This window comes from Lonchura striata, chromosome 1A (assembly GCF_050655825.1).
Source record: "Lonchura striata isolate lonStrDom1 chromosome 1A, ASM5065582v1, whole genome shotgun sequence".
NCBI lineage: Eukaryota > Metazoa > Chordata > Aves > Passeriformes > Estrildidae > Lonchura > Lonchura striata.
Window position 1 is genome coordinate 11,386,118 of NC_140741.1, and position 243,793 is coordinate 11,629,910.

Genomic DNA, 243,793 nt, shown 5'->3' on the forward strand with positions numbered 1-243,793 from the left:
ATGAGAGACATGTCAAGCCCTGAGCTTGGCACAATGAGGTCAATTCCCCAACATGAAAAATTCCTGCTGTCCTTTTGGAAACAAGAGGAAATTGCACGGATCTAACTCAACTGCCTGCACTCTTCTTTGCCAGGAGAAGAGCAGCTCTACTTCAAAATTTCCTGTTACTCTACAGTTGCCAAAAAATCAGAAAGGAGAATTAGATTAAGGCTCTCAGGGCCTTAACAAATGAACCCTTAAAAGGCTTCTGTACTTGGGGTCCTGCAGAGAGACCTGAAACAAGAACACAGAGCTGGACCAAGCTCAGGAGGAGCCCAAAATCAGCTCAGGAGGAAGGCTGAAAGCAGGAATGTGCTTCCAGGGCTGTGGCCATCTCCTCCTGCAGCACCTTGAGGACTGCAAAGGGTGCTGATGGCACCACTCAGCCCAGAGAATCTACCAGACATTCCAGGGCCACAGGGTTTAGATTTGTAGTCCTGACAAATGTTTACTTACCACCTCCACTGCTGCCCAAATTTCAGTGAACTCACTGCTTTATGGCTTGTCCAATGTGCAGCCATAATGTCTCCAGCCAATATTGCTGCCCTGAGCTCCTCTGCACAAGAAGATGTGAAGAAAAGGCATAGTTTATTTTTTAAAAAAGGTTCAAATTGATTGACATGTTTTGCTTGGACAAAGGGGGTGTTTGCTCGGCCTCACACCCTGCGGGCCCAGGTACCACCCACAGTTCTGCAGGCAGTTTTTCCCTGTGATCCTCACTCCCAGCAGTGCCTGGAGCACAGCCCCACAGCACATGGCCACTCTGGAACAGAACATCCTAAACCAGTGCCTCTCAAAGCTTTGCACGTGCCCTTGGACAGCTCAGGAGTTGATCCTGCAAGCACCTCACCCACCAAACAGTTCCCCCACTGGAACTGGCCTATATCCCAGACTAAAAAGGGATCAGGCCCATGACATTTTCTTCCATTTCAGCATTTCCTTGACTTCTGTGTACTCAGGTGTTACCAATTTCTAACTCAGCTGATGGCTACGCTTAAAGCTAAGACAGTGATCCCAGAAACGTCTGAGAAATAGGATAACAGCAGCTTTGCAGGCCAGTTGAAACAATGTAAGTAAATCCTGTGGACCCCATAAAAGATCCTATTGTCTCTGAACTCCAGTAGTCTGAAATCAAAATACACCATGCCCCAAGTGTTTGCAGGGTAAAGAAAGGTCACTTCAGCAATAACACTGAGAGTCCAGCCAGCATATACCTCACCACCAATGTTTGTCCCTCACACAGGGGAAGCCCAGGATCTGTGGAGAACTCTTGTCCATCACGTGGAGAACACATCCTCCTCTGTCTCCTCCTCCCATGAGAGGCACCAAGGGTGCAACCTGTCTCTTGTTTTATTAATCTCCACTGTGTTTGGAAGTGCAAGAGCAGAGGCAAGCTCTGGATTTCGGCAGAAACGTCTCAAAGCCATCACCATCTACTGCAAGGTAACAGAAGGGGCACAGACTCCACAGATCCCTCAGAGTCAGGGGAACCTTGCACAGGTAAATGCAGCTGGAAGATGCAATTGTGGATGGATTATCTGATCCAGCAGCACAGATTGCTTAATTCCACAGAGATGCTCACCGTATCGTTCTATACATCTCACAAAAGAACACCAACACCACCACTCAAGTCTGATTGAGCTGCACAAACCACCAAGAACACTGAATTCCCAAAATATTTGGGCAGTGTCCAGTGAGAGTAGACATGGCTTCAGAGATTGCACACCAAAACTTGCTGAGGAACTGTACTTCTGCTGTGTTACACAGAAGACCAAAGAAGTGTTTGAGAGCTTGCACAACCTTTCCAGTTGGTGCCCCTAATGTTCTAGAGCACATTATGGTCACAAAAGCCAACCCCACTTAGGACATCAGCAGAGTTGAGGTGTCACATTCAGTGGCATGATTCAGAGGAACAACACCAGGTTGTGCTTACACCACTGTATTAATTGGACAGTTTGGAAGAGAATAATCAGGCTGACCAAGCTCTACTACTATTTACAAATCCTGAAGTTTGAAAAGCAGATGGATTAGAAAGGAAAGACCAGATTGATGCAGTGACAGCTGATAGCACTATTTTAAATAATGGTTGTAATGGGAATAAACCATCATTAGCTGATTTTCTTCTGGTTCCCACTGTGCAGTTTTATCACACCACAGAACAAACATCAGCTTATTGCAGATTCCTGAGGACATTTCCAAACCATGGGCTAAGCAGGGTGGTTCCGTTTGCTCAGGTCTGGACTAATTCCTACAGACTCTTCAGAATCAAGGTCTGAGTGTGAATTGTTTCCTCCCCACACACTGGTTTTCTTTCAGGAAGCTATTTGGTGGAAAAACAGAGAAGGAGCTGTAACAGGTGAGAGAATTGCCTTCTCAACTTACACAGCACCTGAGACACAAGCAGATGAGGACACAAATTCATCTTCTTTATTTTTCCACTGTGATATGCTGCCAACCACCTGCTCTTGTAGCTGCAGATAGACACTTTGTTATCATAATTTTGCTCTCTGGTAAATCAAAGATGTGTCATTGTAAAATACACGTATTTCCTGGAAGCTCAGAGTTAATAAAACATTCCTGAGGATATGTGACATGAAATCACACCTGTACCTGTATCTTCAGTCAGATATACATGTATGAATTTAAATGTATATGTTCAGTATGTGTGTAATTTCCTCCTGTGGAATCTCCCTCTGAAATAAAACAAAATAGCCAGTTTTGAGGAAAATAATGTTAAAAAGCAGAGAGAAAAGAACCAGACTCCCCCAGAGCATAGAAAAACAGAGTAGTCCAGTACAAATGCTACATCTTCTCCCCATGGGAAGGAGCACAGATCCTGTTTCCAAATCAGCTCTGGCATGGGCTTCTCATCCATCCCACACTGAACACGCTGCCTTTGGAAAGGGACAGCACACTGGGAGCAGGGAGAAGAAAGGATGAGCAGCCATTCCTCCATGGGGAAGTGGGAGGTAAACCACTTTATTACATATCCTCCTGGGCCAACACCTGGCAGCAGAGAGGCTGTGCTGTGAGCAGTGCCCTCAAGTCATTCAGCAAGGGAAGCATCTCATCCATCTCACTAGTGAGGTTCCTAGAGGAAGATTCCTTCTGTTCCTAGGAGAGTGCTGCTCCATCCTCAGCTCTCCTTCTTCATTCACAACCCTTCCCCTGTAACCCTAGATGCTATCAGGGGACAATTTTTGGAGACAAAACTCAGGTGCCACGAAATTCTAGGCATTGTAGCATGACCCATGTGGGCTTCAGCCATTGTCACAGAAGGAGCTGTCTCCTATAGGATCAGACTACAGTTATGCAAATACCCTTCGGATTAGAAAATGGCAATATTTAGGGAGGTGGTTGCTCCCCAGATGACTTCTGTAGCCACCATTGAAGTCATTACTCATTTTAGCTTTTTTATATATATTTACCTTTTCTCTAGACACTGTAGCAGCACAAACAGGAACATGTGACCCTGCTTTTGGAGCAGGGAATGAATGTACAAACTTCTCCCTACCCTGGGAGAATAGTGCATAATGAATGTAGTGCTTTGTTTGGTATCTCACTCTCTGTACCCCTGTTTCTCTGGAATACTTGGAATTAAACAACAAACAACAACCAAAACAAAAACAAACAAAATCCCCCACAAACCTACCAAATAAAACTCACAAGAAGTTTGAGGAAGGAACAAAGAGCAGCAGAGGAGAGAGTCAGACTCCCAGCCTATTGTCAAGAGTGCTGGGGTCAAAAATAAAGGTCTCAAATCCTGACCAGAAGCACAAAGAGACAAATACACTCCAGAGGAGATCACTGTTCAGAAGACCACAATACAACACTATTGCAGTTGGGGCTTCTGCACACCTACTTGAATAACTGCTTCTCTTGAAAAGACTCTTTTGTGCATCTGAAGAATGGAATTATTGGCATGTCCTGTTAGAACGAAACAGAGGTATCATTGTCATGGAGCTGCTTTTTTTAAAAAAAATAATTCCTAGACTGAAAGAAAAACAACTGGAGTCACAGTTGGATCAAGAGCAACCAAAGCTCTTGGGCTTGCATCCACTATAGTTGGAGGTGAATTGAAATAAACTTCCCATTCCACAGAGCTCTGGCAATCTCCTGGGAACTCCACTCACCTCCAAAGCTATAAAGAAATAAATATATTAATAAATAAACAAATAAATAAATTAAAACAGCAAGCCCAGACCTCCCACACCATCATATTTGACATAACAGTCCACATTTGGGTGGCCCAATTTGTAAACCAGCCTTATTTTTACGACATTAGAAAACATTAAATCATGCTCATGCAAACTGGCTATAGCTCCCAAAAAGATAGGAAAAAGAAACAGAACACAAGCAAGAGTGAAATCAAGTGCAGTACTCAAGAAAGAAGGAGCTGAATGAAAGAAGACATTTAAAATTAAACTTGCTCTGGGCAAAGGGGCACACCCCAGTGCGTTTTAATTCTTTTTGGCACTTACCCCTTCTATTTTCTGAAAGATCCAAACCTACAATAATATTGGCCAGGACATTCTCCTGCTCCCCACTAGAGAATCTCAATTGCTGCAGATTTGCAAGCGTCAAACACCTGGCATACTCTGGAAAAGAAAGACATTTGCTGCTGACAGAGTACCAGAAAAATAGCTGTGGCTGAGGTGAGGTGCCAAAGGCTGCAGAGATCCTGCTCCTCAGGCTTATCCTCATGCTCAGGCTGCAGGCAGGGCTCATCATGATGATTTCATTATCACCATTGTTTGAACAAGGGCATGTAGTCCTCCCTGGAATAACCCACACCTACAACAGGACAGCCCAAAATCAGAGCATCCCTGAGACATGCAAGAATAATCATTCACACCTAGAGAACTCTGCCTATGGTTCCATGCAACTCTTTTTGGAAACTGTACCATATTTTTGACAAAGCCTAGAACACAGGCAGGTCCTAAACACTCAGCTCTCTGCTGATGTCCCACATATAAGTGGTGATACATTTAAAAATTAATGAATTATACACTGCTTTAAGAACAAAATTGGCAGCATCCTTCTTTTGAGCCTACTTACAGAGCTCCCTGGAGCACATTTCTCACTGCAGGGCTAGAGGCTCAACTCCTACTACCACAGCTAAAAACTGTAACATCACAGAACAAAACCTAATCCCAGAGCATTGCAGAAGATGGATTCAGTTACTGAGATAAAACAGGAACAACAGATTTAATGTTCAGACCTTGACTTGCAAAATGAAGCTGGATTTATAAGAGTAGCCCTTAGGGTTACATAGAGCTTATCTCTCACATTAACTCATGTGAGACTAAATGCCATGAGCCTGCCAATTACACCTTTTCTGCTGTTTCCCTGGTCTGGAATAAAGCTTGCCCACTTGTCATTACAAGTGCTTTCAGCTGCTTCAACTTATCATCCATCAGAGAGCGAATTCTGGTGGATCTCACTTCTACCTCCCCTTTCCCACCCATACAATCCTGTGAAGATCCTGCTGTTCCTGGCCTATCCTAAGGCCTCATTTCAGATTAGGTCTCAGGTGCCTATGAGAAAAGCCTCTCCTCCACACAAATTCCCAAAAAAAACCCCACTGGTTACAATCAGATCAGCTGCAACTAATAAAATTACATCATTCAAAAGCTTACATAAAATATCACACAGAAAAAAAATCATAAAAATCAAACTTCTGCTACTCCACCAGAAAAATAAGTACTTTCTATCCAACACCTCACATCATGCCGTCTCCTTAATATAAAAACATTAATCTTGCTCCTTTTTACAGAACAATGGCTTTATACTTTGGAAAATAGAGAAATTGGGAAAAACATGGACTCTAACCAGTAAGGATTGCACCTAGGCTGGGGCTGAGCAGTCTGACACACAAATGCAGCTTGGGCTCTCTGAAAGCAACTCAGCAGACACATGGAGAGAGGAAAACTCCAGTAAATGAGTGCTTCGCAACAAATTCAGCAGCTGTGGACTACCAATGCTGAAAAATCTGTGTTACATTGTTCCTAAATATTATCAAATTAAAAATAACAGATCTTTTCCAACAGCACCCAGTAGTATGTAAGATGGCTATAACAAACTACAGTCTTTAAAAAAAATCCAAACCAAAACCACAAATTTAAAAAATCCCAAACAAACCCACAGCACCTTAGTAAATAAGAACTATGAAAAGTCAAACATATAAAATTTGGTTTTCCTTTGTAGCACAGCTAACTCTCCTGCAGTGTGAAGTTTTCAACTATATTTTTTTACTCAATGATTTTCTGAATTTATCCACATTATGACATACATAGAATGCTGCTATCAAAGTGCTGAAAAGACTCTGATAACCACAGCATATGCATTCTGTATAGATAATGGATATATGTTTAATATTGTATGTAAATAAATTCTGAATATCCTGTTCTCTATTCCATCAAGCATATTCTATTACGCAGTGAAGCTAAAGAGACTCATACCTTTTACTGTTAGCAGTTTTAAGGATTTATGGCTGTTTTGGAAATCCCAGGAGTATACAGCACATCTGATATTCAGTTAAATAACACATAATGTCACTTCACTGGGGGGATGATGAAACCCAGCTACCTGAAAACATTTCCTCAGTTTAGCTCTGGACTTCAAAAGCATTGATGTGACATACAATTACCTCCAGTCTCACGCTGTGTCCTTTTCAGACACTATTCTGCACCAGTTCCTCATATTTTACCTATGGTAAAAGGAGCATTTGGAGCTTGATGCTTGCCACAAGGTGAGGTGCAGAAAATTCGAGCTGGATGCATGAATTCTCTGTAGCAGGATTAGTGTGCCTGCACCTTCCAAAAAACACTTGCGCTGTGCCTCCTTCTAAGAACCTAGACACAAAGAAAAGCTCTGTATTGTGCTTTCAGAGCAATCAATAAGGCAGGAATCACTGGGAGGGAGGGACAGACATTTCTCACACAGCAGCACGCTGAGTTGTAGCTTCTCTTTTGCAGGCTGGCTTCAAACCTTATTTGACCTTGTGGTTTGGTGTACTACAGGCAGATGCAATTTCCAATGCCTCATGTTTTATTGCTGTTACAACCAGAAGCAGCCTGCTGGCCATTACTACATGTACTCTTACTCATGCATGAGAGTCTGCTGTCTCTCATTTACACACACACACTTCAGGCTAAGCCTAGTTAATCTATCACTATCTCAGGGCTGCAAAACAAAGCCTGAGCTGAAAAAAAAATCTTGCAAATTTTTTCCTTTCACGTAATCATCTCAAAGGCAGCTGCCTGATAAAACAGGCGTAGCACAGTGAATACTTTGTTAATTTAGAAATACTAGTGCAGCTAACTGCAGTATCAGCCCCAGACATGCTGTACTCTCTGCTGCTAAAACAGGACTTTCTGATAACTTGTGTTTACTGAAGGACTTGCTTAATGCATTAGCCCCTGGATTTCTTATGGAACCTTGGGAATAATAGTGAACAGGTCCAGAAGACTGGAGTCATTTGGGGTCGTTTATCTAACAGTATTGAACAGACCAGGAATTAAGCAAAACCAGCAGTCATGCCAGAACCCATTAGTTCATGCAGGGGTAACCAAGAGTCCCCTGACTAGCAGGACAAATGAGGGGCAGAACAGTGGGACAAGTTGGCTTTTATTAAAAAAGGTTTGTGGCTATGTTTCCCCCTCAGTGATGGTGAGGGAGAATTTCTCCAGAGATGAAGAAATCAAAGAAAGTTCTTTAGGATCTAGACCTTTACTGCTTCCTCTTTTAACTCTAAAAGTGTTCTTTAAAAAAAATATCTATGCATCCAAATGACACCCAGTACAATTTGGTATAATACATTAGAACTACAAGCTGACTTTACCCTGAGAAAAACAGAGCCTGTCTGGCTCAAGCCAGAGGGATCTGTACACAGGATCTGTACAAAGGGATCTGTATCTTTATCCTAACCCTTCACAGTCTGGTATCATGTCATTTCTCACATACACCTGGCTAAGGAAAAGCCCTGGTGCCAACTGCAGAAAATCAACTGTGAGGAATTCACATCTTGCATCAGTGTGAATGCAAAAAAAATCAGGAAAAATTCACACTTTTAGACTCAGAAGAACAAAAGAGGTCCATCTTCAGAGACTACCTGTCCAACAAATTCACCACAGAGCACTCAGATGATTACACATTAATTCTCTCAGGTAGGATTAGGTTAAGATAGTTGGGTCTCATGTACATCAGAGACGCACTTTATATCTCTGTCTTGGAAAAAACCCTAAGTTTCTCCAGTCACTTCTAGATAAAACTCATTTGAACAGTAAACAAAACTACCCTTTCCTTCATAGAAAACTTAAGAAAAAATGGGATTTTCTTTCATTAAACATTGCAGAAAATAGAGGAAGGAAAAGCTGTGTATGCTAATCAATAAAAATAAAAATTATCAGATGTAGACCATCAGAACAATATCCAAGTGTTAAGTCTCCATTTGCTTTTTATATAGATTTCTGTAGTCAATTGTGCATCAACTCACACAAATCCCCACATCACACCTCTGTGGCATTTCGACACCTGTTAAGTGTGGCTACTTTTTTGTAACAATTTTTAAAAGCAGCAGAGAGTCTTTCTGATCGTTACAGTGTAACACTTGTGCTGGTACAGAACGGAAGCATGAAAATACATTTTTATATTCAGTGTTGATCAGCACAATTAGTTTCAAGCAGTTCTGAAGAAGGTTGTAAGAAACATATTCCTTCATTCCTACTTTCTCCCCATTCTCAGTTGGTGATGTTAATCTTGGGACCAAATTCCATCAATTTTGGCAAATCTGTTGTGTTTAGGTGAGATGTTTTTATGATTGCCAACACCAGGAAAAGGTACAAACCTGCTGATGCTTCCGGTTTCAGCTTTTATATTTCTCAGATTCTGTGCTGCTTTAGTGTGCAGTTCTGAGCTTCATACTAGGGGATGGTGAGCTCTCTGCACAGAGTAGGGAGACAAAACAATTCCTTCTCCAATTTGGATCATTGGAAAAATTATCCAGATCTCAGGCCCAAGAGCACAAACAACATGGGCTGGAGAGAGAAAAACAAGCAGGATGGGACTGCCTGGGCTAAAGCTGGAATGGGACAATGAACTCCAAGGTGCCAATGGAGCAGAACTGATCCCAGTGAGAGCCCCCATGAGCACTCGTGCATTTTGGGACCATTTTGGTTCACCTTGGTGCAGCCCTGGCTGGGCTCTTGTGCTGCCCAAGGTGGATCCATTTTAATAAATCCCTGCTTTATTCTGTAACTCTGTCCAGCCTCTGCTCTAGGGCAGCCTTCTCAAGGCATGTCTGCCAGCAATTTTATTAACCCCTGCAGTAATAGAACACAGGTCTTTGCCTCCAAACCCCTCGTGCTCACTGTTGTCCTGGGAAGCTACAGCAGAGCTGTAGCCCCAGAGGAAGGGAGGCAGAGGAAACACAGGACTGCAGCTGCAGGGCAAAAATGGAAAATTGTGAAGTAGATGTTGAATCATGACAACCCACACAGCAGAAATTGCTGGACACTAACAGAGGGTGCATATGAAATGATTTTTCTGTTCTACCACCACCCCAGATTTGTCCTGAAAAGCCTCCAGACAAAGATGATGTTTAAGCACTGGAAATCTAACAAAGGTCAGAATAGAAGTAAACTGGCAATGCCACAGCACCTTTCATGCTTTTCCTCCATGAGTAATTTGCTCCCTTCCTGCCCCTTTTCTGTTAAAAAAAAATAAAAAAAAAAAAAAACAACCAAACCAACCAACAAAAAAGCCCCAAACCAAAACCAAACCAGCACGGCTTCTTTTGTGGTATGACCACAAAAAGCTCCCAAACTGAAGCCAACTGATTTTCAAAAGAGGAAAGAGGAAGAAAGTGCACACAAGAACAGAAGGATATGTTGACTTTTGGATTTATACTTTTAAAATATACAATCACTCAAAACGCACATCATCTGTCTCACTGACAGCTAAAACTTTGTCCCTTGTTATAAAAGAAACTGATGAAGTGCAGATGGCAGCTTGTGTATTGAGTTGGCTGCTTCATAAACTGTAATTATGGTGGATATGAAATAGATCACCTCATCCATCTGGAATAAAAAAATGGGATTATCACTTGGCAATTTCTTTTTCTTTATAGGATGGCAAAGTATCTACCCTGTCGCTACTCTTTGGCATGGCTTGAGTATAACAATGAAACACAAAAGAATGCAGAGTTCAGATTATCTTTTATTTACAGAAGTGATAAATTAACCACTGGAAAGATAAAACCTGCCCAATAAATAATTTCTCCTCACTGACCTCATGCTTAGGCACTGCTTGGAATGAAATGAGCTCTGGAAAAAGTTATCCATAATTGAAAACAAATGGTGACCTTGCATAAAAAAGATACACCGATAACTGACTTGTAATTTCAAGAGCTTCCTAAACTCCATGAAAGCCTGGACCTGGGGTCAAAAATAAAGTCTCAGAGATTCAGACTTCCCCAGCTCCATGAAAAGCTGGATCTTCCCTTAGTATGCAGCCAGAATCTGGTGACATACTTGCCACCACCTGCCAGATTACTGTCATGTGTACAGCATGACAACCAGTGAATTTGTTTGTGAAATGAAAAATGTAATAGGAAAAGCGTGCTCCTTTTGGCTGTACAAACCACAAAACAACAGATCTTACTATAAAGTTGACAGTGCATGTGTGAAACACACAAAGGACCATGGAACACTCATTATTATGACTCAAATCACCCCTTACATGAGCTGAACTTCGGCTTTGTGGTACACAGGCAATCTGTGACTTTGTTACTCAGCATTTTGTACTCACCTTCAGGAGGCACTTCAGGGATGAATCTGAAATAGTTACCCAAGTTACAGAACTCAAAATTCTACAGCACTTTGAGTTATAGAACTCAAAATCTAAGATTATTAGGTGATGCCACCGCTGTTGGGGGCAGGGAGGAAATCCACATGGAGAATAAATGCACCTACCACTTAGAGAAAGATGCTGAACAGAAAGCTTATAGATAAAGAACAAACAACTTGCACCATAGATTACAAACAAGACAATCTGATTTCTTCTGCAACTTCTAATGAACACCTTGCCAATATAAAAAAAAACCTCAAAACCACATGGATCATTTGAAATCAGCTTACTTTACACAAATGTGAAAAAAAAAAAATTCTATCACCACAAAAAATCCCCCAGAATATCAGTCTAGTTTTGAACTGTGACTCATTTACCCATCCCTTGATTTCTAGATTCATAATCATCCCTTGCCTTTTACATAATGGCAGAACAAGCAAATAAATTCTATACTTCTGCTTTGGCAGTGTTTTGCACCCATTTTGGATAACTACTGAGTTGAACAATAACACTGAATTTTGCTCAATAAATTCTTACATAGCTGAGATGTTTGCCAACCCTGCCCACCAAGCCCCCAACAAACACATATCCACTCCCCATCAAATCAAGAACTGGACCTGCAAGCAGAGAAAAGATGCTGTATAAGAAACCTTCCTCTTATTACCTTTCCCTTTCAAGTCCTTGCCATAGCAATAGGGAGATTTAAGTCTAGACTGAGGTGTTGTCTATGTTTCACACTTACCTGCCATTAATCTCATGTATTTTTAGTCTTCATTGTTGTCCAGGAACTGGAGATTATCACCCCTCTGCACACAGTATACTGAGCTCTACCTGAAAGTGCAAAGAGCCCAAGACTAATCACAAATACACCAGAAACTTGGCAATGACATTACTAGAATCCCTAGAAAGCCATGGAGGGTGGTGAGAACCTGGTCACTTTCCAGGGAACTGCTCAGTGACACAATGAGAGCACCAGCCAGGGGGTTTAGGCTGAGAGAAGGCTCAGGGTCTGCAGTTCCTGGGTTAGATTTGGGGCACAACTTATCCACTGCTGTGTCCTTTCTCCTGTAGCCATGAAAGACAGTTTTTGAGGCGTCAACTTGAATTTCAGGCTTTAAGCATAAGCAAGAGAGACACTGCACAACACAGAAACATGGAATAGGACTGGAGATCTCCAAGATCCAACTGTTAGCACAGAGATGCCTTGTTCATCACTAAACCTTGCCCCAAGTAATGCATCTGAGTTTTTTGAACACTTCCAGGGATGGTGACTCATCCACTTCCCTGGGCATGTCAACAGCTCCATGCTTACTGCATCATCCTGCACCACTCATGCAACAATGCAGGCCAGCTCCATTCCTTACTGGGAACAGAACCACGTCCCACCAGCTCTCACTCACTGAAGGATAAAGGTTATGTAGGTCATTGCTACAGAACAGCAGATGCACAGCAAAATGTTGGGGCATCAAAAGTCATCACAGACCTCAGACCAATCAAGAAATACAACAGAAGGCAAACCAAGTAACACCACTTTTGGAAAAAGGTTTTTTCCCCAGAGTTCTACAAATATTACTAGACAACTCTAAGGGTAATTGCAGTTGTGAGTTCTGGAAGCTTGCTTTAATCCTGCCTTGTATGTGGTCACCCATCTTACGGACAAAAAATTCATTTTCCTGTGAAAGGATTACTCAGATACAGAAGAAACCATGGTTCTGATTCCAACAGCATTTTTCATGAAGTGTATAGTAATCTGAAAAGCTTTGCAATTTACTGGAACATAAAAGTTGTTTGGTTTGGGTCTGTTTGTTTTTAGCTCATGCTGAAATTGCCCAATTTTTCATTTCGGAAGGGAAAAAAAGCCCCAACACAAATAATGCAATTACCTAAACAATTGCATTTGATATGCAACCTACTTGAACAAAAGATACAGAATTCCTGTGATGCCCCTTTAGGAAGATAATCAATCAAATGTGCAATCTCAGGCATCACTGGCAAAGAAAAGGTAATCAGAGAAGAAAGTGCCCAAGCACCATAATTACCCAGACACATTTTACAAAATGTGCAATGTTCAATCCTTTCAGTACTTGGATAATAACTCCTTTCAAGAATTTTCAATCTTGGGAGTCAGTTTTATTAAAAGGCAGTTTCTCTTCTTCTCTGCAACATCTGAGACACAGACCAACCAGAAAAGCAGTGAGAAGAGGTGCAGTTAATTAACACACAACTGCATCCTGTATCAACAAACCAAACTGCTCACAAGGAGGATGGTTTAGAAAAGCAACTAAACACCTTCAGCAGTCTCAGCACCAAGGGATATATTAATTTCTGCACAATCTAGTGTGGTAAGCTGCTGCCACCTTTTGGTCACAGACCACTGTGAAATTAGATTTGATCCTAAAACACACACACAGTGGAAATGTACTGACATGTGGGATCTGAGCACCTGGGAGAACACTGGGGTAGGACAGGAACATAATTTTTATTTTCTGTAAACTGCACAGTGTGTGGCTGAATGTCTTGGTATTTACTTGATATTACTGTCTTCCAGCTTAAAATATCTTTGAATCCTCTACTGCTGAAATCAGCTCCCACTGGAATGCATGTAATAGTCATTAAATGATTAAATACCTTCTAAAATTAAAATTAACAAATATCTTAGCCAGAAAGAAAAAAAAAAGGTCCCAGGAGATAAATACACCAGTAACTACTGTGAGCAGTTTGTACAGCTTGTAGCAATTACCCAGATGAGGCATCAGCCAAGGTAAGCTTTTGTTTGCACCTTTCCTCCACAGCAATTCCCTTCTGAACAAAAAGAAATGCAGCTTATTTTAAGACAGAGGCCACATTTTATCCACAAACCAGCTCTCTAAAATTTTTACAACATACACACAACATTTATCTGCAAGTGCCTATTTTAAAAGCTATTTGTAACTAGCCAATGAGATGTAAAGCACACAACGAAGTACCACCACCATGGATTTGACCTGTAGAGCCTATGTTACACCTCCAGCAGCAAATCCACACAGCTCTGCCCACGAGGAAAGTCTGTCCACACTCTGAGCTCTAACTGTAACATAAATCTTCAGTCTCCAAATCAATGGCAAACTCTCAACAACTGCAGAGGGAACAGCTACCACAAAACTACCAGATGAGCACAGGATTATTAGAAAACCTTCAGATCTATCTACAGATTTTTCTTAAGGCCATAGAACCCCATCAAATGTTACTTGACTAGGGCAGCAAGGACACGGAAATCATGGATGACTGCACAGCACAATGAAAAGGCAGCAATACCACATGATGGCTCTGAGGACGGAGGCAGAGGAAAATTTTTGTAAGTAATTACACATGAACTTGCTCACTGTCAGCAGAATGTCTCCTGACATCTTTTTCTGCTTTCCTACCTCCTCACTTGTTTAAAAAGAAAGAATCCAGCTGCAGGCAACTGCTAATTAAATACCTGGGGTTTCAGCTACAGTTACTGTATGCACACATCTGCTCTGCAATAAACAGTTTTAAACGTAATTGACTTACTTTCCATGCTCTAGGAGAGAATATTTATGACAAGAAAAAAGCAAGCAGGGTCTGACCCCTGCCTCATTTTCACTAGGAAGTAAAAGCTGCAAAGTGTTTAAAATTAGAACTGTTTTAAAATGCTTTTTTTGCTTAGGGGCAGTCTTGAATCTCACATTCCAAGGCTTTGCTCCCAAAACAATATGTTTCCTAATTTTTTGGCCTTGAAATTATGTAAATCCAAACATATATTTCAGTGCCCAGACACGTTTAAGTGGCTTATGTTGAGCATTTGGCTTAAATGAATCACGAGCAACATCACGTTCCATTCCCCCTGATTTCACAATCTGGGTTTCAGACAGGAGATTTGAACAGAGGTAGACAAATCAAATATCCATAACGATGTCCTCCTAAAATCAACAAGGCATTGGTCAGACTCCATATGTTTGTGCAAATCCCACTGAGCCACATGAGCTTAGACATGTTTCATGGACAAAACAAGCCAAAAAACACGACTGAGCAAAAAAGGCATTGAGAAACAGGAGATCCCAGAGTCTGGATGGGGCATTTAATTCTAGTCCTATATCCTTCCTTGTATTGGCTGGGATGGAGTTCATTTTCTTCCTAGTAGCTGCTACAGTGCTGTTTTGGATTTAGGATGGCAAATATGCTAGTATCACACATATTTTTTACTTTTTGCTGAGCGGAGCTTACACTCAGTCAAGGACTTGTCAGCTTCTCATGCTCCCCTGCCAGGGAGTGGGCTGGGGTGCCCATGACAGAACCAGGACAGCTGAGCCAACTGACCAAAGGGATATTCTTTTATCATTTCATAAGGTCTCCAAGTTTATCTTTTTCTCCAAGCCTCACCCTTTGAGACAGACAGTAGCCCTTGATTAGCCAGGAGGGCTGCTGTCTGTCTCAAATCAGAAGCAGTTCTTCACAGTAAATCATTGTGGGGATCTCTCATCCTCCACTGAGGCTACAAACACAGGCAAAACACCAAGACTAAAGGATATTAAAATCTGACAATTCTTTTGAACAGCATCCAACAGACAGGACTCAAATCTCCTGTACACAAGCCAAGCCAAGGGGATGTTATCAGCAATTATCTCTCATTTGGGAAGAAATAAACAGATTTATCATATTACTTAGTATTTGTTGCTTTACTACCGAGGAGGATTTACAGAAGTTCAAAGGGCCAGTTTTAGAATTAGGAAAAACAAATAATGTAGCATCAACCACGGCACATTAATCACCACAAACAACTGCAGGACTTGAATTCATCCACAACTGGCTGACAAGCAACAGCCCACTTTTTGAATGCAATCAACACAATTTTATTGTCTTTACTCTTAAAACTACATTTCCTTAGTCCACTCTAAGTTACATTACGACAGACACATCCTGATTTTAACTCTTCTCTAGTAAGAGTTAGAGGTAAGTGCATGGATGAATGTGGGAGAGAAGGGGAAGTGAGCCTTAAATCTCTAGAACACAGTTCCTTCCAGTCTAGAGCTGAGCACAGTATAATGAATTCTCAACCTTCCAACAGCCACCAAACTCACAAGCAGCATTTCCTTCTTTATCCAAGTCTGCACCCATGGTAACACTGACTCCTGGGCTGGGGCACTCCATGAGGACAGCTCAGCACCAGGAGCCCTGTGAGTAACAACAGGTAACACCCAGTCCTGCCACCACCCCTGAAAGGACAGCAAGCATATGTCAGAACCGGTACCTATTTTAAATTTCAGAAATTACAAATTAAACAACTTTAACATTTTCTGTTGCAAACAGCAGTAGTGCAGGTGGTGCTTATTTCTCCCTCCCCCAAAACAATACAGAATTTTTAAATAAAAGTTGATTCAACAAAGTTTACCAGAATATTTTTTTGCTTGGAATAAATAAACACCAAATGTCTGAAAGAAGCCATACATTCAGCTGCTTTTTTTTAAATGCCAACTTTGCTGTTACAGGATTTTTTTCTGTTGTACTTGTCATACATTAATATGACAAGAGGAATACTTAGGATAGGTTCACCCACAAATTTAAAATGTCAAGGCAGGAAAGCATTAAGTGAGTGTAACCCATCAGACTGAAGTATTAAACAAGACCAATCTTCTGCACTAATTAATTCATACACAGTACTGAAAAGGTAAAGGGCACAGAAATCAACCACTTGAATTTTGATTATTAAAAACAAGGCATGTTTGAACACAATTCACCCATTTGTTCCAAATGAAGCTAGTCCAGAATCAATGTGCAATGCAATTTAAAATTCCATTTTATATAATTACTTCATGGACTATAAGGAAAAATATAGTGCAACCTATTGCAGCTTTTGGCCAAAACCTGAAAGACCCACAGTAACTTGAGAAAATTATATTCAAAGTAAGTGTAAGAAAAATACTAGTTTGTTTCTCATCTGTCTTGAGTAAACAGATTATTAGGGTGCCTTAGCAAACAGAGTAAGATCTCATATCAATCAATCAGCTGTGGGCTATGCCCAAATGCCAGCAAGTTTTCCCAGACAAGAATTTCCATCCACTTAAGCAACAGGCAGAGCTTGTCTTCAAGCCCATAACACAATCCCTCACTCAAAAATCCTGTTATTCCATTTTAGAAAACTGTACTATTCAAGCCAACACATTCCAAAAGAATGGGAGTTTGGACACAGATATTTGTGTGCACTGCAACTCCTGAAAAGTGTTACTTTCAAGGAGCTGACATTTCTCTACAATGAAAATAAACACTCAAGCTGGGAGGGAATGTAATCTGTAGATGTCTGGAAAACCTAACATTAAAAAAATGTTCTTGAAAAAGACAGGGAGAAACCTTTAAATGTTACATCCCAAACATCCCAAAACAAAGCACATGGAATTACTTATGAGGGGAGAGGCCAATTATTTCAAAAATACTTTTAAAGAGTAAGAATAAGATTATTTTCAGAACAAAAACATGACCAATGGCCCCCAGCACACAGTGGCACCTCCACCTACCTGGTATTCCAACAAAAGTGAAATCTGCCCAGGGGCACACAAAAAACTGCAGCAGCGCTTTAGAGAACAGACCAGAATTTGAAACAAAACACCACCAAGTAACTCAAAAATTTGTAGAATGCAAATAATTTTCAAGCATAAATAGTTTTAGCAATTCACTTCCATTACTACAAAGTAAAACCCAGCCAAATGTTCACTTACCTTCCAGCTATTATAGAAAGTTTAATTAACTCCAGTGTATCCATTTCTTCACAGATGTTTGTTATTTTAACTGATTTTTCCTTCCAAAGCAGAAACTATGCCGTGAGAACACCAGGTAATAGTTATCTCAAACCCAGGAAAAGTCACATTTTACATGAACACCACATTACTTGAATCTATGAATTCCCCCTTCTGTAAAAGGTGTGTGTTGCAACTTTCAGAGGAAACAACATTGTTTTTATATTTGTTTTTGAAAACTCCATTGAAATCTTACAATTTTGAAGCTTATGAGGTTTGTTTGCTTTGTTTTATTAGAAAAAATACTCAGGCAAGGTCTACAATCATCTGTCAATTATAAATGACTTACAAGAAACTCATGAAGCAATAAAATTAAAAAAATACAAATACAAACTATATCTGAAACACTTCTATTTGGCAATTTTATAACAAATTCAAAATAAAAAGAAACAAAGATTACGGATTACTTTATAAGTACAGAAAAAGCAGTAGGTGAAGTGCTCAAGCAAAAAAATAAAAAACCAAAACACTGCATTTCTTCCAAAAATAAAGTCACATCACTACAGATTTTATGAATAATACCCTTATTAAACAACCATTCCAGAACATCTTATATTAGTGGTGCTTTTAATCTGCACTTCATATCATTGATAAGATTTTTTTTTTTGTGTATGTATATAAGTAACATTTTTAACCCACTGGAGCTAAGCAAGACTCATGTCAGTACCAATGCAGAATGCATTTGTATCACATTAGGATATGCTCACTTCTGCAACCAAAGGGTAACTTTAAGTCTTAATCTATTTAATAAAAATTTAGTGTAAAAACTGCTGGTTATTAGTTTCACTGTAGTAAATTCCTCCCCAATAAGGAGGACTAACTCTGCAGTTTGACTGCATATATCCATACAAATTTTACATATTAGTTCCTTCCGACAGTAAGGAAAAAACTAATTCTGTGTTTACTATTAGAAAGGAGTGCCATGAATTAATTATGAGTACTATTCATCCCTCTAAGATTTCTGGGAAGGATGTTCAATGTATTTTTGTTCTTACAACAGATACTAACAGTAGTATATAGTCCCTTAGGTATTTAAAAGAAAGTTTTTTTTTACTGTTAAGGAAGGTGCTTTTTTAAAACAATTCTTCTGGCAGCACTAGTGAATTACAATATCCTTCAATATTATTTCTACCGTAATATATACATTTTAACTTTCATGCCTCTAGAAAAACATCTACAGTACATTTCATAATATAAAAATATATTACAAATCTGCTGAAATATTTACAAGCAATGTCCTATTATCTATATGCAACATTTTTGTCTCCATACAAAGACTAACAGGTTAGACGCCTCTCTATTTGTCAGTTAAAAAAAATCGATGGCTCCTTGCTTATTAAGCAAGAAAATGATTTACCTTTCCTTTTCAAAGCCAACTTTGGTGCATAAAGGATTGAATTTCTAGATTCATTTTTTTTTTAAAAATACCATTTTCTTTACATCTAGAAAACATTAGGCCAAATAAAGTATACTTTACAAGTGAATGGGGATCCTAGAGGGTCAAAAAAGCAAAATAAATCACCAGTAACACTGACTGCTTACACTGAGGTTTCCCAAACCCGTCCATTGATACGGCTCACACCAAAGCAGATCTGATGAACACACTACACTACTCCTGCAAAGGGGTCAGACAGACTGCAACACTCTGAACATCCTGCCACCATACTATATGTATTCAGAGTTGACTGGAAAAGACAAGCATTCCATCAATATTTGTTTCAACACCATAATCCAACATATTTTAGGGATCTGCAAAAGGACACGAGCTCACAAATGACGAATGATTACTATCCACCATACTCAAAGGGCAACAGGATAATCCCTTGGTAGCTGTTCTATTGTCTGGCATGTATTAGGTTTAGTTAACATTGACAGGAAGCCAAATAGCTTGTTAACAGTTTTCCTGGGAATTGGAAGGAAATGGTGATGGTTACTTTTTCTTTTCATCAAATGTAGACTACTGTATTCACTAAAGAAAAAAGCAGCTTAAAGAAGCAAGCATGCAAAGCCTTTTAGTTGTTCCACTAAGTTGCCAGAAGAGTGTTTGCTCAGTCTCCCACTGTACCATTCCATGAAAATGTGGATATACAGTAATATATTAATATATTCCACAGAAGCATCAACTTCATTCACAGAATGTTTATACTAAGCATAAATATTTCTCTGACAAAAAAAAAAAAAAAAAAAAGAAAAAAGAAAAAAGAAAAAAGAAAAAATAAAAAAGATGGGATTTGACTAATGTGCAACTTTATTTCTAAATCCATTGTCAGTGACTAAGATTGCAGGTGTCCCCACTTGCTTGGTTTTTACCTCTTCAACCTCTTCTGGGGCATTGTTCTGTAAAAGAAGATGGTACAGCTTTACATTAAGACCCTGTGATGTATACATTGGTCAGTTGAATGCACTATGAAATCATGACTATACAAAATCTACTTTCATCTGATAAAATCCAAGAGCCATTTCAGATGATCTCACAAAAGTGTACATCTCAGATAATTATTTCCAAGTTTCTATTAAAGCATGACATTTTACGATGACGTTAATAGTTGTCACTAAATTTTTTAACTACTCTTTCCCCTTGAAAAGAGGTTTTGGTTTTTAAAGTTTCATTTTGAAGCTTTGGTTTTTAAATTTCATCATTAAGTTCCCTCAGCTGGTCCCAAAAGTTCATTTCAATCACAGACTGATCCATACTTCTAAAAATAGAGTACAACATTACATGTGGGGACCTTAAATTAGCAAACCTTTCTATCTCTCCCAAATAAAATTTTCTCCAAGGACTTAATTCAGAGATCATTACATTTTTATTTTAAGAGGTTGTTATTTTCTTTTCAAAGCAAACTAATCCATCAAGCTCAGCAAAGGCAATCAATATAAAATTAACACCTCAATTAGATTATAAAAGTCACTGTGTTAAGCAATTTTAAAATACACAACCCAATCTCGCACTAACATTTTTATGATTTTATCATTAATAGCAATGATTCATGGACTAAGATAAATACTTATAACACATTTACAAAGATAGCAAATACAGTAGGATTGATTTTCATATTGTAAAGCAAGATTTCATTAATTTGATTAGTGAAATACACTGAGTATTAAAGGTGAACTGAAAGGCTTATTGCATACAAAGACCTCAGATTAGTGTTTTATTTACTCCTTGGGACTCTTGGTCACTGGATGTTAAGGAAGAAACATCGGAACACTGAACTTCTGTTATGACAAACTTTCTTTCCACAAGCTGTTTTCATAAATTTTTAATATAATCACATATGGATCTATGGATGCTCAAAATTTCAAAATGAGATAAGCATTTCAGATTACCTTTAAAAACTGTATACACAGAACTGTGGGTACTGACAATCATGGGAGAGCAGTAATAATGGGGTGGGGGGAGAATCAGGAAATTATTAGAAACCAGATGGATTAGAAGCCAATCTGAAGGCCTAAAAATAGAAATGTGAAAGTAGCTTAAAGGCAAGTAACACGGATTGTTCCCTTTTGTCCCCCTATAAAGAATCTTGTAATAAAAAATAACAGTACTTGAATACAAGTACAAATTTCAAGGTAATACTGCAGGTATTACAGCTGAATATAATATGGAAAGATAAATTTGGACTTTAAAAAAATTGGTATACAAACCAGTATGTGATCTTAACAGAAGTGATCTTTCAGGATTCCACTGTATGTACCTCCTTTACTAGAATTTCTGTACACCAAGCACAAAAAAGTAAAATACACTTGGTAAATACACACATTCCCCGTTTCTCAGTCACTAGAGTTTAGTTCAAGAAGTAATATTGAAATAACTTAAGACCTCAGAACTTAACTCCTGGACGTTTACAGTACCAAGTCTCCCTGATCTGGTGTATAATACATTAGCAATCCTGATTTTCCAACGTCAAAAAGTTAAGTGAGGCTTAAGATTACATTAAAGTAAAGAAAGTTTTAAAATGAAGATGTTACCTGTAAATGTTTGGGTCCAGAAGCAAGGCAGTATCTTTTGGAAGTTTTGATAAATGAACTACTTTAGTTTTTAACTGATGTCGCTCACTTTCATTTACCCACACATCAGGCAGACTATGAATAAATAAATAAAATAAAAATATTCAAAAAAGATCAACTGTTTTTCTTACCATAACATTATGTGGTAAACTAGTACATATGAAACAAAAAGCATCTTCACCAGAGTGAGGAAAGGCAGCCAAACTTTACACATTATGCTTTGAAGTTTTCAGGTTCACAGTTTGAAAAGACACTGAAGAGAATTTAGAATATTCCAGAAGTACATTCCAAGTGTACAATGACAATGGCACTACATTCCCCACTGTAACAATTTAATGTAAAAATGGGTAACAAAAAAAAACAACCAGACCTCTGAAAATAATTTATTTTACTAGGCAGAAATTCTTTTACTCTGTTCAATTAAAGGACAGGACACACTGCAGGCACTGAGCTTTGACTTACACTAATTTGCTTCCTCCAAGCTCAAAGGTTTCAAAGACAAAATGCTCCAACTTTGCTGAAGTTAATTGTTTGATCGTCCTCTTCTTTGGGTTTTTGGTGGGGTTTTAAAAATTTTCTACATGTCCTAGAAGCCAACGATTAACTTCAGGTTGGGGGAGGAGTTTGCAATTAAGGTGTCTAAGTCATTGAAACAGGTTTCAAATTGAGAAGCTCAACACGTAAAACTAAATATAATGGCTCTTTCTCTGCAAAGCAAAAATTCATAGACTTTTGCAAATTATTTCATTGAATCTGTATTTTGCAAAGATTTCCCTTTGCAAGAAAGTTAGCTGCAACTCAAATTCATTTTTTGGGTAAGCTATTCAAAACATGAAATGAAACCAAGAACCTCTAACCCAGCAGGAAAAGGAGTTTCTCCAATTAAATCTTTCAGATAAAGGAGGAAGAAAAAAATTAAAAACAACAGGACATAGGGGGAGGGAGAACAACCCAGCAGGCAATCCATTTATTCACTAAGTCTCATGGATCATGAAAGGTGGAAAAACATCATGGAAGTTTTTAAAGTAAAGCAAAAACTCAGTTTTTGAACAACCGACATTGGGAAGACATTTTCAGTAGCAGCTGTATGCTCAAGATACAAACAGCAAAAAAGAAAACTTTTCACATGCAGACATTTGAAATGTACAGAAAGACAACAAGTCACTAAGCTGATTTACTGGCACCAAAAATAAATTCCTGCTCTTAGCAAAAAAAACCAAGAAAACAACCCTGAAAACAAACCTCCCAACCTGCTAGAAGTTATTTCCCTCTTGTAGAGGAAACAAAGACTTGTATTTACTTTTCCTGACCAAAATCCTAAATACATGGACATCCTGGAGAACTTGAGCAGTTCTCAAGAGGACTCAGTGTAGAAGCTAAAATCACTACTCCCAGCTCCATGGGGAAGGCTGATGAACAGCTCAGGAGAGTGGAAAGAAATCGCCGTGAGTAAATCTCACTTCCTGAAGTGTAAGTGCCCTGACAGTGTAAAACAGACTGATGGTGTGTGCCAGGATACCTTGGCATCTCTGCTTACATGGAATAATCAAGATGAACTGAATGCTCAGTAATTCAAAACCACATCACTCAGTGCCTGAAATACACACTCTATCTAACCTATCTAAACCTAACCAAGATGCAACAAACAGCAATCTAAAACATATTTTTCCTCTGACCCAACCAACCAAATCTAAATTCCACGGGGAATGTTCTAACATTACTGAACAACCTGTCTTCTCCAATTCAGAGATTCTAATATTGAATTCATCTGCATGAGCAAAAAACATCATTCAACTCTATATTCATAAAAATATTACTCTTCCATTTATTTCACATATTCCCAGTATTGCATACTTCTTAATGTTTATATTAAAATAAAATTAACTGTCTTTAACTGTAACATGTTAAGAAGAATCATTTCAGAATGCTGTTAGATATATACTACCATCTGTCCTAAAAGAAATCAAAAAACTGCCTATTTTTTAAGAATCTTTTAGCTTTATTCTCTCAAGATGAATTGAAACTTGTGACAAAATGCATTAAAAATATGATGCAAAATTTATGCAAATTGCAAAATTTAACTGAATTGGTATTAGAGCCCAAAGACTTGAAAGGGAAAGTAAAAATCAAAAAACTCAGTGTTTATTAATTTCTAAACTTCTAAATTAGTTTTTGAAAAGCATATTTTAAATATTAACTTTTAACTCAAATTTTGAAAGGCACAAAATGATTTATTAACAGTTCATTTATCCCACTATAAATCCTTCCCCATTTAAAATATATCACTAGCAATATACTCACATGTCCTCTGGTGTCCAATGAAGCAAGAGCTTTATTTTGCCAGAATCTTCTTTTCGTTTAGCTATTACCTATAATAATTACAAAATCATAATTAAAACCAAATTACTGGTTTTTTTACTCAAAAGTTGTTGTTCTTCATGTCCTACTAGACATTCATAGGAGGCAAACTGTTATATACCTTGAAAGTTGTGTGTCTGCAATAAATATGCTCTCAAGACTTAAAATTGTTTTGCAAAGAACTTAAGTCTGTTTAGGTTTTTAAGTGAAAACCACAATTCAGCCCAAAGATGTCCACTTAATACAGCTTTATTGGGAAATATTCTAACTACACTCTCTAGATTTCCTGCACTGTCCCAAAAACAAAATGGAAATTCAAAGCAAATGTGCATCAAAGTGGTCTCAAATCAGACATGGAGTTTTGCTGACCTCTTCTGGAAAAAGAAAACAATTTCACACTGTAAATTGGTAGGCATCTCACTGCATTCATTTATGGTCTTACAAGGTTTCGGTACATTGAACCAATGTAACTAGTTAAAATACATGTGGCCACTGAACTGAAATACCTAAAAAAAACTAAAACCAGGGAACAGTTTAGTGTTCAACTGTTTTAGAGAATTAATTTAAGCCACTTCAAAGTTTGGGGGTGGCATGACATGATAACCTATAAGTTATATTTTTTATTCAGTGTAACACCTGTTCCTTAGTTTAACTAAACATGTTTGCTTTTTTCATCTAACAATTCAGAGAACTAAAATACAAAGAATTTGATTCAATTTTAAAAAAGCAAGCAGAAAGAAACCCCATCATACTCAAGTCAAAGGTGTACTCTGGATGGTAAGCACATTTCTTCAAAAAGGTTTTATTAATTCTAAATCTCGCCATATCTACAAAGAAAAGGTGGTGTTAAAAGAGTATATGTAAATGAAAGTATGTGCCTTTTCAGAGAACATGAAAGGTATCTACAGTGACTGCTTAGAAATGCTTTATATTAGAATATCTGCCCTGAAATATACTGCATTGTGCTGACCTTATTTTTATGCTGAGTAAAACAATAAAGCCACATAATTTATGTTTGTTTTCAGACAGCAGGCAATTTCATCTTCCTATTTTCCACCTTTCCAAATAATGTCTCCGACAATTACACATTTTTTCCTTCATCTGAAGGTGGATATACAAACTTAGGCCATTTAGCCATTCATTATTCAAATCTCATGTCCTAAAGCCTTTAAGTGACGCAAAACAAATAAGCGTTTGTATATGAGGTATTGTTAGCTCAGTGTAACAATCCACAAAACAGCCCCTTGCCTACCTTTTCTTTTTAAAGCTGATTTTTAGGCTGAGTCTCATCAACAAAACTGATGTCCAGCACAAGCCAGTACCCCAAAATACAGCAGCCAGGTGCAGCATGGGGCTGAAATCCTAGAGCAGCTCTCCCACTGGTACAACCTCTCCCACAACTGAGGTCTAAGCAATTCCAGATCTAATCAACTCCTACCATCAAAAGTGACACATGCATGGATGAGCTAAAAGGATTTTCACCGATTCCTTCAAGTTAATGTGAAGCAGTTTAAGAGCAGATTCCTCCCTCTAATTCCACCTCCTTATGAATTATTCCAATAGCCAGAGCTGTTCTTCCACAACTGAGCAGACTGCCTGGATAACCTTTCAGATTAAAGCAAGCTGTGAATTGGAAAAGAATCTGCTCTTCTCACAGCCTTGTAAAATCCATGTTGGCGAGGGAAACTAGAATGAGATTTAAATACAGTAACTGCTAAGCCACCTGCAATCTCCACCTCCAGCTCGTGCACAATGTACAAAAAGCTCAGCAGAAATAGCTTGGAAAAGATTTCCCATACAGGCAACAGGTATTTATAACAGTCCTCAGTCTTCCAGAACAAGGTGAAATAAGCTTCATGCACACAAAATCATCTTTTATTTATGGAAAGAGACTGATAATTCAAGAGTCTGAATCCCATACTAAGATTAAGCTGTAACTGAAGATGTGTCAGCCAGCACTCCTTGTTTGGACTATTCTACCAATTTAAAACCATCTCTCCCCATTTTGTCCCAACTCTTACTTCTTTTCTTCAGCCAGGTCTCCACCTTTTACATGCCCTCATCACCCAACATGCTTAAGAAAACCTGAGGGTATTCAACTTTTTTAACTTCTGATCCTTCTCCCCCAATTCAGTATTTTATCCCTGCTTTGAACTCTTCTAAATTAATACTGATATCTTTCTATCCAAACACAAGTTCCCCACTTGGTTCTTGCCTCCTTCCAGCAATTCACCAATATTTTGGTAGTAAATTTAGTCAAAGAAAAAACAGAGATGGGAATAAATTTATTCAGGATTATATCTTTTAAACTGCGGAAAAAAAGGGAATAAACACATACTTCAGATCAGCATCTTTACATATTCAATTATATACCAAAAATATTTCTTGTGATAAATGACCACTGTCACTCATGACCACGGAAATGCCATCTGATCTGTGTTCTTATTTAGAAGACAGAACCAATTTTCTTCTGCAACACAAAGTTGCTGTTAGATATTCCCCAACAGGATCAGACAGAAAATGTTGCAATCCACTCAATCTGTGAGCTAGAACAACTACCACCAATACCTCTTAAAAGTCCATTTACTAAAAACAGTGGACAATTCAACAATACTAAAGAGCCACTATTTCTGATTAAATGTCTACAGCAGTAAGAGGAAAAAAGAAATCCTTCTGAAAGTTTAGATTTTTTTAGACACACAGGTAAACAAATAGAATGCATCATATATATATATATATACTTACAGTACTATGAAATACAACACTGTGGCCTTTTCCTAAACTTTCTATATGGGCTGAGAGGTTAAAGCAGATGGCTCGATGTCTTATAGCATCCAGTGTTTGTGCATCAAAAAAGTCATGAGGTCTTGCTGGAAAAAAGGAAAATACATCTTAAGTGTTCCACACACCGAAAGCATTCTAACACATTCAAGTATGTAAATAGGTCTGTAGTATCATTAGTAAATCATTTACCCTTATGTCAGCAGTACTACCTTGTCAGAGAACTGAAAACGTTAATTTCACTGGGAGGGAGAAATTATTCCTAGAGAAGCACAATTCAAGTTTGGTCAAAACACACTCCCTGTGGATGAAAAGCTATTTCCAAAAATGCAAACACATCCACTAATTTCAGTTTCCATAATGCTGAATAGTCAGGTGAAAAACTCCACACTATTACATATTTCTTTCTATGCACAAGTTGTCATTCGATGTTCTTGGACTATTAGTAAATATTTTTTACCCAAGAAGCACAAGCTGCATGCATCACATATTACCCTTCAATTTATAACAAGCAAAGGACAACTAACACCCATCTGAGATTTTACAACCAGTATAAAACCAGCAGGCATTATAAAGACCTTCTACTTTTAGAAAAGGATTTTTATAGTTACGTGTTTCTTGAACAGTAAAAATATTATTGGATTTTGATTTAGGGTCTAAAAGGAAGTCCATCAATGCTACACTAAAAGTACTTAAACTAAAAAATAATTGCTGTTAATAAAATATTTGTATGGTATTAGAAATATTTCACAGAAAATATTTAAAATACACCATATAAAACTGTAACTACATTACATTAGCAGAAAAGTCTGAATGAAAATATTCACATTTTTAAGCCTCACTTGAGAGCAGCAATTTAATAACATATTGAAATTAAAACTAAGAATAGGAACTGGTATTACATTATCAACTATGTATTACTCTGAAATCTGCACAATGATTCAAACTTCTGCTGTCTTCACTTAAAAGCAGCTGCTATATTCCTGTATCTATTATTTCAAAATGAACTGCAAATTCCACTTGGAGCTAGCACTTGCTGCACTCCTGGGGCTGATTGTTGGTAAGCATTCATGTGTACATTCTGTTGTGTCCCTGCTCCATCTCAGTTGGACACTGCCAATTAGGCAATCATCTCACTGCAATGTGTTCTCACTCTAAGTGGCAATGGAAGACCACAGCTCATGCTGCAGGTGCTCAGTGACGCAAGCATATAAATATTTGATAAATAAATCTGAGGGAAGAAAGGAAGGAGGATGGAAAGACGGAAAATAAAAAAACCCAACAAATTTTTGCTTTCAGGTTTATGCAGCAAATTTCTCCAGGATTTATAGTGGAAAACATTTAGCAGACTGAGAACAGGTACAATGTTTCAAAAGTGTATGAATTTTTAAATTTATTCATAATGTTAGTATTTTCTATGCACCTTTACCCCAAAATGATTTTGAGAAAATGGATTTAAGTATCTTCTTTCATACTTAATAATGCAAGTTCCAAGTACTTATCAGTTCCTTAAGTCAAATAAATTACATAATCACATCAGTAACCCACAAAATGAAAATCCAAGCCCTACATAAGGAACAGTCTCACTGTAAATTCCATCAACAGTAAGCTTCCTTATCTCTCATATTCCTCTTGTGAACTCAATTATCATGCTTGTTAATAACTAATGTCATCTTTGGAATGAAAAATCAAGTGACAATATTGTAGTCAAGGCAGCTTTAGAATAGCAATGCTGTGACCTATTTTACAGGTACACACTTTCAATGTATTTGGTTCTAAATGCCATTCTGCATGAATGAGGGAACACGTAAAAGGCCACTCAGAAGAGAAAGCAAGCCAGACTCTAATCCTGCATTATTCTACATCACACTTTCTAAGACAAATAAGATCTCTATAGCACCATGAATGTAACCAATTAAAAGGGTGCCACCAGTAAAACAAGCTTTTATGATAAATAGCTGATTTTCAAACTTACAAGAACATAAAAACTTAAGACAGGACAAAAGAAAACACTCTTAAATTACAAGATCTTAAAAACCAATTAAGTAACAGTAAAAATTCTCTTTTAAAAGTCTAAGATTGTAGTCTCTTCACATACAGCCACAGTAAAGTCTCCTTTTTCATTATACATTCTCTCACAGAAGGATGTTACCTTCAGATACAAAACATAGGAAGCAAATGTATACATTTGCGGTACTCAAATTATTAAGAATTTATACATGAGGGTGCTTCAGTTACAGCATATATCGGGCATTAATTGTCAATAAATATTTTGTAATCCACTTACACCTTTAAAAAAGCCAGGGTCTAATAAAACCATGAGGTTTGCTGACAACATTTTTTTCCAGAGACTAATTGTTTTGTGCTGAAAAATTGCCAGCTTTTGTCAAATTATTATCTGCAAGTAATTTAAACAGACTGTCCACTATTAAATGGCATTTTATTTTACATCCACATCATTAAGTCCTTGTAACCCTTCTTGCAGAGAACCTGGTATATGGGTTAAACATCTCTCCTTTTAGGCACTTACAAATACCTAAATAGAAATCCTTCTTAGGTACTTAGCTTCATATACTCTAGACTGAAAATAGTTAATGATGTTAATTGTGTTGTTTTGGCTTCGCATATAAGGGTTTTGCCTTCCACCATTCTTCTTATAAAGACAAAATACACAAACTTGCACACTTCATTCTTTAACTAAAACTAAGCTAAAAACCAGAAATACAAGCAAGATTGTATCAATCCTTTGTCACGTTCACTTCACCAACAATAATCCATACAAAGTTTTTAAGGAAAGCTGCCAATACTCAGCATTTTCAGAAAATGCCATCAACTTTGAATACATTTCTGGGTCACAAACCCTCTAGAGAAATACATTACAGTAGTCAGTTTCCAATCCAGTTAGAGATGATTTCTGCCTTAAGGCAAAAGTCTACAGCCAGCATTGTATTTGTCTCAAGAGGCAAGAAGATAAGAAATTGCTCAAGCAGCTGTCATTTTTCCTCCTGTGCAACACCTGATCAAGACAGCAAACCATTCAAACACTGCAGTCTGGTCTTTAACATTCTCACAATATTTATTATTTCCATTTTTTGCCATAAATTGATTCATAACTTCTGCAGCAAATTCTTATTACAACTAAAGCATATTAACAGGTGATTTGAAGTTTTAATTATGCAGCTCTGATTTGAAATTTGTAAGTCAAATAATATAATTTGATGTTTATCAATTACTAATAAAATGCCAACCTGAAAAACTACTTCTGCATATAGTGGGGGTGAAAATTAATTAAGATGCATTAAATCAGCCACCTAACAAAATCAATACAGAGAAGCAAGCTAACATGCAACTCAGGAACTTCTGAAAATGAGAACTTTCAAGTGACCAGTCTCAGACACCTGTATTTTGAGTAACACGGTCAACAAATCATGATTCTTAAGGAACCTGTGATTTTCTCAAGATGTCTCTCTCATTACATCTAAAATGCAAAAAGATAGCACAAAGTGAGTCCATAACCCTTCACTGATCAGCCTTCCCTTCTGAAACCTTCTCATTTACACAGATTTCCATAGTGAAAGGGAAAGTTCTTTGAAAATCCAATTCCGAAAAGAACAGAAAGTTCTCAAATTTCTTTAAATCTGGAACCAAAAACAGAGCAATTATTGAAATCTCTACTTTTAAGATGTGTTTCACAATACACAATTTGCTCATATATATTTTAAGAAGATAAGAATTTTTAAGGAAACTTTTCAGAATTTCAGAGGATAATGTAACTTCCCAGGCATACTTGTCTGCATACAAAGCAGAAACATGACCACTGCTTCATAAATTTCCTTAAAATTCCTTAAAACACAGGTGAGGTATTAAGAATAAATCACAATCATGGGATAGAGTAATTACTTAAGTCCATTAGTATGTGAAACCATTGTTGCAGTACCATTTGAATAGCTGGTAACTGTATTTCTTCAGAGGAAGAGAAAGATGGATGCAGTTACATGCTCTGCTACAGAAGAGTTTTGGAGAAATCAAACTGTGGAATAAAACCTAAAAAAAAGGTAACTTATGCTACTTTCTAATACTGTGAAATGGATTTTGCCCAAGTAAAAATTCATGTCATTTTTTCTTCAGCTGTTGACACACCAGCAGAAAAAAATGTAAATATTTTCTTTAATGTCTCTTCTAAAATGCAGGTGGCAGAGTAACACTTTAATATTAGCCAATGATCTGTTTGGTACTGGAGAGTTGCATCCAAAGCAATTATAACCCAAAGTAAAATATTTTTACAATTACCTAATCTTTCCTAACTATCCCTGAGGATTAGAAACTCTGCAGAAATTTGATGTTTTATTAGTCTAAAACTAGGACAACTCAAGAATCAAACTACCAGATCCAAATGGACTAGTAGAGGTACTGTGTAAGTGCTTATTTCTTCCTAGAGGAAATGGTTCTCACTTTAAATGACAGATCACACCTCTCAGCACATTGGTTCATATAAAATTAATGAACATCAACAATGTGAAGACAAATTTAAAAAATATAGCAAGTCAATTCTGCCCAAAATTAGATCTTGGTTATGCTCATAAAACTGTCATTAACATAATGAAATGTTGTGCTCAAAAAAGAGCTTATATAACATGATTTTATCTCTAATTTATATGAATTTGCAATCTCTGTCTGAACTTCAGATCTCATTAGCACTAAACAGAACCCTTTCCAACAGTAATAGTCAGTAAATAAAAAGCAACTCCGAAATTAAAAGCTTCTTTCAATTGGCAACTCCAATTGCTGCTCACAGGAAACTGATCTTTCTTCCTTGACACATAAGATATTTACCCTGAAAAGGAACACAAACAGAATCTGGATTGTTTTCTTCCCATCACAAGGAATGCCAACCCTACCGGACTGAAATATGCAGAGAAACCACCAGAGCGAGGAGGAACATTTGCTCTAAGACAAACCTTTCAAGAACTACTTCTGTGAAACACTTACGTAGTGATCGTCGTCTCTTGTTCTTCAATTTTCTTCTTTTATTCATTCCAGCTTTAGATGGAGATTCCTCTTTGGCCTTTGGCTGGCTGGCAACTTTTGAAGAGTTCTGCTGGCTGAAGTGTGTGGGCACATGACGGGCAAGTCCTCCCTGAGATGCAAAGCTGGCATTGCACCCACCAACTACACACTAGTGAGAAAAAACCAGAACTGCATCAGTGACTGTGTGGCACAGCAGCTTCAGAGACCCCGGCATGACTTCTCTGCCTCAACTTCCAACACACTAAAGCAAAACCAATTCTTAATGACCATGCAATTCTTAAAAAGAAAAACAAAAACATATTCTGAAATACATTTGTTTCAAGTTTTTAACTCTTGATAACTATTTCATGGCATAAAAAAGACAATAATTTTTATGCCATACTATATTTTATATTGTATAGAACAAAAATAATCTCAAACAATGCACTGGCAAACTTTCCACAGAAAACAGGCTTCTGAAGAACTTCCCTCTTCACAGACCAACATTCCCTTGCCTTTCAAAACACAGCACTGTTACTGTTTCTCAACACGTCTCCAATGTTCTGGATTTGGTAACAGTAACATCCTCCAACATCCTCCTTTCTTGTGAAAAGGCAGAAGGAACAAACACATCCTTACCCACATGACATTTGAAACAGTTTGAAAAGCTCTGTATAAAGGCTATAAAAAGGTCAATGAACAGCTGCCTTACAGTACTGTCTAAAACTTCAGTGAAGATGTAGTAACAATTATTTATACATTCGTTTTGGGATGCTGCTATTACTTCATTTAAGGTAGTTCCCATTTAAAGGAAATGTCTTCTCTCAACAGAACAGTAAGATCCAACAATAATCAAGCAGAAACATACAAACTGAATGACAGAAGCAACTAAGCTTGTACTGGCTACATTTATTGGTATTTTTATAAGTATCTTATTCATATTTACAATTATTTCATTTGCAGAGTAAGTGTTTAATTATCATATTGGAGAGGGAAGCACAACCCATTTCTATTGTGCTCTGAGCTTATATGGGTAATAGAAAGGAGATTTTAGAATATGCATTTCATCACTGGCTATGTATCCATATGATTTGATTTTTCTTGTTGATTGGAAGACAAGCAAATAGCTTTAGAAATCCACATATCCCATTTTTTTGCCCCCAAACCCCAACTCTGTTGTTTTCTAACAGTGGCTGCAGAACTGAAAAGTCTATTTCTGCCTCAGATTTTGCAAATGGTTTTCCATGATCAGTAGTAAAATACAGTGTCCACGAAGAGTAAAAACTGTGCTTAATACTTGCTATAGGACTAAAAATATGTACACAGATTTCAGAACAGTAAAAGGCAAAAAAAATGAAAGGATGTTTTTAACATTTTTTTTGTGTGTTCATTGTCTTTTTCTTAAAGGGAAGAATTCTTAGAGGGACTTAGACAAAGTTCTCTAAGTACTGAACTAACTCAAATGTAAAATTCCCTGACAAAAAGCTTGAGGAACTGCATTTGCTTCTCCTTGTCTCTCCCACTAATAAGCATCTTAAGAATTGAGAAGACTTCTACCAAAATCCCCCCTATGCTTTTTAATTTTGCCCTAAGATTTCCCATGTTCAAAAAACAGCAATACTGTCTTCTTATAGTGACTTCCAATGGAAGAAAACCCAGCACACCTGTGAGTCCTAACACATTCTGGATGCTGATCTCATTACAGTATGGTAACTCCAACACAATTTTCCTTATTTTAAATTCATACTGAACATTAAAATTTACACTTACAGAATCACAGGGTGGTTTGGGTTGAAAGGGTCCCTTTAAAACTCATTCAGTTCCAAGCCCCCTGCTGTGGGGAATGCAAGCATCTACTAAATTAGATTGCTAAACCCCTCAACCTGACCTTGAACCCAAACCACTTGTTTTTATCAGATTATTTAACTCACAATCAACAGATAAGTCTACAATGCATGTGTGCATCAGTTTAAACATTTTTTGTTCTCCTTATTTTTCTCCTTGAAATAGCTGTCTTGCCCATAAAAGCAGCTTCACAAAACTAAGCCACGAAAACTAAATTTAGGATTAACTTTCAGTAATGTGCTCCTGTCTTCAAATTCCAGTTCTTTCTGCTCATACAGTGTCAGAAAAACAAAAATTCTCAAAACCAGCCCATATATTGAAATTCAGACACACTGAGAAATTAAAATTTTAGTTTTACTAATGCCTTCTAGAGGTCAAAAATAACCTAAAGCCTTGGTACAGTGCATACATTACCATATTCCAAAGGCAACAAAAAGCAAACACCTTTGGGGAAAAAAGCACAAACTATGTGTCAAGCACTTTTCCAAAACTTTTCAAACCATAACTGTACTTCTCGTCAGATGGGAAACATTGTTTTATGACAAACTGCAGGTTGACTCATGATGTCATAACTTTTTTCTTGTTATGTACAGAGCAAACAATCCCAAATACTCTAAATGGATTATCTACAGAAGCTACCACGAACTTCTCTTGCTCTATCCAGCTTTTATTTTCAAAATCCCCAAACCAACACATTTTCAGAAATTATTACACTCAAATTTTGTGTATGTTGAGACTACCTGATCATGTCTTCAAATAATCAACAGCTGATAGATCCAAGATGACAGAGAATGCCTTTGCAGTAGACAGGAAATAGTAGAAGAGGAGAATGAAAAAATCTTACCTGTTTGTTCCTTTTTTTCTCTAAAATAATATATCCAGCAATCCGTTACTAATGGGCAAAGTCTCTTCTCTCCAAAGATAAAGGAGCAGTTCAGGCTGTCACTTCAGGATCTCTGGACGGTAAGTCACACCAAATCAGCTTCCCACCAGGTAATTATAGCTCTAGAGGACTTCTAATAAATCAAACTCAACTATTATGCACAACTTTGAACCAATCTTTTCATTTTTCCCCCAAAACCTAAATCTCAAAATTTTGCATTGAATTTGAAATACAACAGATTGGGTCCGGATTGGTGGATATGTTACTTCAAGAGAAAGTAAGTAAACATGTAAGAAGTTTAATTTCTCCAGTGTACCCATACCCACCATTATTAATGGGCAGTAATGACCAGTGACTTTAACAAACAGGATATAAAAGTATCTAGCAATGCAGGTTTTTGTTCTAAATTCAAAATAAGCAAATCTATTTGGGTTATTCAACATGTAGTTTTTTTCTAGTAAATCTAACAGAAATAATTTAGACATCTGGATAAACTTTCTTATTGTCTCAACATCTGAGTGTTTGGGCAGAGTGCCTTTACATTTTACATCTGCAACGCTCTAATGGACAGAAAATAATCTGCCAAGAGAGTAACAGGCATGAATTGCCAATGAAGACTGGAGCTGCTTGCTGCTTGTGTTTTCTGCATTTCACCAAGCATTACTCTACTGAGAGTTGTATCAAATGCAGTCACCCCTTCATGAATTCTGGAAGTTACAGGGAGCACTAAACTTCATTTTTAATACTACTTTCTTCCCCCATTTTAAGGGGAAGCCTGCAGTAAACCTGTGTGCTACCATTCATTGTCACTAGAAACATTTACCCCACAGGAGCAAACCTTGCACAACTGCTCTTGAACATGAAAAGCGTATCCACTGGAATCCATGGGTGAAAGCAGCTACTAGCACTCCCACACGCATCCTTATAGATTCATTTAGGTTGGAAGAGACCTTTGAGATCATCAACCACAATCCTAATGCTATATGGAATTATTACTTTATTAATTTTTATTACTATTTGATGCAATAATTTTGCATAAAATCTCCCACAATTTCATGCTCATTTACCATTTGCCCTTTGATTGTGCTCAACATCTAAGAGCTCATTCGATGTGTCTTCAAGCAACCTTCAGTGCCAAGTAACACTTGATTAATTTAATTTTGCCCCTGCACACCAGAAACCATGCTGGAAAACGCAGGTTGTCACAACTCCTTTAACTATTCCAATACTTATTACACGTAACAGCAAAGTTTAGGACAAGAAAGATGGAATATCTTATTAGTCAGTTCTTTTCAACTTGCCAAGGGCAGTTTGTTGAAATCAGGATGTTTTCTGACTCAGCAGATTATTCCTTTACATTCTGTCTATAAGGTCTGAAAGCCAAGTTGAGTAAGAGATCTAAAAAAGAATAAACTTGACAGTTTACTCTCTCAACTCTGTCTGTAAAATCATACACAAAATGAGCATACTAAACGTCTTCGGAGAGAATACTTATATTCAATGAATGTCCACAATGACAAAAAAATATAAGAAGAACTGGCTAAATCAGACTGTGAAGAAAATGACTCAGTGAGGAGCTGGATGTATACTACCAAGATATTACCCCACAGAAAAAAGGAGCTAACATAACAAGTCTCAAAAATAGGTATCCATAAGGAAATTCACCTTTTCTGTGACACAGGTACTACAATATTCATGATGAGAGGGACACACTAAGCCACACAACCAGGCAAAAAAAGACAAATTTATGAAAATACGAACCATTTTGCCTTTGCACTTTAGAAGTGGGTTTATTTCTGTGCCAAATGAACTGCAGAGTCACATGGTTGATAGGAATGAATGGCAAGAGCAGGTAAAACCCACAATGACCTTTCAATAGGAAAGCAGAACAGCTCATTTAGAGCTGAATGGAGCTTTTAGTCAAAGACAACTCCATGTGTATCACAAAAAGAGATAATTAAACCCAAAATGTGCAACTACATAAAATGAGTCAATTTTCAAGCAAAAGGGGAGCTGGACAGGGATATATTCTTCAATGCAAAAGCGAGTTATGACTGAGACAGTCCCCAATGCTTTTCAATTTAAGAAGCTACATTTCTCTCTTCACTAGAAATGTAAGAATGTATCTATCTGCGGTATACTTATTACTCTCTTCTGGTCACTGTTTGATTTACCTTTCTGAGAGTAAGATTTCCATACTTTTAGTTTCTCATTCTCCTAGCTAAGATTCCTTGTTTTACTTGAAAACATTCTAAATAGCAGTTCTTCAGACAACAGCATAGAGCTGTACTACTTCCACTACTGCTTCTTACAGCTTTCCTCAAAAACCCCAACATTATTCTTTAACCAAAACACTGCATGACTACTTTCTGCAAGTTTTCTAAAGTGAAAGATTCCTTCCTTTTATGTTAGAATTCAAGTATATTCTCATGAGGCAACTGAAGTTTCATCTGCAGTTTAGGTTTAAGGAGATATTTTGTCTGCAGAAATTATCAAGAACAGGTCTTTAAACCAACTCTGACTTCAAAAAAATCTAGCTTTCCCTGAAAGGTGAGCAATTAAGATTTATGATAGAAGCTAAACACACAAAATGGACACATTGGCTCCATTTTTGACTGGCTGCCACAAAACGATCAATAAAAGGCTGTTCTTGGATTGGTCAAGACTAATACCCAACCCTTCAAGCATTTTTTGTCTCAGAGAGTAGATTTCTAAAGTCAGCATTAAAAAAAATAGAAGCAGCAAATGAAGGAAAGGAGCCAGTTAATTAATGGATTGGCATCACAGACACTCACATACTTGGCTACCTCATGTGAGCCCTGAAGCTTATTTCAGCATAAATGACAGGGGAACAAAAGATGTTACAAAATTCTACTCAGACCACAATTATCTTCCATTCAAAGCTCCCGGGAACAGATTGAGAAATACAGGGATAAAAAACAAACAGAAGGACTAGAGACAACAGCATGAAAAAATGCTGCAGTGACACACATTGAGCCAGGATGATTAACTACTGCAACCCTTGAATGTTTTGTTCTCTCCCTCAGTAGGACCAGAAAGTACAGAAAATAAGCTGGTGAAACAACAGATATTGAACACAAGATGATTATTATCAGAAACAACTGTTGACAATTTTAGGGCTCCAGCTAGTAATCAGCCTAGCTAAAAAAATGAGGATACCAACTGTCTTTGCTAGGTAGCCCTGACAGACTCAAAAGTACTACTGGTGTTTCTGAGCTACGCCCACCTCTTCAACAACAGTGTCTCTAAAACTGAGTTTATTTGATCTAGACCAAATAAGAACACAGATTAAGCTATTAGAAGACTTTCATCCAAGAACAAAGCTTGCCATTACACTTTAAGGTAGACAAAATATTTCATTCCAAAATAGAGAAAACCTAAGGTACAAGTGTCCTCTGGTAACTGAGGGTTGTTTTCTTTACTACTACTACTATTATTATTATTAATAATCAGAGATTAGGATTACAGATTAGATCAACTCCTGGAACAACCATATCTGCAAACTTCCAGGGATCTATGATCCTTATGCTACCCTTCCAAGAGCATGCTAAACCTATTCCTTCAAACACAGGGTGTGATAACCTTAAAACTCATTTTCCTGTGGTTACTTTGAGTGAGAAATTTTCAGTGTAAACTACACAGTTCAGTATGGAAAAAAATCTGTCTGTTAAAAAAAAAAATCTTTTTCACATGCAATGCACTATTTTTACTCTCTTGGTTTTGAGTTTAATTTAGTTTTGTTTTCTGTCATAACTATTATTAAAACCTATATAGAAAATGTAACTACGGAAAGACACTCCTGTAACAGAAAAGTATTTTTAGTAATAAAGCTGCCTTAAAATAAATTTTTTAAGAAGTGGAAGATATTACCTGAGGAGAGAGAGGGAAGACAAGGGACTAAAACTTGGTGGGGTTGGGGGTGGGAGAGGAGGCATAAAATGCTACCTAAACTCAAAAAAAACCCAAATCCTATTTCATTTTCATATCCTACATGGAAGAACTTCAGTCTGAAGTAGTGTGGGTGGGACTTACCATCAAGTGATCCAGGACTGACAGCTATGAACTGCCCCAACTGTATCCATAAGAGGATGAAGCAACTCATTAATAACGGATTGGTGGATATGGGAATGATAAACACTACTATACCTAGAATTGCAGGTACAGATTAAGGGAAGAAAGAAAGAGAAAGTTAGAAAATACCATGCAGGAAATACAGTCAGGTCAATGGTCCTGCATTCCTGACTTCCTTATTCTGTTCAGAGAAGTGAACCATAAATAGTCACTGCCAGCGCTTCTATTGAATTTAACAAAAGCAGCTCTTACTCAAGCATGGAATGTGCACCATCAGCCATCATCTGAAACTCAATGTGGAAGTGCAAAGTATCAAGAAAAAACATCTCACTCTTACAGTGTAAGCAGCTCAACCTCAAAATGCATAAACCCCCTGAACTTTAGCACTGTTTACTTTTACACTCCCTGCCATTTATAGATTAAAAGAAACAGGGATAGCAAAGCAATAAGAGTTTCTTCACCTCATTTTGTAAAACAGGACCTTTGGGCACTATTACTGCAAAGAAGAAAGCTCAGCTCACTTTAAGAAATCCTCCAGTGTTGATATTTTTCAATTGACATATTGCATTAGGAAAAATAAAGAGAATTTTTCTAAAAATGAGAGATAATGTATGTTACAATGAGCCTTACCTTGAAAGGTTTGTCCCCACTATGTGTCAGCATATGCCTCTGCAACCAACTTTGACTTGTTGAAGGTGTATTATATACTTTGCAACCTTTCCACAAGCAAACAAACACCTATTAGAGTAAAAATGTGGTAAGTTTACACAAGTCAGAGAGAACAGTAAATAAAAATCACATTAGTAAAGAAGGCTGTTTTGACATCTCACAACACTTCAAAGAATTCTGAACAATAACTATTTCTTTTGAAACACACTTCTCATATCTCACCAAGGAAAAAATAATTACAATCCTAAGTATTTAATAAAAACAGGTCACTGGAAGAAAATACCAACAGGCAGATGTTCCTGCAGATAAACACAATCAAGAGCAACCGGATCTGCTGTATTTGTGTTTCCACTCAGTATCTGTATCCACCAGATATGGAGACAGAACATTTTTAAATGAAAAATTTGCATTTTCTGGGTAGTAGTTATAGAAGTAAAATTATTTGCTTTCATAAGCAATTACTTGTATTCCTTGAGCATGAAAAAGTAAAAACTCTTAGCTGCAATGCAGTCTATATACTGGAGTTTTGTATTCTGGAATACCAGATATCTCCATTTACGCCCTTACATTCAATTCCTGATGAAGGAAGCTACCATTTCTCATAGGATTCAAAATCTATGGGTGTTTTGTGATTCCAATGTACAGAACAATCACATGCACAATAGTGCATTAAGGGGAGCAGAACTTGCTCATGCTGCTTTTCCCTCTCCTCTCATTGTGTTTATCTGTAACTGAGGGAATAAAAAAGCTCAATGAACATGCCTTTCATTAGAATTTCCTCAACAGGTCTGTGGGTGAAGGGAGGTAAAGCCCTAATTTGTTGCAGCAAAAGAAAGTTCCCAGGAACAGCACTGTTCATAACACAGGTTTTCAGAAATGCACGAAACTAATTGGATTTCAGTTTCTTGTTCTCTTTTGGAGAATAAAACCCCCTCAACCTTCAAAAGATTTTATTTTCAAAATGAAAAAGAAGCCACAGGAGTTGTACGTTCTTGCTGTACAATAGACACATAACCCAGTTTTATCAGACAAAGCTGGAAACCCCTCAGTGTCTGTGTGACTGATCCAGACCTACTGACACAAGGCCCAAGCCCCTAAACCTTTGGGGTCTGCCACTCCTCAGTTTTGACATCCCCTCAAAGCCATAGAACTGAAATTTCTGAGATTTCTGATTCTGCAACAGCTCCGTAAGTGTGCTGGCATTTCCAGCAGCAACTGCAGACTGCAGGGCAAAGGTGTTACTGGGAACTTACAGACAGGGGAAATACAAGGACTTGGGTTTGTAACTACACACCAGAAGTCTAGACAAGGCTTCTTGGGAATCCCTGTCAAAAAGCTGAACCTAAAATATTTCTGAACTAACATCTTTCAAAAGCAAAACTGTTTTGTCAAAAAGCTTCCCAGGCTCTTCATTAATGTATCTGGTTTGGACTGGAACCATGACCTCAGTATTAGTTGGAAAAAATACATTTTACCATGCAAAGATGTTTATCCTATTCTTTTCCATATTCCTTTCCATTCTCAATAACTACTTAACCCCCACTTTTCTTCAAATTTATAGCCATTGCAGTCAAGTAAGGTCTGAAATCCCATCAAAAGCACGAGACAATTTCCAACACACTTGAACACCGCACCGGCAGGTGGCAGACAAATCCCTGAAACAAACCCACCAGGATGCATCCCCCTTCCACAGCAGCGCGTTGGAACTTCTCAAAAATTTAACTCCAGTAAGGGCATTCAAAAGTGTGAACTCAATGCATCAGTTATTAGACACTTCGTGCTTCCAACAACCTCCTCTTTTAAATATACAAATACAGTCCAATATTTTCTAAATAAAAATATCTACGAATCATGTCATATGAAAGGTAAGTGACAAGAAAAAATACAGGCGGAAAAAAACTCAACCAAAATATGCAGAATCTTCCAGCCCCTTTTTAAGAAATGTAAAGGATCATGGATGGGATAAGAAAGATCCAAACACACCTTATTCATTTCACTGTTTCATGCAGGTTTTATGTGACACCTTTATACACCTGTGGGCAGAACTCAGAAATCATCTCATGAGTGACTAAAAAGCCACTGCACTAGATGGATAATTCTGCTCAGACACTGAACTGAAAAGAGCCATCAAATATGAAGCTGACAAGTTCAATCATGCCAAAAAATATTACCTAAATACAGCCAGAGTCACAGCTGTCTTGGTGACATATTTACATAATAAATTATTTATAATAATGCAAATTAGCTTTTTATTTAAGTTTCTTATTCACTGAAGATAAACTACAACAGCCTAACATTTTCCTTCTGTAGAACCGACAAGGCAAAAGTCAAAAGACAACAACTATTCTACTTTGAGAATTGATATTATCTCTCCCAGAAATTGAAGAGCTGCAACACACAGTGCCTAAAGCAGGCAGATTGCTTGTGCTGGATGTAAAGGTAGTTTACATGATATATTCCAGACATCACAGGTAATTTGGGAGCTTAAGATGGAAGGTAGTTAAGTACAAAGTTGAAATTACTCTACTATAAAATGTTTTTAAACATTAAAATTGAGAGACCAATTATCATTTGACCAGGGATTAGACTGGAATTTACATGCTTATATATGCAACTCAATTTAAAAAATAAAATTAGATGTAATTATATAGAAGGCAAACTTGCCATCAGTATTACACACAGAGCTGTTTTAAGACTTTGTACTCTTGAGTCAGTCTTACATCTTCCCCATTATACATTCTGGATGGATTTTAGCTGTAGTGAGACTCCTTCGGTAACAGTAATTAAGATGTGACTTCACCTGAGTTCACACACAGGAACACTAAGAGTTTTAATTAATTCCAAGTGTAAGCAGAAGCTTCAGGATATTGAGAAATGAACACACTATCAAAACCCTGGTAATCTCAAATAATTTATTTAAAAGAACTGACTACATTCTTAAAGTTAGGCCACTAACTTTGCTGCCACTAGCTTGAAAAAAGGAATTTTAGGAATTTTGAAACACAAGAGCAAAATATTGGCAAATAAGAAAGAAGGAAAACCAAAAAGTAACACCAACCCCTCCTCGCTGACCATCCACGTGTATGGAGCGAATGTGATCCGCCAAATCCGGGCTGGAGCTGAAGCAGGCGTGGCAGTGATCCCAACAACAGTTATAGGCAATGCTTTTGGCAGAGGAGGCAGGAACTCCCTGTCCATTCATCATGACTGGTGTGGAACGCCCACTGGAAATTGTGCTGTCTACATCCATGATAGTGCTGCTTATGCTGCAAGACAAAAAAAACCCCAAAACTAATCAAAGGTTGCATTAGTTGCATGTTAACAGAGCAAATCAAAACCCCAGCGCTTTTGTTTCAGATATATTTAGACAGGTTGAAAATAAAACCTTGTACAAATTTATTATTTATTGTGTTCATCACTTTAATAATAAATGTACAGTTAGGAAACAGCTGTTACTCAACGGTCTAACTTCTTCTGGACACTGGGAACAAAAGGGAGGAATAGAAAATCCTGAATATATTGAGTCAAACATCTCCTGCCAACATTAGAGCCTTAAAAAGATTACAGCACTTCAGTTCTACATAGGGTTTAAGGCACTCCCACATGGCCCCAGCATATCGTCCCTCGTGTGCATGGTCTACACTAATGCTGTTTGTTTTGGTTTTGCAAAATGTTTCCAGAGAAGCCAGAATCAGCAGAGGAAAACTGCGGCCAGCAGGGGTCCCTTCCATCAGCCTTTCAGTTCTGTACCCTAGCAGATACAGAGACAAGCATCAAACAGATCAGAAAAAACTTAGAGATCATGCTCTTTCTCTATATACGCAAAAGGTATTTTTCCTCATTAAATATCTATTGATACACCTTTTTTTATCTTGCTAACCTGCTCAGTTGCCATGAGGGCCTTTAAATTTTTCTCTTCCACAAAGTCACAACATTACAGAACTGCTCATCTTTGACACAACCTCAAAGAACAGGTGGTCAAATTTGCTTAAACAGGAACGAGTGACATCAGCTTGCCTGTGGTCTTGTCCAGTGGAGTTGATAATGGGTGTGTTCAAAGGCTGGGATTTCTGCTACCTTTCTGAACAATTTTCTCAATAGCTGACTAACCTTGTTCTGGGGGAGGAGGGAAGTTTCCCAACATCTCATCAGAATTTCCAGTGCTGCAACTTCCGTCTCTTGGCAGCTGCAGGGCTGAGATGACTCTGCCTGCTCCATTGTTAAACCTCCCTATCAGATCACAGAACACAGAAAAACACTGCCCTCCTCCTCCAAAAACTGAAAGAACACAAGCACTCAGCCTCTCCATGTTCTGGATTTGCTTCAGTATCCTAAACATCTTGGAGAGCCTTCACCAGATCCTCCCAGTACAACTGGAATATGCTAAACCATTCTGCTTTAAGGTACAAGTGCTGTTCCTTATTTTTACCATCAGTGTTTACATGCCCAGTATTGTTCTATTACACACAGATGAACGAAAGAAAAAACACCATTAGTCAAAATATGAAGACATCATTAGCATGTTTGCTCTTCTGCTGTAAGAGTCTCTACTAGTGATTTCTCACGTTATCTGTATCTTTCTGAATCACTACAATGCTAGAAGGTTTTTTCTGTGATAGATTTTGAAATAATCACAGATATTTGCTTTGTTTAGACTTTCCATTCTCAACCACCATGTAGATTCCACTGCATCTATCAATAAGAAGTGACTTGCCTTAGTCTAAATAACAGATTCCCTTCAGCAATGCTCCCAGTTATAAGTTTTAGTTTTAACTACCCTGAGTAATTTGGTTTGATGAACAAACATTTATCTCAAGAGATACCACCATATATGGTGGTATCATATACTATAACATATTCCAAACACAGAACCCTTAAAAATCATCTTTCAGCTCATTTGCTACAAAATCTGCTATTAAAACTGACCAACTATTTTAGGCCTTTGTCTTACAAGTTAAAAAGAAAATTTCAGATACCTTTTGAACACCTTTTTGCTTTAATGAAGGTGTATCAAATGCATAGTTCCTAAATGCTACACAAATACCACATGCCCTGCTCCCAATTTCTAACAAGGTCTAAGAATTTAGAAGGCATAGCTCCTATCCATAGAAGTCATACTATTTGCTATTTAACAGGCTATTTGCTGCTACACACCAAATTTCCATGTGTCCATTATTTTTACTTTCTTCCCTTTTCTACACCCTGAATACACAGAGCTTCCCATGATTCCTCCCCATGTCTCCCTTCCCTCCCCGTAATCTTGAATTTTTTAATGACATACAACCTCCCAACCTGTCACTAGCAAGTAAACAAGTATTCCACTGGCCCTGAGCTGAAGTTCCCAGCTCCAACAGCATTAAGAGGCACTAACTACATGTACTGTAACAGCATTTTAGGATCCCCGTAGCAAATTGTCAGCAGCTTTATCTGCAAAACCTGTTGCAAGTAATCCTAATTTTTCCACTGTGCCAGGCTCATAATAGATGCAATTATGAGACTGACATCTTCTCCTTCCTCAACTGATGCCCAGGCCAAAAAATAATCCCCAAAAATAAAGCCTGTAAAACTGCATTGTGAAAGCAAAATTTACCCACGATGACAGAAAATTTGAATAATTAATTATAGTTAATTGTGTCACCACCTCACCTGCCCCTCGGTTTAAGCTATCCAAATACAGCTTTCTTAAAATCACACTTGTAAGTAGGTTTGGACACACAGAATGGCACAAAGCCCAACCACTTCTGCCACAGACAGTGCTGTTACACGGATCAGTGGTCCCGACAGGAAGCTGCTTAGCCAAGGATGGCAAAGCACTGCACACACAGCACTCGTGCAATAGCTGCCTCATACCAGCTCAGGTCCATAAATAACCCTGCCTTTCCCACAGCTGAAGGGTACCAAAGGAAACTGCTTCCCAAACACTTTCAAGGAGGAGTTCAAGCTTCAGGGCTATTTCCAGTCAGTAGGAGTTTCTACACCCACAGCCACCATTAGGTCCGCTCTCGCACACCCCACAAACAGTACAAGCAGACTTCTGACTGAGAGGATGTGTGGTGCTGCTGACCACAGGGCAGAGTATGAGGGGTATTTAACAGTTCCCTGGGTTTACTGTCTGGTCTGAAGTGGGAAAGCAATGAGAAAATATAACCCTGAACAAGTTCTGTGAAAGTATTTTGGGGCAGGGGAGAAGTGTACCCTCACACAGGTGCGTGTTTGTGGTTTCTCCATTCCACAGGCCTGAAATCCACTTAATTCGTCTAAGAAGAGATAAAAAAAAACCCTGAAAATTATCAACCAAAAGATGACAATTTAGTTCCCACTGCTGGTGCAGTGCAACATACCTTGATACAAAATCACAGGCCTCCAATTTTACAGCCTAAGGAATGCAAACGCTTAGGCTTTGTGTTTTTTTACAATCTATCCTACTTTCTTCTGGAGAAAAATATGTAAAAGTCAACTGATCCCAGCAAAAGCTATTGTAACAAGTAAGGTTATTAATGACATAAGAAACCAGTAACAAGCTAATTTAGTTATTACTGTTTAAATGTTTGCTGGGTTTGGGTTTAATAGCCTAAGTGTTTGCTAAGGGCTAACAGATTAACACGGTATCAAAATTTTGTATCAGAGGAACTGGAATAAAAAAAGGCTGCCCATAGCACTCAAACCAAGTAGTAGCATATAGAATTTGAAAAATGAGAATGAAGTGACACACTGAACTATGATTCTATAACCTATTCCAAATCCTGTCTAAAAATGGGGGAAAATATAACACAAAGCCAGTTGAGCAATAACAGCTTAATATTTAAGACAAAATGCTCTTCATCCTTCTAGAAACACACTGCCCTAGCCATTCCTTCTCTAGTAACAATCTGTTAAATAAAAATGTAACATACATTTTTTGTTTCCTCTTCTGTGCCTCCAGAACCGGCGTATTTCAGGTGATCAGGTGCTTCCCAGTACTAAGATATCTAGAATTAGTTTCTGTCTCACTTAGCAAGTTCTGTCCCTCACAGAAGAGGTAAAGGCTGCAAAGAGAATCTGTGAAAGACCAGTGCCCAGCACAGCTCAAGTGTGTGCAGTTTTCTCTCGTCTTTCTTACACTGAGAAAATATCAGGAAGCTTTTCAGAGAATAGTCTGCAGTATATGTAACATCAAAGACACTCACTTGGGCGGTCTCTTGACCTGCCCATTTTGAGATGAAGTAGGAAGATAAGTTTTACAGACAGAGCTGCGGCTGCTACTAAGTCTGTTAAGACTTAACTGCAACACTGTGTCTGTTAGAGCTGCCAATTCAGCCACTTACTTGTTTCTCAGAGTTTCACAAAGGGCGTGAGGACAGGACACACAAGCAAATAAGATGTGTGCACAAACACTCAGCCCAAGATGGGCTTGGACTACACAAAAAGTGTGTGCACCTTTCAGTCTATGAATGGGGCTTTTCAATCCAATACAACTTTCTATCTGCTTGAGATCTGACAGAGGGAAAGGTTCCTTAACAAAGGGAAGGTAGCAATGGAAATTGCATCCTTCTGCTTTCTCTCCCCAAATCCATGAAGCCTGCAAGTGGGAAAATAATAATGTGCAAAAGAGGAGAAAACAAAGTAAGAAATACACAGAAACCTTGGTAACAGGACAGAGACACTGAAACAGATTTTCAGCTAAGTTAAAGCAAGTTTTTCTGCCTTTTGCTAAGTCCCTCTCTCGCAGGCAGGAGATCTGTTTGAAGTCTGCCTACCACTATCAAAGCAGAATGACACGAGCAGAACTGAAGCTCTTGTGGCATTCCCCTCCTGCCAGTGACAGACAGGTCTGGGTTTGCTCCCAAGCTGTAGGCAGGCTACAGCTCCATTGTAATGGATCTATAGACCATGGCCTGATGAAGAACATTAGACATTTGAGTTTCAGAGAGTTCAGCTCAGGGGTCATCCCAAACAATAGAGCATCAAAAACAGTCACTGCTGGAGAGAGCTTGCATACACAATAGCAGTTTTTAAGAAGCTCCATTCAAAAGACTGACTAATTACTAAAATTTAGAACTGTTACAGCAAGCACAACATGATCTTCGAGCTTATGTTGTCCCTATTTTCAACCTAATTGAGCACCTGAATCAACTTGATGCAAAAATCACAGGTCTAGAGGCAAGAACTGAAAGCCTTTCTGAAATGCCTTACTAAACCCACACCTCCTTTCACCAAGTCTGCAAACACTGGTAGCATCTGCCAAACACAGCAAGGTAGAACTGAAAACACAGAATCTTCTCAGAGGGGTCAGACATTCTTCTCTCCTCCTACAAATTTTCCCTCTACCAAGAGATCAACAGCTTTGAAACAATACTGACATTTAACATGTGTTCATTAAGCAAAAACATGCAAGCTTCAATAGCTGAATCATTACCTCAAAGGCATTGTTTCAGGTCTTATTTTTACCTGTACTTATTTTACCTGTGGCTAGAAATAATATTATCTTCATTATCAAGAACATTAAGGTATTTTTAGCAGCACTTTAATGTTAAAAGGTTAGTGCTTACACAATTAAATGCGTCTAGCTGGTTAATTTAGTTCAAACCCTATTTAAAAACAATCTCGAAACAAAAAATAATACCTAAAAACTGATAAGAAGCTGCTAGTCATTTTCATGTCATAGAAAACAAAAAAGCGTTTTTTGAGCACTTTAAATTCTGTGTTATTCTCTTCCTTTAAGGATCTGAGCAAAATTAAGCCACTGTTGGGGGTCTGTAAATGTAGATATTTTCTATAAGGAAAAAACCAAAATCCAAATTATTCACAATTTAAAATGTACAAATTTTAAACTACATATTATACACCTGGGCCCTAATTTTTGTGTACATTTAAATGCGAATAAAACTATAATGAGACTGATTTAATGCATTAAATAAAATGGTATACTGCACACCACTGCTGACACACACTTGGCTCTCCAATGAGATTTTTTTCCTCACTACTGCAAGTATTTCCTTCTGTTGAATTTAATAAATGCCCAAAATTTATCCTGTCCCTGATTTTGTTAATATTTTAGAACAACAAACAGTAAAGAGTCGAGAAGGAATATGGTCAAAAAACCTGAAAGAACAGCAAAATCATTTCATTTTTAGTTTCCACCAAGTCCCATTAGCAACTGTCCACTTGAAGCGAGAGCAGAGCCAGGCACTGAACACATGCACAAAAGCCCAATCAATTTGCTATTATACTTTTAATGTCTGCTAAACATATTCCCTGTAGACCTTAACTGAAGTAACCTTCCCTGAGGCAAAAGGCAGCCCTAACAGATGGGCCTTACACCGTGCCCTCGAGGGTCAACAAGCAGCCTTCAGCCTGATCAACAGGAGCTCATTTCGGGTTAGAGCACCTCCACCGAGAGCCTGCTCCCCGTGCCCAGATGCTCGGTGCAGGAGGTGACCAAAGGACCCAGCTGAATTTAGCTGACACCAAACGATCCTGACAGGTCCTATACGGAAAAACCTCCTCTTGGAAGGCATCAAATTAAAAACGAACAGCAATTGCAGCCAGCACACACTGCAGGGTCGCTGAAACCCACGCTACTGAGCAGCCATCCAGCTGCACACTACACTACTGCAAGTTTGGAGAACAGTTTCTTCTGAAATACACAGTGATAACCCAACCATAAAACATCAAATCAACAGACTGCCTCTGAAACCAAATGCTACAAACCTTACTGGAAGTAATTACAAGGTTAAGGATTAAAAAAACCAAACAAATAAACCAAACAAAAATAAATACTCTGCTAGTTTCTTTCTCTTTTACTAATCATGAAATACTCTGTCATTTCCCCCTACAGCTGCAGCTACATTGGTCTAATCCATGAGGGAAGCTCAAGAACGAAAACTGAACTGTTACAGTCAGATAAAACAACCTCAGATTAATGGGAACACTGTGACTGACAGTCAGTCACAGCAACTTCAAGGGTTAAAACCTAGAAATCAACAGAAAAGCTTTTACCACCTGGAAGATTAAATCACAACTAGGTACTAATCCCGAAAGAAAACAAACAGCACCAACTGCAATCGTTCAATTACAAACATCAAGTAAAAATAGAAACATTGAAAGAAAATAATAATGACATGCTTAGTGACATCTTCCAGCACCTTATTATTTTTATTTCACCAAAAAAAAAAAAAAAAGAACAAAAACAAAAACTTCACAATTTTCCCCACTACTCCTATTACTTTCCAAGATAAAAGGTGGAAAATTGTGGTGTACAGCTCTGGGCAAAGGACAAATTCCAAAAAACAACAGCTTTTCAACATCAACAAATTCAAAGCAATTTGTGCTCACCGCTTCCTAATGCAATCAATAATCCAGCAAAAATAAATCCTCACAAAACTTCAAAATTATCAAATTAACCCTCAGCTCCAATCCTTGAGAGGAGGATCTTTCACCTGTCCTATTTTAGAATATCTCCATCAATTCCAAACAGAGGAGCCATGGACACAACAGATTAGTAACAGATTAGATTACTAACATATTTTTAGCTCCTAAACAAAAGAAGAGGAAGAACAAATTCGTATGTTTTTGTACTAAGATTTAATTTTTGCTGACATTTAATGAGTATAAGCAAACTTTTAATGCCAATGTCTTTGTAGTGCATGGGGGTACCAGTACACAATAAAATGCAGGGCTCAAGGCAACTACACCCAGGTGGGCAAGGAGATTTCGATTCATCTTTTAGCTGTATGTTCTCCAAATTATCATGCCAATTTAAAAGTTAGATTAAAACAAGTGCTAGGAAAAACAGAGCTCCCGAAACATGAGCAATTACCATGAGCCAGCAAAGTTTGAGATTTGCCTGATTTTTTTTTTTTATTCCTCTGCTCATCTTTGGCAAATTTGTTATTTTATGATGCATCTATATATCTAACAGTTAAACCCCTCCTACTAAATTTCAGTTATTTATCAATTTAATTCCCTAAACCAAACATTTACGTTTCGCAAACAAAACAGTTTGTCTTACTTTAATGGATGTAGTTCGACTGTGGCAGGAAAATACCATTATGCTTTAGAGCTCTTACAGTTCCTTTTCATTGAACCAGCAAGCAGCCCAGAGAGAATCTTTAAAGGAGATAGAAAGCAACTCCAGCTACCTGCATACCTAAGGGTTTTTTTGGCTGATTTGCTGAGAAAAACATTTAAATTTAAGCTTTTAAATAGAAAGTATCCAAAATAATTTCATGACTGATAATGATCATTTGGTGAGTTCAGGAAAACCTACCACCAGGAAGAAAAAAATAGTGTATGTGGATAAACCACCATGAAAAAAGAAAAAAAAAAACCAGAGTAAAGAGTGAATGCAGAACACTAAACATCTGCCAAAGAGAAAGAATACTCACATGGCAGCAAGAAATCAGAATAGCTGTATCAAAAAAATAAGCCAGGACTACATGAAGTCAAAGTCCACCACTGTGCTGTGAATGCAGCACCTTCTCTTGGCACATGACATCCACAAAGAGCCCCGGCAGACAGACAGAACAATTGACTCCACACCTCTTCAGAGGCAAGGCAGGCAAAGCAGGATGGGCAAAAATAAGTAAAAGCAACATTAAGACAGCATAAAGAAAAAAACACCTTCACTTCCAGGACTGCATGACTGACTGCACCCACTCACTTGGAAGCACTTATGCTTCTGAATCATGTAAGCATTTCTCTGGAAATCAAACCTATCAAATTTATGCCTTACACTGATTACATTATTCTAACAAAAAACTAGTCAAAATGAACATACTCAAAAAGTGTTCATAAATCAATCTTCAAAACAAGACTGCAAAACTCTTTATGAAATATACGTATTGTTATCTGACTACTAAGCAAGCAACACAACAGAAAATTAAATAGTCAAGGAAGAGAATTTTATACGGCACAGCAAGTGGTAACATTAAAAACTCAGTTTTAAATTCTTTTTGAAGCAGCAGATTATTTTAGAGTAAAGCTATGTCTAGATAAGGTATAAACACCTAGAAAAGGAAACACTGCAAACACTTCAGCCTGATAATATAAAGCCAGGGAAGATAGGAAAGCTCTTTGAGATAGAGAAATTGAAGGAACTTAAAATAACAAACACGCACAGGAAACAAAACAAGACTGAGAAAGTGTGTTATGATTCACCACTCTAGAGCTGTTTCCACTCTCCTGGATCACTTAATCTGATTATTTAGATTGTTATTCCTAGAATATTTGGGCTCCCAATACTTGGATAACACAAACCCAGGGCATCACAGGATTTGTAGCATACAGAGCAACTGGAAAAACAATGAGGAAACTTGGAATGCCAAAATATCCAAGAGAGCAGGTTAAACATATTTGCCTTGTGATATGACAGCAGAAAGATAACATTCTGCAAAAAGATGACACAAATCAAGAAACTACTCGATTCTGCCTTTCAGACACAAATAAAAGTGCCTTTCATTTCTGGGAACCATGTTATCTTCAACTCGATAATCTTCCTGAAAAGTTAGAGAACAGCAACAAGTGGTTCACAATTTTCAATCTTTACTGATAAAGGAGTGTGTTTACTAGCACAGCTTAGGAGAAGAAGAACGCTCACTAAAGAACCACCAGAAATAATTTATTCTTCTAACAGTGCTTCCCACTTTGAGACCCATAATCACGATGAAATTCTCTCATCAGCACTGGAAGGTAACAGCCTTCAGGTGTGGTGTCAAGAAAATTTCATCTGCTGTAGGTATTACCCTCCCATTCTTCCAACCTCAGGATACTTCCCCTCACCCCAGAACACAGAAAACAAGTGGAACATAAAATTACCAAAGAAAGATGCAAACTCACAGAGCGGATCTAAAAAGTTCCAGTTACCATCATGTTAAATTCAACTTAAAACAGAAAAATTACGCAGCTAGGACAGCATTGTATAAAGTAGCAGCCTTGCCTATTTCCACCTCAGTGAATACTTGCTCCTTCAAGTATTAACCATGCATCAAAAGCAAAGAAACCAGCAAAGCACAACTCCACTAACTTGCTTAATTCATAGCAAAAAGGTAATAAAAGAAGGTCTGACTCCTGTTTTGTGAGACAATAAATTAATTTCTATTTGTACCAACTGTCTAAGCTGTAACTTAGCATTCAAGTCAACCTTAGGAAGCCTACCTAAAAACATGCCAAAAAGAGTTTTATTTCAAAGGAAAAAGAAATATTTACATTTCTTTGTTTGCACATATTGAAATATTTTCTTTGCATTTTTAAGTTTTTTTTTTTTTCATTTGGAATATAAGTCGTTACTACAGCACAATAAACTAAAATGTGCTGTAAAATGGTCAAAAAAAGGACTTTACTGCAATTTTACAGGGGAGCTAGTAATTTATACAAAAGGCTACATGGAATGACGTTAACAGTAAGTGGAAATTCTTTATACTAGGTTCTTATTGAGGCATATTTAATAAATCATAATATCACTGTATGAGCCCACAGTAAGTTTTTTACAAGTCTCAACTCAAACCACTAAGGTGTAGTTTTCTCCCCCTGACATTACACAAACTGTGTGAATTACAGCAGTCCTCTATGGTGCACCAGGATGACAACAGGACTTTCAAAATCATAAATCTTTTGCTTTTCTCTATCAAATATCTTGGCATATACCTTATGCAACACCTCTATCAAATGAAGAAAGTATTCATTAAACATTAGCAACAGAAGTTCAACAAAATTTATTTAAGAATGTAAATTCTAGTATAGAGAAGAAAATTAGATATGGGAAAAGAAATCCCAGGTCTTTCTTGCTTTATATTTTACCATTCTTAAGGGGAAAAAAAATACTTCAGAATCTCAAAAGGCTTCAAAATTTTTCCCCAGTTCTTTGTTGGTTTTGAATGCTGCAAAACCACAACTGCAATCACTATCTTTGTGTATCACAAAACCAATGATAAGCAGCGAGCACAACATGGAATATTTATATTTCATTTTCTAAAACAAATATTTTTTAACATGTTCATATTTAAATGAACGACCCCAGACATAAAGCATATAGTTAGAAAAAAGAATCAGTTACTTGGATAGATAACCAAAGAAATAGCTACCTCAGGGAATCTTACAAAATTACCACTTTGTATTTTTGCAAGTCATGCCATCATATTTTTTAACAGGATGGGGAGAGTGGGTAAAACTCACTGTTCATACAAAGAAGTTCCTTACCCTCTTCTGCTCAGTCTCCTGCACAACTTAACTAGAGATTACATTCCCACCTGTTTCAATGACTCCCTGCAATTACTTGGCTACTTTACAGCAGAGACCAATTTTTCACTTTCTTTGGGTTAAGTTCCCTTTTTTCCCCTCAGGCTATTAGACATATCTCATTCCCTCACATCCCAGAAGTTTTCTGTGTCTATCTCACATGGTCCCCTTGCCAGAAACCTCTATTCCTGTCTTGAAAACTCCATCTGCTTTTCATCTCCCTTCTCTGCCATGCACCACTTTCCCAGCCAACAACAGACTGCTCTACAACCACCCCAAGGCAATGGGTTCTAGGTGCATTTCCACACTGCTGACTTCCACACCAGCTCTCCGTGCTGCTCATTCCCCCACTGCTCTTCTCCAGCTGGGTAGGGGTTTTAAAAAAATATATGAAAGGTACTAGAAAGGTGTGGAAGGATCTGAGCAAGAGTGGTATGGTACAACATTTCCACTGCATCATCCAAGGGAGCTGGTTTTATCTGTGACCAGCTCCAGAAATGTGATGTCACATCTCTGCTAAACAGCTGTTCAGGTTGTGTGTGACACCCTGTTTAACTTCACTGGAAATTAAACAGGGAAATTAAAAAAAAAAAAGGGGGAAAAAAGGAAAAACCAAGGTAGGTTTTTTCCATTACGGCATAGGAAATTCTCTGAAAAAGTCCACCTATTAAACCTTGTACTTAGAAGTTACCAGACTTGATGACATCACAAACTTTACACAAAATGCACACAGACCAGTGTGGACATTCAAATCCCACATAAAAGCAAAACGAATTCTGTCTTACACTGAATAGGAAAATGTTTTTCTCAAATTCTATGAAGTATATTTACATCTTACTACAATAACTATAACAGCTCATTATACCAAGCTCTTTCATCTAGCTCACAAAAAGACCTCATGTTAACCACTCAATTATACCAACCAACAGCTTTAGTAATAAAGATACTCACCATACAAAATATCTGGGCTGTTTTGTCTACCCATCAAAAGCTATTTTCTCCCGTGCCAGAAAGGCCTGAACATAACCATTACAGAAACAAGGGGTTTATTTTGCAATTTGAAAGCAAATAACTACAGCAACAATAAATGCAGTTAGAAATACTGCAAATACAATTTTCAGCAGAATTTCTGAAACTTGGATAATCTTCTGTATAGCTCACTGTGACATAGCAATATTACACATACTTGAAAAAAAAATTTAACGACTTAACCACCCTGCCATAAGTGCTAATGAATGATTCTTCACTTCCTGCATAGGGACAAGTGAGGCTATGCAGCAAAGAGAGGCCTGAAGCACTTTTTAATCTGGTCACATGGATCCATGAAGCACACCTATTAGTACCACATGTCCTCCAGATTATATTTCAAATTTACTGTTCTGCCTTCATAAATGTCACTCATACAACTTGTGTGCCACTTGTGTGAAGAACTTGAAAGTTCTTCACTTTTAAGATTTTGAAAGATAGACAAAATAAAGACTAGAATTAAAACTAGTATTTTTAAATCAGCATACATCTTAAAAGTTGCAAAGCCTTCATTTTACCTGAGAGTTTAAAAAAAGTCAGACTAGAGCCTGGAATTTTGATGTCTAAACCTCTTATCTTTCTTATCTTTATGTAGAATCCATTAGTTCCACACTGCCATTTCATTCAGTAAAATGATAAAACATCACAATCTGAAGCACAAAAAAGTTTACTACTGAAAAATGCTTTCAAAACTGCTCATATATTAAACAGGAACATTTCTAGACAGTAGAAGTATTTCTAGAAGTATTCAGCAAATCTTATGTGGTTAAGAACACAAATTGTCATTGAGTATTATTGAGTACTCCTTGAGTCAGGGACTCTCAATAACTGACTCGTTGGTGAATAACAAAAAACATTAAAATGTTATCCCACTCCCCCCACAAAACAAATGCAAACAAAAAAGCCTCACAAGTTTCATGAAAATTGCCTGTGAGTAAGATGGATCTTATGTAATGCTGTGCCTAAGGGAAAGATTACTACATAGATCCAAAGGCAACCTGTTACACTTGGCCTGGGAGCACATCAATCAGCACTCACAGATCACACAGCAGCTTAAATACACCTTTTCCATGCTCCTTGCCCAGCCAGGAGGAGGAGGGTGCAAAGGATAAACTGCTAAGAGGGGTAAAGATAATGCAAGAATAGTAAACCAGGGGTAACTTCTAGGTGACAATACGAAGGCACAAGATAAATTCACAAGAGTGAACAAAAAAAGCTCTTCATACAGATTTACTACTCAAATTTCTGCTCAACAACTTCAAACTGCAAGACCTACCACTGCTTTCTAAATCAAACAAAATCTCATGATGAAACTATTTCAGATGTAAATATATTTCCATAATAACTGTTCCAGTAAACAATATTTAAATTATTTCAGTAAACTAAGTGTTTGTAAGAAAATATCATAATTCAGCAATAACAACATTAGGGAGCTGCAGATGCATCTCCACCACACTCAGCTCAGCTGGTTTATACCCAAATCCATGCATTTGCTTAGGTCCAGCTTCTGTGTTTATAGTTAACTGAACCATTATTTTTTTCTTTTCAAGTCCTGTCAAATATTTCTCAGCATTGCAGCAAGACTAGCAGCTCCAGAGGGCTCTGAAGGAACACATCCATCCTTTCAGCAGAGGTCTCAAGTTAGGGAAAGGCACAAGAAAATGAGCAGCATTCACGTGCTGATAATAGTCTTTGTTCCAACTGTAAATCCAGAGGATCACTCTGCTTGAATGCAGACTATTATTACTCAGCCAGCTGATCTGAGCTTGCTCACAAAACTCACAGACAAACTCCTGCAAAGCAGTGGGAACTTAGCACAATTCCCAGGGAAAAAAACACAACTACTACAGATCAACAAGATACCTGCTAGTCCTAGAGTTACTGCACTGAACTCTCCTGCTGAGCCAAAAATGCCACCTCGGTTATTTATCCTAAGTGTCAGTCTGGGGTTTGCCTTTTCCTTTCTGCGTTTTTAGGGAGGGAAGAGAAGCATCCTGTAACAAAGTACAAAGTCTATCTGCAGGCATGGAAATGGAGGGTTAAAATTCACGCTAAATTTCAGAGCATCAATAGTCATCTCTATATTTATTTATTGTATTATAAATATTTATTAAAATTATAAATATGTATTATAAATATTGACTAATTTCCTATAAATTATTTTTTCTGTCAGCGGATACTCTCAAAACACAATAAAATGTTAGAAGTAGAAGTTGCTGAACAGTAGCTCTATTTTGACCACATGCAAGATTTTCCTCTTCATCTGCTTCATTTGTAATTGATATCACTAAAGGAAAAATGAGAGATAATACACAGTGGAGAACGATAAAGAACATGCACAAGGAAATGGGAATTTGATCACTCACGGAATTCAGGCCCTTTTACCACACCCCTTAATTCATTCAAATTTTCTAAAGAGGAAGCAAGAAAAAAAATCCCAAGCCCAGGGGCATGATCTGAATGTTACCAAACCTGCTGACAGCAGGAGAGTCTTTACCCAGTACACTCTCCTACCAGCTTCCTCTGGCTAGACACAGGGTCTGAAAAGGCTGTTAGTTCCATCTCTTCCCTTTTCTCTCTACTCCCTCCCCAGGGAATCTTACTTTACAACACATGGAGTCAGACACCAAGCTCCTCAGGACTTTGGAGACACAGGGAGTCAGCAAAGGTCATGAAGTACTGTACTTAATAAACTACCCCATATAAAATAACACTTAATAGACAAAATATGGTTTTCTAATAGTCACAGAACTTACATTTTAATTCAGAGGTGACCAAAACAACGAATTATTTATTCTTTCAGGATTTCAATATATTAAATCTGAACTGTTTCCAGCTCTTCCTCGGTGTTTCAATATTCCAGTTTACACACTCTAACTCTTCAGCACATCTCCTACCTTTTGCAACACTCTGCTTGTCTGTGTGATCATCTGAAAGGCACAGGATTTTGCTGTGGCTGCCTTCCAAGCAGCAGCAATCATTTGGACCACAATATCAAGCAAGCAACTTGCTGGACTACATGTCACAAAAATAATAAAGCATTCTAACATGCTGCAGCAAGCAGTACACACCAAACAAAATTTTCCAACCCCAGGAATAACAAATGTCACTCTCGGTAGCATTGCTTTCAGGCCTTGGAATTACAGTACAAAATGCACTCTCAACACCCCAAGTTTTCACCCTGTCAGGTCAAGATAAAACTTTGCAAAGATTGAAAACAAGGCACAGTCCTTATTTAAACCACTAAAAACAAAGAGTCCCACTCCTGGTGGTAAAGGGAAGGAGCAAGGACCCACAGACGTGGATTTAACCACGTACAGCAAGAGGACCACGAGAACAATGACAGAGAAAGAAAGTAGCAACCAGCTCTGGAGGGCACAGGGCATAATGACGCTACTTCCAGAAAACCCCTGCAAGTTACTTCTGTTATTTCCTCAACCCCGACAGGCACTTGGATAAAATCAGGATTAGATTTGGACTTCCACTCTGTGAAAAATAAGAAACTGTTATCTTAGTGTTCCTTTATGCACCTGGTGATTTTCGAGAAATCTACACCCATACTTAGTCAATTGCACATAAAATCTCAGCTTCTGAAAAAAACAGTAAACGAACAAACCCTACAAACAAGCCCAAACATCCACACCCCCCTTCCACTCGCGTAAGTTAAGAAGAAAGAAAACGTGATTTCTATGAGTCTCAAAAGTCTGATGGAAACCAAAGACCTGAATTTTTTTTCTGTCTTCTTAAGATTTTTAGGCCAATTACATGGTTTTGGGGAACTGACTCACGAGGAGTTTGCTGGGCTGGTTTTAATCTTCGAGGTTAGGTCTAGTCATGCTGAAATACGGGTACTTGTATAGTTACAAAGATTTTGATCTAACATATATTCAAAGTCCATTTCTGGACCAAACCACGTAATTCTCCAAACTTAACAGCAAAACTACCTTAAGAAAATACAAATAAAATTCTAATTGTTACTTAACTGGAACTCCAGCAGGGAAGTCTGATACTTTTTCTGCTAAACACAAGGAAAAATTGTGCAAGTTTCTTAAACTATTTGAAAGGACTAATTAGCAAGGGGCACACAGCACTTTCACACTGTTTTTATGTCCTTTTTCCACCATATTTTCAGTTTTTCAAGTAAACTGTTGCATCCAACATCGAGGAGAGCTACTACATAAGCCATGTTCTTTGAAATGCTTGACTCAGTAGGCTGAAACAGATCTGAATGGTAGAATTCAACCATGTGTGAGAATTCGGTTGTGCCTTTTCACCAGAACCCAGCTAGAATCTTGGTAAAATGAAATGTGCAGCTTTAACGTACAACAGCTTAAGAACTCATCCTTACAGATTCTGAAATTCAGAATTACAGAACTCATTCAAAGATGACTCTGAGCCTCCAAATACTGAACCTCACTTCACACCGTGCATGACTATTACTTGCGCACACGTAATGCAGGAAAGGCTGGTCTCCCGAGTAAACTCGTTTTTGTTTTTTTTCCCTTATGTTTTAAGAGGCTTTCATCACTCGGTTTTCTCCCTCTAGAGCAGAGACCCTGCTGTGGGCGCAGGTAAAACCGTATCCAGAAATGCATTTCCCATCCCGAAGCTCCAGTACACCCCATCTGCGCGCTGCCGCAAGACACAGCCTTGAAGAACCCCGAAAGCACTATCTGAGAAAAATCCGCAGCTTCCGAGCCAAGAGGCCCCGGAGGAAGCCGAGGAGGAGGCAGCGCCCGGCGGGGTCGCTCGGGGCTCTCGGGGAGCGGCGGCGATGGCCGGGGAGCGCCCCCTCCTCCGCGGCCAGGGCCGGGCAACCGGGGAGGCCCGAGGAGCATGGGCGGGGGTCCGGCACAAGTTGGCCGGAGAAACCTGTGGCTGCCGTGACAGCCCCGCGGCCGGGAGCGGGGCGGCGCCCGGGCAGCGGGGGCTGCCGAGGCGGAGACGCGGCCGGCCACTGACCTGTCCTCCGAGTCCATGCGGCTGAGGGGCTCCCCGTCCGAGGACATCTCCAGGCTGCCCCGCCGGCCCCCCGACGTGGCGCTGCCGCAGCTGCTGCCGCCGCCCGTGCCGGGGCCGGTGCCGTATCCCTCGTCGCCGCCGCTGGACACGCTGCTGGAGCTGCTGCCGCCCCCGCCGCGGCCCGGCCCGTCCTCCTGGCTGCCCCGGGGGCCCTTGGGCTCCTCCTTGGCGTCGGCCTCGCTGCCGCCGCCGGGGCTCGGCGAGCGGGTCTCGTCGCTGCAGCAGCCACTGCTCGTGCTGCTGCTGCTGCCCACCAGGCTGCTCTCCTCCTCCTCACCGCCCTCCTCCTCCTCCTCTTCCTCCTCCTCGTCCTCGTCCTCCCCGTCCCCGGCCTGGCTGGCGCTCTCCGGGCTCGGCTCCGACATGCTCTCCGCCTCGCCGTTCAGCAGGAGCAGCGGCTCCGGCTCCGCCGCGGCCGAAGGCGGTGCCGGCGGCGGCGACGACGAGGAGGATCCAGCCCCACCGGCGGCCTCCACCTCCGCCGCCGCCGCCGCCACCTCCGCCTCCTCCTCCTCCTCGGCGGGCGCCGCCTGCCCGGGAAGGCGCCGCTGGGGCTCCGCCATGTCGCTGCAGCGAGCGGCCGCCATGGCGCCTGCGAGTCGCTGCCGCGCGCGCGGGGCCGGCCGCGGGCGTGCGCGCGGCGGGGGCGTGCGCGCGCGGCCCCGTGCGCGCCCGCGCGCCCGCTGCACGCTCCCGCCGCCGCTTCCCCCCCCCCCCCTCCTTCCTTCGCCCTCCTCGCGCACCCGCACCGCCGGGGAGGGGCGGGGCCCGGCTCGTGCCGCCGCCGCCGCACGCGCTACGGAGCGCGCCGGGGGACAAACAACGCGCGGAGGGCGGAGCGGCGGCGGCCACCGCCGCCCCCGGTGCGAAGGGGCGGTGGCGGGCGCGCTGCGGGATCCCGTCTGGAGTCTGCCGGGGATGCCAGCGTGAATCCCCCAGGGATCCCCGCTGGAGTCTGCCGGGAATCCCGTTCGAAACCCCCGGGCATCCCGGCGACTTGCTGGAATGGCGCGATCCCAGTCCCCGGACTCCATGGACAGCGGGGGAGTGCCGCGGGACGGGCCGGGAGCCGGGAGCGAAGCGCTCGCGGTTGCCCCGCCTCGTTCCGGGACAAACCCCGGCGCTAGCAGCAGCACCCCAGAGCCGGGCAGGGACATTCCCGGCTGGCGCTGCAGAAGGAGCGGAGCCGGAGCAGGGTGGCCGCGGCGGAGGGCGGGGCGGCAGCGATCCGGTGGCACCGGGCACTGCGGGTCCCTCACGGGCACTGCGGGTCCCTCACGGGCACTGCGGGTCCCCTCACGGGCACTGCGGGTCCCTCACGGTCTCCGCGGGGGTAAGCGGGACACGGAGCGCCCGGAACGGGGGAGCCGAGGTTCCTCGGGAAGAGCTGCGGCGCGCTGAGGAGCCAGCCGGGCAGGAGTGCCCCGGCACGGCTCGGCAGAGCCAGGAAGGAGACGGGGAAAGGGTTTCAGCGCCACTGGCAGAAAGGAGTGGGAAACACCGCGCTGTGCAGCGAGAATGAACCAGAACTGGCCTGAAACCTCCCTTGGCAGGGAAAAGGCTTCCCGGCTCCCGGGGAGAAGCTGTGTGACCAAAGGGGACTCTGAAGTATCACAAGATGGTTTGGATTGGAAGGATCTTCTCATTCCAAAGCCCTGCCCAGGGACACCTTCCACCAGACCAGGTTGTTCAGAGCCCCTTCCAACCTCACCTTGGACACTTCCAGGGATGGGGCTTCTCTGGGCAACCTCTGCTAGGACCTCACCATCCTCACACAGCAGAATTTCTCCCTAATACCCAATCTAAACCTATGGATGTATAAAACGGGAAAGGGGAAATCTCAGCAGGATGACTGTCATTCACACAGAGGGCTTCAGAACAGTTTGAAAATTAAGGTCATTTAATGATCATGTAAAATGGGATCAAGTTTACTATAAAGTATAAAGTACATAGGATGGGGATTGGCAGTAGAGCAGAAAGGTAGAATCTGAACACAGAGATATAATCAGGTAGTTTGACAAGTTATTGGAGAGATGAGAATCTCTCATACCAATATTACCAATATCTCTCATACCTATTCAATCACAGGTAAATTAGCCAAAGGTAATAAAATTCTGTTCCATGTGAATTTTAAATATCTTGCGTCTGTCAGTCCTTACCCAATGCTTACAGAGCTTGCCACATTTAACACAAAAATCATGAAGCCGTGGTCGTTAAGTTTAAAAACAAAGACCCACAGCTCAGTCCAGAAAAGCATTGTGCCTTCTGCACATGAGGAAGATCACCAGCTCAAGTTACAGCAGGCACACCTGGCATGGCCACAGAGATCCTGGATTCCAGGAGAAGTTAACTGCGTAGGATTAAAATCTGGAGAAGGTGCTCTGAAAACCTGCATTTACATAGATGGAGATGGCTCCCAGCCCATCAACAGATGTAGCTGTGAGCAGCAACAAGAACAAGCTGTGGTGTAGCAGCCAAAAGAGAGAGGCACAGCACTGAAACAGCAACAGGGGGTTGGGGACTCAACACTGGATTAATCTTTGAAAACAAACCAAGAACATATTTTGCCTGCAGAGGAGCATAAGCAAATTTTGGAAACCAACCACAATGAAAAAGTGATGATAATTCCTCAGATTTCTAGAAGTCAACCTCAGCTAGAAAGTGGAAATACTAAGAATGTTTAAAAAAAAAAAACAAAACAAAAAAAAAAACCACGGCGGGGGGGAGACAAAAGCAACAGCTGCAATGCTGTTTCTCATCTGTGTAAGATGTGTATTGCAGGTCTCCTAACTGCAGCAAAATAGCCACCAAACCCTGAGTTTCTGCACCCTGTTCTGCCTTTCCTCCGGGTAACAGCGTGTGCTGTGCTTTGCTCTCCGCGGAGGAAGGCGTGGGGCTCCGGGTGGGTGTTGCAGTCACTCACTGGTCTAATCAAACACGGAGCGTGACGTTTCAAAAACACCCCAGCCTCTGATTCAGCCCAGAAACGGCAGTAGCTGAAATAATTCTTATGTCTCTAGTACCCGCTGATGCCCTTCTGCAGTTCTGTGCTGCAGCAAGGGACAGAATCAGGGAGGTATCGAGTCATGAGAAACCAAAAATATATCAAGGACTTCGTAAAAGACGCCTTTCACAAACGATGAATATGAGATAAAGGGGAGAAAAGTTATCACAACTCCATGTACCCTAATGTCAATCGTCCTGATCGGCTCCGCTGAGTGCTCAAGGCAATCAATGTCTTTTTTTTTTCCTTCCCTCCCAGGTCTCTCTGGGTTTCCTGAGGTGCTGTGTGCACGCAAAGGCTCCCTGTGTTTGGCACTGAAAGCGAGCAGGGTGATTCGACCTACCACTTTCCGCTCTCCTAAGCGGGGCGGTACAGACGCCAGCTCGTTAGGTAATTTGTGTATTCAAAGAGGGTCAGGGAAGGAAACCTCGGGACATTTCTATTGCCTGATGGAAATCACTTGGCATTTAAGCAAGCGCTCAGTACCAACGGGGTCACTGCTGCAGCAGGCAGGCATCAAAGAAAAACTCCGTAGTAATCTCTCAGTATCCTGCTCTCAGGTTTTCAAACACACAAAATTCTGCGTCCAGGTCGTCTCTTGAGTACTGCAATAAAGTCCTAATCAAGTGCAAGCAGCAGTGATTATTGCTCACTGAGCTTTCTCGGTACAAACCCACACAGCTTACCGAAGTTAGATTTCTTTTTTTCCCCCCAAGGTTTTTTGACTTTTCAAACCTCTTGAAAGAGATCTGTCAGAGAACAGGTGATTCCACAACTTGCAAAAGCAGCTAAATCATTTACATTTGAATGCTGTGATAAAAGCTCAAAGGAGGAGACTCCTGTTAGGAAATCCTTTGGAGAAAAAACCACATCATTCACTTGGGTGGATGTTACACTGTCGTTCACACAAAGGGTCTCTGATGTGCTCAGTCTAGCTTGGTATGATCACCTTACAACGGTGCTTTAAAGCTCAGACATTTGTGCCTGACATTTGAGGAATCAACAAAGTACAAAATAATAAAATACATTTTTAAAAGCCGGCAGATAAACCAGGAGAAGCTTGTTCGCAGGCAAAAGATTCCAAGCAGGACGATTAGTTCAAGAACAAACAACCTGTAGACACAGCAGAGCAGGGAGAAGAAATGAAGATTTTATTCTCTTACCTCAGGAGCACCAGGGTGCAGGGCATTCACACTGACAGCGGGATCAGTAACAAGAACACTCCAGAGAAGTAGTTTCTTCTTTTCTTGATTCACAGCAATTTTGCTGTTTTGTGAGGTTTTCTTGAAGGACACTTAGGTGAGATCACCAGAAGATGTATGTAAGGCAGGTTTCTTGAGGTTTTTTTCCCTAACTTTGATCAGCATTATAGTACTATGTCATAGAGTATGCAAGAAAAACACTTCAAAACAGCAAGAAAGGCCTATATAGAGAGAAGAAAAATTAAATAGACCTGAGGTACAGGAAAGGTGCCATCCAGTCTTACACTTGCTAGGATACCAGGAGAGATTCTGTAAAGCCCAGCATTTGCTCCCTGAGCTCCCTTCTCCAACCCCTGCCTCCCCATGCACCTCTTAAGCAGTGCAGGAAATTCCTGCTGCCTGCACCTCATGACTCACCTTGCTCAGTATTCTGCCTACTCAGCAGCCTCTGGAAACTGCACCCTTCCCTCCTTTCTGCCCCACCCTTCTCCATCCCAGTTCAAGGTCTGGAGGAAGAGGCTGCCATCTGTCATTGCTTCCAGTGAGCAGTGCTGGGTTCTCACCCTTCCCTTCAGACTGGGCTGAAATTGCCTCGTGATGCAATTGTGACCCCACCCTCTCCTGCAGCACCCAGTTAATTCTCCCTTTAAACTCAGCTCCCATGCTCTTTCCTTTTTAAAGCTGCCTTTAATCTTTGTCTGTACTGTCTGCTCAGAAACCATGACTCTGAGAAACTACAAGCCACCCATAGGCTGGGCCAACCAGAAGAAGACTGCAGGGGATGCATGTTGGGAAAGGGTCCCTCTTGTCTCCCCAGGAGTGTTGAGCCCTCTCTGGGATTGTAACTGACTTTGAAAAACTTTTTGCAGCAAAATGAATTCTTGATACTGCTTGGGACCTTCTTCCCGCTCTGCTCTGGCCCTGCTTTGTGTCACGCTGATCTGTTGCCTCTTCTCTGGTGCCAGCGCAGCTGTCCCTGAAATTCCTGCCATGATCTAGACTAGGGAACTGTTTTTAGTGGTAACTAGGAGGAAAAGAAATAAAATGGCATTCTGTTCCTGTTAGGTCATGAAGCTTCAGAAAGCTCCAGACAGCTCAGTCAAATGTAGCTCTCTGGGGATGGGAAAAGAGGAACAAAAAAAGTTAAAAACTGGCTAAGGTGATATGAAGAACCTGGGGTCACTTCAGGAATGGAAAACCCCATTCTGTCATTCTGGAGCTCATCCAGAAGCACATCCTACCATTCACTCTATTTGCATTTGTGGTAAACTCTAGCCAGCCCAGTGGAGATGAGAGCATCTCTGCTTTAAGCCATCTATAAACACCAACAGTGAAAGGAAGGCCATGTTCCATAGATATTCTGATGTATTTGAAAGGAATCAGATACGTTACAAATAGATGAAACCTCTAAAATGCACACTGACTGATGCTTAATTTGTTGTCAAGCTATATTGAAGGAAAACAGAAAAAGCAAAATGATAAAGCCTGACCGTTTCTTCTAAGTGAAAGATAAAAAAGCTGTGAGTTCAAGGCATTAGGAGGCCTTGTAATATGATTCATGGATGTGCTCTACAGGTTGCTGCAAAACCTGAAATATAAGCACAGAATTTCAAGTAGGTACTATTCAGCTGTGATAGCCTATTAGTTATTATAGATACCACTGAGAATGAACTCAGAATTTTCTTCAGAAAGAAAAGCTACTCTCAGTACATTTGCACTGGTATTGCTGAGTATTAATCCTGTCACCCCACGTCTCTCAACTTTTGTGACTTCCAGGGACTTGCATAAGTACATGATAAAAGTGCATTGTGCTTTTCTTTGAAACTGTTGGGAAAGTTTTTCAAGTGCAAAATTTAAATAACTGATGCAATATATCACATGAGCAAGTAAAACAGTGATATATGTGGGATTGTACAAGCAAATAGAGTATCTTTTCTCTGTCATCAGTATTGTCAATATTTTTATTTATGACTAAAAAATCTCCATAAATTATCAGAAATACTTTCTTTTCCTCCCAAAGTATCCTAAAGCTCCTTGTGTACATTTTCTTTTTGGCACAGTTTGCTCTTTTTCAGTAAAGGCAGCCAAAATTCTTAAGTCTTGGAAGAATCAACATCCTTAAATGCTGTAATTTAGATTAATTTTAGCCAGAGATAATTAAAATATTTGCTTCCAGATTACAGAGTCTTTAGATGCTGTTAATTTGGGGAATTGGTTTTCTCAACATTCTTATGCAAAACAGAGCTGGATTCCAGCTTTAAATGAAGGTGTGTGCCTGGGCACATGTAGAGGGTTGTCACCAGGATGTCCATTCTGCAGGTCACTTGCTGCAGAACCTCACAGTAAAACCAGGGGAGGCCATCCCAACTGAGGGGGCAATTCTGCAGAAGCACACTAGGCAGTAAATCCCATTTTTTTCCCTAAAAATATGGCTACGAAGTCAAGAGCAGAGGCTTTTTTTACACACATGGAAATTGTTTTCAAAAGCCATAAAAGTAATCAAGATCTTGCATGTTGCAAAACCTGTGTGTAACCATTACAACCAAACAGAAATGCATAATTAATTGAATGCTAATTAAATACAAATCACAGCTTGGAAAGAGTACAAGTTTACAACAGCTTTTCTGTGTTCCAGAATTTCTTTAAAACTCCCCTTCTTCAGCTTGTGGTAACTCCCCTTCTTCAGTTTGTGGTTGTAAGAAGAATATGGGTTTTTCCATATAATAGTTATAGATTTCTTTAAATTAATGTTTCATAAAATTTAAATGAAAATCCCCTTGCAGAAATCCAGTTATAAAGTTTATGTGCTTTTCCCCCCCCCCCCCTCTTTTCTTGACAGAATCTCCTGTTGTTCCAAGATCAAACTCTTGTGAGCACATGTCCTTCCAAACAACATTCTCAGCTTCCCAGAACATGCTGTGGTGGGCCCAGCAAGGGGCCCTGAAGATAATTAAGGGAGTGGAGCATGTCAGATGAGGAGCAGCTGAGAGAGCTGGGACTGTTCAGCCCAGAAAGTGAAGGCTCAGGGGGATCTTATCAAGGTATAAATATCTGAGAGGGGAAGTAAAGAATATGGAGCCAGACTTTGTGGTGTCTGCTAAGAGTCAATGGTCACTAACTGAGATGTAGAACATTAATCCTATTTAAATGTAAGAAGAAACTTTTTCACTTCCAAACAGTGGGAAAGATTGCCCAGAGAGGTTGTGGCATCGCTGTTTGTGAAGTTATTCAAACCACATCTGGACATGGTCCTGAGCAGCCTGTTCCAGCTGCTGCTGCTTGGAGCAGGGAGCTTGGACTCTAGGATCTCCTGAGGTGCCTTCCAAACTTACCTTTTGGTGATTCTGTAAAATTGATATTATATTATTCCCATGTTACAAATATTATTCCCATCTTACACAGATACACAGGCTTTGCTAAATCTGCAAAACCAGTATTTTTCTGGGTTCCCAAATATCACCATACACCCTGGCCTTGCTCCAGCCTGACGTGGGGATGAAAATCATAATTCACACCACTCCTGCCTTGCAGCATGCTTTGTAAAGATGGGAAGGGAGTCCTGGTTGGGAGCCAGGACTGAATGGGGCTGTGTGACTGGGACCAAGCCCCGAGTCCCTGCAGGCAGGTTTGGATGCAGTCTGAATGGCTCCATTCAGAATTCCCAAACTGGCCAAATTTAGGGTCCTGCTATGTCCCATGAGATTAGAAATGACAAGCAAGTGAGAGGACGTGTTTTCCATGATTGCCAGATATCTTGACAGGCTAGAGACTTAAGGGAGAGAGGTTATCCTTAAGAGAGGCATTTATCACACACTCTGGCCAGCCTTGGGCAAGACACTGTCTTAGAAAAAAAATCCAGATTTCCCAAAACCTTAAGAGCTGGACAATTCATCTTCTCTCCCTGCTGCTCTGCTTATGTTACAAGAAAAATTCATGAAATGTGAAGTTTATCAAACAGCTAGATATATACAGAATTAATTTATCTAAATAGAATTTATTATTTGGTAGGCCTGAGCACAAACAAACACATGAATTTCAGAAAAGTTCAGAATCACATCCAAAGATGTGAATTGCCATTATTAGGGCATTCACTGAACTGAGAAGTCATACTCAGATTTATCAAAACTAATTTAACAATTACAAAACCAGCAGGATGACTTCATTGTCATTTGCCACCAATGACAAATGTTTATTACAGATAGTGTATTTGTCTTCTGAGCCATTAAAACCCCGTTTGCTATTCATAATCCTCAAACCTTTCCTGTAAGATGAAGGATCCATCATGTTCACAGAAAATAAGCCAAGCCTGTAGAAGTGCAGCACCCCTCCCTATTCTCAATCAATCAAATCTTGAGAGAGAGAGGGGGAGACTGATGAGAACAACCTACTTTTCTGTGCGTGGCATTCACTGAATGTGAAAAGGGGTTTCAGCAGGACTGAGAAAGTAGCTGTTGTCATGACAGCACTGGGAAGCCCAGGGACTGAAAAGATCTTCATCAGCTCACTGCAGCAATGCTGTGCCAAAGGAACAGTGCTGCCTATCTGCAGGCTGACAACAGAGCCAGGGGAATGCCTGCTTGTCAAACCTCCGTGGTTTTACTCTGCAAACTTCCCCACTCCTGGCCTCCGAAGCTGCAATACAACTGCAATCTGGCAAAAATGGATCTCTCCCACCCCGCTCCTTCCCCCTCAGTACTCCCCACGCTTTCTGTTTCTCTCTTTGGCTTAACAAGGACAGCACACAGCCTTCTTGCACTCCCTTTTGCCACAAAAATGTGACGTGGAAGGCAGCAGTAGCCTGTAAAAAACCCAATCAAACACCAGCTCATTCTGCAGTCCAGCTCCGTTGATGTAATGAGTGCCACTCCTGCATCCTCAGTGCAAGGGGCAGTGTGTCTGTGTGCTCTGGTGCTCCCCTGGCAGCTCTGGGGCAAGAGGCTGAGGATTTCTGTGGCAGGGTCTGCTCCTTGGGGTCATACCCTTGGCAAGGGTGGAATGTTTCCTGCTCAGCTCTGGCCACTCCAAGTCAATGCATTGCTTTCACACTGTTAGGCATCCTGCTGTCTGTGCTCACTGTAATCACCACAAGCACCAGTTTTGGGAGAGCTGTTCCATTCCCAGTGGAGTTTTATTTTACAGAAATTACTAAAAATGGTTGCTGCATAGGTGAGAGCCTCATAATTTAGACAAGAAAAGAGAAAGTAAGGTCTTTTTGGTGGTGCACGTATTGATAGAGTTCATTTGAAGCATTGGGAAATGAGAACATCTGGAAACTTGTTTAATGCCCTCACTGGTTATCACTGATGGAATGAAAACTGAGATTGAGTGCTTTACACCCAGTCTTGTGACAGCCACCTTTATTGCAAACTAAATGCTCAGAGATAGGTGCCCTCATAGGAATTTTACAGGCTTTGTCTGAAACTTTGGCGTCTCTGGTATTGATTGCAAAATTCACATTGACCTCAGTGGGGCCAGACTATCAAACTCATCTTGAGAGCTGCAGAACGAAGGAGTTTGGAGGAACCCGCAGGAAATCCTGATATCCTGATATTATTGATGGCTGCTAGGAGGTGGTAACTTGGCCCCTACTGCACCGGAGAGCCTAAGTTGCACTGTATTCAGAATTTCACCCTCTATCAGTCAGAATTTCAATAGTTCAGAGGTCCACTCTCTTAGGAAGCCTGGAATATGTGGCAGAAATGGGAAATGTAGATCCTAAATTAGCTCAATGCCCCGATGGTGTGCCCTGTGGATGCACTGCATGTCCTCTGATAGGCAAAGCAGCGATTCTCCTCTCCTAAATTCTATTCCCAGCTCAGCTGCTCCCAGATTTTCCAAACAGCTGACTGCATAGGAGTGGGCAAAGCATTTTTGCATGTTGCTGTGCAGAAATTTATGCATCTTGGTTAGGATATGGTTAAGAGAGTCTCTTTCCCAGGACTGCTCTGAGGTGCAGTTTTGTCTTTGAAGCCTTCCAGTGAAAGCTGCTGTTAAACCCACACATGGAGTGTTCTAAATGGGGATGGGCCTGACTTTTAATGACCTGATGCTTTTGAGTCTATAGTCAGTCTTTTAAAACTGGGTTTTTTTTTCAGTCAAGGTGAACATTATGTGCTTGATGATTTTTGCCTAGTGACAGACGCAACCAAATTCAAGAAACAAATACTATCCTAACAAATACTATCCTATTTTCTAGGCAGATCAGTGCCCCAAAACAACCTCATATAATACTGAAGTTATAGTAGGAAAAGGGGCCCTATATATTCTTGGCAAGCTGTTGCTATAGAGGCATACTGTCAGCAGCAGCTTGGCTTTATATTGCATTTAAGTGGATAATTTATCAGAACCATCATCTTTGCAGTTGAATTTCTGTCTGGTTTTGGCAATGCTAAGCATTTGTTTCATCTCGGTGAAAAGTGGATTCAGCTATTTAGAGCCTGGAAAATAGAGAAACTTTTCAGAGCAAGATGAAAAATAGCTGATTTTAAATGTGGTCAATCTTATAGTCCATGCCTATATGTCTTCACATAAAACTGGGGTCTCTTAAATTGAGGAAGCTATTTGATTTAGGTTGTGCTAGTGCGTAAGAGGTACAACAAAGAGGGATGTATTATAAAGTGTAACTCAGGCACTGAAAGCATTAAGGTATCAGCCCTGCAGAGAGCCATGACCTACTTCTGCCTTGTTTTCTTCCAAGGAAAATCCTTTGGCACCACTTCAGGACGTGGTTTCTGTTCTTTCTGCTATCTTGATGACCTGATCTTACACAAAAGTGCCTCAGACACATCGCAGTTTCTCAAGCCCAAGTTTCATGTAGAGAGGAAGCAAAGCAGCCAATTTAAAATGGGACTTTACAAGAAAAAACCCCAAACATTCTCCTCACCATCCTCAGTAAAACATAAATTAAGTGCTGGACCAATGTCCATGAACCAGTTGTATTTCAGATTTTTTATAACAGTACATATTTTGGAGGCCTTCTGGATATTAATATAGTCAGATTTTGGGACTTTCTTATATTGCAGTAAGTGATCTCAGTCCACCACCTGCACTGCACTATGGTAACTTCTTTTGCAACACTGCATGCATATTCTTTTCCATTACATGCAGCATATTCTCATCAGCTGATGTTCTACAGTAAAACCCCAACAGCTCAGTTTACATCATGCTTAACAAAGTATGACAAAATAAATGCTGGTTTAAAAGCCGTATAAATATTGAAACATGAAGCATTGGAAAGTTACTCCCCTCCTCCCTTATCTAATTATACTGTTAATAAGCAACATGCAGAATTTCATCTGAGATGTTGGAACCACAAGAGATCAGATTCTCACACAAATTCTCTCCTGTATCATAATGGTTGCAGTGTGAGCGTGTTTAACTTTAAATCATGCAATCTATTTACCTGAAACCAAAAAGGCTGTTCCCATCTGGGCTCAGATCTGCTGCATCAACACTAATTCTGTTGCCCTGGTTATATGCAACTGCAGGTTAGGCCAAGAACATATTTTCTCTGTTTTGCAGTAATTTGTCTTGCAGTTCCAGTGTAATACCATTATCCCCTTTTTATCTTTAATTGTTGCTGTGCACCATTAATCAGCAACATCACGATACTTAAAAGCCACTTTGTCTTTCCATTTGGTGAAGCAACCCCATTCTATGGGCAAAGGAAGGCTCTGAGATGTGGCTGCAACCTTGCAAAGAAACCTGTTTATGCAAAGTCCTATCAAGAACTTCTTTCATTTAGGTTAAAGGATCAAGTCCTTAACATTTGAAAATACACAATAAACACACAACACTGCATCACAGAGTAGGAAGGTTAATAAAAATACAGCCTGGCATTAACATTAAAAAGGCTCTAAATTTTTTCTTCACAGGTAATTAGTTCACACAAAGAAATAATCTCCTTTCTTATCCTGGAAACACATGCATAAAACAGCTCCGATAACATCATTTACATACAGGTTGCTGCTTCCGCATGTTAATATCTGGCAGTGAAAAGTTCAGGCGAGTTTGTAATCCCCGATTTCCTGCGCGTGCTCAGCACCCAGATTCCCAGAAGGAAGGGAAAGGGATACTAAATATTCCTGAGATGACAGGTCAACTGCAGCCCGCCACATCTGGGCAGCTTGCACAGTTACAGACTTTCCTAGAGCACGGGGTCTGAGAAATGCCCAGACACTCCTGGACATTTTTTGTTTTTAAATTAACTTGGTATTTGTTCATTTGTCAGTCACTTCTGGCCGTGGCCATCACCCTAAGCCGCTTGTGCTGCCGCCACTTGCTTTGTCCGCCGCGCTCCATCGCGTGGTACTGGGAGCAATCTGCATTCCCATTTAAAGCACTATCATGTCACCCATCAGCGATCGCTGGCTTTCATCCCCTAAAACCCCCATACAAAGGCAACCACGCTGTGAGCACAAAGGGCCAGGCACAGGGGGGAAGGCAGGGAAGCTGCAGTGGGAATGCAGCGGCAGCAGCTGCAGCCGGGCTAACTGTTCTCCCGGGATCCTTCTGGGTGAGCTCTTGAACTTGGACTGATAACACCCGTGCCCTTCATCCCCTGCTTCCCCTCCTAACACAACTTATCTGCCCAGGGCAGGCGCTGGAAGGAAGCTTGGCCGCTTCTGCATCCAGGCCAACAGGTAATGACGGTGTTTTTCCAGCCGTGCCTAGGGCCAGCTGCAGGAGAAAGGGAGGGCTGCGGAGGGAAAGCCTCCTCCTGCAGGGTTACTGATGGCCAGCTGCACTTTATCCAAAACACCAATCCAGCCTGAAAATCTACAGCTCCTCCAGCACTTGTTGGAGGAAGCCAACCATTCAAGTGAACAGCAATCTGGTTTGCTGCGTTCAAAGGCACAGGTACAGCACCCATGGGTTTGGGAACCGCCTAGAGAGTCTGCAGGGCTAAAGCTTTAACAAGGATTCACTCTCGCACGCTGGCATCCTCTTAAGAGTTTGGAGCCATCAGCTGTAGAGATCTTAGACTTCACATACCGCCTCTGATTAATCGCCTGAAAATGTTGTGAAAGTCAGGGCCTCTGTCTGCAGGTGAAATAACTGCAGTGCTCCAGCCTGGGAACAGCCAGCCAGGGGAGGATGGATGGGAAGCACTCCTGTGAAATAGGCACGGCTCAAAGCAAGGCTTTAGAGTCCCACTTTTTACAAACATGACCCAGCTGTGCTCCTTGGGGTCCACGAGATTTTAATGAGGCAAAAATGATCAAAATGTCATGACCTCTGTTCTCCCTTGTCCTAAAATCTGGATGATGGAAATGAAATGGAGCTTAGCTAGGTTATATTTAGCTGATCACACAAAATGGAATAGCTTTAAGATCATGAAATAAAAGTTTTACAATAAAAAGCTGTGAGGTCAGAGTAGTTATACCTCCAAATCAGCTTATATAAGCAAGTGTGGTTTTCCCAGGTTGCAATCCATGAATACTAACCAATTCCTCTTCACTAAGGCAATCTCCTAAATGGCTGAGGCTGGTTGGTTAATTTGTAACTGCTACCTTGTAAGTACTGGTCAGGATTTCACACATTATCCAGGCACTTTGTCTTTATTAAAAATATTTATTATTTGTAGGCACAATATACTAGAAGCAGTAGTTACAAAAAATTATGGGTCTGTTGGCACATGCCATGAAAACAGCCAGGAATGTTATTCAAAGGTGATTTTGGTTTCCAGGCAATTTCCCTGCTCACAAAATGACACCTCTAGCTGGACCTGACTCCTACAAACTGGCTTCCTTGCAGTACCAGCCCTTGCACGTGCAAACTCTCTGAGACATTCTCCAGGTAGCCAAAAACCAAACACAAAATAGCATCAGGTAACATTCATCAGAAAGTTCAGCTGTCTTTTGTCCCCTCTGTCTAGATATGACCATTTCAGTGTATAAAGAGAGTAAACCCAAGAGCCATTAACAGCTGTTTCCTAGACTGGTGGATGAGCATACTAAAAAAAGAAAAAGAAAAAAAATAATTCGTGTTCAAAGCTAAAACATCTGAAACATGTTCTTACTGACTTGGGAAATTACCAAGAAGAAAGTTGCACAGTATGAAGCACTCAACTTACATGTGTAATCAGTGTCAAGACTCACCAGAAATTCACACTGTAAAGAGGTGATTTATGAGCTGAGTTGCTGAATTTTTGCACTCTTTTTTCCCCTCTCAATTGCTTTGAAATGTACTGTCAATTAATGACAAATTTCTCAAATAAATTCTTAGGTATTTGTTTATATACCTACTCATTATTTTATTTCCAGTAAGGTGACTATTACTTAGAAAAAAGTTTTTTTCTAAATAGAATCCATTGCTGAAAATAAAGATTTACATGCAAGTTACTGGAGAATCTTGGGTGTCTCTCATTACATGCTTTGACTCAATCTTTCAGGACAATAAGCACCTGCAGATTTTCACCTCTCTAAAAAAGAAACTGATTGCCTGGGTTCAGCTGCTCATGTAGGGACAGACAGCTGGGGTGCAGATAAGGCAGTTTGCCTCCATAAGGAATGCAGAATACTTTACACATTGGGCTGTAATGGATTTAAAGATGCAGAAGGGAGTCCAGTACAGCACCAGTCACTTCACTGTGACACAGCCCAGATAACAACAGATGAGGATGAGGTACCTTCCTGAAAGTTTTCACTGAGCAAACTTCGAGGCTGTAAGTAAATCTTCCTTGCTCTACATATACAGTTAAACATGCAGAGCCCGTTTTTTTCTTTCTTTTTTTAAACAGTACTCATTTCACCTTAAAAGAGCAAGAGGGCGTTTCCATTTTTAGCCTGAAATACTTTGAAGTATTCCCGTTCCACAGAACAGGGATCTGGATAGTATTTGACAAAGAGAAAAAATTAATTCCTTATTTTCATTTTGGTTTCAGTAATAAAGAAGTTAATGATCCCACATCTGGTTTTGTCCAGATATACTCTACAGCAGCCCACTCAAAGCAGCACTGTTTTACTTTTATCCCAAACAGAACCTAATCCAGCCTAAATAAGTGTTCAACACATCCCTAGCCAGACTGCCACATGAGGCAATTAGTAACCCCTATGCTGATGTCACTTACCCAGAGCTGCAATTAAGAATTGCTTGCAGCTTCACCACAGCAGCCAGATAATATTTAGACAGACCTTAAAAACATTTTCTTTGGCATACCACAGAATGAAGAAACACCACAAAAAAACCCCCAGAATCTTCATTCCACAAGTAACATTTGAGTGCTGACACATCTGGAACAGCTGGGTAAGAAGCTGTGCTTGTCAAGCCCAGAAAGCAGCTGCTTTAAACCTTCATTTTGGGTCAGGCATTTGTTTGCAGCCACCAGTATATTCTGTTTTATTTTGTAGCAGTTTCTTCAGTGTTCCCATATGGACAAGCCAAACAGCTCTTAGGATATACCAGCAACCATATATAATGTTCTTTAGAAGAAATGAAGGCCAGATGTTGCTTTGTTATCTCCACGTGCATCCTTAAAAAAGTTAGATTAAGTTGTTTCAGATATATTATCAATTCCAGGTACCAGCAATTTGCTTATAGGCTGTTTAAATGTCAACTTTCTAAAGGACAGAAAAGAACATTTTAACTTAGGATTCAAACTGATGTAAGATTACACTACCCTAGAATAACTTCAGAAAATAATTATAGCACAATCCAGGATCACAGGGACAAAACAGTACTGTGTAGAAAAGACATGATGAGCCATTTCCGAGATCTGAATGATTATTACTTATGGTTTATTAGAAAAGGAAAAAAATAAACCCCCTCCACCTTATCTTTAAAATGTAAAGTTTGAGGTAAGATTATCCAACAGCACCACTGATTAAAGGTTTTCTATGCTGCTGCTTTGCTCACCCAGGGTACAACTTAATCCACTAGTCTAAGTCTTAGAGAATTTAATAAATCTATTACTGACAGAGTAATTCATTAATGTTTTCATGTATGCACTCCAGTGGATCCAATGGAGTGGATAAGAATTCTGTCACAGACTGTCCAATTAATGTGATTTAGATTGAAATGTGCAAATATTTTTTCTGATTTCCTGAAAATAGAACCTTATTGGACTCACTTTAGATGCATATTTCTGAGGAAATGTGAAGACTACTTTTTCCACATCAGTGATAACATAAACAAGGCTTGGGTTTCAGCTGCCTGGTGAGGTCTTTCCCTTTGAGCCAGTCCATAACATACAAAAACTGCCAAGACACCAACTGTAACTTTTTCAGTAATGTCACTTTATTAAGGGACTTTAAAGATTCACATTCTCTAGTAGCCTTGGAACAATGCAAATGGTGAACAAAAGACAAAAATAGATGTAATTGGTTCTGAAAAGCATGAACATCTGTAGAGAATGTGTTGCATTATTCTTAAGGGCTCTTGCTTTTGAAAAAAAAAGCACGTTCCATATATAGAAGTGTCAGTGCAATAGCCAATAAAGCATCAGTCAGAAATATAAAAATATCCTAAGATACAAACTTAAAATAGATGTTTGAAGGCTGACTGTATCAGTATTCTGATATTTCTATATCTCAGGAGTACGATCACTGGGATGAGTTATTCTGATGAGGTAAGAAACAGTAGATGCTCTGTGATAACACAAAGCCATACATTTATTTTTTTTTTCCATAAGACAAAAAAATAGAGCACCCAATGAAACTCCAAGTCTTTGCAGCCTTTGCCCACAGGAAGAGAAATGATAGTCTATGATCATTACTATATTCCTGCATCATTCACCTTTGCTGTCTTTGCCAACAGTTCAGCAAAACTTGCTCATTCTTCCCCTCTTCCCCATCTCAGCTCCATTATAAACTGCATGTTCCTTGCAGATATACCAAACCAACAACTGTTTTAGACACAGGCAACATCTAAAAATGTCCAAAAATCACTTAGTCATTCTTTCCTTTATTGGTTGCAATTCTTTTCTTGGCAGCAAGGGCTGAAAGAGATTGCAAAACTTGACAGCAAACAGATCTCTCTAAAAGGGTTAGGGAGAGAACAGGGTGTGTCTATTTACTCTGCCTCAGGTGTTCCACTGATGCCACTGAACTTAAGCCTTGGTTGGTTGTGCAGTAAAATCACATTCTTTTTCCTTGCTCTGTCTTTTGCATGGAAGGATGCACTAATTTGGAGCTGCTGTTCCAAAAAAAAAAGATGTTGATGTGGCAACTTTTCAGCTCCATGCTGTATGCCTGCATCATCATTCATCTTTCCTTCAGGCACCTCTTCCACTGTAACCCCTCCAGGCTCTGCTGCTGAATTCTGGCCCCTATTTTTTTTACTCTGCAGAGAAAATGGCAGGACAACAGGTAGCCAGACAACATACTCTGTATCTTTGTGGCAAAGAGCACCAGGAAGAACAGGCAGCAGAACTGGGAGTGCCAGAAGAATCTAACAAACACAAACTCTGACTTGGGGAGAGGGGCAATGGTAAAGTAATTTCAAACTGTGAGACAGTATCAGCCACTCCTCTGTGGAAAAGCACAATTAATTATATAGCTTCTAGAACAGTAATATTAACTCGATCAGGATATGATTTGTACGATAAAAAAAAACCAAACAGGAGCTGGCAGCTGCCTTCCTGTGAAACTTGCCTTACCACTTGTGGCACACACATGCACTCAAGCACACAGCAGTTGCCTGAACCTGCAAAAGATTCTTTAGCTTTACATCCTGGGACTCAAAAGCTTTCTGTGAAATGTTTTTGTTTCTCTTAATTCTTTTCTAACCCTCTTTTGTCTCAGGCAAAATCAGGCAGCTGTGCGAGATGTAACAGCAAAGCTGGTAACATCTGTAGTGTGACAACACTTGACAGATTATTTCAGGTTTTCTTTCAGTTTCTGGAAGATGCTATGCAGATGCCAAAGCCTCCAGGAATCCTCACACTTCTCTCCTTAACCCCACTGAACTTGGCAATCAGCGTTTGCAAATATTGAATTACTGCCCAACACACCCCACTAAGACAGGCTATTACCTCCCATGTAAACAGGCAGGGAATGGAGGAGCAGAATGACTAAGTGATTATTCCAGTATCACAACACAAGTCTGGGAGAGCCAGGAGCTGAACCTGTATTTCTTGCATCTCATTCTCAGGTTGTCTGTTTTGTTCTGTGTTGCAGCCTTAATTCTTTCCCGAAGAGGAAGACTGGGATCTCTTAAGAGTCTGTCACTGTTACTCTGGTTGACAGGTGATGTTGCCAATGGGGGAGGAATTGTTGCATTCCCCACATCAAAACGTGGAACACAGTGTGACATCTGTTTGCTGGAAGAAATACTAATCATACAAGTCCTTAAGAACATCAACATTTATTTAATATGATATAAAAGAAATGGGATATGAACATTCGTATCTGAACAATAATAAGTGGCTTCTTATACTTACATCGTATGTGCTCATTGTATAATATATACACAATGAACATAATTACATTTGTACACAAACTAAGTACTGGATTGAAAACCTGCTTATTGCTGTACACACCCCAACCCCATGAAGGAAAAGCCCAGTACCTCAAAATACCTACACTCCATTTTAGTCAAGAGAAAGGAACCACTAACATTAATGTCTATGTTGACAGAAGAGTGGCAGTAACTGCTGACATTGCAACCTGACCAAGAAATCATTACAGCAGAAACAGGACATCTCTTACTAAGCAATAATAAAAATGGCACATTTTAAATATATCTATATGTATATATATATATATATATATATATAAATTTTACAAATAAATTTGTTAAAACAATAAACTGTAATGTTTAAAAAGTGTAAAACAAGGTTTAGTGGTGATATGTAAAATTAACTGAGTTATGCATCTAAAAGAAGCAAAAAAAGTGAACTTATATTATCCATCATTAAAAGAACATTAAATTCTGAAGAAGAGCAAATGAAGTTCTGACTGTAGACTGCACATTAAAAAGAGCCTTTGTTTTATGTGCACAGAAATCGTAGCAGCAAGCTGGTATCAGGAGAACAATCTGAAGGTTGTTGAGTGTACATGTGGGCCATTTAAAGCTCTCTTGGAATAAACATTTTCCAGGAAGTGATAAAATGATGCTCTGTGGCCGAAAGCATCAGAACTATGAATTTCATAGATTTAAAATATACTGTACAATATCTTCTCATATTTTCAAAGTCAGGTCCATACATCTCAGGCATGAATTGTTTCAACAGAAGCCATTAGTGCTGAAAGACAGACACAGATTAAGTTACTTTATTTTAGCAACAGAATATCATCTAAAGAACTCAGGGGATTAAACACAGCAAAGAACTCTTGACCTCAATGTAGCAATGTAGGTGTAGAACATAATAAAATAGCTCAGAAATCAATTGTTCCAAAATCTGTTTTCCTGATGAATAATACTGCTGTCAAGATATTTCAACAGAAACAAAGCCAAGCCAAGATTTTTTTTTTCAAATTTACACCACTTGGAATGAAAGTCTGTTTACTCTGAGAGTTTTATCCTGTTACACATGGTCACCTCCAAATGTTCTTCACCTAAAACTAATAATAATAGCGAAGATCCTAAATAGTCTTAGAAATGCAAGGCACATTTTGAAGAAGGATGCAGAATTTTTGAGTTGCTACACTGCAGTGGCAGTGTAGCTCAAATGGTCTACCCAGAGCTTGCTGTATTTTGGTAATTGCTACAAGGACTTCTAAAAATAACTTTTAACAGTTCATTGGTACAAATGTTCCTGAGCTTTGAACCCAGGTGCTGTATAGAATTTCATTATCCCCCCCATTACTCAGTGCAAATGAAATGCTTAAAATCTAACAGGGTTAGTGGTACACACAAGAGACTTGTCTCTGCAAAATAAGGACTGTGACAAAAAAGGAGCTTTGTGTTAAGGGGTTTCTCCTTAGTCCTACAATATCCTGTGCCAACAATTTCCTATGGCAAACTCCCCCGGCATTGTGCCAAGAGTATCATTTTTCTAATTGACTGTAAAAGCAAAAATACAGGTATTACCTCTTCCTTCCCTGAAATTCACTGTACATTTTCCAGATGTTGCCTGAAAAATTTGTTTGCATATGACCAGGGCTGATCCTACGGCCTGGAAGTTCCCTTTGCCACTTAAGACTTCATGAAAATGAGGGATGCTGCATTCCTGTGTGTTAAAATATGGGCCAAAATCCTTCAGCAAATCACTGGAATACTGGAATCACAGCCCTAGAAGGCAGAGGGCAGTAAATACTGCAGGCAAGCACTGTGTTCCATCCATCTCCTCTGTATGCTAAGTCCAGTTCATGGAATAAATTTATTTTGGAAGTTCAAGGAAACAACCAACAGAGGCATCGAATGCAGCAATGCAGAATGTAGGTGCCACAGTTAAGAGCTTTCCCCAACTGAATCCAAACACTGAACAGCCACAGGGGATGTGTCTGAAGTTCTGGAACCCTTTCTCCATCAGGGTGAGTGTCATGGTTTGACACTGGCACAAGGCAAGTGCAAGCAGAGATTCAGACTGACAAGTGCCATTCCAGATGGACCTTTCTGCCATAAGCAATTAAAGCCTCTTTAGGGGCTTTTGAGGGTAGAGCTGTCCTGAACGCAGAAATGCTTCACCTTCATAACTGGCTGTGGGGATACACCTCACCAAAGGTGGGGGCAAGCCTTTCCCTCTTCATTTCTCTTTATTTAGCATAAATCCTAAAGGAAATTAATTTGCTGATTTGATCTTCTGAGCTGAGAGCAGCTTAATGCAATTGGTGATAGATTTCTGGTTGCTACCCTCTTCCTGACAGATGCCCTGTGCCTACAGAGAAAATCCAGCAGTGCAGTTTCACTTTCATTACTGACCCAAACCTCAACTGGTGGGGGAATGTTTGTCCTATTTAAAAAGGAGATGCATGATAAATGTGGGTAAATCTATATATTTATATATAAATATAATTGATGTATATATATCTATAAATATATACATTTATTTATAAAAATATTCATTTATATTTATACAGTGAGCCTAAAAAGCATTAACACAAATCAATATTGCCAGAAGGAAAGTCCCACTCAATTTTATGAAAATAGTTCTGAAATAAACATTTTGAATAAAAGTACAAAAATTCAAGCTAAATCTAATCATGACAGACCACACCCATCAGGAAGGCAGGAGCAGTGTCAGGACTGAATGTGAAGATGGCATTTTCCACTTTCTCAAAAGGAGAAAATATTTTAATAATATATTAATAATTTTCATTTTTTTTTTCTTTTTAAGGAGTATAAATAATTACTTGCCCTTATTTGCTATTAGAAAGGTCTCTGTGATGACTAGTAAGTCTAATTTTGCTAAAATGAAACCTTGGCAATTGAGACTGAGACAGTAAATTTTTAAAAAAATGCATTTTCACATCTCCTCATACTGAATGACTGAAAATATCTCAGTTTTAAACTGTTCTTGATTTTAAAGCTTTCTCAAGTTACATTTGCTATGACTTTTAACATTGCCATTGAAGCAAAGCTCATTCTTTTAGCAGAAAGCTTATTTAAACAGACACTTCCTGACAACAAAGAAACGTGGATTGATTTAAATGTTGGTAAAGTGCTGAAGCATTCCCACTGATATCCTACTAATTTGTTAAGCACTTGCCCAAACAAACACACACTTTATATTTCCACTGCCATTCACTAAGTGGGTACACCACAGGCAGAAAATGTAAATCTAGCCTAACTCGTACTTTCTAACTTGATTTCTAGAAACCATCACCCACTATGGCAGGAAAGACCAGCTGTGTAGGGCTTTCTCTATAGAAAGAAAGAAAGAAAAAATTTTTTAAGTGTTTGTTTCTATGTCTTAAGCCATGAATTCTTCAGGCCATTAGCCCATTCCCTCCTGTGCACCACTAAGCTCTGGTTGCCCATTTTGCCCATGGCTGAAGCATCAGGACTCATCTGCACCTGTCCAGTGATGCTCGTGCCTTAACTCCCTGTTTTGGAACAGCTCAGGCTGTTAGTTCCAAGGGCTATTACCCTGCCAGTTGTGAAGAACATGCCTGATAAACCAATTAGCCCTTGAAAAACCAATTAGCCCTTTCTCTTTGTAGCTGGACAGAGAATGCACTCCTTGCAAGCAAATCAATGTACAAATTTATTTGTGTTCTGGCTAATTTGTATTCAACACTGCAGGTAACTCTGTCTTGCTGAGTATCAGATGTTTCTCACAAAAATAACAGCACACAAACAACCTGGAAGAATATTAGGAAGGGGAGAGGTGGGAAAGAAAGCACGTACTTCTCTGTGACTATACACACATGAAATGGGATCCTTCTGTGAGCTGTGTCTGTGTGGATGGAGCTGGTGACAAGGACGATTCTGGTGAGGAAGGCAAACTTTTCACTGCGAGTCATACAGCAAAAGAAATAAGAATACAAGTTATAGGAGCCATAATAAAGATTAGCTTGAAAAGGCACCATTTCGAGCCACAGCAAATATAAGCAGAAACAAATGAAAGCTACACAAGTAAAGGCTTACAATCTGATCAGCACAAAAAGCACAGCTTCAAGGGAGAGCATAGCTGATCCTTAATCAGGTTTAGAAATAAATAGCAGAACAGCAAACACAGGAATGCTGATGTTTTATGTTGCCAAGAAAGAGAGGGAAAAAAAAGAGTAAAATTTAAGCAGTTGGGATAGGCCCAGACCCACCTTCATATCCCAGCTCAGATTAACTAAGCTCTTTCATTCTGCTGAGCAATGCAAAATGTACATACAAGTTCTGGTTTTGATTAGCAAGTCACAGAAAGGATTGCTGACTGCACTACAAAAGGTCCAGATCACCTTTTATATCCATAAGTTGAACCATTTGGCTTACTTAACCATTCCCATCAGCAAACATCCTAATAATGTATTGAATTCTATCTTCTCCCTTCTTCCTTCTCCCCTTTTCTTTCCTTCTTTGCACACAGTTGTGCTTTATTCCACTCTTCTTGCAAAATAGTCCTCTCCACCAGTCATTGTGGTGGTTTTTCTGTTTTCTTCTTCCTTCTTACTCCTCAAAATGTGGCTAAAATGGGCTCCTATACTTGCTAGTTTAAAACATTGGAAATTCTCAATAATTCCACAACTCTGGGCATATCTAAGGTCACTCAGCAGCAGGGAGTAATAGTAAAAAGTCTACACATACCCAGGGCTGAGATGAAAAAGGAAGGATTTGCTCCAACCAACAACTACAGTATTACTCAATTTCTGGCAACAGTTATTTAAATCCCTGAATTAGCAACTATAAAAGCTATATTAAAACCTCAGAAAAATGGAGTTTCTGTAGCTGCCCACTGGGAAACTATTTTTCTGTACATTATAAAACTGTACACTTCACATGTAGACTAGCTCAGCATTTTCAATTCACAAGGGTTTCAGAGCATCAAAAGACACAATCAAAATGCAATAAAGAAGCTTTACATATGTAGCAGGTAAGTTGTGCTTCAGTCAAACTCTTTTCCATACCTGCTGCTGCCTGATTTCCTTTTGAAGACTGTGCTGCAAATTCAAATGAAGACACAATCCCTTCTTGTTCTTGAACACTGAGTATTTCACTTTCTTCTGAGCTGCTTTTGGGTTTGTGGTTTGCAACTGTGGTCACACTCTGCAAGCTGTGTAAAAGAAGCACAGCATTTAGGACCTGCTCTAACTTAATTTCAGGTGTTAACCACTAATATAGGAGCTATAATTTAATTTTCTCCTGTTAATAGAAAAAAAGTTGCAACTTGCAAGTCTGGGCAGCATAAAATAAGCAGGCATTTTGAAACCCTTCTACTTTGTGTAGTCACACTTTTAAAAAAGCACCTGGGATTTAATTCCTTTCTGCACTCCTGCAGTTTCCTACTGCTGAAGGGTCCTGTGACAAAGTTATGACCTAATGTGAGAGCTCACTTAGGACCTGCAGTGCAATTTACACCAAAGCTATGAATTGTGAGAGAGAAATATCCAAGATATAATATCCCTCTAATTCTGCAATGCTGCAAAGCAGTGAGGTAAAAAAATAAAGCAGGAGATGTAGAATAAGATGCTTTCTTTGCTCCTAAATTAATCAGCAATAAAGAGCATGCTATGGAAGCACCAGCAGGAGTGTTCATAATAAATTGATACAAAGCTTGAACTGACATTCTTAAACACATTTTGGAGGCCAAGACAAGGAATGTGAATGCATTCTGTTTATAACAGGGACAACACTTGAAAATAAACATTGCTTCACCCACCAAGTCATCAACTCTGACTGAATCCTGCAGCAGTTGAGCCTCTCACTGGATTTTCCTATACTAAACCCCTCAAAACCATATAAATAAACCTTTTCAGTATTTATGGCAATTGCTTGGTCCATTCAGCTAATAAATACAGACTGCAAGTTTAAAATAGCCTCTGAACATCTTGTTTGGTTTTTACCTTATATCACCATCATGTGTTTCTTCCAATTTATTTTTCTTTTCTGTTTTCTCTTCATTACCCCCTTCTTTTGAGTCAGATACAACATGTGCATCTGATAAAAGATCATCAGTTTTTGACAGCTATAAAAAAATTGAAATCATGAAACAAAAAGCTGTAACACACACTAAGTGGCAGATAAGAAATACAGTACCAGGAAGCAGTTTTATTAACAGACAAATTTTGCCATCATGTATACTTAGTAACTCAGAATTACATAACTTAAGAAATTTTTATCAATACCATGCAGGTTAATAGAGTTATCCTAAAACTTATACCAGAGGCCAGGGGCAGGGTTTGCCTTAATAACTTCCAGAACTTATCTGAACTCTTTGGATTGCAGCCTGCCTGTTTTTTCATGCTATCCCTCTCTTCACAATGCCAAAAAAAACCTCCAGATGCTTCCATATTTTGTTGATAAGACTGAATGCTGCTCCTAAAGTCTGATTACATATAAACAATTTGAGTGTATTACTTAATTTTCCTTTTGAAATATTTGCATATTTAACAAAGCAACAGTCTCTTAATAAGGAAGTGTTTCTAATGGATAACAACAGAAATTATTTGATTTTATACTATTCTCCATCAGATATATATATTTAAAAACCTAAATATAAAATAGGAAAACAAAAGGATAATTAACTGAGGAATATGGATATAGAAGAAGGCAAAAAAACCTCTACATAGTACTTTAAAAAAATATTAAACTATAAACAGGATATGATTATGCAGAAGTAACTCTAGTAATCCATTCTTCACAGTCAGTCTGGTTTTGCTAAGTGTTAAGGGCACTTTAGTACCAAGGTAATTCCCTGCCAAGTGTACTTCAAACTATTTCAAGGCAGGAATCAAAGTAGTGAAAAATACCTAATAGTACAGGTACTGCCTACTTGCATGTGTAAATTGTTGTGTCAGCTTTATTCTGCTTTCTATAAACCATTTGATGCACCACAGACAACCAAACAAAAATTCAGGGACATTAAATGGCTGTCAAAAATTCCACTGGGGTAGCCTAAGCAATGAATATGGCAATGATTATTATTATTTAAAGATCACACACAAGAAAATTCAATGTCTCAACTACAGACAGATGCTATTGAATTTTGTGATTCTCTATGGAATATTTTATTTTCAACAAGAAGTCTTACTCTTCCAAGCAAAAGGAACTGGCACACTTTCCCATCCTGTGGTGCATGTATCTCAAAATAGTTTGTTACTGCAAGACAAGCTGATGAACAGTTTAATAAGGAGTAGTTCTATACCTCTTTAGCAAAACTGGAATTATGTTCTTGATCTCCATTATTTTTGAGTTGTGCTATTTCTTCTCCAGGACTTCCATTGTTTTGTTTCAAATTATTTTCTCTGCTGGTGCTCTCTAACTCCTTCATGTTACCAGATACTGCATCATCCTTTTTCCGATTCTGAGGAATAAAATTGGTACACAGACATACCGTTACAAAAGTTATCACAGTCTCAGTTCTGAGCCTTCTGCTGCCCTCTGACTGATTAAAAAAAAAAACTTGAATAAACCTTAAGCATAGATTGCCATAAGGAAAATGGAAATCATTAAGGACTCAGAATTTTCTCAATTTTGTACCATTCAAAACAGTTCAGCCTAACATTTCTTTGTCTGCAAGATTATTGTACTGCCCCACCTTCCTTTCCAGCCTCTCAATGTCACCCTTATCATCTGAAATTTTATTCATATTTAGTTCAGTCACAAATCAGCATTCTTACCTGCATTCATAAGCACTGCTCTTTTTATAAAATAGCCTTTTCTGGTTTAAGAACAAAAATCGATAAAAATCTGCTTTCAGCACAGAATTCTCAGTGCACCTGCATGCACTTCCTCCAATTATCTTGGGTATCCTCCAAGCCTGTGGTGTGAAATGATTTAATAGAGGACAACACAGTATCTGATAATGACAAAGGATATTAATTATTTCTTTAAAAAAAAAAAAATAAATCCACTGCGCAGAGAAGTTGTTAAGAAAATTTTGAGGAAAGATGGTTGAGGTGACTTAAGATTGTGAACTGTGAACATGATATTAGCAGGCCTGAAGGGAAGCTCATCTGAGAACTGGAGCTGAGAAAAATAGGAGCCATGGAGGCAGTAAATCTCAAAGCTGAACTCCTGTGATCTAACACATGCACCCTATTAAGAGGAAATTCCCCCTAAGTCAGTTCATAAATCAGTGTCTCTGCTCTCCTGAATTGAAGTATGCACCCCTTATCATCTGCTCATCCCAACAACAGTTGTGAAGCAACTTCCTTTTGGATTATGGTAATCACTTCAAAATTACACAGCAGGCCATTTATAAAATCCTTTTCTTAAATAACCAAACCACAGTTGAAAAGACTTCCAGCAGTTAATGCCACTGCACCATTTTTCTAAAAATCAATAGACATAAAAATGATGCTTTTAGAAATAAAAGCTATTACTCGGCATAATACCTCATCCTGGGGCTTTCAGCCAAATATCATTCTGGAAGAATTAAAGTTATGATTGCAAAAGTGACTTTGTAAAGTGGACTATTAGCTAAATATTAAATTCAGAGATCTTCTCACTTACTCTATAAATTTCTTACCATCCAGAGAGGCCTGATTTCTCAGAGAAGACTGAGGAACATGGTGCAATGAACAGAATTACTCTGAGTTCTGGCCCAGATTTGGCCCCACTCTGCTACCCAGGTGTGACACACAGGACTGCAGCTCCCTCACCCTGAGGTATAGAATTCTATCACAGGGAAGAGCAAAGCTTAAACTTTTCTTTTCAGTAAAAATTACTGAACAAAACATCTGCAAAGCTTTGCTTGGCATGATGTCTTCTTGAGAAAGGCAGTGTTAATCACAGAAATATTTGTAGGAACTCCCTTCACATATAGCATTCCTGATGTCAGCCCAAATGCAGATGCTGTATTGCAAAGGCTAAATTGGAATTCAGAGTCTTCTGGGGATGCAAAGCTCTTGATGAAAAAATAACTTTTGTATAGCTCTGTAGCAGCTTATCCTGCTGAGAGGGAAAAAAAAATAACCCAAAATGCAAAGCTGAAACATCTTTGGAAATGCCTGATTTCCTGACACTGCAATATATTTAATCTGCTTTTGGAAAATCAGATGTTTAAATGCCTACAAAACAAATCCAAACAAACAGACAAAAAAAAAAAAAAAACCCAAAAAAAGGCATTTCTGTACCAGTAGAAAAGCAAATAATTAAAAAAGCCAGTAAACAGTGTGGTCTGAAGAAAGAAGTATTCCAGAAGATTAAAAACCCAAAGACATCAAAAACCAACCAAAAATCAAGTCCATTAAGCTACTGGAAAAGAAAACTAATTTGGTTCGTTTTGGCTTTTGGGGTTTTGTTTGTTTGGGGCATTTTTAGATATATATTCAGAATAATATTTCCTGGTTAATGACAAGGACTTACATCTTCCTCTCCTCTCCCCATCCTTTACCCATGAATAAACTTTTTAGGCAAATAAAGAAGTATGAGTGTAAACAAAAGCATGGGTTCTATTTCAATGTATTTATGGGCTCAAACACCACAGCAGAAGAGCACCACTGAGGAGCTCTGATCATAAATATACATTCCTGCCTAAAAATATTACATATGCTGGAATATGTTACAGGGTAGAAAAGTCAGCACTGAGTCCATTTCAACATCAATGGAGTCACGATTCTCCCTGATCTTGTATTTAGTCACAAACCTTAAAATTTCACCTTGTTTGCTAAATTTGACCAAAACACTCTGCCCTGTTCGCAAACACTACCATGCATAATCAAATGGACGTGGATTTGAGCTGTTTGTTTCCCAAAAAGGCAAAGAAGTGGCTCCTACCATTAGGTGTAAGCACAAAGGTTGTCCTTTTGAGTCAATTAGCCTCCAATCAACTCCTTTGATTTTTAACTGAACACACTTTGATCACTGTGGGACCCACCTGTGCCAGCTTGAGTGGATTATCCCTGACATGGGACAAGCTCTGGGAGGGAGGCTGCTTTGAAACACCAATAATATTGAGTCCTTTCCTCTACTCCCTCAGACAAGCTTGTTGGTGCCTTGTGAGGAATGGATTTGTAAGAAGTTCTCAGGGGTGGACAGAAGGCCCACGCCGTATGCAAAGTTTGACACAAGAAATGCTGACTTAGAAATGGCATGGAATAGGACAGATATTGTTGGGAGAGAAATGGAACTAGAAACAAGTTTCAAAAGATGGCCTTACAAATAAGACTGGATACTTTGGAAAAATAGAACTGTGAAAGATGCATTGTGGTAGGACCTACAAGGGCTAGTTTTAGATGATTGGCTTTAAGGCATCTACAGCATGGCATGGTGTAGCAAGCACATTTCTCTCCCTCCCAGGATTTTTCATAGAGGTGCACCAAGAGAAAGAAAGAGAAAACAATTTCTATTTCTGTTCCTTGTTTTTCCCATGTGGAATGTGTTTGGAGAATTGTTTACCTGGAGTGATTGCTTGATTGGGTTCTGGTGAGGATTGTTTGAGCCTGATGGCCAATCCAACCCACCTGTGGCAGGACTATCGGGAGAGGGTCACAAGTTGTGGGAGAGATAGAGTCAGAGAAAGTTGTATGTAGTTTTAGTATCCTCCTTTTATATAGTATATTAAGGTATTTTAGCATAGTTATAATAACAAAATAATTCAGCCTTCTGAATTGAGTCAGACATCGTCACTTCTTCCCATTGGATTCGCCTGCATTTACAATAGCATGGCAAAAAGCTGATAGCCAAGAAACACTTAAAATGTATTGTAATTAGGAAATAGTTGGCTTCTGATTGTGATGGCATGAATTATAACATCTCTATTGTCTCACCCTTCTTGTGAGACTGAAAATGGAATAAAAGCTTTTCAAACACCTCTCAGTTGCCCCATCTCTGGGGCAAAAGGGTATTCCCAGACAAACTGGTGTTCCTGTGTCAAGAACAGATAACTTGGCTAAACTGTCCGACCTGTCGGAAAGCCCTGAGTTCAGTTCTGTAAAGTGCTGCTGTTTGTTTCCCAAAAAGGCAAAGAAGTGGCTCCTACCATTAGGTGTAAGCACAAAGGCTGTCCTTTTGAGTCTGTGACTCCACAATTAGCCTCCAATCAACTCCTTTGGTTTTTAACTGGACACACTTTGATCACTGTGGGACCCACCTGTGCCAGCTTGAGCGGATTATCCCTGGCATGGGACAAGCTCTGGGATGGAGACTGCTCTGAAACACCAATAATATTGAGTCCTTTCCTCTTCTCCCTCAGACAAGCTTGTTGGTGCCTCTTTATTCTTTCCATCTGTTCCTCCACAGTCATTCGAGGCCGTGAGCCTTCTGCAAGGCACAGCTGCTCCACTGCACTCCGTGGTCTTTCCTTAAATGGAAGAGGAAAAAAAAAAGAATATATATATATATGTATGTGTTTCAACAAAAACTAAAGATTTCAGACTGGTAACTTACCAGAAGAGATAGTAGGCAAATATAGACCTCCTATGTATGTGAAAAAAAACTGTACAAAACCCAATTATCAATAAACAAACGCCAAAATTCAAAATAAAAGGAAGGAATAAATTGCTCTTCTGAACAGTAACACTACCATCACCAACAATAAACATCAGGAGAATGGGTAGATGCTCTCAAAGCCACCCTCTCAAGCTGAAACAATTTACCAGAGATTATAAAACTGGGAAACACAAGATACTTGACTGAGACAGAAACATAATTGAAATTTAATGATCCAGGACATTTACACCAGTTGATCTAATAGTAATTTCTGCCTTTTTATTTCAAGAAAAACTACAGCTGGGCATCATTTAACTGCAAGTGTGGGCTGAAACAAATTTATTACCACTTAAAAATCTGTAATTCTAAGCATTATATTTTTCCCAAAATAACACCCATTTACCTACTCTCTTATTGAAATTCACTGGTTTTCAGGCAGATTTGTACTTTTTATGACAGATAAAAATGGCTTCAAGCTAATCAGCTGCATTCAGTACATTTCCAGGAATTTATTTCAATTATGAAAAGTTGTATTCTTTCTCTAGTCAACATCCTGGGAGTTTCTCTCTCCTCTCCCAGGCTTCTCACAACTTCTCCTCTATTTGTGCTGCAACTATGGCAAAAGTTTTCCTCTCTTTTGCATGAACTACATGTAAATGTGTGTCTTTAACCCAGAGACTACAGAGCTGACCAATCTGAAATTCTGGGCTTATTACCTGCATACTGCTTATTACATCCTTATTTCATGGCTGCTATTTCCCAAATTGTTTTAGCATTGAAATAAATAAAAGCCTGTGTTTGTTTTAAAGAGGCTGTTCAACTGCCAAACACAAGTGTTTCAAAGATGCTTCACATGCTTTCAACTCAAGCCTGAACTTCAGAAGATCAGCAGATTTATCATTTACCATTTAGCTCTTGCCCAGTTTGGGGGTCTCCATGCAGTTTAACATGAACAGCATTTATAATTTTATTATTCTTTCTATAGCTGTCTCTGTTAGAATTTTGGATGTTCAGAATTTTAGACTTCTCTTGTCTTTAGGTATAGAACTTTAAGAAAAAGGTCACTGCATTTGACTTGAGGTTGTGGAGAAAGTTCCTAAAATTGAATGATAGAACTGAGGTTACAAATGTGTAGTTTAAATCAAAGTTTAAATCCACTAAAACCATATAGTGGAAAATGTAGAATTTAAAGTTTTAGAATATAGTAATACATATAAAGCTAAGGATTGAAGTTTTAAGGTATTAGTCAGTCTTTTTTGTTCACCTTCTTTACTTTTTTCTTTATGGTTTTAAGGGGGATTTTGCAATTAGACAGAAAAGTCTGCGTTGTAGGACACAAGTGATTAGCTATTGAGTTAAAAGTAAAAATAATTTAAGTGTCATTTCTTATATTAAGTAGTTCCGTTAAAGACTTTGTAGAGATAAATACAGAGCCATTTTGTAGTTTGATTAGTAAAATGTTGTAGAACTCACAGCTTGTAAGATTGCAATATAGATAAGAATAAACATCTGAGCCTGAACATAAAACACCATCTCAAGTGCTTTCATACCCAACCCTGACCCATGCAAAAAACCCCAAAAGAATCCAACTAGCATAATTAATTACCTATATAGTTGCTTAATCTAGTATATAATGCTTCTGTAACAGTGATTTTTATTTATTTCTTTTATTATATTCTTTTTTAAAGATCGTGAAAATAACTTCAACTTTTGGAGTAACTACCAAACTTAAAAATGAACACATCCAATGCTCAAATGTCATTTTAAAGTACCGTTCTTAGATCTATCTTCTTATTCTTCCTCAAAGTGACATAGGATGCTATTGTTGAGGATTCTGGCGTTGGGGATTTGGTTCTGGGTGGTACAACTCCCACAGGGAAATGTGAGCCTGCAAAACAGCAAAGCAACATACTGAGTGCTGTATAAAGCACTGACAAAACTGCTGATTTGTTTTCTAGACAAGAGACACTGTCAGCCTTGGGAACTCTTCTCCAAAAGGCAGATTCAGAAAGTGGTGCTCAGAGTTGATGGGTGCACATATTGAAAGTCCAGCCAGCTCTTGGATGGCCTCATTTGTGTGTGCACACCCATGCTCATGTTTGTGTGTGAATGAAATCAGCCCTGAGCTTGCTCAGTGGGTGAGTGAAAACAGGAGCTGAGGATATTCTGCTATGAGGCAGCAGTTTGGGTCTCCTTTAGACATAAAAGATAAAACACAGCAGAATTCCATTTTGTTTTTGTGTCACCTTTATGTACCACACGGGTCACAAATATTCCTCTGCTCTCACATTTGACATGCTCCCATTTCTCTTTAATTGCTGATGTTTGACAAGAGAGGGAAATGGCTGGCATGAGTAGTATTCAGTACTGTAACTTTTAAACATTTCCTCTGAAATTATTTATTTTTAGAACCACCCTCAATAAGAAATTTCCATAATTGAAGTATGACTTCTTAAAACAGCAAGGTAGAAAAAACTCAGATGAGCTGCCTTTAAGTTTGCTTCCTCATCAGCTTAAAAACTTAAGACAGAATGGCATAAAAATGTTTCCTCTCATGGCTTACACACTATAACAGAACTGAAACAATCAGACATGGTTACATTTCCCTACTGCACTGGGATTGTTATTATGAGTGAATGCCCAGAACAAGAAATGTCTGTTAGAAAATTCATATGCTCACATGATAAAACACAGCTATGATAAACAACACACTGAAGGGGAGTTTTAGAATATACAGAGCCTCTCACTGCAGTTATTCTGTTCCACACCTCTAAATGTTATCTCAGAGCAATTTGCACTATTGCTTTCCCTGACTGAGGACTGTTTTTCTACAAATGGACAGAATAGAATAATTTCTGTCTCTGAGACAGAAAGCAGATTAGAGTGCTTAAAAAGTGTTTGGTTTCTTTACATAGTCGGTGTAGATTTCTCTCATTTTGTCTTTATCATTACTTCACCTCTTGACATAAATTACTGTGAATAATCAGAAACATCACACGTCAATGAAACCTAGGCATGTTGTCAGAAAGACAAGTTTCTCAATTTAGGTCACTGATAATTAGCAAATCTCAGGATAAATATTCCATTTTCCGCCACCAAGTTAACAGAAATTTAATTATGTGCCTTAACATTGTGTCTCAGCAATACCCCAGAGAATCTGAATTGACAAATTGTGTGTTAAGTGCAAGCTTAATTATATCACAGGGCCATTCACATAGTTTATACCCAAACTGTACGCTAACCTGAATTTTAAAAACCTATATGACCATTCTGATGAAAACAGTATCTTTGTATAATCATAATTCTTGGTAAAATTCTGTTACCATTGCATCAGCCTACTCTGTAAATGCTCAGTCAAAGCACCAAAAGAAAGCAGTGATCCTGCTAGCATTGGCAACATCAATCTTTAGGGTAAAAAAAAATAGCTATGTTTAGGTAGTTTTCCTCAAAGCTCTTAACATGGTTTTTGGGAGGTGCTAAAGCTGAGCATTTTCCTGAAGTCACCTTTAACAAACTATTCTGTGTGTTTTAACAAACAGAATTGAGAAGCACTTCCTGGTAAAAGACTCTACCAAGCAATTAGTAGCTTTTATGGGAGCTAGATGAAGAGAAGAATCTAAAGCATTTAGCAATTGCAAAGACCTTTATTGTCTGTAGACTCCAAGGTCATGATCATTATTCCTATTATATCAGAGGACAGAAAGGCAATTCAACAATTACAAGATTAAAAAAAAGAAAAAGACATTGTTCCCCTGCCTTATGAGAGCCTGAAAATTCTGTGGTGCTGCCTTTTTGGACGTTCCAGCAACATAACATCGGGAGCTTGATTCAAAAACTGAGTAATTGTTCAAGGGCAAGAACATAAAATGGGTAATTGTTCAAGGGAATGGTGTGTGGGGAATGTGAGTGATGTGATTAGACATGGTGTCAATAAGGATTTCAGGGCTGTTGGTGAGTGTAATGTTTGATTTTTCTGTGGTGTAATTGACTGAGATTTCTCCCGTCATATAATTAAATCATTATTTTATTGTGGAAGCTGTTCCATCAAATTGAGAAATGGACAGGCTGCAAAGGCACAAAGCATGAGGCAGTGAAGCTCTGCATTCCTTGTGAGAAAGCTGAAAGGTTGCAAACACCGTGCCTGGGGACAAACCTTTAGCAGAAGATTCTGATTCTGAAACTGGTTCTGTTTTTTCTTCACCATTAGTCTCATCCACTTCTGCTACTGTAGTTAACTCGGGTTCACTCTTATAAAGCCTATAATCAGGACCCTGAGGAACATCAAGGGATAAGGTAAATAAACAGGCACTTTGCTGCAAGTATCTGTGTCTTAAGACTCAAACCAATTATTTTGTGATAACTCTGCTCTCACTTGAAGACAGTGTTCCATCCTTCAAGCATTATAGCAGAAGTGTTTTCTGGTAGTTAATTTGAGTAACAACATTTGCAGACAATCACAAATTACAGGAAAAAATTGCCATAAAAAGGCAGAGTTGTGGGGTTTTTTTAAATGATCTTCTGGAAACAAATTGGTATAAGCCTCAAAAGCTGAGCCCAGAGTTTTTTAAAGAACTAGTGAGGCGAAGGATCTAAGTTTATGAAATTTAAGTCTTAAGACATTTTATATACACACGTAACACTTGATAGGAAAATGTGAAGAGCAAATGACGCAGCTATAAACAAAACCAAATAAAAGTGAAACCATAACACAAAAGCAGCCAGATGAGTAAACAAAAATGGTGACTGTGCAAAGGAGGGAGGATGCTTCAAGAACAATGTGGCAGTTTAAGCCACTTACACAGTAAGATCCATTTCTCTGATATCCTTGAACTTGGTACATCTTCTTTTCTTCTGTCAGATGTACTGGGCCCCTGCTATAACAGAGCAAGGAGCTGCTATCACTGGGCAGAGGGGGGATTATGGGAGGATGCTCTGTAAAGTCATAGGACCGAGGGAGTGGAGGACGAGGTGGGACTACTTCCTCTTCCTAAAGATTGTAGAATAGTCACCTTATTTAGACGTGCGCACCTGGTACAGTTATTTATAACTTAAAAAGAAAAATATATTACCATGGCTACAGCAGCTATAGATTTTGCAGTTAAAGGGACAATGTCACATTTAACAAAAAGGAAAAAAAATAAATCTGACCCCTGCGCTTGCTGTTGGACACATACAAACTCGCTAAATCACACTTTTAAAAATTAAATCCATTATCTTTTGAAAGATTTTTACATAAATGAGATTTTAGAAAGTTCTGTAAGCCAGATGTATACTGTACACACTTTAGATATCAGCGACAACGTCCCTTTAAAACTGTAACTTCTAGCCAGATTTTCAGAGGAATTGAACATTTGGGAGCTCCCACAGTCTCAGCTCTTCTTGTGGGTGCTCTGGCCATCTGAGAACCAGGCTCAATATCTGAACAAACATATAAAGCAATGTATTTTTTCCCATGAAAGCTATGGTGGGTAGAAAACATATCCAAAAATCAGGGTTTATATTTCTATGTTAGGAGCCTAGGGAGAGGAAAAGGTAAGAAATGGAAAAGAGAAACATACCAGTGAGAATACAGAGACACAGTACAAATGAGTGTTAGAATTATTAGTGGAGTTAGCAGTTTTTAAAACTAGTTCATAATATTGTGCTGTTACAGAAACATACTGAATACATCATTCAGACATCCTCAAAATATTCACGATAATGCTGGTTTTTATTATAGCCATATTACAACGTCCATAATATTAAAATAGTAAATATGCTAAAACCATACCTCATTTTTATATTTAATAGAAGAAAATGTCCTTGATATCATGATGCCTGTTTAGGGGAAGGGGGAAGGTGTCGGGAAAAAAAAGAGAAAAATGGTTTACAATTAACAGCTTTTAAAATATGAACCCTAACTTGTTGCTATTAACTATCAACTTAAAGTAGCATTTGCTTTGTTCTTTTCTTGGGCATTGTGCCATTTTTTCAAACATACAAAAGCAATGATGGAGCTTATATTTAAAAATACATGATCCAATTTAATTTCCTATTGCTTACCTGCCTCAGAAGAGCTTCTTTGCTGTTTATGTTTAAGTAAACCCTCCATGACATCCTGAATTCTCCACAGTTCCTTCTGAATCTGAGCACGCTGTATCCCTGCTGATTCAGTCTGTCAGCAAATAAACAGCATATATGGCCAGTACATTAGAACACATTGCAAGTGGAAAAAAAAAAAAGGGAAAACCTTTCTCTCTCTTTAGACTACAATGCATGTCCTTTCACAGTGAAGGAAAATAAAATGTAGTAATGATAGACCCTCTACCATAAAGCATTCAAATAGTGTCTGAAACAAAAAGTAAGAGATTGACTCATTTCATAAGGTCTCAGTCAATTTGAGAGCAATCTGCTAATTCAAACTTCACTTCAAGAACAGAGCCTCATCTACAATCTCCAAAGGAAATCCAGGCAGCCTTTGCACAGGAGACCCACATACGGCCATGGAAAAGGAACCATCTCTTCCTACCCCAACACAGGTGGAGAGAAACAGTGTTTGCATGCCAGGATATAATCTATTTCCATTCATGGACATGCACACTGTGCACCGATCAGTGCAAGTTGTACAGATTTTGGGCTTCTCTGTAATCTTTTGTAGCTGCATAGGAAATCCACCCCTGGAGCACAGAACCTGCAGTGCAGAGCACACCCATGTGCCCATCCCAGATAACCTGTGCACTCCTGCATGTCCTTATCTCTGTGAGTCTTTCACAGAGAGCCCTCCTTAGGAATTCAGCACCCATTCCTGATCATTAAAATACACAGCAGAACCCTTTGTTTGTAAGGCCTGAAGCAACACCTACAGCATTTCCTGTAATAATTTCTTTTGATAAAATGATTTTATTTTAAAATATTCAGTTAAATGGAAGGATTTGTGTGAAGATGTATTCTGGCTGTCAGAGCAACTAAGGTCTGAGAAAGCCACTCCATTTCAAACCTGCTCATTGAAACAAAAAAAAGAAAACTCCCAAAGGAATATCAGTGCTACCATGTAAAAAAAAAAAAAGAAAAATCTGAATACTTCTTTAGAACTTACAAGGTAGAAAAAGAAATTAAAAGTTTATAAGTTAGTTCAGCATTTGTCCCCCTTTTTTCATATGTACAGTTTTAAAACTCATAGAAAGTCCAAGTGAATTGAGTGTACTTTAAGATCTTTGCCACACCTGGATTTCTCCAAGCCGATCAAGCTGCTCTTGCATGTGGTTCCTTGTTACAGTTACATCATACTCCAATTTATCATATTCTCTCCAAGCTCTTTCCAGTTCCTAAGTATATAAGAAATGTTAAGAATTACAGATGCAGGTTCAATTAAAAAAACACAAACTTTTTTTTTTTTTCCCCCCGTGGTATGAAACTTCAGGAAGTAAGACATAAATAGATAGCCACAATAAATAAATATTTGTAATATTTAATAAATAATTAAGAGAATGCAATGTTTAAACAGCTTTTTGATTTTCTAATTATACTGAATGAAATTCAAACAAACAGCATTTTGTCTTTTCACTAACAAAAAAGATAGGCCAGGGCAAATTCTTCAGAAAATGCCTTTATAGTCAGCAGGCATGTTGATCTTAAGCTGTCTTGCCAGTGAGGCAGAAAAGCCACAAAAATGGATGCAAATTTCTGTCTTTTATCACCCTGAATGCACATGTGTGAGTGCACAGCATGTGTGTGCAGTGCATTATGCAGGGGAAATGCAATTCAGCTAGCCCTGCCTGCAAGGCTGCCTACACACCACTGTTCTGCACGTGTGCAGCTGCAAACCCCACAAGGAAAAAATTATTCTTCTTTGAGGTCAGCCCCACAATCTCACTTTTGCAGCCTACATCAAGCAATTTACTAATTTCAAATAAATTGAAAAGTTAATGAGGGAATGTGTGTCTGGAGGATTTCCTTTCCCCTGGTTCCCCTTGCTGTGTCCAACCAATTCCTGCTCCAAGGCAATCCAACATTCAGACTACAACCAAGATTTCAGGGCTGTCATCATGTCAGTTCTTACCACAGCTACCCCCTGGAATCTGACACCTGTTTGGAAATATCTAAGTAGGCAAAAACGATTCATTGTCATCATGAAGTAGAAAAGGACAGTAAACAGCAATTTCCTTTCTATCTCCTTTTCTTTTAAAAACTTTTGGAAGTGCATAATTTGAAAGATCTTTTAGATGTAATGGTCCAACATTACAGACAGACTATGGCAGTCCTGCAGCTGCTTTTGCTTAAAGTAAGTCAAATAAAGTTTGTGTTTGACACTGTTTTGCCATCACATGAAATAGCTTATTTGCATTATTTACTTCTTCTGTTATCAATTTCTCACATTTCAAAGATGATAACTGCCACACCAATTAAGACAGTATGCACCCATTCCTGGTCAAAAAAAAAAAAAGTACAATTAGAGAAAAAACACTCGATGAATACAGTGAAAACATCACTTTCCATCCACCTTTGACAAAAACATGAACAACTAAAAGACAACCGAGTTTTTGCTGGGATGCAGTAATGAAAAAAAAACAAGCAAAACCAATGCAATTAGGAATAAGAACACAGTAATTTCACACTTGATGAAGTTTTGCTGGAAAGAACGTGGCACTTACTGCAGTGGCTCGGGACACCTCCCGACAAGTGCTGAGCAGCCCATTCTGCAAGTCATCTCTCTGTAGGACAACATTCTGGATGGCTGCTGGGTTATCTGCATTCATTTCTATCTCCTGGCTTGCTGATAGCAAAGCTTGCTCAAGCGTGTACTATTGTAATAAAAAGAATTATTTTTAATGTGCTGCATCATTGGGCTGATTTTCGTTTTATTTCAGCTATCAGTGTTCTGATAATAAGCATGTAAAATAACATCCACTTTAGGTAATAAATACAATTGTCCTACTTTCTCCTTGTGTAGCTGTTGGAGCTTCTCCTCCAGTGCTTGCACGACTTTATCCTGTTCACATAAACGGCTAAGCTTAGCCTAGTATAGAACAGAAAATGACCATAATTAGCATTTTGGGATTTGCATCTTCAGTAATCAAAATCTAACTTGATCCAATCATTACACGAATCCACAGAAAAATATTAAAATAAGAATTCTAAAATTATGTAGGTGTCAGTCTTGCATTTTCAAATTACTTAAGAAATCCTCTTAAGAAACTATGAAGTGCTATTATAACTTGAAGCAGCATGGCTGAAAACATATAATTAATGATTCTACAGCTAAATCTTTACAACTTAATAATAGGTATTATTCCATTCTAATTTACATATTGCTTAATATTACAAAGGTGATTTTATACATTCACAGTCTGTCCCGTGGCTTCTCAGGTGATTGTATCAAATAGTTAAAATTTCAGCCTAAAATGTAAATTTCCTGCAAGTTAGAAGCTTATTACAGAGGCATGTCCCTCTGTATCATGATGCAATTTCTGCTGGCAATCATCTGTACAAAGTGGGTTTCAAAGGCAAAAGCCAAGAGGAAAATTATTATCAAAAGAAAGAGACAAATACCAACATTTACAAGGAAGAAGGAATAGAAATGACTTACATCAATGTCCAGCTCTTCAGTTCTATATTTGTATAGTGTACCCCTACATTCTTCTTGTGTTAACTATAAGGAAGAATAATATTGCCTTAAAACAACTTAGTTGGACAATGAAAATGAAAACTACTGTTCAGCTTAAGAGTTTTAACACAGAAATCAGCTTTTGCTTGAAAGTTAAACCTGCCACATTGAACAATACATATTTAGCCAATATACATTAATGAGGGTAACTAAATGGAATGTCAAGCAGACTGTCAGTAGAGCTGCATTAAATTAACAGGCTGTTTCTAATGCAAACTGGAGTTTCAAAGATGTACAACTCAATCAAACATGGATTATGGCGTGAGATGAAATTGCCAGAGTACATCTAAATAATGATGCATCATTGTGCCTAAGTTCTGTTATATGAATTCTAAATAGAGGGGCTCATTCTACTCTGAATTAATCATTCTAGGCCCACTGAGGTCAGGTGTTTCACAAGCAGGGTGATCTGATGTGAAGCCAAAACTAGAGCAGAATGACCTAAGTTTACAACATATATGTAAATATCTTATTAGAGATACGTCCAGTAAGTGTCACCACTTTTCATATGGATTTTTCATATGGGTTTCCTACTTTTCATAGGATTTCCTCCCCTCCAACAGAGCATCACCAGAAATGCCACAAATGGAAGCTCTTCTATTTTATCTTAGGCAAACTCAACTCCTTGCGCTAGTCAGGATGCAAAGTACGTCAAACTACTTTCATACAGTTCCTCACATTAAGTTCTTAACTTTTTCAATCTGTTACTGACCAGGAACAAGATTTTAAAATATTTTACAAGGAAAAAGGCAGCTCCCCATTTTAGAGTGAACTGTCACACACAGTAACTACTTAATATTCTGTACAGCAAGGAAGGACATAACACTATCAACCTTCATATTCTATTTAATTAAAAAACATAGTGTGCACTGAGTCCCAACAAAGACTCTTTCCTTCCGTGTGTCTGTCAGAATTAGGTTATTTTGACTTAATAGTACAAGGAAGACTACTGAAACACAAATCCATGTTAAGGGACACTTATAAATAAAAGGACTAGGGAAGGGCTCATGAGACAAGCATTCCAAACATAAAATAAATCTTCAACACACTAAAGTGTTTCATTTCACGATATTATGCCCACATACCTCATGCAAATGTACCTGGTGACAATTTAGAAGTATGAATAGTGTATTAAAAACACAGAATAACTTTCTTTGAAACGGACATTTCATGAAAATGAATGCTGGAAGATGAAAAAAGCCACAGCACTTTTGCACCTCATGAATGTCACACAAATTCAGAAGCTATTTAAACTCCTACTATTGTAGAGTTGTGCTGTTTTATTGTTCATTTTATCACAATGAGAGAAAAGTGAGGAATGGAAATATTTAAATAAAACCCATAAACATGGCCAAATGTCTTTAAATTGCAGAGGAAACCTAGTTATATTTCACTACAGGAAGATTTTACAGAAGAAAGATTATCCCCTATTAGATAAATACACATTTCCAAGTCACTACTCAGCATTCTATGTGACTTGGCTGGAAAAATATATTGCTTTTTCAAGCCAATATTTTTTATACTTTTTAAAAAAGAAAGACATTCTTTGGTCATTTCAACCTTAATTTTAGCTGTGTTTAAAACAGTTTGCTGATTCAGCATCCCTACCCCTCTGTACCTCCTGAAAGGAATACATTTTAATTATTAAAATAATTTAATTATTAAGGCATTTTTAAGTATTCAGAAAAGGAAAAGTTTTTCAAAGACCACTACAGATGTGCTAATTCTTCTTACTAAAATCCTATCACACTTTTCAAATTGCTACTTCTTGCTTGGGTCAAGCAGTGCCAGCTCCACACAAGATGCACTGCTGGAGGGAGAGCCACCTCATTCTAGCATTTCCACTGCAACATTTTGCACAGGCTTAGCACAAAAACACCCCAAATAATAGGAATAACTTAATCCATCCCTGACAAAACAGCAGCTTCACTGCTCACAGCCCATGAGCTGAAGGCAGGAGGCACGGAACACTACCGTGTGCTGCTGGAGTGACACGGGCAGACAAAACAGAATTGCACATCTCAGGCAAGGTCGAAAACGCATTATAAGAGCTGCAATGACCAAGTTATCAAAATGTACTTCGTGTCACGTTCCACAGACGCCTTCCTTGCCAAACTCCTGCAAAGGCTCAGCCAGGGCAGGAACTCCAGAGCAAGAGTGCCATCTACTGAACCCGCAACAGGAGCTGCTGCTGGTCCCTCTCCCTTGACATTTGCCTGTTCAAACACACCAAATTCACTCTTCTTAACACCAAATACCTCCCAGTCACGAGGGAGCAGCGCCTTGAGAGCTACAAATGGAGCTTTCCATTTTTCAAAGGCAAGCTGCACATGCAGAATTTGGCCAGACGTGTATCTCGCGTGCGAAAAAGCAGAATGACCTTAACTGAACCTCCCTCTTAGCTTAGGGATCATCTGTCATCAGCTGTACAGTGCCTACCTCTGTCACACACAGCACCAGATGATTCCCAGAAAGGGAGAGATCCCCTGTGATGGACACCCTGGGACACAAGTGGTTGAACTATTTAAGTAGTTGATATTAAAAACATTGAAGTGACAGACTTACTTCATTCCTTTGTAAGCTATTTTCAGATTCCACCGTTTTGATTCAATGAATTTCTAGGAGGATGTTTCACACCCCAAAAACATGCTATGCACCTCTGCAGGATGTTGCACTTAGGAAATTAAAGCAGGACAACCAAGGACATATTGTTGTTAAGCACAAGATTAAAATCAGGACTTCACGGAGGCTCTTTTGTTTACTTCTTGCCTTTTAAAATACATCTTGCTATCAGGAAGCAAATGGGAATTTTAGTCCAATTAAGGTTCTCCTCTAATTTTGAGTTCTGTGATACAAACCACTTCAAATACAAATTGAAAAGACAAGACTTTCAGGTCAAACACCATCACCTTGTATTCATAACAAAACCTGAAACATTTCAAAATCTAACATGTATAACAGTTTAAATATATGCAGCTCCTGTAACAATAGTAACAAGGGAAAACCAAAACCTCTCTATCTTTACAGGAACAAAAAACTTAAGGGCTATTTTTCTGTGATTTTAATGTATTAAGAACAATTATCCATGGCAAGACCTGGATGTTAGCTTGTTGCACTCAAGATTTTAATTCTTGATCCTTAAGGGAATGCACACAAGTAAGAGGAACTGAGGAAAATTTTGTTTTTTGAAGTCAGCCTGTACTGCTTTAGAGAAAAAGACTGGAGAACAAGATTAACACTCCTCATCTAGTATTAGAAAGAATCAAAAAACTCCAAACCAAGATAGAAATGAGTCTAGTCTGTAAAAACCCCTTTTTTCTTGTCTGTACATTTGGAATAATTTCCATGGCCTGTACTTGTGAATTTATAGAACAGTCTGCAGAGCAGACTGATGTAAGTCAAATGACTTAAATAACTCTGAAGATGTAACGAATCACAAGCAAAAGTGACTTATAAATAACACATTTGAAACAGTAGATGTTTTTGCTGTTTTACTAAAGAATCATTAATCATTACAAAAAGCAAGCAAGAAAAATTAAATACAAACTTTTCTTGCTTTCCTTTGCTTAACTGTAAATGAGCTCAGACCAAAAACTGAACTGAATAAACTGAAGCTGAGAAAGATCCTTTTCTTTATCCACAGGAATGGTTGCAGTCATCACAAACTATTTTAGCATCCTGACAAAAAAATGAGTTTCAGTCACTTGCAGAGACTTCTCCCAATTATTTACAGGTCTTTAAAACTGCAGCAGGAAAGATGACTGTTAAACTAATTTATTTCATTTGAACAATAAATTATACACTCTTTAGACTTGAAATAAAGTTGCCAGAATTTTCAATGGGTTGGTTTTGCATTACAAAAGTTTAGCAGACTATTTAGGCAGTGAAATTTGGAGTGTATTTTTAGCCTCTCCTGTAAGTTAGTTAATGCAACATCTCAAACAGGAAACTTTATCCATGGAAGTAGATGTTGTGACTCCTCAGCTAAGGCAGCTTCTGCAGAAGCCTTCAGCATGTCACAACCTCTCTGACCTCAAGAGACTGTATCTCCAGTGGCAACAGGTTACTCAGAGTCACTGCTTCTCTGACAAGAATGTCAAAAAAGGTGTTTATTCAGTGCCAGATGTGCCTGCAAGGTGAAGGCAGATACTGCAGCTGGCAGCAGAGCTTGGCCAGGCCAGCACTTGGGAATTTACTGGTATCCCCAAAGGCAGGATCAGATTAGCCCAGGCACAGCTATACCTCAAATATGTCTATTTCATATTAGAAGCTTGGGCTAATTTCCCCTGACACATTAAAAAAAAGCTCTGCTCATTATACACCCATTGATTTATTTGTCTTACCTACTCTATCACACAAAACTGACTTGCTTTAAAAAAAATTCTAACAGTCAGGCGTCTTAAAAAAATTACAACAAACCCCTGAAATTTCATTTAGGGCTCCAGGGCACATTACTTCTCTCATTCTCCTCCAAATAGTTCCTCCAGGTTCCAAGTTAAAGGTCCTGCTTTGCATGTAGGAGCACAAATCTGACAGTCATGAAATCAGTCACTCACAACCCAACTTCCTTTGGGAAGCTGAGATTTTTTTTGGCAATGTTTCTGGATCAGAAGCAAACTTACGATGTGGAGTTGACTTTAAAAAAACGAAACTGGATTGAACGGGATGAAATGGATTAAGTTGCAGCATTTTTTAGAAACATGGCAGTAATAAAGATCTGTTTTACATGGCAGAACATCTCTTTTTCTTCAAACTGTGCAACCTTTATGTATAATTTTGGCTCACAAGGGCATAAATGTAAATGCAAGGGAACTGGCCAGATATTCCCTTGTGAGAACAACACCTTCATTGTAGCTGAGGCAAGAAACTTCTAAAACACCCCCTGATGTGACAGGGGCTGTTCAGTTCAGCCCCAGCACCCGTAAGACACTGCTGTGCCAAGGGAGAGGGATTGGCCATGCTCATAAGTCAGTGCAGGTCTCAACTCCCAGACAATATTTCCATTCACATTTCTGATTCTTCTTCCATCTTACCATTGCCAACAAGCACTAGACACTCTGTAAGTGTGCACAGTAAAGGCTGCTGTGACTTTATGAACAGACACTGCCTTTTGGATTTACAGGCCCCAGATCAAAGTAATTTTGATCCTTTCTTTCTTCAGTGGCTAAAGGCTGGGTAGGTGCAAACAAAAACTTGTAAATCCACTTCCTAGAACAAAACAAAATTGCCAGAAATGACCAGGTAAACACCGCTCACATGCTTTTGTAGTGGTCAAAAGAAAGAAGCACCTTTGAACACTAATTGCAGAGAATCATGCTAAGACAAATGTTGAAAGCTCATTGGAAGTTTCATGAATTTACTGGACACCTGCATAAAGCACCAACTAATTAAATCGTCTAGACAGAGAGAAGTTATTCAAGAGTGTACATTTAATAGTAAACAACAAAAAAACGCAGCAGAAGCCATGCTAACGAGACTGCAGCGCTTCGGGAAGCATGGATGACTTGTGGGTTTCCAAAGCAAAGAAGAGAAACACCGATGTTATGAATAAATCTGAGGGACAACCAAAACTGTCACTAAGGAAAGTTTTCGCAGATGATAAAGCAATTTCATTCACTATCCAAGACCTTACTTGATGGTACAGTTGCGGTCTTAGCGCCGAGTTCTCAATCATAGTGTGAACCATGGTGATTAAAGGTTCATTCTCTTTCATCTATTTCAAATCAGGAGGAGCATACAGCAAACATCAGTTTACAGCATGGCTAGATTTGAAAGACGACACTGTAAAATATAGCCTCTACTTTAATTCTTTCTAATAATGCAGTAGATTACATTTTAACCCATGCTTTTTATATATTCCATCATTCAAGTAATAACAACATCTGAAAAGTTTAATATATCAAACAAATATATTAAAAGTAATGTAAATGCTCAACACCAAGGTAATATTTATTCACCAGCACTCTCCCTTTTTAAAAATAAAAAATAAGTTTGGCTTTGCATGGTATTGAAATGAAAAGGATTATTGGATTTTGCTGCAGGAACATTCAAACCTTTATCAGAAAACCTTTTAAATTATGGATTTAATAAGTCAGTGTACATTAAAAAGATATAAGCATTCCCAGCCTGTGAATAGACTTATGTCCACATATCACAAAATACCTTTTTATATATTCCACTGATTTATATCCTTTGGAACTCTGAATCATTGCCTGTTGCATTTATCCACCCCCATACGCAGGAGTGTATTTTGGAACTGGCCAGACATTTTCTATAATGATTAGTATTTATTGTTAAGCATGCAAATGTCAAAATCAGGTATTTTATTACATATTGCATACATTTAGGATTTCAGAAAAGTGTGCAACCCAGAAAAAAAAAGTATGGGATTTTGGTCTTAAAAAGGAGATTTTCATAACAAATAAGGGGAAAATTATGAAAACAGGTGGTTTTCTTCTCCAAAATAAAACTGAAAAGTCACTAATGCACAATTCTCCTCCTATTTTTGTTGGAAACTTTAGCAATATCTGCTTCAGGTATGGTTACACAAAGTGTGTGAAGAAGCATTTATGATCTTTCACTTTGTATTTATATGCACTCTCCATGAAATTTCCATAGCAAGATTTTCTTTCATTAGATGGAAATGCGACAGAATGAGTTTTTGACACCTTCTAGTAATTCTTGCCCAAAATTATTTAGGAAAAATCTAAACTTCTACATTTGGAGCAGTATTTTTTTCATTTTATGGTTAACAATTTTTTTCTTGTTGTAGAGAGAGGACCTTTTTGTTGTTGTTGTTGTTTCTTATCCATTGCAAAGTCTGATCAGCTGGTAAGTTAATCAGCCAATAAAAGGTACCTTAAGAAGCTTATGATGCTCTGTTTGTCCAAGGCAGGGAAAAAACCCTAACCAAGCAGCCCCTAGCATTTACTCCATCATCTCCAGTACATGTAAACAGAAAAACAGAACTGACACAAGAAGTTGTTCTCCCTCTGCATTAAAATTTTCTCCAGAGTGGTGATACTAAAAGAGATCTCAATAAGGAGAGCAACAATAAGGCCCAAAGCCAAGCTATCAAACTACAGCCGACTGATAAATTAATAAAAGAAAAATTGCTCTGAGGCTCAAATATTTTATTAGGAACACAGGTTTGTATGCATTTTTATTATCTGGTTTCAACCGTTTCATAAACTCTAGCTAATACCTTTCTACAATATTCCAAATTTTTCTTTTCTGACCAGTAACAGTGCCAGAATTCATTTCTGTTGAACTACTCAAAGGTTGTTTAAACCCAGATCAGAAAACAAGCAATGGGTATTTGCTCAAAAGACATTTTGAAGTAATGTTTTGTCTTTTAGAGGCTCCACCTTTGATTTACAGTTCTACCAACATTTTTATTACTACAGATGCTTAATCACACTTATCTAACCCTGTTTGTAAAGGCCATGTATATCCAGAAAAGTCACAGATACTTAAGCCCTTATAGAATAAAGATCAAAAAGCAGACAATTGGTAAAGCAATGCCAATCAAAGCCTATGGAGCAGTCAAGTACAAATGCTTTTCCCCTTTGGGATCAATGTTTCCAAAAAATTAGTGGCATTTAAGTGCTGAGGAGTTAGGATCTTGAGGGAGCAGCTATGTGTGACAAAGCTTCTAAAAGTTAAAGGCAGTGCACAAGTAAATCAGAGTTACCTGGGACACAGTGGCAAGTCCCATGCTGGAAAATATGACAAGGACACCTATTTTGGGGTCTTCAAGCATTATCACAAGGCTACTCCCAAACTGAAGCTGGACACCATTCACACTAAATAAATGGCTCAAGGAAAAATACTGGCTTGCTCATAACAGAGGCAAGCCTTGGTTTTCACTCATTTAAGGAAAAAAAAAATACAATAAAGGACAGAATTTAGACCCTCCATGTAATAGTAAAAGGATTATAGTCAAAGATTCTCTCCAGTTGGAAAAGCCACAAAAATTGGAATTAATGTCTCCATAAGCAAAGAGAAGTGTGAACTGCCACACAGCAACAAACCCAAATAAAATACATCAGTCTTGGCTTTACCACTTCCTACTTTGAGTAAATCTCTTTCTCTGAAGAAGTGATGTTTAATCTCTCCTTTTTTTGTTGTACTGATGTAGTACAAACAAAGCAGATAAAGCCCTGACCTCCTTGACATGTGCCAATTTTTCCTTGTAATTCACATTTGGCTGACTTGTGTAGGTCTTGCATGGCAAGAAGATGGGGGAAAAAGCTTTAAATATTTCAGAAGCTCCAAAATTGGTGGATGGATCTGGCACAGTGAAGTAGCTTTAGGTATCTTATTTAGTCTGCCTTACTAATTGTAAGGTTTTAGTTAGAATAAAGTAGTAGTGCACTGATCTATACTTTTCAGTACTTGTAATGGGATCAAGTATGTTTCTATTTAATAATAGCTTATTATACTACTTCTTACTAGAGCTAACTGAAAAATGCAGGAAAATGTAATGGAGGAATTAAGGGAATTGGTCTAATTAGCAGTAACTGGAGCTAGCTATGTAAATTCTTGGTACAGATATGAACAGCCAGTTTATTTTTGAGTGGGTATTTTGTGGTTTAAATTGGAAAGCCAAGCTGTCAGCAACTTTTCCTCTTCCTGCCTTTTCCTAGATTCCATGTTTGGTGACACCCTGCACAGCTGACAATCCAGAATGTTCTAGAGACCAGCTGGGACCGTGTCTGCCTACCAGGATTGTTGACCTCACTGCTGAGGTGACACTGCATGTTTTGGCTGACAAAAGACTCAGATTAACCATTTTACCCAATTCCTCTCTATCTTATTGAGGGAAAGAATAACAGGACCTGAGGAAGCTTTTCTCCCACCTTCCCTGTTCTTTAATCCTCTGTCCCAGAAAGAAAAGACGAAGCATTTCTCCTTCCTTGCAGTCTTTTTTTAACCCCATATTCCCTATCCTTGAGCCTTCCTTCTTCCTTTGAGAAAGGGAAGGAAAAAAAAAAAGGCCAGGTCAGCTACTTCAGCTTTTCCAGATAACCTGGAAAATACAAATAAAAGTAGTACCCTATAAAGTGCTAACACAGGACATGGAATTTTAGGCTGAAACATGGGATACCATGTCAACTCCATCCAAACCTCCTTGTACTACTTCAGCCTTCCTTAATTCACTACTTGTTCCCAGAGCCACTTTCAGCACCTCAGAAAAAGGGAGATGAAGAGCAGTGAGGATGTTGGCTGTAGGGCCTTCACTTCTTCATTTGACAACTTCTTGTTAAAATTCTGTTTATTTTTAGACACACTTTGAAAATGGAAAGAGACTGAAAATTCAAGTCCTAGCAGAATTATTTTAATTCCTAAGCATCTAAACTATTTAAATAAATAACTATTTAAAAAACTGGGGAAAATCCCCCAAAAAAGACTAAATGAAATTAACTTTAGTAAAGCTTCTGTGACCAATCAGCCTGGGATAGGGAGTTTTATACAGGTAACATAAGCTTAGTAGTAAAGGATTTTTCAGCCAAAGAGAAGCTTTACTATCAAGATAAAATTCAGAAGTGTGAAAGACTGGTGTGCTGGAGTTCTTGATAATAACAGAAAAGTTCAAAAGTGGGACCTTCTGCCATGGCTATTTGTAAAGGAGAAAAAAACATGTCTAGCTTTTACTTGGGGAAAAAAACCCAACCTTATGTTATGTTTTGTTTACTCTTTTTGTAATTTCTGAGTACAAATAAATTAAGGAGACAGCTGGCTTGCATTTAGTAGCACACAAGTGATTCTTTAAAAATCTGACAATGCAGAACACTGAGATCCTATGTGTACTCAATGTCCCATGCTGGCAAACAAATCATCCTTACCTAGGGCTGCTAAATATGTCCAGAACTCCTAAAATTCCTAAAATGCACCTGAATCTCTCTCTCAACTCTGCACATCTTGAGCCAGCAGAGTGGTTTAAAAATAAAAGGCTTCTGGACAACTGTTTATTTGGCCCTAAGAGATGCAAGAAATCATATGTCTGGGTATCTGTGTGCAGAGTCTTTTCAGGCTTCCCCCCCCCCGCCCCCCCCCCCTCCCTCTGAACTCCAACAACAACAACAAAAATTCTGAAAGCATAATGAAAAACCATCAGAAAGTGTAACGTGAGAATTTCTGAGCATGGCCGGAGGAAACAGCAGTACAAAAACAAAACTTGATTGCTAAAAGGTGATTGGATATTCTTGACAAGAAAACCACCTAAGCAGCAGCCAGCTTATTGCAATAGAATATGAGTTACCTTCCCTGCACGTGAATTTTAATCTGCCTGACAAGTCACCTGTACAACCTCGCAACAAACTTACTATTTATTGTGTACAGTACTGAGCTCTTTGTGACCAAGAAGGTGAGAGCTGAGCATACAGGGACTGGAGTCCCACCATGTGCTATAAGCAAAGTAGGTTCTGACACTATTTGCAGAGATTAAATACAAGTGGAAATATCTAACTTAAGTACACAGGACATTTAAAATCCAGAGAAGGTAAGCTATTATGCACGCTGGTTACAGATGCTGGTAACAAGGAGGAAAGGCCTCAATTACACTGAAAGAAATTTTGATTTTTTTTTATGCTTTTAACATAAAGGGAATTTGATATTTGGCAAAGTAATGAAGAGCTATAAGTGTGAAACCACCCCTAGAAGCAGTGGTATTCAAAGCAGAAAGACTTTCAGGGAGATTTATTTCCTACAGGTAGATAATAGTATTATAAAACAAGAGAAATGAGTATTCCAACCTGCTCTTCCATGATTTTGTGATTAAGGTAATAGATTTTAGACTAGATTTCTAAGTTGTAGTGATTCCTTGCATCTCTGGTATGGCACAACTATAAGACCTACACGCTTTCCTAATTAATGCTTACCACATCACATTTCTAAATTTTATCTGGTGCAAGCAAAAGGAAAGTAATTTTTACTGTTTTGCATCTTGTACATAGACAATTCCCCCCATTTAATCCTGCCCATCATACTGGCAAGCTTGGCTAACCAAGCAGTTACAACAATTTTATACTTCACATTGACAGTTATCCTTTCTTGACAATGAAGACAGAATTACTCCCTTATTCCAAAATATTATAGGCTGGAAATATTTGAGTTGGATGAGATATTTTGGTCTGATATAGCAAGCAGTATGTCCCTACTGTTTTGGACCTGCTGCAGCCCCTTAAATAGAAATGCATTGCCAACAAACTGAATTGGCCACAATTCCCACCCTGTTTTCAAGAGGTGATAGGAAAATAAAGTCACTGGGTGAAACAAGCCCATGTCAGAGTGTGTATTGTCTCAGTGCACAGCTGGGGTTTTCAAAAACTCACTGAAACCTCAGTAGAGGAAAATATAGAATATAAAAGTTCTAACAGTTGGTTTTAAGTGTAAGGCTCAAAAGTTTCAATAAAAGACATAATAAATATAAAAGATTCTTACAAAAAGTGATTTTTATATTTTTAACCAATGGTCATCCAGTTGCTTATTTTAGTTCTAAGCACTTATGACTGTCTTTTATAACTGCTAGCAAAAAAAAAAAAATCCACTTCAAAACTACTCAAACACAACTTGTAAAGAAATCCCATTTGGTCATGAAACAAGGCCAGAAAGAGAAGGATGTGATATTGCAATTCTTCACTTGGCAGCCAATTATGTTAGTGAAGACAGAACTGTACTCTCGCTCCATGAGATAACCAGAAACTGGAAAGAATTAAAATCTTTTTCCTTCAGAATGAACTGAGAAAAATGAGAAAAGGAGACATGTTATGATTTGTTTAAAATATGCCTTCATGTTTGACCTCCTCTTCATTTAATGTCCTGTAGAAACATCTAACTCTTTTTAGTGTGAAAAAATGAAATTCTCAGAAGTACCCATTTTTTATAAATCGCATGTGTGTCATATGAGCTTGGAAACATATTAGGACTGGTTAAAGAATGTAAAATGCTATAGTTAGTGTTATTATGAAAAGGAAATTAGGAATATATTTAGAACAGAAAAATTAATTGATGATTGGCTACTGTTTTCTGACAAATTTTAAATTGAGGGCTTCTTTTTCCCCATAAGAGCTCAAATATTTGATTGAGATATTCTATGCTGTGGGCATCATCCAAACTCACAAAAAGCACTGAAAATCCTTCTCCCCAAATATTTCCAGCTTTGATAAGAGCAGGCAAAAAAGCATTAAGAAATACAAATGCACAAGCAAATTGCAAATCCCACCTGGTGATCCAAATATATGGCATTCCTTTGAAGGTGATGTAAAAGAATCTCATTCTAGAAGGCAGCAGTCAGAGGGGAAAAGGAAAGGGACAGAAGGTGCAGAATGCATGAAAAGAGCTTTAAAGGATGTAAACTAGACAGTGATAGACAGTTCTGCTTGATGGAGAAATACAACGCTGTTTTTAACCCTTTTTTGGTGAATTGTTAACAAGTTTTGAGCCCAAAACAGAAATTAGGAGAGTTTGTTACAAATCAGACCATGAACCACTACATTTAATTTTGGTTTACTCATAAAACACGTAAGCTTATGTAAATGGCCACTACATAGGCAACTATGAACCCTTTGATAAATCCATGTTTTAAACATGTCCTACTTCTCAGAGATGTGTTACAAATAAGATGGAGTCTGACTGGAGGCTGCATAAGCAGCAGATTAATCCAAATCTATCACAACTCATTTTGCTTGTAATACAAAATAATAGATTAAAACCACTTCATTTAAATCTGGGGTGGCTTTCAGATGCCTGTAGCCCCCATTTGTCTGTTTAGCCCAGAACTCCAGCCAGCTACAAGGCACTTCAAAATATTCCCAGGTACTTTTGCCTCGGCTCATTTCCAAAACTAAAGCCTCAAAGGGTTGATAGCAGAGCCCCACGCACACAAAGGACTAGCGCCGCTCTGTTCTGCTCGTGCGGGAGCCAGGGAATTTTGCACAAAGCAAACTTGGGTTAATGAATGACCGTGGGTTAGTGAGGATGGAGCATGACACACATTGCTGGGTGGCTGACCTTTGGGCTGCTGGCCTCAAGCTTTAGCTGCATGAGCTGTGCTAGTGTGTGCTCCCGGATACTACTCAGCTCCGCCTGCTGCCGTCTCAGCTTTATGAGCAGCAGCGTCAGCTCCTCCGGCTGAAGGAGTGCGGCGTGAGAAGCCAAAGAGCAGAGAAAAGGTTAATTGGTACACCAAACAACACCTCAGGAAAATAAGGCATGCCTTATAAAAGGTTTGCTTCTAAAATTAAGTCAGGTGCACCTTTGGACTGCCTTACAGAAACTCTGGCAGTGACACAACACATCTTCCCCAACTGAACGCCTCCAAATATAAAATGAAGGGTTAGCTTTTGACTGCTCAAACCAGCAAATGCCATAAAAGTCAAACATTCTGTATTGAGAACAAAAATAATTGAGGATTTTGCAGGGCAAAGTCTGTGCAGTCCTCAAATTTTCCTGACATGCATATCAAACTGACTTAAGTCAGGAGTAGACAATTCCAGCCCTTAGGATGTCGTTACCTGTACGTGGGCAGCCATTTGAGCTTGGTGAAAGAATCAAAACATGCCCTCATGAAAATGTAGTTTTTAAAGTAATTCTTCACAGAATTATTTAAAATAATTCTTCAAATCCATGTGTCAAAATTGAGAGGAAAAAAATATGACAGTCACATGTTTAGTGAACTACCTTAGAAATAATCACCGTTCACAAAATAAATCTGCACAAGCATGACAAAAATACTTTTCCATCCCACCTTTCACAGGTCTGAGGCCTCCAGTTATTTTATCGCTTTGCTTTTATGACTAAGCTGTATTACACAGCCTTAGGAAGGGATGAAGAATACCATTTAAGACCCAAGATTATAGAAATAAAGTCCAACTCAAACAGGTATTTGTCAGGTAATTCCACACAGATCAGCTTAGGCCATCAACCATTCCTGGGAACCATTTCTATTAGCAGTACTCCAAAGAAAACAAACCACTGAGCATCACAAGTATTTTTGTTATGTTCCTGTTTGCTTCTGTTTCTTACACTTCTCCAGAAGTCAGCCTTACAAGAGGTTAAATATTCATCCAGTGTTTTGATTTGCTCACAAGCCCTGTGAGTTAAACAAAGCCCAAACACAAAAAGCTCCTAAACCCCTGCTTGTCCTCTTCCACAGCCACAGAACTTCCCCAAAGCAAAGAAGTAAAGAGCTCCAGAGAACCACACATTAAAAATGCTGAAAGTGAATACCAGTTTCTCAGAATAAAGAAGAAAAGTCCCTGAGAAGCAGCATGGCACCAGCACTTCTGTGAGTTCGGAACAGAGGAGCCCACAAGAGGGAGCAAGGGATTTCCACATAGCTTCAGTTGGCAAAACCATTTGCTTTTGAGGGAAAACAAACACCAAACCCAAATTGTCTAATGGCAGTTTTCTTTCTTACAGCTCTCCTTCAATACCTGGATTTAAAGTAGTTAATTCCAGAGAGTAAGTTTAGAAATCTAGGCTGCTATACAAGACATTTTGGAGTTCTCTCCAAAAATAGGCAACAGTGCTTTCAGTCTGCAAAGAACTCAAAGCACAAGAAGCCTCATTTTTAGGAATATGAGAACAAAAAGTAGCATCTTCAAACAAAAGGAGCACTTTTTCAAGATCAAAACTCCTTTTGGTACATTCTGAAAAGCCCAATTTTAGTGCATTAGGAATAACTTATTTCATAGCTCTCCAACCCAAACTTTTTTTCCAAAGAGGAGCCCTTAGAACAGAACAACTGCTCCTCTCTAGACAATCATAAAGTTGTTGCAGGTGCTGTGCATTTGATGCAGGTCTTGGGACTCTTGCAGCAACCATAACACAAATTTTTCTCAGGGCTACCTACAGGCTTCTTCCTCTGGCCCCTGCACTGTTCTGCTGTGGGCAGGATTTCTGGTTGGTTTCTTGTCCCTCTAGAGATCAGCCCAGCAGAGCTGAAGGGGCCACATTAAGAAATGTCTGGAAGGCTCCAGCTGCCAAAGGCCAACCCACAAAAGTTGCTGAAGGTGCCAGAAATCTGTGCTGGGAAGTGCAGGAAACAGGCCTTGAGGCAGTGGAAGGACTGGCTGCCCACAGTATGATTCCCCCCAAAAAATCTGTTTTCTTAATTCATAACTGTCTCCAATCAGTATTTTCGGATGGACAGAGAGATGACAAAAAAAGGAGACAAAGACTGGTAAAGAAGTGACATAAATTTAGGGCAATTTTCTGGTTGAGAGTCATGTTCCAATTAGGAAAGTGGAGAGTATTCATCAACATCACTCTGATGAAGTATCTTCAATGAGAATTTCAGCTCTACCACAGAACAGTGACAGAAACGACATCCTTTTACAAAATGCTCTTTTACATTTCCAAAAAAGCCAAACTTTACTTCTAGGATTTTCTAAATAATTAATGGAGAAATAAGTGTTCTGTGATGTAGTCCACCCTCTCCCAGAAATTTCAGCAATGTATCAACAATGATTAAAAAATAGTAAATGTGTACTTCCCAAAGAAAACCTTGACTCAGCAGCTACACAATATTCTTAGAATTCTGTGGAATCACAGAGCACTTCTTTCCCTGATAATTTAAATAAAGGTTACATTTAAAGCAAGCTTTAACTAGAATAAATTTTCAATGTTGCCTCTTCATACTTAAAGGATTATTCTTAAAAAACCCCTGATGTACCAAATAAAAATCCAACTCACTGTTTTGCCTTGGAGGCTCTGAGGAGTAACAGGCTGTAAACTCAGACCTGCTGGCATCGACCTTCTGTCCGGCACAAAGACATGCTGTACAAAAAAAAAAAAAAAAAAAAAAAAAGCACAGTGTGATCCACAGTTATTTCTAAAGATGCAAACACTTCAAATGCTAACACAAAAAGTCAAGCCAACTTCCTCCTTATGAAAACTTCCTATGACTTGTACCAGTCATGCTCCCTGCTGATCTACTACCTAGGTCACTCAAATAGTCTATCTAAATTCTAGAAATACCCCAAATTTCATATTTCATTTAATTAACAGTTCTCCCTCATTATTGTTGCTACTGACAAAGTGCTGACCATGAGAAAGGTCTACTGACAAATCACATTCATTTCTGACAATGCACCAAGAGTCTGCCACTACAGTTCTATTTCCAAAGCACAAGCAATATAACCAAAAATATTCCCCAAAGCGGATGTTTATCACTTAAATGTATGTTTAAATAAATGTAGACATTTAATGTCTAAATAAATGTAGACATTAGCTAAGAACATTGAAAAATGTTAAATATTCACAAGTATTAAATGTTTTGTAGCAATTTTAAAGGAAGCCTCGAAAACAATAGACAGTTTTAGCACAGAAAGGTCCACAGCCATGGCAAGATACCTTAGGAAAAGTACGTCTACAATGATTTGTGATAAAAGAAACCATTGAGGACTTATTTCCTTTATCAGTGTTCCAAAGGGAACTCGTGTGACACAGTTCATTTAAGGTCAGCTGAAGAACAGCAATTTGGGGAGGTAAGTCTTTTTCTGTCTTGCTGTAATCTCAAAATATTAGGGGCAGATTGGTAGATAAAGCAAGTTCTGTGGGTGTAGTGCAGCATTCTTGGGGCTGCAGATGTAATTTCTATTTCAAGAATAATAAGGAAGGTTTTGGAATAATAAGGAAAGACAACAGAGGACAGAAAACTAGCTAACAAAAAGAAATATTAAAGAAAATTTTTAAGCTGCAGGGTGACTACTTTGGACTAGGCAATGCCTTTTAAACATATACAAGCAATCAATTCAAAACCACATGCTGTAAAAAATAGAAAGTTTTGGCATCTGCTCATGATATTCTCATTCCTGCACTTTCAAACCATGCCTTTATTGACTTCTCACACTGAAACAGTCACACACAAGGGGATTTGTGCAAATGGGCATGTGGATATGAACACAATTATTTTATGTTTGCCAGGTCTTGCAATACCACCCTTGCCTCATCCTTTGAGGTGAGGAAGGATCAGCAGAACAAAACCAAAAGCCATAACAAAACCCAGCTCTTTTTTCTGGATCTCTTGGGAAGCAGCTCAGCTTGAGCATCCCCTGCCTGCCAGAGTGAGATGACTTAGGCAGACAATACAGCTTGTCCTGAGCAGCCCAGCTTGAGGAGGATGCTTGGATAGATGGATACATGTACTCATGGATAGATGTACACATGGCTTGGGCTCCTCGACTCTCTGCTGGAAGAGACCTCCAGCCCCCCTCCTGTGGGGCTTTAACTTTCTTTAGTAGCCTTTTCTTCAAAATAAGTGTCCACTTTCCTGTAAAACTGCTGGATGACTAAAAAGACTTTCTTCACCTTTCCAGTTCCAACACATGAGGCAACTCCTGCAAGTTCAGCCTTGTTCTCTAACCATTTGATTTTAGCTAAGTGGACTAAGTCTCCTTTCTGTCTTATACACAATAAAGAGCATTTGAGTTGTTTTATGTCCTTCTCCAGATATTCTTTCTAACTCATCACTTGTGAACAAGTTTAAAAAAGGCAATGGCTTAAAAGGTAACAAATGCTAACAGGAATCCTGCAAATTTGAGAATCCAGCCTGGGATGTTAAGTCTTGTAGCACATGGAAAAAATATATTTGTGACAAAAAATTGATCTTCTTGTGGGTTAAATGCTCCAGCCTATAACAACTGACATATTAAGAGAACACTGCTTTAACTTCTCATGATAGAAGAATTACAGAATTTTGGATAAATTCTAGAACTTGCTGTTTGGATGGCTATCTATGCAGAAGTACAGCACTGTGTATGACAAATATTGGCTATACAGCCCTGAAAAGGAAAATCCATCCCACTTCTCTATTTGGAATAGTGCTTAATGCACATAGATGGGACTGAGCTCTGGAGAGACACAGCGGGGCATTTTCATATCACTGTCACAGAGGGGTTTCAGGAGGATTTTGAGAACCTAAAAATAGAAAGCCAACCATTGAAAGCCACTGAAAAGCCACTAAGATCTCTACGTAGATGGAGTTAAGGTGTTAAAATTTACCCTACTGATTTCAAATAATCAGTCTTCTAAGTACCCACCTCTTAAAGACAGGGTGTTTTTAATGTTAATGGCAAAAGCTGGTTGTGTAACTAATTACATACAAACCAAACAGCATGAAAAACTCAAGGGAAACAGGAGGTTTGTATTAAAGATACTCAATAATAAAATGAAATACTAGCATAAAATGTTCAACAAGGAACAAAAACATCAGGAAGCAAAACATGGACCACAGGACAAGTCATACATACTCTGAAGCACTGACCCCAGTGATATTTCTCAGATATTTGAGAAGCATTGATTACTAAATTTCCAGAGCAGTTGAGACACAAAGGATGCCAAATCAAAATTACTCCTTTGGTGATACGGATCTAAAAACTTTAAAATCCAACACCTGATAATCAACTCTAAGTTGTTTAAATTGCTTTAAGTTGTAGTTATAGATTTTTTCTTTCCTGCATCAAAAAAAAAAAGAGACATCCACAGATACAAAGTTTTTAGAAAAATGCTCAGGAGCATTTTACATACAACTGAAGGAGTAATTTTTATTTAATTATTTCCAATCTATTATAACCCATGGTAACATAAGCATGCTGGATGTGGCAGAGGGGCATATATGGCAGCCAAGTTTACAATTCTTCATGTGGTCAAGCACTAAAGTTGTGTGCATTTCGACAGTGATCCCCCTAAGAGCTCGAAGGAACAAAAAGGAACAATACACTCGATTTGCTGCTGGAACCCAAGGCAGTCAAACTTGCTGCTGAAGGACAGAAAGCAGCATGTGCAAAGAAACCTGGGATTTTGAGTCTTCTTGGTGCTAGAAAGGAGTTACAGTTCTGCACATGCATAAGGTATTCTGAATAATTTGCCTCCTGACCCCTTATTTTTTTTTAGGGGAAACATATTATCATGGGCAGTAGAATCGGGACATATTTTCATCATCTAGTATTTTTAAAAAGTACATTTTTTACTACTCTTGGGTTTTTCCATCCTTGTTAAAACCAAACCTTTCTCCACAAAAACCGTGACGTAACAATATCCATTATAGTAAAATATACTCTGGTGCAACACGAGTTTTCCAGTGATCAGATACATTCTACTGAAAATCCCTGTAAAACAGAGTTTTAACTATTAAATGAAGCTTTTTTTACCTTTGTGTGGTGCGTCCTGTGCCTGCGGTCAATGGTTACATCTCCCCTCTGCACTGGCGACGACACCTCTGAGCGGTATGTCCGCTGCGGGGAGTATCCCTGGAACCCAGCGATGGAGCCGTGCGAGGGGGACGTGGGAATGGAGTGCATGGTCTGATCAGAGATGTTGATCATGGTTTTTGGGCTGCTAAGGGTGCTGTGCCTGCTGAGAGTGCTCTGCTTGTTGTAGAACTGGCGTTGCTGCCACTCGTAGAGCTGCCACATCGTGTCATCGCGCATGGAGCGCCGCTTGTCCTCAGCGCTCGCGGGCCCCACGGCTCTGTCGTACGCCGAGGGAGCCACGCTGCAGAGGCTTTCTGGACGTGTCTTGCTGTTCCTTGGCAGTGTCCTGTACCCCTCTGGGTACCGGGGCAGCACCTGAGCTCGATGGCTTGGCATATTCCTCGGCAGCGTCTGGTAGGAGATGACGCTGGAACACAAGTTTTCTTCTGTTAGTGTTAATACTGTGGCAATAGAAAGTTGTTCACTGTGGGTTGGGTTTATCCAGCTCTCACCTTTTATAATACTTTGAGTGCCACTTAAAAAGCACTCAAGAAATTCAAGGCAACAGTTCAAGAATCAGTGATGCTGACTGAATGCACTGTTAGCAGCCAAAAGTGGATCATTTCTGATTATCTTGCTGATATAATCCGTATTTCATTTTTTTACCAGTTTGCCAGTCTAGTACCCTACTAGACTGGCAAACTTGATTTCCAGTTTTGATCAAATCTTGGAACTTGTCTATATGCTGGATAGGTGAAAGTTTTTAAATGCTTAAAGTTCTACACTGTTTCCATATTTCCATTTGAAATCTTTGCTTTTTTTTTCATAAGTGAAAAAAAATCCTGTTGTTTCCCTAAGAAAATATTGAGCAATTACTACAGACAAAAAAAAAAAATTTAAACAGCATTCTGTGGGAAAACTGCTGGAATTGTCTGCAGAAATTATATTTTGCAATTGTCAAGGACATGTCATTCTGTATCAGCCATTCATGTGAAACAAAGAGCAGTACACATCTTTGTTTAATAATAATATTTTATTGCTTTTCAACTCAGATATGAATTCAAAGGCTTATTTTCTTAATTTTTTGCCCCATTAAAAGTCTGGAGTTCTACAGTAATTTAGCAACTTTCAGCATTAGTGGAAATACAAAATTTTCTATACCAAGGATTGATGCATGCCTAAGTATGACAAAGCACTTCTTGTTCATTTTTTTTCAGAGGACAAAATCTAGGTCATAAATATTGATTTATTCATCCTTTATCTAAAATGCAAATGAGCACCTCTTAAAGCCTTTTGCTACAGAGAATCATATGATTGATACTTGCTTATAGACAACAAAAACAGCCTCATATTGGATCTGATTTAGCCATGAGAGGGCAGTAGCTTCCAGCTACACCCCACACTAATGTGAGCTAAAATCCCTGAACCATGAAGCACCAGAACCTGGAGACGCTTTTGAATTCCTTCAGTGTCACAGAAAAAAAAAAAAAATTATGTAAATCAAATGGCAAGGTAAACCAGCATCATGCATGTGAGAGCCTTATGGAGAGCCTTTCTTATCAGGGAAATTGATGATGGTAAAACCCACTTTTCACTGAAAATAGTTAGGCTGAATATTTATGATCATCTGCAACATTTTGAAGATAAAAACTGCTGTAAGAGCTTTATGTACAGAATCTGCTACAGTTTCTGAAGGTTTTCAAGAATTACCAAAGAATTATCCCCACTTTGTATTGGACAGCTTCCCATTCTCACAAAAAAAATTACAAAAAGGGAAAAGGGATTGTAAGTCCTAGTCTTCTGTTGCCAAATCAGCTAAAATACTTCCAAAATTCTCTAGTAAAATACCATTAATGATAAGGCTTTTGTCCATCTCCATATTCCAAACCAACCAAACAAGATGCTTTTGAGCTCTGTTTTTAACTTTCAAAATATAATTTTATCTATACCCCATAACAACTACAGTACAGTCTGATTTTCATGAATATATTTAGTAGCAAGACACACCTCACTCACTAAAGCTCCTCACACATTTATTAATTAAATGGGCAGTGTAATCCTGTGGGCATCTTTAAATACCCTGAACTTGCAAAAAAGCTGCCTGAAGGTCTTACTGTGCAAATACATCAATTTAAAATCTGCATGCAATTACTTATATTCTGGAACGTTTAGAAAGATAACATAATCCACCTTCAATTGCTAAATGATGAAAATTGAAAAAAGTTCAACCACCTCAATATTAAGCCTTGTTTTACATAATTCAATAAAATCAAAATAGCTTCACGAATGTCCTGTTGATACTTGCGAAAATGTCATTCCAGTCAAACCTGAAACCCAACTCCAGACAGCACTGCAGCTTCCAGCTGCTCTGCACACAAGCAAAGACTGCTGCAGTTAGGTCTGAGGTTGCAAAATATTTCTGCAGCTGCCATCATAAATAGCTCCTTAAAATTGTTCCCATATGAGAAGGAGTCTTCCACATGTGTTTAGAGACACCTTGAGAGGTTGTCTCTAGGACTGCTCTTGGATAGCAACAGTGGTTCTGGTGTCTGAGTTGGACTATTTGGGTATATTAAGCAGGAAATGCCAGATGTGCTTGGGAGTGTGTGCTCTACTGCCATCTGTTAGAGGTAGGGCAGGTATCTTCTGTTCATTGGGCAGTTTGCTTTATCTCTTCCACAATCAATCCTCCCTCCAGAAGATCACTTCTGTTATTGGGCCATTAATTATTAATTATCTTCTGTTCATGGCCAGTGAGTGTCCTTGCATGGCTGAGAAAATTCCATCATCCCATGGGGAGATGCTCTGCCCAGGGGGAGGAGCCAAGCATTCCTACCTGGATATAATCTGACTTCTGCAACACCACAGCAGCCTTTTCCCACTGCATCCCCAGAGGAGCAGCTTTCTTCCCCACTGCATTCCCAGAGGAAGCCCAGGCCCATCTCCACCAGCCCTGAAGCTCCAGAGGAAAACTCCCCCCTTGTCCAGGATCCCTGCTCCCACAGAAGCACAGCTGGCACTGCAGGAGGACTGAGTCACCATGGGATGGGACTGCTGCCACCTCCCTGACCCACAGGCTGTCAGCTCCTATTCTGACTCTGACAGTAGTTTTTTTTTTTTTTTTCTACTATTGCATTTGTCTTAATTTTCCTAGTAAAGAACCATTATTCCTATTCCCACATCTTTGCCTGAGAGCCCCTTAATTTCAAAATTGTAATAATTCAAAGGGATGGGATTTACATTTTCCATTTCAAGGGAGGCTCCTGCCTTTCTTAGCAGATACCTGTCTTTCAAACCAAGACACTGGGAATGCAACTTTGCTGCTTGGCCTTTAGGGGCCCAGTTCTGCAAAGTTGTGAATATCCTCGGATTGAAACCTGAAAACAGCCCTTCATCCTAATGAACACAAACACCAGCTGGCCCCAAATACAGAACTTTCAAGTAGGATTCAAGAAAGGGTGGCACAGTGGAAGATTGAGGCCTGGTGTTTTACTGCATTTATTATTTCAGATGACTCTTATATAGGCAAGGCAGAGAGACGGGCTCAGGTCCTGGGTTAGCAGCAACAAAAAACATAACTTAGTACCAAACGACCCCTCTATTTTTTCACACTTGAGAAAGACCAAGTGGTCAAGTGAACCACTTTCATGAAAAACATTTTAATTCATAACTGACATGTGCAAAACTCAATAAAATGATAATGAAGTAGAATGTGTCTATTTTTTATTTAAACACATTTATTTTTGGTTTTAAATAACTTTGCCTTAAGGCAGCAGTTTATTCATGTGGGTTTTGCCCAACTAGATGTCTAGATCCATGGAAAAAACAGATAACTCCTTGAAGAATTAAAATCTACATTGCTGTCATTCTCTTTACTTTTTTGGGCAATCGAACTACTGAGGGGTCAGCCTGTTCCTCTAAAAAATTAGTAAATGTATAGTGAACCTTTTTCATTCTCTACTGAGGACAACTAAGAGCTCCTCTTTTCTTTTCTATATAGTCATTTAATGGAACATATTTTTTAACATTTTAGCATTAGTCCCTTTTTTTTTTTTTTTTTTTTGGAGTCTGACATACCAGAAATACTCCCCTCCATGATTTCTCTAATGCAGACACAATAGTTACAGATGCACTGGAAAACAGCTTGGTGGACAGTCAGCAACTTTATCCCATTAAGTAAAGACTACTTTTTTCAAAAATTCTAGTTATGTGTTTTACAGGTCTTAAACAGCCTTAGGCTCCTCTCACCCCAACCTTAAGCTTTAACAGAAACCAGAACTTTTCTCTACTCTCATTCACCAACTTTGATTCTATTTAAATTTCTCTCTCCAGCCAGAAACTGGCATCCTGAAGAAAAATAAAATTTTAAATTTAAATGTATGCTCATTTAAAAGACATCATTTTATACATTAGATATCTGGATCATTATTCAAGGCTGTCTCCATGCAAAGCAAAAATAGCTCAAGGCAAAGTCTCCTTCAGTTTGCAACTTTTATGTAGAACTGCTTTCAAAAGCATTTATGTTATCAGTGCCACTCTTATCTAGGCAAACAAGTGCTCCCTATACTCAGGAATAAAATATTGTTAATTAGTAACATATTGTTAATAGCATTTCCCTCTATTTGATTCCCACAAAGAAATCAATTTTAGGGTTTTTATACTTGTTCACAACTGAAAAATAGCATAGCTATTTCTAGTTTCTTCTGTTTGGTTGGTTGGTTGCAAGTTTTAAAGTCCAATTAAAAAAATTAACTTCATCAAAGAGTCTTCTGAGTTCTCATTATGCAAGTTTAAATAATAAGATAAATGTCAGGGTGTGCAAGTCCCTGTCTGTATTGCAAGTTCAAACTTGATCAAAATACTTATGATAAGCATTTCATGAAACAAAACATTAACAAATCCAATTTATGTATAATGAAGGGCTAAAAGCAGTGAGGAAATCTTCAACCTTGGCAAGTGGAAGCCAAGTTCATGGAAATGTTTCAAGATTTTGCAAAAACAGGGAAGCACCCAGCTATATATCTCAAAATTTGTGGGGGAAACACATTTTCTGAACTTGGTTTATCTTAAGCTCTGCTCTGCCATCCATCAATACACAAACTCCTTAATTTCCAGCCCTTCCAAGTATCTCCTGTGATAGCATCTCCATACTTCCTATCAAATGTAATATTAAAAACCTTTAGCATTTTCCTGCTGGAGCTGCTTGTTTGTAAGGCAGTCTGGAAGCAACATCCCTGCACTTCTGTCAGAGAAATTACTATTGGCATGACATTCAATATTGTCAATCATTCACACACCATTTTAAAGCTTCATGAATAAGCTCTAGAGCTCAATAGTATAACTGGCTGATAGCTAATTTCATGAGAAGAGAAGCTTTAAGCATCAAGCTAGATTCTGTCTTATTTTTAGGTAAATCCTCTCTCTCACTATCTTCATTTAAAGCTGGTTTAAGGTTTCAAAGCTCCCAGGAATATTTTTTAAAAAGAATTTCAAATAAAATATTATTACAAGAATTTTTGAGCAAAAATGTACAAGAGAAGGCAATTTCAAGAACAGGTTTTAAGGGGAAAAGTAATTTTTATGAGTGATGACACATGTTCCTTGCTAGGACAGGGAAATTTCTAATACCGAAAAAGGATTTGTGACCATTTTTATTTATTGAGTTATTAATATACTTCAGTTTATTAATAATCATTCAAATGCTAAAAAAAGAAACTTTCATATATCAGTTCTGAGAATCCTCAAATGCAGAAGAGAGGGCAATTTCAAGAACAGATTTTAAGAGGAAAAAGGATTTTTATGAATGATGACGCCTTCTCCCAGCTAGGACAGGGTTATGCCTAACACCCAAAAAGGGTTTATGGCCATTGTTATTTATTAATAAAATGCTTTAATTTATTCATGATAATTCAAATGCTAATATAAGAAACTTTCATACATCTGTTCTGAGAAGTGACCCAGGCATTTCTTAGAGAGAAGGAAGAATGTGATTATATAATACAGATCTAGAATGAGAGAAAATAACCAGACAACAAATGTAAGTATTATTTACTAGAAAGGCTAAAAAAAAAAAATTACCCAGTACTCACCCTCTTGTTTCCTCCTCGTGTCCTTTCCCCCTCTGGATTTTAATCCACTGCTCCAGCTGCAGCATGGAGTTGGTTCTCTGCATGACCCGCTCGGACTCGGCGTGCGCTGGCACCGCGTTGTGATGGGCCCCATCCCCAGCATCCGCCAGCGCCACTCCCATGGATTTATTCTCAGAGCCATTCAAATGGACAGGCCTGAAGTGCCCACCTGGAATTGTGCTTATGGGCAAAGTCCTGTACTCGGATCCCAAAGGGTTCAGCTTCACGCTGTTGATTTTTGTTAATGGTTTGTCTTGCCCGACTTTCTGGAATCCGTATTTTTCAGCTTCCAAAGCTTTTTTCTCCTCGTTTTTGTTCACTTCTTTGTTTTTCTGGTTGTTCTGTGCCTCTGGCTTAATTAGCACCCGATGGTTTGAAATGTTATTTGCCTCTCGAGGTGATGTATTTTCAACAGTGAACTTCTCTATTCTGGAATGGAACATATGACAAGTTGTAATACCAAAAAAATGCTCCTTACAAGTAACAATAAAAAATAGGAAGTTATTTCAGTCAACCCCTGACTGTATATTTTGCAATAATATTTTGATTTCGAGATAAAAAATCAGGACATTTTCACAATAATCAAGGACAGGTTGGGGGGTTTTGTTGCTGCTGTTTTGGTGTTCTTTTTCTTTTGTTTTTAATTTTGTTTGGGGATTGATGGTAGTGCTTGATTGGTTTGGTTTTTAGTTGCTTGATTTAGGGTTATTCTGGGTGGCAAATGTGAGTATTGTTTTCTTCTACACTTCTGTCTTTATTTGCTGTTTCTAAAACAATTATAACATGAGGTAATTTTTTTTTTTTTAAATTCAAGAGTCACTTAACCCCCTAGAAAACATGTGCACCACAGGAAATAAAGCCAGAGTCTGAAAAAAGTGGATGTTCAGCTCCTGGAGTGCGGAAAATGCAAAGGGTGAAAATATTCAGTGGCTCCCCAAGAGCTTCAGCTTCCAAATGTCAACAGGCTGAAATTCACATGGTTTTCAAAGTCAGCTTGTGATTCACAATACTGCTGAATTTAGCATATAATGAGCTCCTTTAAAGAAAGCAAATGACTTTTCATGGTCATTGGTATCAATTAGGTTTCTCTGGTGTGTTATCACTTTGGCTGGCACATATTTTGCAGAAAATGACTGTGGCTTTTTCTAACTTTAAGGGGGGAAATAGCTGCTGACTTAAGGAACTGCATCACAAAAATAATGATACTTTTAGAATTGCTACTGCTGTACAGTATTTACACAAGTACTCAATGTGTGCAGTTCTACTAATGACCTTCTTTTTAAAATTTCCTAATGTCAAGAGGCTCTATCTTTTGCCAAACTGGGAAGACCTGAATTTCAATTCCAGCTCAAAAATTGACTTTTGGGTTTAGTTCACTAAAAAAATAACCTCACCACTTCAAAATGTTTTGCTCTATATTTTTTGGTATGGGAGGGAAGAAGAGGAAGAGATATAATTTCTTGAGATTATATCTCTGTATAAAACCAAACTAAGAACAACACTTTATTTTAAGAGGATGTCGAATTAACTTTTTGTTTTGTATCTTTTTTTTTTAAATGCATTATTCATCTTTATAACTGCATCCAGTTGAAGTGTCTATAAAAAGGCCATCACACACACAACTTACCAGGAGCACAAGAAGACTGACTACATACACAGCTGTCAGCATTATTGCTTACCCCACTGTGAAAAAAAGCCATTTATTTTTCCCCCCAAGATCTTTAATTGCTCCCAAGACTAAACATTTGTCCCTAGATTCCTTCTCAAGGTAATGGAAAAGAAAACGATCCTCCTCACTCCTACCTCAAAGCTGCACTACGCAGTGTTCTACCAGAAACCAAAGGAATTTCCCAACAGGAACGTGAATTAAAAGCTCCATTTCCCACAGTTATCAAGTAAAGAAAAGGTGTTAAGATTGCAGTTTTGAGCCAGCATTCTGGAGTTTACAAATTAATATAAAGATTACCTTGCAAATAATCCTGGGAATTAATATTTGCAGCATGTCTCAACGGCACCATCTACCCCATTATATAATATAAAACATATTATAAATCATTCTCAGGTGGCTTTAGAGCAGAGGAAAAGGTGGAAAATCCTTGGTGGAGAGGGAAAATGGCATGTCTTAGGACACTCATCATATATGGCAAAGTCAAGCCTTGGCACTGGGCTCAATTCACACTCTCACAGTACTTTCCACTGTGTTTTAATTAAAAACCAGCAACTCCAAAAATCACAGAATTGTTCTTCCATGTAGCCTCATGCTGTATCCCTCATTACTATGGTTATACAGAGCCAAACATTTACATTTTATACTCTTTGGGTTGGTGTAGAGGCTGAAGGACTGACATTCAAACAGCCTGCTGGGCTCTCTCAACTTGGTGAAACCAAATCAGCCAACTCTGAGTGAGCAAGGGATCTCTTTCCACACTGGAGGACCCATATGGGAAAAAATTATCAAAAACAAATGTAAGAAACATAAATCCATATGTGTATTTGGCTCCATATTTATAGCTAGCTCTCCAAGACATATTCAACAAAGCTTGCAGGCTGTTTGAGGATGGGATAGGGAGAAGAGGAAGAGAATGAGCACTGAACATGGGTCTTTCAGCATATGCGGAATGCAGTTCATGTATTTCTGCAACCAAAAAGGAATCATATGTACAATAAATATGCAGTACAGGAGAAGTACAATTTTATGCTGGTTTATAGAAAGAAATAATGCTGAAGGGGTTGGAGGGGGGAGCATGTGATTAATGATCAGATGGACACGAGGACTGTGATTTAACGAAGCAAGGCAGAGGCATTTGAAAAGGAAAAGCCATCTTTTCCAAGCACACTGACGTCAGTCAGCCCCCACTGTGGATGTCTCTATGCTAACAAGTGCTTTTTTGGCAGCCTGGCTTATGCTGTTCAGGGAAAGTAACTACACCAGGAGGGAAAGAAGCAATCTTTTCTTAGTACATGCTGCATCACTGAGGAGAAACAAAGGCTGCAGCACACAAGGTGACAGTGAAAGGACAGAAAAATGACACTCAAACCTGGGAGTGCAGAGAATCAGCATTTAGGTTAAACTGTAAATCAGTGTGTTGGTGGACACTACTATCTAAAAACACAGGCAAGCAGCCAGGGAGAGTGTTTGAGATAATATTTTGAGTCATAAGCTTCAACAGCGCCTCACTAAATGAAGAATTTTGTTTAATTAGTTTAATAGGTCTCTCAGTACATTATTAAACTTGAATGTACTATCTAGGTAAAGTCAAAACTGTTTAGAAAGGGGTAATTACAGTTAAGTCAATAGGACCAAATACTGTTTGTCCTTCCCTGCAGCTAAACATTAGAAAGGAGTATTTCTACTGCTAATAAAGACCAGTTCTAAGAGAAATGGGTACATTTTTACTTTCTTGCTTCAGTATCTCATTTGTGGTTTATGTGGCTAACTATGTGTGGAAAATAAGAGTAAAAGAGTAGTTTATAAAAAACTTGGCAACATCCCTTCCCTCCCACCAACTTAATGTTTTAAATATTCCTTTTATCTTTATCCTCTCCAAGGAACTCACATCTCCAGAAAAATAGACACAAAAATTGTGCTAAAATTATTTAAAGGATTTGGTTTAACAGACTTTTGGATTTGATTTCCAGAGTACCATAAGCAGTGAAGTGTCTTGATTTCTAAGTTTAAAGAATTATACTGTAAAAAACTTTTGATTTATCATTGAGCATTTTATATTAACAGGCAATTAAAAGTGGCCCAACATCATTTTACATGAATATTTAAGGAAGCAAGTTCTTAAGTACTCATTTATTGCATTGCAAGTCTGTTAGAAAACTGTATTCAGTGCAGTGTCAGAGCCTCTAAAAAACCAGAATTCAGTAACAAAAGTACTGCCAAATTTGACTGAACCAAAACCATTTATGCTTAAGCTCCATCTATGCCAAACTCCAGGTTACTTAGAGATGAGGTAATAAGACACTTAATACTTAACAGATTTTTACAGGGAAAGAACAGTATTTCTTCTGCATAAGATCATATCCTGCTATGTTTCTTTTTAAGAACTTAAAAAACAGCCAATAGATGGATTCTTTAGAAAACAGATGTCTTAAGAGTTTTCTTCCTTATTATAGCTAACAGATTTGAAATTCTTTAAGACTTGGACTTCAAATCTATTTTCTCTGAAGTAATTATTCCAAGGCTACCAACAAAATTTTTCAAAGAGGTCACATCTACTTCTGTTTCATTCTGAGGTTTCTTGCCCGAATCAAGGCAAGAAGATGGTGTTATGTAAGTTGCTTTTCTGACAACTGTTTGGCTGCTGGCAAGCCTGTTCTGCCTGTGATACCCAGGCAGATATTCACAGTATTGCAAATATCAAATGAAGGTCATTTCCCCAGTTTGAAAAAGATTGAGAATGACCCCACTTCAGTTTTGCTCTTGTACAAAGTGTTTATACAATTGATATGTGATTTTTTGGTTGAAGTGGGTTTGATTTGGTTTAATAATTTATCCATGTATAAATTACCATTGTATCTGCAATCCAAACCTGATTTTTTAGATAAAGTTTATTACTACTAAACTTCTCTGGTACCTGTGACCATCAGATTTTACTATTACTTTTTTAAACTCAAGAGTTTCTCAGCGTTGCTGACTTTATTTAGCTTCAGGGTAGCAGGAACTAACGGAATGGATCAAGTGACAGCAGCCATCAGCAATAACTTCTGTGCTGTCAATAATGAGGAGCTTTTAAACTTTCAATTGATGAGGTTTCCATTGCAGATGCCATGAAGCTGACCCCAGGGACCACATTCTGAGAGCAAATGACTCTCACTGGAGAGACAGCAGCAGACAGGGCTCAGTCTCAGAGAGCACAAAGCTTCCAGTGATAATTTGCTTTTCACTGTCAACACATGGGCACAGGAAGGTGAGGCTCCAGATCAGGTAAGCATAAATTTGGTGACAGCTTAATGATGAACAAGAATGGCTCCCCACAGATTGCCCACAGGTACAACTGGTTAATTTAGCCAGAAACTCCAGCTGTGAATTTGAGGATTATGACAGGTTTATGCCGAAGGCTGCCACCAGTTGAGCTACTGTTGCTATTCAGTCAGGAGGGCAGAGAAGTCAAACATGCCTGCACATAGAATTTGTCACTGCACTTCTTCTGATGCCACTGGCTAAAGGGATAGTTCATTTTTTTTCTTCTAGCTCCTGACAATCAATATTCAGAACAGAATTTAGATTATTTTTGCTATTTCAAAATTTTATCCAACACTGTCCAGTTAGTAAGGAGTCTTCAATATAACGAGAAATCACTTCAGCTGATTTACATTCTATATTAAGGACCAGTCCTTCACTAAACAAATCAAACTAAACAAGAGAAGGCAATACACTGTCCCACTGTTTTGTCAATCCACACTACCTTTTCACAGGCTCTGTTTGCACAAGTGCTGCATCTATCATGGCTTTCATCCACAACTCCATTTCCTTCCCTGTATCTGTGCAGAAATAATAGGTCCTCATGTTTGGATGAGCTGCCTGATTGGAAATGACATGGTCATTGCAATAAAAATGTAAGGTTCTGTAAAAAAAGAGAGGCAAATATTGTTATTGCATATTCACTCTAATGCTTTATCTAACAAGATTTTTTCAAATAATATGCTCAGAAAAAAAAATCAAAAAGAACACTACATTGTTTCTTAGTCACTGCATTCATATTTTCAAAATAACTGCCCATAATTTCCAATCACGGCTGCTTCTTCATTAATACATTAAACAAAAAGCCCTTAAACTTCTTCAGTCTACTAAAAATAATATTGAGAATTCATTATTTTAGATTAATATAATTCTAATAAATAAGATTTTAGCAAAGATTTTGGAAGTCTGAATGATATAGTAGGTTTTAATTTGTACTTACCATAGTAAATAAGTGACGTCTTGGTTAGGAGACCAAACAAAGTGCTAAAAGGAGCTCATAAAACAACAATAAAAAAAAGATCAGGACAAAATGCTTAGTGAAGTATTTTATATCATGATTTAAGATTGTCACTAAACACTCCTAAGAGTGATTCATGTAACATTGTGATTTAAGTGATAATAAGTTCTTGTTTTTATTTATGTGTAAAGATACTTTGTATTAAATAATGAATGAACTTTCATTAGTGGGTTAAGTTCAGCTGCAGATGCTGGTTTATAATTCTCAAGCACCACACAGGATTCACAAACTAAAAAAGAAAACACTACTAAGTGATACCCATCCATTTCCCCATTCTAGTAATTATGTCTGTATTTATATCAGGATAAAAAACTGATATCAAAACTTTTGCTACTCTTTTATGCAAAAAGCAGCCTCAGAAGCTGTTTGTCAATCCTTTTTTACCTAACAGCTCTGTCAAATGAGTTTTTGTGACCAGGCCCTTGTGCTTTTAGATACAAAATCCAATGGAAAAGCCGATTCCCTCACCTTAAAGGCATATTTGCGGTTAATGTGGTCCTCAGCAGACAGCACAGATATCTGGAAACTGGGCAGAAGTATGCTCCCCAAGATTCCTTCTTCCTTCTCATCTGGGAACGCACACTGGGATTAGAAAATGGCCTTTGGATACACAACACTTGCATCCTGACACTTCATCAAACTCTTTCAGCCACACACGAGCACGACCAAGAAATTCAGCTCAGAAGACAAAGAATTAAGAACGAGAAATCCATTGAAGAGCAGATTGAAGTCAAGCTCCTAATTCAGTGACAACCAGAAAAGCACACATCTCCTGCCTGCTCTGTAAAAACACCTCTGTAAAAACACCTCTGACAACACAAGTAATTAAAAACAATGCTTATGACTGCTGGCATTTTAGAGAAAATGTGCACATTCCTCTTATGATCTCAGGCATATTATGCTACATAATTCCCATTATAATAATTAATTATGAATTATCATTATAATTCCCACAGAGTTTACACTCAATTACATTCCATTTGTAAGAATGCACACTTTTCAGATAATTTGTAAAAGAAACTATCCCCCAAAATAAATACCTTTTCCCAGAGCCTTGTTTTACTTAAAATTTTAGATCAAGAAATCATAAAAAATTTGACATTTTAATTGAAAGCCTCAACCAGCTTTTAAATCCACTTATACTTTAATAAAGGAATAACTGGATGCAATTCATAAAGTCTGTCTTAATTGTATGTTATGTACAGAACTGCTATTCACAATCAGTATCTTAGAGACTGTCCCTTATAACACTTCTCTTGGTTGAAGATAGTGCCCACAATAAATCTATGAAATTAAGATGAAAAGAGCCACTTTTTAAATTTTTTTTTTAAAATTTCAATGAAAAATCAACACTGTTACAATTAAAATACACTTAAACAGGACTATTGCTTATGTGTGGACTTAAAAATCTTTTCCAGGTTCTCACTCCTGGATTTTGAAAAGCCAAACCTTCATTTGTTATTTATATGGGGAAAGTTGTGCCCAGCCATTTTAGTATCACATGACAGATTAGATGTAAAAACGATGTTTTTGGGGATAGTTCTTTAAATTGCAGAGCTGAGCATAAATTCATTCCTATTATAAGGCAGAAAAGAAATGGAGTGGATTTACTTCCAGCAACTCAACAGTACCTTCAAATATGACTGAAACCATCCCACCTTCCCTTCAAATATTAACTCCTTGCTAGCCACACACCAAAGTGTTCTGGCCCCAAATACATATTGGGAAAATATTGGGGTTTACTTTATTTGGACTTCTGTTTGTGGGAAAAGTTCTCTTTTCCGAGATGATATTTTGACTAATGACTGAGTAAATCCCCCACCAGTGCCACATAACAGCATTCAGCATTTTTGTTCCACTGAACAGCTGCATGTCTGAAGGCCTTTGGTCTTTGTTAAAGACATTCTGCCACATTCCAGTTCCAGATTTTTAAAATCTGTTCCCAATCACGTTTGCTTTTATCCACACATCCCACTGCCCCATATTATCTTTACTTGCGTGCTGTGTGTGAACAGCACGCAAAAAAAGCAGCAGATCTTCTGTTCAGTTCTAAGAACTTTTATTTGTGCCGATAACAACCTTCCAGTATGAAACAGGATAGTCCTTCATGCCTCGGGGGAACAGAAAGAGAATATTCTCTAAGATGGGAGAAAATAAATACTATGACATGATTTTTCTTTTCATCTATAAATTGGATTTCAGCTGCTAACATTATAACACAATTCTGAAAGTTTAGCAAGATTTACTAACAAAACCAAAGAAACCCAACAACCACAACTGCACAACCACAAACAGGTCTGTGGTTTGATCTGGGAGCAAGTGCATGACCCTCCCTTTGCTATCTTTTTACTACCTCAGACAGAATTAACAGAAATATAACAGGGTTTAGAGTAAAAGCTTTTTATATTTTATCAGCCACTTCTAATACATTTTGGACTATCACTGCATACATTTAATTCCAGTTTAACAGTTTTTACTACTTTCTAGTGAGTGATGGCTAAAAGCTACATTCATCACGTAAAAAAATTTAGATTATTCTGCTTGTATTTTAGAATGTTGGGCAGAATAACACATAGAAAATAAAAACTAAGATTACAGAGCTGTTCATATTTATTTTATTTGTTGTTGGTTTTGCTTATTGCTTTTTTTGTTTTATTTTGACAAAGTTCCTGTGCAGGGCTTAATCTTAATCTGTTCTTAACACAGCAGTAATGTAGCACTCTTTTTTACAACTTTTTGAAGAAGGAGCCTAAAGAGGTGTTTAAAATAAACCACTAAAAAGCACCAAGCATATATAATGGCCACTTAGGTAACCACAGTGTATCTGTAGCAGTCAGTTGATGCATCCACAACTGGAATTTCAGCCTGATTTTGACCCACTTGGGGTAGAGAAACAAAGCCTAATGATCATATTTTAATAACTCAGAATTTGTTAACTAACTCATTTGCAAAGAGAGCTTTCATATTTCAGACCTGACTTGTCTTTGATTGGATCTGTGCTGCACTTTTAGTGAACACCTTTTTAAATTCCTCAGTCTCTGCTTTCAGCCTCACCAGCATCAGCACCAGTCCTACCAATTCCAAAGTTTCATCGCAGACGCAAAACCTCTGTTGCCCTTCTCCCACATTAAGGCAGCAGATAGCCCTGTTTACATTGCTCTATTTTGCCATGCTCTACAATCCTCCTCACTCTCAGCCTCCTTTAAACTAACATGGCTGCAGACTTTATTTCAGGATTGTCCACGTTTCCCTATGCCCAAGTCCCATTTGCTTTTGAAGGAGCACCACAGTTCATAATCTGCAGTGGTGAAGGGATCACTAACCCACCTAACTCCAGACTAGAATGAGAAGCAGCTATTTTTTCCCATATAAAATAAGTCAAATCTAGCTACATGAGGTTACTAACAGATTCTTTTGCTCCAAATACAGCAGACTTCTACTCATATGGAATTGGACAACATTCCATTTGATAAGTATTCATGAACACTGATTAGAGCTCCCAAAGGCTCTTTACCATTCTCTCTACTATTCTAAAGGCAGAGTTTCAGCTCCCCTGCACTATATCCCTTCCCTATCCCCACTTCAGCTACTTAAATCACATAAAAATCAGATGTAACATGACATGCTTAGTTTATAGCAACAGAAACTGTGAGAAAAACTACAACCCAGAATTCAGTAACAGAGGTGGCTCTGAATGGGCTTGCCCTTTGAGCACAGCCTGGCAGGCAGGAAGCCATTATGTGAAACTGGTAATTAGCAAAGAAACAACAAAAAAATATGAGAGTAGCAGGCCTGGATATTGACAGCTATACAACCATTTTAATCCATTAAGTTAAGCAGCCACTTATTTCTTACATTTGAGTGGTGTGTCAAAATTTATCTGCTTCCAGCAAAATTAACAAAGGAAGCTCTCAGAAGCTGAACTTACCTCTGTAATAGAAGAGACACAGATCTGAGAGCACAAACCAGCGCTTCTTCCACAGCTTCATTCCAGTGCTGTCCTGCAGGAATCACAGGGATCAGGTCAGAAAACACACACTGGGGACAGCTGTGGTTCCCAGCACAAACCAGGCACTGCACAGCTGTTGGAACCCTGCTTCCTGAGAATTTTAGACTTTCTGTGCCGATAGGCACTGACCCCCAAGAGAACACTGCATTTGACCTGAGGCCGTGGAGAAGCTTCCAAAATGGAATGATAGAACTGGGATTGTGGGTGTGGAGTTTGAATAGAAGAGTGTAATGTCTCAGGCTGGTAAACTTAGAGTTTAAGGTTTTAAAAAACAGTAATATATATAAAGCAAGATGGAGGTTTTAGGCTGGTCCTTCTTCACCATCTTCTCCGTGGGTTTGGGTGGTTTTGTGTAATTGGATAAAAAAGTTCTCATTGCAGGAATGGGTGATTGGTTATTGGGTTAAAAGTAAAAATAATTTAGGTATCATTTCTTAATTGGACAGTTTATCCTTAAAAGGCCTTGTAGAGAGAGAGATGGGGCTCTATTTTTAGTTAGTTAGAGTGAAATGCTGTAGAACTCTCAGTTTGTGACACTGTGACGCAGATAAGAACTAATAAATATCTGAGTCCCAACAAGAAATACCGTCTCACGCATTTAATCCTGACCGTGGCAAAAAGATAAAAACTCAACACACAACTGCGCTGTGTGTGCTGCCAGCTCCATTTCTTGGCTGTTTTAAGTGTTTGACTTCTCACCCTGAGCTGTCACTGCTGACAAAGGCTGTGACCCAGGAACCCTGAGGTGAACAGGGAGTCACGGAACCGCTGAGGTTGGAAAAGGCCATTCAGCTCATCGAGTCCAGCTGCTGCCAGTGCTGCCAAGTCCACCACTAAACCATGTCCCCAAGTGCCACATGAACACATCTAATTACACCTTCAGGGTTGATGACCCAACCACTTCCCTGGGCAGCCAGTTCCAATGCTTAACAACTGTTCTGGTGAAAAAATTTTTCTCCAATATCCAGCCTTGAACTTGAAGCTATTTCTTTTTGTCTTGTCACTTGTCACCTGGGAGAAGAGACCAGCCCTCACCTCACTGCAATCTCCTCTTTGGCAGCAGTAGAGAGTAAGGAGGCCCTCTCTGAGCCTCCTTTTTTCCATGCATGCTAGAGTTTAAAATCTACAGTTTAACTAATTAAAAAAAACCCAAAAACGACAACAAGAAGCTTTTTTTCTCTTAAGAGGAAGATAACACTTCAGGTACATCCTCCTTTGTTTTCTGAAGAAATTCTGTTGAACTTTGTCTTCTACTACCACTCATATACCTAGAGCAAATTTCCTTCCCAAATAAAGTTTATTCGTACAGCAATTTAATTTTATTTTATGCTTATAACCAATTCACACCACACAACTCAGAATGAAAGACTGCCACCACTCCTACAGTATAAATAAGCCAGAGCACAGCAGCACACACATCCTGGCAGAATCAGATTTAATAAATATGTTAATCTGTTCCACAAAGAAAAGTATGTGCAAATTAGAAAATATTCTTGTAGTAAATAGGTTTTGTGACAATGAAGAAGAGGGATTCTCTAATGAAAAACTGTGAGGTAGGTTTGTTTTTGGAGTAGTTCCCCAGCTCAAGAAAAGTCAGGATATTTTTAGCCTTGCATTTCAAGCTCTGCTCTTTTTGGGGTGGGGGAAATGAGCTGAAAGAAGAAGAAAGGATAAACCAAGCATCAGCTAGGAAACATTATTCAGAAAAAGTATGTTCATTGTAAACATCTTCCAAAAAAGAAGTTGGCTCTGGATTTAAAAATTAGCAGTAAAATTACAGAAGAAGATCACTACACTTACTGAGACAGCACACCCTGAATTAAACAAAAACTGCCACTCTGTGATTACATAAATGTTATTTTACTATCAGAAAGAAACCTGCACAAGCTTTCACTGTCCATTTCTGAAGATTATCTGTTGATAAAATTGACTAAATTGGCTCTCAATGACTACTCCAACATGGAAATACACAGCAGCACCTTTTCTTACAAGTGCCAATCAAACATCACAGCATTTAAATTGTTTCCCACATAAACCATCTCCAGCCCTGAGGTGGTTTAAGGACTGGTTGACATGCCAGCCCCAGGGAATGGGTGGCTAGTGCCTTGTGGTGTGCTCTAGGGGCTGACACCATGGCCAAGGCAATTTAACAACTTCATTAATGAGCTGCACACAGAGCTCACCTGAGTAAATCTGCACATAGGTAGAGTTATGAGTGCCTCATATTCCAGATGGTTGTGCTGTCATACAGAGGGACTGGATGGGCTGGGAAATTGGGCAGAGAAGGATCTCTAGGAGTTCAACAGAGGGAAATGCTCAGTCCTCCATCAGGAGAGGAATAACCCCCTACACCAACATGAGCCAGGAATGCACCCTCGCAGCAAGGGAAAGCAGCAGTACCCCAGACTGCATTAGCAGTGCTGCCAGGAGCAGGACAAGTCTCGGGGTCTGGGTGTTGGGGTGACCCTGAGAATGTGAAAGTCCTCCTTTCCTGCCCCACACAGCCAAAGAAGTCTGTAATGCGTAAGGTCGGCTTTTCAAGGTTGTTTATTTTTCCTTATCTATAAAATTCTTTTTCTGACCTGCTGAGCTCTGGCTAGCAAGGAGGCCATGGCATTCTGTCTGCCTTCTTGGGCAGCGTTTACATTTTACGCTAAAACCTACATGTACTATGTTTACAATAATGTGCCAATATCTATCATTTATGGTAGACAGTGTGACTCTTCCTTAAACCAATAGAAAAGTGTCACCATCACACCAAGATAAGGAAGGCAAAAAGAAGGAGAAGAAAGTCAGGACACGCCCAAATCCCTCCATCTTGTCTCCTTTAACCCCATTCTAAAAAGCCACAAAATTCTACTTTTTCACGTTGTGTTAATTCAACTACCAGACCACTCAAACCCTTGTGGCTCGTGAGTCCTCATACAAAGCTGACAGCTTTTTCCACAGGCTAAAATAAAGCCACAGGTGTTTTTGACTTCATGCCAGGGTCTCCGAGCCTCTTGCCAGGGTCTCAAGACAGCCAGAGGGATGTCCTGGATTCCCACAGACAAGGACATCCTTCCTCTCTGCTCAGCACCACAGAGGTCTGGCTGCAGTGCTGCTCCTGCTCTGGGCTCACTGGTGCAAGAGAAACGTGAACATACTGCAGGGAACCCAGCAAAGGGTCCTGGAGATGATTGAGAGCCTGGAGCATCCTCATATGAAAACAGGGTGAGAGAACTGGGACTGCTCAGCCTGGGGAGAGAGCAGCTTAGGAGGCATCCTATCAGTATAAACATTTGGTGAAAGACTGTAGAGAACGCGGAGCCAAACTTCTCCCTAGGGCAAGAAAAGAAACAGTGGCCACAAATTAAGAAGTATGAAATTCTACCTCAGCAGAGGTAGAATTTTTTATGGTCAAATACTGTCACAAGTTGCCAGAGAGGTTGTGGTGAAGTCTTCATCTGTGAGGCTATTCAAATCCCACCTGGACAAAGTCATGCCCAAGACTCTCAAGCACATGGTGTGATTCTGGGGGCATCCTGTGCAGGGCCAGGAGTTGGAGTTGATGATCCTGATGAGTCCCTTCCATTGATATTCCATGATTCTGTGACCTTGCTCTAACTGAGCCTGGCTAATTGTGTTAGATGATCATGAGGTCCCTTCTAAACAAGACAACTGTGTGATTCTGTGCTCCAGAAAGCAGCAACAAAATCATCTTTGTGAAAATTTTTCAATCTCGGCATTTGCATCTCAGAGTTCTCTTCACTTTCAGAGTAGAGGCCACAGGATTGTCTAAACATGGGAAAATCTTCCACTAAACAGACACATCTAGATCTTATCATCTGAGCAGTTTTTAAAGGCTGACTCATCACCAGCACTCAGAAATCTATGCAGGTCATTCCAGTCTATCTGAGTAGGCACAGTAAATGACAATGTAGATCAAAAATTACATGCACACATTTGTCTCAGATGAGTTGAAATTATGAGTTCTTGGTGGGTTTTAAAAACAGATTTGTAATATTAATCAGAACAGCAAATTTATAGCAGGTTAGAACACTGTCCCTGCAGAGCACATACTTCAGATTAATCCACACTCCATGGGAAAACCTAAAATAATATCTTTTTTTAACATGATTATCTTTGAATAAAGCAAATAGACATACCTATGTGAAATATATGAAGAAATGGCTCCACTTACTATTCTTATTGAAAATATTACTTTTAGAAAAAAGATACCTAGTCGAACAAAAGAAACTTAAAAACCCCCAGTATTCTGGGTCATACACCTCTTGTCTCATCATCTTGACATACCTGAAATTAAATCAACTATTTACTACCAACATCTGTTTAGATTTTTTAGAATCATGTATATATAAAATCTACCAATGTTCTTTACTTGTCTGATGCCCTTATTTGTATCACACCGATACGCAGTAAGAAGTTAATGAATTGAAGATCACAGTTTACAGCTTCATTCTGCTATTGCTATCATTGTATTTTATGCAAGTGGTTGTCTTTGGTAGCACACTGTAGAGGGGAAAAAAAAAAGAGGGGGGTGAGGAGGGTCTGGGTACCTGTTTGTAGAGCCAGCCTCGTCTGACAACTGGTGCATTAGGATTTCTCTTTATGGAGTTCGATCTCTTCCCAAAATTATGAACCTTCTTTGAAGATCGTGACGTCTAAATTGAATTGAACACGTTATAGAAACCATGACATCAATAACTGTACAAAAATCAAAACGCTTTTCTTTTCTTTAACATCTTTTTCTTATATGTGCTCCTCTGGGGGACTGCAGAACACAAACTCTATTCTTTTTTAGATAAATAATTACTGCATGGTTCTGCTGGTTTCAGCATTTCTTTCTTTTCTTCTGCAGAGAATATAAAGATAAATCCCAAGACAAGTACTAAAAGATGTTTTGGGATTTTTTCAAACAAGAAAAAACCCAACCAAATACACATCTGACCTTCTTCTAAGGTGGGCAGAATGCCTACTGAGCTGTAGGAAGAGAAATAAACTCACAGAACGAACTATTATTAATTATGAAAAACCAAATGATCTGGCCAAGAATCCCACTCTTTCCTGCTTCCAACACTGAACTAACACATGAAAACTTGTTCAGATTCCAACAAGATATAACTCCCCCTTTCCTAAAATAAATTAGTTTTTTAGTATTCCTTCTTTGTTCTGTGATCTCTTGGTTGATTTCAGTACTATTTTACTTGCTTGCACTAAAGTCTACTTAGAAATCTTTCCATGGAACTCTGGATCTCATATCAGTTGTTGCTTATATTTTTTACAATTTTGCAATGATCACCTATGATTAAGAGAAGTAGGAAAAATAAAGCATTTTAGATTTCATCCTTTTACTTGAATAACCAAAGGAATTTGGAAAAGGCACAAAGAAACCTGCAGTGCTTTGCCAATCCACACTTAATTGTTCTCAGCCTACATTTAGAAAGCTTGCTCTGCAACTAAACGAGCTGAACATTTTCTTGTGTTTTAAATGCTGTAAGAATTGGTGCCTCAGACACCACAAGATGGGACAGAGCAAAGTACACTCCTGTGCAGAAGAAGATAAGTTCAAGTAAGTTTTTAAAGCAGCATTCACATCTCTGCTTCAAATCCACCATTTGGCTTGAGACAAGACTATAATCCTGTGTTTCAGCTTCCCTTTCTCTGCTACTGAAACTAATCATGGGGTTATGCAAAATTCCTAAAGGATGAATGCTTGACAACCACTCAGGTTTTGTTGCAAATGACATTTGGGGTTTCTCTGTGGAAATTCTCTCAACACCCATCACAGAACAAAGCTGGGTTTTACTCATGCTTCAGAGAGAATCCCACAGTAGCTGAAAAACCATAAATGGAGAACTTGATTTAAAGTTATATGCATCTTTTGTCAGTGATGCCCTTAACTGAAGAATACAACACTGCTTGGCAAAAAAAAAAACAACCAAAAAAACAACAAAACAACATTACAAAAGTTATGTGTGCCTGCCTAGAGTCTACAACAAAAAATACATTTTGTATTTCTTTTTTTGCAAGAATCATGGGGGAATATAAAAATAAGAGTGCTTTTAATTTTCCCTGGAGATACAGAAATTTGACTCAGTTCTAAAAAGCAAGCCTAATTAAGAATAAAAGTAAAAAACTTCCACATTTCTATCAGTGCAAAATGGACAAAGATTTCTAAGAAGCCAAGAGAATTATGAGAGCCAGCTGTGAAAAAGGAATACAGAACAAAGAACATATAAAACACAGTTATAAAGTGAACTACAGCTCTCTCTGTTAAGCTGTATGACTGCTGCATTGGCATATCACACAAAAGCTGGGCTAACACTTTGATCAGAAATAATTTCTAACACTCACACCTACTCTAATATTAGGTACTAAAGGTTCAAAACCCCCCTAGAGCACTCCAGTGCTCTATTTTTACAATTAGCTATTGTAAAAATAGCTAATGCATTGAGGATGTTTCTGAAGACAACCATGCACTTATGTCACGTCTAACAAATTCAGGTAATTTAGACAGCTGTCTCTAAGGTAGGCCTGATAAAAACCCATACTGACTCCAATTTCACTGAGCTAACAGAAGAGTTTTAATGGGTTACATCCTACCAACTGTGAATACAAACTTTAAATGCAGCATCACAAGTGCTTTCTACTTTTAGCTATTACAGAGAACACTTCTGATGACTTGTAATTAGTTTGCCACATGCTGCATAAAGAGAATAACTTCACAACAAACTCTGAACCTTAAGACAATGAGTATTTTGGGACACTGAAACATTGTAGGTGAGTATATAAACTGATTATGAGTACTCAGACTTTAGATTACTTCACCTTTTGTTATGCCTGGGGATCTCTGGCCATCCCTGTCTCTCATACATAACTAATTATCTTAAACTGTGACAGGGGAGAAAAAAAATAAAAATAACTGAAGATTTCAAGTACTTTTTAGCCCACAGCACACACACAGAGAAAAAAAAATACAGGACATATTGCCCAGCTCCAGCATCTGGAGAAGGCAAAAAGAAGCTAGTGAAGGAATGATCCAAACAATCATCACTTGCTGGAAGGTGCAGAAGGTAACAGAGCAAGCAGAGTCACACCTGGTACCATCTGATCCATTCTAAGTCCCAGCAACTCAGATACCTCCAAAATCAGATCCTGTGGGAAGAGCCCTGCACAAACCCAGTGCTGAGAAAGAAGCCAGGATGTCCAGCCAGTGATATTCACTGTTTTCCAAAACTGAAAAAACACCCAGCAGGGTTTTGAACTCTGGACAACAGAGCAGTCAGCATCTGGCACTGCACAATTCATCACTCTGCAAGTGGCTTGAAATTTTCTGCATGTAAACTCAGAGAGTAAACATCTGTATCTTTCTTAGTTTTAACTTCTGTTTAAAAATATATTTCCAGTGTTCAAGGCTTACATTATCTTCCAAACCACAAAATAATAGGATGCTTCCTTCTGGGTTTTTGTAGGCAATTTTGGTGCCTTCCAATGCTGCACTTTTCCATGAGCTGAGCGGGTTTCTGCCTCAGCATTTTAGCTTGGACCAGGAGGTTGCTCTTGAAGCAAACCTCCCCATCATTCACTCCTAGCATGCCTTGGTTTGCATAATAAAGCAAACTGGATTCCTTTTAGGCAGGACTAAAATACAAGATGCACAAGGAGCACTACTGGGCTGATCTGAATATAAATCATAAAATACACTGTGCAGACATCCAGCTTTGAGCACCAGGAATGCCCTTCACACCCCTCCTGTTCCCTGTGCTGTTTGCTAAGGAATTTTAATAGTAACTAATAATTTTAATTTCTGTTAATCAGACATTTCCAGCTAACCTGGACCCTGAGCAGACCTGAATGGCTACACCTACACTAGCCATTCAAATCTGGACTGAACTGAAATATCTATTAACAAACTAATTAATATTTGTGGGCACTGGGAAACATCCCAGCTGTATTGGAGTCACCTGGAGCTCCTCAGCAGCTGTCCTGGGCTAACACTCCACTTTCTGTGAGAAAAATGTGTTCACCTTATTCTGCTGATAATCAGGGACAGTGATGAAGAGCAGCAGATCTGAACCATGGAGGGTGACTGGTGATGTGACTGACTTTACACATTAAAAAGCAATTTATGACATACAATCCTGTTTGTCTAGGTAGTGATTTTAACAGCAGGGAGACAAATAAGATTGAAAATAAAGACAACTACAAAAATAATTTCTTCATTCTACAGAGAGATGAAAACAAATACTACTGTAGCAATCTGAAGCCTGTGGGTTTTCACAGCCAGGGGTCTGTGCTACTGCCTTCATGTCTGGAAATACACTTCCAGCTAACAAGAAATCAGCAGCACTTAGAAGAGCTGTAATTTGTTATTTGGCCCTTCCCATCTATACAGTGGGAAAGGAAGATTAGAATTAAGACTTTTACTGGGCAGGAATTGATTTTTGCCTCACCTCATACTGGCCTCTGGTCAGCAACAGCAATAGACTCCAGAGAGTCTTTCTGACAGAAAATAGCAACTTCTCCATATTCTTTATCTATCTGGGATCAGTTAACATTAATGCAAGGAAAACTTTCTCCTGTACCCCTTAACTGCCTGAAACTTTAGTTGTTTCCCAAACTTCTTCCCATTCCTCACTACTTTCCAATATCAGGTGTGGTCATGAGTTATCTCTGAAAACAAAAACCACCTAAAAAAAATTGGTTTAGCAACAACCCGAAGCATCCTTCTCCTCTTTAATTCTCTGCAACTTCTCTCACCATTTTATTCCTGTTTTATTGTGCTACAATACACAATACTACTATTATATTAATATAATAGAATATTACATATATATGTATAATACATATTATATATATAATTATAATATATAATGTATATATTACATATATATACTATATATACAATACTACAAACTACATATTGTAGTCAGAAGTTAGAATTTCAGACTTTACTGTTTGAAGACATGAATAAGAAAAGAAAATCCATTTTGTATCCAGGTACAACCCATGGGCATATCTGCAGTCATCTTTAGAAAGGATTCAAGTCATTATCTTTGAATAGCTGCCAGAAAAGGCAGATTGATATTAGCTGTGGTTCTACTTTCCCAGCATTTACCTCCCAAAAACCAACAGTTTTTGAATGGTCTTGCACTAATTCAGACAAATGCACATCCAAAAACTGATGTACAGTAATTACACATGCAGCCACAATAATCAGACTAACATTTTAAGTGCATTTAAATAGCTAGAACAGGAGGAATGAAAAGTAGAACAGTCTATTTTTTCAAAATGTTATTTTCACAGGAAACTAAAGTGCCATTAATCAATGAAAATAAAAAAAATCACAGTAAATGGGCCATAGAAATCTTGATTTCTTTCTCTAAGACTATGATACAAACACTAGGCTAAATGGCATTTTCAACTTCTCTTTTCAAAGTGAGAAGAATGTAAGACACATGCTCCTAAATTGTAATTAATTTTGCATATTTAACCTGAAATTGCTTCCCAGAAAATGAATTTTGAGAGAACTAGCAATGTAATTACTGCATTCTGCACCACTGTTAGGACTCCAACAAGAAATTACCTTAGGTTTTTTGCTTCCTTGGTTGTTTTAAAGCTTAGCTGGCTTTGAGTTTATTTTTTACCATTGTTGTTTGAGAGTTTTCTAGTTTTTTGTATTTCAGACTGGTTTTCCTGCATGGACTTAAACATGATCATATGAAAGTTGTGATGGATTTTGTTACTGTTTATAATATATCTGTGACTCTCTATTTTTCCCCCCAGCAACATTAATAGATACTTTTCTCATTAAATAACAGTTTTCTAACTTAGGTCAAGGATTCTGCCTGTCTCATGAGATATCTAAAACAGAAAGATTCCAAAATGCACTTGAAGGAACCTTCCGATGTTTTCTTACCACATGGTAAGTCAATTATTTCAATCCAAGTTTCTGACATTAAGGAATTTGCTCAGTTAGAACGCATTCCAAAGTTTATTTTTCCCTTGCAGGCCGGATTAGTTTGCTGAAAAAGCACTTCTCAGGGTTAACATTCTCAATGACAAGCTAAAGCACAGGGTTTTTCCCCTTGTTTAACTGTTAACTACTGGCTAGAAGAGATGACTGCTCTTGTCTGTCATCACTGATCAAAGTCATTTTCTTGGTCTCCTAGAAAACTTAAGGCACTTAACATTGTAGCAACTTCTATTTCAAAAAAAGCTGAAAATTTAAAAAAAATATGCACACAATAGGCTCATCAGCTTCATCCAATAAACCTAGAAGCTGGTAAGAACATCTGGGCATTTAGCTTAACCTCCTGAGAAACTGGAGAAATAAAACATAAATTAAGGTGACCCTAGGATTCCCCTAAACATTTAGCAGGAATTTTTCTGGGAAGCCAGGAATTCTGCTTCTGGCCCAGTGTCACCTGCTGTTTAGCACAGGGTCACCTCCCACATCTCTCACAGCTACTTCTTGCACACAATCCCAACTCTGTTTTACTGGACACATCCAGGCAGTTGTTTGTGATGGAGCAATTTCTGCAACAGGGATGCTACATCAGTCACTCAGGTTTTTGCTGTTCAAACAGATCAGAAAGGTCAACTCAAGTTTACGTCTAAGTCATAAGATCTCTGAGTTACCTGATAAAAATTACAGCTACAGTGACAATTTGTTTGAGACACTTCAGTTTCCAAATTAAACGAGGAAGGAGTTGAGTGCCCTGAAAAATATAGAAGCTTTGTTTCTCTTTTTCAGTGGAATACTAACAGACAGCATTGTCTAGTACCCTGTGGAATAACTGAGTTATTTGAGTTCTAATTTATTTGGACATAAAGACTTACTCTGCCCACAGGGCTCATTGGATGAGCAGCATAATCTGATGTCAGATTATAGTTAGTTGCTTCACATATCATGCTTACTGGTCGCTCCTTCTTTTCTTCAGATGACATTGCTGCAGCAGTCCTGAAAATAGAATATGTAATAGTACTGGAACATGCTGTGTGTGCAGACTGCTAATAGCAAGCACCCCTAGATGTAGCTTTGTACAGCCTGTGTCCTACTTTTCCAATTTGAAAGCAATTCACACTTCACCGCAGAATTACCTGCACTGTGTTTTAAACTCCATCCTATTATAGATGAATTTTAACATGTTGCTTAAAAACAGAATTTCTCTCTTAGCGCCAGGTGTTGGTGGGAGGGAAAAAGACAGGAATGAGTGTGAGATGGAAATGGGAAGAAATGCTCTCCAAAGGCCCCCTCTGGCTTTGTCCCCCCTGGGTGAGAACAGGCCCATTGGTGAAATTTGGCCAGTTCTGATGGTTTTCACTGGAGCCACCAGTGAGGTGCTGCAGCAATGGTGGTGAGCAGGACACCCAGGAACTAATGCTAAGACAGCAAATCCCAGTTATTATCCAATGATTCAGAAAGTGTCCAAACTGGCCAAGGAAATAATCAATTGAGGAGAAACTATCAGGCAAAACATTACAGCTTGTGGTTGTCCCTAAGTGATTATAAAATTTATCCCTTTATGGAAGTTTATTTGATTGTTATATAATATCTAGGTTGTTAACTAAAATTACAGAATAATTAAAGTGACAAGAAGAAATTCATACAGTGCATACATAAATGTGATGCATTTCTATCATTCAAGTAATTTGAGATCTGGTTTATAACTTAAAAGTTAGTATAAAATATTTATCATTCCTTTTAAGTAATTTAAACAAGTAAAACTATCTACATGTTGATCTGATTTAGAAAAAATAAATATTACCACTAGTAATCACTGACTTCATTATTAATGGGTTTTAAAATCTGTGTTTTACAGAGTGAAACAACAGGCACTTACTGCTCATTCACAACAAAAATGCAGTTGTCCTGTGATGGCTGTCCTGTCACTGGATGTTTGCAGGTTACTTTTCGTTCATTATGACTGTGAAAGAGAGAGAAGGAAAAGTATTACGCAGTATGTTTTGACTTTCCAATTCAACTATGTAAATACAGTACATCAAATGTACCAGTGCAGTGAAAAAAATTAAGAATATTTCATTATGGCATATAATAGTGTACACACTCACAAATGCATATATATATATACACTCACATACACAAAGAAAAAGGATGAAAACTAATATTGAAGAATCTTCATTGGCACTGCCAGACACTGGCACTGGGTTGGCAACCACTGAATTTTAAAAACAGTAAAAGTGGTTTTAGTTCATATATGAACATAGATAATTCACTTCAGCTATGGTTTTATGTATTCATTAACAGGGTTTCAGTTGGACAAGGACAAGTTTAACATGAGACGTATAACTGCTCTGTTAGGATTAAAACAATTGTTAAGGATTAAAGCAATCGTCTTTATCCTCAGGACATGAAGACACTAGTTTAAAATTTCCAATATTACAGATAAATACCCAGTGACTGAAGTAAGAGTGAGGGGATGCAATCACAGTTTTACTTTTGCAGACATGACTTCTTAATTCAGGATGCTGCTCATAAGTGTCTTCCAGTGGGTGGGAGGCTGAGCTTCATCCCCAATAGCACAAAAATGCTCCCTTTGCATTATCTCATTCCCCTGAACTGCAGATCCTGGTAGATCACAGCAGCTACCACAGTTTGGAAGAAATTGCCCAAATCCAAGAACTATCAGCTGCTGCCACACAGGGAAGAAATGTCTGGGTTTGATTTCTGCAGCCTCTGAAGAAAAGAGAAAGGGGAGGGTTCTGGGCCCCTCGGAGCAAGAAGGACAAGGAGCTGCTGGAGAAGGTTTGGTGAGGGCCATGGGGATAATGAGGGCACTGGAGCATCTCCCCTGGGAGGAAAGGCTGGGAAAGCTGGGCCTCTTTAGCCTGGAGAAAAGATGATTGAGGGGGATCTTATCAGTGCATCCACATATCTGAAGAGTGCCAAGATATATCTTGAATGCCAAGAGCTCAGTGGCAGGGCAAGGGGCACAAACTGAAACACAGCCAGCTCCAGCTGAATATGAGCAAAAAGTACTGAGCCCTGGAACAGGCTGCCCTGAGAGGCTGTGGAACCTCCTCTGGAGAGATTCAAAACCTGCCTGGCCACCACCCTGTGCCTCCTGCTCTAGGTGACCCTGCTTTAGCAGAGGTGTTGGACTAATTGATCTCCACAGTCACTTCATCCTTAACACCATCTTCTTTTACTGCCTATACATTTAACCATCTGAACTTCCAAAATTATGAAGCAGAGCTCATCTCATGCATGTCACACTTTCTGCCCTCCATGCTTCATAAATGTAACAACCCAAATTTAACAAGACTATCTTAATATTCTCCACTTATAAAATAAAATTCTTTAGATCATAACGATTTGCAACTATAGAGCATTACTGATTAAAAGTTGCCTCCAAACAAAAGCCTAATAAAAAACCCACACTACTTTCATGGTGAATAAATGGAAAAGGCTTCATAAACTTAAGAGTGCAAGATTAGAAAGACAGCTCAATTCTTTGCACTTCCTTTACTGAGATTTTAGAAACCTACTAATGCCTAAATGGAGAGACTATGTCACAGAGCTCAACTGATGAGCTGGCAATTGCCAGTACTTTATCTTTGCTCTAAATTCAGCAGATTTCTAAGTTTAGCCCCTGAAGGAGCTGTTGTTGCAGAAATCTATCAATTACAAGGAGGAGACAGGAAAGAGACATTCCGAGGACAGTCTGTGTCACTCCTAATTGCCCTCCTCATACAATGCCTCTCAAGGAAATCTACCCAGATTAAAGAGAATTTGGGTTCATAACGTTCCTGAGGAAGCATCCAGGTTTCTTTGGTTGAGGGTTCTTTTTTTTTTTCTTTTGTTAGTCCTCTTTTTCTTCCCTTCCAAAACCCTTCCTCACCGCCCCCCCCCCCCCCAACATTTCAGAAACTCTCACATCAAAGTGAAAAAAAAAAACCCAAAACACACAATGGAGATGAGCTGGCCAAAATGCTTTGCCAAAACGTTGCCTTCTTATTTGCATTAAACTTTGACAGGTGACTGTCAGCTGACATCCATAAATGTGGAAATAAGTGGATCAGGACTTCTGCCCCAGAAATGCTCAGGTCCACCCAGGTGGAGGCACATCCCATATTTTGTGTGAGTGCACTTCACTGATGATACAGGAAGAGGCCACACCCAAGGACTGCAGTGGGGAAACCACACAAAATCAGGGGGGAAAGAAGGGAGAGGTCAGAAAAGTGGGAAAGGAGAGCAGAGGAAGCATTTTGCTCCAGGTTTGAGTCATACATCAAAAGTTAGCATTCCAAAAAAAAAAAAAAAAAAAAAAAAAATCATTGAACAAAACACAGTTTTCCTCACTATATCACAGACATGAACCATGCCCCTGAGGACTGCACAGCACTTTCCTTCTAGACCTGAATAGTCACTTCCTTCTAAAAGGGTAAAGCAAAGGGAAAACAGGCTTTTTTTTTTTCCCTTCAAGAAAAAGAGAAAACAGGCTTTTCTTTCCCTTCAGTTTAGACACGAGTGAAATCTCATGGGTGAACACTGGAAATTCAGCTTGTGCAATTAAGAGTGATGACTGTAAATATGTCTAACTGGATGAACAGATTTTAAATACTTCCATTTGAAAACTTTTTCATTACTCATCTAATTAGTGCATTTTTGGCAGTAATTTACCTGGTATTTTGACAAGACGCCTCAAAATACTTGTGCAAGGTGTAGTGAAGCTTGATAATTATTGTCATAACCCTCCCACATAGTAGGTTAAGGCATTTGTTTCAAACTCTTATCTTGCAGAGCAGAGAGAGTTTTATTTAAACCAAGCTACAGTTTGATATTCACAATCTTCAACATCCAATCTAGACAGCTGTTCAGTTATCCATAAACTTCTGCCTACACACACACAGAATTTCATTTATTATACTACAATAATCTATACATCACCAATAAATCTCAGGGGAAATAAAGCAAAAACCTAATTTTACTGAGAACTCCAATTTCAACTTTATACCAAGTCCAATGTGTAATTCAGAGTTTCTACCCTACATATTTATGTGTCTGTACTTTATTATGTAGAAATAGAGTGATTCACTTTGACACAGCCAGCTAGAAGCCAGTGTGTTACTTTTCACTTGTGCAGAAGTCCATCCTCTTGCTTCTCCTTCCAGTTTTTCACATGTTTTAAGAACACAGAACAACCGCACACAAAGTCTTTTGCACTTTTCCTAAAGGCCCTAACTGACCCTTACTATTTTAGGGTCTGTATTAATGGCATGTTAAGCACTAGAGACAAGACAGGCAAAAATTCCCCGCGTATTTCATTACTACTCATGAGCATATTCTCCAGATTTGGTATGTGCCACAAACTATTCCTCCTTAATATTTGCTTCTGGAATGTGCTAGGCTCCAGAAATCTACACTAAAATGACATGAGAGAAGCAATTCAATGTAAAATAAAGCATCGTACTTGCATGTATCAAGACAACATTCTGTGCTTGATTCCAGTAGTGGTTTTATACCTGCCATGAAGGAATCAAACTTGAACTAAACCAAACCAACAATAATTGTGAAAACACATAACCCAAACTACAACAAAATATCCTCACCTGGGTAGAAGGTCCATTTTTGGTTATGACAGTTCAAGACAACTGGTATCAGCCAAACAGCATCAGCTTAACTTGACCCTATTTCTCCAGAATTTTCAAACTTCTCCTTTCCAATCCTTTCCTCTGAAAGCTGCAAGCTTTGGCATCATTTATAAGGCAGCACATGGACAAGCCCCCAGAGCAAAAGAATTTATCCTGTTCAGGTTAGAAACAACAGTAACCTTGAATTTGACTCATGTTATTTGCCTTCTTATCTACTCACTTTCTCCTTTCCATCCTTTGAAACTCTTAATCTCTTCAGAAGACAAGATTATTTTACTTATTTTCTAGAACATGTTAAAAAAAAACCTTGGTAGTGTAGTTTTAATCTACTCACTAAATGTACAGTCTACAGCAATCTTTTTGCTTGTCTAATGTGATCCAAGGACTACTGAAAAAAAAAAACCAACCCTCAAATATATCATTCAGAGATATTATTCTATCTGTAAGCAGCAACTAAGCACATCATGCCAGGTGCAGAGCTTGCCAACAGAAGTCCTACACAAGCAGGTTTCTTTGTTTTCCATCTTTTGTTTTCAGGACTGCTGACCCAAAACGCTGTGTACCAATGTTTTTTTCTAACACACATTACAAAAGTCAGGCAAATCAAAATTCTGATCAGTTTTGCTATGTTGAAGTCACTAGCATCTCTGGCAGTATATTGCATAGGAAATTAACTCAGATAACTGCAGTTGGAATGGAAAAAGGAGATATGCAATCCAGTTGTACAGGATGATGCACACAGTTAAAATGAAGGGTTAGAGCATTTTTCCTTTGGGATAGAGCAGTTCACTCAAAAGTGGCAACAAAGATCAAAGTGCCAGGGTGGAAACAGTTGGTTTTCGGGTCTCTCCATTGAGTGATTTGGTTGAGTTCCCCATCCTCTTAAAAAAAAAGAGCTGGGCCAGGGCTCCCGAAGACACATCTGGTTTTCTCCCACTCAAATTAAAACTAGATGCCACTTCAAAGCTTCTCTCATGCCCTTTCTTTGTAGCCTTTCTTAATGTGTTCCTCAGTGCTAAGGCCTTCTCATTTGCTTATTGTCAATGTGGCCATCAAAGCAAAGGCTGAATACAAACAAAATCACAAACCAGGACCCAACTTTTCGGAGGCCTTCCACATCTTTAATTTAGAAACACTGTTCCTTTTGACAAATGGGCACTGAAGAACACGTTTCAGATGAATGCTACACCAAATATCTGCTTCCTAACATTTATTCTATGTCTTAAGATCTACAGACTGGCAATCTAATCCCTATTATGGATACACACAATCCCAATATAGCACAAATATGCTGAGAGATATTTCTTATGAGAAGCAGTTTTATGCATTTTTATGGCAAAACACTTGAAAAGATGACAAATAAGGTAAGAAGACCAAGATTACCATAGCAATAATGTCACTCTCTCTGCATTAATGCTGAATTTCTGCACTGGTATTTAAAGGTAAGGTTCAACTGGATAAAAACATAAGACAAGTCTAGGGCAGACTTGTTTGGCTTCTGTGAATGAAGCCCTTCATTCCTCACCTGGGCAGGGGGTTTAATCAAATCAGCCCTTTTTACCTTTTGTGCTTTCTTTGTAGCATAAGAATATCTCATTTCTAACAGCAATAAATGCATTTACAGTTACCTAACTAAGGGCTGCCTGAACTTGGAAAAAATTTAAGTAAATGCAGTCCCTACACAACTACAAGCAAGAATGTGGTCTGTGGCTATACTGCCACTTCTATTTTACTGAATCTGTAATGCCACATTTTACAGCAAACAGCAAATGCAAGCACTTTTTTGCCAGTGCTATCATACCCTAGAATTATACGAGCCTTTTTTCAATTAAGGTTTTTCAACTACAACTTTGGAAACAGGGCTGCGTGGCTTTGCAGGGAAACATCTGAGTGTGGTAACTTAACATCAGGGAGCCCCAGCAAAAGTGGGGGTGAAGAGACAGCCAGTCCCAAAGTGCTGACAGACCTGTAACATATCCCATACGCTGCTAAGAACAAAGTGTTTCTGACCCTTTGTGCATGCACACGCTTTTGGGGAGGTGCAGACAAAATTCTACTAATTTTCCTGGCAGACAATGTAACACCTCAAGTGTAGTTACTGCTGCCACCATTTTTCTGGGCTGCTCAGAGTTTATTTTTTCAGGCAGCCTGCCAGTTCTGTAAGACTCTCCCTTCAAATCCTCCTCAGTTTCAGTTATAGCAGCTTTGGTATCTTTGCTGCTGCTGTAGTGAAAAGCATCTGGACATTTATATACAACTGACTGCACTCCAGCTTTTATTTTTATTTTCCAAAAGATTAAGCACTGCTGCCCCAAAATTACAAACCTTCCTCTCAATGGGACCACTCTAAACCCACACTCATATTCCAGTGACAATATTAATATGAAAACAGCCTTTTCTCTCTTGAGCAGATATGACTACCATGCTCTCATTTCACATTTCCAACATAAAACTAAGTTTATGTAACAAACATTTATGTAGCAAACATTTAAGAAAACCTCTTTCAAAATGCTAGGATGAAATACTTGCTAAAAGAGCCTGTACTCTATTACAGACTGAGGTGGTATTAATAAAAAACTCCTCTTTCTAATCAATCACTCCACTGTCAGAAAAAGTTTCTCTTTTCAGGGTTCCCAGAACTTTGTGGGAGGTGTCTTTCATTCTGCAGGTAACGTATCTGGGAATTTGTAAAATACTGGGATTCAGTAAGGGCCACAAAGCCATTGTGGTAATTTGTGAGATATACCTGCCCTGTGTCATCAATTCATGTAACATTTCATTACATTTAAGACCCTGGGCATGGGGTCTAATACAGTACCTTGACAGTGGCAATGCAGATGAAGAACATTTTTAAGTTCTGTAAGCATTACTCTGTAGTAAAAATGCTCAACACACCGTTTGCTATCTGAGGTTAAGTTTAGAACAGTGAAGTGGGGTTTAGAAGGCAGAACTGTCTATAGGCCTCAGAAACCCAAGGATCCTTCAAAGTTTAACTCCCTAGAGAGATTCCAAGAACTGGAGTTAACAATTCTGAAGTGAAACCCCACAATGTGTTTTCTACAGAGAACCAGGGTTTGGAGCAGCAAGGTCCAGCAGGTGGTTTGTGGAGCAGAAGCACCACTGGATTCTCCAGTCTGGCTGCTGCTGGCAAGACACTCATCATCATCTCTGAGATGAGGACTGGAAGGAAGCAAATGTCACCCTCCTCTTCTCAGCCCCGTGGAGGCCATACGTGGAGTGCTGTGTCCACTTCTGGGCTCCTCAGGACAAAAGAGACATGGAGCTGCTGTAGGGGATCCAGTGAGGGCTTTGGGGATGGTGGGGAGACTGGAGCATCTCTCAGGAGGAAAGGCTGAGGGAGCTGGAGCTGCTCAGCACTGAGAAGGGACCTCATCCCTGTCTGTCCCTGTCTGCAGAGCATGGACTGGGCAGGAACCGATGCCCAGGTTCCAGCTGTACACAAGAACCTCCACCCTGTGGAGCAGGACTGCCCAGGGAGGTCATCTCCCTCTCTGGAGAACTTCCAGAACCATCTGGATACAACGCTGTGCTCCGGGATGGCCCTGCCTGGGCAGGGAGGTGGGACCAGACGCCCTTCCAGCCTGACCCGGTCTGTGCGTGAAGACTGACAGCAGATGTCTGATCAGCTAATGTTTTCCAAAATCTTGCTGCCCTGATGCAGGAGAGACACTGCAGCTTCTCATGAGGAGGTAGAGCGTTGCAGCATTTCTGAGAGACAGAGGGCATGATTTGTGTTTGGAATGAGATTTGAGCTACTCCAGTCTGGGCCTCGGATTTGGGCCTTCTGAGGCCTTCCAGCCTCTGACGCAGTTAGAAATAAAGAGCTTGTGGCGCAGTCAGAAATTATGTTATGGTAACTACAAAGTAATCAGCTATCCGAGTGTAAATAAAGAGTAGAGCTGCAGTGTGAAAAGTCTGACCACCTTAAGGCAAAGGTAAACAACGTTAGCGTGCCAATCAGAGTGCCTTTGTAAGCTGTAAACTATATAGAAGTGTATATAAACTGCCATCTTCTCTCAAATAAACCGAGAATGTTGCATTAATCATATTGGTGGGATGTGCGTTTTGTCCGGCCAGCTTTCCCGTTTTATGAGATCCCTGGCTTTTGTAGAGAGGGTAGAACTGGTAAAAGGTAGCTTGTAGAGAGGGCAACAAAAGCCCACATTCAGTTAAAAAAAAAAAACCAAACATAAAAACAACCAACCAAAAAAAAAAACCCAAACCCCCAAAAACAAACAAACAAAAATGCCCCCCCCTAAAAAAAGAAAAGAAAAAAAACAACAAAAATGAAAACCCAAAACAACAAAAAACCAAAACAAACAAAAAAACAACAACAAAACAAACAAACAAAAAAAAACCACCAAAAAACTCTTCCAAAACAAAGAAAAAGCTTTCTTTGCTGTTGGAGTTAGCCCACTCAGATCAGCACACTAATAAATTGGGACATTTCATTGATAGGGGTTAATTAGAAACCATTAATTGGTATTTTCTTGCACATACAGTATTAGAGGTTTTCAGAACAAGAAATAAACCTGACTTGAATTTACAAATGAACACAGATTGCATGAGCACACTGTACAACACTACCAGAAGAAATTCATCACACGAAGCAAATTAGAGATAATTGAGCTGTCTTAGACACCCCCTCTACAACTACAAGCATCAAAATAAATAAAAACTTTTAGCAAATGCTTTTATAGTTACATAGCAACTTTTACTGTTTTCAAAGCTCACTAGATAGAAAATTACCACATACCACTAAGCTCAGTTATGCAAGCCTTGGCCTATTTCATTTATTAAAAGCCTAGAGATGTGCTCTTGAGCAAGCATGAGAAATAGAAATTCAGAAGGCAGTTCTGACTTATGCTTCCATTTCACTGTATGAAAATTAGAGATATTTTACAAGAGAAAGCAACTTTAATAGCAATTCCTCTTAGCAATTTTAACCCGTTTTTCAATAATTGTATTTTGAAAAAAATGCTAAAGATCCTTATATGAAAAGTGAATGCAGACAATTTACGCAGTTTAACACCTACTGAAGTGGAAACAGTTATGCATTTGTTCAAAAAACTCCTATAGAACTGTAGAGGAGCTCCTGCATTTATTGAGTTATAAATCAAATAGATCCATAAAAACAGAAAAATATGTATAATTTCAGTGAATTACTACCTCAAATTCAACAGCAGAGTTTCAACAGACATTTGGTAAAACCACAGTGTTGCCTTGCAAATCTCTCTAAGCACATTTGGATCAAAAAAACAATATTCATTAACAGAAGTAGTTAAATACCATATTTATCTTCGGTGACATTTTTCTCTTTCTCTCATCTGGTAATATTTATCATTACTCAGGCTGGTTTGCTTTTTGGGTTTTTTTTGGTTTTTTTTTTTTTTTTTAATGAATGGTGGGTTGCTTTGGTGTTTTTTTGCATTTAGTGTTTTCTTAAGATTGTGTAAATCACACCTATCCTCTAATCATCTTAGCTAAGATTATACAAAAGCGTAACAACATTGCACTGTCTCCAGAAAGCTACACAACTTCCATTTCGTGATCATTTTAGATACCTGGGAATTGGCATAGTCACCACATAATCACACCTCTGGTAAACAAACATTTTTATTAAATAAAACCACATTTCTATTAGTAATTCAGCAGAAGTTTTAGAAGAAAACCATACTTATAAAGCACTTATATCAGAAACATCAGGTCATAACTACACCCTTCCTAAATCTGCTGAGAGAGAAAAATGGTCTGGCAAACTTCTGCCAAGTCACTGTCATCTGGAAAATTATTAGAAATCTATCTTTTAGCAATCTGACAGAAGAAAATAGCTGAAATGTTGGTGCACCCACTTGTCTATCAGTTGTGACTGTGATACCTATTCAGACACATCCTGCATTTCAAGCTGTCCCCCCCCAATAGATCCTAATTTGGAAGAAATAAGCAGTGAGATTGAAATTTATAAAAATAATTATTTTATAAATGAACAGTCATCACTAAAGCTTTAATCACTGGCCTTCTTAAAGCCATTGTGAGGATTTAATTGAATAATCTTGGTGGTCCACTGATAGAGCATATGCAAATATGTGCAGCAGACCCCAGAGGATAATTAATTGAGGCTTACACCATGTGTGGGCTTGCATTCATCTCAAGACAAAAGAGTACAAACTCTATTAAAAATATTCACTGCCTGTGACGTGAAGTTCAAGCCCAGAGACACATGGGGTACAAAGTGTGGCACTGAACTGGAACACTGAACTGTCACTTGTCATCCCAAGGTCTCAGGGCACAGCTGAGCCTCGCTTAGCTCTCCTTTCTTTCAGCTCATTTGGGTGCAGCTTCAGGAGCTGATCAACTCAGAAAAATAATAATATTATTGCCTTAGAAGAATAGCAGCAAGTTGTTCTACAAGTCTCCAAAAGATTAAAACATCAGCAACAAATAAAATTGGTTTGGGGATTTGTTTGACGTCACAAGTAGATCAGGAATTATCTCAGGATTTTCTAGGAACCCTCACATCCTTTAAAACTGATCCTACACCGTTTTCCTGAAACACCCACACCTAATGCTCATTTGCTCCTAAACCAGAGTTACAATCCTGGTGCAGATAGAATGTATTTTATTTTAGAGGTGTGGATGCCAATCAGGCTTATGGGGGAACTTCAGGACCTGATATAACTGCAGAGAAGCCACGTATCCCCTCTTTTATTTCATTTTAAATTCACCACTGCCTATTATTCATCTTGTTAACTTCAAGTATTTATAAAGAGTAGGCAGGCCTCAAGTGCTTTTGAGGAAAAAAATACTCCTTTTCAGGAAAAGCATCCTTACACTATCCACAGAAAAACACCAAAGAGTATAATATTTTGACATGGTGCAACATCAACACAGATCCTTATCAGGCAGAGATCATCAGTACAGATGGACCCAGCCTCTTATCTACAGTGATGGCTCACTGCTGCTGCGGTGAGTTTAGCTCCGATTGTCAGAGTTAAGTGAGTGTCTGCATTAATTGCTGGTACTGATACCTGTCAGCAATTAGCAAAACCAGCCCTGCTTCTGTGCTGCTTAGTGCTATTGATCTACAGCATCAACTCCTTGCTTTGATGCATATGATAGGGGAGCAATGGAAACCCAGAGAACGAGGAATGTTTGAGGGAGTTGGGGTTGTTTAGCCTGGAGAAGAGGAGGCTCAGAGGTGGCCTTATTGCTCTCTACAGCTTCCTGAAGGGAGGCTGTAGACAGGTGGGGTCGATCTCTTCCACTAGGCAGCAACTGGCAGAACAAGAGGACACAGTCTCAAGCTACGTCAGGGAACGTTTAGGTTGGATATCAGGAAAAAAATTTTCACTGAAAGAATAATAAAATACTGGAAGTGTCTTCCTAGGGAGGTGGTGGAATCACCATCTCTGGAGATGTTTAAAAAAAAGACTGGACTTGGCACTTGGTGCTATAGTCTAGTTGTGGTGTTAGGGCATAGGTTGGACTTGATCTTAGAGGTCTCTTCCAACCTCATTATTCTGTGATTCTGTGACAAGAAACAGGCTGAGAAACGTGACACAGAAACAGGCAGAGCCAAATTCCACCAGAAACTGGAGGCTGGTGCCCTGCCTCTGTTATCAGGCCCAAAACTGAACACAAAATTGAACATTTATCCAACAGCATCCTGTGCTGCACCCAGAGCACAGCCAGCAGGTTGAGGGAGGTGGTTCTGCCCCTCTGCTCTGCCACCAAGCTGGTCAGAGGGCTGGAGGTCCTCTCCCACAAGGAAAGGCTGGAAGACTTGGAATTTCTCAGCCTGGGTGACCCAGCTGAAGGCTCCCAGTACCTGAAGGGAACCTACAGGTGAGATGGAGACAGGGCCAGGAGAGTAGGTTTAGATTGGATATTGGGAAGAAATTCTTCCTTGTGAGGCTGATGAAGCACAGGTTACTCAGAGAGGCTGCCCCATCCCTGGAAATGTCCACAGCCAGTTTTGGTGGAACTCTGAGCAGCCTGGTCTGCTGGAAGGTGTCTCTGCTCATGGCATGAGGCTGGAATTAGATGATCTTTAAGGACCTTCCAAGCCAAACCATTCTGTGATTTTATGGTTCTACAATCTAGATGCACTGGTCTTAATGTCCCAAGGTTAGGCAACAAATTCATACCGACAAAAGCAAAACACCCAAATAACAGACCCTCTTTCAAACACAGTTTTAGTTTGCTTTCTCTTGATCTGTTATTATATGCATTATCCAAACTGGCAGGATCCTCCTTCTGTTACGTTAGTTCAGAATACACAGAAAAAAGTTAGTTATGTTATAGTAGTGTTAATCAGATGGTGCTAATATTCAAGATTCCTAGCTGTGCAGAATTCTTTCACATTACTCAAACATCTTCTCCCAAAATTATCTCAAAAATGCAAACTTTACTAAAGAAAAGCAGTTAAAAGGATGCTCCCATGTACAAAATATCCACAATAAAAGTTATTTTGAGAAAAATAATTGATTTTTAGAACTAGTCTACCTAACAAATAGCAAAAAAAAGTGAGACACTAAAAGATTAAATCCTATTTCCTTAAGGAATGTTTTACTTCTTCCCATCTCAATGCCAAGTTTCTTGTAAAATAAATGAAAACCACAATTTAGACAGATGGTTGAAGAGGCAGCAACACCAATACTCACTATCAGGTAAGGAAGCAGAGCAGATGAAGAGTTAACACTTTCTCTCTAATTAAAGCAATTTAGCCTTTTAAAATTAAGAACAAAAATCTGTATAATGGGTAAACAAATGAATTAAAGTGTTATCATAAATACATTACACTAAAAGATTTTCTTTTTAGAAAGGGCTTCTTGTACACAGTCAGGTATTTTAAAAGGAGACTCGGCCAAAGTAAGTATCACAAGAAAAACAGCATTTAGGTAGCAAGATATATCATCATTCAATTTACCAGACAAAATTTTACAGCCCCATCTGATCAAGAGTTTACATCTGCCACCCACAGCTTATATGCAGACTGTCAATCACTTTGATGCCTGTTGGTCTCATATAATCAAACTGTTGGCTCTAGAAGTCCAGAAATTTCCATTTGACAAAAAGCATTTCTTGGCTGCCTCCCCTTGTATTTTCACATCTTAGATTTCAACACCTACACAGATTGATGTGCATTATCCTTTTACTTCATCAATGCAGAGGAACAACTACAGTTTATTTACAAAGTGAACTGTCAGCACATTTGACAGCTCTGCAGGAAAAATACCCAGCAAAAACTTTGTAATTCAGTAGTCCCCTAGTTTTACATCTCACAACTGTATCCTTATCTCACAATACAACAGAAATAACAATTAATATTTATTAAAGACTTGTGCTGACCCAGCGACACATTCTGCTTCAGCAAATGGCACATCAGGTTGTGCATTTCAAGGTTAAACTGCAGCAGCAGAGAAATCTACAGGAGAACACCACCTGAACAGACATGATGCCTCCAATGACCTTCCATTAAATTGATACCTCAGTGACAGCCAGGATCTGAGAGTTGTTTTTCTTCTCAGGTGTTTTTTTTCAAGCTCAGGGTACAGCAAAGTTACATGGAACTGGCTTTTTTGGCAACAGCTGACTATTGTGTAAGAACATATTCAGTCTCAAGCAGGCAAAAGTGACTTTTTAATGTGTTTTTAATGTTAGAGCAGTTCATTTGTACCTGACATTTCTAAGAGTGTAACTACACGGTAATGAAAAATATCCTGGTGAAGACTCACAATTCATTGAGAAACCTTATGGGAAGTGAAAATCATTTTATTTCATTTGTGTCAGAGCAAGGGGTCAGGGACAGAAGAACACTGGGCTCACACTCAATGGCAATCATTTCATTTGATTTTAAAATAGGAAAGAAAACCCCAGGAAAACCACCCTCTGTATTGGGTGGGAACATTGTTTTTTATTGACTTCTTTAGGAACTTGTTTAAGATTTCTTCTGTTGAATCTGGCTTTGGAAACACTTCTAAAGGACTAGTAAAATTGTATCCAAAGAAGTCAAATGAACTGCTGTTTACCATATGGAGTATTACTCAATTCTCCTCTTACCAGTAGAAAACATGAACATAAGGAAGAGATTTGCAAGGCAGGGAATATTCATATAAAACCCAGAAGTGAAAACTCATTCCCCCACCTTTTTTTTCTTTCTGGATTACACATTGTGTGCAGAAAGCAGATTTTAGGCTACATTTCAAGACTATAAAACAGAGGATTTGTAAAGGAATATGTTTTTACACTATCTTTCACCTTATAGACTCTGCAGAATCAGCAGCTTTAGAGATGTTCCAGATCTATAAAGTAACTATGCTATGCAGAATTTTTACAGCTCTCCAGCAACTCAGCACAGTTCTACTTGTTATGTACCTTCTGACATTCAATTGTTTCTGAATGATTTTCTTCTGGCATGCCAAATCTCCTTGTATTCTTTATGGGGGTCCAGCCTCTCTATTTGTGTACTCCCTTTCCTAACTCCAAAGCCTGGCAAGTTTGAAGATGTATTTATGGCCAGCAGGTTTGGAGTTGTACAACACTTTAGAATTGGCACAAAGAGTTAAAAACCCCAACACCCCTGGCCATTCCTGGCTGAAAATACCAGCATTTATTTGTTTCTTTGCTTTAAACTCAGATTCCTGGTGCCCACTGGAGCTCCAGGCACACAGAGCTCATGGAACAGGAATCACAGACCACATTTAACTCCTTATCAGCCTGGTTTTGTGCATCCTGCTCTGATGAAGGTGGCAATGAAATCTCTAGAATAAGCTACTGGCTAGAGTTGTATGGACAACAATGTTACTTTTTAATGGTGGACATCACAATAAAAGAGTCCCTTGAAAACAGAGCCCTTGAAGGTATTTTTGAATATTATTCTCCTCCTATGCAATTTGCAGAAATTCATAAAGCAATTAATTTTAACAGCAGAAGGCTATGAGGAGAAAAAAAATTACATCAGTTCACCAGCAATTCCTCATTCCACATGAAGAATGCGGACTAAAGTAAGTTTTGCATGTTGAAAACAAACTGTCACTTGAAGAACTCCTCCATGGAGTAGGAATTTAGGGAATTTGGCCAGACTGATGCCTTGGGCTGGGAGGTTTCCCCATGCCTGCTGTTTAGAATGTTGTGCTAATACCCAACATGCTCCTGATCCATGCCTGCCTCAGGCAGGGACTCTGCCAATGCCAAGTCAGCAAAACACATTTGCCATGGTCTCCCCTCCCTCTTCATGCCCTTGTCCTGGAGGTAATTAAGGAAAAACCACCCAAACCAAATAACTCAGCCTACTTCATGCATTTTAAGAGAGCAGAAAATGCAGAAGCCAAAATACATATCGGTCAAACAACGTCAGATAAAATTTATTTTCAGTTTTTTTTGGAGAGCTCCAACCCTAGAATGACTGGCATTGCCTCATAAATAAAGTTTTTAATGATTTAATGCCAAGCTAAAAGCTTGATATCATAATATGTTATGTTATAAAAGCAAACATGGTATTCACAAAATAAGTGTTTTCAGTGTTTTGCAAAAAAAAGAACATTCTAGCAAATGAAAACAGACCAATGGATGAGGTAAATAAAAAAAAGTTAAGTTCAAGCAATTAATTCATCAGCTTACCCAAAAGCAAGTATGAACAAGCAATAGTGCCTTGCCATGAATGTTGTACATTTTTTTCCTCATTAGGCAGAAAGTATTTTGAGGTAAAGAATTTGTTCTATGATAATGGTGCTAAACTACATCACTGCTCAGGTGAAATCAGAAATTTTTCCTTTCCTCTCTCCACCGGGCAAAATAAACACCACACTTCAAGTTTTTGAAAATTTTTGTCTGCATGACAGCTTTTCACTTGTTTACTGCAAAAAAATCTGTTCCTACGGCTAGGTAAGGGAATCTGCAGGTGACAATGAATGTTCCCACCTGGTGTTCCAGCAGAGATCGTATTTATTTAGATAAAACAGGAGTTTCAATACCAGAAGAACCATATATAATCCCCTTTCACCAGTAAAATAGGCAGACTGATACACCTGGCTCAGTTTAGAAGCAAAGCCAGAAGTTTCTTTCTATCATGTAGCTCAGTAACACATTTTAAATACATCAATCCTCTTCTAGCTTATGTGTTGGTAGCCACACATTTAAATGAAGATATATTTTAAGGTTCAAAAAAACTTGCTTTTATTTACACTATATCCTTTTCTCCTTAAAAAAAACCCAAAAAACAAACAAACAAAAAAACCCACAAGCAAACAGACAAAAAAAAACCACCCAACAACCCAAATCCTGCAAGAAAATGGGAAACTTACAAGCTAGAATGTGACTCCTATGGGCTGGAAAAAGTAACTGGAAAATTCCAGCTATCACCATACCAACTATGGCTCCAGACAGTTAACCAACAAACCCAGTAAGTTTCATATTAGCAGCCATGATCAAGGAACATATGCAGTAAGCATTTCTAGATCTGTACTTAAGAAAGGCCCCTCATTCCATTCCCTTTTCGTTTCTGGAAAGAATTTAAGCACATTATAATATGCTTAACTGATTAACTTAAATGTATATCTGCATTGGTTTTGTTTTTTTTTTTTTTTTTTTTTTTGCTAAAGCAAAGCAGCAAATTAGAAGTTTATGTCCAATCCTAAATTCCTGTCAACAAAACAGCACAACAGCTATTTGTGCCATTCAATCTATACAATTCCAAACCTTAAATGCTACCAGCACCTCATTTTTGTGCATAGCCTCTGTATTTATTTCCATCTAACAGTACATTCAATATATCAAAAAGTACAGTGCACTTTAAACATCTTTGAAGACAGTTTGATATAACTGCCCATAAAAGCTATTATGGCTAAGCTCAAACGCACTAAAAAAATCCAACAAAACAAACCAGTGATAAAAGTCACATTAAATTTATCTTATCAAGCTTTAAGAGAAAAAAAAAAAAAAGGTACCAAGTTGGTAAGATAAACATCTCATTAAAAGGAAACATTAAAATTTATCTAAATTCAACATCAGAATTTATTTGGGAACTAAAATGACACAGAAAATAGTTTTTCTATTCACGACAACAGAATTTCAAAAGTTTTTCCCACAGCTCATTGTTTTTAGTTCTGGGTTGGGAACCAAACCACCTACATGAAGAGTCAGAGCTACAAAGGAACTTCAATGCTAACAGTCATCTTCCAAATCACGTAAATCATAAATGTTACATCAATTCTGCATCTGCAATGTATCACCACCACACTACTGTACCACAAGAATTGCCAGTTGCTGCATTAATGAAATTACCCTAAGCACAGGTTTCTGGAAGCTGATTTATTACATCCACCCACAGCTCTGATTCAGACCATCCAAATTCAGTCTGGAGTTATTTCCTGATGAAAATCAATACCTAACTTTTACTGAGATGAGTTGCAGTATTCCCCAGAATTTTCAAACAGATAAGTAAGACATTTTTTTGCATTTATTCATCCATCAAGACTTGTCATCCTTAAAGGAACACTATAAGAAACTAAAACCAAAGTGACACAGCAAAACCCTGAGCTTCCCTTGCTAAATGCTTCTCTGGAGATAAGTGTGCTGTAATTTTCTAGCTATAAAAAATAAAAACCTTCTCAAAATTGGAAACTGACAAGAGTTCCAAGTGCCACAGGACTGCAGCACTTCTATAATTAGACTTTTAACTGCCAGCGAGGAGAAAAGGAGACATGTATTTTATATTTGTCTTATGAAGAGAAAACAGTTACCATGAAGTGGAAACTGAAATGTTTTTCAATTATTTGAATCCTAAACTCGACCAGATACTGTTTTGTGGGTTGGCTGTTGGTTTTTTTTCCGAAATGATTTTTATGCTGACAGATTTTGCAGCTCAATATACGTATCCCTAGAGAAACAAACATCCAGCTTTGCAGGTGATATGCACAGATATATACACTGACTGGAAATGTACTTTGTTTTCTGTTTTGTGCCCTCCACAAGCATCTACAACCCTCAGAATTACATCTGAAACCTGGCATCCAGTAACACTGCCATATGAACCGTGTGTTAAAATCAGGTACTTTACAAGTGTCTATTTGGAAAGTACTTCTCATTCAGTATTGCAAGCTAATTAAAAAAAAAACCCTTAAAATTCTCGCTACATTCAATCTCTATGACATGATTTAGCAGCCAAGCATGTCTAAATAAAAATCTTGGAAGTCAGACACAATTACTGTAAGTAATAAACACAACTTCTACCCACAATTAGGCTTCCACTTAAAATCTTAACTTGAACACTAACAAAGTTGTATTCTGCTTTGCATGTATTGTGAGTTATTGAGTGCTGGATTAAGAAAAACCTAAAAAAAAGCATTTTTTTCCGAAGTGGGAGGAAATGCTTTATGTCTTAGGAAAAACAATCATTAAAATGTATAAGAATTACTCACCTGTCTCCAGAGACATTAAGTCTTTAACAACGGCTTGACACACAAACAAGAAAACCCACGTAAGGATGTGAGGACAACCCTGTTCTCCTGGTAGCTGTTTCCCAATGGGTACTGCACAAGGCTGACCCAGAGGAAAAGCAACTCAGCTGTCAGGACTGTTAGACTCTGAGAAAGCTGATACCAGAGTGATGTCACTTATTCCTGAAATGTTACTGCAGCTCCAAACTACTGACTCTCTCCTACCAATAAAATCTCATCCTCTACATGACAGAAAACAAAATGTTTAACTACAGGATTAAGTTTCAACAGGAGATAATAGCACAGATTTTAACAGCATATCTCAAGCTTAGACAAACTATTACAGTCATAAGGAAGTGAAGGAGGAAAAAAAAAACACAAAACACAAAAAGAGCCCCAGATGTTATCTAAATCTAATGTTATCTCTTCTAATTGTCTTAACCTGAAAAGATTTTCTTTCTGGCAGCAATAGCAGAAAATTCATGAAATGAAGGGGAAGAGCAAAGATGGCACCACAGCATCACTGGGCATCTGTCTACAAAGCTCCAGCTAACTCAGCTGAGAAGTTCTTGGCCTGGCAAAGTGCCCTCAGCCAGGTCACCTTTCTCCCTTTTTTGACTTCTTTCTGCCCCGAGGTTTGCCCCACAATGGAAGTTCAATCCTCAGGATTTTGCCCAACTCCATTGGGAAACATTTTTTTGGGATGGAAAGAAAAAAAATAATAATGAGCAAAAACCATAATGCTTGTGTGCTAAAATCAGGAACTTTTAATGCTGAAATAGATGCATCCAAACTACTAATGCAGCATGGGAAGCTACAAACACTGTGAAGAGCATCACAGAAAGGAAAGAAATGATCACAACAGGCACTGCAGGAAATTTCTATATGAGAAAGAAAAACCAGGGCCTAATACTCTACTTTAAAAACATAAAGCAAGAAGGAGATGAAGAGCATTAATAAATTATTTGGTGCATAAAATTCACTTTTGCAATAGTAAAAAGCAAAGTTGCAGCTGAAGGGATGTCTGAGGTCTTCTACAAAAACCCAAATTTTAGACTAGAGAGCAGAGGTCTTTCATATTAAAACCCTAAACATCAAAGATTATCTTCATGAATATTTTCAAATCAGCATCGCACACATCTTTAAATATGACAGCCCACAGATTTCCAACAGTCCCGAGCCAAGAGCATCCTAAATTAGAGCTGGTTAGCAATCAACGGTGGCACTGTGTGGGCAAGCACTACCTTTAGTCAACCACACTGAGGGCAGTGCAAGCCTTTCTGCAAAGAAAAGGCCTGGATTTGGGACATGTATTACTGAAAACATGTGAGCTAAAAAGAGACAAGTCTTGCAGAAAAAAAAATGCAAATTCACAAGATAAATTGCTACTTTTTAAAAAGTGATGCCACTCGTGCAAGATGAGAAATCCTAAGGAATGCATTAAGTAACCATCTAGAGAGAACACAAGCCTTCAAAGCAAAGAAATGGCAAATTAAGTTAGAACAACAGAAAACATTCTTCTGATAGCACTGGGAAAACACCCCAAAAGTGGCAGGCAGTCAGAGAAGGCTTAAAGTGGGGATTGAAACCTGAGCTATCCCTCAATTTTCAGTGTGAGCAGAATCTGGGGGGCAGAAGGAACTAGAAATAAATGCAGGGTACAAGCTGCCGTGGGGGCCAGGAAGGAAGTGGTTAAAGAGAAGCAGCCAAGTGCTCAAGCAGTGCCCAGGACACTCCTGCCAGAAGCCTGTTCAGAGCTAATGGGTGAGATCATCAAACCCTTCTGTGGCAGAAAGAGGCTGGCTCCAAAATCCACAAGTGCTAAACCCCGAAGGCAAGTGACCTATTTTGAAACAATTTCAACCGTCACACTTAGAATAGCAAAAATCTGGGGTGCAAAACCTGCAAAATGCTGTTTTCTGAAAAAGTATGGAATGTGAGACTTGAGCCAAATATTAACAATGCAGAAATGAGTTAGAAAATGTAAGAGTTCTACCATCAGTCATGTGCTAAGTGGTCAATATTAGACACTGTGCCTCCTTCTCTTGCTTGGCACATTTAATTTACAATAATGATCCACTGCTTGAAATGAAGTTAGCAATCTTCTTTTTTTTTTTGATAGAATATGATAAGTTTTATAGAAGTAATTAATCTCCTGTTAATTCTGTGGCATTAAAGCCTCTCACTGTAAGAGCTGTGCTATTTCCAGAAGAATCTAAATTTCATTAATAGCCTCCAGGCCTGAGTTCAGTGTTAAGACTTGATGAAGCATTAGCACATGACATTGGAAGACAAAGATCTACCAGTTTTGAGACACAGAAGCTTACCAGAATGTAAGGGTTGATTTTGAAAGAGGAAATTTTAATATTTAATTACATGGACCTTCTATATTTTTCCAGTTATCAATTTCATTTAAAAAACAGTTATTTCTGAAGGCCTTCTGAGATTGCAGTCAGTACTGAAGCACCATAGTTTTCAACAAAGATCTTAACATCCTAAAAATATAAGACAGCTAAGACTAATCCTAACAGTCTAAATCAGAACAGGACAACAGGACACACTTTGTCACTGTTGAACTAGAGAGTTACAGACTATTCCACTAAACATAATTTGCTCTTTTTGAGAAGAATTTTTTTCAGCCAAACCAATACAAAGACAAAACAACATAACTGAACCTAAGGAGCAGGGGAAAATAAAATTGTTCTGGGCACATATGTATAGTCAACCACATGGTAATATTACCTATATTTTCCACAGAATTCAGGGGTTTATGTTCATGTCTAACTTACTAAGATCTTTATCATGTTGTTTCACTAAGGTCTTTAGATATTTGATTTAGGGGACATGCTTCTGTTAGTTCAACAGGCTGCCTTATGGACAGTCAGTGTAAATGCTATAATATACAAAAACCTTAGGTAAAAAAGATGTAACAGAGGATGTAAATCATCTTTTCTCATGCAAGGATATCAGATGACCAAGACTCTTGGTGGTCATCAAGTTCAACCTCATGCTCACAGGTAATTCCAATGCCAGATCAGATTGCAAAGGCCCTTGTCCAGCTGAGTTTCAAAAATCTTCAATGAAGACTTGGAATCATTCTCTGCTCAAGAGGCTTGAGGTTTTTACTACTATTATTATTTTAATCTGTTAGAATGTGCTTTATTGCAGTTTATGACCATTGCTCTTTTGAGAGTTCTGAGGAGGGTCCGTCTCATTTGTCTTAGGTAGAAAGATATGGCTGGGGTTCTGTATTGTATTTTCCCATATGTTAGAGGTGGGGCAGGTATCTTCTGTTCATTGGGCACTTTTCTTTATCTCTTCCACATCCAATCTTCCCTCCAGGAGATCTCTTCTGTTAATGGGCCAGTGAGTGTCCCTGCATGGCTGAGAAAATTCCATTATCCCATGGGGAGATGCTCTGCCCAGAGGGAGGAGCCAAGCATTCCTACCTGGATACAATCTGACTTTTGAAACACCACAGGCAGCCTTTTACCACTGCATTCCCAGAGGAACAGCTTTCTTCCCCACTGCATTCCCAGAGGAACAGCTTTCTTCCCCACTGCATTCCCAGAGGAAGCCCAGGCCCATCTCCACCAGCCCTGGAGCTTCAGAGGAAATCTCCCCCCTTGTCCAGGATCCCTGCTCCAGAAGAAGCACAGCTGGAAGTGCTGGAGGGCTGAGCCACCATGGGATGGGACTGCTGCCACCTCCCTGACCCACAGGCTGTCAGGTCTATTCTGACTCTGGCAGTGGTTTGGTTTTTCTTGTATTATTGCATTTGTATTTTTAATTTTCCTAGTTAAGAACCATTATTCCTATTCCTACACCTTTGCCTGAGAGCCTATTAATTTCAGGAGAGGGTTTACATTTTCCATATTAAGGGAGGTTCCTGCCTTTCTTAGCAGACACCTGTCTTTTCAAACCAAGATAATTTATAAAGTCCATGTTGTTAATGAAAGGCTGCAGTTCAGTGCCTGCTTTTGTCATCTCTTTAGGCTACACAGATGAATCCCCTTCTAGCACACCGTATCTCCTGGCCCTGTAGCCTGCTAGTGCTGGACTCACTCATGCTTATTTCCCTCTCTCTCACACTGATGTGACCAAAACCAGACAGATTATTCCAGAAGAGATGGCAATAATCACCATTCTCCCCACGACAGTTAACCTTCATCCCCATTACAGCACATCATCCTGCTTGTCTCCCACCATTACCCGCAGGCCATTTTTGGGCTGCTGCTCCTCCACCTGCACACTGGCCTTTGCTCAACTCCAGCCTGCTCCACTCTGCTCACACCTCCAGCCTGCTGAGCTGCCTGTGGGTGACCACCCTGAGCCCTTCTCCCAAGGGTGCTGTTATCCAGGAACTTGATGATGCTGCGCTCTGCTTGACTTGCTGATTAGGGAAAAAATAGTTCCACCCCAGCAGCAACTCCAGGAATTGACAGAATTCAGGCTACAGGGCTAGGAGATGTGATGTGCTAGAAGAGGTTGAAGGGATTCATGTGTTTAGCCTGAAGAGATGACAAAAGCAGGGACTTAACTGCAGCCTTTCAATAACTTAATGGAATTTATAAATGGGACAGACTCTCTTCAGAACTGTAAAAAGAGCAATGGTCATAAACTGCAATAAAGCACATTCTAACAGATTAAAATAATAATAGTAGTAAAAACCCCAAGCCTCATGAACAGAGAATGATTCCAAGTCTTTCTTCAAGATTTTTGAAACTCAACTGGACAAGGGCCTTTGCAATCTGATCTGGCATTGGAATTACCTGTGAGCATGAGGTTGAACTTGATGACCACCAAGAGTCTTGGTCATCTGAAATTTCTTCATGAGCCTCATTCCTGTGTGAGAACTGACTTGCTGATCAGTGACAAAATAGTTCCACCCCAGCAGTAACTCCAGGAAAGGCTCCCTGTAAACAGCCATTGATTTGAAACTTCAAACTATTGATTGCTTATGGTGCAGTAAATTCTTCACCATTTATCCAACCCATAGCCCGCACTCAGACACAAAGGTACCACATTAAGATACATCAAAAGCCTTGCTGTATGTGGTTTCCACTGTTTTCCCCCTCAGTTGCAGAGGAAGTCACTGTAGGAGGTAGCCAGCTTGGTCAGGCAAGATTTTTCCTTGATATATCCTTGGATGCCTGTTTCAAATTACCTTCCAGTCTTTCACATGCCTAGGAACAGTTTACATGAGAACTTGCTTTTTAATATTTTCATGGAAAGAGGTGAAGCTGACCAGTGTTTAGTTCCCTGGATTCCCTTTCTTGCCTTTTTTTTTTTTTTTTTAACATAGTAATGTTTATCTATTTGCAGTCATCAGGGTTATGCATGTTGATAAAATCACTCTCGTGGTGACATCTGTCAGCTCACTGATCACCCTCAGCTGTTTATGTTCCTAGAATAAGAATCCATGGCTGTTTTAAGCATTAGTAAAAAAATAATTTTAAAGTGAATGACATATTAAAAAAACAACAAAAAGCAACCTAGGAGGGGTAAGGGTCTTAAGGCAGCTTACGTCTGTCAAAACAACAACAAAGAGGTGGAACAACAAATGACCCCATAGGAAAAACTTCCCTGGTCCAAGTTGCTGAAATGCTCCAGGATATACTGTGAGCTGCCATCTGATATTTCCTCTGTATCCACAGTCTATGACTGAGAGAGCACTGAAGTGCTATCCAAACATTCCTTTAAGCTTGCCCTGCTCAGTTTAAGCCCTATACACCATGAGCAAAAATTATAATGAATTTGAATGCAGGAATTTTGACTGCTTGCTGTTGACAGTACAGACGGAACAAGTTTTCCCAAAGGGAAAGCCCAAACTTGGGCTTGCAACTGGAATGCCTTGTTCTGTCCCAAACATCAAAGAAGCTAAAGACAGGTAATGGAAACTGCATGCAGCATGAACATCACCAGTCCAGCAACCTCAGCAGGCAAGGCAATGCCTCCACAGCCCACGGGGCACTTTTTCCCAATTACATGACTCAAAAAGACACTGACAGCAAACCTTAAATGAGCTTGGGAATAATCAGGCAGCATTTAGAGTTGAAGCCTTTCTAGAATAACATGCTTATAGTTTATATACATATAGCCTTTGATTCTATGCATTGAAAATGAAAAGAAACAGTGAATATTTCCTCCTTCCCAATGCTTTCAGAGGAAGGAAACAGCATTTTTACATTTACTGCTGAAAGACCAAGGCTAAAGCAAATGCGTGGTTAAAGAACACATTAATTTTACAAACATATATACATTTCTCAGCTACAGCATCTTTTATTAACACAAACTACACTCTCATGCTGCTGGAGTTGCCATTAGGCAGCAGCTGAAACAAAATCTTTCAGGGAATTTTGGCACACTGCTGAAGCCAACATCATCAAAACCTTCTCTTCACTCAGTCACAGAAAGGTTTGGATTGGAACGGACTTTAAAGATCCTCTGCTTCCACCCCCCTGCCACGGGCAGGAATACCTTCTACGATCCCAGGGTGTTCCAACCCTGTCCAACCTGTCAGCTTTCAGGGATGAAAGCATTCACAGCTTCTCTGGGCAACCTGTGCTAGTGCCTCACAGGCAAAAAGTTCTTCTAATACCCAACTAAACCTGCCTTTTTCAATTTAAAACCACTGCACTCACCCTGTCACTATCTGCCTGTGTAGGTTCCTCTCTCTCCTTTTTCAAAGTTCCCTTAGCTCCTTCCCCTGCTTTTCTAAAATGCACTTCATGTTTAATCCAGAATACAACTCATCACAAAAGAGCCATCACAAAATCTGATTATTTAGAGATTTTATTCACTGGAAAACAGATTTTCAATTATGTACCAGACATGAAGGACCCACAGTCTCCCACAACCCATCATTAAGGGTTGCATCTTCCGAGATGGAAGGCAGACACTTATTCCATTTTCTGAAGCCTGTGACAGTCTTCTGCTCCCTCCAGTGGCAAAAACCCAAATATAATCCACAAGGAGGCCACTGAAGCAGCATCACACACACATACAGACAGCACTGTTCTCACAGGTTCTTCAAACGCAAAATTGAGTGTGCAAAGGAGTTTTATTCTACAAAAAATAAGGAATGGTCTACATCAACATTAATCTTGCTTTGTGCAAAAAAGTTTTTGGAATTTATAAATATAAAGTAGTTGCTAATGGAAACATTTAAAATTAATCTATAATCATAACATTGACAGCAATTTTTTGGGATTATGATAAAGAAAAAAATAATTTTAAAATTAAAATATTGTTGATAGAAGTATTAGCAGCAATCTTCTGTTTAAAAAAAGGTCACAGGAAGCTCCTGCCACACAGACATCACTTGCCTACTCTTACTACCCTTCTAATGTTGTTTTCTCTTAAGCTTCAAAAAGTTTTTAAAAAGTAAGCATAGTAAGAATATTATTTCCTGAAAGATGAACCAAATGACTATGTAAAAAATAATTCTGACAGTGTAATTTGACGATATATATTTTACATTTTCTGTATTCAAAGACTGACAGCAAAATGGCCTTATTTGAAATATTTTTGGCTTATATTAGTGGCACCTGTGATTCCTTACCTTCAGTAAGGAATGATAAGAAAAGAACCCCAGGGATTTTTTTTTTTTATTTCGTGCACTAAATGAGGTGAGCCACTGAACCCACATTTGAAGGTGCAAAACATTAACAGAAGGCTTTCAACATCATATGTAAGAAAATCAATTACTGAATGTCACTGGTCCAAACTGAACCCATTGCCCACAAATACAACTTCATAAGGTTACCCTAAAACTTAATTCTAAAATTTACCGGAGGTTTTATGCAGCCCAAAAGTTTTCCAATATAGATAATGAAAATCACCTGGAGGCTGTGATTCTTTTAAATATATTTAGATGTGCAATATTTACACCAAGTCAAAGCTATCTAATAAGTTAAGAGAAGCCCCAAATGATATGGCAATTAATATGGTTCAAAACCGCATCTAAAGACCTTCCACACTGGAGCTTCCCCTCTTATTTCCAAGTATCACTTCTAAAGCAGAGAAATAGCAGCCTGCATTATTTTTTCATACTTCAAGTTTCTTTAGAGCTATTAAATTAAAGCCCTTGGACTGTCACAAAGTGGTTCCAGCCAGACTTCACATCTCTGATTTATCCTGAGGAACCAAACAAGGAACTCTCACTGTCAGTGAAATAATTGCTACTCACACAGAGTAATGATGTCAAATCTCCTGTCTTAGGCTGAAAGATGTGGCTGAGGGTGTGTATTCTGTTCCTGTCTGTGAGAGGTGGGGCAGTTATCTTCTGTTCATTGGGCACTTTTCTTTATCTCTTCCACAACCAATCCTCCTTCCAGGAAATCTCTTCTGTTAATGGCCTATTGAATATCCCTGCATGGCTGAGAAAATTCCATCATCCTATGGGGAGATGCTCTGCCCAGGGGGAGGAGCCAAGCATTCCCACCTGGATACAATCTGACTTTTGAAACACCACAGGCAGCCTTTTACCACTGCATTCCCAGAGGAAGCCCAGGCCCATCTCCACCAGCCCTGGAGCTCCAGAGGAAAACTCCCCCCTTGTCCAGGATCCCTGCTCCAGCAGAAGCACAGCTGGCACTGCAGGAGGGCTGAGCCACCATGGAATGGGACTGCTGCCACCTCCCTGACCCATAGGCTGTTAGCTCCTATTCTGTCAGTAGGTTTTTTTTTGTTTGTACTATTCTATTTGTATTTTTAATTTCCCTAGTAAAGAACTGTTATTCCTATTCCAGTATCTTTGCATGAGAGCCTTTTAATTTCAGAATTATAATAATTCAGAGGGAGGGGGTTTACATTTTCCATTTCAAGAAAGGCTCCTGCCTTCCTTAGCAGACACCTGTCTTTTCAAACCAAAACATGTTGATAGTAGCCTTACCACAAACTGCACTGAAGCCAGCAAGGCAAGGTTTGCACAAGGATCTTTCATTACATCCATGGACAATGCTGGAAATGGGTGACCAGCAAAGAGCTATTGCTCAAACTTAAAGGTAGCACTGCTCTTTGAGTCTAGAAAGGTGAAGCTCATCTTGCTGAGTTGAAATTAGGTGTGAGCATCACACCAACAAACAGACAAGCAATTTTAGAATCCAGTAAAAGGGAGCAAGACTTGTTCATTTAATTCCATATTACTTTTTTCTTTCTCTCCCCAAAAGGAAGGTGCTAAATTGGTGGGATTGGCTGAAGTGGTTAAGAGAATTATGTGCCTTAAAACCATTGAGTTTGTGAGTTTTAAGACATAACAGCTTTCTGAATTTCATTTCCATGCTTGTTTTGCAAATTTCCCTGAGGATTAAGGTGACAGTATGGCAAGCAGCTTTCTAAGGATTTTTCTCCAGGGTCTTTTAATGATTTTGCAAATGTTCACGCCAGTGCACAGCAGTTGCTTAGCTTCACTGGCATGGTTTCTATAAATACATTCCAGTCAGGTTAGGTCAGTCATTTTGATATCTCAAAAATAATCAGACGATCAAATATTCACTACTTGAGCTTAAGACACATTTCCCCCAATAATTATAACAAGATTCATATTGCAAACAGTTCAGCTCTTTGCAGAATGAATTCTGATGATCCATATCTATTGGATATTGCCTGTCAGAAAACATTAATTGAATGTTTGGACAGAAACAGAATTACTGATAACCATCTCCAGTGTCATAAAGGCCTTGATACAATCTGAAAAAAACATCTGGTTAGAAGTTATGAGCTTCTCTATTTTACATATTGGGGTAGTTGTTTTTAACATAGATCTGACATGCCAAAGTTATTTATCAATAACTTTAAACCTGTAAATTATAATTTCTTCCTCTAGAGCAAGGACTGTGATGTCAACAGGATCAGCAAAGGAATCTATGGTCTTTAACTAATTTCTTTTCTAGATAAAGAGTAGCAGGGTCTTACTCATTATTATTCCTTATTACTGTAATTCTTCTGTTAAAAAGGTTTCTTCTATTTTCATTCAATATGAGAAAGCTGCATAGAAGTGGAAGTGTATTCACCAGTCCCAGTGTCTACATTTTTATCAATATGAATGCTACTGCTGTGTGCATGAGGTCCCCCAAGTTAAAAGTAAAGAAAGTGTAGACTATTTGCAGGCACTGAAATGCTTTTCAGTGAAAAAGGGTCCAGTGTTCACTACTCAAATTGTAAACTTTTCCTCAATGCTACAGGGATATCAGAGCTTTGCAGGGAATCAGATGGAAAACATTTTAGAACTACTGAAAGTATTTTTCTTCTAATATTTTTTAAGGAAACAGCTGTGCCATTTTTATTTAATCTTTTATACAAAACTATGGAGGAAGCAAGAGACAAAAAACTGAGCCTGGGAAGCCAAAGAGCTTTCTGTATCAGAAAGTGTAGAAGTGTAAGAATCTAGAAGTGTAGAGGAACTACCACATGGTTGTGGTTAGTGTAAAGCAGTGGTTAAACTTGCACATAAGGTATGGACACACCCTTAGCACTCACATGACACTGACATTTCTGAGCTTCTCTTCTCTTGGCTGCTGTGCTAATATTTTTCCATATAGTTCTCTGACTTTGTTCAAGCTTTCCATAGCTGCAGCAGAAGCTTTCATAAATTTTTGTGTGAAAATGGAGAAGGGGAATGCAGTCAGAGACTCTCAACATCACCTTAACAGAGTTGTCAGGAAATGACACATGACCACTCTACTAGACATGTCACTATAACATAAAATGAAAAAATGAAATAAATCTAATTATGTTGAAGTCCCACACTGATTAATACATTTAATAGTCTTGTCTTAACAAAATTGAAATGGTACTTGGTTTCAACACAGACAAGGTAATGAAATAAAAAACTGCATCCAATGGATGAAATGATCAATCTGAATCTGTCCTGTGAATGTGAATCATTACAGGACTCAATAAGACAAGAACATCTTGGTGCTCAGGGCCCTGAGCTGATGAATTTAGGACCTTAAACTTCCTGTTTTACAGGGCAGGGCCATGGTAATATACCAAAAGAGAATTTCTACATGGAATCATGCAAAGCTGGTAGCTAAGATATTGAAATCAATCCAGCTTCATGAGCAAGAAGCTTCTCTGGGATTTTCTTCCTATGGGGCCAGGTGCAGCTTTGCACTGACATGCATTTCAGTGCCTGAGGCATTTGACTGACAGTCATCATCAAGCTAATTGCTAATGTGTCCTTTGGCTTCGCCAGCCTTCCTCTGTGATCCTCATTAAGTAAACCTCTGTTTCCATTCCCAATTTGTACTATCATGATATAAAATACTCCCCACCATTAAAACAGAGAAATACAACTAAACAGCTAAATACAACTAAAGCAGCAGCTAAATACAACAGCTTAATGTTAAGTAAACCACTGTTTCCATTCCAAATTTGTACTGTCATGATATAATATACTCCCCACCAATGCAACAGCTAAATGCAACCGCTAAATGCAACAGCAAGATACTAATACTGCAATGGAAGGTTGTGAGAATCATTTAGATCCTATTTCTGATCATTTAGACAGCTGGAAATCCAATTCAGCTGCTCCTGCAGGAAGCACATCATGGCCAGAACCACACTGTACTTCCAGAAGCAGCATTAAAGAATTTATTTTGACAGCCTCAGTTTGAGGGCTACTAAGGATATCTGTCTTGTCTTTGCTCATAAGAACAAATGCACCGGGCAGAGTGGGCTGAAACAGATGGTATTACCAAAACTGGCATTGTTTAAGTCATGACTTTCGTTCTCTGCTATGACAACCTTGATGGCTTGGGCTATTTTCTCCAGGAGGAAAAAAAAAAATAAAATCATCCTATTTCTCAGAACAGTTAAAAAAAAAAAAGTTTAACATATATTTCCTAGGCAAGATACAATGTTTCATATCAGACAAATTTCTATTAACTAAAATTGTTAAGACTTGTATTGATATCCTGCATTTTAACAACAGCTCCGAAAACCTTTTGGTATTTTTTGTTTCTTCGTGCATTTTTTCCTCTCCAAAACCACCATCATATGCTGATCTCATCCTGTCAAAAAGAACTGTCCATTTAAAACAATTCAATAAATGCATTTTGCTGGTTTTGTTTTTATCTTAATCATTGAGGTCATACTTAAAGGGACCTCAACACTCCACATGGCAAATCCTGTTCCAGGAAAACTTTACAGGTCCTTCCACTAAAGATGTTACTCAGTGTTGTCACCAAACACAATGCTTTCACTGATTAAAAGGTTTTTATTCAGTTGCCCATATGCTAATGTTCATGTAAATGACAGATTTTCTGCCAATATGGTTATGTTATGATTGCATGGAAAAAAAACCCTGCACACATAATTATATATATTATGGCAAAAGAGGCAAAGGGACCATTTGAAATATAAAGACAGCCAAATTTGGAATAAACTTAAAGACTGAAAATACTGAAATACTGATTAAGTTAATAGTTTCCATATAAATAGGGAAGTATAAAACATGGAAACCCTTTGATATTTGTGGCAAGATATAAATTGATTTGATTTTTTTGCCAAGATATTAATTGCACAAGTCCCTTCAAGTGGCCTGAAGTACATCAAAATTAACATTTCCTTTCTTTTCTCCTCAATGGGTCATACTTTGAAAGAGCATCAAGTTTTGATTGACTTGGAAAAAATGAAGTCACTGTATGGTACATGCTTCCATTAAACTCAGATTAGTTTAAGGAAAGCACAAAGCAATTCCAGTTTTCTTACAGCCATTGACATGTTTAAATACTAAACTGTTGTCTCCTCACCACAGCATGGAAATGTGCATAAGACTGAATATCCTGAAAACATTTTAAAATATGGAAACATGCATAAACATAAGGAAAGTGATATTTTACTGAAAACACACTGGGAAAATTCAAGCTTATGTATAATTTTGAGAAACATTCCTGTAGTTTTGTTTTTCCCCTTTTCCCTTCCTTATGTTCTTGAGAGGGATGGAAATTCTGATCCACAAAAAGAAATATTTTACTTACTCTTGGTTATCTTTTAGGAAATTTAAAGTTCCAAACAACCTCTTCATACAGAAATCATTTGCTAAATTTTCATTGACAAGATAATCCCAATAAATATCTATTCACTACTGAATTGCAATGATCTAGTGTATTCATGGCAAAAATCTGCCAGAATTCACAGGATTGTATTTAATACCCATTTTAAATCTCAGTGTGCTGAAAGAGTAGACAATTTTTAGCTCATTCAGCAAGGATTTAGCCAGCTCATTATTTCCACTCTCCTGGTACAAAAAAAAAAAAAAGCCAAATATTTTTAAAAATAACATAATGCCAAATATTTTAGGTTTTCACTTTAACAAACCCATTCCTCAACTTATACCAGACACATATAGAAAGAACTAATAATGCCTGCTTTACTTTTCCATAAAATCTCAGACTCAATTATACATGGCTGTCATTAGAGCCAATTTATTTTAAATGAGTACTGGTGTACATTTTCTTTTTCACTTGGAAAAGTAAATTTAGCTCATGCTTGTGAAACATAGCTCCACTCCTTCCTCCACTTCATAAAAAAAAAAACCCACTAATAAATGGCAGTATAAGATTGTAGCAAATTGTCTAAAATAGGTCAAGATCTGATGCAGAATGCTGACAAGGTTTTTAGACACAACCTTCAGCCTAAAATTGTCACAGGCTCTCCATCCTCTCCATCTGGCACACCAACTGAGTATGTGCAATTGTCAGAAGTAGTAAAATCTCTTATTTAGAGCACAGTGTGAATGGAAAAAGGCTGAGATTTCACTGTCCAAAAGATTTTAATAATTCAAAAACCTGTTGGCAGGCAGCTAAAGTGATACATATACAAAGGTTCCCCTTCACCCCACATCCTTAACTGATTTTTTCCCCCTATACAAACAATTGTATTTATAAAAATTCAAGCAAAAAGTTTATTTAAACATTATTTCAGCAGCGGTGCTCCCTCAAAAGGACTAAAGCCACCACCACATTCTCACTGCTCTCCTGGTGCTAATGTGCCACAGAACTCACTGATTTTTTTATTCATGTGTAAAAAAAAAATTATTTTTTTCATCCTCTTCAAAAAATAACTCAACAGGTTGAATTACATGCCTTACATTTTCAGTCATGAATGAGTTCCTCAAGTTCCTTCAACAGACCTCCAGCTTCTAAAAATCAGAACATCTACATAGCACAATCCTAGGAACTTAAACCTTTCATTCTGCTATTTTATTGCCAATTACAATAAATTGATCCACAAAATACAAGAAAATCCTGATGACTGCTGACATGCATAAAATGACTGAATGATAACATTTCTTAGCATGGAAAAGCATAGTTTTATTCCATTTTAGTCCTCAATTCAATGCAATTTAAATGCATTTTGAATAATCTTGTTCATCCAGCAGCCCTTACATACATTCACCTCCCTCTCCGCATGTTCTCTTTGTATGTGTGTATATATATGTATTTATGCACGCACACATCTAGAAATAGAAAGAAACCAACAAAACTAGCACAGAGTAGAACTGCAGCAAAACAAAAGGCAATCTACTGTTGTCAAGTTTTCTGAGTTCTCAAAATAACCTCTTTATGCAAAGCCACCATTAAGATCATAAACACAAGGCAGAATTTTTGTTTTTCCCATGACCCAAAATGGACATGAATATTCAATAAAATTGGAAAAGTTCTGCAGAGGAGACAGTGTCTTACCTACGGAATTCAGTTAACCTTTGTAACAATAATGTAAGAATTGAGCTTTTTTGGAAAACTAACCAGAGTCAGCACTTCAAAGGAAAGAATAAATATTATCTTGAAGAGTAAAATAGACATGATCCAGGTTATAAAATTAGCTTGTGATGTTTAACACTTGCAAATTTATGTTTTCCTTTAGACTAAAACTATTTCTTTATAAAACCTGTGAAGTACAACTTCCTGAGAGGTTGGAAGCTCTCTAGGATTGTCCAGAAATTGTCCCATGGTAAATCTGTGTAGCTTCGTATTATTCTCCAGATCTCTGTGACACAGCTCAAGGCACCTGAAGGCATCACCACTATCAAAGCACATGTTCCAGCTATGAGGTAAAACTCCTAACAGAAATAACTAATATAAAAAAAACTAATAATGTTTTGAAGGCAATGAGTTAGTGTAACAAGTAAATGTTGGTGCTTGTCATATTTTTTTTTTTTTTGGTTGAAGTTTGGATTGAAAGTTTTTGAGGTGATATTTTGTGTTTAGACCTAAATGTTTATTTTTTTATCTATTCTATAGTCTCACAAGCAGGGAGTTTTGTAGTATTTTACTAACAAGTTACAAAATGGTTAACTATCATTTTTTAATAAGGTCTTTTAAGGCTGAACTATCTAATTAAGAGATTACACTTAAATTATTATTGTTTTTAACTTAATAACCAATCACTCAAAGTTAGCAATGCAGACGTTTTTGTTTAATTATAAAATACCACTTAAATACCTGCTCATAATCTTAGTGTTATCCATTAATTTTGGAAGCTTTCTCCATAGCCTCAGGTCAAATGCAGTTCTCTCTTGGGGGTCAGTCTGTCAGCACAGAAAGTCTAAAATTCTCAGCATCCAGGACTCCAACAGCAGTAGAGTGATTTATTTTGCTCAGCACAGGTCTGCAGTTGCCCCTGGCTGTCTCTCTTTCATCATTTGTCACAGCAGCAATCTAGAATCCCGTTCTGGCAGCCCAAGCACAGCTTTTCTGATGGGTTATGACAGCCCTTTGCCACCAGAAGGCCTCAATTAAATGCATTATCCTCAGGCTTTAACAAAAATCTTAACTCCTGCACCCATTTAGATCATTTTCCCCGGAAACCCTACATTAGGGGGTCAAGCAAACTCATGTTCAAGTACTCAAGATGCACAGATCATCCTCCATCCCCTCCCTCTTCCAAGCAGGAGTGTCAGAGTGATGATGGAGCTTAAGGGCTTATTGATTTTACTCCTATAAATCAGGTCAGCTGGAATCATAACAGGGGCTTGTCTTTGGCAAGAGCCTCTTTGTCAGACTCAGCAAATTCACTGACAAGCATTGTAATTCAAATCTTTTATCCAAAAGTATATATCCACAATCACAACAGGATAAAGGCTATCCACTTGTAAAAACAAGCTCCCCTCCCAACCCCAAAATATTTGTGACTGCATCAGTATTAAGAGCTCCAATTTCAATCCAATGATGAACTGTGTCACACCAAAACCTTAAAACACACATGAAGTTCAGTCATTATATTAAATCATCTTTATTTACCCACAGGTAAGTGAAATCAGGAAACAATTTTTTTTTTTTTTGGGAATGGAAGTGGGTGGTGTCAGTTTATCAATTCACTCCCTGCTTTTTACAACCCCAGTTTAGAGGTTTTAAAAATATATTGCCAACTGGTTTCTTTGCTACCGGTTAAATGCCTTGCATTACAGAATTTAAAAGTTATAATTTGCAGATGTTCTTGGAGGAAAACAAGATTTTAAATCAAGTGCAAGAAGTAAGCCCTGATAATACTCTGAATCATAAATCCTGCCTTCCCCACAGTTAATTAGAAGTTAATTAAATCCTAAGCCATAACAAGCATTCACCTTAACTACCACAAAGACTCTAAATTTGTTCAGAAATTTCTACTGTATCTTACTAACGTGCCAAAACTCAGTTGTAATGAAGAATTAGGAGATACCTTTTCCTATTCCTTAGCTGGTTAAAGAAGGAAATACATGCACAGCACCAAAACTAACATGACAACACCTAACTTACCCTGTTTAGCAATTTGTCTTGAAACCAAGTCCTGTAAATATCTTTCAGCATTGTCTTAAATAATTCTCTTTTGCAAGACTACTCAAGCTCCCTCTAAAATATGAGACACACAAAATAACCCAGGTTTTAAACCAAAATTGGTCTAAAAGAACATAATGAAAAATGACTGAGAAGTGATGAAAAACTGTTGCTATATTTAGAATAGTTAGCTAATTTGAAGTGAGAGGGGGAAAAAAATTCTGGCCATTTTTCCACCCAGCCCAGCATTCCTGATAAAAAGCAATTCTTCTCCAGTAAAGAAATTAATACACATATTATTTCACTGAAGCGAAGCACGGCAGAGCCATTTCAAACAGATACCATTATCAGAGAAGAGAGCCAAGTGTAAAGCTGAGTTTTATCTGAGATATCTAAAGGCATCAGAAAGGAAAAGAGATGAATATCAACTCACCAAAAGCAGCAAGGCTTGTCTCACATCTCTACTTGCCAGTTCCAAGAGGAATCATATGTGCACTGATAGAAGGATGACAAAAGGGCATGCTGTGCTCTCCTCCACCCCACTTGAGTGACAGCTCTTCTCACAGGCAGCCCAGACACACACTGCAAAATCTCAAACAGTGGGGACCTGAGGGAGCATGCTCAGTGCCTAATTTAAAATGGCCTGATGCTTCATCTCAGCAGGAGATGGCCTACTTCCAAACAATTTCAGAACTTTAAGTCAAATCTAAAATCGTTAATTGGAATACGCAAAACTCGGCCACCAAGCAGTGTTGATTCCCCCCCCGCCCCTTTTTTTTTTGTTTTAAATCTGGACTGATGCACAGATAATTATTTGCACTACTTCCCTGAAGGGCATCCTGAGGCTTAAACACTATCATCATGTGCTTCACTGTAATTACATGATGCCACTGCAATAGATGGAAAACCTTTTTCAGGATAGCATATGGTTTGAACACTGAGCAGCACAATTCATAAATCAGACAAAGACAACAGATCTGCTGAATAGTGTCCATACTGATTTAGGAATTGGCCTACCTGCTGATTTCTGAGCAGGTTTTTTAATTATTTATTAATTTATTTAAATTTTTTTAGCATGAGGGAGGCAAGACAAAAGGCTTGAGAACTGTCTAACAAGTGACTGCTTGAGCACAATCTAGCAAAAGATTTATGTTCCAGAGCCATTTACCTCCACTTAAAGTCTCTTTATACATAACGAAACCACTTAACTTCTTAATGGAACAATTTATTTGTATATCAGAAGTCAGGTTATTCATATGCAAAAATCCTGTGAACCAGATATTCAAACCTTTTCCCCTCAGGGGATTAACATCTTTTAATACACCCACAGACAAGTGGAAGAGAAGTCTTCCGTGTTTTGGTTTTCTCTGTCTCACAGTCTTCTTTCCATATTTATTATATATTCATTTTTTTCAAATGAACATAAAGTTTTCCTCCTCTTGTGAGAAGAAAAAAGCTGTGCCCCAGGCACTTCTGGTTTTTTAAAATGCTTTCCTGCTTATCATTCAAGCTGAAAGCAGAGCCAGGCAGGCTACTTCATAAATGCTGTATTTTAAAGGATGCTATAAAAAAGAGCAGCACAGCCCTCCTCCTGTACCACACCTGAGCATAAGAAAAAGATTTGGAATAAACTCTACCATCAAATCCTCTACTTCTAGGATGGTGGATACTGGTGGATACAATGGTTGGTAGAGAAGCAGCACAATATTCTTAAACATTGCTAATATCTACAAGTAACTTAAAAATTGGATTTTCCTATCTATCCAAAAACACTTTGCACACCTGTGCACAGATTTGCTACAAGGATCTGCAATTTTAAACACAGAACTCTGAAGTGCAAGACATTCACTCTGCACTCCAATGCTTTAAAAATCCTCTTTACTAAGGCAATTATTTTAACATTAATCCTTGCCCTTTTCCTTGGAATTCGCACAAAATGAGAGGAAGGATTTCCACTTCAGCGATTCCTTCCAGCCATAAACCCAGAAGTCAAGGTGCACAACAGAGCCGTGGCACAGCTGAACCTGATTTCATAAACACACACAAATATCCCAGTCCATATTCCAGAGACAGACTATAAAAGGTAGTTTATTTATAGTCATGTAACACTAACTGCATTCACTTGATTTTTAAACACATCATACCTTGATAGTTAATTTTCTTACACCAAGACATACAAAAAGAATCCTTGCTGTAGGATATGTTGATATGTCCACACTGCAAAATTCAGATGAATTCTGCAGTCTACCATATCAAGCCATCTTCTTTATAAGAATTTCATTATTTATTTGCCAGGTAGTGGGCACTTTAAAGAAACAAGTACTAAATCACATTTCACATTTTTACCTAAGCTTTTATTCTTTTGTCACCTAACTTCTCATCATTTCCTCTGTTATTGTTCTCTCATTTTCCATGTAGATTCAAACTAGCAAATCAAAATTTTATTTTAAAAAAATGTTTAAATGCTTATTTTTATTTTTAAAATTCGAGGTGCCATGGACATAAGAGCTGCCCCCTGAGTGAGAAATGTTTTCATCCAGGCAGGCTTGCTCTAGCTTCATTCTGAAAACATAAACAAATAAATAAATGTTATTGAAGAAAGATTACTTGTGCAAATCCACAGCCACCTAATCGGTAATTTGCCGTTTCTACACAGAAGATGAGGAAAGGGGAAAAGAAGCTGCTAATAAAACCCATTAAAATTGAAATAAAAACTGTTGTATTGTTTCAAGTTCATTCCCCTTCGCTTCCCAAAACCCCATCCAGCTGAGCACAAATTACGAGAATTTTCTTTGAGCCAAACAACAGTTCACAAGTTCAAAAGGTCTGCTCTGAAGTTAAATTTCTGTGGGTATATTCTCCCCCGAAAGACAAATTTTCATGGGAAGAAAACCAACCCAAAACCCTCTGCACTTCCTGTACAAGCACTCAACTTTACGGAAGCGTAAGGAAATTTTAGGGCAGTTTTGTTTTTTCTGTTGATGAATCTGTTTTGTTGTTTTAATGGCCTACAAATTGTAGCCACAATAATGAAATGCAAGGGGGTTATGAGCAGCACATCAGCACATAAAGCCAAAATAATTTGATTTCACAACTAATGCAGAATAGTTGGAAAGCAGTCTCTTGCTGACCTTGAAAGGGTTCCTGTACGATGACATAAATTTGAGTTTCAAGATCTTGATAAGGAAGTTTTACAGTGAGTGAGTGTAAATTTACCAATTTGCCATCTAATAAACATGTCTTGAAAGAAAAAAATAATTGAATTAATATATAAGTACGGAAATGTAGCCTGTACACAGGACCTCTAAGAAAGTAATTCTTCTAAACATGACAAAGCTGGGATTAAAATCAAACAGCCCTGGAAGCTGAAACATTTTTCTAGAGTTTCTGCACTGATATCCAAACCACAGTATTGCTGCCACACAAAGCACTAAAATCATGCCAGACCACTGTGTCGTAAAGACAGTGAGCCTCAGAGAGTGGAGCAGGAACAAAACTGATTTCAGTAAACTCCCTGCAGATACTTAGAAGCTAAGTTAGAAAATTACTGAAAAATGGTGGTAAATACTTTAAACATCTTTCTTGCCAACAGCTTCACACAGAACCAGCCCTGATCACCAGCTCTGATAGCAGAGCAGCTCATTTTAATAAGATGGGTGTTCAGCAGTATATTTAATTTTCAGTCTCAGTATCAAACTCACCACTCTTTCACAATGAAATATGATTCACTTTTAGGCTTATAACTAGGCTTTACATGGATTCTATTAAGAGCCTTGACTTATGCAATTGACGTTTTTTAACTACACATGATAAATTCTTCAGTAAATTATATGCAGCTGAGTTTCAGGAGACTTTTTGGCATCCTAAGAAGAATTCTACAAGGATGTCTCTTACACACGAGCTCTTTCAGCTCTCCTCTCAGCCCTGGCATGATGACACAAGCAGCCTTCCTGAATTTGGTTACCAGCAGTAATACCTCAAGATGTCTCTCTCAAACACTACATCACAGATATGTAAGAATTCTTCCATTTCTAGACAAAGCTACATTCTCCAGAAATGTGTAGCAATTTAAAGTCTGTTTGCCATTATGTTACTATACCTTATCTATCAGCTGACCTATTCAAGTGGAAAGAACATTTTTCAAACAAAACTAAAAAGGCTATATCTGTGTCTAGAAAACCACAGGGGGAAAATTACATATGCAAAGTTCAAAAGATGAGTAATTTTTTTTCTTATTTATATAGTATCATTTACATTCTTGTTTCTATTTATAGTTTTGACTGTGCTACATTTTTTCAGTGTTTCTGTTGTGTGACGTATATTACCTCTTTTTTTGTTATTTTCTCATTATTTTTGCACCTCACTTGAAAATACTGTCCTGGTTTACAGCTTTTCTTTCCATCCCATGCCACATTTGCCTTCTTTGACTTTCTTTTCTCATAGTTTCCCTGTTAACCCATTTCCTAATGGCTTCAATACTGATAAAAAAATATAGACATTGACTCTCTCATGGGGCAAACAGAACCAAAGGACCCATAAAGTACATGTACATTTAGTACATCAGCTGATATGTGCCTTGGATTTTATTCCTTAAATTATTGCAATCTCCTGATAAGTCTGATTCTTTATAGTCTTTCACTCTTCAAATACCTGCAATTAAATTGACCTGTCTATTGAATTGAGCACTCCCATTTCTGTTGTAATTTCATTTCTAAATATAGGTTTGTATTCAAGATACAACACTTTGTGCTCATGTTCTTGAAGAAGTAAAATGGAAAAATAAGGTTTATATCTGCTGTTCACAGCTTATAAAAGCAAGTTGCCTGTTGGTCTTTAATATATGACCATAATGATTCATCTGGAAAATTGTATCAGACAATGTGCCAGAATATATAAAACTGCCACTGCTGCCCACACTGTTAGTGTTGGTTTCCCAGTTTAAATATATATATTTATATTATAGGGTGTCTGAGACTAAGACCAGGTCTGAACCGAGCACCTTTCAATAAATTCAAGCTACACATCTGCCTATCCCAAAGACAAGCTCTAACTACCCAGCCAACCCTCTGCCTATCCTCAGAGTAGCAACAATTCCCCTTCACATACTATTCTCTTAATACATTTACTTGTCTTTTAAAAATAATCATCTAAAGTGACAAAAAATAGTCATTAGATTAAGAAACACATTCAATATGGGCAAGAGAACAACAGTCCCTGACAAAGGAACTGCACTTGCTAAGGTAAAATTGTTGCTGTTTCAAAAATTCAGCCTGTTAGTGACATTCCTTTTTATTTGCTGTTGATTTCCAGAAGTTTTGTTAAAAGGAATCTAGTAAATGATTCCATATATGAATGAGTTTACTTCTGCTGCAAGACTGAGAACCTCAGGAATCCAATCTGAATCCTTCTTCTTAATGCCCAATGCAATGTATTTTTTTACAAAATGTTGCAATTGCAAGAATTGTACAAGTCAAAGAACATGTTTTAGTGAAACATCGCCACTGACCTGGGCAGCTGAGAACAAAGCCTTCCACTCTCTCTGGCAGCAATCAAAGCAGCATAAAATATTTTCTAGTTTTTGATGCAACACAGAAGTGAAACAACACTTCAAATCAGGTTTCAGAAGAAAAAAAATCTCAGAGTTTCAACCCATCAAATACAAGTTTCTGCATAAGAAACATTGAAGCTCAGCAGCTCTTTTGTGCTGCAAGACCTACACACATTTTCAAATCCTTATTCAATAACTGTCAGAAACCACAAATCCCTTTTATTAACTGATAAAGCCAGAGTTAAAACTGCTGCAATCCCATCTGGAAAAGATCTCAGTTCTCCTCTCAAAGTAACTTTCCAGTCAGCCAAAGCTCTTTGCAACATTCTTAAACTCATTCTGAATTGCAGCTACATATGTGCTCATTAAGCAGCTTCTTTCTATTAATGGCAGGAACTGCAGTAAAAATAACCTTTTGTAGAGTTACCAGTTTATAAAAACAAATATAATGAATTTAAAATTAACTACTTAGAAGAACATGCTATTCTGACAACTTGCTGACTGTGTAGCCAGAGCAGAATTACAACCATGAACCAATCTGAACAAACACAAGATATCTGCCTCATCTACCAAGTCTCTAAATATGCAAAAATGGAGTTGATTAAATGCTTGCAGTGAAAGAGTGGAAGAAAAACTCTTCTGCATTAGAGAAAATGTGATGTACTGCAAGGGAAATGTGAACACTCAAAATTAAAGCAAAATACAGATTAGCATCAGTAGGTAGCAAAGTAAGAGAAGTTTACTGAAACAGAAAATCTGTTTTTTCTGAAAGTACCCTATAAGGTCACACATTAAAGCTCCTGAAAGAAATCAAGGTGCCAGAGGTCAAGAGATAGCAATGGATTCACAACAGTGAAAGGACACAAATTAATAAACCTGCAGGGACTTGAGCTCACAAACTCTTCACCCTGATTTCAAAGAGGGGGTGAATACAGAAATTAACTTTACCACTATCCCCAGGACCACAAGTACCATTCAGAAGAAGGATCACAGAGGACTTAGACAGGATTAGGAACACAGGCAGTAAAATAGCAAATGACATTTAATAGTGGCAGTGTAACATGGTACAAATGGAAAAAAAAAACTCTGTACTTTACACAAGAGCATGCAGTGACAGGACAAGAGGGAATGGCTGTCAACTGGAAGAGTGTCGAGTTGCATACAATATTGGAAATAATTCTTTACTATAGGGTGGTGAGACACTGAACAAGTTAGCCAAGAGAAGCTTTGGACATCCCATCCCTGGAAGTTCAAGGGTGGACTAGACAGGGCTTTGAACAACCTGGTCTTGCGTCTCTGCCAAGAGCAATGGCAGGGAGTTTGGAAGCAAGATGATGTTTAAAGCCCCTTCCAACCCAAACCATTCCACAATTCCACAATATTCAGAGGACTTTGAGATGACCATTTCTACCATGGAACAAAACATTAGCATTAAAATAGATACTATTTTCATAGACTGATCATCTCAGAGAACTCACAGCAAGTTTTGTGTGCACCTATGGAACAACACAGAGCTTTGTTCAGCTTTTGAAACAACTCATGGAGAGCTGGTGTGGGGTCAGGGATGAACACAGAAACCCACCAGGTGCAGTTAAATGCAAATACAGGAGCTCTGACTCTAGAAGTCACTGAACCACAGACAGCTGGTGGCCAGGAATTCTTGTGCAGGTTCTCCAAAAAACCTCTGAAACAAATCCTCACCTCTAGCAATCTCTGTTTCTGGTAAATGCAGCAAACCAATGTGAATGCAGTTTTCAAGAAACTGTGAGGACAGCACATGTCCAACTGCTGCAGATAATTCCTCCTACATTTGGCTCCTTTTCTCACCTAAAGTGAAGCCCAGTAAGAATGATGATATAGCATCTAATTTATTAGAAACTAGGGTTTTGTCTTTTTAAACTTAAAACTAACTTCTAACAGTTTTTTCTATTTCTTTGGCTTCTTCACCTTTTCAACAAGGCAGGGCATGATCCACCCACTTGTGGCACAGAGTTAACTTGCACTTCAAATTACATAAGCTTGCCAAATAAGAACATCTCCCTCCAGCAGGCCAGAGCTTTCCCCACTCTTCCCTGTTTCCCTGGGAATTGATGCAGCATGGATTGTGGAAGGGAGAGTGGAGCAATTCTCAAGCCACAGACACTGAAAGATTATGAAACCAGTGAACAGGATAATTAAACTCTGAACGATCCACAGCTAATTTGCAGTTGAACTTCCCTACACAACACAGGTCTGTAATTATAAATTTCCATCAGATGCTTGAGACTAGTCCTTGTCAGGGGCTTTTCACAGACAGATGACTGAAATAGGGATATTATTTATTATACTCAGACAACAAAATTCACCAGCCGGGGTGTAGCTGTTTAATTTTGCTGTCAGCTGAATCACTGGATCCAGCAGAGTGGATTAGCCCCTAATAGCACAGGCTTTCCTTCTGTCCAAGCTGCCACCAGCTCAGCATTGCCCTCCCCAAGAAGCCCACGTCAGACACCAACCTCCTAAAGCTGCTGCAAGCAAATCTAATCACAGTGACAGTTCAAATCAAACCAGCACAGATGAAAATCATCATATTCTAGCTTTCCCTTCTGTTAAAATAGCTTTAACTGATATAATGACTTTATACTATTTTCAATAGGAAAAAGCCTACATACATCAATAAAACTAGAGGGAGCAACACTTGAAATGCTTTTTTAATTGACTTTTGTTGTCAGGACAACAGCCCAGGGATAAAGTTTCATTAGCACTCCAATATTTTATGTCCTTCAAAAAGTACACAATTTATTCTCAGGATACTATTCAAGCATGATTCACAGGAAATAAACTAAAAACAAAACCACAGGAAAATCTACAGTTCAGTTGGATTTACATGACTAATGCAAGTCTCTCCAGTTTTGAATCCTCCAGTCCAAATTCTTTTAAGGTAGTATACACCAAGAATATTTTGCAAGGTGATTCTATTTTCTTAGAATACCCATTTTTACAATTACTAAAACTGACATGCAGTCATGTGTATTTACAGTACCTTTAAGAACAGAAAAGTAAATACTGGAGCTTTGACTTCCAATAAATAAAAGAATCATTAATATCCAAATAACTTAAAAAAAGAAAAATCATGGGAAATTTGAGAGATAAAGTGCATGGTATATTAAATGCTGAAACCAAACTACAAAAGCCCAGTTATTCCAAAAAGAAAAGAAAAAAATTAATGAGCAAGATAGCTAAAATGTGTACCTTCAGTGCAAGCCAGAGGCAATTCATTCACAGCTTCATTTTTTCTTTCAAGCAGCCTCTGATGGGTTTTTCTTAAGGCTAAGCTATTACTTAGAAATATACACATACAAACTAAAATACAGTCACAAAGCAGCATTGAAAGTGAAAATTAAAAATGTTTTGACATCTTACTTGAAAACCAGAAAAATAAAAGAAACATCAAATGCTTTATTCTACACTGATTATTACATGAGAATGTGATTACTTTTATCCTCTGCTGTGGAGATGAGAAGAACAAATATAAATTTGCTTGTGTTTCGAAACTGCTGCTGATTCTGCACCTTTTAAGCCATTTGTGACCCAAGATTTCAAAGCAAACCACTTAAAACTCACAAAAAAAAAAAACCCTAAACAATTGCATAAATTCAAACAAAATAAGAGAAGATGACAAACTGGTTTTCGTCTTAACTGAAAATGAAGAAAATTATATAAAAACAGTGAACTGCTTTCTGTAACACAGTCTGAGAAACAGAAGCCTTTAGAGTGCAAGTTCAGGCACACCACTTGTGTGCAAACAGCATAAATGGACAAAATGTGTAAATGTGTTTGTTCCAACTTGTTTACAAGTTTCTCTGCCCAACAGCAGGGAAACAACAGTCTACTAAAGTGCATTATACACAAAAAGTTGGCAAGGTGCAGTTTTTACAGACAATAATTTTCTAGACAAAAGTCACCATGTTTGTTTGTCCTACAGAAATGCACAGAGCAAACCCTGCTGGACCATCTTTCTGTCACGTGTAGCTACAAAATTCTCAGGAAACCATCTCCACACAAACAAAAGTTTAATCTTTTTAGCACGTGAATACCTCCATCTAAAAAAACTCTGCTGCTCTAAGTGCTTTTAAACAATTTATGTAGAGCTACAGATCCCCATGCAATATCCTATGCTGCACTTCAAACATATCACATTATATCTGAAAACCCTTGAAACAATAATCTAATTTACTCTGTATATAAACATGTAGTATTTCAGAATAATTATGAAAGAGCATTAATTATGGATTAATGGTCTTTCTTGGTAAATCCTTAGCTGCTAAGACTGTAATGCTGAGATATTATAGTATTACCAGAATGAATCATTGTGCTCTCAATTGCAGAGCCATGCCAGCAGAGTTGAAATAGGTTGGCAGCATCCTGCCACTGGAGGAAAAACAAGAATTTATTTCCTTAGCAAAGGGTGTCTTACAGCTGTTGACATCTGCCAAATCTTGTATTTGCAAGGGCTAATGACAAAGCACCATGAATTAACCCCCAACTATTAATTGAGGATTAACAATTGAGTATTAATGGATTTTTATTTGTCAATCTACACCAGGGCAGCTCCTGAGGCACAAACTTGCAGCTTCCAGCTCCAAGGAACTCACACCACAGCCCATCAGGACGTGCTGGGATTGTACAGCAGGGCTTGAAGATTCATTGACATCTTTCCCCTATTTTGAGTAATTCATTAACATGTGTACAAGCAAGCAAACAAAACACAAGGACTCCAAACTCAAACACTCCCCACTAAAGAAAACCCAGGGTCTGAAACTCAGTAATTTGTTCAGAACTGGAAAATCAAGAGCATACAGGGGTATTTTGACTCTTTAGTGTTACATTGTGGCATAGTACTCTTATCCCTTTCTTTTTAATCTCTCTAGGTAAACGGTTTCAGATTTTTGTGTGCTTGAGAAATGACTTGTGCAAGTTGACTGACAGGCATTTGAATTTCCCATTGAGTGTGAAGACAGAAGTTACCTTTTACGATTATCACATTTATCCCTTCTGGATATGATTTTTAAACCCTCCATTTTTATTTTAAAGACAATATCTAGCATTTCTTCTCTTTTAAACTTTGGTTAAAGATACTCACACATGAAGTGTCAGCATTTACACTTGTCTGTAATATGCATTTTCTCCAAAGCTTTTGATTTTATTAACTCAAAAGCAGCATTAGCCCTCAAAGACTTCATCCAAGTTTCAAAGTATGGAAGCAGCTTTAGAAAGAGGAGTTGACTACTACCCTGGTATCCTCTCACAGCAGCTTTCTGCTTTTGAACTATGTACATAACATTTATGCCTGTTTTTGGATAAGCACAGGTTAGTGTGGCAACAGGTCCATTCCAAAAATCATTCCCAAACTCCTCTTCACTTTTGAAACCATTAATAAATTCTACTTAGATGTAAACTTCCTTCCCCAGAATTCTTACCAGTATCCCAGAAGAACCCATATTTCAGTGATTCAGACATGCATAACCTAAACAGTTGGAAAAGCAGGTTTTATTCATCATAGTAAGGACAATGTAATTATTAATTGTATGAAGTACATCTGAGAATAATTACACATAAACTAGACCTCTTTGGCATTGCAGTATTTGGCATGGTTTTTGCAACCTCAAGTCACTTCACCTGGAAAATCTTATTCTTGTGCCAAGGAGTCAAATATATCCTGCATTAATATTTTAATGTGGAACACACATAGCTTATTCACAGAAGCATGTAAAAGAAGTAACTTGATCTGCAGTGTAACCTACTATACAAATGCAACTGAAAAAAAATTAATAATACCCTACTAAATAAAAACTAAATACCATCCAAATATTTAGCTTGTCCTGAAAAAAAGAAGCTCATAATGTAAGAGAGTCTATATTTATCAAAATGAACCTCAAATATTCTTTCTGGCTTGAACAACAAGAGCAGGAAGGTTGCCACAGAAATGGGTCTTACCCTAGGCAAAAAAGGTAAATTTCTTCAGAATAAAAAAAACCCAAACCCCCCAAGATGTCTCACACTTGTTTGTTTGTTTTAGATTTCAACTCAAGTTTCAAAGCTGCTGAGAAAGGACTGCTGTGGTTTATCCCCCTAAATAATTTACATTATTTTTTTATAAAAAGAACAGAATTTGCTTTAAGAGCGTGGCAAATAAAAAGAATAAGTTTCCTAGAGAAAAATACTTCTTTTTTTCCTCTGGGCTATCTACTCAGGGTTGAGACAGAAATGAGAGAGAAGGAAAGAGAGCAAGAATGGATTAAACAGCCACAAATTTCTGATCCAAGCAATAACAGAATTACTCTACCTTTGAAATTTTTTATCATTACAGAAGTCACTCCTTCTGAATGAATGAATGATTTGTTTTAATCACACTGATATACTTGTAACCCACCCGTACTTGTGCCTTCAAGACACATGAGGATTTGGTCAGTTCCAGCAGATTTACAGCCCAAAATGCAGCAAGTTAGAGACGTCATTAGAAAAGTGCCATATTAACATTCACAGCACAGGTATCATGAAGTTCTTTCATAAACACTAATGTTTTTACCAGTGAGTGAGTTACATATTCTTTAGGAGATTCTCCATCTATACTCTGATGATCTTTAAGTGTCTGATATGATTGACAAAAAATAGCCAAATGTTTTTTGTTAACAGGAAGGACACTATAAACAGATTTTAACTGCATTTTCAATATGTTCCTTGAATTGGTTTGGACACAAAAGTCAACACTTCCATAATGCAATGAACTATTTCCATTCCCTCCCCTACATTCAATCATTTCAAGGACATAAAAAGCAACATTTAAAAATATTTTGACACTTCCTTCCCCTTTAGATATATATAAACATACTGGTTGAAAGCACAGTTACCCAATGAAGCCAAGCAAACTCTTTTTTTTTTTTTTTCCCCACAAAAAGGATGGAAACACCAAATATTACAATTCTCTTTACCCTTGACATACCTACTTTTCCCACACCATCCTCATTTGTGTCCTGTTACATTTTATTTCACATTCTACCCCAACACTGCTATTTTGTCCTCTTAGTCCACTTCTAAGCTTGTGCCAAAGTAAAATGTTAGACCTGACATCAACTGTGTTCTTGTAGCAAGTTTGCAAAGAGGAAGGAATACTGAGAGCTTGAAAGAAAACCTGAAAATACCACCTGCTTTAAACAGCCTGAATAATCTCTGCTATTAAAGCAAGGCAATATTAATGACAGATTTCTTTCTAGAATAATCCTAGTCTTCATGTTCAAATTCAATTTAATGAATCTTTAATGCATGCTATTTATGTACACTGTATTTATAGTTGGTGCATACTGCATCCAGTATTTAGACTTGTGCAACAGAGAAGCATCACTTTTTACTCAGAGGCTGAGCCACTCAATCTCCTCTGAGAAATTCCACACAACCAGAAAAAATAAAAAGAAAATACAATCCTGAACCAAGGTGCCCAGCATTAAGCCATGTCCCAAAAGGTTCTGTGCCCCTGGCAGTGTTTGCTCCAAGCCTGGGAGAAAGCTGACAAAAATCCCCCTCCCTCTTCCCTCTTGGCTTTAACATGTTTGTCCACATATCAAGCAAATCCTGCTCCTCCTGGGATGGGCAGGAGAACAAGCAGTAAATGCTGCCATCTACCAGAAATTCAGGAATTTTCTATTTCAGCTGGCGATAAGTAAGCAGGGAGCTGGGGGAAAGGCAGGGGAGCTGCTGGGTAAACATAGGAGCCAGCTCTTATCCAGTCATAATCTTTAAAACATAAAAACCACTAAATAAAATCCACAAAGAAAAAGACGTTTCAAAAAGTGTAACCTGGTCCAAGTATGGAAAGCAAAAATGTAAAGCCACAATTCAGCAGGCCAAGAAAAATTGCCTCTGGCATATGGCACAAAAATCCAACAGAGGCTTGCTCCAAATAGAAAAAATTCACTTAGAATCTTAAGAAGGGGTTTGATCTGAACAGGCAGAAAGAGCACTCAAGACAGGCAAAACCACAGTAAAACAGCCAGCCACATTTTTCTCATTGGAGAAACCAAGTTCCCCTTAGAAGCACTGAAGCGTTTCTTTATAGGCAAGAGAGTTATAAAGTGTCCCAAAGCAAACCCACAACAGAAGTTTTATTTTAGAGAACTGGTAAGTGAACTGCACTAAAGCCACCTGGTTAAATCAGTATTTATTTAATTATTCTACGGAAATAAGGAAAAAAATTAGTACTATGTCATAATGGCTGCACTTCACATATAAGCTGACATTTTTATCAGAAGAATGTGGTGATCCTGTCTGCTTTTCACTTCTCCACTTCTTTTCCAAATTCAGCCTCTGTACTGGGTGGTTATCAGGTATTAAGAACAACACCATTATCAGGTATTCAGAGAGGAACATAATTAATAGAAATTTTAATACAGTGTATACTGTGAAAAAATTGGTATCACCTCTGTAGAAGAAAGCCTCGCCTTGCACATTTATTGTAATGGAACCATATTAATCAGAGACACATGGTTATCTGTAAAAATGTGATTTTTTTTTTTTTAAGTCTTTCATTCAGATCTCTTAAAGAAGCCTCATAGTAATGAAACAAAACCCAAGCCCTGTGTATGTATGGGTAGGAATATGCAGAATATGAGAACCCATTATACTCAAGATATTCATAAGCTCTCTGAAAAAGTAAGTGAACTGCATAGGAATAACTTGCACTTGATAGAAAATTATTCAGGACAGGGAAATTTGATTGAAGAGGGCTGCTGAGAAAACCCACAATAGCTTGTGCCTGAGATACAAGATAGCAGCTGAAAGGGGATGCATTAATTGAAAAGGATTCTTACAGGAAAGAGAAGTGCAGCCAAAGATCAGGCTGGATGAGGTGCTGCCTCTCAGAAAAGGGCTGGAGACCTACACTGTGGTTTCAAAAAGCATCAGCCCAGAGGCAGGAAAAAAAATCAAAAAAAGCTGGAACAGCAGCCAGCTGTGTCCCCACAGAATTCCAGGGGCCACAGAGATCCAGCCCTGTGCCCCTACTCCAGCTGTGTGCTCCTTCAGGGACAGTGTGGGAATCTGAGGTATTGATGATTCTGAGATTGTAAAAGTTTCTGTCTCTGAGCCCCATTGCCAAAGCAGAAGCCACAATTGGTCTGTGCTGTTTTCAGGGTTGTTTATTCTGTTTATCTCTAACATATTCTGCTGCCCTGCCGCAGCTCTGTCCTGCAGGGCAGCGTGTGGGGCTCTGCCCTCAGTGGGATGTTACAAACATTAAATACCAGAAACTCCCTGGGCTGGATTTACAATAACGTGCCAATATCTGTCACCTACGTCCCAGCCTGAACCAACAGAAAAATGCCAACACCACAGTGACACATGGAGGGCATGAAGAAGGAGAAAAAGGACAAGACACACCCAATTTCCTCCATCTTGTCCCCTTTGGACCCCTAATCTAAAATTCTAAAATTTTACTTTTGCATCCATGCCACACTTAATTATTACTTATTTCAAACACTCAGAGCTGGTAATTCATCCTGTAAGATTGAAAACTCTTTTCCATGGACAGAGATCGCAGACAGTGTCTCTGGGGGCTCTGTCCAGGGGGGGTCCTGACCCTCTGCCAGGGTCCCAGGGCAGCCAGAGGGAAGCCCTGGATTCCCACAGGACAGTAGGGAACAAGGACAGTCTCAAAGAGCCCAGGTTTAACTGGACTCAAGCTCAGAGAATGGGGAGGTGGAACACTGGAAGAATGGTGCAGACAAAGCAGAGAGCCCAAAGTGGAGCAAACCTGGGAATTACATTGGAAATTCCTCCTGCACAGGAAGCATTCATCATGTGTTGAGTGGAAGGAGTGGTAATGGGAGTAGTGGATTCACTGAAAAGTAAGTTTGGTTCATCAAAAGAAACAAATGGAACAAATTCTTTCTCTCCCATCACAAAGTATTCTAGAGAGGAAAAAAAACCCCACATGCATATGGCAGAATAAGAGTACAAAAATACCACAACATGCTTTGGGGTGCAGCATTTAGCTATACCCACACACCCAACAGATTCCCTATTTTTATATATTCTTTCCTAAAGGTCTTACCATTCATCACACACGGGTGTCTTTGGTCTGTCTGCCTAGTACAACCATTTTGAGGTTATCCTCAAGATGACCATTGATTAAAACAAAAAACAAAAGCAACCCTCCACTTACTAGACAATTTAAACTGAACTATAAAATCCAACCACTTGGACAAAATGTCCTAAAGGCAGCCTTAGTGTTTGTTTTGTTTGGTTTTTTTTTGGCATAGGAACATGGGTATTGGTGTAATAATAAAATAAAACACTTAAGATTACAATAAAATCCTACTCTGAATATGCACTTAGGGAATGGACTAGAGTTGTTCTGAAACTAGTATATAATACTTTATGAGAACAAACTGATGCTTGTGGGGCTTTTTTCCCCTCCACTTATTAAAAAATAATATGTTTAATCAATATTAATGTTACAGCATAGAACCTGCACTCCCAGTTAACCAGTTTATTAATAAATTTTAGAAAATATTATTTCCAAAAAGAATATTTTCACACCCCATCCCAAATTCAATTATTAATGGTACTTCAGGCATCAAACCAAATTCCAAGCCTAACCCTTCTATCCCTACATTATACCACAGCAAGGTTAACATTATAACTCAGGTGAACTGACTTCACCTTCCTCCAAGATTTTTGCCAGCAATCTCAGAAAGCAACTTCTGAGTGCTAAAGCAGTACAAAACGAATTTTTTATTTCCCAGGCAGCCTATTCAGCCATTGCTATGCATGTATTTTTAAGAAACACAGTATTAACTCCCAAAAGACAAACTTTATTTCCCTGCAGGAGCATTTACTTGCAAAACTTTGGTAACCAGATGAATAAAGGAAAATAAAAAAAATTGGCTCCCCAAAGAAAACAGTTGGTTTAGAACACAAAGTGAGGCAGATTCCTAAAGATGGCAGTAAGGTACATTAGAGTGGTTCCAGCCTTTAATGACCACTGAATAGATACCAAATATCACAGCTGCTCTGAGACCTGATACCACTGCAAACACACACAGGCTAGCAGCTGCCTCACAGGTTTAACTTAGAAAATCCCCTTTTTGGCCCAGAAACCAAGCGGTGTTTTGATTTGTGCACTACACATGATACAGGAAAACTTAGTCAAGGATTAGTACCTTATCAGCCATATAAGCATAGAATAAAACCTCTTACTTCAAACAGATTTGCATTCAGAGGGGAAAACCAGACCAAAAATGCAGACAATATGCAAGACAACGTACCTGATTAATTACTACTGGAAAGCTAACAAATCCATCCTGAAAGTAATATACATTTGTAAAGTCTTTCAGAATGCAGAGTGCATCATCAAAAAAAAAAAAAAAAAAAAAAAAAAAAAAAAAAAAAAAATCCCAAGATCAAACGAACACCAATTCAAAAACAAATGTGAAAGTTTAACACATGCCCAAAGACACATCATAATTTCAGAAAAAAAACAAAAAAAATCTTCATGCACAGCACATTTTTAGCCAATAAATCTAGGCTATAGCTAGATGTTTGAATGCTTTCATCGCATATTTAATAAGCAAAACAACCATTTGAATGTGTGTTAACACCATGACTATAAACACAAACAGCAATTGTCCTCTGTCCCACCAAGGCTTTTGAAACTATCAGGAACATTCTTCCCTTTACACTGCTTTTTTCCCAGCTCCAGCTTTGGAGCACTAGTATTTGTCCCAACTACCAGACACAGAAAACCCAATTACTCTCACTTTGCTGTAGCTGTTACGTGTATTTCTGGAGGTCCATTGCCTTCCAGCTTCTTCCTCTGTAGGCTACATAATCTCTCTTTACAGGCTGTGTTTCCCTGTTTATGGTTATCTCAATCTGCACTGGCTGGATGTGATTTCACCAGAAGAATGATTAAACACAGTGAACCCATGAATTTACAACCCTTTCACTATTTTCTACAGTACATCTGATGTGACTGTTAAAGAAAGTGGAAATGTGCATATTCTGAAATCCACTAGTGCCTTTAACAGGGGTCTCATTCACCCTAATCAGGTTTCCACTCTAACAAGCAGAACTGGGGACACCTGGATTCCCCAATCCACAATTCCCAGCATGGATGAAATCACCAGCACTGCTCATCCTCAACAGGCACACTTCCTATCTTCAGTATCAAAATATTTGGGATATTTTTAATTCATTTCTATGGCCGAGGATGCACTTATGCAGCACTCTCACAATAAAACAGAGCAATTGTAGAGCAACCTCTAAGATCCAGTTACCAGTCCTACCCAAGATGACCAAATCCTGGTGTAAGGGAATACAAGAACAAGATTGTCCTCCAGCAAGGACAAAAGAATTAGCAAATTCTTATAATAAAACTACTGCATTGCTGACAGGGAAACCGAGATGCTTTTGTGAGCCAGTTAACTATATATGGCCTTGAAAGTGATCTTGCAACAAGGAAATCTTACTGGTAGAGTATTACAGAGAAATCTTATGTTGATCTTAGAATAACAACACTTTCTTTAAACCAAAGCAAACATGTCACTACAGTCCTTACAACTTGGGAATAAACTTCCCTTTTGTACAGAAAGGCTTACTTTATTCTACAAGCCGCAAAAATCTGCCTCTAGAGTTTCCTTCCAAAGCAACAATCATTGCATCAACATTCAAAACAGTCTCTTCATCTGCACCACTTAATGTCATGGCTCCAATTCTTCCCTTAATGAGGCAAATAGTTTTTTCTGAGGTTCCTTCCTTGCTGTTTTCTGAGAAGGAAGAAACATGAAGCAGTAGCAGAACTGCAGACAAACCACCATGATGCTTGTGGACTGGGAATGGTCCATACCCAAATGGACTTCAAAGTTCAAAAACATTCATTGTATTGAATATCTAATTATATATATTTCTTTATTCATCCTTTTTAACAAGAACTGACATTGATTACAGATTTTAATAGCTAATAATTTCCCCCATATAGCTACTGTCAATCTCAGACCAAGTAACGGCAATGGGCACTAAAACAAATCAAGCTTTTCCAAAATTAAATTGTGGGCATAGCATTTTTGGAAAGGAAAAACAGGGGTACTGATCCAACTTGTGCATTTCACCAATGCAGTATGAAAAAAAAAATATTTTGGAACAAAAAAGATAACAGTTTTCCCATGGAGAGAGTAATAATACAGGACCAATTTACATTAATGACTAAATTATTAATAACATTAAATTGCAATTTCCTTAAATGATGAGCTATTTCCTCTTTACTGCAATATTTTACAGCTTACCTATGTACACTTGCATATTTATGTGTATGCTTCATAATCCCAGAATACAGGGCAAAATTAGACATGGAAATCTTCAGTGCCAACCCCTGGAGAACTCGAGAGAAATCTCTGTTGCCAAAAGCACTTCAGAGAGGACTGGCTTTAATGGGACTTGAATATCAGTTTGCTGGATATCAGCTTCTACAGTAACCAAGGTTGACCAGAGAAGTCAACTTCCAGGATGCTCCTAAGAATGACAGAGGAGCAGCTTCAGCAAGGAAGCAGACTAAAAAATCTTCCAAAACGACAACAGTATGGCCTTACCGGAGTTTAAGCAATCCATTGTATCTGAAAGCTTTTGTGCCCTTCTCCTGCCCAGCATGCCAGGCAGGGATGGCAAGAGAAGAATAAAATGAGTACAAAAGGAGAAGAATGGGTTATGTGCCAGACTACACCAGTGGCAAACCCGGCCGTGCCACTAATTCCAAGTTGAGGCACCAAATCTCTAAATAAAAATGCACAGGGTCTCAGAGGAGGAAATCAAGTATGAATAAATGATCCAGTTTTTACAAAGAAATAAGCTGGAGGTAACTTGGAAGACCTCCAGCAAGTCATAGAAGCAGTTCAAAGGATTACCAAAGACAATTCACTCAATGCCAGTCCTTCCTCTCAACTGGAACAAAAATCAAGCTCACAAACTACCAATTAGTTCAGACTGCATTAGACTGTCAGAACACTTTGGGGCTACGCTAGCCAAACAAGCCAATTATTTCATTCTTCAAAGACTTTTCCAAGATTTAGAGACTTCCTTGTCCACATTTCCCCTACCAATACTCCAGCAGATATGAAATACTTATTATATATATCCTGTAAGAGTCACCTTAACAAAATAACATGTATTCCCATTTCCATTCTGGTTTTCTCCACTTTCTCTTCTTATATGGTGAATTCTCATTTTCATTGCACATCTCTACAACTGCTTTAACTTCTCCAAGTTAGGGCATCCTTTTTTTTTGTGTCAGACAGACTCTTGCATTAATTTGCCTCTTCTTATTTCACTTCCTTTCAGAGAAGGTTCAGTCCTCTTGATACTACCCTAATATTAAAAATTAAGAATCCAAACAACCTCTACAGGTTCCTTGCAAAGGAAATAAAGGTTAGAATTAAACTTTTCATTTTAAAGCATCTTCCTTGGAGTACATCCAGAACTGCCTCTCGTTTCACATAGATCAAGACTATTACTCCTCACACACTTCGTAAGAGATTATGATTACAACTGACTTGAGAAATGAAACTCCTTTCATAAACATCAACCCCCACCCCTTTTTCCTGACACTATGGGGGGACCTCAAAACCACAGAAACAACAAACAGAAATCAGCCTAAGTCACTTACAAGATCTTACTTCACATGAAACAAATCCAAGGTGACAGACTAAAGGCACTGGTAGCAACTTCCTCAAGGCATCTTTTTATTTCAGAAGCCAGTTTGAACACTTAGGAAATGTGGAAAGAGACTTTTGTCTACACAAAGTTACACAAGACGACCACAGGGATCCAAAGAGCAGATGGAAACCTGGAGGTGATGGTGATTCTGATGCTGATGTGAAGAGATCCCTCACCTCCTGACCCAAAAAGTTCTGAATGTTTTTAAAGCAGCAATACAACCACACGCTGCACTTAACACTGCAAATTGTTTTGGTAAAGAATACCCAATCATGAGGGTGTTGCACTCTCAGCTGTTAGGACAGTGAGATCCACACTTTCCAGCTCACGGGACTTAACATCGTAGCTGACATTTCTTTAGGTATAATCTACTGCTTTCAGGTGGTGTCCATCTGCTGGCAACTCAAAGTCTCACACTTTCAGGTTATATTTCTCATCACTGGTGAGGAAGAACAAGAGACAAACTGAAAAATGCTGATTGTAAGCAGTTCTTTGAGTAACAGCAGCTTTTGGAAGTGTCTGCTATTCAACTAGAGAAGCTACATGAAAGAGATGATTTAATTTACTGTTCTACTGTGCAAGACACAAAGCAGTCCTGTAAAAGCCACGGAAGCATTTAGAATTGAGCAGGACAGAATACACAATTTCAGATTGCTAATGAAGGAGCTCCTAAACGTTCTTATAACTATAAGCTTCACCATAACAGCAGCAGCACAGAAGAGTCTTGTACTCCCTTTCCTAAAATCTGGCACAATAGAGGTAACACACATAGAACTATAAAAATATAGGAATTACCAGTGAGGAACTGCAGAGGGAATTTTGAGGTGAAAGCAGAAGAGATGCAGTGGGAAGAAAGCTTCAAAACCATGTCAAGTTCTATCTTTCTCTCAGGTTTAACCACTTTTGGTGTGTAAGCAAAGTCTTGAAAAACTCAGCCCAGGAACCACTACACCACAATATAAGCGTCAACACAGACATCCCTTTTGAAATAATTTCTGAGCTGCCTGAAGCTACAAGATTAAATCCCTTAGGAATTCTGACTCCAAACACTATCCCATTTACAATAACAACTTCAATGTTGTTGATGTGGAGGTTCCAGCAGGATTTGCTGGCAGGCAAATTACCTCAAACTCATCCCATTGCTCAGCTACGCCCACCATGCTGCTGGCTTACTTAATTGAGCAAAAAGCAACTTAAGTTGTGCTGACTGCTGACAGGCAGAAAGACTAATCTGAAGGCACATTTCAAAAACTGACCTGCTGTTTGAAGTGATGTGATTTATTCCTGACTCTGAAAACCAGGACAGAGCTCCTGAGCTGGTGGAGCATTAGACTGAGCAGCAGAACGTAAACATTCTGGTTCTCATCACAGCCCGCTGCAGGGATGTGACAGGGTCAGAAAGGCATTCTTTACAAGGCAGTTTGCACTACTGCTTTTCTGATTGCTCCCCAACATGGACATATAAAATATGCAAACTTTTATTGCCTCTTTGTGAGAGAAAATTGTGCAAAACCTTGCTGGAATGCACAGAGCTTTCTAGGAAGAGTAAATAACCACACTACTGTCCTGGAGCAGGGAAAAAACTACAACTCAATTTCAGCTTTGCCCATTAGGTAGCTTTGAACAGTCGCAGAACGGTGCTTTGAAAAGGTCATCTTTTAGTGTTAAGAAGATCACTGTCCTGTTATGCCTCAGCCTGAAATAATGGCATTCAAAACACCTATATCCTATATTTAGTTTGCTCTATTTATATTTAGTTTGTTATGTTTTCAGCGACTAATTAAAAAAGATGCTTGTTGCTTACAAGCAAAAAAAAAAAAAAAACCAACCAAAAACCAAAATAATAAAAAAAACCCACACAAGGCAACCTTTTTTTACTCCTAGAAAAACAAGTTATTTTACTTCTCTACTGATGGTTCCCCAAGAATCAGAGTGAACCCTAACTAAAGACTATTAACCTACAAAGTGCAGTGTTTTTTTCTGCAGATTCCTTGAGTTTCTGAGCTATACAGCAGCACTCAAAACACAAATTAACTCTGAACATGGCCATGTTGAGTTAACTGACATGTTTGGTTCACACAGCATTGATCATTTGAATAAACATGATGCAAGTTCTTTAAAGAAGCCAGTGCTGCAATCTGAAGTTTATATTATGTAACTTGTATTAATTGGCTGTTCACTGTACAGGAAGATTCCACCAGCTGTAATCTTTGTGTGACTACAGCAAAGGAGCAGATTTTAACTTTTATTTTTTAAAAATTAAATGTTATGCCTTTAAAATAGGAAGTATTTTATGGAAAAAAAAGAGATGAGAACCAACAACTTCCTGCAGTTATTTCCTGAGACACATTTTACTGTTTTTTTTATATGCAATGAAGCTAAAAAGTCAGAGAGAAATGCTCAGTATTGGAACTCTTTAAATAATTCAATACAAATTCATTTACAGGCAGTTTCTACACTGCCAGTTTGGGATTATTACTACTTATGTATCAAAGTCATGCACCACTTTGGAGGCTTTTGCAAGCCTTTGTTGTTTCCAAGAACAAGACAAAATGATTAGCAACAGATAAAAATAATGAAGAATTCTATCTTGTTAAAAAGTCAAAGGTCTCACTCAAGAAGAACATATGGAAGGTGCTCATTTGAAACAAAGGGAGGCAGGAGAAAGAAAAAGTAAATCCAGCAGCTGGGCTGGGAAGGGAGAGAGCCGTAGTGCAGCTCAGGTCCACATGGGGGACCCAAGCCTAACACTTCAACAGCTCTGGCACTGAAACCAACGAGGTATCACAGCTCTGGAAGTCTTTCCAAAGTGGCACATCCAGAGAAATCATCTTTTAGATGACGGCAGGAGTAGGAATTAAAGGTATGCAAGCAGAGCGGGTGGAAGGGAGGAGAAGGACAGGCATGCGTCAGCCGACCGACACCGAGGGACGGGACAACTGGGGACTGACCCCACATTTGACAAACTCAACTTCACATTCCCTGCCCTGAATTTGAGATTTTACGAAGTCACCTTCACATTTCTGCCTTGAATCTGCTCCTTGATTCAGGAGTTTGATTTGTTCCTTGAATCATGAATTCCTGGACTCATGATCCTCCCTATCTGGGGGGCAGTCTGCACTAACCCACCGATCTTTAGTGTCGTGAAGTTGTGCCACAAAAGCCTCCAAGAGGCCAAAACAACCAGGACCCAAACGTTCCAGAACACTGAGGAATTTTCCTGGCACTTCTTCATGGGTTGTCACATTAGATATTCCAAAATAATTTCTCATTACTTCTCCCCAGAGCCATTTCCTTCTTAAATAGTGACTACTTAAAAGCAAAGACAATACCCCAAAAGCATTTTAATATCAAAGAAAATTACTTTGAGTTAAAACACCATGGCAACTACAAGTTGCTATGCATTTTATCACTTCTTTTGAATTTCCATTTATAACAAACCAGAGTTGTTTAACACCCAAACACACTGACAGCCCAACCCTCCAAACAATGACATTTTCAAGTGTGATTCTCCATTAGTCGACAAACAAAAGAAAAAAGTTAACAAAAGGTGTTTTACAGGCAATACTGAAATAATGAGGGATATGGGGTGACCCTCATAAATTGCTAATTGCTTCAACAACTAGTAACACTCTTGCAAGTCCTTTCATGTGGACATGTGGGGGTCATAGGGAAGTGAATGTGCTCACATGAGGTAAGGAAATGTGAGAAATGCTTACAATGTGAATGGGAAGCCAGAGTAGGATAACTGAGGATATAGAGATGAACACCTGGCAGGAATATCCAAGCTTTAAAAAAGAAAAAATAAAAGTATTCACCATGTGGTTGCAGAATGTCTTTACGTTTCCATTTCCAACTACCTTCCAAGTCCAAACATGTTAAAATCTGCACATGGAATACACCCGAGGATGAAGATCAGAAGTACAAACTAAGGTGCCTTTTTTTTTTTAGAGGGAACAACTTTTCATAAAAATAGTAAATTTCTAAAAGTTATAGAATACATAATGATCAATTTTCCACGTGCTTTAGGCAAGAGATCTCAATGAATTAGCACCTTTCTTGACAAACTCTTCACATTTAAGCAGTTTCAGACCTATACTAATCCCTGTGCAGAAAAAAAAGAAAAAGATAAATTTCCCAAGACAACAATGCCACTTAGATTCAGTTCTTATGATTACATGCTGTAACTATATCTTTAGCAAAACAGATTTTTTTTTAACAGAATTGTTATTTTTAAGCTTTCATATGTTAGCTTTTGATGAGATCAAAATACTGCTCCTATTGTAAGAGTCACTGAATCCAAATGTTTACAGGGAAAACTTAAACACAGAGTAATTGCTAAGCACATTGTACAAGCAAATAGTTGGTAAAAATGCATTCGTTGGGCTATAATGTACAAGTTTCCCTTCTGGATTTATTTCAGGCCAGTTCCTGTATTGAGAAAGTTGAAACCAGAACTAATTAATTTTTGTTACAAGGTTTTTTAAAGCTAAACTACTTAATTAAGAAATTATATTTAAATTATTTTCACTTTTAATTTAACAACTAACTTTTCAAAGTCCACACTGCAGACTTTTTTTTAAACTACAAAATATTACTTAAACTTATGAAAAAAAAAAGAAAAAGAAAGCAAATAAAAATAACTTATTTCTACCTCAAAACTTCTATTTCATTTCATATTTATTGCTATATTTTAAAACTTTAAACTGAAAGTTTTTCACTTTGTAATATTATACACTTCTAACTAACTATACTCATATTTTTAGCATTATTAATTAATTTTAGAAATATATTCCATAGTTTTAAGTTAAATATAATGCTCTTTAAAGAGTTAAAATTAGTTTGGATAGAAAGTTTAAGATTCTCAACATTTAAAACCCCAACACAGAACCATTGTCTCATTTACAAAATTGAAAGGCTCAAATAAATATGATCTACTGTGAAACACATGCCATGTGCTTCTTGCAAAACACAACTGTGCGTTCCTCTTGCCCCCAAGAACTCCCCAGTAATACGTAACTGGCCAGGGACTCTGTGTCCAGGGTCCAAATCACTTCAGCTCAGTGCTTCTGCTTCAGCATCATGCAGATATTGCAATTTCAGCCCAGCACCTGCCCGTGTGACAGCTACACTTGTGCCAGGGGCCCTGCACACACCTGCAGGGACCCCTCTTCCTGCACAGAAATTCAGCACAGCCCTTTCTGCCAGTACCTCGGGGCTCAGATCACTATCTTTTAAGGAACTGAGCAGCCAAGTTTGTTTGCATCGATGTTTAAATACAACTCCTTTGTTTGCAGTAAATTCCTTAAAGAAAAGTCAGTTTGTTTTGTGGAAACACTCCATAGATATTATGGACTACACTATGCACATCAAAATTTTTACATCTATATATAAATATTTATATATATATATATATATATATATGACATTATACATTTATATATAATTCTATATTAATTATCTATTTCAGCATTATATATTCCAGCCATTTGCTTCATAACAAAATGAGAAAAAATTTTTTTGTTCTGCATTTTTGCAGCTGACTGTGCCACAGTAGTCACCTCTGCTATTTAAGTTACAGTTAAAACTAATGTCGGCTGTCTTTATGCACTTAAATGAAAGATAGATAGTGGATTACTTTTTCACTTCTATATGAAATATTCAAATGAAGCAAATACATCTAGCAAGGGGCTGTGTAAAATTTATAGATTACAGATATTAAGTGTTTAATATAATAATTGTGTAACTGCAATGCATTTTTGCTGGAAAGGCCCCTAGGATCCATTAAAACAGGAAAAGTAGGCATTCATGAACATTTTTAATAGTCAGCAAGGTAAACATCTAAAAAATTAAGAACTTTTACTCTGCTGCCTTAATTGACATTTCAAAACTAGGAGACTTCTGACCAGAAAGCAGCAGCAAAGGATTACATAATGGAAGGCACTCTTACAACACCAAATACTATCAGATTTCTGTAAAAGGAAAAAAGGGTCAATTAAAAGATTCGCTAATTGAAAGAAGGCACATCACAAAATGTTTAAAATCCTGAGCAGTCACAATCCATGAAAACTTTTGAACAGATGGGAAAACAAGCAGGGAAATACATCAGAAACAGATGATATTATTTTGACTATTGTCCATTTCCTGCTGATGAAAAAGTCATAGCCTCTTTTAAAACCCTGTGAGCAATTAAAAGATCATAACAAGCACATTTTGCAGTAATTGACTACAGAAGCAAGTAGAAGAAACAGGAACAGAACTTTAAAAGCAAAACCTTTGGTGCCAAGGACATTACACATTTCAGGTAGGTTTGGTTTTGTTTTCAAATGCACCTGAGGAGCTACAGATTACTCCCATAGGTTATCACCTGAAACAGAGCACAGGAAAAGGAAAATTTAAGCTACTATTTCTGCTTCAATGGCCTCTCTTGGCTGACAGAGTAGAGCTGTAGTCCCACATTCCCTGGAGGAATGATCTGTGGAAAAAAGGGTGTTCAGAGATGTTCAGCACAGCACAGAAATTTCCCCAGTTTCCAACAGAGGGATCTGGCCAAACTTGCATGGTAGTCTTTAAAGTCTCAAAATAAAAGTCAGAGGTAAACCAACCACATGGAGTAACTTATTCTTACCTCTGTGGGAAGCAGAATTTAAACATGCCAACAGCCAGGCTATATAAAATGGGGAAATGTCACATTTATTTTAAAAAACAAACAAACAAAAAAACAAACAACCAAAATAACACAACAACAAACAAACAAAACACCACCAAAAATAACCCAGAATATGTTAAGGCAAGCAAGTGGCAAGATGTTTAGATTTATTTGAGATCTTTAAGTTTAATATGATCACTTAAAAAAGCTGCAATCTTTTCCAGTTAATAGGCTGCTTACAGGTCATGAACAGACCTTCAGAGGAGGCACCCTTGTAGCCCAGTGGGCAGCTGCAAATCAGCTGACACTTATTCCAATAATCTGAAAACTAGTTTTATTAAAAGAGATTCTTAAGGTGTAAACAACTGCAAGATCAAAAAAAAATATTGTTTAGATTATTTTTTTTTTTGTATTTAAAAGGTGCTAAAAATCCACAGCACTGCTAAATCTTATCCTTTTCTGTAATTCCATAAGAAGCCACGATAGGGAATTATTCATTGTCACAAGTGTCAATGTCAAGCTGTGACCATCCCGACTCTGGACAATTTGTGAAAGAATCCTTTGATGTGGATTTAAATTAAAAGGGCTCTTCCTCTTGCCCCCAAGGTGCAGTAAAATTCAAATGCAGACCTCAGTATTCTGGCTTCATTTATAAATTAGTTTTTGACTGACAGAAGACTTCCAAGAGATTCTCTTTAAGGTAGATGGGTAGATAAGAAGGTGGCTGTTAATCATATCCATAACATGCATGCACATTGCAGCTACCAGTCTTTAAATTACCAGGATTTTATATTTTTAGCACTTGAAATTCTTGCAGAAGCAAAATTATGCTCCTAACATTTCTCAGAAGAAAAAAGCAAGACACTTCAGTATTTTCACATTTAATAGCTACTTGAATTAAGGGCTGATAAGGATCTGTAACTAATTGATTAAGATGCCAGTTGATATCCACTAAAGATAAAATACAAATGAGCAAAATCCTCTCATATATTATATACACAATTCATGCCTGTCTACTTTTGGGAAAAAATGGAAATATTAGTTCCATCAGGTTACTTGAGGTTATGAGAAGACTTCAAACACTTCTGTGCATCTCCTCTCCCCAGAATATCTAAAAATTGATAATTGACAGCTCAGGGATGCACTCTGGCAATTCAAGAGTTAAGGCACATAAAAATACGTGCTAATTTGTGAACTGTAAGCTAAAGATTTTCTTTATGATGTGCAACAGGAACATCTCTTGCTGCATTGTCTTTCCTAAGAGAATGACACAAAAAAACCTTTGGTAGAAGTGGAGAAGGAGCCTTCTAACATCTAAGCAAGGAAACCTCTTACACCACTGTAAAATGCTTAAATCTGTCTGAAAGTAAATTCATTAAGAGATCAGCTCAGCTTCCATATCTTGCAAGTTTGCAGTAATAATCCCCCTCCATTCGTTCTTTACACTTATTTATGTAACATATATAGTGTAGTCCATTTTCTACCATATTCAGATTGGAGACTCCCTTCAGAAAAGTTTCAGGATGCATCTGCTACTTCAGGCACCTTCTCACCCAGAATGACTTAAAACAGTTCTGAACTACCTACCACTTTTGACAGCTACTCAACTTCATTATTTCAGAAGTCACTGCTACTGGTGAATTCTAAGCACCAAAAGACTTGGAAGGTGCTTGACTATGCCCCCTTGCCCAGGCAACAAATTCAAAATCTCAAAATCCTTAATGCTGAACAACTTTTATTAGCACTGTATTGAGTCATTCCTTCTGCTCTTGCGCTTCCCTTTTCTTAGTTTTGCTGTTTCTGTTTTCATTTATTTTAATTTATGAGTTGTCACGCAATAAATTCAACTTACACTTATTTTTTTGTAGGTACCAATGTGAAACACCATTATCCATGTTAAAAATCAACACACACTCGCATTCATGGAAGTACTTCCTGCCTTAAGGGGTTTTTGTTCTGTCTTAGTGTTGAATCTTCTTCCTAAAAGATTAATCTCCATAAGCCAAATTTATTTAAATATTTTGGTTTGAAAATTATAAATCCCAGTTACACAAAGCTGTGTTTATGAAGTCCTACAGTTCTCACTTGTTCCTTCTTTCACACTAGCATGACACACTATTTTCTCAACAAAGCAAAAAAAAGTCAACACCAGCATTAAGTTTGTATAATCCCAAATGATTTAAAAAAGGAGAAAAAATATATAAAACAAGAAAACCCTTAAGAACTTCACAGCAGTCATACTCACCCTGGGGCCTAAAACAAGTTTTTCCTGTTGACCACACCAACCATAAAGTTCATAGTTTAGTATGGAAGAACACACTCCAATTAAGCAGTGGTGTACAGAAAGGATGCTTACCTTTTCCTTTTGTGCTAGTCCTTGCTCATTTATAATCCAGGTAAGATAATTAATTGCCAAAGCTCCTCCGCCCCTGCATTACTCATGTGTTTTAAGCAAGAAGTGGAACAAAACAGTGAAAAGCTTAGGAGACACTGTGTTTAAATTAAAGAACACAAACAGCTAAGCCAGCATTTTATTGCTATTACCTGTTTAACTACGCTTGAAAGACAAGGTCCTGAACTGGTTGTAAATTGTAAGCTCTAAGTTCATCACCTGCACCACCACCCAGGAGAGCTACAATCACATGGACAACATTGTGCAATACACTTAATAAACTTAATACAAATCTTAACCCCACGTTCACCACAGTTTCCTTGGGTAATTTCTGATAGCTACAACACCATAGGTCTTAAAGCAATAAATTAATTTTGCTGATCAACGTCCTCCATTATTCCACGTGGTCCTGGTAAAAAGGACTCACACAAAAGCAACTGACTGCTTTTCTTGCTCCCAAAGATGAGGTTTTTCATGTTTGAGCAAATGCTCATCAAAAGGGATGCTAAGCACCTATGGAACAAGTTTTACAGGCATGATGTCAGGTGAGAAAGATACTGAAGTTTTGGACACAGGATTGCTCATTTTTAGAGGTATCTAAGAAAAATATTTGGTGGATCTTTTTTCTAATTTGGAAAACTGATTAAATATCCAAATGACATAAAAAAATAGAGAGAGGAAAATATTACAAGATAGCTCTCTGAAGCTCAAAAAAATGAGGCACTTTCACACACTGCCAAAACAGACATAATAACAGGACTCTTTCCCATAGATGAAAAGTTTTACTTTATGCTTTGAAGCATATTATTAATCTAAAATACAAGTGCTTATTCCACTTCATTTTAACCTGTTTGCTTTATGAAAGAAAAGGTGAGGGCTATAGTTTAACACGTGGGTGACTTCAACAAGAAGCTCGAGTTCTGTTTGTCTTCTGCTTCTATGAGTCAAAAAACAATCCCTGTCCTAAATTCCCAAACTACTCTTGCTCAGAGCTCTGAACTCCCATTCTGACATTTAATACCCTCCTTAAGCAGCCAAGCTGCAAAGTCAGGAGTAGTCTCTACTTAAGCAAACCCAAATCGATGCAGTCAGAACCGGATCACTCCCCGAGTACAGGGACAGCATTCCCAGCAGGAACAGGTGTGTGCAATCTCATTTTACAGTCTCTCTGTCTAGGAGGAAGGTTCTGAGCCCATTAAGCCTCAATAGCCCTTCATCATTTACAGCCTTTAAGTACAGAGTTAGTGGTTCCTTCTCCTGTGCTAAACTCCTGCAGTTTTCTTCCTAAATAACACTTTTAATAGAAGAGCACTATTTGAATACTCAGAAATAACCCACCACAAGGAACACCCACCCCTAAGCCCCTCAACAAATGTACACTGATTTTACTTCCAAAACCACCGGCAAAGAAATTAGCATGAGTTAGATAAAAGATCAAAGCTTCTCATAGAAGGTGACACAACTGCAGCCATGACTCACATTCATTCTGTTTCTGAAAGAAAAACAGGTTTGACCAAGTGAAGAAGTTGCAGACTCAACATGTAGGGTAAGGTGTTCTCAATATCCTGCTCCCTAAATGACCTGCTTACAGTGTCGCTGTTATTCTTGCAAATAGTTTGTCTCGTCCAGATGAAACCATGTCAGTCAAATTGAATTTTCCCAAAAAAATTTTAAAAGGTGTCTTTTTAAACTTATTTCCCCCTACACTATTCACAGCAGCTACTGCCATGATGGGGTAGGCAGCTGGGGTTGCCCATGCACCCTAAAAGTCAGAATTTCCTCCAGTCTATTCCTCATTGTACCACTTCTTCATCTCTACTTCCAAATTTTTTCCAGACACGTGAACTAAAATTAACTGCAGCGATGATCTCACCAACACAGATTCACTCAAGGAGGTGCCCAAAGTTCATGCTTGTTCTATTTTCTGAAGGCTGGAAAACACCACATTTTGGAAGGCATCTGGTTAGGCAGCCTTCTCTGTGTTCTACCAGGGAATGTCAAGAAATTTAGGACACGTTAAAGATGTGAAAGCACAGTGGAAATCTCTAACTGCAATCAAACTGGAAATACTTGCACACAACACAGAACTATGCAGCATTGCTGCTTTGGTCTGGAACTAGCACAGAAGTATGCCAGAGATTAAAAACAAACAATCCAAAAACCTTTATATGCTCCAGAAAATTCACTCAGGAACGATTTCTTGATTAAGCAGCAGATTCTCTAGCGTATCGCACAGAAATTAATTTTTGAATTTCTCTATAATATTTTTCCCACACAGAAGAATAAATGCTTCCATCTATTTACACAAATCCTTGTAGGGATTAATCATGTTTGAGCTCTAACCCACAGCAGGCATGTTTGAAATTACTTACAGCAGATAAATGCCATTATAAACATGTAACAGATTCATCCCTTCATGGTCACATTTGAACCCTGTGCCTGTTTGTTTGGCTTCCCCTGGGCTGAAACCAAGGCTGAGGACAGCACCACCTAAGTCAACACCACTCCAGCAAGAATCTCACAGTGCTCTCATACTGACAGGTGACAACAGCTACAAGATAAACTGAGGTTTTAAATACAGTGGCAAGAGGGAAGATGCACAAGGAAAACAGAGGCAATGAGATGACCAAGGTGTCCAAGGGTAGCTGTAACCATACTTGTTGCCTTTCTTCCACACAAAGAGGCAAAGCTGGTTTTCTCTGAGGTGATCTGCATTTGCCACAGGAAAGTTCCACTAATTGATGCTTCCAGAGAGAGCACAATACCCAGTCAATCAAAAAAAGTGACCTCAACTGAGTTACAAGTCTGTGTGTGACCACAGCCACAAGCCCAAAGCTTCTCCCCACAATTATTTCTTGTACCTATGGAATAAGATCAGGAAATTCATCTACTGGCATGACAAGTCAGTAGTCACAAAAGACAGTAAACATAAAAAAAAAAAAATTCCCCAAATAAGCGCATTTGTTTTCAAACTTCCAAAACAGATGCTCTAGGAAAAAAAAAAAAAAAAAAAAAATCAAGATGAGTCTCCATCAATACACATTTTTCACATTTTTACAGAAGTCCATGCTCCTCTCTTCCCATTTTGGAGTCCCACTTAACAGAGGGAACCGTTAAATGTTTAAATTAGATTTGAAGCATAAATTAAACTAGGATTACTTCTAACACAGTGCAACAGACTCAAATCACAAAAAACCCTCAATAGTGCAAGTACCAACAACAGGCTCCCTAAATTTAAGGAAGTTCTGCCTCTTTTTACCACATTTACAGATAACATTTCCATCTACACTACATCAATTAACACTAAAAGCAAAAAATAAGACTGTACTGGTTTTTAGACTTCTAGGTCTTTTGAAAAGAACAGAAAGAAAAGAAAAATGGAAGCACCTATGTATCACATCAATATATATATACAAAATACAATCATGTTACGGAGAGAGATGTTTAGTACCTAAAAACCTACACACACCTGAGACTTCGTAACATACAGTTTGTTTGAACGAACAGCATCAACAGTCAACTCAAATAATAAATATATAATTGTAGCTTACATCTGCACTGTTAAAAATGCTTGGAGCCCTACTCTTATTAGCATTGCTTAATTCAACTTACTTTACACACACAGCAAACCAGAAACATCAAGGCAAGCATTGTGCCTATAACAATTATAAGTAAATATTCAACTGCCACTGAATTCAAAACAGAACAAAAAAAAAAAACAAACAAGAACAATAATAACAAAAGATCAAACACCTTATTTGATTTATGCTTTATCAAATCAAACTTAGTTTGTGTGATAACACCCAGAAAAGCTGTCACACTCAATTATCCTCCAATTTAATTAAAAATAATTTAGCATAAAATGCCCTCTGGACAAGCACATATAAAAGCACAAAAACACATTACAAGTGTAAAAAAAAAAAAAAAGGCATAAAAGAACAAACTTCAACATTTGAGTTCTTCTGCGGTCTACCCACAAGGAAAAAACCAAAAACATGAATCAAACAAACACTATATCAGCATCATCCATGGAATTGAAAGTGTTTAAGAAGCAAAAGAGATTTTCCTCTCTTACACAGTAATATTTTACTGGACCAAACCAGAAATGAGACAACTTGCAACACTGCTCTGCAGCCTCACTGCATATTTTTATTCGGGCTACTTTACCATAAAGCTCTCCCAAGAAGGTACACAAGCAATTGTTTTGTTTGGCTGCTGCTGTTTTTAGACAATTTAAAGATACTACCAAGCTCCCTCTACTGTTCTATTTATTCCTGAAATGTAAGTAAAGCACAAGCCCAGGAAAAATGCCTTGTCCTAGACAGGTCTGCATCGTAAAAGAAGAGATAATTTGATTGCAAAATTCTTTTCAACTTTTTTTAAAATAAATTGCAAAGTGCTACATTTCAAATTCAATGTCATATAGAGAAGATTTTCTTTAATAGTTACTGTAGCATTTAGCACTTACAAACAAAATATTACAAACTAATAGGAAGCAGAAATAATCCTTGCTACAAAAATAAAAATATAAATAAAATTTATCAATGTAATAAACCCCACTAAAAACACTAAACAAAGTAAAAGCATTGTAAATTTCACCTTCATAGATCACCACTTCAGGACAAACTGGTGCCTTAACCCACTTCCATTAACTTTTATTCTAGATATTCTGGATTTCAAATATTGATCTTTCATCATATCCACTCAGATATATATGTAAGGGGGTGCTCAAGCATTCTCTTAACATCACAGCAAACTCCAGCACTGCAAATAAAGTCAAACTGCAGCTTTTGTGAGAAGCCTGGGCATGGTGCTTACTCCCATATTCATCCCAATCCAAAGGGCATTCCATCAGTCAGCTGTGAACTAACTTTGAGTCAACCACCTCAGTTTGAGCTTCAGTTCCTTCCCAGGTACTCACAGCTGAGATTCTAAATTCTACATTCAAGGTCTTGATTTTTTTTTGTTCAGGGGTACTAAACTGAAAATCACCTCTCACTGGTATTGGGATCCACAAAGGCGCCCAGTTTTCATCTTTACTGAACAAGCTGCAATTTCAGAGACATTCCCAACTCTCTGTAACCTACAACCGTACTGGCAACCACAAAAGCACCCAAAAAACCCAGCCTCCACTCAGCCCGATATCAGTCACTTCTCAGAACTGAGATTTGCGTTTGCATTTTTGCTTAGTGCTCATCCTTCCACATCTTAGCCACAAGCTGATGTCCATGGTGGAAAAAAAAATACTGTAGTATTATCATCTTACAAAGAGCCACTGCTTCACTGACAAAACATCACCCCATGATTTAGGCTGGGAGACACCTCTGGAGCTCATTTATTCTGACCCCGTGCACCAAGCAAGAACAGCCTCAGACCTAGCTCAGGTTAATTAGAACCTTGTGCACTCAAGTTTCAACAATCTTCAAAGACAGAGACCCCACAGCCTTTCTGGTCAAGAGCTGAGATGAAGCAGGTCACAGATTATGCTCCTCTCATGGATAATTACATCTCCTTATCATCAAAAGCTGGCAAAAGCCCCTGCCATTGCTGACAAAATGATATTTGCTGTGTCAAATAGCACTGGAAGAGTTAGCAGCAACAGCAGCAGCTGTCAATTCCCAATAAGAGAGTTTCTACACTGAGAACTGTTTCTGACAGTATTTTTCAAAGCACAACCATCTCCTGAAGTCATCTTGCCAATACTGACAAAACTCTGGGTATTCAGTCAGAAATACTGCCTCTGTTTCTAGGCATAGAGGTCCATATATTTACTGCTATGCTGTGATAACAGGTGGATCAAACACAGAACATGTTTTCTGCCTTTTCAACCCAGCAGACACATCAAATAATCCATGGACAAAAAACAGTGCTTACAAACAAGTCAGCTAAATGAATGGTCTTTTCTCTTATTTTATTAATGTGATGAATGACTTGCTGAATCACTTCTGAACTCTTCTTTTGTTGTTTGGGGTTTTTGTTTTGTTTAGTTTTAATAAATTATAATAACGAGTCAAAGACAACCTAAAGATTCAAAGTCCCCCAGGAACTTGCAATCAAAGTAAACACTCCTTTTGCCATTATTTTATATTTGGTGCTTCCCTCCTTGATTGAAAAACAAACCTTTACCTGCTCAGTCAGCTTGGCACTCATTTTCTTATTGTTAACTTCAACAGTTTAGTCTCTAGATATGATGTAAAATTCCAAGAGAGGAGTTCAATTTTTGACATTGAAACTGGCAGAAAAAACTATACTAAATAGCAAAGTTAGTCTCATATGCATTCAAACACATGTGACAGCCAAAAGAAAACATGTAGGCAAAGTAGCTTTACCCCAGTCCCAAAGTCACTTTTAAAAGTTCCTAAAAGTTTAGACTTGTACCTACAAGTGTAATCCATAGGTGTTACACTCATTTCACAGAGTTCTAGTGATTTAAGATCTCAACACATACTGCTAAACAATTCTACAGTTCTGATGAATTCCCGCAAGTATAGTTACTTTTTAACTTGACTCATCTTCCATTTCAGCTATACCCAACAATATTATTTTTCAAACTTCTGTGAACAGACAGGCAAGTCATTCAACTCAATAAACAGTATTATCAGTTTTGCTGGGTTCTAAAGTTTCTGCTGATTTTGGAGGCAGCATAAAAGCAGATTTCAAAGAATATCTTCACATCTTTATTTCAAAATGCCTCCTATGCTAGAAATAGCACCTACTTGCTGTTTTAGTTAAATCAAAGAAAGCTTTAGGTATAAATAGAAATACAAGTGAACTGCAGGGAAATACTGAGCTGGCATTATTTAGGTATGCACATAAAAACACTGTATAAAAACTATAAGCAAATCTACATGTCAGACTTTTCCCCCATATAGCAGTACCAGGCAGTTCGATATTTAGTGAGAAACACTGCAGCATTAACAAACCCTCTTTAGGCACATGGAGCCTATGCTAGCATAAAAGTCTTTTCCCTGAATAGCTGAAACTGTCTGAGGAGCTGGTATTTGCAGCAGCTCTTCTGGAAAGTGGCAGAGGTTCACATCAGCTCATATCTCGCTGTAAAGTAGTCCTACAATTGACACATTTTCAGTTTGATGAGATTTGCCCTGTGGTTGGATGACTGGAAAAGTTATGATAAGAGAGGAAAGACTTCATGACCACAGGAAAATGAATCTGTGACACTGATAACTTTTATAGTTCCAAGCCAATCTCAGCCAAGATGAAGCAATCCTGGCAAAGTGCTCCAAAGGTACCATGAAAACACAAGCAAATAAAGAAAAAACAAAAAACCCTGAACACTTTTCTCCTTGGAGTGAGCCATGAAATTTGAGCTTGGCAAACCCACATCCATTCTGTGGAATTCTCTGTCTGCAGCTTGGATAGTTCAGCCTGGAGAAGAGAAGGATTAGGTGTGACCTAATTGTGGCCAGTACATGAAGGGAGCCTACAGGAAAGATGGAGAGGGATTATTTCTAAGGGTCTGGAGGGACTTCAAACTGACAGAGAGTAGGTTTAGACTGGATATTAGAAGAAATTCTTCCCTGTGAAGCTGGTGAGGCCCTGGCACAGGTTGCCCTGTGGTTGCCCCATCCCTGGAAGTGTCCAAGGCCAGGCTGGATGGGGCTCTGAGCCACCTGGGATAGTGGAAGGTGTCCCTGACATGGATGAGCTTTAAGGTCCCCCCCAACCTAAGACATTCTACAATAAAAAATTGTACAGCAGAGCCTGAAGAAGATCCATTGTCATCTTTCCCCTATTCTGCTTACATACTTTCTACTGTCAGCACTTAAAGCAGCCTCAATTCACCATTGCTTCCAGCCTGCTCAAAAAATACACATCAAACAGTGGCAGACAGCAAATGCTGCTTTGACAAATGCAGCCTTTGACATAACTTCTAAGTTATGTCACATTCCTTGTCTTCTTTCCTGTATTCCAATTTCTTCAGCTATTACAAAGAGTTCTGCAAGAATTAGGTCCCAAGAGTTTTTTGAAGAGAACAAAAGTTAGAAAGCTGCACCCCAATAATTTTTTTATGTGGACATGCCACCACATTAGATTAGGTGCTAGTAATTATGTGAGCTAAAAAACTGGCACAGAAAACAAAAACTATTTTTAGGTAAAAATATATTTCAAGTGTCATTATTTATGCAAAAGAATTTTAAAGTAACTGCACAGAAAGCTGTTGTAGTCCCTCTAGAGTGGACTCCATTTTCCATTTAGACTTGCTTCTGTAAGACAGGAGATTTTTAATTTTTTTTTTCCAAAGTTCCGTTCATGCTTTTGCTGTCAGCAACCTGGCTTAGAAAGCTGAAGGCAGTGCCAAGATACTGGTTGCTGACTTCTCTGCCAAACAATTCTTCTATTGTTTCTCAGGATTTAAACTGACTTCTTTTTGGATAAAGGAGTAGTCACAAACCAATCCAAATTAAAGAGCCTGAAAATTGGGAAAGCATGGCAAGATCTTTATCAGCATTTGGAAACTCACTCAGCTATTCTTCAATTTTGTTATTTCCTTATTCTCTCTGCAGAAATGGATAACCATGCGAAAAAAAAACAAAACAAAACCACCAAATGCCTTTAAAAGCTTTAGAGGATACCTGATAGGATTTCATTCAGGCAGTGTTGGTAGAAGCTTCACAACCTAATTTCTGGTGATGAACAACTTAAACGAACAAACTTGATTTAAAAAGTGTTCATTTCCAATATTCTTCTTACTCAGTTCTCCCTTGTTTACTAGAGCCCATGAGAACCCAGGTTTCCAGTGCTATTAGATAACTTATTCCTGATCTTGCTCCCCTCATCCCAAATGAGAAATCATTAAAAGCACATGAATCCTACAGCAGGAATCCAGCTGGTGGTATATGAAGCAGCTTTCGCCAGCCAAATTCTCTTTATAGCATTTTCTTCATATTTTAAAGATGTTTCAGTGGCACATCCAGCAAATTTAGGAATTGATTTCCATCCTTTGAGAGAGTTTACAACTCTATCCCCATAAATGCAGTTTAACAGCAAAACCCATCATGTGTGTCAGACCAGTAACGTGTATTTCCACTCTTCCATGCATCTAAAACGGAACAACACCACAGGTTTTCTGTTTTGTTTGAGAATACCGAGCCCAAAACACCAAACCTTTCACAGAAGCTTCTAACAGAGATTTCTTGTCCTCCAAACCCTTTTGGAGTTGTGTGTATACAACCTACAGAGATTTACCCTTAGCAATATTACAGTAAGTATTTGGCTTTCAGATTTTATGAATATGCAACTCTATATTCTGACATGATTGTCTTAGAGAAACAGAAATTCATGGTCAGAGTTGATCAACACTGAGATCCATATGTAACAAAGCTTCTGGATTCATTACTCATATAAATTCATAGTTTCACTAGTTAAAAGGGGGAAAAAAAAACCCAAAACACAAGCCCTTAACTTTATGATTAAACCTATAATACATTTTCCAATGAATTTATTTATTGAAAGAATAACATAGAAAAGGTAGTTATTTCCTAATAATTCAAGTACTGATCTGAAGCACTGAGTTAAAGAAAAATCATTCTTCAAAGCCCGTGTGCTTTGAGAGAACAAATCTTTTGGGAAGAAGGGAAAAAGAAAGAGAAGATTTTCTTTTCAAGTAAGTAAACATTTCACCATTTAGTCTGTTGTAAGCATCTTACTCTACCCTCCCCAAGCTTGTATCATTCTAAATTAATCTCTTACTATCTCTAAAATGATCTCATAGGATTTCTGAAAGCAGGTACAAGTTTAATACTTCAAATCTATTTATAACCTGAAAAACAATTCAGCTTTCAAATCTCTTTGCCAGATTCCAACTCACTTACCCAAACCCCTTTGTGTAAAAAGTCAATTACACCAGTCTGAATCAATACTCAGGCAGCAGACAGTATCCAGTGATTTCATAACTTTTATGTTTCTCTCATTAAGTCTCTGTGCACAGTAAAGCTTCAGTAGGAAGATCAGTAAGATTTTCATGTTTACATAGTTTATTTTCAAAACAAGCTAAAGCCAAAACCTCACTATAAGCCAACTATTAAGTCTTCCCATGCAGCCATGCTTTGTGCACACACAGCACCCATCAAAGCTTTCGTGATAAGATACCAGTCAGAGATACTCTGCAAGAGCTTCTCTAAGTACCTGCAGCACCATAATTAAAACAACATTCCTCTCACTGACTCCTGGCAAATTAATATGTATACCCTGGTGATGAATGCTGCTCTCCAGAGCTGCTGAAGCAGGGCTGGGATCAGCAGCCAACACCTGACATGGGTGGGATGCACAGGGATGCCTTGTTTTGGCCATTACAAAATTCACAAGTGGGCTCCCAAATGAAGGAGTGAGCACAGGATTCCATGACTGCACGTGGAAACACTTCCCACATATTTTCAGCCGCTTTCCTGAACGACAGACATTTCTTTCAGACCTTGGAACATCAGCCACAAGGGCCAGCTCTTCCTGATCTGTGATTCCTCCTGCTAGTTCTCTTCTTGGAATATACAGCAAACCTGTTCTTCACCTGCCTTTCAACCATTTCTAACTCTGAAGACTTACACTCCTCACATCAGCCCTCTGTAAGTATTCCAGGCATTCCCCAAATGAAGCTCTTCCATCTCTGAGCACCCCTGTGTCTCCAGTTCTATTGTATCATTTTCCTGTTAAACCAGCACTACTTTACAGTAGAACTATGCTCCTATTTCTAGACATGCTGAACTGGAACAGCATTATTTCAGATGTCAGGCCTTTAAAAATTCCACTTTTCCATCTGTAATTTGATTTTAGGAAGTCTGTTTTCTCTGGACTGTGGATGAAGGCCACAGTTTCCGCTTCTTCTCCTAAATGGAAGTGATAAAATATAATCCAAATATCAATAGATGGCATTTTTTCCCTATCCTGAGGGCATGCAATTCTCTCAATTCATAAGCTTAGCATCATGAAGATATCAATCAAATCTGAGCAAGTAGTGTTGCCTTTCAAATGGGAAATCTTGTTAAAAAGAGACAGAAATCCTTGCATGAAAAGGTCAGTGAAAAGCAGTGGCGTTGTGACAAAAAAGAGCACACCTAAAAATCAAAAAGAATTCTCTTCGTTTTACTTTCCAAATTAAATTATTTAAAAAAACCCACTCTCCTAAGCAGCTTAGGACTCTCTAAGCACTAGAAATACCAATAAGGCAACAAATGGATATAGCTACATTAAAGTTTTGTTAAATGCATGCAGAGTTTCTTCACTCAAACCACAAGAACATCCATTCAAGAAGCAACATTTGCTCCAAGTTTATTTTAGTAAAGTGGAAATAAAAGATTCAATTAAGATACTGGCTCAAAAGCAGACATAAAGAGGGAAAAAAGAAAACCAACCAAACAACTTATCCAACTTTGGAAAGTCATCACAAAAATTTAAGACCTGGTGGCTCCATAAGCTGAAGTGATAAAATAGCATCTATTATCTACAGATTGCCTTTGTAGAGGTTCAAATCACATCAGGGAACAAAAAAAAAAAAAAAAAAAAAAGAGGCAAGCTGTTATTTAACTCCAAGTTAAATTTTAATTTTAGTGCCTGCTTCACGAAAATCTGTACCACAACTCACAAGAATTGGGATATATTTGAAAATCTTTGAAAGAACATGGAGCTTGTACTCCTCTGTACTGTGTGTTACTGCTGAATTCAGTATTCACCTTGACATATTTGAAGTGAGAGGGCAGTTTTCTTCCTAGTTACCTTAAAAAATATAATGATCTGTTTCATATTTAATTTATTATTTAAAGAAACCAGTGGTTTCTGCAAAGAAAGGGATTTCAATGTTCAGGTCAGTACTGAAAGAATGAACACTACACGTCAGTACAAAGAGAAAAACCTTGAACCAGTATTAACACTACACAAATGTGCTTTTTTTAGTTATTATTTTAATTTTGAAAAAGTCTCTCTCCCCAGGAAAAAAAAAAAAATCAATTAAGCAGTCAAAATGAACAAGTATATAGAGGAAAAATCATTTAGCAAAATAAAGTCTCTGTACAATGCCATTACACATCTCAATTTTTTTTTTAATGCCGACTACCTATACAGGGTAACCAAGAAAATATTTTAATTGGCCTCTAACTTCATAGTCTTCCAGCTATTAATCTTGCACCACAAAGAAAACCTTTAATCTGTTTTTGTGGCAAAATTATCTCCGACAAGCAGATGGTTAATTTTGGTTAGATAAAAAAAAAATTCTTTAAAAGGGAGAGCTGAGCCATGTAAAATATTTAACATGAACCACTTCAGCTGCCTCAAAACAGGTTACAAAAATACATAAACTCTTGATGAATTCATACTATTCAGTTCATCTTCTGCCAAGACAGGTCATATCTTGAAAACATTGCTGTTATCCTCAGCTTAAAGGAAGCAACTCCTGTATGTAAATTCCTGCCCTAATTTCATGTAGGGCATTCATCACTCTCTCCTCAGCTGCAAGGACTGCACATCAATCCTGTTCCTGAGCATTTGGAGCACCAATCCTTCTTGTAAATATTTTCTTTCCTCCATTAAAAGTTTTATTTTGAAGAAATGCATCCATTCAGAGGGATGCTGCCTCTTCCTACAGAGCTCCCTATTTACTGCTGGAACTCACAAAACATTTACATCCTTACAGCTGCTGATGCACATCAGCTCTTCTTCTGTACCATTATCTTCTTTTGGGACTTGCACCTCCTCAGCTTTACATGAGTCAGTTTTCCCCAAATTATTACCCTGGCTATTACAACACCACCAGGTGAATCATAGAGTAGGAACACTGGAAGAGGAGTACAGCAAATTACTGAAAACAAAATCCCAGCTTCAAAGACCATTCCACACACAATATTTATATACTCTTCTTTACTACGCCTCGAGCAAGTAAAAAAAAAAAAATATATATATATATATACATATATATATATGTATTAAATATCCAAGTATCGCTTACAAACTAGCAGTGATCTTATATAATTTTTGGTGGTCAAAAGAATCACCAAAACAACAAATCAGAAACAGCTCAAAGCAATGTCACAGAACTTTAGAACTAACATTTCCATGGTATTTTGTGCAGTACAAAACACGGTATAAAGAGCATGAAAACCTGAGATGCCTTGGAAAGTGAACAAACACAAGCAGTGGTTTTGTACACAAATTAAAAAAAAAAAATCACATATTTAAAAACATAGTAAACCCAAGTTGCTAAATTGTGGAAATGTATTAAGAAATTACATTCTTCTCCATTCCCACCTCTTTTATTTGAGTGCTGAGTGCTAAGAATGTATCATTATGTGGAATTGAGTCAAGCAATTTTTTTTTTGTTTTACCATTTCAATACATAACTTGGAAAGCAACCAGTGAAATAGCACAATTTAGCTCTAAAAATAAGACCAGAGATTTTAGTGGCTCTTGACTATGTTTTCCTTACAAGGATCCTTTGCAGAAAAGTACAAGTTTCAGTCTAGAGCCCTGATAATTGGTGCCTGTGGGAATAAAGCAAATTATTTTTTCCACAGCAACATAATTTCCTGTAACTTTAATTTTTACATTATTATATTCCAGTGGTTGCTCAGACATAAGATTTTACTGTCTATGGTGTGATCGGGATTTTAAACAATTAACTGTGTTCAGTTTCATCTCCTCCCTTCTAAAAAAAAAGTTAGGTTTATAGTTATTAAAAAACTGTGTATGAAGAAAGAGGATTTGCCAATAAGCTCCACATAATTTTAGAGATGCTAACGAATTCCTCTACTTTTGGATTCAATTATTGAGGATGACAAAATCTAACAAATGCAAATTTGTAAGTGCCCCTGGAGTAGAGGTGTTGCAGCCGCCTTCTCATGGGTGAGAACTTACTCCCAAAACCCAAAATCCATCTTCACTGACTGGGAAAAGCTTCATCCACAGACAAGGGGTGCAGAGAAATTGCTGAAATTCAGATGTCAGAGCTGCCAGGGGTTTGCAGAGAGGGAGCACCACAAACGCTCCAAAGCCATCCCCAGGTGGGCTCAGGGGTACGGTGAGGGAACCACTGCTGTTCTCAGAGTGGTTTATTTTTCACTCAGCAATGGGAAGAATCCGTGTCTTACAGGGCACAGAGTTGTGCAAGAGACAGCAGATGCAACCACTCTTTCCTACTGAAATGAAAACCAAATATCACTTTTTCTCCAGTTCTAACCATGCTTGGGGATGCTACGTTTAATCATCACACCTCATGAGGAGGAATCACTGAACACTTCAAAAAAAACTTCTAAGAAAGCCCAGTGATCTTTTTGATTGAAAAAAAAGAAATCCAAACAAACCCTACATTCCCTTGTAGACATCTCAGCCAACAATATTGGATCTTTCCCAAAATAAATGCTGAAGCTCCAGAATTGGACCAGGAAAATCGGCGATGCCAGGATGAGCTCAATGGACATTGTGCCCTTCACTCAAGCAGCTCCAGAACCAATCCAGATGGTGAAATGAGGCACTTATTGGTGCTTACAACACCCTCATTCCCTGACTTTAGAAATTCAACAACACTGCTGCAAAGTGTAAAAAAACAAACAAGCTCATCACATGCCAGACCTCTTGCAATCCTGCTGATGAAATTCCCTTCATTTTCAAATGGACTTTGGGAATTACTGTTATATCATTACATAAACAACAACAAAAAAAACCCACACATACATTCTTTTATTAAGTAACAAAATAGCTTTTCATTTCATTAAAAAAAAAAATACAACTGGTAGATGAGCCGTTCCTACTTCTTCACAGCCAACAGCTTGATTTTATACTTGAATATTTTAAGCATAAAGGTGTTCATGCTTTTCATTTTTAGAGAGAAACGTTAATCTCCCAAGTAAATTATTTCTAGTAAAAAATGCTGTCCAATGGCACAAAACTAAGCATTAATAAAGCTGTTCAAGGACTGCATTTTAGTGCTATTCTTGAAAGATAGTTTTACACTCCATAATACATTCATCTTTGCTTCAGAATGAGTATTTCATAATGTATTCATTTGAACTTAATATTACTTTGCTTACATGACAGCTACTAATGTTTTTCATTTTAAAATCTGCTTTATTCTCTGTTCAGCACTATAGTTTTTCATCAATATGTCTAACAGTTATTTTCAATACCCACTTTAATCCACTGAGAAAATCAAAGTGTAGCATTCAATAATCAAATATTCCTTCATCTGAGCATCATGAAGTCTCCCACACAAAACCATGAAACTTTACTAGGAACATAACAGAAACATTGTGAAGCAGCAGGGACTTATCTAACAACCACAACACTATCTCTTCACAAAAACAAAACAGCTTTGATTTTCAAAAAAAGCAAACATTCCCTGACCACAACTCTTATTTTTCTGTTGTCATTTCACAGTGACATTACCACGACATCTTAAGAGACCTGGAGAAAGAATTGGTCTTGCCATGGTGTGGCCAACAGAAAATACCAAAGAACAACTCCACTCCTGGCTTGTCTATGAACATTCAGAGGTTATTTTCTTCTAATTTCATCAATTATATTCCTCCCCAAACTAGCAGCAGCCAGTCTTTCACAGACAACAGTCTGAAAGACAAATAAAGCTAAAGTGTTTTGATCTACTGACAGCAGCCCTACACAGCAAAACCCCCTCGAGTTCAGTTGTTAATCTCTAATTCCCCTCCTTGTAAAACAAGAAGTTCTGGTCCCTAGCAGCACACAGATGCAAGCAATTCAAACTAACACATGGCAAATTAAAGAGCATCACTGACCTGAAGGGATCACAGGGAGCAATTCTCCCTCAGAAGAACAGGTTGGTTGAAGCAGAGGAGAAAGTCATAAACAGCAATTTGGTTTTGCTGTGCCATGTGAGTTTACCCCTACCCATTCTTTTTCAGGGAGAAAGGGAGGAGTGAAAGAGGTGAGGGGAAACTCAGAGGAATGGATGGGCTGAAGATTTTATTTGCTATTTACAGCACATTAGTTGAATGTTTAAATGTCACTGTATTAAATATGTTGCAGGTGAGCATGCACACCCATTCACCTCTTCCTCATTTTTACAAATAAACCAAGTAACCTAATCCATCAGTTTACAGAGAGAGGTTTCTAAACATATCTGTTAATTACCACAGTTCTAGTGAATAGTCCCTAGTGCACACTCTTTCACATTAGGGGAAAAAAAAGAAAGCTTAATTAAAGTAAAAAAAAAAAAATTAGAAAATCTGTAAAGCTTAATACATAATTCAAAGTCTTGACATTTCAACATTTAGCAGTGTATCCTGAGCAGGTTTTAATTTTGACTGAATAGCAGAAAATCCTGCTGGGTTCATTTCAGGCTGCAGGCATTTGATACTGCATTGACCTCACAGTATTTACATTCCCCTTAGGAAAATCTGGCATGCAGTCCAACTGGGGAAGATCAAGTCTAACATTACTTGAGCTACCAGTGCTAGAAGCAAGCAGAGTAACAGTGAAAACAGTAGGGTGAACAATAAGGGCATGTATACAGAAATAAGATAAAAAGGAAGAGAAAGAGAAGGTCAAACAGCAGAAGAAGAGAAGAACTGAAGAGACAAAGAGCTGGAGACAGTTGTTTTTCTGATATAAATAAATTCCTATTCTTTTTTTCCAAACCAGTGATGCAGAGAGGCTTTTAGACTACTAAAAAACCAAATTACTTCAGCTCAAGGAAAATAAACTGATCAGAAGAGTTAAAATATTTGCCTCTAATCAAAACAAATTAACAGCTGTCAACTGTAGCTTTGTCTGCATTGCGTTTGATTTTTTTGTTGTGGTCAACACATCTATGTCAAACTCGGACAGAAAAAACCCAAACCATAAAACCCTCCATAAACTCTGCTTTTGACCATTCCTTCTACACTCCTAATAGATACACTTGGTGAACCCAGCTGTTAAATCCAAAACCTGTTCACCTCCATTCATTACAATTCAGGTCCCCACTGCTGCAAAGAAATTAGGTAGGAATACAAGATCCAAGTTTCCACAAATTCCACTTCCATTTTTCTTAGACCCATCTTCAAACTAGTGAAACATTTCATTTGTTCTTTACAGATCACTCTGCCAACAACATAATCTCCTGTATACCAGGCCTGGTGAAAGTGTGTGAGACAGACATGTTCTGAAACAGCGCCAGATTCATTTCTTCACCTCCTTGAAAAAATTAAATAAAATACTTAAGTTACCAGAACGTCTTTTAAAACCCTGTTTACAATTGCACAAGGTAGTTTTTCAAGGAAAATAATAAAAGCAAGAACTCTTGTCTAAGCTAATGTTTGCAATACTTGACAAAAAATGACAGTACCTTCAATTCTCATTAAAAGTTTGAGAAGTCTGTCTGCACTAATGACTTAAAAACAGCATCACTAAAAGTCAGAAAGAAAAAAAACAACTCCATTACCGAGCAAAAGATGTCCTCCCCCTCTTCTTTAAGACCTGATAATTCCAACTCCTCAGCCTGATGCAATCATTGCTTAAATCATCGAGGGCTATGAAACACAGCAAATCCCACTTAGAGCCGAATAGGACATCACCACTTTAGTCAACAGAATGTTTTCTACTTATGTCTCACTTCTTTTTCAGCAATTCAATAGCAAGATTTTCAAGGAACTTACATATCTGAACTCAAAAGTGTTTTGAGGCAGCAAGCACCCAAACAAAAGATTCTAATGAATAGGATAAAACACTGGCATTTGAATTGGTGAATTTGATAGCACTTTTTTTGTTGTTTTGAACGGTAAAATGAGCAATCAGAGGCACCAGAAATCCCGAATTTCTTGTTAGACAGGTTTGGCACTCTCACCTGGAGCTTGATGAAAACCACAGAGTGAGCTCAACTCTGAAGCACATTGCAGTGTGTAGCTTAGAATGCAAGAATAAGGAGCACTTCAGGAAAAGGTTCAGATTTTTATTGTATTTTGAAAGTGAAGCGAAGTGCAAATATTCCAGGTAAGAATTTTGGGAGTGGGTGGTCTGCAGACAAGGCATAAAGAACAATGTGCTCTGTATAGGTATGTGAGTGTATATATATATATATATATATATATATATATATATATATATATATGTAAGAAATAAACACCAGTGGTAACAGGAAGACCAAAAGGATAACCTTTCATTAAATTTACATTTAAGCAGATATCACTTTACCATACCACTAGGCATCACGCATCTAAATAATTCTAAAATGTCACCTTTTATGCTGTTTACTGTGTTCTGTGCAATAACTTCAGCTAGCAGAATAGGCAAATTTAATGGTTTTGTTGTCAGTTTATCTGCTCTTAAGAACAAAAACTTTCCTTAAACCCTTCTCTTTGTGGCAATCACTACAGAGAAAGCTTAAACCTGGGAAACTTTTAAACTCAGTTTACAGGAAAAATCCTTTCATTTACTTCTTGAATTGTCAGACAGACAGGAGTTGCAGATAAAGAAATACAAGGCTCAGTACAGAGGATATAAAACCTTTGGCAGCAGTGTTGGCACAATTCACACCCTGCTTCCTTTCCAGCCTCATCCCCACAGCACTTCAAGGCAAGGTTGATGAAGAGACCTTGCAGATTGCAGGACTTGTCGGCTCATTTTTACCTGGAGCTGAGCAAAAGGACGGGCACAGGCAGGAGCCAAGGCTGCCTGGCAGGGATCAGGACATTCTGCTGCAGTGCCCAGGGGTGGGTGTGGAACCAGGTAAGAAACCCCCGCCCAGTGCTTTTTGCAGAGCACAAACTCCAAACACATAGGCCAAGACCACCATGCTGAGTGTTAAGTATTTAGGTTCCCAAATTCTTCCAATTCACAGAACATACAGAATGACTAGGCTGGAAGACCAGTGCCCACACCTGAACTAAACCATGGCACCAGTGCCACATCCAGTCTTTTTCTGAACACATCCAGGGATGGTGACTTCACCATCTCCCAGGGCAGCCCATTCCAGAACCTTCTCACTCTTTCTGTGAAAACTTTTTCCTAATATCCAACCTGTATTTCCCTTGGTGCAGTTAAAGACGGTGTCCTGTGGTTCGGTCAGTGCTGCCTGGTGAAAGAGACCAACCCCACTTGACTACAACCACCTTTAAGGGAGATTTAAGTCATACAATAAGGTCACCCTGAGTCTCCTTTTCTTCAGGCTGAACATCTGCAGCTCCCTCAGTCATTCCTCACAGGAATTTTGTTCCCAGTCCCTCTCCAGCCTCGTTGCCTCCTCTGGATGTGCTCGAGCATCTCAACATCCTTCCCAAAGTGAGGGGCCAGAACTTTGCTCAGCACTTGAGGTGTGCCCTCACCAGTGCCACAGGGCAGGATGACCTCCCTGCTCCTCTGGCCATTTTCTGTAGGACAATGTTAATAACCACCTCCTGTCTGACCTAGGGTAGTTTTAGCGACCTACTCCTCCAAAATTCACTGTAACAGGGATATCTTTAGGTTTCAATTAAACGAGTTCAAAATTTCTTGATTGAAAAGTCAAATTATTTTAACTCTTCTGACACAACAAAGAAGATGGATCAAACAGCAGAAGCTGATATGTTATTAATTTAAAAAAAAAGGTAACATTTGTGTGCTTTAACAACTGAAAATATTTCGGTGTTTCAGACCAGGTAAGCAACAGATACCCACATCAAGGAGAGAATATCTGAGTTTGTACCACAAGAGAGATTTCAGATGAGAACAGATGATATGAATATCTAATAAGGTTTAACTTGCATCATTCTTCTGATTAAAATTCATCATTAAAATGAACACTTGCTCTTACGACATTGATTGCTCAAACATACATTCTTGTTTGCAACTTTCTTTTTCAACCTTTGCATCAAACCTTACAAAATATTTCAACCACAGAGTTTTATATTCATCTAGAGGATTTTCCTTGCTCACCAAAAAATACAAAAGTAATCCTACAAAATGGTGTGAACAACATCTAAAATCCACAACAAAACTCTCCTCTCCACAATCTCAGTCATGAGGAAACCAAGTTACCCTTTTAGGCATTCAAGTAAATCATATTAAAAGGTTTTTTTCTTCACTGTAAACATTTGAGAGCATCATGTGTTTATGCTTGTTGCTCACAGAACTTTATTTCAAAGAGAGATTTCTGTCCTTTTTATAAGCCAAGCTCATTGAAAAATTTTAAAGATTATACATCACATATTTTTACTCATCTTGAAAACAGATTCTCAAAAATGATAAATGTTATGGACATTGGTCAGCAGCTGCATAATCTGAAGGATTTAATGAAAAAATAGGGAATTAAAAAAAATCCAAAATGACAGAATTTTCCTTGCATTACAGCTCAGAACAAAATCCAAAGCTGTATTTTTACAGGATTTATGCAATTACAGTATGCTGTTTATTCAGAGAGTAGTAAAGATGATAAAAGCTTCCAGGAAATACTGAAATGGAAATATGGCATTTGAAATTGGAACTTTCACCAGGCATTTTGCTTTCAAACACCTTTTCTTACTAGGACCTCTCTTGCTTGGTCTGACACACTGTAACATTTCCAGTTATTAAAGCACAAAATTTGTTTTTAAAGCACTTGTTTCTATTAAACATGATTTATAATAGATTCTGGAAGAAGAAAAAGCAGGGAGCCAATTTTAAAGGTTAGGTTGCTTGGCAATATACCTTTCCTTACAAATAATTGCTCTTTCTAAATCACAGTGGGGAAAGCCATAAAGAACTAAGTTTGTAGAGCCTCCTGAATATGCAAGAGACTTTTTAATTATTTATATAAAGCTTAAAGACAATCATGGGTCACACAGGCATTCAAAATACTGTCTTAGAAGACTTATTTTCCCCCATCCCATAAATTTCAAACAAGTACTCAATTCAAGTTTCATAGGTCTGGAGCAGAAAGATGAAACTTCACAACCATACAACCAGACCTTCCTGTCCTAGCCAGCACTGGGGAGCAGTTTCACTGGAGTGCCTCTGCTGTCAAATTCCCATCCCCAAATTTCTACTTCTGATGGTGACTACCATGCAGCTTCTTCCCCTCTCAACATCACTGTCAGAGAACACCTTCCCTTCAACCAAATGCAAGAGAACTGGAAGAAATGGTGAGCTCACACATCCCAAAACAAGGAGGCGAGGGAGGAGGGAGAGAGGAGGGGAAAGAGTTTAAATTTAGCTATTTACTTACTGAAACACAGAAAAGAACACACATCCAGGCACCACGCTGGCAGAAATCCCAGCAGTCAGGGCTGTGGAGCTTTGCTTCCAGCAAGGCTTTCTTTGCCTGAAGCTCCACAAGAGCCTTCTTCCCCTCTCACAGGAGCAAACTGAGGAGTGCTCTGCACTGCCAGCCCCAGTGTATCTCAGGTTTAATGCAAGTGTAATTCATTAGAGTAAGAGCAGGGGTAACATAAACATGTGCAGGAAAAACAGGCTTGGCGCAACACCACAACAGACACCAGGTTTGATCAGCACAACAAAACTCTGTCAGACCACAGGGATTTAAAAAAAAAAAAAAAAAAAAAAAGTGGGTGCAACTGCTTTAAAGCAAAAGCAGAACATAAAAGGCACCAGGTGAAATTTGGACCTGTGAAAGTTCTGACAAATAGAGGTGTATTGTGTAACAATAGAGGTGAGGTGTTTTTGGAAGTGTCCCTCAGTTCCAGGTGCTGCAGGATATGGGTTCCAAGATGGGGAAAAGAAAAAGAACCTGTGCAGCACCCAGACAAAACAGGAAAGTGAAATACTGGTATGTGCCCCAAAATCATTCTTAGAAGGACCATCAATGCAAAGGGGGGAGGGTTTGGGGGCGGGGAAAAAATGTACCACTATATTTATTAAACATTGCAGCAACCTCCTACATGAAAGTTTTGATTGACGAGCATTTCCTTTGCTTTTTGCCATTCTTCACACATGAATACCAAAAATGAAAAGACCATGTAAGAATTCACTTCACTGTAGTAAATGTAGAGCATATCCACTTTATCTGCTATTAGTACTTAATCACCAAAAGAGACCAAAGCTAGGGAAAAGATCTTTGCACTTCAAAAACCAGGTTCTGAAGCTAGAGATCAATTTACTAATTTGGTCACAAATATCAGAAAAGTGTCTTCAATATCGTTCTTTTGAGTGTCTTCAATATCTTTCTCATGGACTTCAATATTTAATGTAACTACTTATGCATAGATATTTGTGTGGTTTTAAATAATTATTCATTTTCAAGTCTTTCTCAGTGAAACTGAAGCATTTAAGGTATTGCCCAATTTAGAAACACACTTCAGGAAAGAGACAGCTCAAAATACCAACCACAGACGTCACAGGCAAAAAGAGCCTTTAGAAGCACAGCAATTCCTAACATTCACATTTGATATTCCACCTCCCAGACTAACTGTGAAACAGATTCCTAAGCCAGGGATAATGGCCCCTTCCAGACCCGCACACGAGTCAGACAACTTGTTTTTGCAGGGTGAACTTTTGCCACCCTTCCCTCTGGGAGAAATCCCATTAAGTTGGCTCCTAGGAAATCAGCTCCCACTCCTTCTCCTGACTGCTCCTCTCTGCCTGGTTGTCTCTCCACTCCTTCTGCCACTGCTCCCACCCTTTTAGCCTCCTCCTGCAGTCCAGCACTACACCAACAGCCCTGTCCTTCCACATCCAACCCATCAGAAGTTGCTTTTTGGATGCAGTCCCACCTCTCCTCTGACCCACACCCATTTCCTCCTGAGCCTAGAATCCTTCCACCTCCACACCCAGCTTCAGCTCTGCGGTATTTTTGGTTCTTGGAATATTTCAGTGGAAGAAAGAAGCAAATGTTAAAACAGATTATAAATGTGCAGGCATTCCCCAAAAAAAGTTCTCCTTATCTGAGCAGCTTTGCTCACTCCAAAAGGCACAGGGTAGCTTGTAACTAAGTCCCAGTTCACCCATACACTCTTATTTGACCTACAGGTCTTACCATGTGAGAAAAAGAATTAAGTTTATTCTTCATTTTAGTAAAGAAAAGGTCAGAGGTAACAAGAAAAGAACTAAATTTCCAGGAGGAACACTGAGATTCTTAGTCTTGGAGAAAAACAGTTTCAACTGTTCCTATTTTTTTCAAATTCCAGTTTTTCCTTTCAAGAAAGGGCTTTTCTGCAAACACCACTGGATGTTCTTTGATTATTCTGGAGAAAGTCTCAGCTGAATGGGAAAGGATCTTTAGAATGCACATAAAAGACAAAGGTTCAAACGAAAGCTGAATTCTCAATGAGCACAGGTTTATTTTAGTAAACAATAGAAACTCAGAGTTGAACGAGATCTTATCCCTTTTAATCACTTAATAAATTTTTCTCGCCTTTCCAATTTTCAAGCTACAAGTCTACAATAAACAAACCTGCACTGACAAAAAGTCTCCACAAAAGCACACAAAACCTCTATTTGATGCAACAGTGCACCTGGCCAGGCTTTGCCAGGGTTTGCCAATCAAGGCTTTGGCCAGGGTTTGCCAATGCCTTGATTCAGTCAACAAGAAGCAAAAACTGTTCTGATGAACACAGAAAAAGGTAAACTTCAAGAGAAAACCCCACAAATGAAACTTCAACCCTCTTAATTCTTTCAGTTTTTAAAAGCTTTTGCAATCAGCTTTTGTACTGCCCAGAAAGTGTCAGTCCTGCAGCAAAGTTACGAAAAACCAAATTCTAACATACATACAGCTTACCTAATAGTACTTCTGTAGAAACCAACCTAGGCAGAGTGATGTGAAATTCCACAAATATCATCTTAATAATTGATTTTTAGAACAACTTTATTTGGCAGATTAGTAATTTAAATCTTATAACCCTTCTTTGAAAAGAAAAAAGCAATACAAAAAAATTGAACATCTATTCAGAACTACTGCAATGAGAACCAAAAATGCAAGAAAAGTAAGCAAATACCTGAGTTTAGATCGTTGGGTCATTTTAACTATTGGTAAGGGTTTCTTAAACACATGCATAAATAGACACACACGCATTTATGTAATTTTATGGTCCTCAAAGCCAGTGCTTTGGTGCCTAAAGATTATGAAGTCATCAAAAAGTCCTAAAAACATCAAGCTGGAAATTTGCAATGATCTTACCAGGGGAGGAGTCTGAGGCCTGTGAACAGGTGTATTTTCTCTACTGACAAGTATCATAATGGGATTTTCCTGTGAGGTCCTTTTCCTTGGCCATTATAAATATCATAAATAACTTAAGATTCCCATTCTGCTGTCCAGCTTAGATGTGTTTTGGGGATAAAGCCCTTAACTTTTCAGAGCTCAGGAGTGCACATTACACTCAATACAAATAACCAGTCAAGTGAAGGACCCCAAGCAGGACAAAAATAAAATAGCAAGTTTGCTGCACGACAGTTTTCAAGCCTCAGGAGTTTAGCTTCATAATACAGAAGATTCAATACTTAACTGAAAATAACAAACATTATAATTGAATGTTACCAGTTCTACAAGTCAAGGGCCCTATATTCTGGGTAAAAGTTTAGTTATTTCAGCAAAGTTTACTGCTAGAGTTCCCACCAAGTGCCAATGAAGGGCTGGCTGGCTGTGCATAGATCTGATATAAAATAAACAAATCCAGACTCCCTCACCCTGAAAGAGACAAAACCCCTAAATAATTTAACCACTCTCCTGAGAGCACACACAAAGCATTGCACATTTTTTAATTCCAAATAGTAAACGACACCTTTTGTCATTCGGGTTTACCAGATGTGAGGAGGATTTGGGGAAATGATTCTGTCATTAGCAAATTTTCTACTGCTCAAAAAAACCCAGAAAAAATAGCATGCCAAAAAAGTCAAAGTCCTAGCTAGCATCAACTTACTAAGACAACCCTACACCAAAAGAAAACCACAGTATGCAATGGGAACAACTCCTTATCTGTCCCTGTTTTAGTGTATCTTTCCACTCTAAAACTAGAACAAATTCAATGCCACAGGAGAGGAAAAAAAAATGTGTAAAATAGTCACCGTTTGGTATTTACTTATTCTGAAACCGAGTGCACACATCCCAAGAAAAATACAGTGTCCTTTAAAAAGAATCACATTTCAGTGCAGTCTGTATCCTGAATCATTTGTTTGAAATGCCAGTGCAAGGAATGTTAAGATTTAGCTGACGATTATCTCCATGACATTATCCCAATTTGATTATACAGTGTTTACTACATCAAAGCCAAAAAAAAGCACAGTAATAGATTCAGCAACACACCCACGTGGAATACTGAAGACCTATTATTAAAGAACCAGAAGAATAATTTTCAAAAGGTTTTTATTTTCAAACACAGTCTAGCATAAGATCTTACCATAAAGAAAGGTTGTTAAACATTTCTATTCAACCCACATATTTGAAGCTGAGCCTCAGAAGTTAGGTCAAATTATTTATGTGATTAGGAAACTTGACTGCCCTTCTTGTCTCACTCTGACTGGACACAGGAATGCAACAGACAGGTTTCACTGGCTGAAGCACCAAAAGCATGACATCAAAATTCATTTCCTTGTAACTTTGTAACTCATATGGAACATAAAACAATATGATTCTTTCAGACCTAACCACAAACAAGCTTTCAATATTTATTGTTTTGACATGGTCTTATTACGCTGTAATTGACATAACAAATGCTAATATTCAGCAAATCACTACACACGAATGAGCAGGTTATGGTTAAAAATCCACATGTGGGGGTGTGTGCATGGCAGAAGGTCACAACAGCCTATGCTGTTTGCCCCTCATGCAGAAACCCCACAGTAGTTAAAATTCAGACAACTAGAATTATTATAATCAACACATCACCCCAAGTTACACTGCTTAGGATTAGAGGACAGTGATTATAATGTTGTCAACCTGTCTACGTTAGCTCCCACATCCTCTCTAGCACCAGCAAGGCTGAACGCGAGACAGCTCTAAAAGGAGAAGCTATCACTGGGCAGGAATTCAAACACAACAAACCAGTATTTAACTGAGGATGCCAAACTGGTCAGACCATGTGAACCTTTCAGCAGGCCTGACAGCACCTTCCCTGCTACCCTCCTACATCTAGCAAATCCCAGAGAAGCGTCTGTGCAACGTGTTTGCAAAGACAGCACAACTTTCCGACACAAACTGAGCTCTTTGGTGCTGGCTATCAGCAAAACAATCGGCTCCACGTACATCCTCACAGTTATGGCAACACCTGGAACACAAGATCTTGGAAGGACAAGGGTACACAAACAACCTAGCACTCAGTAAGTCTGTCCACAAGAGCTCTACAACAGCTGCTCACACACTTGTTTATTCCAGGAAAACTCAAGTTGCTATTTTTCAGTTACTACAGCTGGCCAACACACTGTTCATAGGCTTATACTACAAGAAAATGTTCCATCTCAAAGTCCAGAAGAATTTTTTTCGTATACACACACAAACACAGCTTTCTTTAATTCTCACTTGTCTTCATTTAACAATCTGCACAGAACTGCAGAGGTAAAATTCTCAGTGGATCCCTGTCCTCAGTCTGGTGTATTTGTTGTCAATTGCTACTCAACACTCCTGCAATGTAGATTGCAAGAAGGCAGAACAGAACAGAAAAACAAACATGTTGCTTATCAATAAACAATCTGCCCTCCTAGACAGCACAGCATGTATTTTGGTCAGATTTTTGGGAGCATTACACTTCAAAGCATGTATTTCGGTCAAATTTTTGAAAGCATTACGCTTCAATATATGTTTTTAATTTTGTTTAGGACCAAATCAAACACACTCATATAAAATAAACCATGAAACACACATAAAACATCCACCTTACACTGCCTACAATGCATCTTACACAGAGCAGCAGCCTTGTGCTCAACACTGCAACACAGAAAAAAACCTACCTGCAGCCCTATAAACTCTATCTGTAATCTTCACTCATAAAAGTTATCACACTAATGACATTTTTAGTTTAATGACAGCAAACCAAACACACAGTGCAGTGAGCAAAAACTCCTGAATCAATTGAGAAAAGCCTGTGAATTGTTAAACAGAGGAAAAAGAAGCATATTGACCCAATATACATAGGTGCCACTTAAAAATTTTCCAGGTAAGGATGGTTTAACTATCTGGAGAGGAAAAGCCTGTAAGACGTTTGTACAGATCCAACCAATACATGCTCTGAACTTCTATGCAAGAGCTTGATTTATATGTCTCTCATCCAAAAAGACAATACACACAGCAAGGCTACCACAGTGAACATGCTCCTCAAAACATACTAAAACCAGAACAAAAAAAAAAAATTGAAATCAATGCTAGAAGCAGAAGCAAAGAAAATGGCCAAATTAAACCTTCAGAGTGGATTTAAACCATGTAATTAGAGAACAGGGTTGAAATCAAGACTCTTCTCCAAGTCATGAAGTAAGATCTTGCCTTTGTGAAAGCATTTATGGCACAAGAGGGTACACACACAAATGTCAAACAGACAAATTCAAGGTTTTCTTGGCTTTCAAGGACATTTGTTGCTAGATGGTTACATTCACAGCAGAAACTACACTTGAATCTGCATCCTCACACAGCTTTAATTAACACAAAAAGGCAAGAAATTGTTTTAGCTGTGCAGAATTCAGTAAACAAAGGACTAGATACCCTATGACAAATTTAAATGCTCCTTTTGGATTTATAGCACAACGTTGAAGTTCCGTATGGAAAGCATTCAGAATTACAGTGACATTTAGACTAATTGAAAATTATAGTATTGTGACAAACATTCAACTTACTTTACATAATATCTTGCACCTTCAAAAGTATAGGCTTCCTCCCAACCTGTAGGTAAGTCTGGAAAACAAGCAGCAAAACATTCCAATTACCTTTTGAAATGAGAAATTATGCTAGCCATACTGGTCTGCTCCCTAACACTAAGGTAGTTAAAATACCGTGTCTGATTCCTTATGTCGAAACCTTTAGTCCCAGAAACAAGAATTTCAGAATTGACTCACAAGACTGCCTAAGTGGGAATTCTGTAAGCCAAAAGAAGCTGCATGCCTGAGAAATCTGACTGGGGTTTCTCATTGTCAAATAATAACAACGATGCTTTGTTTAAGTGTTCCCTCGTTTAACGTCCCACCCTTTGCCCAGCAGATCTCTCTGCCTTGAACTTGAGCAGCATCAGATCACCTGGCAGGCAGAGATGTGAACAGAAATCCATCTGAGTTACATGCAAGTCACAAGCTCCTTAAGAGGCACGGTATCAACTGCACCACAGAGCATTAGCATTGCATTAGCATAATTCCACCACTGTTGTGACTAACAAGTGTTCCTGCAGTGTTTACAACTCTGATGCATTTTACATGAAAATCGTTTTCCATGTAAATCTAGTGAAGGATGTGGGTGCATCACTTCCTTTGTATTACCACTCTTAAGAGTCAGGAGTCCAGATATGAAAAAAAACCCATACCAATAATGGTCAAAATTTCTCAAGTAACAGTTTCCTGGTGTGATGGAAGCTCTGGAGATGTTGGGTACCTCCATGCACCTCTACCCTTAAAAGTCTGCTCCATCAATTAAGAAAATTATTGATATGTAGCGTTCTTCATTGAATTATAAAAGCAAGAATGCATTTCCTAAAGAAAAAAAAATCTGGCTGGGTTATGTGGTGGTTTTTATCCTGCCCATTACTTATTTATTCTGGCTGCTTTTTTTTTTCTTGAGTCCTGTCTTCTGCAGAACAAAAATCAAGGTGTCTTTCGTTAACGGCATGGGGCAAAGTACAGCAAACAGGAAGTTTCCCCAGCAGAAGTATTTATGGCTGCTATAAGAACTTTGCAAAAAATACCCTTCAGTTTGAGCTGAATAGCTCAAAGAATAAAAAGCGCTTCAATTCGTAATGGAGGACAAAGCTTTTCTCATCATCTAGAACATGCCTCACAGAATTATTTAACGGAGAGCTTTACAATAACATGCATCTGCAAAAGAAGTGCTATTCACTCAAAAATTGTTTCTTAAGAGAAGATGTATTTTGAACATATTTTGATTAGGTTCCAGAACAATGGCCAGAATAATTCTCTTTGATTATATCTGTGTGTGGAGAGAGTCATTAATATACACATGAATGAGGAAAACTAGAGAAATAGATTTGGTTTTTAGACACTTTGATATCTGATTGATGAATTATGGTCAAAGGTCATGCCTCAGCCTTGTGTTCAGAAACAAGTTTAATTTACCTGATGATGACTCTGCTCTGCTCTGCTACACACAATACTCCAGATACTCAAAAGCAAACTGTATTTCCTTTAGAAGGCACTTAACAGCAGAAACAAATGAGACACTTGGAAAATTACCAGGAAATCATCATCAGTCAACAGGGACAGTGGGAATAGTTTAAAAAAAGAATTAATACTCAGCTAATGCCAGTATTGAACAAGAAAAGCACTTCACACACATCTGCCCCCATGTATACTGCTGCAGATGAAGGCCACTTTCTCAACCTGAGCCCTGAGAGCAGGAGCAAGAGGAGCCTGATAGCAATCAGTAGTTCTATTCCCCAGCATTAAATGACTTCTTACAAACGACAGAACCTTCGCTGCGAATCAAGCTGCAGGGTTCTAATAGCCAGAAACCTGTGGTTTTTAAACTATTCCCAACTCAAAAACGAAAAAAAAAAAAAATAAAAGAAAGGCTGCCCACAGTTTTCTAAAAGGCTGCTTCTGATTCCTTAATGAATAAGTATTAACCAAACATAAAAAGCAAATAATCTGATACAGACCAATTCGCTTGCAGATTATTTCGCCGTGATTATCCAAGTGCTTATATACATAAAAACAACTGCACGTATTACTACACTCCACCACCTCCCAGTGGCATATGCAGCCTGTGCGCAGCTTCAGCAGTCAAGAGTTTGGCTCCGGCTCTCCGGAGTGTCTGCTCTAAATCCTCCTCCTCCAGCACCTCCTGCTGATACTTCTCCAGAGTGGAACAAACAGCAGAAGCAAAAAGACTTGATTCCAGCCTCCTCCCTCCAAGTTATTTCTAATGTTTCAAGTCCCTTTTCCTCCTACCTATTCCACCTCTCTCAGTCACTTGGAAATCACACAGACTCTCAGCCTAGGATGGAAGCGCGAGGATAAAAAGGGTTTCTAGCGAAATCATCCCCTACATTTCTAATACACCTATCGTGGTTAAATCTAGGCACTGCTGGAAATAGAAATACGACGAGTGGTTTCGTGCTAAACTGGGGAAGGATGCTCTATGCAGGTGGATAACAGGGGTAGCCAGCGAGGAGCAGGGGAGGAACGAGGCGGTCTCTAATGGTAACTACACAGCCTCGCAGGGGGACAAGGCAACGGAGGGAGAGCAGAGGCAGACACATTACACAGGCACAACTCGGGGGCAGGGGCACAAGGCGCCTGAAGGCAGCGGCCAGCAGGCTGGACACGCAGGACTGCGCGGCCACCGCAGCGCTGCTCAGCCCGGGGGGAACAACCGCGCCGAGTGCGGGGAAAGCGCGACCACCGCTTGTCCCGGGGGGCTGCGGCGGCTCCCGGGGCCGAGCCCGCCCGGGGCTGAGCCCGCCCGGGGCAGGGCAGGGCGGGAGCGGCCGAGCCGGGGCTCGGGGCAGGGCTCCGGGCTGGGTCCTACCTGCGCTGCGGCGGTGCCCGGTGATCACGGCCTCGCCGGTGAGCGGGTGCAGCCAGGTCGTGCTCTTCGCCTCCTCGCTGCGGGGACGGACACACGGACCGAGTCAGGCAGGCGCAGCCCCGCCGCCCCCTGCTCCCCCCCTCCCCTTCCCTTCCCTTCCTTCCCTTCCCCGCACGCCCCTCCCGGCCCGGCCCCGCTCCCCTCCTGGCCGGCCCCGCGCTCACTTGATGAAGAAGACGCGGCCGCCCTGGCTGATCCCGTAACTCCAGCTGCCGGGCAGCGCCCGCAGCCGCTCCGCGCTCAGCTCCGCCATGGCCGAGCAGCCGCAGCCGGCAGCGCCGGGCAGCGCCGGGCAGCGCCGGGCAGAGCCGAGGGGAGCGCGGCCGGGGGGCGGCGCGGCCACGAGCGGCGAGCGCGTCCCCGCCGCCGCCGCCAACACCTTGGGGAGGGGAGGAGAGGAGAGGGGAGGGGAGGGGAGGGGAGGGGAGGGGAGGGCGCAGCGCCCGCCCCGCCCCGCCGCGGGGGCGCGCGGGCCGCGGGGGCGCGCCCGGCCGGCGGGGGCGGTGCCGGCGGGCGGGGCGGGAGCGGCGGCGATGGAGGGAGGGGATGCGGGGCCGTCCCGTGGGATGGGGGCGGGATCCGGTGTGCAGCGGCCGTGCCGGGGGCGGGGAGGGACGGGCAGAGCGGAGCGGCCTGGAGCGCGGCCCCGGGATCCTCCGACCCGGCCCCGCTCGTTCGCACCGGCGGCGCTACCAACTCCAAAATCCTCGGCTCCGCCGCTGGTGGCGTCCGTAAGGACAAAGGAAATCCAAAGTTTTGTCCTATTTCCTCCCCGCAACAACCCGGCTTCTCACACCCTCCGCTTCGGGTTTTGGAATTTTTTGTGTAAAGGCTTGGTGCTCAAAGTATAAAGAGATGGCGTATTTTCCCCTTCGTGCAAATTTGTGTTTTGTGCCCCTCTTCCAAAGGAGGGGTGGGATGTGGCACGGATGCGTGTTTGCAGTGTTTCAGGGAGGTGGAAATTCCGGTAGAGTCCACAAAAATTACTCTGTGCCGGGGTGTCTAGTTTATTTCACGTGGATAATCCCATCGCATGTGCATTTCTGCACAGCCATCCCCCCCTTCGATTGAAGTGATACGTGACAAATGTGAATTACTAAAACTGTGCCGTGGCCGTGATGTTTCTAAAAGAACCTTGCCTTGCCAAACCACTTTCTGAATGAGCACTGATGCTGGGAAGGCTCGCAGCACTCCCGTCCACAAAGCATTTGTAATTCACAGCTGACAGTATTTTGCACGGGCAGCTTTGTCCCCTCTCCCACTCTGAACACCTCAAGAAAAATAAAATTGGACAGACAAGCTGTTTTGTAGTTTGGTCCCGTTGTGCCACGTGGTCAAAACTTTTAAGTCCCTGTTGTCCCACACAAGATATTCCAGACACAAAGAGCAGTGAATATGAGAAGATGTGGAGTTATCTTTAAATAACTGGATGCAAAATAATAATTCCTCCCTGTCCAGCAATACCTTTCATTTCAACTCAGCACTGACAGCACCTGAGATTGATGGGCTACCAGAGGAACAATACTCTGGGGAAAACACGAGTCATTCTGTAAACAGTTCCCTTCTCTCCTAAGAGAAAGAGCCCTTAGATGATGAGTGAAGTGAGTAATGGCTCTTCCTGTGAGGGGCTGGCAACAGCAAGGGGGAAATCGTGTGCATTTTGGGCTCCTGAGGTGGGAGTGGTCATGCCCTAATATTTCCCCAAGCAAGTGCTCTTAAATCCCCAGAACAGTGGATACCTTCCACTATGCAGAACCAATTTCTTTTCCTTAGCAGAGGAGTGCATGCAGCACTGCTAGACTTATATTGGCCCAGATCCATAAATTAGGTGTTCAGGTAGAATTTAGGTGCATAAATCATGCCCAGTCCCAGCATGTGCTTTGCCAAATGGCTTCCGTAGGCAACTAAGTTCTTTGCAGCTTCTTTCTGCTTTGCCTGTGTTTAGAATTGCTGTCATCTTGGTAAAACCAGGATCACGGTACTTAAAATATGCCCAAACCTGGATGAACTCTCAGGCAAAGGCATTATTGCCCCAAATGCCACGGAGGCTGGGTAAATTGGCCGTGTTCGGGCCACACCTAAGAAAGACTTGGAAGTTTTGTTTCTGAATAACTCACAGCAAACTGGCTGGCACAGAGTCATCACCACAAGCACTACGGGGAACATGTTCAGCCTCAAGGATGAAGGGTGTTCAAAACCATGCCACTCTATTCCCAGGAAAATGCTTTTTGCTCCAAGCCATAAGTTGTTCTGAAGCTGAGACTATCCTATGAGGATACTGAAGATGCTCCTCCTCCCCCTCACATGATTTTGCTAATATAATTATTGGTCTGTAGGGTGGTGGCATGACTTGCTGGGCTCATGAAT

At 38.7% G+C, this 243,793-nt stretch overlaps 2 protein-coding genes across 21 annotated transcripts; both read right to left on the reverse strand.

Annotated features, from left to right (window-relative positions):
- Positions 1-17,885: 17,885 nt before the first annotated feature.
- AEBP2 (AE binding protein 2) lies at positions 17,886-60,206 on the reverse strand. 4 transcript variants are annotated; one of them, XM_077783259.2, is made up of 9 exons: positions 59,524-60,206; positions 42,380-42,587; positions 39,283-39,390; positions 31,815-32,001; positions 26,790-26,914; positions 23,988-24,055; positions 21,648-21,761; positions 21,324-21,390; positions 17,886-20,015 (listed from the first exon to the last, which is right to left on the reverse strand). In XM_077783259.2, the coding sequence occupies exons 1-8, from the start codon at positions 60,168-60,170 to the stop codon at positions 21,336-21,338; spliced, it is 1,512 nt and encodes a 503-aa protein (XP_077639385.1). In that variant the 5' UTR covers positions 60,171-60,206; the 3' UTR covers positions 17,886-20,015; positions 21,324-21,335. The 4 variants fall into 4 exon arrangements, with proteins under 4 accessions (XP_077639385.1, XP_085425691.1, XP_021390805.1 ...); XM_085569565.1 differs by lacking the exon at positions 21,648-21,761; XM_021535130.2 differs by lacking the exon at positions 21,324-21,390.
- A 15,796-nt stretch (positions 60,207-76,002) lies between these two features.
- PLEKHA5 (pleckstrin homology domain containing A5) lies at positions 76,003-241,812 on the reverse strand. Of its 17 annotated transcripts, none has more exons than XR_014952114.1 (30): positions 241,591-241,812; positions 241,367-241,443; positions 238,510-238,567; positions 146,513-146,596; positions 145,509-145,629; positions 139,223-139,327; positions 134,583-134,655; positions 131,123-131,223; positions 130,082-130,197; positions 124,629-125,096; positions 118,498-118,966; positions 115,040-115,123; positions 112,355-112,474; positions 111,567-111,620; positions 104,973-105,053; positions 99,263-99,325; positions 98,612-98,692; positions 98,328-98,477; positions 96,900-97,001; positions 95,740-95,851; positions 95,468-95,514; positions 94,496-94,684; positions 93,851-93,968; positions 91,470-91,585; positions 89,360-89,569; positions 85,469-85,627; positions 84,168-84,289; positions 83,232-83,377; positions 79,762-82,125; positions 76,003-78,973 (listed from the first exon to the last, which is right to left on the reverse strand). XR_014952114.1 is itself a non-coding variant. In XM_021535133.4 (30 exons), the coding sequence occupies exons 1-29, from the start codon at positions 241,677-241,679 to the stop codon at positions 82,031-82,033; spliced, it is 3,786 nt and encodes a 1,261-aa protein (XP_021390808.2). In that variant the 5' UTR covers positions 241,680-241,812; the 3' UTR covers positions 76,003-78,973; positions 82,021-82,030. The 17 variants fall into 17 exon arrangements, 16 of the variants coding, with proteins under 16 accessions (XP_021390808.2, XP_021390807.2, XP_021390810.2 ...); XM_021535133.4 differs by having other exon boundaries at positions 82,021-82,101; XM_021535132.4 differs by having other exon boundaries at positions 82,021-82,125.
- Positions 241,813-243,793: the final 1,981 nt, after the last annotated feature.

What these genes read in the sequence shown, in the direction of transcription:
- AEBP2 (XM_077783259.2), bottom strand. Translation starts at nt 60,170, where the DNA reads ATGGCGGCCGCTCGCTGCAGCGACATGGCGGAGCCCCAGCGGCGCCTT. An exon ending in TGGATGGTCAGCGAGGAGGG is followed by an intron (nt 39,391 to 42,379) that starts GTTGGTGTTACT and finishes TTACTCTAATAG; the next exon opens with GTGTTTGTTTGCTTGTGGAA. An exon ending in CATTGGACACCAGAGGACAT is followed by an intron (nt 21,762 to 23,987) that starts GTGAGTATATTG and finishes ATTTATTCATAG; the next exon opens with TCTGCCTGATGTGTGGGTAA.
- PLEKHA5 (XM_021535132.4), bottom strand. Translation starts at nt 241,679, where the DNA reads ATGGCGGAGCTGAGCGCGGAGCGGCTGCGGGCGCTGCCCGGCAGCTGG. An exon ending in AGAGCCTCCAAGGCAAAACA is followed by an intron (nt 112,475 to 115,039) that starts GTGAGTTGGATT and finishes GCACTCCTTCAG; the next exon opens with CCGGAGGAGCTGACGCTGCT. An exon ending in TTGAGGCCAGCAGCCCAAAG is followed by an intron (nt 111,621 to 112,354) that starts GTCAGCCACCCA and finishes GCTGCCTTCTAG; the next exon opens with AATGAGATTCTTTTACATCA.